This window comes from Lates calcarifer, linkage group LG1 (assembly GCF_001640805.2).
Source record: "Lates calcarifer isolate ASB-BC8 linkage group LG1, TLL_Latcal_v3, whole genome shotgun sequence".
NCBI classification, from domain to species: domain Eukaryota; kingdom Metazoa; phylum Chordata; class Actinopteri; family Centropomidae; genus Lates; species Lates calcarifer.
Window position 1 is genome coordinate 5,233,114 of NC_066833.1, and position 288,358 is coordinate 5,521,471.

The 288,358-nt window shown below is 39.2% G+C and overlaps 5 protein-coding genes across 6 annotated transcripts in view; 4 read left to right on the top strand and 1 right to left on the bottom strand.

The window, feature by feature from the left end:
• The first annotated feature begins 7,229 nt into the window (after nt 1–7,229).
• LOC108872819 (contactin-associated protein-like 5) lies at nt 7,230–78,166 on the top strand. The gene is given in 26 exon segments (XM_018660702.2): nt 7,230–7,441; nt 21,696–21,806; nt 22,439–22,524; nt 22,526–22,633; nt 29,707–29,854; nt 34,174–34,377; nt 34,981–35,165; nt 36,801–36,944; nt 39,069–39,336; nt 44,206–44,349; nt 44,477–44,636; nt 47,295–47,401; nt 49,580–49,699; nt 52,746–52,946; nt 56,923–57,079; nt 58,152–58,279; nt 59,602–59,666; nt 59,668–59,773; nt 60,707–60,925; nt 63,901–64,140; nt 66,192–66,419; nt 69,277–69,410; nt 70,426–70,513; nt 70,725–70,925; nt 72,669–72,743; nt 75,281–78,166. Coding segments are annotated over 26 exon segments (3,897 nt in total). The 5' UTR covers nt 7,230–7,368; the 3' UTR covers nt 75,478–78,166.
• Nucleotides 78,167–98,076: 19,910 nt separating this feature from the next.
• Nucleotides 98,077–104,962, bottom strand: ndufa10 (NADH:ubiquinone oxidoreductase subunit A10). The gene is made up of 10 exons (XM_018660707.2): nt 104,797–104,962; nt 103,569–103,737; nt 103,120–103,335; nt 102,761–102,847; nt 102,487–102,608; nt 102,136–102,215; nt 101,932–101,986; nt 101,724–101,809; nt 100,038–100,146; nt 98,077–98,304 (listed from the first exon to the last, which is right to left on the bottom strand). Exons 1-10 carry the CDS (start codon nt 104,869–104,871, stop codon nt 98,236–98,238), a joined length of 1,068 nt encoding a protein of 355 aa, XP_018516223.1. The 5' UTR covers nt 104,872–104,962; the 3' UTR covers nt 98,077–98,235.
• A 10,377-nt stretch (nt 104,963–115,339) lies between these two features.
• On the top strand, nt 115,340–144,933 carry LOC108872813 (aryl hydrocarbon receptor). 2 transcript variants are annotated; one of them, XM_018660691.2, is made up of 11 exons: nt 115,340–115,836; nt 124,614–124,804; nt 136,212–136,318; nt 137,495–137,584; nt 137,852–137,966; nt 138,070–138,197; nt 138,392–138,594; nt 138,807–138,916; nt 139,334–139,475; nt 139,610–141,269; nt 141,782–144,933. In XM_018660691.2, the coding sequence occupies exons 1-11, from the start codon at nt 115,778–115,780 to the stop codon at nt 141,860–141,862; spliced, it is 2,886 nt and encodes a 961-aa protein (XP_018516207.1). In that variant the 5' UTR covers nt 115,340–115,777; the 3' UTR covers nt 141,863–144,933. The 2 variants fall into 2 exon arrangements, with proteins under 2 accessions (XP_018516207.1, XP_018516209.1); XM_018660693.2 differs by having other exon boundaries at nt 141,785–144,933.
• Nucleotides 144,934–152,268: 7,335 nt separating this feature from the next.
• On the top strand, nt 152,269–188,860 carry LOC108872827 (aryl hydrocarbon receptor). The gene is made up of 11 exons (XM_018660710.2): nt 152,269–152,309; nt 156,323–156,510; nt 171,512–171,621; nt 174,937–175,026; nt 176,545–176,677; nt 178,163–178,296; nt 179,099–179,301; nt 179,462–179,571; nt 180,821–180,962; nt 181,305–182,916; nt 185,671–188,860. The coding sequence occupies exons 1-11, from the start codon at nt 152,269–152,271 to the stop codon at nt 185,818–185,820; spliced, it is 2,913 nt and encodes a 970-aa protein (XP_018516226.1). The 3' UTR covers nt 185,821–188,860.
• Nucleotides 188,861–194,874: 6,014 nt separating this feature from the next.
• Nucleotides 194,875–288,358, top strand: part of LOC108872807 (kalirin-like) — a 125,317-nt gene continuing 31,833 nt past the window's right edge. Inside the window, 41 exon segments of the mRNA XM_018660671.2 lie at nt 194,875–195,207; nt 227,641–227,715; nt 230,927–231,041; nt 233,372–233,564; nt 235,076–235,249; nt 235,378–235,461; nt 235,675–235,806; nt 237,008–237,130; nt 239,364–239,486; nt 239,833–240,024; nt 241,514–241,645; nt 243,756–243,854; nt 244,007–244,138; nt 247,697–247,819; nt 251,729–251,920; nt 252,259–252,375; nt 252,377–252,429; nt 253,126–253,300; nt 253,951–254,197; nt 256,222–256,388; nt 258,352–258,471; nt 260,052–260,120; nt 260,351–260,500; nt 260,606–260,755; nt 261,641–261,755; nt 262,083–262,198; nt 262,399–262,521; nt 263,094–263,276; nt 263,529–263,650; nt 264,198–264,264; nt 264,358–264,467; nt 265,227–265,296; nt 265,470–265,559; nt 265,815–265,907; nt 266,012–266,123; nt 266,291–266,481; nt 266,594–266,695; nt 266,816–266,964; nt 267,590–267,692; nt 281,189–281,267; nt 281,538–281,705. Coding sequence (XP_018516187.1) covers nt 195,141–195,207; nt 227,641–227,715; nt 230,927–231,041; nt 233,372–233,564; nt 235,076–235,249; nt 235,378–235,461; nt 235,675–235,806; nt 237,008–237,130; nt 239,364–239,486; nt 239,833–240,024; nt 241,514–241,645; nt 243,756–243,854; nt 244,007–244,138; nt 247,697–247,819; nt 251,729–251,920; nt 252,259–252,375; nt 252,377–252,429; nt 253,126–253,300; nt 253,951–254,197; nt 256,222–256,388; nt 258,352–258,471; nt 260,052–260,120; nt 260,351–260,500; nt 260,606–260,755; nt 261,641–261,755; nt 262,083–262,198; nt 262,399–262,521; nt 263,094–263,276; nt 263,529–263,650; nt 264,198–264,264; nt 264,358–264,467; nt 265,227–265,296; nt 265,470–265,559; nt 265,815–265,907; nt 266,012–266,123; nt 266,291–266,481; nt 266,594–266,695; nt 266,816–266,964; nt 267,590–267,692; nt 281,189–281,267; nt 281,538–281,705 — 5,197 coding nt within the window. The 5' untranslated portion in view covers nt 194,875–195,140.

Sequence of the window (288,358 nt, forward strand, 5' to 3'; positions counted from 1 at the left end):
TGTGACTGACATCAGCAACCAATCACATCATTTGTGTGTCACCAGAGGCTGACGTGCCGGTAAATAAACTGCCTTAACTGAAGTTACCTCAGTTTTACACTGTTGAGTTGTTCCTGTGTACCTCTGAGGGCTATACAGACTACACTGTCCACACCTCTCCATCCAGAATGTCACAAAACTTTGTGCTTTTTTCCTTCTTTTTAAGGCCCTTTCAGTGCAAAAGTCAGTGCACTTAAACAAAATAAGCTGCCAGTTGTTGTCCATGATTGTTTGTTCAGAATTCGTGGTTTTCTTCATGCAGATTAAAAAGAATGGAAAGTTTCTGAAAAGCCAGCTGTCATAGAGAGAGGGGAGACATGATTTAAATAAATGCACATTAACTGTGTTGCACTCTACTGTTCTCATTAAAGCTGAAAGAAATGCTCATATGAAACAACAGAGATGGACCTTTCTCACCTCTGCACTGAATTGTGTGTGTTTGACATAATGTTTTGTAATATGAGGTATATTTTTGTTAAATGTAATTTATTATTATTAAACATAATTTCCATTAGGTCTAAAATATCAACCAATTTACCTCTCATACTCAACTTTAAACAGATATGCTATATGTCATTTTTTCACTACATAGTCAACATTGGCATTAACATCTTTTTACTTCCCAAAAGCCTGCTGAACTTGCAATGTTTCTTCTAGACTAGTAAGTACACAGCTGTTAATGCTAATGTTGACTATGTAGGGATATCAAAAACTACTACAGCACCTTTAACTAGCTAAGTCAAACACATCACAACTGAACTCAAACTTAACTGTGAAGAACTGATGCAGAGGATTTAATGTTTTTATGTTGTTTTGGTGTCTGGTTTCATTTTATGGGTATGTACTGTATGTCTTATGTTTTGTAATGAGTGTTGGTAGATTAGAATGGGAGCAGTGAAATTTATATCATTTCATCAATGAATAAATTGAACCTTGAATAAATTGGAGTTCTTCTATTTATCCAGCACCAAGGTGTTTCTTTCCACAGCCAAAATTAGGAGTGTACATCAGGTACTTATTCTAGTGTGATAGCATTTATTCAGGTGATAGCCTGCAAAATAACTGATTTTATCTCACAGCCCGTTAGAGCCATTCAGTGCAGCTTATGAGATATGGAAGTGATGCATGTATTTGAAACTTCTACAATTTCAGGCCAAAGAACTAGAAAATATTTTCAAAAGGACTGTTTTTTATTTAAAAAAATATATATATTATTTTAGCCATTTGTGATTCTTGTTGCAAGTGTTGAGTCCTGCACTTTTCTGTAAATGCCAAATAACATAAAAACAACTACCATGCTGAAAAACAGGGACTTGCAATACAGTAAGTGGTTGAAAACCTCTGTGAACAAATTTTCCTGAGGACAAGGAGAGTGACAATAAGCTTTTACTGGAAGGTGTTAAAGTACTTACTGTACAAATGAACAAGAGATGAAAAACATCATTACCACAACAGTGAAGAATATCTGTTCCATCAAACTGAGGGCAAGGTGTACCATGGTTCCATTTAATTAGCTGCTATTTGAATACACTGCAGTCATTATGTGTGTTCGACTGGAGTGTATAACTGTCTTTTGACAATTTTAACTGGACAAAAGACTTCATTGGCAATATGGAAACAACTCTAACTTTCTGCTCAGTGATAAGAAGAGGTCAAGGAGGAAAGACATTAATTCATTCATAGATTATTTGATTGTGAAATTAAATAAACTTTTACGAATTGTAAATGCAATGACATGAAAACTCCACACCCAGTCATTTAGGCAAATCCCCAGCCAAATATAATTCTTATGCCATGTAACACAGTATATTGTTGTGTGTACAATGTGAGCAATATAGTTCACAACAATTAAGGTTGTAAAGGTGTAAATCCTCTTAGCTTGAGTGTAAATTGAATGACCAGCACACCAACCCAGTCAGCAGTTTGTGTTGTAATAGTCAGAAAAAATGTAGGTATTGAATTTTCCACTTTTTCAAGAATATGTTTCCAACTTAAAGACATTAGTTTTAAAGTCTTGCTGAGTGCCACATGTACACAAATCAACAGATTATATTTTGTGACTGATTCACAAACTTCTGCAAGACTGGTTTGGGTACACACAGTCCAGCATTCACACACATTTAAGGGAATGCTTGTCATACAAGCACTACTCATTTCAGGCATCTTATTAAACTGAAAATTCCACTTACTTTACAGTAGAGGAAATCCATGCATGAGTCATATGCAATGACTCTAATTGTTCCTACAAGTCATGTTTCTTCACATAGTAAAGCTGTTTTGTATTAATTATCCAAAATGATTCAATTATATGATAAAGGTCTTTTATTGCTCTTCTCACATCTGTTTTTGTTCTCAAACTGCAGATTGGGGGAATCAGAGACTGAGGAGATGTGACATGATTAAAAGGATAGTGAGAACAATTAACATTATGTAGCTACAAAATATTGTTGTTTTTCCTTCTCTCTTTACTTTTTATTTTGAAATAGTTTGATTTATTGGCCTTTCATGCCTCTAACAATATGCAAATTAAATAATCCAAGGCAAATCTATTTGATTTAACATTATGCAGCCTCTGATAAGGACCTATGCCATATTTTTTATGTAGTTTTTTATATGTCTACTTTCTTTTGTTTTGTTTTTTTTGTTTTTTTTCTGTTGCATACTGTGTCTTTTTGCGAAACTTCACAGCTGAGACCAGGAAAACTTATTTCATCTAGGTTTTTGTGGTAAGGAGAGACTGTTCTGCCAACCTCTAGTCAGTGGTTTCAAGTCAGTAATGACGACCACTTCCACATGTCCCATGTGGGCATTTTTCTTGGAATGAACCAAAAAGAACCATGTGATTCAAAAGAAAGCATGAAGGGACTTAATTGGCTTTGCCGTGGAAAGAAAAGCTATAGAGAGAGCAATAAAGCAGGGAGGACTATGAAAGGCAATGAAACAAGAAACATTAGCTTTGGAAATGAGCTCCATAATCCATGCAATTAAAATGAAGTGGCTGACAATGTCAGTTAGCCATTTCCATTTTCCATTGTAGCATTTCTCATGTTCAGCTCCTCGCAGCGACATGTTCCTTTGATCCTTTCATGACTCTCTGGAGCTCAGTACATTTAGGAACATTTATTTCAATGACTAAAGTTGTAGGCAATTCGGATATGATAACTATTGCATTATGTAGACAAAAGCTTACATAAAGATATAGAGGAAACATTATGGCTGTTCAAGCTGAGTCTAATTCCCCTTCTAACACTAGAATTACTGGGCTTTTGTCCACTAGTCAGCTGTGAAATGGTGCTGCTATCCCAGGGACAAAGTGCAGGCTGTGATAATCATATTTCCTGCTTATGATGAAAATCTCTACTCTACTTTCTGTACTTTCTGTACTTTAAAGAAAAAGGGAGTGAGAGAAAGAAAATATACTTTATTTAAAGTTGCTTTAAATATATATATTTTTTCATATTGTTAGTGGGTAAAATGACTACATTTAGTGTGAAATGTTGAGCTCTCTATATATTTTATTTTCACTGCCCTCACATTTCCTGTTTCAGTTGAGTCTCAGCACCAAACAGCACACAAAGTCATCAGCTAACTACTGAACATAGTAGGGTGGCAGCTAAAGAGGCAGTATACCTGTCATTGTGGTGCTGAAAAGATCTTCAGAGGGTGAGCTTCTCTTTATAATTTTTTGTTCATATTCAAATATTAAACTACTGTATATCTCACCTTATATCTGTTTTACAGGATATGTTTGCAATGCTTTGTTTTTCTTTCACTATAGAATATGAAATACCACAAATTCAACACACACTCACACCAAAACAAAATTCAACATTTACTTGGGGAATAAACTGACATTGCTGGGGAAGCAGCAATATGTGTCAGAGCCTGAGGGAAAACCAGCAGAACAACAGATGAAACTGTACTGAGCGTCTTCAAAATCTGCCTCCTCTCCTTGTTTTTTTTTTCATTTTATTTGATCGCCTTGTATGGCTCTCACCATAGAAGAGCCATTATTAAAGTATATTTCATCTCATCATATCTTTCTGTCTTTATCTTCAAGAATGTGTTTTCCCTTCATTATAGTGGACTATAGTAACATTGTTGTATAGTGTAGCATAGTGTTTAGTGTATAGCATACATGGTATTGAATAATGTATGTCATACTGTGAAAAAACTTTTAAACTTTAAACTGGACGGCTCTTTTCACTTTTATCTTCAAAAGGACAATGAAAGTTTCCCAGTGCTCATCTTAAATCTGAGTTCACAGCCAATCACAGTCCAGTATGAAACTTAGTGTGATGTGGAAATTTGAAGCCTCCAGCATACATATAAATGGGGGCCAAATTAAAAAAAGAAACAAAAGTGTATTAGTAATTGTTTCACCACAAGGATCTAGAACATCTGCAATGCTCTTCCTTTCATAAATTCTTAGTGTATTGAACTCTACAGGAGGGATAAACAATGTTCTACCAAAGGACATTCTTTCATTTGGTATTTTTCTGATGGTGGAAGGCAAAACTGTCACACACATCACCTCAAAATGTCCCATAGGTGTTTTACCACACAGAGGACCCCCAAAATATCCTAAAGGCCACTAGAAACCCCTGAAGGACTACTAGAACTTCACAAAGGACACTACAACCTCCTAGGGACCCCTAGAGACTCCGAAAGGACCTGTGGAACCTCCTCAATGGCCACTACAACCAATATCCTTACTGAACCTTCTGAAGGACCTCTAGAATCCAATTAAACTTTAAAAACTACATTAAGAGCCTTTCTCAAAGTTAGAGCATTAGAACCTCCAAAAGATCCCTAGAAGGACCCCTCCCTAATGACTATCAAAACCTCCTAAAACCAACTGCAGAAGCTCTTCAGTGACTGCTCCCTTACATTTGTCATCTGTCTATACATTGACAATATCTGCATATTCACAGAGTCTGGATTTTTCGGTGGAGAGAGGAAGGAGTAAATCTTGGGTGGAAGAGAAGAAGAAGAGAATTTATACATGTTTTATAACATGTCTGAAAAGGAGTGTGACAAATTCACTGACAAAAGTCACTGACTGTCATGGTAAGAATGAAAATATTACCAACCTGTTACAACACCCGTCATTCCACGCTTGTGAACTGAACCTAGCTACAAATAAAATAAATCCATAATTTATCTATAACAAACTGGAAATTTATTATATAATAGTCAAGTGGATGTTGTATTATACAAAGTTAAGGCTCCCAAAGAAGAGAGAGAGAAGTTCTTTAACAGCAGGTCATGAGGCTTTGCTCCCCTTAGTAGCAGGCGGTGTCTGACAAACCAATTTATAGCCAAATAAAGAAAGTGCATCTGCCTGCTTGGATGTCTATGACACAAACTCAAAGTAAACTTCAATACTATTTCACACTGAACAAACACTACAGAGTGGTGGATTATGATGGGCAGTGTGAGCAATCACAAACCAAGAAAGACATTAATCCAAAAAAGACTGAGTGACCATGCAAGTGACCACGCATTGGCCATTGAGACTGGTTGTCACAGAAAAACCTGGCAAACCTAGAGAAAGCAGACTGAGTCAATTCTGCCAACAACAAGATGTAGAGATATGGAGAAACACTTTGTGATACACTGAAGCCTTTGTGAAGACATAAGAATCAAATTCTACAGCAAAATAGAACTAAAATGCCAAAGACACATTCTCATAAAAAAAGATGAATTTAGTTGCTGGAAAAGCCTGACCAGTACAACCAGTGAAATAGCCAGAGAGAAAACCAGCAGCGCAATAAAGCTGTAATGAACTCCTTTGAATTCTGCTTTCCCTCTTTTTATTATCTCTGTTCTTCTATGGTTTTCCCTATTACCATTAGATTTAATTGTTAAACTATATCATATTTATTTTCTATTTTACTGATTTGTTGCAACGATTTGTTGTTATTTTATTACAGTATACTATGATATACAGTATAGCAGTATAGCTATAAAGTGTATGTAGTGTAGTGATGTACAAACCATTTGTTGTCTCTATCTTTTTTTTCTTGTTAGATTCAGATTTTTAAACATGGCATGGCTCTAAGACTAGTAATGTGCATCAGTCCACAACTTTTGTCCAGACTGACATATCTCAACAACTATTGAAAGGATTACCATGACATTTTGTGCAGACATTCATGTTCCCCAGTGGATGAATTACAGAGACTTTGATGATCCCTTAGGTTGTGGAAAAGCCGGACTCCAGCATGACACTTTTGTATTTTCAGCTGTCATTTGGGACAGTCCCCACCAATAGACTGTTTTGCCATTCACCCTCTGAAAAAAGGGCTGCAGGGCACCTGGACCAAAATCCATTTCTAAACAGCTGATTAACATTTATAACTACAGACTCGACAGATTATTGGAGAACCCCTTATTAATGATTTATCAACATTTATGGGTGAGTGACTAACTTTTGCTGAAACCCATTATCCTATATTTATGACTTACTAAGATTTACACCTGCACACTTAATGGCTTGGAGGGCTTTATCTGATGAATCTCAGAGCTAGCAGTGTCATGCTGTGGGAGGATTTTCCACCCATTCATGCAACTCAAAAGTTGTCGTTATTGCTAGTTTATAACTGATTTGCATCAGTAAACAGTTACTAATGATGAGACTGCAATATATAGAGCCTTCATAAATGGTGCCTTACCAGAAAATGGTACACACTAAACTAAGATGGTAACTATTATAGAGTCCTGATGTCAGCCCCATACTTGCTAATATCACACGATTACATGCTAAAACCTCTAACCTCTAAATTTGAATTTAAAACAGAAACCCCAGTACACTTTCTGCTCTTTGCACAAAATATGACAAGATAAGCAGATGATTGTCAGTACCACAAATACAGAAGCTGGAATTAGTTTAAGTGAGAATAGATTCATTATCACCCGCAAGGGCACTTTGCTGCTCCAACCCTCCAAGCATACAGGGCACCGTTGGCTACTTGAAATTTTACAATAAAGTTATAAGAATTCACAGAAGCATATATAGGAATTGCTGCTTGCAGCTTTTCTCTGTGGTATCTTTGCTATTGCTTTGCATTTTTTATTGCAATGCTTGGGCTTCACGGTGCTCTTGCTCTTCCAATAAAGAGGGAGAGAGAGAGAGAGAGAGAGAGAGAGAGAGAGAGAGAGAGAGAGAGAGAGCTGTACCTCACAGTAAGGGAGTGTCGTCGTGGAAGCGGGCTGCTCCTTCACATTAGACTCCTTCTATTCCTCCGTGCCGGAGGAGCAAGGAGGAACCTGTCCTCTGTTTTCCCTCTTTGTGGACACACGGATAACCACACCACGACTGGGAAGATGTTTTTTCTTTTGCATATGGTTACCCTTTATACTCTGAGCGTCTTTAGCGGAGCATCCGCCGCCACTCATTGTGAGTATTTCACCTAAGCTCACCTGTAAGCTCCTCTCCAGTCTCTCCGGTCTGTTAGGTAAAAGCTGACGGCGGTGCTGGCGTCTAGAAACAGATAAAACCTGTTCAAACCGACGGAGTTTTACGCCTGGCTGGTACCTTTGTCCTCCTGGTGTTGCAGGGAGGAAGCATCGTGACTATTTTAAGCTGTGCTGTTGGTGGTCATTTGAAGTTTACTTGAAATTATTTTATAAGACGTGTTCCTTGGTGTCAATATGCAGATGAACAAGTTCATATTTCCTATTTTCTGTTTCTGGTGGACGACAATCGTGCGATGAAGGTCAAGCAAACAGGTTCTTTTCATTCACAAGTCAAACGCAGTGTGGAGAGGCTGCGCGCACTCTGCAGCCTCGCTTCATCAGGCACGCAACGCTTTTATGTGGTATTTTTTAAGAGTCAGTCTTTGGACATGTTTTGCTGATGCGTGTTGGTGAATAGAAACTGCTGACTGGCCACAGCTGTACTATACAGGCGGCTGCTGCTGTTAAAGGTCGACTCCTACACACAGTCTGTTGAAGCTTCCACAGAAGACGCTGTGCTTCTCTCCACGAGGTTTTTATTTGAAATTTGAAGCTGTGTAGTTTTATCGCCAACGCCATGCGATGATTTGTGGGGAATAGAGCAATTTTGATCATCCATCAGTCATTTGAGTGATTATTCAAGCAAAAGTGACAAAAATGCATTGCTTCCAGCTTCTCACATGTAAGGCTTCTGCTTTTTCTTTGGTGTCTATGGTAAAATGAACATCATTGGGATTCATTTACAGTCATATTTGGTATTATCTGTATTTTTGTAATTATATTATAGCAGATTAATTGAAAAAAACAGTGTTATCCCTATTATCTTGTTTAAGAAAATGTGAGCATATCATATGTGTTTGTTTGCTGTAGAACCTGCTTTCAAACATATCTATCAGAAGACAAATCCTATTGACATGTATTCAGTCTACAGTCAGTAAGACAAGTAGGGTGGTCAAAATATTAACAACACCTCTCAGTATAACAAACTATGTTTCAACAGCATCACAAACTGCCTACTCCACCATCTCTCCAAGACAGTTTCAACAAAAACTGAGCATTGTAACCTTCATGAATGTAGGATTTATTGCAGTGGTGTTTCATTTGACTGCATTAAATTTACAGTAACTGGGAGGACCTTGTAAACTGGCAACTGAGTGGAGTTTTATTGTTGATTTTACAGTAAATGTCAGATTTCATTCAACACAATCTCTTTCAAGTGGTCTTTCATGAATTGACAGTAAGAAATATAGCAGTGATAGAAGAGCTCATTCTGTAAGTGGTGAACTTGGATGCCACAACAGGTTTTATCACCAGACCAGGCTGGAATATTCTGAATATGTTTGTGTTTTGCTTCTGCTTGTGACTGATTAATATTTTGATCTGGTTCCCCACATGTCCTTGGTGCTGGTAGTTCTCTACCTTGAAGAAATCTATGACACACAGGAAGTTTTAATATAACATTTGGGTTTTTGTTTGGGTTTTGTTTTTATCGGGAAATAAGATCAATAGCTGAGTCACAGTAGCTTAATGAAAATAAATCATGACCAACTCAAGTCTTTGTTCAGTGGGTTATTGGCCTCTTTTCAATGAAGTTTCCTATACATGTTCATGCCCAAATGATTGTCAAAATGTACATACTTAAATGTTACATTCATGTTCCCCAGAGGATGGACCTTACAATTTTGAACCTTGAGCCTTGCTCCAACTCCACCTTCAAGCCGAATACAGCTTTGCACACAAGATATACAACTTATAATCTAACTTTACATTTTTGTCCTATTCAACATGTTTTTCTTTTAAAGACCTCATGATCTAACTTATAGCTACACCCATACACGCCCCCTACTACTAGAAATAGTAAAATCCTCTTTTCATTTGTGGAATGTTTTGGGAATAATTTCCTTCCTTTCCTGTCGTGTTAAAATGCAAAAAGCGATCCCTCAGTAAATCAATGCGCCAGAGGCATGACATCACTTGATCTGTTTGTCTATCTTTGCCCTCAGAGGGCAAGTGTGACACTGGGCTTTGTGTTGGGGTTTAAGCACTTTATGTTAAGGTGAGAAACTGAGCTAAACTGACAGCTGCATTACTCATTTATGACAGTCCTGTGGTTCTCAAATGTGTGCTGTGATCAGGTCTGACATGCTGTGCTGAGATGAAATGGTGAGATGCTCCTGGAGGTCAAAAAGCTGCTCTCATATTTACCACTGAGAAATGAAAGTAGGGGGGCTGAGATGTGTCATGGTTGGTTTGTGTGGCCTTTATCAGGTGGCAGATGTGCCTCTTCTCAGAGGTCTCCTCTACACTTTCTTTCTTTACAGAAGGACAGTGACATATAATTGGATATGTCAGCATTTATTCTGTCACCTTTCAGCAGAAGTTAACTGACACAGATGTGGTAACCGCCCCCCCAAAATACACTGAGCGAACAGTTCATTTGGAACACCATATCAGTACTTTGTAGGGCCTCAGTTCTTCATTGCATTAGTTTCCACATAATGTTGGAAACATTCCTTTGAGATTCTGGTCCATGTTGACGTCACTGTATCACATAAATTCTGCAGATTTGTCAGCTCCACATTCGTAGAACAAATCTCTCGTTCTGCCACATTCAAAAGGTGTTCGACTGGATTCAGCACCGTCATATTCATGTAACCAGTTTTAGATGACTTTTACTTTGCTGGAAGTAGTCATTAGAAATTATGTCTATAAAGAGATGCACATGGTCAGCAATAATACCCAAATAGGCTGTGGCAATCAAACCATCAACCATCCAACCTTGTATATCACATAACAATATCTTGCCTGATATTCAGGTTTTAACAGAAACATATAACCACAGGTGTAGTCTAGTTTATTGTTGTGGGTATACTCAGCTGTGGACTCCGAACAGTGTCCAGAATATTCTATCTTACACCAAAATTATGTGCATTACTGCAATACTGAGTATATTTGGTTACTTTAACTTGTACACCTCCTATACTGTCTTGCCCGGAGTTGACTGATATCTGTTTTACCTTGATGCAAGTCAGTGAAGAGAATAGTCAAGTTGGTGTTTGGGCTGGAGATTACCGCCCTGAAAAGTAGAGGAATGTGCCTTCTTGTAACTCTCAAGTTGTCCAGTTTACATGCTTTGTCGTCTTTACTAGACACTGTATGTTAACTGCAGTGTTAATTTTGAGAAAAAAAATAAGAAAAACTGTAACAAAAACATCTGTTGATGACTATGACAAAATGTATTGTATTTTTTGCCAAAAATAAAAACTGAGCAATTATCTGAAAGTCAAATGGACAAGTGAGCTAATTAATGAAAAGTCCTATTCAGTGACATCTGCAGAATTACACACTGCATCCTACCTCCTGCTTAGTAAAACAGTTTCCTTCACCACCCAAAAATAAAAATCTTTGTCAAAGTGACATGAACACTGTGTGTGCCCTTTCCACTCACTCGATATCACTTGATAGACTAGACTGACACACGTTACCATGGTAACTGTACACAATAAAGATGGTGACAGCTATACCCTCGCTTAGAAAACTTAAAAACGTCAGTGATGAAAACTGTTGATTTAAAAACTAGACTTAAACTTAACAAAAGTCAAACTATTAAAACTGGTGAACTGTGAAGCGTGAGGTTTGGACTTCTGGAGTGCTGGGCGCAATCACCAGGGGCTAAGCTAGCTGTTGAGGGTCAGTACCTCCAAACTGTAACATTAGGAGTGGCTGCTTGTTAAACCGCAAGGTCTCCCCTACTGACTCTAAACGAGTTAAATACGGAAGATGTGACATGTGGGTCTGAGGCAGCTTTGGAGTTGTTGTAAGGCAACTTAATAGAACTCATGGCTTTTGCTGTTGAGCAGGCAAATTAGTAAAGTAATTACTTTTTCAAGTAGCATTATGTTATGTGTAAATGCTGACAACAGTTTATGCAGATATATCATGTATATTAGGACTACAAGCAAAGGATATTTTAATTATTAATAGTCTGACTGACAATCTGATGAATGTTCTCTTGATTAACTGACATATTTGATTCATGTAAAATGTATAAAAAAATAGATCAATAAATACATTTAATTTCTAATTTCCTAGAACCCAATGTGATGTCTTGAAATTCTTAGTTTTTTCTTCAACTTAAAGTCCAAAACTAAGAGATATATTTGTCTATAATTTAAAACAAGGAGAAGAAAACAGAATCTTCACATCGGAGAAGGAGGAACTGGCAAAGTCTTTTGAGTCATTTTTCAACAAAAGAGTTGAAAGATTAATTTTCTGTTGATCAACTAATCAACTAATTGTTTCAGTGCTCATGTATCTAGATTTTTATAACTTCAGCAATGTTACACATTCAGCAACTGATTGCTATATCCTGTTTGCCATTTTTGACGACAAGTTTTTCTCAGGTTATTTTTCAGTTTACTCTTTCACTATTCTTGTATGTATATGGCATTAAGCTTGGGCAGGTGGTATCTGTTTTTTTCAAATCTTAATATCTTTCCAGAATTTCGCCAGAGTATACCATATTTCACCTTAATAGTAAAATTTAAATTAAAAAAGTAATTAATGAATTTTGAAAGGAGAAGTCATTGTCATACATGAATGACGTTGTAGTGCTTCAGTGGCAGTAACAGTAGATCAGTGACTAGTCAAATTAAATGTTATTGATCTATAATATGTTCTAGCACTGTGGATGAGAGAGTACCAACTATTTATACCTCCACATAATTCATCTGCTGGAAAAAACATGTAAAACACAACACATTGTAGAATGTTGTTCACAAATATTCAAGGCCAAACACATGAAATAAAAAGACTCATAGAATAGAGACATGTTCTAAATATGCTATACCTTAATATGTGCATAATTCACATAATCTCCTTCACCTCCAGCACGATCTTTTTTATATGGCCTATCGTAGGACAACGTGAGGTTTCTTTTAGGCAAGTGTTTCCTGCTATGAGTGCAAACATGAGGTTTTTAAAGTTTGCTTTTGGCTAGAAAAAGCGGAGGCTTTCATTACCAGCTGATATGACCCTCTTCACTTCGGGTCTGTGGGAGGAATATTGCCACGATTACAGTGATTCCCTCGCAGCAGGTGGAGACTGCTGCGCCAGACATTCATCTTTTATAAGCTAGAAGCTGTTTCCCGTGTGGCAAAGCACCACACACATATATTTAGTTAAAATTTCATGCTTCAAGTTAGCTCATCAGGCAGATACTTCACAACTAATTATTTCCCATCTGAAGCACCTGGAACGTGCTTGAGCAGAGCTGGCATTCAGCATAACAGCAGAAGTGATTGTGTGTGTGTGTGTGTGTGTGTGTGAGATGATACAGCTGCAGATTCACGCAGCTAATGAATGTGGAGCGGGCACTCAAGGAACACCTACTGCTGTACACATTCAAGGCCTAATGAATTTATCAAAAGGTAAATGAGGCAGAACACCGCAGTGTGACAGCATAGGCACTTTTCCTCATGTTTAAACATACAGTACACCTAGAGACAAAACAAACTGGAAGCAATGTGCACTTTAAACATCTAAAGACACTGGCTTCACACTGTGCTGTGATGGTCTTTACATTGTATGATGTATGGTGTAATGGAATGTACATAGATAAAGAGTATATGATAGTGTCACAAGGATGTTGCACTCTCCCATCCCAATCCCACATAGAGATGCAAACTGTTTATTTATTTATTCTTTATTTTATTTTGTGATGTTACTGTTCTTCTAACAAGGTTATATTTCCACCAGAACCAGGCTCCATCAGAATGACTTGATTTTCAAAGCTGAAGGTGAGCATTGCTGTAGAGGACTGTGTGCGTATACTGTATTTGGTTAAAATGAGCAAATGCAGCATTTCAGAGCTGAGTGACTGCACCTCTGCAGAGACATGAAATTAAGAGACCTACTGTTCTTATTTTATCTTGGTGAGAGCATTTTGTTTTCTTCTTGTCAATTTCTATTGAATTATTTGTCTGTGTGGTGTGAAGATGATACACAGAACAGATGCTGCTGTCTTCACACTGTTGTTTCAGGTTTTCCAGTCATTGTCTGATAGTGTGAAATGTTTGTGGTAGAGTAATTCACTTCTACACTACAATCAGTGTGGTACCATGGCATAGGTAAGTCTACACCATGATATCGACATATAGTATGTCTTGATAGAATACATTTTCTTGAAACATAATTTTAATGATTAGAATAATGGTTTTGGCTAATTATGTCAATACCAGAAAAATTACTGCACACTGATGAAAAGATCATACAGAAATCTAATAGTTTTCCTTGATTGGCAACATTGTTTACAGCGTCTAATTTGTCCAGAGTTATTAAAGGGATATACCATGATATGGCAAAAGCTTTGACATTATGCATATCACTTATATGTAAGCTGCTAAAAGACCATGCTGTGTATGTATTTTTACCGTCAGAAAGCTAAGGGTAGAAGGAGGTTTCACACTATTGTCAGCTGCAGATTCAGTGTACAGAGCAAAATGCTTTTTGATTGTAATCAGTAAGAAGAAAATACAATGGATACATGATATAAGACTATTTAGAGAAATAATTTCTGCCCAGTCTCCCGGGAGCAGAAAAAAATCTATTGTGATGAATATGGCGCCAGTGAGGGCCTTTCCATTTCCAGCTGTATTGGTCACACAGTGACGCTGCACAGATTCCCAATCTATAGAGTGCAATGAATATGCTTCAAATAGCTGTAGAGTCTGAAAGTTTCATCCTCTATTTATTTTCGGTGTTACTGGCAGAGGGTTTGAAAGGATTATCAACACCCACTTTCTATCGACTGTGCCAATAAGATGGATGCAATAATCAGCAAGGGATGGTTACAGTGATGAAAAATGAGACAAAAAAAAAGATCCTGTTTTGAATGTTCAGACTCCAGAATGAACAAACTGAGTGTTAAATCTGCTTCTTGCCTAGCTGGATTTCACATTCTGTATAGCACGGGTTATTATTTTATGTAATTACACTGTGTGATAATCTGTGAATCAGATACGGGCCTAGATGTTCACACTGTATGATTTGGAAAAAAAACAAAAAAACAACACTGTCCAAAACACAATCTGGAGGTGTTGGTTCACAGGATCAGCATGCAGAGGTAAAGAAAATGAAGCTGCACTTTCAGTACTAAGGTGCAAAGCTACATTTCAAAGACAGAAAACAGTCACTTTTAAAACATGTACAGCAGTCTCTAATCAAAGTAGTACACTGCAGCACAGAAAACATGTGGGCTGTACATTGATCTAAATATGAACAGATAAGAAATCAATGTATTTATCTGTTCTGTGAACTGTCTGGGGGATAGGCCCATCAAGATTTTGGCCACGATCACAATCTACTTCCTTTAATATTGGGTATCTGCTGATATCCCGTCCGATCCAATACATACATTTACCATTGATTTAATATCGTTGACAATTTTGAATAACAAATGTCTAATAAACTCAGCCCAGCTTGTTTTTCCAGAACTATGTGATCAAAATACTGACCTGGTTCAAAACTATAAAGCTTTATGAAATTATTGATATGATGAAACTTTAACTGGGAGATTGCATCTACTAAAACTAGAAAGAATACATATCACTCTTTTTGAGTTGTTGGAAAAACTCCACTCCAGTACACTAAAGTCCACTTGCGATTGCACGGTGGTGCTAGAGAGTGATGCTTCTTTTACCTCATAAACAATCTTTGGCTGAGTACAGACACAAGAGAGCATACAAACCCAACAACAGCCAAGTTTAATTTTGGCTGTTGTTGCTCAAAGAATTAATGTTAGTTAGCAACAATTGAAAAAATCTGCCATCCCTGATGTTAGTTATTTTAACCTGAGGAAGTGATGGTTAACGAATGAGAAGGTCTTTGCCAACAGCAGAGGAGGGATGACAGCTTTGTTACTATTGGAGCTGGGGCTGCATTCATGCAATACTGGCAGAATGGGAAGAACGGGGAAACCACCCCTTATTAAGAGTGTCTAATCCATGTTTAATCTTGTAATCAGACACAATAAAAACCATAAATTAGCTACATTTGTTAAATTGCATTTGTGGGAGTTCATTACCACATGAGACTGGATATAAACAGTATATAACAGTATAACAGTATATAGTATTGTCACTCCTATAGAATTAGCTGAATTGCTTTTATTAGTGTTAACAATGAATGTAATGATGGATGTAATGATATTTTGATGTAACTGCCAGTGGAGTTGAAGTTGAAGCCATTTTGCCAACTGTTTGTTGACATGTCTGAGATATCATCAGTGTCAGAAATTCCCGGTATCTCTTTGAATTACAAGCCTGAGGCTGACATGAACCTTTTTTCCCACTTAGCTGCTCATAATCATGATTTAAATGATATGATGTGAACTTGGCATTAGTAAATCTATGTATTTTACCAACACGGGTGTCAGAACAGAGTTATCTGAAGTAAAGAAAGGATCAGGTTGTGATTTACTTTTTTAACCAATACCAGTCCACTAAAATATGCACAGATCAGTCAATCCTCTGGTGTGGAACTTCCTAAATAATTTCTGTTCACTGTTTAAACATTGGCCTTGAAGAAGTAAACACTTAAGGATATATTAATCAGGTAATATTGTCTGAAGTGCCTAGATCAACAATGTATCCTGTCATTTAATGTAGAGGACTTACCATTTATAGATAACCAACAGTCTTTATTCTCACAGCGTGTACATATGGTTTTCCTTTGTGTTGCTCTTGGGTTTATTCAGCCCTTATTCAGCCTGTTGCAGCAGCTTTGAAGCAGTAAATATTCCATCTCAGTGACACAGGCATCCTATCTATAAATGTGTCTTGTCTTGAGTGACTGCCCACCAAATGTTATGTAAAGCACTGGTGTGAAACTCCTCTCCATGAACCATTCCTTCTGGAAAAAACAGTTTTTTTTTTTTAAATCTATATCACTCCATGGGAACTATTCTCTCCAAAGATGTTTTCCTCATCTCAACTAAAGTTGAACCCCTAAATCAATATAAGATCTTTTTACTTGAAGGTAAATAGGTAAATAGTTCTTATATATACATATATATATATATATATATATATATCTGCAGTCAAATGACACTGGATAGATATGATTTCAATTAAACCTCATTTTAGTGTAGGACCATTTAAATGCTCACTTTTGGACAGAGGCATGAACAATCAAATCATGCATTAAACCCAGTAAAAGAATTAGTCTATTGTCACATGTTATTACAATGTTTATTGTCACATGTTATTAAAATGTTAAGAAGCTGACCCCCCCACCCCCAACATCTTGTTACTTAATTGTCAGTGTTAGTGCCAAGATATTAGTCCCTAATGGTTAACACCTTTATAATTTCCTCAGCACTACTCATTGTTGCCTACTGATACCCAATTTTTTAAACAAAAAATTATCCCATTATTACCTTGTCTTTACCAAGTGTTTCTGTAAAATTCTCCTAGAAATCTTATAATCCTGTAGAAAATTAACACAAATCCAATTTTACTACATTCCTGTGTGAGGGTTGAATAATTCATGTTTGGCAGATGAGATGTGTATAATCACTAAAGCTGTCGATAGCCCGGTAAAACATCCTGCAGGCTGCCTGTAAATGCTCATAGGTCCCTTTAGATTATATGCAGCGTTCAGAGAAATGAAGTGCTACAGTAAACCGGGCAGTGTTTCTCAATCATTTGTATCGATGTGTGCTTCCTTGAATTCAGCCAACGCTTGGGACTAATTGTCAGCCAATACCTCAGCTCTACTCAGGCTATCGCTGAGCAGAGGTCACTGAGCCCCCAAGCGTGTTAGGCCATGCAAGGTATCATATGAAGCTTTATCGGTACCACACAGAGGTCTGAGGCCACTCTGTTACCAGATCCTATTGCTGTACCCTTTGATATTATTGACGTTGTGGTCTGTGTTGACTGAACTTATGCACCCAGTCCGCCTTTGCTCTTGTGGGGTTTATCACTATTATAAAGGTTCTATACTTATGGTTTTAATGGTCTTATTGCTCCATAGCAGAAAGTTACACTGTCTACACATCGAAGTGAATGTGTATCTTATTGTTTATTTGTTCTTTGTTATGGTTGTTAAGGATTTTTCTGTTATGACAGAATAAAATCAAAATGAAGTCCTAGCTTTAAAACTGCATATTATGTTGATCAAAACCAGAGATGAAAAGGTTGAAGTAGCTCCAGTGTGGAGAAGTGTAGTAATGGAGAATAGCCAAGTAACACATTTCTTGCCTTTAGTGGCCTGTAGATTTCTGTTCTGTGTTTCTGGTGCAATTAGTCAAAATAATCAATCACAACACATAGATGACAATTAATTAATAGATGACAAGTCTGATAAATTGCTTAACTCATTTATGAAGTACAAAATACAAACACTTCACAGTTACATCAATTATGGCTTTGAGTTATTTGGACCGAGCGTCCAAAAAATCGAGCCATTTAAAAACATCAGCTGTAACAGGCATTGGCATTTTATTTAGCTCAGATTGCTGCATTTCAGATTTTGTTTAATGTTGGTTTGCTCTTCTTTCAGCTCTTCAGTCATGGAGGACTAAATGTGCGTGGACAGACATATTTAGGCTTTCAGAAATCCATTTTAATTATTCAGAATCTTTCTTTTCTGTAGTGTAGAATATTTAAGAAAAATAGCAAGAATTTGTATTGTAAAAGTAGAGTTAATAAAGATATTAAAGCCCTATAACCCTGAAAGGATGTTAAAACGAAATTTCCTGTTTGAACAAGCACTTTTATTTTGCATATGAATATGTGACTCCTAATCTGTTTGTCTTTTATTAAAGGGTTATCAACAGTGGTGGAGGAAGCATTCAGATTTTTTACTTAAGTAAAAGTACAAACACCACATTGTAAAAGGTCCTCTTCCATTCATGACCATTAACCAAGTATTCCTATATTATTTTGTATAATGTAGTATTGCACTACTATCATGTACATTAATGAGTAAACAGTACCTTTATGTTGGTCAAAGTGGGGATAATTGAAACTCTTTTCTCTAAAATATACACATTACATATTTTATTTTCTATAATTTATAGACTAACTAACTCCAGCAGTCAGGTACATTTTATGGAGTAAAAAGTCATATATTTCCCTCTGAAATGTGGTGAAGTCCATGTCACAGTTGGTCTGACGAAGAGTTCGGTCAAGTGTGTTGCATACTGAATGCCCCTTTAAGCTATGTATGTGAGTTGCACTCTGTTTTTAATCACAAGGGTTTGATTCATCCAGTGAAGAGGATCAGGTCAGATTGAGAAGCCTGCTCTGCTCTGCTTTTCCACACTGCTTTGCCTATCTGTATCACATGTTCTATTTTTATGAAATCCCTTTGGCATTTTTTCATATCCAACTGTTTGTACATTTCCTGAGACTCAATATCCAAGAGGAAACTCAGGCTTCCTCATATCTGGTGAGCCATGTTTATTTGATTTGGGCGTGTAGTCATCTTCAGGTGCAGCGATGCCTCTGCTGCTAGGGCTTAAAATATCCCACCCATGTGTGCTGCAAAAGGCACTTTGTTGTGATAATTGATTTCTTTGTGGGACAGCATCTGTTTTGTTCACTCAGGTTAAGGCAGGCTTGCTAATGAGCAGAGGAGAGCATTGGAAAAAGAGGCATGTATGTACAGTCAGTTCCGCTGTTAAACACTCAATCTAATGTATAGCTGTCCGTGAAGAGCGGGTGGTTTCAACGATCTCACGTTATATACCACCTTAAAATGAAACCTGTGGCCAGAAAGTGTTTCTGTTTCTCTTTTCAGATATGCAGTGTTCTTTAATTTAAAAGATTCCTTGTATGAAATTAATTTCTTTTCCACACTTCACACATTTTGATTAAATGATGAACAAGTAACAGACCAAAGAGCAAAATAAAAGCTCACCCTGAATCCAATTTGCAGTCATTCATTGGGGAATGAATGGCTAATAGAGGACACACTTTATTTTTAAAATGAAAGGATAGTAAGTGGTACATGGATATTGGGAAAAAGACATTTAAGGATAAGGCTGACAATATTCTGGTTTTTTTTTTTTTTTTTTTTTTTTGGCAATAAATTGGCAATAATTCTGACATATATAGCTTATTCCTCTGTGCTGCAGAACTCCACTGTTGTCCAAGAACTATTTAAAAAATCAGTGGGCCACACTGTCACATACTCCTTCATCATGGCAAATACAGGCACTGTAGTTTATTTTGAGTTGATCCCCCATACACTGTTCTAGTGCTGGAAATACTCACTACAGCACCAAATGTCTATTAATCAGCAGCTCAAAATAGTCCCCAATAAATGAACTACTTAAGCATGTCAGAGTAACATTTACTAAAAACTAAAATACCTTGCTGTTTTGGGAAGCTACTTCTTCACCTCACCCCTTCAGTAGGAACCAATTTGCTGAGGGCTGAGCGCCACAGAGAGGATAGGGAAGTCAGAAACTGACAAACACATTGTTGATTTTCATCTTTTTATGGGATAAGGGAAGAGTCAACATGACACGTTTGTGCTGGCCCTCTGTTGGTCTAGTGTAAACATCATCCTAGACGTTGGATATACAGCTGAGATGTACTTAATGTATGTATTATTTCAAGAGGGATTAAGTGTTCCTGCTCAGCTAGCAGTTACGTGTTCATGTTCAGATGCACGTCTTGGTTCATTTGGCTATGAGTTTCAAGCCCCTGAGACTTGCAGACAAATGAGCCTCCATCCATAAGTCTTCCTGACTGACAGCCAGGGATTTGGCTTCAAACCAAGTCTGTAAACAACAACAGGGTCTGTGAGATTCACATTTTGTACACAGAGAAACTTCCTTTGCACTCACACAGCCAGAGAGTTATGGTTCACCTGCCAATTTTAGAACATGTGTTACACCACCAAAATGTTTTTGGTTTGTTTAGCTTGTTTTAAACTGTCATCGTCTCATTTGTTGTGTATAGTGTTGTCAAGAGTAGATGGAATGGAGGAGCAAAGCAACTGAACACTCTTTTGAGGTGTAAACTCACATCAGAGAGGTTTCATCAGCTCTTCACTACAGATGAATCATTCAAAAAAGGATGGATGGAAACAGATTGAGAAGGAGATGAGAAGAGTGAGAGTTCTCCTTTAGGGTTGAAAAGTAGGATCTGGGAGACTTTTGACAGATTAAAAGTGCTGTGCTTGCATAATAATCCCAGCACTTGTAGTGGTGCGTTAAGATGCCATGCCAATGTTCTCATTTCCCCAGTGAACATCTGCAACTGCACTGCAGCTCAGCCATAATTTGAGTCTTGGACAAAACAGCTTGATCCACTTTAGTCACACTTGAAATCAGGATTAGAAGAATCTCTTGGCAAGCGATCTGAGAGCAGTCAAATCAGGTCAGCCGAAATTCACAGGGACGCCCAAAAGGAGAAAGAGCTCATGCTGTCAGTTCTGTTGTGCTCTTGTCGGCCAGATGGATGGCCAATTGCCACTCCAGATGTGCTCTGAATCCATCTGAACTCAGACTAGAATGGCATCCAAAAACAAAAAGCCTCTCACACTCAACAGAGTGAACTACACGCTGATGGAGAGAGTACAGGGATAATTGTAATCAGGCTGGTGCCAGTTTTCATTACGTTCTCAGTTACAGGCCTAATGCAGCTCTGCACTCAAGTGAAACCAAAAGGCAAAGAGGATGTTGTTGTGCGACTCACAGGCAGGGTTGTTCAGAGGAAGATGAGGCTGACAGCTTTAGATCGCTGGACTCTTAATCTGCTCCTGCCTGTTGGACGTGATGTAATCTCACACTGCAGGATTAAAAAGAACACACAGATGTACACAAAGGGAGCCATAGCGCTTTCTGTGTGGTTTCCATGGGTCACTGCATGGGTTAATAGACTGTTTGAGGCGTCTGAGAACTGGATAAGTAAGGCAGCCCTGTTATTTTTCTCAGTTCTTGCTTTAAAACAAAGGTGCACTTTGAACCAACAGGTTTAAGTACTCCAGGATACATTTTCTATTATTACTATCAGCTGAATAAATCCAAGTATAGTGAGCAGTGAGAACCATACTTTACATAGTCAGATTTGTATGTGAAATATTGTATAGGCTACGTGTAACAAGATTTAAACAGAACAAATGTTTTGAAGTTAATTGACTCTGAACTGTCTGTGTTTTCTTTTCATTTTCTTTCACAGATAATTGCAATGGCCCTCTAGTATCAACGTTACCACATTCATCCTTTCAGAGCTCCTCTCAATCCTCAGCCAGCTATGCTGCCCACAATGCCAAGCTCAACAGAAGAGATGGTGAGTCCAAGAGACAATGTTCCTTGCTAGATTCACCCTCTTGGAGCCACCCCACAACAGCCTGTGGAGTCAACTGCCATAAGCAAATGAAACAGGTACAGGATAGACAGAACTAATAGAAAAAAGATTCCAACTGTGGCTATTTCCAAATGTCAAATCAGGAAAAGGAAACACTGATTGCTTTGATTTGATGTCTGGTATAACATGTAGCCTCTCAAGTAAAAGGAAAGTACTGTTAAATAAATAACATTCAACTACTACATCTCCCATGAGCTGTGGACATACTACATGCCATCAGAACTTAATCAGCTGGTGAATAGTAATCATTTCTAAATTGTAGGGAAAATAGTGAAAAATATTTTTGAACAGGTGCATTAGGAGAGGCTGTACATATTTCAAAATGAATCAGCTATTTTCCAACAACTGAGGATCTCCACTGTGGCAGCTGGAGTGTAACTTCACCTTGAAGCCTTTTATATACAAACACTCCCTGTGTACATATCAGGATTTTATAAATTTTTGCAATTGGAGCCCAGTGGCGACTGAGCATAAACCACAACAATCCACCGTTCATCGACAGAATCGAAGCCTAATGGATCCCCCTGCCTGTATTTCTCCTCTCTCCCTTTCAGGAGCAGGAGGCTGGTCCCCCATGGTGACAGACCAAGACCCCTGGCTCCAGGTGGACCTCAGGGAGCAGATGGAGGTGACGGCTGTAGGCCACACAGGGACGTTATGACAGCTGGGACTGGGTCAGCAGTTACTTACTGCTGCACAGTGACACTGGCCGGGCCTGGAAACAGTACAGACATGAGGATGGTGTAGGGGTGAGTCTACACATGCGTGTTTCACTTGATCAGTGTTCTGTATAACTTTGGTTTCATCATTGATCTGCTTCGTGCTGTTTGCAACTGAATCCAAGTAGAAACAGTATTATTTTTTATTTTGCTCATAAAAGAAAATCAAGAATTTGGGCTGTGTGAAAATGTGAAAAGGTGTGGAAGAAACAATGTCTAAGGCTGATTATTGGCTATTTATGACCAGCGGAATGGGTTGACATTTTGGGAAATGTGCGTCTATGCTTTCTTGCTGAGAGTTAAAAGAGATGATTGATACCACCCTCATGAGTGCTTGGAGTGGTTATGGAGCCGCAGCCACAGAGTTGATTAGCTTAGCTTAGTATCATGACCTCTAAAGCTCCCTAAATAACTTTTTGGTTTATTTTGTTTAATCTATTTATTTTGTTTAATCCACATACAAACCTCCGTGTAAATAAAAGATCAAGTCAAGCCATTTTTGGGACCATTTCTTGGCTCTAACCGTGCTAACAACAAGGTCACTGAATAAGATTAGCAGGCTGTGAAGCTGGTGTATTTGTATTTATGCAACTTTTTGCAGGATTGTTATGGTAGGACTCAGATCATAAACACTGACAGTGATAATTAGATTTAGCCTTCTGTCACATGAGATACCTCTTTTTCATGTGCTGTGCTCTGTGGACCAATTTATTGATGACACTGCAGATCAGTGTCAGATAACATATCCTCTCACATTGTGGTGTGGGACATATGTGGCATCAACGCAATTATGAGCCTGCTTTTTTTATCCTCCATGTAATGTCATAGCATGTTATGCCGGCCTGTGCATGGACTCACGGTCTAAGGAAATAGCCTCATGTTGACACATGTCATTAATTCTTAATTGTGTTTGCCCCAATTATGTCAAAGGCTGCTAACAAGATGTTAAATTGTTTTTCAGTGTGTTTTCTATTTGGCAGTCAAATTAACATAGTGTGTAGTAACCCACTGGCATGTCACTGCTGCAAAGTGAGCTTTCTTCATCATGTTGAAATTAAAAGAGCGCAAAGATGTGAGGGTAAACATTCTGCCTAGTGTTGTGTGTTGTTCTGAATTATTTATGTTCCTCCATATTTAAAAATGCATTGTCTAAAGTAAGCTAGAGTGTAGGAATAAGAAATTAAATCAAACATCATGAGGATGAATAACAGGGCTTTAACTCTAAACCAAGTTGAAGCCAGGTCTGAGCCTTTCTCCACAAGCCCTGTAACAATATACAATGTGTATCATATGTGTATTAATCTGCATTTGAAAGTAGCCCCCAAACAAATATGCTGTTTACTCCTGTTAGAGCAATGTTTACAAAAAGCTTCAGTGCCCCAGCTTTTTAGAAAAAAATTACCCCACCTTTTTTTTTACAAGTCAGCTTACATGAATTTAAGGATGAATAGTTTCAGTGTTTTTTCATGTACCATCTGGAATAACTGTTACAGAGTTTTTGGTCATTGTAGATTATTAACTCAAGGTTAATTTGTTTGTGTTAACAAAAACAAAATAACACAACTAAATTTTGAATTAGGGACAATAAATAAAAGTATACAGCTCTTCAAAAATATTTTAAAATATACACATGGTGAAGTTTACTGTGACATATCTGTATGTTAGCTAGTGACTGACTTTTTGAAATATTGGGTTAAACAGCTCACAGCCTCTGTCTGTCCTGATATCATTATATCTGAAAGAGGAAATAAAGCTGCTGTGCAGTGAGAAGATGAGGCATTATGTATTGATGTTGCCAACATGACCTGCAGCTATCACCCTTTGTAAATGACTCATGAGAGAGACAAAAGAAAGATGCTGAATTTCTCTTGAATATTAAGATTCATGTAGCAGTCAACCAGGGCATTCAGTGCTGTACCATACTGGTCAAAATAGGCAGCATCCTCTGAAACTTCCATTCCAGCCAGGGTGACTGGTTTTAATGCTTATATATTAACTGGCATAACTAACATATTAAGTGATGTATACTGAATGCACACTTAGACAGAAAATTTAAACCCCATACCTCCTCACTGTTGTTTGGTGCACATGTGAACTTGCATCTTAAGATTTTAAGTGCGGGATAAATAGCACCTAATTAGTCTGCAGTCTCTAATGACATTCACACCCAGGCTGACTAACTACAGCTTTCACCAAGACCTTTGGCTGACGCGAACCCACATCCGTCTGGCATTTTAACAAGTGAAGCTCAAAGGTAACAGCTCACTGTCAGAAACTGAACTGAGGGGAACTAATGAGAGAGCAGCAGCTGCTGATATGACTGCTAGCTCTCAGCCACTCTGAGCTAATGCTGAGCCAAATTTGCTCCACAGAAAAATTAGCTCCATAAAAAAAAAACTGGGCTATGGGTCAACAATCCTGCTAGCAACCCTCAGCTGCTGCAATTTTTCAAAATAAGATGGTATGGAACAAACAAACACTGATTATTTTAAAGTTGTCCCAGTTGTCCCAGTAGTGCATTAAAATAGTAATATGCAATAGGAATACTGTTTGTCCGGAGGATGGAGCTAGAAGGTCATTAAAATGAAAGGTTTTCCTCCTGGGAACATGACTAACATTTTTCCTAATAGATCATTAAATATGTTGTTTGCTAAGTCAACATTTTGGCCGGCTGTTGGTGGTAAAGCAAAGCTCTAGAGAAATCGTCATCCTGCTCTCGTCTAAAGTATTTACTGACCCACTTACATCTTCATCCTTAAGCTCCACTACTGGGTATTAAGAGCCTCAAAAACACTAGGAATGGAAATTTAATCACATATAGGCTTTGGCATGTAGGAGAGAATGCATGCATATAACCTCTTTTTCTTGCGCAAATGCTAAAAATATTTTTTTTCCCCTCTATACTCAGTAAGTGTTGATGTCAACATCTATTCCTGTCAGGTACAAGAGAAACAACAGGATAGCACTCTTTTACAAGCTGATAATAACTTAATTAGTGCAAGCCAGGGGAGAAAATCTGTGAAAATGACTTAAGTTGGTGAAAGCTTTGAGGAGATGAAATGTGGACTTTTATCACCTCATATGCTGTCAGACACAAAGAATGATTGACTTACAAAGACTTACTCTTGAATGTCTCGCCTTGTGTGAAAAAACAGGCTTGATACTTTCAAAGTAAAAATGGCAGAGCCCCTGTTAATCTAATACCCTGTATAATATATTCAGTCGACTAAATTAGCAGGATGGTCTTTGCAAATATTCATAGGTAGGAAGAGGAATGTATTCTAGCAGGCGGGCCAGATTAGCATCATTATCCTTGGGAAACCCTATTTAGAGATCTCTTCTAAATGTAGCTGTGTATAAATGTGCAAAACAAAATCTCCTCCTTAAGGGGGAAATTTAAACATTAATTTTCTTGCATGTTAGCTGTTCAGGTAGATGGAGATCTAATGAGAATTAAAATGTGTTTGTGTGAGAGCTAAAGAGTAATTTTCTGCTCCCAATGGCATTTCTTTTAATAACACAATAATAGTGCTTCAGATTGGTTGTGTATGTTGATAGTGCTTGTTACAGTGCCTGATCTCATAGGAAATTTAAAAAATCTTTTGGTCACTAAATGTAAAAACTGTCGGCTCAGTGAATTGCTTCACTCTAGAGGTGGCAATGTCAGTCTATTTGGTCGATTAGTTGGCCTACCTCTTTACCTTTCAAGACTGAAAATTTCAAGAGCAGTTGAATGGATCACCATGGGATTTTGTGCAGACATTCATAGTCTCCAGAGGATGAATGCTATTGACTTTGGTGATCCCCTGACTTTTTATCTAGTGCTACATCTGGTTTTTCAATACTTTGCTACTACTGCTAATTAGCTAATGTCAACACACTAACACCTTACACTAAGATCATGAACCTGGTAAATATTATATTATTAACATTTTGAGCAAATACACTTAATTGGAGATAACAGTGCATTAGTAGCATCAGACTTCAGGCATTTCTAGCTATTCAGGAAATATCTAAGACTTTGTTGATCCTGGTTAGTGGACTTCTGGCTAGCCTGCTAGAGATCAGACATTGAAGTAGTATTTTCACCCATGGCAAGGTCATGTACTTTCACTATGTGCTCCCTTAGGCTGTTTAGTTGGCCAATGACCTCATGAAACATACTGCAGCGTCTTCATCCCTGGCAGCAGGATTTATCCTCCAGTGAATTGATTAAAATAAACTTATGTGCTTGTGCTGTACGCAGTATAAAGGAAAACTGACACAAGGGAGCTCATCACTGGAGAGGAAGAGTAAAGAGTCTTAATGAATGGGGAGGGAGACTGTTCCACAGTGACAGAAACATAAATAGAAATAATGAAGTCACTGTGGGGTTAGGATTGTTTATGCGGATAAGGACCAACCTCGGTCTTCTGGCCCCCTGGAAAATCTTCTACACCCTCAGGCCTTTATTCAGAGACTTTGCCTCATCTCCCAGCTGGAACACACAGGATGTTCTGTTGTAAGCTTTTCCAGAGAAGAAAAAAACACATAAACGTCATAGCTGTGGACAGCCTCAGTGGTGTCCTTGTTGTGGTATTGCTCTTGAATGCTAATGAGTCGTGCTGACGTGTGTGAGTGTTCTTAGCTAATGACCTGTTAGAATGACTCCTCTGCAGCCTCAATCAGAGTTCATTTGGCTCATTAGATTTTCCAGAAGTTCAGCTGGGAATTTCAGTGGAAAGAAAGGGTCAGTAATGATGATAGAAGTAACAAGAAGATTTTCACAATGTGTAATGTGTTTTGCAATGTGTTTTGTATACCGTTATTTTTAGCATGCTATCCCAGTCAGAAAAAAAAGCTGTGTTTTTCAATTTTAAAAGCCCTGAGGAGTTGTCTTTTTTATGTGAAATGTCGTCCTACATGTTTTCCTACATATTTTATTGCTCTGTGTTGGCGACAGCCATGGCCAGAGGCATTATTTTCAGGTTGTCTGTCTGTCCATCCCATTCTCATGAACGCAATATCTCAGTAACGCCTTGAAGAAATATCTTCAAATTTGGCACGCTCACTTGGACTCAAGGATGAACTTATTTGATTGATTTGGTTGTTAAAGGTCAAAGGTCAATGTCACTGACTTCCTAGAACTCATTTTTGGCCATATATAAAAAAACAAACAAATATGTTAATAATTTCAAAATTTTACATAAATTAGAATGAGCTGATGAAGTGATGATGTTTTATACGCAAAGGGTCATAGGTCAACTTCACTTTGACATCATAATATTAAACATAATGCTAAACACTTCAATGCCAACATTAAGGAACAGAGGGGAGATAATGAACATATTTCCTCACATGTGACCATGAGGCAGTCATTGTAGTTCTGCAACAGTTTTGGTTATCTCACAAGAAATTTTTGTTCTTCTGTTCTTGTCAATCCTTTTCACACTGGTTTGATGTGGGCAGGTCTCATCTGAAAAAAAAAGTTATGTTTAACAACATTTGAATCAGAATTTGATGACAGTTTGTAGCTTGATTGCTTTTGTTACCAGCACTGTCAGCAGCATCAGATCAAACCACACCCACACGGTCCTGATGAGGAAGATCATCCAATTTTTTGACAGTTTCGATAAATAAATAATTCCTAAGGAGGCTCTTCCCCAAACTCTAATTTTGATTGTTGCTTTCCTGATCATGAATAGACTATTTGATATGAATATGTTGTAAAGAAATATTCAAGATTTGATACCACAGTCTCGGGGGTTTAAATTACAGCTTTTGAATGCAGAGCTATCAAATAGTCCTCTACATCAGTACATTTTACAAAAGCCTGAAAATAACAAGGTCATGGCTAGACCCCTTTTTGACAAACACGGCAGTGTGTTTTCATTAGCCTGACTCCCAATAAAGCACTAATAACTACATTTGATTTTCAGGTTGAAAGCATTTAGAAAACCTTAGTGCTGTGAATATATATGTCTTGTTTTTTTCAAAGCCAAGATGTTTCTCTTTCAGATTTTGTTTGCGCTAAATGCTGTTTGTAGTGCCACAATAATACATTTTCCTCAACCAAAAGTCTAAGCCTGTGCCATTTGTTAATCCCTCCTGTGAATTATGGTGCATGTATAAATTAGCCGAGCTTGCACATGTTTTAAGACCACAAGGCTCCACTCAGTAAATGGCTCAAAATTGGAAAGTGGTGGCATAAATCACAGTAACAGCTGTAACAGTCGCACTGTTGCCTTGATTATCTACCAAGAAGCAGTATCCTGGTATATTTAATGATGCCTCTGCTTTGCAGCATTCCACAAGCATCACACGGTCATTTGTGCTGCTGGTCATTGTGTTTCTGTTGTTGCGGAAAGCTGAATTATTGGCCTTGCCCAACTGTGTTGAACTACTCACAAAAGCCTGGAGCTCCAAAGTCAATGATCTATCTTTTTTGTTCTTTATAGTACGAGTGCCTATTGATCTGATATGTCACCTGCCTAGAATCAGTTATGAAGAAGCTGGTAATCAGTCATTTGAGAGGCGAAGTTGTTTGTCTCTGTTTCTGTCTCCATCTCTCATTCTTTCTCTGTTTTTCCATTCATGTCCCCTGGTGATGTTGTTTGGTGCAGACTGAAAGTAGAGGAGGGGTGGAACAGAAAAAAGAAGAATGACATCTCACAATTGTACTCAGAGGTTTTTGTTTTTAGCTCTGTAGGGAGAAAACACAATACGAGAGCCCTTATTTTGCCCCTGGCTGCCTCAGTGGTCATTTTTCCCCCGTCTCTCATGGACCTGTTTGAACGGATATTCTCATATTTCTACACCGCACAATGATTCTTATCACTTTACATAAAATAGTATGTTCAAGGATACGAAGAAGACATTGCCCTTGGGTTAGCTTTGTCAGCACTTCGTTGTTGTCTGTGCTATTCAAGGATTTAGATTTTTATTCTGCTTATATTTCAAGTGTTCAGCTAAAAACAGACTTTTCTACTCCCTGGTGAAAATATTACTATTCACTTCAGATCTGAGGTCATTTATTGTTTCTCAGTGAAGCATTGGTCACCTGTTCTGTATCAGTTCTATGCTGCCATTACAGCTACAGTCTTTGTCCCTCTCTGGTTCTGCAGAGGTTTGTTGGGAATGTGAATTCAGAGGCTGTTGTCCAGACCAAGCTGTCCCACCCAGTGAAAACACGTTTCCTGCGTTTTGTCCCCCTCGACTGGAACCCCAGCGGCTGGATGGGCCTCAGACTGGAGGTGTATGGCTGCTCCTACAGTGAGTAACACACACCCTGCAGTTAATACCACACTCAGAGAGCACTCAGTCCACACATCAAATCTCTGTATTTACACCACCTAGAAGGATTCGTTCATTTGTACATCTGGCTTTGCAGCTACACTCTCCTGATGTAGAGTAATAAGGGCAATTTCCTCTCCATGCTGTTTGATGCTCCAGACAACCAATGAAATGACAAATCAAAAGACAGCCTGGGTGTGAAACACATATGCACAGTGATGATCTCAAATTCAGCACCTCAAGAATAAAACTGTTAATTAAAGACACCATTAGCTTAAAACACTTGCTTCAGCATCTGGTGATACTCCAAAATGCTAACATAATTAACATCAGCATCTTCTTTTCACAGTCAAAGGGAATATTGTTTTGAACATGCAGGGTAAAAACAGGGTATGTAGCTTTGTAGACTTTGTAGACATTTCCTTGCAAGTTTATATAGCAGATAACCAATGTTATAGCTTTGTTTTCCCATAGCAAACAAATACAGCAAAGTGTTGAGTGAGGCTGATTTTCTTACTCGATATTTCTGCTCTAAGTAAAGTATGATCCGGAAGAACTATGGTGATCACTATACAAGAATCACTATTTTGTTTGCATCATTAGTTTTACTGTGTCATTGTCTTGAAGCATCACAAATCTGGTTGTAACAATATAAGATATTGAACTCTGTTTTCTGATTGTCACATCTTAAATACCCATTTATATCAGGATACATCAAGATACTTCAGATTCTACTCATGTGGATTTCATCACTGAGTCAGTGCTCTGCCTGGACAGAAGATGTCCCACATAACAGACGCAAAAAAATGACAATAACAAGTAACTAAGTGGGCCCACTCGTAAAGTGCAGCACTCACTGACTAATTTCAACCAGTGTCACACGTCATTTGAAATGCGTAATATGCACCAGATGTGCCTTACAGACAAAGCAGTCAAAGCACAGTAGACAGGATGTGCCAATCCTGGGAGAAAATGTGAAAATTGCTTCTTTTCTGGAGCATCAGCCTGTGATGACATGTCAAGACACCACCGGTGTGTGGGTTTCCATAGAAAACATTGCTGCTCTACAGAGGCAAAAGCAATGGTCAGAATTGAGTTATAACCTGTATCTAACTTTCTGACACCTGTTTTACTATTTACTAAAGAAAATATTATGCCATAGAAATGTGTAATGTAGCTTTAAAAAGTCTTGTCTTTAAAATGTCTTCAATATTGTTTGATTATTAAATATTTCCTCAGTATTCTTCAGTCTTCACTGTTTTTGCAGTAACTACAAACAGGATGTACAGTATTTGCTCCTCAACTGTGTAGTTAGTGCTTTCTGGCTGTGTATTGCTGCCAAGGCTGCAGTTACTGTTCTCTGGCTTTGTAATCTGTCTGCTGTGAGACTCACCACCTCACCTACTGCACCCTCTGCCACAGAGAGAGGCTAACTACACTGCTGAAGTAAGAGGGCTATATCAAGTAAGATCTAGCATTAGATTAGATTAACTTTATTGTCCACCTAAGTGAAAATTTGTCTTTGGCTTCTCATCCAACACAATAAAAAATGTACAGAGTTACATATGCCATACATACACCCACACCCCCAAGAAATGTCCAGCATACGCACATACAAACAATAGTGCAACAAGTAGATAGCAGCAATATCAAAAAGCAGGTCTCATAACAAACCCCCAGTCATTCTGTGTTCAGGGTCTGCATAGCATAAGGAATAAAGGACTTCTTGTATATGTTCAGGGCTCTTGGGGCCCTGAATCGACACCCTGATGGGAGCAGCATAAACTCTGAGTGTAGTGGGTGTGAAGTATCTGCAATTATATGTTTCTCTGAAAACATATAATTCTCTATATGTATCTCTGAAACTTTAATAAGTATAAAGCTTGTGAGATAGTCATGGCTAGTGTTAACTGAAGTCTAGGTTTAGTTATTGATTTTTTCCTAGTTGTTATCTATAAGTGAAAAAATAACAATTTTGATGAACTGAGGGTTGTTATTTCACATAACTGAATAAGACAGTAGCTAAATAAATTCATGTTTGACAAAAAAATGCTTAATAAATTGCTAAAAAATATTTTTTTATTGTCAATCATGAATTTATTTAGCTATTGCAGCTAAAGTGCTGCTAAATGCAGCTAGCTTTTTGCAAATTTCATGTTATTTGGTGAGTAAGTTGCCTTTTAATGACATACTGAAATATACAATATACAATTATGAATTCAAGTGTTGTATTGATTTCAGTATATACTGTATATATTAATACTCTTTAGACATTTAGAAACAGCATGTCACATGCTATTAATGGCATGTTGCTGTTAATGCTTGGCTGACTAACAATAAAGTAATAACATTATTAAAACATAATATTGGAATAACTGTCCTGAAAGATTTAATAGTAAAACACTACATTAAAATAGTCCCACACAGACTGGACCTTTGTGAGTGTATGGTGCATTATAAGAGGCAAAGCTATTCACACACACAGTGAAATTAATAACCTGAGCAGTCCTCAATAAAAATACATGTAATGGGGATTCACTTAGGCTACACACCTCTCCCACGCGCTGTGAAGCAGCGCTAACTAGATGAGCCAGTGAATTACTGCACTGTGAAACACCCTCAGAATATCCCACAGTGAGCAGTTTTATGATGACCAACCACCATACACAGTGAAATGTATTAGTGTTGGATAGGCGGGTATAAAACTAATGTGGTCTCATATATGTACTCCTCCACTGTTTAATATATTTTTGGATTCATGTTTCTGCCTGTGTATATGAACTACTGAAATACCATATGAATTACAATATAACTAACGAATGACTTAATTATTGGCTTGAGTTATCTAAACTACTTATCTGTCCAGACAGACTAAGAAAGAGACACAGGCAGATACCATTTCTATGTAATTCAGTCTGCTGCTTTAAAGACTATGCAGGACTGTGTAGGCCTAGAGGTGACACTGAGAATGGCCAATACTATTAACTGACCTCTCTCTATTCTTCAAGACTTCCTGGAATCAATTGCACATGAATGAGGGGGGTGAAATACATGAAAGACATGATCATAGAGATTGAGAGAACTGAGAGAATCCCTTTATTTTGACAGGGAGGTAGTTGGTTTGAGCATCATGAGTAGAGCAAAAATGTTGGTAAACAGAAAACTCACTGTGTAAAATACTCTGCCTTATTCATTTAGACTGCTGTAACATCCTGGCTCTTAGTACTACTGCAGTGCGACAACACAGAGCTAGATCACATTCAAACAGTGATTAACAGAGCTGTACGTCTCACACTGTATCAGAACTGATAAACCTGCTCCGTTTCATTAAGTGCGAAGGTAAGCCATGTCAGTGAGTGAGCATGCACAATGCTGAGCTGTGGAACTGGATCACCTAAATGGAATGAAGCCATCATTACTGTTATAAGTCAGGATGTCTACTGAAAAAAGTTCTATTGACTCCACCGCGGACAAGCTGTGCAGGCTGTTATGTTACTTAAATGCATTTACAGGAAACCAGTATTAGCACTGAGTGGATTATCCTGGTGCCTTGAACTGAATTTCATATATCTTTGCATTACTGAATAGAAACCCAGTGGCAATGACTATGTAAATTAAATGGCTTGTTACAACAAGAAACAGAATTTCAACTGCAACTGTCACAGTCCCACCTTCTTTATCATTCTTGTCTCCATTATTAGTTGTTTTTCTTGCTGTTGCTTCTCTTAATACTGTTTCCTGCAGCATGGCACAACGTTGCGTGCTAACATACTTACCATTTTTCCACTTCCTGTTTTCCAAATTCCTCCTCTCACAGTTTTGGCACCATCAGAACAAAACATGTTGCCCATTTCGAGTACCTGTTCTGTTAAGATTCTATGAAGTTTTCAGAAAAATGAAGAAAAAGAGCATTTATTGAGGGGAAAAAAAGCTGTAGTAGTAGCATCAACAGTATTAGTATTAGTGGCAGTACTAAACCAGCTTTACACTCATAGTATATTGGGAATTGTTTTATTTGATTTTAAGATGTATCCAATTTTAGCTTATAGCATGCCACATCACAACAAAATGAAAATGAATGAGAAAATTGACACTGCTCAAACATCATTGACAGAGCAGCCCACTTAAATGAATGCAAATATTTTCAGAGCTTTGAATTGAGGGGGAAATTTCCATAGTGACAGTACAGTAACATTTTAGTGGAATCCTCACAAGCATACTGCACATTTTTCATATTATACATTAAAAGTTCTTACAGATTGCAATACTAATTCAAGAGTTACTCTATTTTTTTTTAGAGTCATATGTGGCAGATTTTGATGGCAGAAGTTCGCTGCTGTATCGGTTCAACCAGAAGTCCATGTCAACGGTGAAGGACGTGATCTCTCTGCGGTTCAAGAGCCATCAGGCTGAGGGTGTTTTACTGCACGGAGAGGGGCAGAGAGGAGATTACATCACCCTGGAGCTTCACCGAGGACGACTGGACCTCTACCTCAACTTAGGTGAACTATGCTTTACAAACTTTTCCTTTGAATGTTTTCCAGGAGAAATTTAAATGTGAAATGTGTCACGGCTAGATTGAGAAGTCTTCAAAAAAGGTGTGTTTTAGATGCTGTTTTCATGATTGAGTGTTATCACAGCAATGTGATACCTGTCATGTTTACCTAATTTCCCAACTTTACCAAAAGGTAAATGTTTCTGTAAAATATAGACATGTGAGTATCTTGAAGTCAGACTACTGTTTTCTTAGCAAAGGCTTACAGCAAAATTATGTAAAACTGAAAACTTTGAACCAGGAAATATTTGACATTTGAGTTGATAAATGATTAACAGTGAAATATTTTATCAGTGCATATTTTTCTGCTGCAAATTTGTTGTCCAAATAAAGATTTAAACAGTGCATACCCACCTTCATACCAATTTATCTGTTTCATACTCTAGTATTCATCATCTGAATGAATTGAATAATTGTATGCGTAAATGCGTTTTTTGCCTTTGCTCTCCACCTTAGCTCTGGCCAGTCTGCTTTCACACATTTACAGCTTCACAGCGGAAGATGTAAGGCCACTCACTGTGTTCCTGCTGTTTCTTTTGTGTTTCTCCAGATGACAGCAGGCTGAGGTTCAGTAGTGGTCGTGTTGCTATTACTGTGGGCAGTCTGCTGGACGACCAGCACTGGCACTCCGTTCACATGGAGCGCTTCAACAAGCAGGTTAACCTCACAGTGGACTCCCACACACAGCATTTCCAAACCAAAGGAGAAGGACACTCACTGGAGGTGGACTATGAGGTGAGTCCGTGGGTTGATTAAATTACATAAATTGGAGATGAGATAGCAAGAAGAGCTTTGTAAATGTGAGCATACCACTTAATGAATTTATCCAGGGAGGGTCAGACAACCTCATCATTGATAACACAATAATGAGCAGGGAAGTTAAGAGCCCTGGAAGCGCCATGGTAAACAGAGTCCAGTCTATGTAAGCCCTGGGTGACTGTACTCTCTCTGTATCAATCTGCTGTGGAACCTTTTTGTTTCAATCTACTCAAAATGGGAAGTATTTCTATTTGCATAATTATTATTGTTCCAGTTTCTCTAAACACATTTAAACCATTTCCTAACAAAGGTAATTATGAGGTATGCCCTCTTACAACTATTGATTCACTGAACGCGATTGTCCAATCATAGTTTAGGAGACTTAACCTAGGCTCATCAATGTTTGAATTTCTCCATAAGATGGAGTGTTTTTTAGTTTTTTTTAAGTGTTTTCAACACCAAAAACAACAGCAATTAAATGCATATTTAAAACTTTTATAGTTCTTCTTTTAAAGATTAATCAACTTGAGAAAGTATTTTCAACAAGGTTAATTAGCTAGTGCTGATAGAGTGCTTCAGTAAAAGTTGTCATTTCAACCAGAAAAATCCACAATTGCTGGCTAGAAATTAGAAGCCATCTGTTTTTATCTGCCTAAATGAGAAAGCATTATGTAAAAAATGCTAATAATTAGCATAGCACTAGTAATTAAGGGGGCACTGTTTAATAAGGGTCAGTTACTGAGAATATCACATTCAAAGATGCAGTCTGAATTTTAGAAAGTTTTGAAATACAACACACACAACACACTTACTCCTGGATTTTGACCAAAAGTATGTGGACACCTAAACATTAGAATAATACCATTCCAAAACTATGGCTGTTCTGCTGCTGTAACTGCTGTGTCCACTCTTCTGGGAAGGTTTTCAAAAATATTTTGGAACCTGGCCGCAGGGATTTTCTCTCATTCAGCCACAAGAGCATTAGTGAGGTCGGGCCCTGATGTTGGGTGATAAGGCCTGGCTCACAGTCTGTGTTCCTGTTCATCCTGGAGGCGTTAGATGGGGCCAAGGTCGGGGTTCTATGCAGGCCAGCCAAGTTCCTCCATATCAACAAGAAAAAAACAAAAAAACAAACCTCTCTTTATGGATTACGCTTTGTACATGAGGGCATTGCCATGTTGAAAAAGGAAAAGGTCTTTCCCAGACTTATATAGCACCAGGATTTCCCTGTGTTGGAACTAGAGGACAAATACCAAACCATGAAAGACAGCCCCAGACCAGAAGTACACATACTGTATTCATATAGTCTCTGTAGAGTGTATGTTTGGATCCAGTGAGTGGGTGTTGTTTTCTCACTTGCTGAATCACAGGTTCTGTTTATGCAGTAACTGGTGAGGATACGTGTGTGGGCTGCATGTATTTTGAGGATGTATTTACACTGGTGATTTTTTAACGTACAGTAAAACACAGAACAGAGTATGAATTTCATTTTCTATTATTTCTATGAAAATAGCACATGTAAATATATGCATCTTTATACTTGTTTATATTGGATCAATTTCTGTTTCCAGTGATAAGTTGTCTACCTCCTCTGTTTTCTTTTCATCAAAGCTGAGCTTTGGAGGCATACCGCTGCCTGGTAAACCAGGCACCTTTCTGAGGAAGAACTTCCACGGCTGCATGGAAAATCTCTACTACAACGGAATCAATATCATAGACCTGGCAAAGAGACGCAAGCCACAGATACACAGTGTGGTAAGTTTGATAGATTTTTAGAGTTACGATTTTTAGGCAATGTTGTATACCACACTGCATGCGCTTTTAGTGAATGAGCTACTTGTCCACCTGCATTCAGTGCACATATACTGTGAAATGCTTCAGATCTTCCTTTTAATGATATATCCCTCAAAAGCTTGAGTTCAATGAACCGACTGGGTACTGGATTTTTCACGCAGATGCAGATATTTATGTTTGGGTTTTTAAAAAATCCTATGACAATACATCAACAAATTTTCTTTTTTCTTTTTTTTTAACACAAACACATAATAATAATTAAAAGACATCTTAAATTTGGTTTATTAAACCCAGATGTACAAAATATCCTGAGCTAGACATTTCACTGCTAAAAAAAAAAACTGTGAGTGCTCTCTGATGAAAAACTGTAATTGTGGCACTGTTTCTGCAATACTTCAAACACATATTTTACATACACACTACACATATTTTACATTTCTATGTGACAGTTTTTTACTTCACAGTGAAATATACACAGACAGATCTGTGATGAGCTATTGTCAGCTATTGGTTGGCTCTGTTGATGACAAAGATGAGTACTCTTTGTACCAGGTCAGGAAAGATCCTCAATGTCCAAATGATTTCCTGGAACACAGCATGGTTCTTGTGTTTCTCTTACAAGAAGAGATTACTGTCTTTAAAGCTCAGAAATGTGAAAAAGCACTTCTCCATTTACAATCCATCTTACAGTTCAAGCAACCTCCTTTATAAAGGAAAATTAATATAATAATCTTTAAAGAGAGAGGGAGAGTAACAGAAATGGCACCCATGTGGATGAACAGAAAGTGGGTGAACATACTGAGAGGAGAATGCCACAGTGTAATATAGCCTAATCATATATTGCAGTTCACTGCATTCACAGTCTATGGTTTAGCAGTTAAGTGTATAGAACTATAGTGTGGAGAAGAGTCTCTATTAAGAATGACAACCAGACATAAACTGATGACAGCTATCTCATATATGTGGGATAAATGTACTTTCTCTATTTTGTTTCATTAATTGAAGTGGTCAGTTCTCAGTATATGAATAAAAGATGTCATGACAATCCATTTAATTGTTATTGAGATCTTACGAGCCAACCAAAAGATTCAGATTGACATTCTTGGAGCCTTTCTTCAAGTGTGCCTTTTTTCTTTGCTGATTTGATTATCTCTGATTAGTGAGATTTAAGGTATTTTGGTCAGAAATTGGAAGGAGAGGATAACGTGAAAACAATCATTACAGCCATTGCGGTCCTGACTACTATATCATTAAGTCCAACTGTGTGAGTGGATTCATTTAGAGAGTCAACCTCATGATGGAAGCTGTAATGGAATTTCAATGGGACAATCTCCCTGAGGTTGATGGAAGAATCACATTGAGAGTCAGAGAGCTGTGATTGCTCTGTGCTGCCCTGCAGGCACCGGGAATGATAGGACTCTGACCTCGGCAGACATGGCCAGTCTGAGTTTGAATGTACCTAACACAACCTCTGCATCACACAGAATTAAACTGAAATGGTTCTTATCTTGGCGGCTCTACCATATTGGTTTGGAGCAAACATATTTCAAATAAATCCATGGATTCACATTGCATCTAACTTTTACTGAATTTTCTGCTTAGTTGACAAGTTTTATGGGAGGTTTTATACCTAACAGTTCCAGCACTTAACACTATAAAAGAAAATGATCAAACAAAGAAGATATAATGTTAATTAATGACCTTTAGAGGTGCTGATGGGTTGATTTTGTTACCTTGGATCTGAGCCAACACTTAATTTACACATATTAGAGTGGTGTTCATCTTTTCATCTATTTCTCAGTAAGCAAATATACATAACTGCCCAAATGTCAAACTATTCCTTCAAATCTTTTTTTTTTTTTTTTCATAGAAATTGGTTAAAAATAAAAGGTTTCATTTAATGATTCTGAGTGGGTTATGGGTAAGATTTTGCTCATGGCTCTTTAACCATCTGGCCCCTTTCTGTGCATATTAACATGACATTCGTTTCCAGACATATCACATTGAATTTCACATGAGACCAGTCTTTTCCAACATAACTGAGGATACATGCAAATCTCTGTCCTTCACTCTGTCATCCTCCAGGGCAACGTGACCTTCTCATGCTCACAGCCCCAGCTGGTGGCTTGCACCTTTCTGAGCTCCAGCAGCAGCTTCCTGTCGCTTCCGTCAGCGACACCTGCCACAGGGGGCTTCTCTGTTCGATTCCAGTTCAGGACATGGAACCCAGATGGGCTGCTGCTCTCTGTGCAGCTGAACCCAGAGCCCCAGAAACTAGAGCTGCAGATCAGCAACACCCAACTGCATCTCACCCTCCACAGCTCAGGACGACAGAAGTCAGAGGTCTCCACTGGTGTGTCCGCAGCCCACACACACACAGACACACACACACACACACACAGACACACACATACCTACTACAAAAGCACATCAAAATATGAATGAAATGAAAACTGAATGAAGAATCTGAATATTTGAGTCTTTTCCTTATGTTTTTGCTTAAGAAAAAGAAACTGTGTTGCTGTTTCTCTAAGACAAATATGACAATATTCAAAACTTGATACAGGTCTTGTAAACAGCATATTTTGTTTGGATATTCCAAATTTCACCTTATTCCAAATTTTGCATTTCCCCATTAAGACACAGGCTGTGCTGATATTATTCAGGTTTTAAGAGCATTCTTTGAACATACATGTATACATTCAGAGAGTGGCTCTCAATTGTTTTTTTTTTTTATGGTAGTCTGTGATGCTTTTTTCTGTTTATGGTCATATTGTACACAAATCAACTAGACAACTGTGGGGTCTGGCTTTGTTCAGAATATTGTCTTATTCTGAATCGGGGGGAAAAAAATATTTTGTGCATGTAAATTTAGTGACTTTAGAGGTAGAAAAGAGTAGAAACCTGGCAAAGGTACCGACGGACCAAGACCAAACCTTAAACTCAATCTTAGAGATGAGTTTTCTGGGGGAAATTTTTTCTTCTTACTTGTGGGGAACTTGAGACGTACTCATCATTATGAGCATGCTGACCCCAAAGTGCTCTATGCACAATGAAGCGCACAAAGTCCACCAGGAAGCCTGTTTTTGTGCTTCACTCAACTGAGACAGACAGTGTCACCCTAATCCAAAATCTGGAAACAGTGCACTCTGAGTGGTGCAAGTAATTTCATCCGACTTACTTTTATCACCTTTGTCCTCAGTAAACTCAAAAAAGTTTATTTTCGCATGGAATTTCTCAGAAAAAAATATTATCCAATCCTCTCTATGGGATTGCTTAACCGAGATAACGCAGATAACTATGATTGGTTGGCTAAGCCAGAGTTTCAGCAGATGGTGGGCTGCAGGGGAATATAGATGGAGAAGACAGCCATGGCTAATGGACAATATTCTCTTTTACATAATTTACCTGAAACTGCGTTAAATTATCTGCACCAGCGTTATAGCTGTGGCACATGAGTATGACCTGGAGTCCTCTTGTTTGCAGTGATCTGTAAGATAAAATAAGTTCATCTCAGATTAGTTTTTTATATAAACTGACAGTAATTTAGGGAAATTATCTATTATATCTATTATTTATTAATTCACTTACTTTCATTTGGATTTCTTGTTTTGCTTCCTCCTTTCGAGGTCACAGCTAAAGTTATTATTATTGAGCAAGCATGCAGATAGCATCTTGGTTACACATTCATGGGGCTAATGTAGCTACTCAGCACGAAGACCATTAACATTTTAGATGTACTAAGAGATAATCCCTGGGATCTAGTCTGCAAATGTGTTTAAAACGCAGACTTGTCCTCTGTGAATGTACTGCATCAAATACAGACATGGGGGGTAAATTCCCTAATTACACCAGGATACCAATGTAATGCTAGTCCAGTGTGAAAAGAGTTTATGTAATGGGGAGCAGTTGGAGATCTTCCTTATGGTGGATGCATTGGATGATAACTGAACAGTGAGATCCAAGCAGAGGGAGCTGGACTCACAGCTGGTAAATCTATACTGCATGCTGCGTAGGGTTAGGGTCATGTAAAGTTAAAAAGAGTTACCTGCTGTTGTCTCTTCAGTGTGCAGTGTTCTCTTTTTTAAAAATCAGCTGCAAAATTACCAAAATCATTAAGAATGTGAAATTTCTGCATAATTAGTGAAAATGTATGCATTTCTCAATGCATTCCAAGCTCTGTTAACTGCCAGAAAAGAAGGAACTTGTGAATCTCAAGCTGAGCAATTTAATTAAAAGCAAATCAAGTTAGTAGATTATAGAGCAGTCTCATCTTTCTTACCACTCTCCTCCCAAGGTGCAAAAGTATCATATACCTCATAGCAATGTTAAATGTAGCGCAGCAGAGGTGTCTGAGTGCAATCGTTAAACTGAGCTGCGGGGCCTGCCAGAGTTGTTGCAAATCGGTTCATTTTTCTACATTTAACCTCCTGTTTTTTGGTTTTATTAGAAATATTACTCAGTAGTTTGAAACAGTTTCTCTTTCAGTCCAATATGTAGACAATAGAACAGCTTAAGGATAAACGCAATCGGCAAGTGTTTGATAAAATGCCTTAAGTGAACAAGAGCATTAACATGGAAAGAATACTGATCTGTATCTTCCTCTGTTCAGCCCAGAAATTCTCTGCATCAGTAGCGCAGGCTTAATTTTCATACAGGGGAAACATCTTTGTCTCACAGTCAAACCAAGAGATACACAAGTATCTACAACATCCACAATGAGCTTTTGTTTCATTCAGCTTACTCCGAATCTACTGCCAGTTAGAGCTGTCAAGGACTTGAGGCAGCTGCCTCTGCAGCTTGGTGCAGTAATGGCATGAAAGCTGTCACATGACACTGTGTACTTCCTAGAGACAGCACCGGGGCTCAGAATCTTCTACATAAGAAGAATAGGCAAATGTTTTATTTTTCTTAACTGTTGAGAAATCATGTGGACCACTGATATTATATTTCCTGCAAGGAATAAATAAAGTATTTCTGATTCTGATATAGAACACTTAAGATCTGTGTCCTAGATAGGGCTATAACACTCCCAGCCTGGGCAGCAGCAGGATAGCAAGGAGATCATGATATATATATGAGGTAAAAGGGGGGAAAGGAAACTCCCACCGATGCTCACCAGCAGTCCCTCTCGGCTACACTGTTTATCCCATGAAACAGTCGATGGAGTGGAGAAAAACGCCCATGGCACTCACAGTCTTCCAGGATAAAAGGTTCTGCTGTAAGCGACAGGCATCAGTGGACTCTGTGTGAATAGCTCAAGTCTTCCCAAGAGCCTGGACATATCTGATTCTAGACTAACTAAAATAACTCCCAGGGTGCATTCTGCGTGACTGTCTGGTCCCCTCTGTGCTCCCTAAGCCACAGCACAGCTCAATCTGGATGCTAATTTAGTGTGGGACCAGCACAGTCAGAGCAGAGGTGTGGTACAATAATTTCAGTTCACAGCTGCCAATGTGGCATTGTCCTCTTGAATGCCACAGCTCTGTGAAGATGAGCGGTCACTGTCAGTGTAAGCGAAATGTCTTATAGATCAAGCCGTGCTGGCTGATTACTCATGTTTTTTGGGGGGTTAAACAAATGCTTGATTTTGGTTCGTATGTATCAGAACATTAGATTTAGATTAGATTAGCTTTTTTTGTCAGGAAAAAGGAAATTATGGAATTTGAAGGAGAGGATAAATTGGATGAAGGCCAGCAGTGAATTTGTATAATGACCACCAGGACAATTATATGTGGGACTGTAAAGATTAAAATGAAAAAAAAATTAAAAAAAAAGCACTTTCATGGCACCAGGTAAGAATACCAGTGTGTCTCACATCTCAAAAAATACCAACACTATACACTCACTATAACCTACACCTAATGGAATTTTATCCAAATACAACTTCCACACCAGCCCAGTTGTTGGTGATAATTAGTATGGAGGAAGCTTTCAGGTCCTTTACTTAGGTAATAGTAGGGATATAAATACAAAAAGTCCCGCAATCCATTTTCTCTTGAGAGAAAATATGTAAATACTCTCTAGAGAATGTACTTAAATAAAATTAAAGGTATCAAAGTATTCAATATAATAAGTGTTGTATTATTGTATTTTATATTATTGGATCATTATCATTGAGTTTATTGAATTAACATGTGAAAAGCGCTGTAATGTTGCAGCTGGTCAAGGTGGTGCTAATTTGTTATTTACCTTATATATGTTGTGTCTCATAGAAATGAGTCATATTGCACATGCTCATTGAAGATTTACCAAAATGGCATTTAATAGAGCACATACCTCATCCAAGGCCAAACAATCTCACGTCTGTCTATTGTACACACTCAAAGATGTAAACATTATGAATATGCCTGATTTTAACATCAAGATCCAGTCATTATTTCTCAAGAAACTGACAAAAATGTTGAAATATGCTTTATATTGCAATGTTAGGAAAAGTAATTAAAAATTCCTGACTTTGCCCCTTTAACCAGATCCACACCAAAATTTTTACGTGGATTTCTCTGGCCCTGCGCCCCATTCCTTCACCACATTTTGTGCAAATCAGTTCAGTACTTTTTGCATTATCCTCCTATAAGAACAGACAAATAAAGAAACAGACAGACATGTGATTGCAGCTGTCAAACAACTGCAGTGAGAAAATATATAAGTAAAATAATTTATCTGAAATGTAGAATGTAGAAGTATAAAATACAGTGGCTGAGCACAGACCTTAATTACTTCACACCTCTTGTAGTAACATAGTATTTGCTACAGTATTTGTTGACAGTAGTTGCTAAACACCAAGAAGCTGACATTAGAGTCCCTCTCTCTCATTTAAATGCTCACTAGATGATAAAATATATAAAGAATTTTTGCTGACAAGTGACGGAGTGGAGGAGGGAAAGTTTGAGAAGTGTTTGAGAAGGCTGGAAGCTCTGTGACTGCCTCCTGAGAAAACAACTGTGTGAAGGAATTCAATGGCTGCCTTGGCAACTATTATAGAACTAAATGTAATAAAAGTGTATCTTTAATCAAACCCAAACACCGGTGAAATGAATCATTAAAAGTCTCCAGTGGCCATTGCTCCATGGCTACTGAGAAAACACTACCACTGTAACTGTATCACTCTCAGACCAGAATGCAGTGGTAGAAATTCTTCACTGCCTCCAGGTCTACAACAAATAATTTTCTGTGCTCCAGCTGAGTTGACTGTTTTCAAATGTGAAATGTTGTTCTTTAGTTCACAGAGTCAGTGACGGTCTGTGGCACTCTGTAAGTCTAGACACAAGGAATCTACAGATGGCCTTGACGGTGGACGGTGAGCCATCCACCACAACCGAACTGTGGGAACAAGTGGAATCAAAAGGCAATTTTTACTTTGGAGGTTAGTGGATTCTCACAATGTGTTTGCAATATTAAGATACCTAATTTTCTTCTTTAAACACACACTGTAACATAATTTTTCTTGTACTGTAAAATTAAAGCTCGCATCATGTGTTATTTCCATCCAGGCTGTCCCACCATGGACTGTCAGGTCTTGACTCCGACCTTCCAGGGGTGTATGCGGCTTATTTTCATAAACAGCCAGCCAATGAATCTCAGTCATGTACAGCAAGGAGTGTTGGGAAATTATAACGAGCTTCAGTTTGACACCTGCAATATAAGAGACAGGTAAGGTAGTTTGAATTTCTTATTTAGACTTTTATTTAATTAGAGGCAGTTCTCACAGAGATCTTACAAAAACTTTGACATTCAACAGACAAAATGTGTCAGACATAAAAATCGGAGAAACATTATCCAAGTTGGCAGCAGAGTTATTCATGCCCACATTGTTAATTTGTGGATGGCAGTATGTTTTCTTCAGAGCAGCCTGAAAGTCACTGACATCTTGTCCCACGGAGACAAACATGCTGACAGGATCATCCAATTAAATTGCAACAGAAACTCGGTAACACCTTCTCTGGCAGAGGACTATGCTAACAAGCTGCTCCCCACTGTCCTGTGTGGCATGCTATTCCTCATTACCCTGCACAGCTGTGGGCCCTGTAAACGGGATCGGCAGACCTACGAGCACTGTGAATGTCTGCATGTGGCTCAGAACATTTAAAGGAACGAGACAAACATGCAAACTGCCATTTTCTCCTTGTCTCTGCCCTGAGGAGAATACCTCCTTTGTCAGATTTTCAAAATCTGCTTTCTAGGCCAGATTGTTTGCTGTCAGAAGGTATACAAACACAACAGCTCTGCCAGTCTGTTATGTCAGTGGGCGAAGTGTTGCACTGTAGGAAATGACATAGAATGAGATGTTTGTTTTTTATTATTTTTATTTTTTTTATCAAGCTGTGACGCATACATCTTTTGAGTGTTTTATTTTTTTGGCCACTATGGGGCAGAAGACTTCCACAACAAGCTAATACTAACTCATTATATTGTAATGGCCAGTGTGTTTAGTCACAGTTGTTGCCTACTTACACATATATACATGACAGGTGTTTAAACAAGCATTAATTGATTTTTGGCTATTTTTGGTGAGCAAGTGCAACATGGTGTAAACACAACCTTGACACATTTTCATCTTATAAAGTTGATATGGCAAATGTGTTGCCTATTGACACATCAGGCAGATGCGGATCATTAGCATTCACTTGGAGTCATGTTTTTTCCAATACTCTCACCTTTTTACTGTGATTTAGTCCCCACCAACTCCTAAGGGAAATATCTGGCTCTTTAGACATTAAATGTTCCACTTTCTTCACCAGCTAGATGTGAACTTTGGTTGTCTGTCATTTGGTGCTGTAGAGTGTGAAACAGCTGCCTGCTGCTGCTGCTGCTGGAAACAAGGTTGATGGGGACAGTGAGCCTGCACAGGAAAATGCTGATGAGCAAAAAGAGGTTTTGCTTTCTCTCAAAAAGAGAGAAAAACAGTATCTATGGAGCTTTAAGAGTTGAGAAAATACCCTATTGTAGTTTACAAAACACAAAGGCATGAAATCTAAATGTGGAAAAATTACAAAACATTTTAACGTGATATTTTTTCTTAATCTTGGTAAAATATTAATAGTCACTTCATAGTGTATTTCATATGGAATATACAAGCCTTAAAAGTACAAATGAACTGTGAATATTCAACAACAAAGAAACTTAAATTTCAATTTGTTAGTGGGTAACACTATCCACATTTTTGTGTTCTCTTTGATATATAGTTGATGTCTCTGTGTTGCGAGGACACACTATGTAATGTGAGGCTGATGGTCCTGTTTATTGCATTGATGTTAACTGTCATTTCACTCACACTGGCTTATTAATGACCCCAGAATATGAGAAAACTAACTTTTTCAGTGTTAATTTCCTTTTCTTTGTGTCTAATTAAACCCTGTGACTCAATTTGTGGTTAGTGTGCACTTAGGTGCGCTGGCTACTGTAATTTCATGACCTGTAAGGGCACTCATGAACACAAGAACAGAAAATAGCTTGATGGTAATTAAACCAATGGCTGCAACCTTATCTGTGTTGTGGCTGCCTCACTCCGCTGCAGTTAATAGGTGAGAGATGAAAGTGTATGAAATTATAGATGCACGCTCGAAAGGCTGGCAATTATGTGAAACTTGAGGAGGCTTGAGGAAGGGACTATTAATCAGAGTAGTGCGGTTAAAAAATTTCTATGAAGCGCTCATTGTGGTGAAATCCCATTAACGGGCATTGTAGTCTGAAGGTGACAGTAATGCTTTTATTTTTAGAGGAACACGGCGATGTGTCAGCTTTTTCAAACTCAGACAAGGGCACAGTGTGAGACACACATCATTTCACAGTTGTTTTTGGATTTTTAATGCAGCTTCACAAAACATGAGTAAACAGCAAATTATTCTTTTGGGTGAGTTCAAAAGCGCGTGTTCATAACAGCAGACAAAAGAATAAAGGGAACAGTGAACAGGGGTCTTGCTTACCTGATAAATAAAAGATCTGCTTTGTAAACACTAACAAAAGAATTATCTCTACTGATACCTAACACAAAGAGCCTTAGAGATTTGTATGATCTTTTGTTTTGCTGTGATGAAATTGCTTTCATTTTTGCTGCTCCTAATAGCTTAATTTCTTTTAATGGATCAAAGTGCTGGAAAATTGGCTAAATTGAAGATAAAAGTGTAAACTACAGCTGGAATAATGAATGATTAGTCAGTTGACAGGAAATTTAATCAGCATTCAGACAAAATAAACATGTATGTAGTTTTTTTAAAATATTGATATTATCTGACAATTAATAAATGAAGAGAGCGATGACCAGAGTAATCAATGATGAAAATAAATAACCTGTAAAAACATGTTTTTCAGGTGCCTTCCTAACCTGTGTGAACATGGAGGCCGCTGCTCTCAGACATGGAGCTCCTTCACCTGCAACTGTTCGGGAACAGGATACTCTGGAGCGACATGTCACAACTGTGAGCATTTCATCTCATGATCATTTCTTCACCTTGCCTGAAACCTGCTATTACAACCCCGTGTCCCTCCCCGGTTTTATCCGAGGTCTACTGAGCTGTGTCATTTGATTGAGCGCACATATCTTTACCCATCTTGCTCACAACTTTCTTCACAGTTGAGAGGCAAAGCAAAAACTCATCCTGTCTCAACATGACATGACCTTACAATCACTGCTGCTATTCTCATTTTCAAATTTCTGAGAATCTGTTTTTGCTATATCCCTAAATAGCTTTAGACTGGCTGAGTTTAGACTGACTCTACATGTAGGAGTTTTTCCTTAGGGGTGTCATTTTTTGACATCCCCCAACATCGCCTTGATATTGGCTGTGGAGACTGATGTTGGAAACTATGTGTGAAAATCCCCTGCTGCAGAATACTGATTGCTTGTTTATATGCAGGCAAAAGCAGTGTTCTTTGCACGTCAGAGGGAACATGACAGAAAAGAGCATCTGCTGAATTAAAAATAGGCCTTTTTTTTTTCAACTCAGCTGCCATCAACTTCCCCAAAAACACATTTTCCTTCCACGACTCAGACGTAAATATCGTATTTGGAACCAGTCACCAGTTGACTGTTAGAACTGTAATAAGAGTGACAGTGTTTTCAGGCTAATGTACCACCTATAGAACTAGTGCAATCCAGATTTTCTTCCAAAAGCAAGGAGAATTTCACACTACATTATTTTACCTTCAGAAAAGCACTAGAGTGTGTAGTATCTCCCTGGGTGGTACTATACTAATTGTGAAACACTCTCTATGGATATGCTGTGCCATATCTGTCTCAACCTCTCCTCACGTAGCATCTCGACACCAAAGTCTCAGCTTGTGATTCCAACATGCAGACAAAAAACAAGTAGTAGTCCCACAAATCAAACCAGTGAGATATTCCTGCAGAAGATGCGCTCAGATCATCTGTTTTTCTCCACTGAGTGACTCAGGCTGCAGATGGTGACCCTCAGTGCCTGAACACAGCCTGAAATATATTTACCCTCTCCAGCCTTTAATATATTCATCCTCACAACCATTACAACATATTGATTCCACTGTCTGTTGATCTGTTTATTCATTGTTTTCCATCGGATCTTCAGACATTCCCAATCTGAGTGGGAGGTAACAGAATAGAGAGCATCACAAGAGATCATCTTTAAATAATAATGCAACTATAGGTGAGAAAAGAACAGGCTGCTGCAGTAAAACTAAAAGTGAAACCTGTTTTTTGAAAATACAAACAATAAATCAGAACTGCTTGTTAAGCATGTAACAGCCAAACAGGGTTATATTATAATGACTCAAAGCTCACCGCAGTATAAGGACGATGCTGTTTCTTTATTTCCATGTCCTCAACATTGATCATTAGTTGCTGAGGATACTGGCTGTGTGCATGAGAACATGTTAACTATTGTCTTCCAGCATGATGTTTTGTAGTAGTCAAGTACATATTGTATATGCAAGAGTTCCTATTTTAGGTCGAGTCAGCTGGAAACACTGGAGACAGAATTTTTATCCCAAATCATGGAGGGTGAATCACTAACTAATCAACATTAGTTTAATTAGCTAGATAGCTACTTCTCTTAAAATCTGCAAGTCATTTTAGCTGAAAAAAAAAGAAAAAAAAGAAATGACGGGCGCTGGTTAAAAATAAGAGGCTTTTGTCTTCTGTCTGAAATCAGGGACCCAGAGTTTCAGCGATGTGTCAGTTTGGTGATTGTTTTCAGATACTTAATGTGGAGGATTACAAGTTCTTCAAGCAATGCTAAAAGTAACATTTGGTCCAAATATCCTGTTCACATTCATATCATTTTAGAGATACACAGTTTTGCCTCCACAGTGAATATATGTTTATAGTAAGCAAATTCTGATCAAGCCTCTTAATAGTCATTTATATAACTGTCGCATCCAAATAGGAGTTGTTGCTATGCTATTATCTGTATTAGAACAAAAACTGCTAAAAAAGTAGATACAGATAGAACTGGAACGTATGTCACCAACAGCCACCGCTTCACTTTTTTAAAAGTATGAAAACAATGAATACATAATAAATATGTGCACAGTCAGATGACTCAGCTGGGAGAAGCTGTTGGAGTGTGGGCTGGTTCTTGAGGAGGAATAAATGATTTCTCTCCCCGTTCTGCTCCTTCCAGCCATCTACGAGTCGTCCTGCGAGGCCTACAAGCTGATTGGCAGCTCCTCTGGCTTCTACTCCATCGATCCAGATGGGAGTGGTCCCCTGGGGCCCACACAGGTATACTGCAACATGACAGGTGAGATCACTTTAGTCCACATGTTGTCACCTTTACTCTTTTTGAGTTTCACTGAGAACTGGCAGAAGGTTCAGAGGCCACTCACTTAAAGATCACTCTGTATTGATCCATACCACAGTGGCTATCTGACAATTTACCTTCCAGTAAGCAATCATTATGGTCACTCAGGACAGATCCTGAGAGTTTATCTGTGGGAAGTCAATATCTTTTGTAAATGTCTGTGTGCTTACACTGCATTGATTCAGTATCTGAAATAGTCATTTAATCTATTATTGGATCATAAAAGTTATTTTCTGAGAACATGTTATTATGTTTATATAACATCCTGTCTTATGAAGTTGTTATAGTGCACCCCTTGGTTGCATTAGCCACAAGACGGATGATGTGCCTTTCAAGTTTCACTGAAAACAGCCATGTAAAAGCTGTGGCTTCTCAGATTAAAAAGTGTCATGACAAGATTACAGTTTAACAAGCTTAGCCCTACTAAAACCCCACTAGTGTCCTCTAGAGTCTACAATTTTCATTAAAGCATGTGGTCATTAAAGTCAAAAGGGTTAATCCCTTCGGAAACATTAATCTACTCAGTTAATTTCTTGGCGGTGTTCCAGCAAGTTATGATATTTTGTGTGCAAGGCTGACATTTTGAACTAATAATGGTGCTACAGAAAAGTGATCAAAATGAATAATTGTTAATACTCAGGAAAGCATAAATATGAGCAATAAATTTAACAGGTATACATCTATTACATATATATTTGGATTTTCTTGCATACAAAGTGGTGATTTTGAGCTGATTGTGGTGCTTAAGTCATGGTTCTACAAACACGTTAGCATTCATCATGTGGTGAACAGGAATTTCCAAATCAAATTTCACAGAAATTTGTCCATCGATTTCGGAAAAATACCATGTCGTGATATTTATGTGCTGCTCAGGGAGAGATCACTGACCTCTTGCTAAAGGAGGAGGAAAATTAAGGGTAAGGAATCAATAAAATCATAATGAACTGTGCTCAGGGCAGCACAAATATCCATACTAAACTTCATGGCAATTTCGTCTTGGAGACGTGCTGTCATTCCCATCTGACTTTTAATTATCTACAGTATACAATTAGTTTAATTTGGCAGTTTCATGTTACTAGTGTAGAAGCAAAGGGCTTCTGAATTTGGAAACTTGGAGCTTTCATTTTATCGCCCCATTAGACCTTTTGTATCAGTATAATCCTCTGAAGGCAACTGCACAATACGCTCTGTATCACCTGCACTGTCACCTGAGATGTGACATTTGACAGACAGGGAGAGGGATACAACCTGATCCACAGTCCCTGTGACATATAGGACAAAACATATTCAGTTAAGTTTTGACACTCTGGAGACAGTATTCATCAGTTAGCTGTCACCACTTTCTCCAGCTACTGTGTCCTTTTCAAGGTTAATGTACCAGTGATGTCATTACAGAGGAAAGAGCTGCCATCCATTTCTGTCTGGTACCAGCATTTTATGTTTTCAGTCTTCCCCTCACAAATCAGAATTGTTCGGTAGCAGCTATGCCTCCACTTGACCTCAATTAAAGAATCCATTAGAGATGTAAATAACTGTAAGCCTCACAACCTAACGTGTATAATCACGAAGCAGAGAGGGATTTCCTCTAAGGCAGGATAAACATGGAATCCACATAATGAAAATTGAGTGGGGATGGAAATAAGATGGAGTCCTCACATCTCCGCTTTGAAAGTAAATGCATATAAAATCAGTCAAGGGTTATAAATTCAAACTGATGTGTGTCAAGGTTTATTCATGGGATAGTTAAGCTTTTGATTTTACAGATTGAGCATGGAGAGGGAAGTCAAATCGATGCATCAAAACAGTTTATTAGATTTTCAGTCATGTAAGACTACAAAGATATGTGAAATGTCACCAGCAGCACATATGGTTCAGCCAAGAACACAAAGCATCCTCACTGACTCATCAATGAACCAAATGCTGAACTACATACAAAAATATGACACACCGATGAGTCAAACGATTGCATAGCTACCCTTAATATTATATTATTTATTTTTAGAGCAACACGTTCTGTTCCTTTCATGAGTTTGAACATATTTTGCATATTGTCTTTAATTTACTTATTTGTTTTTATCTTTTAAAAGTCAGCTTTTCCTTGCAAGGCCCAATTCAAATTACATGAATTCAGCTCGACTTAGACATGATTCACACGTGGGGCTGAAATATGAACATCAGGAATGGGCTTTATAGTAATCATAATCAAAGAGCAGTGATATGGCATCAGGGACGCCTCATAACACCGTGATAAAAAGTCTAGCATGTCAGATTTTTGTATTTTCCTGCCTAGAGTGACATCTCCTAGGACATGTTCCTTCATGTTGACCGATAGGACGACAGAGCACTATGGCATGCTTTTGGTGGCTTGTCTACAATGTCTTGACTGTCCACCCAAACAACTCACAAGGACATGAACATGGTTGGTTAGGGTCTAACTTGCAGTGTTGCCAATCTCCCAACCAAGAGTATTTATGGCATTATGATTGCCTAATCTGATGATCAAGACAAAAAATGTCTGATCTGTTATAAGGAAATCCACCGCTCTTTACACAATGGTGAAGACCATAAATCAGTTTTTCCCTCCCAGACAATTGGGCTTTTGCTCTGGATAATACTTGTATATATGTATTTATGTGATTTTGTGTTCAGAGTAATTGCAGATTATGTGTTAATGCAAAAAGGTTATTGTAGATTTTCCGTAGGAGGTGTGGGCAGAGTGCATATTTAAATTTGTAGATTGCTGGTGCAGTGGGTTTATACTAACAAACTGTGATTTATATTTAGGGGACATGGTGAGGACATTGTGTTCCTGTTAACAGGCCATCACACTCTTTCTTGTATTTACAGTAAAGGTGTGAACTGTGGGCTCAGGCTAACTGTAACCTTGTTTTTTCCGCAGGGGAGAAAATGTGAATAAGATCATGCTAACAGTCTAGCATTTATAGAAGATGCTTTATGTTAACAGATTAACTTCTTGTCCTTTTAGAGGAGAAGGTTTGGACAGTTGTGACCCACAACATCACAGCTCCCGTCACAGTCCAGAGCTCCACTCCTCAGAAACCTCACATCATGAAGTTCAACTACAGCACCTCGGCTGAACAACTACGTGCCATTGTATCAGGGTCAGAGCAGTGCCAACAGGAAGTGGTGTACAACTGCAGGAAGTCACGTCTCTTTAACACAAAAGGTATTTATTTTACTCTTAAACCAGCTGAGCTGTAGTTTTAATGAGTTACAATCACATCATTGTTTTTGGTGGGATGGTGAGGGATGGTGGTGGTGAAGTAAACAGTAGAAATATGGCATTCGTGTCATAAAGTAATCTACCAGGAGTACAGACAGGTGACAAATTACGGGAAAAACCTGAAAATTCTATAGTGCACTTGGGGTCACTCTTTTGTCCTCTATGTTTTTTATCTTCTTTTTCCTTTGTTACCTGTCTGTATGTGCTTGTGTGTATTTGTTTGGCCACCCTAGTGCTAAATGATGTCACTATGTGATGTGTGAAGTTGAGCTAGCAACCATTTTTTAATAAAGCCTTCTGCACTGGTCCCTTCACTGCACTCTCTCATTCATTCAAATAAATGAGGAGGCTGCAGGCAAAACTCAGTCTTGACATGGCCTCAGTGTGGACGTTGTGTGAGTTCACTGTTCTGTACTTTGCAGTAGCACCAGGGGAGTGTTTGTTGTTACATTGTGAATTGAAAGTCAGGCTGTTTGCGTTTTGTCACACTGGGAGCTGCTGCCCCTTCAGTACCCTCCCTCCTGCTTCACTCTCCTTGTTATATTTTCACAATAACCGGGAAGGCGGTCTCCAATCTTTTTGTGTGCATCCATCTTGAACTGCTCTGGCACCTCTATGCAGTCCCACACATCCAAACATTTGCTCTTAAATCATGAAACATTCATGATGTCCCAGTTTCCACCATTCCCTGGGTGCCATGCATGTGCAAACAAACAAGTTCATTATCGCATCAGACTTCAAAGAGAAACAGAAAACAAGCTATTTTATAGCTGCATGAGCACTTTCAGAAACAGACAGATTTTTTTCTTGTTTTTCATGCAAATATACCTTTGTTGTCTGAGAAGAAGCATCTCCTGTGGAAAAGGGTCAAATGTGTCTTTGCACATCACTTTGCTGAACGTGTAGATACAAACAGTATCCGTTTTGACCACTAACATACAGAACAGCATATTTAAATTAATTAATTGGACAAAATTGCATTTCGTCATGCTAATGTACGAGGAGAAAAACAATAAGCACAGCTGTTCAAAGCAGCCTACTCAGGGTTTACAGATGCAGGTATGCACCAAGAACTGTTGAAGTTTACATCCATTTATAGACCGTAGCTATATAACAGGTCTCCTCTCTGCCATCTCTCCTGTCTGTCTCTGCTGTTCACTTAAACCACAGATTTTTAGTCACATAATGCCCTTGCAATGGTGTTTAACCATCCTCGGATTTGCATTGTTAAACACCTGTTAGTTTGCTTTTCTCTTTTCCTTATTTAAAACCTTTAATTAAGTTAGTTTGCTTAAGGATAACTCTCTGGCTTTTAACATTACAGTGAAGTAACAAACATTCAGGATGCCCCCTAACTCATAATTGATCTTGACTATAATCCCCCCCACCCCCCACTACACGTTATATTAACGTACATCTATGCATTACATTAACGCACATCTCCCCGGACAATCACTGCCACCTTCAATCATTTGCACTCTACACTTTACACTTTAATTTAATTATGTATATTTATGCTCCTTTACTTATGTTCCTGTAAATATAGTTTTTGCTTTTTGCTTTTTGCTCTTTTCTTGTTATTATAATTATGCTTTAGCACCAATATACCAAGAAAAATTCCTTGTATGTGCAAACTTACTTGGCAATAAAGTCTGATTCTGATTCTGATTCACAACAGCAATTTAATAGCTGCTCTGCTTAGTGTCCTTTTCTCCTTTTCTTCTTGCTTGTTATTTTCACACTTATTTTTATCCAGCAGTACATTTATTTAGGTATTTGTTTCCCGTGGCTACACGCATCCTGTTTCTGCATGAAACCCTTAAAGCTGCATGAGGCAACTTGGCATTTAGAAAATCTTCATTAAAGCCTGCAACACACTCATCTTTAGACACCTGACTGGTCTGGCTGGTTGTGGTTTATTCAAAATGGCACCAACGAAATGAGAAAGCCAATTTTTACGCTTTTGTTTCGCTGTTGTTCTAAATCTTTGCTGGAGATGGGTTGCAGCAGAAGAATGATGATGCTGGCCTATACAACCAGCAGCTGTTGAGATGTAGCTCGTATTTTTAAAAAAGTAGCTGTTTGCTCGAGATTGATGCACTACCAATTTTTGATGACAACAAACTCCCATGGAGTTTATATACTCTTCCTGTAAATCACTTTGGACAAAAGTCTCAAAATAAACGTCATTTTATGTCCTACTTATCAACTTAAATTATAGATATTTTTGTTTTTATTACCATTTCAATTTTGGACTGGGCTGAGTCTTCCTTCAGCACCACCTTTGCTGCCCAACTCTTTTGTAATGTGGCTGCTTACGGGGCTTTGTGCAGCTCTTGTAAAATGACATAAAGCGAGGGAGTAGGATGCATTTGCTTTCTTGCTGTGAATAAGTCCTGTCAATATCCAGCCAATTTAAGGGAGAGAGTGAGACTGACCTCTCCTTCAGGAAGTATTGATTGTTGCCTTTTCTTATTTGTGTACCTGTTCGGTGTCTGAGAAGTGGTTTAAAACAGGCGGCAGGATGGACGGGGATGTGTTGTGTCTGCAGTGAGCGCAAGGACAGGGATAGAGGGTAAAGACAATGAAGTGTGTATTATTTTCAGCTTCTGGGATGTAAATGTTGGCTCGCTGGCCTGACTTGTTCTAGCCTACGTGATCTCCTCTTCTCCCTGTTCGTAACTGTTGCATTCTTCATCTTTACAATTTTGGTCCGACTATGGCATTAAACTGTTTAGACTGTTGTGTTGTCTGATGAACTGATGACCACTCACACTGTTCAATGTCTTAGCTGTGACTTAGATGAATATGACATGGGTATCCATACATAAAAACTGTGCCTAATGCAGCTGTAATGTATGGGTGGGAAGAAAGCAGCACAGCATGTGACACTTGATTACATATTCTGACATGCAGCTTAATGGGCTTCTCCCTCCTTGCTGGCCTCATCTGTAATGCAGGGTCACGTTGTGTGACAGATGACTGAAGCTGAAGACCACTTAACCTCATAGCGGAGGCAATGAATTGAGCCTTTATGGCTTTGCTGTGGCCTCATTGACACCCACAGAAACGTTATCATGAAATGTGAGCAGAGAATCAAAACAAATAGATTTATACAATGAAGAAAATAGCCCATTTGGTTTAAAGTTCAAAGTGCATAATTCATGAGGAAATAGGCCAATTTAAAAGATTATCAAAAATGAAATGTTGGACTTGAAAGCTCAGTGATCAAATCTGTAATGTGAATTCTATTTTTTTTTTCCTCAACTGTTCATTCTTTTCTCTTAAATCGGAAGTGTTTATCAAAAGGTCTTAATAGAAGCCTTCAGCCTCCAGCACAGGGTTTTTTATGTACACGTGTACACCTAGCCGTGTCATCACAGTGTACACATTTTACTTTGTGTATTGCTGTATTTTTAAGGGCAAAAAATGTTTTTCATCTTTTCACCTCTGCTCTCTTGAATAATTCCTGATCTGTTGACTTATGACCAAAATGTTTTAATTATGTAAAGCCTGTGTTTTTCTTTTCTTTTTTTTTTTTTACATTTTCTTTACTTCCCCATTCACCGTTTTATTTGCTCATTTCACATATTACGTAAGCCTTTTTTTAGCACTTAACTGCCTCTGACAGAACAGGATTTCTGAATTTATTTTATATATATATATATATATATATATATATATATATATATATATATATATATATGTGTGTGTGTGTGTGTGTGTGTGTATTTGTTTTTTTCAGTTCACTTCCATACATATTGTTTTTTGAATTTTAGCATAAAGCCAGTGAAGCAAAACAATGCAATGCTCCAAATATAAACCATGACCTTGACCTACTTGAGCTAGAGCTCAGGCACTGGCAGGCATCGGGCCATTGCAGTGGTGACTGACTGCTGGGGCTGGTGTATTGTTGCAGATGGCAGCCCACTGTCCTGGTGGTTGGACCGCGAAGGAGAGAGGAGGAGTTACTGGGGAGGCTTCCTGCCCGGGGTCCAGCAGTGCTCATGCAGTCTGGAGGAGAACTGTATGGACATGAACCACTTCTGCAACTGTGACGCTGATACAGATGCATGGTACAGAATGCTGACATTTGACATTTCTTGTCCAGAGAGAAGATCCATTTTTGTGATATATTTTTATTGAAAGAGGTGTTTCTATTATTTTGTCTATCTCATTTATTTCAGAGGGAGTAGGATACATAACAGAAACACCTCTTTGTATAAATACAATTCAAGAACACCACAAACTACATCCAAACAATAATCGTAAAGTTGAATCATCGCCTCTCTAAAACAGTTTCAACATTATAACCTTCATTAAGAAAGGATCTATTGCAGCACTGGTGTATAAGACTGCAGTAATGCATCTAATAAACTGGCAACTGAGTATATATCTACCCGACACTTATAAGATACACATCGTGATCTTAATATAAGGTTCCCAATATGTATTCTCAAACATGAAAAGATCAGTGATCTCTCAAAACTACTGCCCCGATATAATCCACAGACAGATAACAGAGATAGAATTTATCACTATTTAGACATGTCATTGATTATGGATTCAAGAAATAATAATTCAGAGAGAATATTCCTAAATCACTAAAGCCACTCACTCAGCTCAGACTCAGTTTAATGTTTTTCTTCTGCACCTATCTGCATCTGCAGAGTGCTCAGAACGTGTTTATCGAAAATTAAATAAATCTGTATTCATGTGATTTCTTCACTCCAATTTTTAGAGCTCATTATCTGTTTTAGAAAGTGTGAGAACAGTTTCACATACTAGTGTTGCCACCAAAAATGATTAATTACAGCTCATACGTAATGTTACAATTATAATCAAACTAATCATAATTTCTGAATAAAGAAACAAAAGCTGCTTTACAGTTTTGGTTTAGAAGATGTTCTGAATGTCTTTGCATTCTCTGTGTTAATCCACTCCAAAGCTTCTCTGGATTCAGCTCAGTTTGCATATTTCCAGAGGCAGTTGTCTGCATTGTGATAGATTGCTCCCATTTTAATGTGTTTACTTTGCATTCTGTGCTAATGCAGAGGAATGGATGCCTTTATCTGGACCCCCATAAAGGCATCCAGCCCTCAAGGGCTCTGTGTTGCTATTTATTTGTTTCTTTTTTGTCTGTCACAGGGCTAATGACACGGGAATACTCTCCTATAAAGACCACCTACCCGTCAGCCAGATAGTCATTGGAGACACAAACAGAACGGGCTCGCAAGCCATCTACTACATCGGCCCTCTGCGTTGTTATGGAGACAGTAGGTGATCACCTCAGTGTTGGAGCTACTGTGCCAGATTTGGTTGCAGATGGAGGCTTAGTGCTGATCAGAGGCAAACAATGTTCAGATGATGTTGCTTTTGTCTTTATCCATGAATAGAGAGTTAAACCTAATCTGTTCTGCTGTTAGTCTGACACTGTCTGTGGACTGTAGCGGACTGTAACCTCTAAAATTCTGCTGAAACCACCAGTGGGTCTGTCTTTACAAACTCGTGTTGTGCAGCCAGGCAGGGGGCGACAGAGCTGGACAGCAGCACTGGAACATGAAAGACATTGTAGATATTTACTGCTTCATGTCCCACAGTGAGCTGTGGACACAGGGCAGGGAATTTTTAGCAGCTCATCTGCAGTCAAATGTAGTTCAAACCCCTTCTTTTTTATTTGAAATTCAAGCAGAAAGACCAGAGTTTCTTAAAGACACGAAGTAGGTTATGTAGAACACATCTACAGTATTTCCAGTCACAATATACCTGGGATGTGACATATTTTAGCTTTTTGGGTCTGGCTACTAAACATTTTTAACACATTGTGACACATTCTTATCATAATCTGGACTATTTTACAATGAATGTTTCAACATGTGCTGTAGATGAAAAAATAATTTTAATATAATCAGTTAATGCAGATGTAAATGTAAAGTGTATGGCAACCAGTTTTTCTGATGGTAGAAGTAGTGTAGGGAATGTATATTTAGTTTCTAATGAATCCTGAAGTTAAACTATATAATATTTTATATTTTATAAGAGAAGATGATTTGCTTTTATGGTATTTATGGTTATCATTTAACACTGGCATCATAGATCCTACAACAATGGGCTCTCCAAACAAAAGTTATTGAATTATTGTTATTATTTTTTAATGTTCTCCAATAAAACAGCTCATTAAAAAGCTGGCTAGATGCAAAGACTGACTTGCACCAAAACAGCACTCTGGTTGTTGTTCAGATACTCAAATGCTTACTATCTATTTGTTGCTTCTTGCAATTCCATGGATAATAGCTGTTTATCAGTAGGAAAGGAAGTCGCAACGTCCTGTTAGGAGGAGGTTGAGACAGATGGTTGGATGCACAAAGTGTGTGAATTTTGACACCACAGATCACAGTTTGCTTCCTGTTTGAAATAATAATGACAGATATGATATCACATTATGTTAAATGCCTCCTTTCTTGTATTGCATCACTGCAAATGTGAGAAAAAAGATGCGAGTGAGGGAAAAAATTAGATCTTAGAACACTGAGACAGCAACCTTCCTACCTGGACTTCTTTTCACAACTCTCCTCTTTGTTTTTCCTTTTTCTTTCAGAGTCTATATGGAATGCAGCCTCTTTCTACCAGGAATCATCGTACCTCTACTTCCCCACCCTGCAAGGCAGAGCTTGCCTCTGATATCTCCTTTTACTTCAAGACCAGCACCCCTTCAGGAGTGTTTATGGAGAACCTGGGTCTCAAAGACTTCATCAGAGTGGAGCTCAGCTGTGAGTCAACATTTAGCCCAGAATAAGAGGAGTGTGGCATGCACAAAGCACATGACAAGGGCATGCACACAGACTCCAGAAAGAGTAACCAGACATAATAACAGCTACAAAAGCTGTCAGTGATATATATATATATATATATTTTTTTTTTTTTTTGCTTTTCTCAGATAGAAATGCTTGCTATACAGTAGTTGACAGTTTAATTTCCCAGAGAAGCAGGCTGTCAAGCCTGCACAGCATGATGTAATCCTAATGACACGATGTCATGCTGTCACAGGAGACATTAAAAGCATTTCCTTATTGCCCATCTATTGAAGCTGAAATCCTTAATGAATACACCAGATGGATACAGAAGCAAGACATAATCACAATACCTTATAGATTTACTATAACAGAAAACCAGGTATATTTAGATTTAAAAAGGTGCTCGTTGAGATGAGAACCAATAAAGGGATACACTGTAGTGTTCAGGTTTTTACATTTGCATTAAAGAATTCAGGTACATAAATGTGTGGTTAGTAAACAGCATATTTAATAAGCACAGAGTACATGTCCACTCACGGGAGAGGTAGTTCAAGCAGCACCACTTTAGTTTATTTATCGCAGGTGTTAAAAAGATGTGAGATTGTTGATCACAGTGTTTTTTGTTCACAAACCTGAGGGAGGAGCTCTCCGGATATTTGTAGCCATTATGTATTACTGCAGCATCAGAGGCATTGTGAAATATTGACAAGCTGTCAGCTGAACCCCCTCATAAATCTATTCAGGTCATCAAGTTTTCCCAGCAGCATTGTATCGCATTGCATCAGAAAGGCAGGACAGAGTAGAACATAAAAAAAACCCTAATATCACATTCAGTCTGTATGTGTGTGTGTCTGTCTGTATGTGTGTGTGTGTGTGTGTGTGTGTGTGTGTTCCCCACTGGCCTCCCAGCTCCCTCAGTGGTGACTTTCTCTTTTGATGTGGGAAATGGTCCGGCGGTGCTGTCCGTGAAGTCCCACCTCCCCCTGAATGACAGGCAGTGGCACTACGTGAGAGCAGAGCGCAACGTGAGGGAGGCCTCGCTGCAGGTCGACCAGCTTCCCCTCCGCTTCCTGGAGGCTCCCGCTGATGGACACCTCCGTTTACGGCTCAGCAGCCAGCTATTCATAGGTAGGCTCGTTGTTAGGCTTAACGCACCTCCACCAGAAACAAGTGTTTATTTAAACCTACATGTAGCAGACACAGAGCAACATTAACATTCGTTTGGAGTCATGTTTCTGGTCTCCTGATGAATTTAAGTCCAAACTTCACTTTCTCTTTGGTCTCAGCGAACTCCTGAGGGAAATATCTGGCTCTTTAGCTGCTAAATTCTCCACTTTGTTCATATAGCGGCTGTTTGGTGCTGAGCAGGTGCTGTACAGTGGGTTTATCAGAGCTTTTTTTTCTTACTGAAACCAGCTGCCTGCTGGAAATGAGGTTGATAGTGCAGCTTTAAAGGAAAGGTTCAGATTTTTTAAAAGTCAGTCTTAATACAACACTCACATGCCATATGTGCTTTGATTTTAGAGTTGTGAGTTGTGAAGTCAGAGGAGCTATTTAGGGAGCCCCTGGCTCTGGAAGCCCCCATTTAGTTGGAGCATTTCTACGGCCTGGATCAGCATGAAACTCACCCCAATATCCTCCAAATCAAAGTAAATTTTCTGTGGAGGCTAATGATGACAGTATTAATAAAACATCTAATCACTTTTAAATTCTGGGTGAATGCCAACAGTGGCTTAGGCTCATGGGTATTATAATATTTAGACCCATCCACTATGCCAAAATGATGCACAAAATGTAGAAACAAAACTGGTGGCCATACCACTACATCCTCCAGGAGAGTCCTGTGTTTCCATGTTAAGTAACATAAAGGATGTCGTTAAAAATGAGAATTGAAATGGGAAACAGAATGGGAAAAAACACTTCACAACTCTGTTGGTTGCTGTAATCATTTCTCCTCTCCAGACCAGCCTTGAAGTGATTCTTTTGTAGCACGCTGTAAGAAATGGGAGACAAAGTGCACATGGCTTGTTTGGTGCTAAAATACATTCTAAAGTACAAGTGACACTAACATGAGGCTTCAGTAGTCTGTTTTTGAATGCAACTTTTCCTCCTGTTTCCTCCTCTGGCTCCTGTTTCTTGTGTGCACACCAAAAACCAGGACAAAGATACCCACTTGAGTTGTCCAATTCAGACTACAGAAGTCTCATAATAGCATTAGCTATTCTATTAATGCATTTTTCTACTGAACATGGACTGGATTTTGTTCCTTATCTCTTACTGTGTAGTCACACTAAAGGTATTTCTTCGCAGCCAGTATGGAGAGCAAAAATGATTACAGCTAACAATAGCTCCATAAAATTCCTGTGACTATTGCTTTAATATAGACTTTGAAGATTTACAAACGTATCCTATAAGCTACTGTGAAGAACTAATTTATTTTATTGTTTTTTCATTATTGGTCTGGTCGAGGAGTGCGGCTGCTCTCTTTGTCCTGTCACATTTCTCCAGCAGCCTTTCCCCGTCTGACATTTTAATGTGTCCCCTTAATAATACACCAACCCTTTGGAAGAGACAGAGATACCAGAATGCACTTAATGGATCATGTAGTTCAAGAAATAATTTATTAATTATTAAAACAGAGACAATAATCCTCTGTGGATCTCAGAGATTAGATTTTCATAAGAAGTTACAAAGGTGTCATTTTATGAAAGGACACATTTATTCTTTTAGAGACTTAATATGAACATGTGATTATGTCGGTCACAAAGGCCCTCACTGCCATTTTAGAACTGATTGCTTGGATATTTGGATTTGCTGGTAAGAGGTGGGAATATAACAAAGAAACACAGCTGTACTGATATTTTCAAACTAAAATCCTTCAATGCCAGTGTACACAGTTCACAAATGTAACCTGACCAGTAAAAGCTCACATATAGAAATAATATCTACAAGAGCATATCACATATTCAGTTAAACAAACATATAACATTATGTGATTTTACCTACATGGTAGTCCATATCTTTATAATGCAATTATGTACCTGCTTTCATGTAACCAGGTGTCTAATACATCCTTAAATAGAGCAGTATTTGATTGTGCCAGTTGTTAACAAAACAAGAAATAATATGATTATTACTGCAAAAATGTTTGAAATACACAACTTGTGCAGTATATTATGTAACACAGAAAGGCTGTTCGTTATTTACTTTAAACGCTCTCTCTCTTTACCACAGATACCTGATGTTTCTGTTTAATTACACGGTAATTACTCTAAAAGAACCCGCAAGCCATATTAAATGCATTGAGTCTAATAGCCAAGCTCAACACATAGAGACAGGTTTCCACAGTGTGACAGACATTTCTCAGCTAAAGCTAGCTAAGGGAAGCTTGGGTTCACAGTACGAAAACTACCCTCACACTATATGCTGTATTGTAACCAGTAACATCAGTGTGTATTATATACTTGTTGGTTGTCAGCCGGGGTCAAGAGTCCTCTCCCAGTAGATGTGCCTCTCCTGCTAGATATTAATAGTAATAACATTACTATGTATGGAATCCTGCTTTTGTCATTAAAATATCAAATATCAAATATCAAACACTAGACATATGCCAGATGTCAAATGTGAGTGTGTACACTGTATGAATGCCTGCAGTGTGCAGCAAACAATGCAGGATTTAGCAGGTATCATTCATCCAGCCTCAGGGGAATCATGAAATGAGATTATACCCACCTGTTTTCTTTTTTCAGATAACTTAGAGGAATAACAGTGTGATACATTTTCCAACCAAAGTCTCCCAACTCTATGAAATGTAGTGTATATTAGCAGCTGTCACCAAGCCACAAACATTTGTTTTCTATATGAATGTCATAGTAATGTCCCTTGGAAACCTGTCTAGTCCATTATGTTATATATTTAGTCTTAATGAGGTTTCACATGCTTAAGTACCTACAGAGTTGCTCTAGATGCACACTGGAATTAAGTAAATGCTTGTTGTGAATCCTCATCAGCCTTAAAGGGAGCCGTGATTATAAAGTCATTATAGATGCTTCTTAGCACAGCCAGCACGCATTAGATGTGACTAATGCCCATCCTCTTCCCAGGGGGAACGGCGTCCCAGCAGAGAGGCTTCCTGGGCTGCATCAGGACTCTGACCGTCAACGGTGTGAGCTTTGACCTGGAGGAGAGGGCCAGGATGACGCCAGGGGTGAGCTCCGGTTGTCCCGGCTACTGCAGCGGCTCCAGCAGCCTCTGCCACAACAGAGGGAGGTGTATCGAGAAGAGCAACGGCTACATCTGCGACTGCTCCCAGTCTGCCTACGGGGGAACCACCTGTAACCAAGGTGAGTCCTGGTCAACTTGTTAAAAAGCTGCACATCTTCTATAATTCTTTTAGTAGATTGATGTTGATTATAACAAACAAAAAAATCGATCATTGTCAAGGTTATTCCATTAGAGTGCACCAATAAAAATGCAAGTAAAGCAAGAAGCAATTAATACTTGTCCTGACCCGAGACTCCAAGAACATTTAAAATGCATTAGACCAAATTATCTCCTGCAATATGTGAGGACAGAACAGAGCACAGACACCTATCCACTAATGCTCAACGCAGATGGAAGAGCAGTAGGCTGAGCAAACAACTACATAGATATGGTAGAGAGACATAGCTTTGAAGATCCATTCTGGCTACAAATCTGGCTAACCACACTGCACTATTTAAACTGTCTACTCCTGCTCAGTTTGTTAAATATGAAAGTGGCATCCATTTCAGAATACAGTTAATCACACTTCTGTTCAAAGATAAGTCTGGTTTATTACAACTTGGATCTTACCACAGTTAGTTGAGTCATTGTGGAAAAGTCACAGTAGGTTGTAGGCCATAGTATCCTTTTGCTCCCTTTTAATAATGATAAAATCTAACCTAACTAATCTACAATCTAACTTGTGAAATGCACACCTCTGTGACTGGCAGTTTGTGATTCATTTCATGCTATCTAAACACTGAAATGAATTTTATTGAACATTTATCGACCATTTATTATATTTCTATAGAGGATGATTCTACCATTTTATATTGCAATATTATTTTATATCAGGGTTGTTATTGTTTTATCACCCAGCACTACTGTGAATAAGTTATTTTGTGTTATTTTATTTTATGCTTATCACTTCGTTTTGTGTTTCTGCATGTTTGTGTTTTATGTCGGTTTGAATCTGTGTGCTGTTTGTTAGTTTCCTTGGCAAGTATGTGGATAATATGTGTTGGCTGTTGACAGCCAAGGCAATTCTATTTTCTTTTATTTATTTAGTGTATAAGCCAAACACTTGTGTTAAAACAAGCCACCCAGCAATGATACACAGCTGAGCAGCAGAAGCCTAGAGATTATCTGCTTCAGTGGCTGAGCTAGCACCTACTGCTGAGGCTGCTCTTAATGTGACTGTGTTGTTGCAGCAGTATGAGGCAGTGACAGTGGTGGTGTAATCATGACTTGATACATCCTGTGGGTTCCATGGGTTCCACCTTTCATTTACCCCAGGAAACATGAATTTGATCTGAAAGTTTAAAGTTTTCACCCATCAAGACACAGATAGCCAGGCTGTTTGTAAAGGGAGTTTTAAGTCTCAGGACCTGTTGAGGTAACAGTGGTCTCATTGGGGTCCACAGCACATGTGAATCACAGCCATGTTTGAGTAAAGTCCTCCACTACTGTTTTAAATATACTCATCCATTTCATACCACTCCACCACGTGGGTTAAGTAACAACCTGCAAGTGGAAGGACTTTGATCCTGGAGTTTATCCCCAGGACAGCACCTCTTCCAAGGTTTGGAGCTGTTTTACAATCGTACAATTTCCTGAAGGGGACAACAGGCTACTTTAAAGGAGAACTCCACCAATTTTAAACATCAAAGTATGTTTACACCACAAATAACATGAAATATTTTAAGATGCTTTGCTGCAGCCTTGCTCTAATAGATGGGCACCAATATGTATCTCTGGCTACTTTTAAGCAGGTGCATTATAAATCCACCTGAGTCTTCATGTACCTGCAAATATATGCTACTATAGTTCTGAAGACAGGCACTGGTTTGGCCAGATTTCCATAAAACCCAGTGGTTGTTGATTGTAATATCAAAAATATTAATTACTGCAGTTTAAATGACCCAATGACCTTAACTGTAGGTGTACCCATTAGGCAAACTAGATATTTAACCCCAGCACTGATAAGGTTGTGTGGATTATTCTATCTAATACTGTCATATTAAGAGATGTAATCAAAATTGCAGCCTGTATGGGCTGTGAACTACATTATAGTCTTTTGATCCAGAGGAGTTGTAACAGAGCCTCCTGCGCTGAAACCTTTTATTTTCCCCTGTGTTCCCTGTGTGTGCAGAGGTGTCGGTGTCCTTTGACAGAGAGTCCTCCGTGACCTACACCTTCCAGGAGCCCTTCTCAGTGATGCAGAACAGAAGCTCACAGGCCACCAGTGTTTCCACAGAGAGCAGCAGCAGGGCCAGAGAGGATGTTGCCTTCAGCTTTGTCACCTCCCAGAGGCCGGCCATGCTTCTGACTGTCAGCACCTTCAGCCATCAGTACATCGCTGTCATCCTGGCCAAAAATGGTACATGGAGATTTTACAAATCATTTTAAATCCTGTTACCCCTAATTATTTTTGGCAATGGAAAATATAGCTAATTATAGACTTCCTTGAATATGATCTTCAGTCTTGACGATGATGATATGGAAAAAAAAACTGGAACATAACCTAAATCAGCATCTGCGTTGTTAACAAACACATCTTTCACCTAGTTACATCGACAGTTCCGTTATGAACTGGTTGCTTTGCTTGTATAAACTGGTTTTATTCTGTTTTCATATGAAAACATCAGCTCTTTAACCACTGGCCTTTGAAACCATTTCAAATTCATTCAGATAAAATGCTGTACAGTTCACATTTTTATATGGCGGCAAATATTGGGATGGAAACATACTGTTTGACATTTGAAGCTGTCTCTGAAGTGTTGCCCTCAGGTCTTCAGCCCTCAGTTGAAATGACAGTGATGTGATTCAACATGATGACTGACAGGTCAAAATGTTGCTTTATTTTGAAGGTTTTCATCTACTACATGGGGTGTGCAGTCATGGAATCTTTTGCCTTTTTAGATCATTTTTTCTTGCTTTTACCTTTAGAATAAGTGCAAAGTCTTCATACCATACCATACTATTTTCTTCCACTTATCTGGGGTTGAGTTGCCAGGGTAGCAGGCTAAGTAGGGTAGTCCAGATGTTCCTCTCCCCGGCAATGTTTTCCAGCTTCTCCTGGGGGATCCTGAGGCATTCTCAGGCCAGATGTGAAATGTAATCCCTCCAGCAAGCTCTAGTCCTACCCCAGAGTCTCCTCCCAGTTAGACATCCTCAGAAAACCTCCAAAGGGCAGCTCAATCAGATACCACCTCAACTGGCTCTGTTTGATGGAGCAGTGGCTTGACTCTGAGTCCCCTCCGCATTTTCCAGCTCCTTATGCTGTCTCTAAGACTGAGCCCAGACACACTGTAGAGGAAATTTTGGGATCATTTTGGGATCTCATTCTCACCATCCACCACCCAAAGCTCATGACCGGTAGGTGAGGGTTGGAACATAGATTGACTGGTTTGCCCAGCTCCAGTTCAGCTTCCTCTCCACTAAGGTTCAGTACTCATTGCTGCTGATGCTGCACCAATCTGCTTGTCTCATTGCATCGTTCCATCACTCATGAATAAGATACCGCGATACTCCTTCTCTTGGGGCCGACTCTCACTCCCAACCTGGAGGGAGCAATCAACTCCCAACTGCTTCACACTCAGTTGCCAGTATTTGATGAATGAATTCAATTTGGTGACCTTTGACCTGCAAATTCACAAATTTTGTCATCTTTTGATTCTGTTACACACTGGCACACACCGACTTGCATCAACAGCACCACAATGAACCATGGGAGACAGTCAAAGCAAAGCGGCACCTTAGGCATTTATTTAACTTGTCTGGTGATAAAGTGCTATGAGTATTATTGGTCACAACTGCAACTGCAGTTATTATATAGCAGACTGTTTTCTCGGCAGTGGGTTGGCCCACTTTACACTGTGATAATGCCAGAATTCACTTGGAAGTGGAGAGACATCATCCTGTTTAGGCAGAAAAAATAGCATCCACTTGAAGTACTAGGATCCACAGCATTTCTTTAATGCCCACCAAGAAAAAAAATTCTAGAATATGTGCAGATATTCCTATCATATAATGTGCAAATATGGGTGCCTCAGGGGGTCTGACGTTACTTAATGGAAATCTGAAATTGAACACATGTTTTTATGTATATGTTGTTGTTTTTTTTCAGTTCATTTGCACATTAGAACTTTGACAGGTGAGGATCATAACAGAAAATGAAGCTGACGGTGAACGTGCAGTTAATGTATAGTGTATCCGGTGCCACAGCCGCTGGATTAAATATAATACTGGAGCCACAACTGTGTGGAAAACTGATAATAGGCAAATGGACAATGCAGCTGTGTTCTGCTACATATTTGAAAAAACTATTTCTTAATTGGAATTCTTACAGTGCCATAAGCTTCAATCAGTCCTTATGCAAAGTAAAATCCTCATTCATCCAAAGGAAAACATTTGACAGCCCTCATATCATTAAACAGAAAAGTAAAAGAATGAAACTAAAAAGACCCATTTGTGCTCAGGCTAAAATGAATTGCTTAAAGTCTGAAGATGTCTTTAGAAAAGGTCCTCACATGTCTAACACTTGTTTCAGGGTATTTCCAGCTGTCAGCACAAGAAAGGCGTCAAAGCCTTAAGCTGAGAGCCTTTAAGCTGTATCCAAACTTTAGAGCATCAAGTTGAGTGACACCCATGTGCAGTTGCTAGTCAGAGTCAGTGTCCTAATACACTCTTTTGTGCCAAATCTGAACGCCCATGTTCCTCAGGTCTGTGTAAACATTGCACAGCAGAGGAGCCACTTCATCCACACTGACCTTCATCTATAGGAGCACTTGCAGGATTTGAAATGAGTCACAACACAAAGCCCTTCACCTACAGACTGGGAATTGTAATATTGACCCAGCCCCACTTGACAACGCATAGCTCTCTGACTCTATGATCTGGCAGCGGCTGTGTGTGTGTGTGGGAGAAAACAGTGAGCGCATATTGACTTATTCAGTGTGGGAGTGAAGAGCCATGAGATAAATATTTGTATATCTCAAAAGCCAGTTGAAGAAGTTTAGATTTAGCGACCTATTTATAAGCAAGCAGCCACATGGTTTCAGTCAGTAGGTGTTTTCTCTCTTCCTTTTTGGCATCATAATGCAAAAGTAGAATGTGTTTAATGTGAAATACAGTTTTCATGTAGTGGGCTGGAGTTGAACAATAATGAAATAATCATCCTTAAGCGCTCAGATGGGGATTTCTACAGAGATGTCTTTTTCATGCTCTGTATCCAGGGAGTCTGCAGATCTGGTATCACCTTCAGACAGACAGGAGTCCAGATGTGTTCAGCCCCACTCTCAGCAACCTGGCAGATGGACGTCTTCATCGAATCAGAATACACCGAGTGGGCCAAAACCTCTATGTGCAGGTGAGTAACAGGACACAGGAAGGCTTTGATGAGGATTAGAGATTATGTCCATGTGAAGCTGTTCTGCAGAAATGAGTTCTTTCAGCAGGAAGCAATGTACAGTTCAAACAGTGCAGTGTAAAATAAAGATAGAGAGGTGTGTTTGCTTTCAGTGTCTGCCCTCCAAGTTCAAAATCTGTTTGATACCAGTAGTCAGTGTCAACATTTTTACTATTTATAGAATAACTTAGCACCAGGTGAAAAAGCAATTCACTGTGCTTCAGGGTGAAAGTTTCAAGTCTGTTTTCACCTTTTGTTTTCACATCTCAAAGCTGTAAGAGTGCAAAGTTGAATTCATTCAGATAAATGCTTTACTATATTTACTAACCATTGATCATATGTGCACATTTGCTTTATGTTTTTCTTAATGCTAATTGTTATTTTGTTAATTTTGTTAATCTCAGATTACATTTATATTTAACTTAAATTTACCAGCTACAAGCACTTTGCTTACATTAGAATAAAGATATTTTATGTAACATTGCCACTGACATAACTGTAATAAAATAATAGAAAGGCCTAACATATGCTAGGATAATAAATTACAGCACAACAAAGTGCAACAGTGATTTGCAACACATATATTGATTAAACTGATTCTGTACAATTACATAAATTATCACATCAGAGCTAAATTTTCTACTTGCTATCCAGACGCTCAACAGAGGAGAGGGTCTTCAGCTGGTGTACCACTGTAGGAATTTTCCAACCTAGCAGTGGATGTGATCAAAATCCTACAGATCAGACAATTGCAGATCATCAAGTTGAGTGATGCATTTGAGTCGGCATGGTAGAGCAGAAGTGAAAGGTCTAAATCACTTCAAAGCTAACTGTGGGCGGATATGGTGCTGTGTGAAGCTGCAGAGAACACAATTCTCAATCTATAATGTATTGAAATGTGCTGCTGCTGCTGGTGCTACCTGGGTTCAGATTTCTTGTAATCGGCTTGTTATTTGATTTCTCCCCACTCAACCAGATCGACCAGGACATCCACAGAAAGTACACGCTGTCATCTGATGCAGAGCTGATCTTAATCAGATCCTTGACATTGGGCAAAGTCACCAGTAAGTGCTCCCGTGATGTCCAGAGATTTGCTGAAAAACTCCCATGTCATCCCCCCATTAAGTGGTGCTTTTGCGCTACCCAATCATCATTTCCTGTCGCCATGCTTTCGCCATTCTTGACTTGGCGCCTCAGAAATGACTGTAATCCAAAAAAATCAAACATGTCACCATCAGTAGCAATGTATATTTTCACCTGTGTTTTTTTTTTTAGGAAGGGAGAACCTCAACAATGAAGTAATGCAAGCAGCTTCTAAAGGTTTCATTGGCTGCCTCTCCTCAGTCCAGTTCAATCACGTTGCACCGCTGAAGGCAGCGCTGACGAATCGAGGAAGCTCACTGGTCACCATCCGTGGTCCACTGGTGCAGTCAAATTGTGGAGCTCTGGCGGAGTCCACCTCCCACACTCTGCAAGGTAAAAGGCATCACACACACTCCGATGTTAAACCCACCCACACACACACTGCCACTAAACAGTGATTTCCAGGTTAAATATTTTTTTGTAGTTGGAAAAGAGTCCCAGTTCAGCTTTTTAATCAATATTTTGAGCTCATTAACTTCATACTTAATCAGAACCTCCATTACTTGGACAAAGTGGTTTGTGAAAAGTCAGGTGTATAAGTTGGTATGTCCACAGCAATCAACATCAATCAACATTCAACATTTCATATATTCTGCTGCAAAGCTCATTTTCAGCTGATGAAAATTCATTATGCTAGCTTAACTAATATTAATGTTGATTAATTTAGTAGTCACCTCTAAAAACTGTAGTATTTCTGGCTGCTCACCCCACAACAGGTTTATGCTGAATCTTTGACATGTAATTATTTATAACCTAAGAGCCAAACTCAATGAGATTTGATAAGGGATTTGAAAGGATTCGGATCCAATAAAATGTTAAATCATCTTTTGGGCAAGTTAGCTTTATGCATCATCTGGTGCTACGGTGATCTATCCTGTTTAAAAATGATCTGGTTTTGTGATACCAGAAAACCTGAGTTAAGTCTCTAAGGTATCTGAAAATGGAAATAAAAAAATGAAAGTATAACCTCAAAGCATAACAATCAGACTAACTGGCTTCTTGTTTACCTGTTAGAGTTTAGAAAATTGACTTTTAACGACTGGCTTCGACTGAATTCAACAAATTGCTGTTTGTCTAAACCAGACACATGTCAGCTGTGTTTCCAGTCCTCTGTCTGACAGAACAGACACATTTCTATTTTTATAGATGGAGCTGTCACTAGCGCCATAACAGCAACACATAAGTCTTCACACTTCAAATATTTTTTTATTCAAAATTATTCATGTACACAATCTGTTTTGGTTGCACTTAACTTTTTAATAAGGTGAAGCAACTAATGCTTTGACATAAAGTCTTCAGCATAGTAAGCAAAGACTGTACCAGTGACTCACAGGATGGATCAGTTCTGGGCATCGCCTACATCTAGCTAATGCCATATTCTAACAGCAAATAAAAATATACATTTAAAAAAAACATGAAAATGTTCTAGAAAATGATGTAAAATGGTAAAATATAGATTATTTTGAGATGCTCCCCTAATTTTGTTGAGGCACCACGTGGAGCTCAGGGCTGGCTCAGATGCTATTATCCACAGGATAATGAAAGTTCTGTCTATCACTGTTCTGGCAGTTACGCGAAGCAGCTCATCATGTGGCGCTACACCATGCAGCCACCAGCCACTTGCTTGAAGCCTCATTCACTCTCATACCCCATTCAGTCTGACACTTTGACATGGGTTAAATGTGGCAACACACATCAGCTAACCCTCCCTCATCACCACCCTTCCTTCTGACAAAGGTCTAACGCAGGTCAGACTCTGCCTGGCTTTAATGAATAAGCATCTGTGGAGGGGATGAAAACTTAAATCCATGATACTGAGATGAGATGATGCAGATGACATTTAAATGTCACATAACCAAACAGAGAGGTAGTCGGGGAGAAAAAACAAACATGTTGGTGCTCATGTGGAGAGTAGGAGAGAGATGGAACTGAACTGTGTTAATTATGGTTATCATGTAATATAATTCTGTGTAATTCTCTTCTTTGATAAAGGTGACAACCACAGATTCCAGCGGTTTTAATATTATACACTATAATGGGGAAATTAATGAATTCACTCTGTTTCTGCTTTTCCAGATCAAGCAGTAACAGCCAATAAAGATAAGGAGCAGCGTGGCAATGGCACCCAGAAGGATTTGGCTGTGATAGCAGGTCTGTTTTTCTCTCCTCTGTGCTGGTTTATTTTTCTTTGCTTAATTGAAAATGAGCCCCAGCTGTTTGTTATTTGTCATTCTCTCCATTTGCCTCCGTCTTAATTCTTTTTTTCTTTTGTCTTGATAACTCAAGCTCATTTTCATCATTTCATTGCCACTTGCGCAGTTTTGTTTTAAATTAAATTTAAATTGATGATGGTAATGTTAAATGTCTGTGTGTTTTCTCAACAGGAAATGTTTGCTTTGCACTTAACTTCCCCCTACAGCTGAACTGTATTGTTGAGGACAATAAAGATGTCTAATCTGAAAGAGTAGTATAACAATTTTATGGGTGTAGGGGGGAGAGATACTAGTTTTCTGTGGGAGTTTGTGGTGGAAGGTAGAGGACGTGAGGACCTGACAAATAAACTGGTGTCTATGCAAAATTTTGTTCAGACTAGGGCCCAAAAAACACAATAAATAACTTGAATTTCAATGCATGAAGATGGCATCTACTGATATTGTGTCCAGATCTAGTATGGAATTTTGCTTAACATAACATCTTGTGGTAGTTTAAAGCAGCACACTCATCTAGCACTATCAGGAACACCTGTGCACCTGTTTATTCATGCAGTTATCCAATCAGCCAGTCACATGGCAGCGGTGCAGTTCACAAAATCATTTAGGTACAGGTCAGGAGCTTCAGTTAACGCTCACATCAAACGTCCCTGTGGGGAAAAAATGCGATCTCAGTGACTTTGATTGTTGGTGTCATACAGCCTGGTTTGAAACTGCTGGTCCCCTAGGATTTTAATGCACCACAGCCTCTAGAGTTTACTCAGAATGGTGTGAAAAACAAAACAAAAAAAAAAACAGCTAGTGAGGTGCAGTTCTGCCAACATAAACACCAGGTCAGAGGAGAGTGGTTAGACTGGCTGAAGCTGACAGAAAGGGCTACGGTAACTGAGATAACTACTCTTTATAACTGTGGGGAGCAGAAAAACATCTCAGAATGGATAACACGTTGGCAACAGAAATGTGAGGCTGCAGTAGGGACAGGTTCCCCCTTCCTTCTGACAAAGGTCTAACGAAGAGTGAAATAAACATAGCCTGGTCTGATGCATCTGGATTTCTGCTGCAAGGCAGATGGTAGGGTCAGAATTTGGTGTCAGCAACGTGGCATAAATGAACCCAGCCTGTGCATAAATGACGTAATTCGATCAAGTCAACATGGACCAGAATCTCAAAGGAATATTTCCACAATTTTTTTGGGGGGGGCCTACCCGGTATTAATATGATGTTCCTAATAAAGTGCTTGGTGAGTGTACAAGAAATGTTTCTTGCTAAAAGTTTGATAAGATTTTCTATGTCACTCTCGTATCCTCATTGTAAATATGAAACTGGAGCCAGCAGATGGTTAGCTTAATATAGCATTGCATAAAGACTGCTAAATGGGGAAACAGCTAACCTGTCTCTTAGCTTGTTGCTTAAAGGTAACAAAATCAGCATTGCTAAAGTTCAGTTCAGTGTAAAAACAACAATTTCCTGTCCCTTATGGGATTTAATCTGCAGGAACACACTTGGCTGGATCCAGTTTCCAGGCAACCAGTGAAGGCTCTGGAGGTTTCTTTTAGGATCATGGATTAGATCAAGGCATTTTTTAATTTATCAGTATCAGCTAGATAAAGCTTATTTTATTTTTGGACTGTTTATTATTGTAATCTATGGTGCTTTAGTTCAAAACTGTAAAATAATCTGGATCTTATCTCTATATTGTGTTATCCTATGTAGTATACATTACTGTGACATGTTATTGTGATATGCACTGTGCACAGTATGCTAGCATTGGACAGATGCATTTGAATGAACTGTCCAAAAAAAGCAAAGTGTTTGTAAAATGCAAAAGCATAGATTTATTTAGGGCTTAAAATCTCATTCAGTTTTTTTTTTTTTTTTTTTTTTTTTTTTTTTTTTTGTTTGTTTGTTTTGGTAATACAAAAGGCAAAATGAAACATAAAGTTAAACTTTTCACATGATTTTGAGTAATGATTTCTTCCTTCCTATTATTATTTTTTTATTGTCCTTTATCACTTTCCTGTAGTAAATCTTACATATAACCCTTGTTAAAATCGTGGTTTCCATGGTATTTCACTGAAACACTGAAATGTCATCTTAAAAAATTAACTACAATTTATATAACACAACAGAATCTCAGGACATCAGTGAAGAAATCACACACAATTATGCTTCTCAGCCAAGTGGTGTCGTCAAGGTAACACAGTGTATGTGCAAGCACATTTTGACACTGACTTAATGACCTCCATGTCCAAAATTAACTTGTTAACACAGTCTTACTTTGAGGATTCTGTATTCTTAAAATTGGGCATGTGATGCAGGGTTTTGCACTGTTTATCCAAGCACAGCATTTATGTTTAAAAGTATGAATCTTGCACAGTTAAATTCTGCAGGGACAGCTGACCAAAAAGAAACTTAATGGGGACATTAGGGAATTGTTCAGTGATACCTATTCATGCAACTTCCTTGCTGTGTTCTCAGGTGTGGTCACAGCCGTGGTCTTCATCGCAGTGTGTGCCCTCGCTGTGATGAGCCGCCTCCTCTACCAGCAGCGGCAGGCCCAGAGGAGCAGCAGCAGCATCAAAGAAGAGCAAAGACACAGCGTGTACACAGACTACAGGACAGAGCTGCACCTCCACAACTCAGTGAGGGACAACATGAAGGAGTACTACATCTGACTATAGTGTGCACTCTTTGGCCCTAAGTTGCAAATTTACCTCTCTCTTATAAAGGATTAACAGGTGGACGCGCTGCTGCAGCATTTCTCACAACAAAACATCTCTGTGCCCTGGTGGTCTCCCAGGAACACTGCAAAAGTCCACTCTCTTAATGCTCGAGTACAAGCAAGTGGCTGAATCTTTACAGCTGTTAGTGTATTTGATGTTGGTGAAACTGTCCGAATCAAGCTGCCGTGGTTTCTGTCATTGCAAAATGTGTAAAGCAAAAAGATGAATGTTCTGCAGGGGTGGACACAGGGACACACCATGAGTGCAGCGAGCAGAAGCTGCTGTCCATCCTGAATGCGCACAAGTCAAAAGATTTTGTTTTAAAACCCTCAAATGCTGAATATTTCCACATTTCAGTGGGACTCACTAAATTGTACTCGCAAGTCAGGAAATGTAGGCCAGGCCTGTAAGATATGTGCGCGTTCGCTGCTGTCTTTGTTTCTGCAGTGGTGGTGAATGTTGTAGAAGAAGAAAAGGGGACAATACTGCCTATACTGTATGAGTGCCTAATTTGCATATGAGTTTTTATTTTAACATTTTAGAAGTTATTCGTGTGATTTGCACAAAGGCAGTTGCATTTACATAGAGAGGAGCTTATTGTCATTCAGTTCTGCAACCCATACTGCACAGAATAAAACGAAATTGGAATTTCCCAGTCATGCACAACATCTGCCCATTGACCGTTGGTAATGTGTCTTTGACTGAGTTGTTTTCCACTGCACTGTTTGAAGCGGCATGGAGACAGACAACCCTTAAAAAGTCCAATAACTCCAGTAAGTTCCAGTCGTTTGTGACCAGGTTTTCAAGCTGAGCATTGTGCACCATTCAGGCCACATATATTTAGCTATAGGCAATATTTAGCAGATAACTTATGAAATCATGGATTTTTATATTTATTTAATTGTGCTAATTCTTTGTGTATTATTTTTCCAGTACATAAAAATCTTGTGTATATTGTACCATGAGAGCAGCAGAAGTAAGAAATTAGGGGAGAGGATTATGGTATTTACATTTTTTTTAAAGTAATTTATGGAAATGTGTACAAGAAGGGGTTTATCAAAGAAACTGCATATGTGAGTGTGGCCAAACTCTGCGGGCAGCCAGGAATAGCATCTACAGGCTAGAAACCACTGCATATACTGACCAGTATATGAGCAAATCGAGCCATGAAGCTCCCAGGCAGTATCTTTGGTGTTCTTTACAAGAAATGTTGGGTGCAGCAAGTGAAGTTTGCAGTAGTATGAAACAATCACAGCAGCAAGTTTGTTGGGTGCTGTACATCTATGGTAAGCTCTGGGAGTAAAATGTGTGAGTCACAACCCACCGTACTGCATTTCGTCACAGTACTTGTGAGTTTGGACCACTGTTAAAAGCCGTAATTCTTTTATCGCAATTGCTAGTTTGGTGATATGCAAAAGCCGAGTAGGCAGGAAAAGGTAGGCCCCTTTTTGCAGTGTCAGACTCAGACTGTGAGGCTGGGATATTTCTCAGAAGTATTACTGAGCAGTGTAGACCCAGCGCATACCAAACTCAGAAAGTGCTGATACAGAAGTTTAGTTTGATCATTATTTTACAATGCTAGCCAGCAGTGCTTAGGGCTTTTTGCAACCCAAAAAAGGCCACTATGTTACCTGACATAATTTCTTTATTTATTTACTGTTTGGATTACAGGGATAAGTGGTGTTTTTCTATATATTTCAAGTGGAATACTTTTTATATACATCTTACACTGGTTGATCATAAGAACAAAACCATATATACTAATAGAAGACAAAAAGTCTAGAGTCACCTAGAGGTCCTGAGAGCACATTACACATCCGAAAAATAAAGCATGGCTAAAAAAAAATTTAGACAACTTTTTTTTTTTTTTTTTGGGGGGGGGGGGGGGTGTTAGATCCTTACCACTAATGTGGAAAAGTTTGACATGATGATGGTGCCAGAGGAAAAGCAATGTTTCCTAAATTTCAAAATCAGCTTGTCGGGCTCAGCTCTACATAATCAGATTTAACTCATTATCCACTGGCTTCAGCTGCTCGCAGGCAGGTTAGCCATCTTTGTCAATGTCAATTGTACTTTGAGCTTAATATGCTAAATGTAAGAGTTGAGCCAAAAAAGAAAACCCTGCATCTAAGGATGACAGAAATGCAGTAGTTGTTTTTTTTGTTGTTTGTTTGTTTTTTAAGTATACTGTTGGACAAGTCATTAAGTCATTTGTCCTCTTTGGATCCTAAATGTGTATAAAATTTCAAGGGAAGCAATCCAACAATTGTGAAGATATTTCCCTGGACCAATGCACTGATGGACTGATGGATGAAAAGACTGGAGCCCCACTGCTGCCATGGCTAAAGATTACACAGCTGAGAGTGACACGTGCAAGTGGCTTGATCAAAAGATAAGGTCTTGAGCTCCTGGACCTTATCTGTGCATGTACTTGTAATCTAAGAATGTCTCAAGATATGACAGTCTGCAGATCTCCAGTATCAGAGAATAAATACATACCTCTCAGAGTGTTTAGGTTATATTGCAATGGGTAATATCATGTGGGTACCTCTTCGTAATGATTTGTATAGCTGCAGTTTTATTAAGGATCTATTGTATAGATGTATAATTTAATAATAAAAGTGAATATATTGCTAATCGACCGTTGTAAAATGGCTTGACTTCAACTTGAAACGGGGAATTTTTTTTCCAATGGCGGACCAGCAGTGAATCCTGTCAAAGGTTTAACATTTTTCATGGTGTTTGCAGATGGGAAGTCGGTGAGGGATGATCACATTCCTGTGTCACCTACTGTTTGGACAGTACACAACAGGGGTGAGAGCTGGACGAAAATAGTGTGAACCTTCTGTAATTGTGCCCTTCTATTAAAGGTCTTTGCTGGCAGGTGAAAAGATTTATTGCTTAGCTTTTTTTTAAAAAAAAAAAAAAAAGCTAAAGCTTTTTTTCATAGTTGCATCTTAGTTCATGACGTTTAAAAATACAAATACTACATGTAGCTAAATCTTACCCAGCAATTTCATAAGAATGCAGTTCGCACTAATTTAAGTTAATTTTACACCTGTTCAGTAAGCATTTACATTTATCATGTCACTATTGCGTCAATGCCATTATATTTAGCTGAACTGCTTGATGATGAATTAAGTGGTAACTTAGTTCAAGAATTATGGCAGTTTATGTCAAACACTCCCCACCCATTCTAATTTAGCAGTTGCATGAAAAACAGGAAAAAGATCTGTTATTTAGAAAAAAATTTACAATCTTATAACTTGGCCAAACCTTCCTCCAAAAAAACTACTTAAAGGGTAAGTAGTTGGTAGGGACAAAAATCTCAGCAATCAGGAACTGTTAAACAGCTGCTGCAATGTAATCAAACTGCAACTGTTTGCATCAAAGTTTGTTTTTGCCGCTCACAGGCTCAGATTGTTATTATAAGGGTGTGACAACATTATGGATCAGATTCCAACAGAACACCACTTTGTTAAAAGGTAATCCTTTTTTACCAGACTCCATTGACAAAAACAGTAATTTTACCTTGCAGGAGTTGCTAACCTACTGCTGCATTGATTGGTCAGGTTTTTTGTGTAATTGTGTGACTTTCAGTGGTAGGAGAGGTATTCAAATCCTTTAGTTAAGTTAAAGTAACACACCATAACACAAACAAACTAACTGATCAAGGCAGCTGTAGATAAGCAACTTCTTTTCTTTTTTGTGCTATGCCATTTTCCTTTCAGTGCTTATGAACTGACAGATTTACAAGACAGCAATTTTAGCATACTTGTAGTGTAAGTAATAATGAGTTTGTAAAATATTCAGTCAGTCAACAGTGATATGCATTTTTTTCTCAGCAGTAAAAACAGCTACAGCTCCTTCCTTGCTACATTAAGTAACTTATACCATTAGAGTCAGTAGCAGCTGTCATAAACATTGTTTATACATACTGTTACATCTTCCACTAACACTGGATGTCAGGAGTGTGAAGTGCAGAGGGACTTTGAAAAGCATCCAACAGACTAAACCAGGCACAGTTTGTAGCTTAAGTAAATGTTTTTATTTTGTACTGCATATCTATTCAAAACTGCCTGTACAGATATTTTAAAAGAAAACTATTTGGTATGTCAGTGGTGCTCCTGAGTATCTGCTACTCCAGTCCTCCTTTTTATGTTCTGTATGCCTCTCAGTGCCTGTGTTGTGTGCACAAAGAAAAGCAAATAAAATGTCGCACTTTTTTGCCTTTAAAGGCTTCACTGTTTTTTTTTTTTTAATTCATAGCTTCCAGGCTATTGTCCAAACAATTTCAGAAGATATCAGTCCAAGTAAAATACACTATTTTAATGCCTTTGGGGGATACATGAATCACTGCAGCGCTAGCAATTTATACTTGCCTCCTGTCTTTTAGGTCATAAGTGAGGTTAGATTTGGACCTGATTTCTTAAAACAATAAATCTTAATGTAGTCTCCAACATGATGAAGACATATTCAAGTCAGTAAATCAGTGTGTTTTGACTGATGGAGTAAATATGGGGTATGTGTTGCTCCTGTTAACAGACTGCCATCTGGCTCTGAGTGGCAGTAAAGTGAGTTACAGTAAACAAACACAAGCTCAACATGCGATTATCCAGAACCTCATGTGCACCGCAGCCACTGGACACAATGTTATGATTCCATACACTGGCACTGCATACTATTGCTGCTAATAGTAAGCAGCTACTTTCCAGCAGGACTAATAGTTGCTCCAAACACACTCCTTCCTTGCTAATATAATTCACTAGCTTATGTCATTAGTGTCTGAGTGCACATAAGGGGCTGACACATACTTTAATAGCCTTTTGAAATAAGCTCATAACAGTGTTTTGGGGTGTAATATAAGGAGGGACTAAACCAGTGGGAATTCAATTTCTGAAAAAATGTGAAGATGGTAGTTTTTTGGTTTATGGTTTTGAAACTGCATTCAAGTCACGACTACACGTAGCTGCTGCAACCACAGGACGAGTAAACATCATCGTGGGGGATCAATAGATGGCCTCTCCCTGATGCCTGTCCCTGTCCCCGTCAATGTTGCAGGATCATTGTTTTTGAGCTCCTGGAACAATTAAACATGGGTGGGTTTATTACATTCATTTATTACATATAATATTATGGATGCAATGCATGTACATCCCAGCCACATTATTAATTGTTCATGGCTGTCTGGAAGTGCTGCAAAAGGGAAAACTACCCACATCACAGAATCCTTCAGTACTGATCCAAGGTCAAGTCTCCTCAGCTTTTTGCCCTCAACTCAAGTTTGGTTTTCAAGTCCCAAGTCAGATGAGTCAGATCCTTATTTTCAAGTCCAAGTCCCAAATCTCAACTCCACTCTCCATCACAGTGAAAGGTTAGCATTTGTCTTGGCTCCTGGCAGATAGACTGATGCATGTGTTCACGCCATAGATATTCTGAAGTTGCTATGGTGACAAAAACTGCAGCCTATGTGTGATACAATGTATATTCAGCTATTATAGAGCTTAATGTCAGGGGGCTAACATTTGTGGGTGTGAGAGAGTTTCCGTGTGGCTTTGTTCTGCCCATGACTTAATGCTTTTCACAGCAGGGAATAGCACACTTAGTCCATCAACACTAAGTATTGTACTAGCTGTACCGTCAGGTCTCTCTCCTAATGTCCAAACAGTTTCCCTTTTGGTTCACAGTTAATTTAACTTCTGAGGGTTCAGAACAACCCATGTGTCCTATGAATTTCATTTATATGCAGCTAGTGTTTGCATCGCACACTGCCACATCAGGTTAACATCCAGTCACAAAGGTGTCATTGCTGGCATTTATATTTCATTTAACCAGGACCATCATCTTTCCCTGACCTGGCCCAAGTGGTTTAAGATTTATATCCATGCTAACTATATGCAGGAGCATCCAACTGACCCTTGGCTATGACCCTGCCCCCTAGTTATCATAACACCTGTCAACGAGGGCATGGAAATAAGAGTAAAGGCTAAAGCATATGGCAGTCAGCATTCTCACAAGCTGCTGGTAGGATGCAAGGAAATGCAAGGAGCAGTTAGTTGATAGTAGTAGAGTATGAGGGGAAAAATGTAAGACCACATGCAATATTATTTCTTTTTAACATAATTATGGGTGCTCAAAGAAGCTTTACAGGTTTATAGTGAGTGTCAGCTAATTTGTGTGACCCCTCAGTGTCAGCAGGCAGCTGTTTTAAGTGAAATAGCTCTAAAAACCCACCTGCTCAGCACCAAACAGCAGACAGTCAGTTAGAAATGAGCTTGTGGAGCATTTAGCGGCTATATTATATATTAGATATTAGAGAGCAAAAACACAACTAACGGAGAGTGACATTATTCATGTGGCCACAATGCTAATTTTGCTTCACACCAACTGGTTAAGTACATAAGCGATCATCTGCGGACAAGCTCAGCTTAGAAGATGATGATATGTCAGTGTTGTGCTCAGCTTGTTTCCGCTGCCCTCCCCCAGAAAAAAATGTAAATGCAGGTTTAACATTACACATGAAGGTCAGATTTATGTTTTTAGGTTACGACATGTTTCCCTTTAGCAAGAGTGGATGAGAGCTTACCAATATGCGCTGTACAAGCATCTCAGAGATACCTCTCAAATTCAATAGAGAGCCATTAATGTTACTTTTAACTCAGACATAGGAGCATCCAGGAGCAAGTCCCAGACAGTGAATGCTGCAGGCTCGTTTTCTGATTTAACCCCCTCCCCCCCAATAATGTAGTATGCTAATTATGGGTTTTGGGAGTAGTGCTAGGTTACAACTGTAGGCTAAGCTAGTTTGTCAGGCACACGTTCAAAGAGACAACCACACTATTTTCAGCCCTGTTCATGTCAACCATTCAGCCTGTGTCTCCTGCCATACTCTACCCGCCCACTAGATGTCTTTGGACTTTCCCCCTGTTCCCAGATCCACCTGCTCACCCTGCTTTCCCATACTCAATAACTGGAATGTCGCTGCCCACCCACACACCTGTTTTTCATTTCCTTCATTTGCTCTCCTGTAGCCCTTTTTCTCAGGTTTGTTTCCAGATTGTTGCACATGTCACAGCGTCTCCCTTTGTGCTGCTCATGCTGTGGACTGTCTTGTCACCTTGTCTGCAACCTAAAATTTGCTAACTGTTGTCTGTCTGTAAGCCTGGCTTTCACCATTTGTTCTGTGTCTGTGCTTTTGATTTCCCCTGCCTGTGCTGCTAACACCAGCTGTGACAGATATCTTCTATCACTCCTACTTGAAAACTCCACTCATCAAAGGGTCATGCTAGCAATAGAACCTGATATTGCTATGTGTTAATTCAGCACTCATCTCTGCAAAGATGAGCTGCATGACAAGGCTCCATCTGTGTTTATAGAGGTTACTGTGCATAATCATCCATACCAATCAAGCTAAATTGGGCAGAAAATATATAGTATCAGACAAAAGTTGTGATAAGTAATTCTCTGTCAGTTTGATGTAATGAAATAATTATGTAATAAAGGAATAACTCCATGCTGGTAACAGCCTCACAGCTGGTACTCATTTTTAAATCACCCCAGATGGATTCACATGTGTCCCATTCACCAACTGCTGCCCTCCATGTGTTTGAATCTCTCCCTCCTTTGTCGCAGCACATTCACATATTCACACATTCACACACACACACACACACACACACACACACACACACACACACACACACATATCCCTTGGACAACAATCAAGTGAAATAAGATGAAGTGATTAGAATCACCTCCACTGCTTATTCATTAGACTCAGTACGTTATATTTTGATTTCAGAGCCACCTACACAAACTCCAGCAGCACAGTGACTGTTTTTAGCATTAAGAAAAGTTGAAGACAAAGTTTCTCTCCACCGAACTTCTGAGGTAATGAGCTGTGTTGAACAGGATACTCCTTTAACTTCCTCTACGAGAGGTACTTGACTGAGATTGCAAACTAAATTAGTAGAGGACCCAGTGGAAATATGTGCATGACGCCTGAAATGCTACTGTATTTTCACAGCATGAACTTCTCCATCAAACAAGACACATATAATGCAGCTGCACTATATATATATATATATATATATATATATATATATATATATATATATATATGCCAGTTCGTGGATAAGTTTGTGACTCACAGAAGCAAGCAGTATCCCAGAGATTGCGGCTGCTCAACAGTTATTTCAGGTGCTCATTGCACATCTAATGACAGCCTACAGATACTGAGCCAGCAGTGTTGAGGATGACTTTTGAAAGTAATTATAGTATATTAAAAGTAAGCAACAGCAAGTAGAGCAAATACAAAATTATTTGGCCTTGTAGAACATCAGATCCTGGACATGAACAGGCAGAAAATGACAGGTACATATTTTAGCTTTTCAGGAGGAATGACAAAAGAAAACCTTTGTACACTGATGCAGGTGGAACTGAGTCTGGTTAACTGACAGGGAGGGACTTTTCAGCTAATGAAATGCTTCCTGTGGAGGTTCCACCAACAGAGCAGAAATGCACAGACACTGCGAAGCCCCACTTTGAGCCCCTGACAACTCCCACACTCGGCTGCCTGTGGGCAGATCCATTGAGCTGTCAATCCAAATACACTTTACTGCTACTTCCACTGCTGTTTTTTTCAGCTCACAGTAATAATGCATGAAGTGCTTTTTTTGGAGTTATTTAAGGCATAAAATACTAGGCTGCAAAATTACAGTCTTTTATTCTGCAATATTTGAGTGTCAGACAGATATTGTGGTGCTCTGATCTTTCATTGTGTTGCACCTGGGCCTTGATGTCTCCTCTTTACCAGTGTAGGAGAGTTTGTCTTGGTTCCTGCATGACAAGCATACCAGACATAATTTTTGCGATATATTATTACTGTTTTATTGTACTAATGTTTTTTCTGCTTTGCATGGCCTGTGTTTTCCCTTGATAATTCTTATTTATTGTTTATTTTTGTGCTGTTGATTCTTGAAACATCTTGCCAAAGGACTGCAGTTGAAAATTTGCCAGCTGGCTAACACTGGCACATTTCCAGACATGTTCATTAATGTATGTGGTCATTATAAATAAATAAAAGAAATGAAAGGTACTACATGTGGTGAATTTGAGTCAAAAGCTATACTCCTTAGCATTTTAACTCAGTCAAATCTCTACAGACCATGAACACATTTAGAGATATATAACAAGACTGTCAGGAACTTGCCTGAGAGTCATCACATTTTCCACAGTATCAAAGTAACACAGTGATAGCTGTCTGTACATCCAGGGGTAAATTGCAAACAGGAACTGCTAATAGATTAAATTCAGCATATATTTAATGCTGCCACAATGGAAACAAATATGTAGAAAAATTGTTCTCCTGATGGCTAAAATTTTTTTAGTGCCATCATATTGGTTCCCAAGTACAATCTCACACTGAGCTGATTAAAATAACATGAAAAAAAGAAAGAAAAAGCTGAAGGACAAGCACCTCTTCATGCAAACAAAACTCAGAGATCCACTTTAAACATATAAGGATCTCTCTCTAGATGGAATTTAAATTACAGGGGGACCAGTGAGTTCACAATAAAACTTTAGGTAATTGCAGCTGTAATTTATTACTAGGTTGGGAGTGAAAAATTACCCTCATAGGCTCTATTGGATTAAAATCACTGACCAGCGCAGGTAATGGCAAATTCACCTGACCTCCACAAGAGGAATAAACCCAGTCTGAGTAGAGCTTTAAATTGCTGCAACTGTGACAGTAGAAGCTTGTTTCTAACAATAGGTCCCCCAAATGAAACCAACCCCTAGTGACAGAATACTCCCCATCTGCCTCCATACCTACTGTGTTTTATTCATTGGAACAGTCTCTTATCTTTGTCCTTAGGAAGAGGGATGACTTCAGAGACAAGCCTCAGTAACCAGGGCAAATGTGGTAAAATAAGCGGTGGGTAAACACTATTTTACCTCAGCTTGCCTATCACTATGTTGCTAACCACTAGCAACATAAGTCATAAAGCATTTCTCAGACATCATCCTGGGATTAAGTTTTTCTACATTCAATAAGTGAGTAACACTGCTGTGTCCTTAAATATAAAAAGTTTAAAGAGCACTTTATAAGCTAAATTGTTGACACATTTCCCAGTTATAAAACTGTGGACTAAGGATTTATTTATATATTTTCCTTGGCAAATGCAAAGTGACTAAAACGTGATAGATCTAATTTTTAGGCCTACTTATGCAAAACATTTAAGCAACAATAATAATAAAACGAAATCTTCACAACTTTCAAGGACATAGTCATTTTGATGATGATGCTATCCCACACAGCTGCACATGGACTATAGTAGCAGATGCCTCAACTAAAGAGTGACATCCACTTTAATGATCACTCTGAGCACAGACAGAGCAGAAACTGAAAGTCTGCTCACTAATTCATCTGCGCTGTTTGTGACAAGACATCTGATATCTGCAGACAGCTTTTAGCTAGTGTTAGCTCCCTAGCAGGAACAGACTGAATAAAGTAGAGTCCACACATTGTTCGCTCAGCATCCTAGGCTTCAAATCTTCTAGCTAGACATAATATCTTTTCAACGAACACAAAACTCAGATTAGCTTGCAAGGTCTTTTTTTTTTTCAGTCTATCCCTCTAATAGATATGATGTCTAGATTTGTTAGGAGTCAGCTAATCATCCTGAGTCACAACAGTAGAATCTGTAAGTAGTGTTAATGGTGCTGGCTCTCTAACCTGCTTGCTCTCACACTCACTTTTGCATCAACCCCCGATCAAATCCCTCACCATGATGATAGAAATTACAAGTATAGCGTGGACAGCTTTTGCATGTTGCCAAGACCAAATACTAGTGAATTGTGTTTTGTGTGTGTGTGTGTGTGTGTGTGTGTGTAAGCGTGTGTGCTTGTTCTGCTATATTTGTAGGGTCCATATAGCCCACTATACTTGGACCCCACAAGTTTAAATGGCTGTTCCCCTATAGGGTTAGGAAAAGGCTTAGGGGTAGGCATTCAGTTGTGATGATTGAGATTAGTGTAAGGGTGTAGGGAATGTGTTATATCGATGATGGGACCCCACAAAGATAGGTGTGCAAGGATGTGTGTGTATGTGTGTCTCACAATCCTCTTGTTTGCCAGGGAGAGAAAAAAAATCCAATTAACCAACAGCTTGCTCTCAAGTGGAAGTGAGAAATTGAGAAATTTAGACAAAAGCACAGGCACAGAACAGACTGGAATAACAATAGGGCTACAGATTATTGTAGGAGATGCAACACATTTCTATAACACTGTTTACCCTGGATGAACTAAAAATAACCTAACCTGTACCATAAATGGCTAAGTTTACATGTGCATAGTAATCACAATATAGTCAGTAGAGCTGAACTAATTAATATTTTAATATTAACAATGACTCTATGGAAGCATTTTAGCATATGGTAATGATTTTACAGCCCACAAATGGTTCATTCTCACCTCTCTCATCAACCTGCCCCCCACAGCAGGAAACTGTACCTACAAACTATACCAGAGGAAACTGTACCTACCAACTACAGCAGATAGGCAAAGTTAGCGACTAGCTTGTCATTTGCAACATAGTATGTAATTTAGCTACTGAAGTGTCAAATTTCTCTTGGTAACTGCTGAAAACCAAAAATAAAGCTAAAAGGACAGGACTACCATTCATCAGGTGGTCAGAAACACGCCTCGGAATAAAAGTCAATCACCTAGATCAGGTGAGGTGTATCGCCTCACCTCTAATGTATTAAAGTTATCAAAATCAATCAAATGTATGTAATGCATAAATTATGCTTGATAATTTAATATACTTAAAGGAAAAAAAAAAGCCTACATCACAGCTTTCCATTAATGGATTTTTTGTTACAAAAAGGGTTGGCAGCTCATTGTCAAAACACCAGCATCAGATTGCTTCTTAGTCAGGATGGTGATCCCCCTTCACAGCCCTTTATAAAGGGAGAAAAATAAGGAGAAAGGAGGATGAGTATATTCCAAACTTGTTAAGCAAAGAAGTTATAAGGCTTGTTAACACATCAACTAACATTTGTTAGAAAATGTTATCAACAAATTGGGCATATTAAGACATTGATACTGTGTAATATACTTTTTAACTCACCTATAATGAGAACAGCATTGCACTCAGTAGGAGCAGTGATGCTGCACTTTGGACTGAAGGATGGCTGGCAAGTCAGGAGTAAGTTTGGTGGTTGAGATGCGAAGCACATCACAGAGATGGCTGTCTGTCATTTTGGTTCTCAATTTGCTTTTGTTCAGAGCTAACAGAGAAAATGTTTGCTCACATATGTATGTTGAGCAGAACAGACTCATCATTCTTTTTGTGTGGCATCTCATCAGAGGAAACTTGCTCTGGTAGTATTTCGATAAGTTCTAATTGCAGCGTCTCTTCCATCTCTTCTGCATCCATCAGGAAGTTAGTTGAGAACAGCTTGAGTTCTTTCTCAATGATAGAAAAATCCTGGAAGCACTGACTGAATTCTATCATGAGAAATGTGATCACAGGCACATATTTCCCCTTTTTAAGAAGACTGGCCTTTGGAAAAGCAAGTTTGATTTCGGACAGCGAGGGGAAGTGTGCAACATTTAAGTTGTGTAGTTGTGTCTCAAAGAGATGGAGCTTCACACAGAATGCTTTCATGTGTGTATAAAGATGTGGTACAAGTTGGTCTTAGCCTTGTAGGCTCTTGTTCAGTGCGTTAAGATGATCAGTAAGATCAACTAAAAAAGCCAGGTCTGCCATAGAGGGTCACTCAACTCATGAAGAAGTCGGGCTCTCTCTGGTTGATTAGTGATCTCAGGGAATAAAACCGCTGCAGCACGGAGCCGCAACTTAGAATGGTAGAGTAGGTCCCTGTGTTCGGCATTAACATCAGATAGGAAAGATGCCTCATGCTCGAATTATGTGGACAGTTTTCACAACAGTGTTCATCACATCGCCAAGCTGGATTGTCTTGGCACAGAGGGCTTCTTGGTGAATGATACAGTGCATTTTAACAGCCTCGCCTCCTTGTATCTTGGTGCACACCATAGAGTCCATTACTTTGCAGTCACCTGCCATTGCTGGAGCTCCATCCATTGTAAGTCCACACTATTTGTCCCATTTGAATCCCATTTGTCAATTGCATCTGACACAGCTTCATAAATGTCTTTACCCATTATTGTGCCCTTTAGACTCCTAAGATCAAGCAGTTCCTCTGCAATGCAAAATTATTGACAAAACTCTGCAAACATAATTAACAGCTGTGCTGTGTCTGTGGGATCTGTGCTCTCATCACATGCAACTGAGTAAAAATCAAAAGCACAGGCATTATCTGACACTTGATGTTGATTGATGTTAGCTGACAAGTCTTCAATTCGCCACACAATTATGTTTCTGGACATGCTAACATTGTTGAATTCCTGCATTTTCTCCAGGCACATTATTCCTGCAACTTTATTGAGGCACTGTTTTATAAAGTCACCATCTGAGAAAGGTTCCCTGTGTCGAGCAGTGAATTGAGCTACCCCCTAACTGGCTATCAGCTAGCAGGCTAGCTGTAGGACATGTAGGTCTGATGTTTGGTTTCATAGTGTTGTCATACATTATAGTCTTTCATCACTGTAACAGTTTCATCAAACATTATTTATTTACCTACCATTTTCTGCACTATGTTGTGTTTCTTCAGTTCAGTTCTCATTTTTGGTCACCCTTAGCAAAATGTTTCTTTTCTTCTTTTTTGTGGAGAAGCTGCCTTGTTGAAGACGGGAGCTTGAACACAACGCTAACATGAACAAAATGCATAATGAAAAATATGGCAAATCATCTCTGATTCTCAGGGCAGGGTGAGGCAGCCTTATTTGAATTATTTGCTCTTTGAGAGCTTCTCATTTTCATCTTGTTTTTATAATGTTTTGTGTGTCATTTCTCAACTCTCAGAAGAACTTTATCACAGTAACTAACTTATAGGAATTTTTTATTCAGTCAACACATTTCAGCAAAGGGTGATCAAAGTGTTTGATTGAGCTGTGAAAACCTGAGTCAGTATCACTTATCCAGTGAGAACTTGAAACATAGTCATCCTCTAAAGGAAAACTTTAAAATTATTGTTAAAGTTCAAAGTTAGTTTGTTGGGGTTAGTTGCTAATTAAAGAACACAGTCATGTAACAGCTACAAAGCATTGCCTTCTAATTTTCATTTCCATGTTAAACTTTGAAATGTTTATTTTATTAACTTACTGAGGCAGACAGTGTTCACCAGAAACATTAATTAGCATCTAGTCATGCATAGCAGGTAGCTCAATCCCAGATCTATGCTGGAGATGTGTAGGTAGAGGTGTTTACTCTATTTCTGTGAAAAGCCACAATAACATTTATATGGAAGAAATTTGCTTTTCATAATAAGGTTGCCACCTTGTGATAAGAAAATAATTAATCTGTGATCAGTATAACAAGCTGTTAAATTGTTTCCCGTGATCACGAAAGAAGTATGCTGTAAACTCTAAATAACATCCAACCGTTATCTTATTAGTATGACAGAATTGAAGTGTGATCTGAACAGACCAGAACTGGGTGATAATAAAACTACTAAACATCTCCTCAGAGCCATACAGTATTTCTCTCAGTGCAGTCTGAATCTTTCACACCTTAAATGGATAAACAAACAAACAAACAAACGAGATTAAATATATAGAGGTGCACATGAGACAAATAGTTCAGTAACTGCTTTATTGTGAGAGTTAGGTGAGAAGATCGACACAACTCTCATACTGAGTCACTGCACCCAACCAAGAAATATTCCCACAAACCCCCCTATAGCCATCCTGATTTGCTGACTAACGATGCAGCATTTGTTTACCAGCCTCTTTTTGACCTCTAGTGCAAACACAGACACCAGTTTGTTGCTCCAGTCTTAAGGTTGGATGTCATGTCTGCTTTAAAACCTCTACTACCCACCCCAATCTCCCCCTCAAAGCTAGTATTACTGTTATTTTGGGTTTAAACCTAGATTAAATGAAATTGTAGGTAAATTCAGCCCCAACTTTGTTCTTCACAGATGAGATTTCACCTAAAATTCTTCCCTTGTGCAGCTTAAATGGTGAAGCGTGTCCTTGTGCTGCCTAATTCCCAAACTTGACTTCTTATTCTTAGCGAAAGGGCAGGAGGTCCAGCAAGATAATTCCAGCACTCACAGGGGAAGATTAACAACCCCTCAGAGGGCTCGGCTGCAGCTTGTCAATCAGCCAACTCACTGCTTTGTTCTTTGAGCTGATGCAAAGGGCACCTACTCATGTCCATCACTTGCAACTCCTTCAGAATATCCTTGCTAAAGTGCCCAGAGAGAAAGAATTGGGAATGAAGGGGAAAAAAAACACAATTTTAAGATGAAAGAAATGGATAGTTGACATTCATCTCACGATCTTATTGCTCCTCAAGTATGAGAAGCAATGCTTTTATATGGGAAAGCAAGGCAAAGATAAGGAAATGGCTTGGAAATTACATTTGCCATACAACCATTTGTATCAGTCACAAGATAACGAAGGAACTTTCTATTCACATTATCGTCCTTTGCAGACTTAGCATGAACCAACAGCAAATTTATCCTGCAAGCCTATATCACACACATTAATTAGCAGAAGACTCCAAGACATGGACGCATATATAGGATCATTAGTCAGATATATGTTGTGCAGCTAATGCAATAAACCTCCTCTGCTTCCACTCTTTACACATCCAGAATCAATCAAAGCAGACAAAGAAGGGAAAATCTTTACTTGAGCCCAATACTCCCAGTTGGCATATTGATGTTATCTTTTGAAAGTGTGTCAAAAGAAGCGTCACCATCCATTGAAGCAGCTCAGGGACGGACAGCTCAGAGGACTAAAGGACAATTAATTACAGTTTGAAATTGGCACACAAGGTAGTTTTTGCACAAAGGAAGTGGTACATTTAGTCTATTCTTCATCCTATGTACTGTACATCTTGCAGAGCCTCTTGGATATTCTTTCCTGCTCCTTCTGTCCACTGCTACACAGCAGGCAGGAAGTCAGCATGAAGAAAAGTTTGAGACTTGGCGATGCCAACAGGAGAAAACACTGATTTTGGAAAAATAGACTCCTTAAAACTTAGTAAGTTTTGACACGGAGATATTAAATCCAGAATAAGCTACACAGCTACTCTGTTTATTATTTGAATTGAACAGCAGAGAAACTTGCTTTAAACTCAAATATGATATGACTGTGTGTCCTCAGCTCATCTTTCCTAATCAATAGTTACCTGGTTATGGCTAAACTTTGCTCCTAACATATATTATACTGATGTTGCATGGCCTAGCCGCTGGCCCTATTTTAAGACATCAATACTAATCCCATACAACTCTTCCAGCAAATACATTCCAGAGAGATGTTTTAGTAAAACCTTCAGGGCTCATGTAGGGTGAAAATAAAGGGTTAGATTAATGGTGTGTGGCATCAGTAACATGTACAGTAGCATGCCGCAGAACATCCAATAGAACTGGAGGGGCTTTCACTGAAATATCACACTTGAACCACAGCAACACATAAAGTACAAGGGGTGACAGGTTATCAATAACCCTATTATATGACTTGTCAGGGGATATGACAAAGAACTCTGCCACCATGTCACATCACAACACCCTGAAAACGTTTCTTGTCAGTTCTTTTACAGTTAGCGATAGAAATGGATAGCTCATGTTGTTACATTCCCAGTGTGTAGTTGCTAGTTGCCTGTGTGAACATTTAAAAATAATTCTGCAAACAAGGTTCAGCAGGTGCAGACAACTTCATCCCATTGCTATGCCAATGATAGAGGAAAGATCGAAAACAGGAGGTGTTACTTTTTTCATCAAGGAAAATAAAAGCAAAAATATTCAGTCATACAGTACAGTATCCACTTGCAGTGACTACTGTAGCTTTTTCATGGTCTGGTTTAAAACAGAAAAGGTTCACAGTGACTTCAGACACATGTTCATTTACATTTTATCATGACCATAACTCTTGCCTAGTCTTAACAAAAACGCTTTTGAGGATTCTGGATGAAAATGCCCTCTGTCCACCTCATCCACCTCCTGGTGATTCTGTTCCACTTTGAAAGCTAACCATCCAGTGATTGTTTTCTTCAAAGCACATTTGCTGTTGCAGTTTAGTTGTATAAATGAAATTTCTAGGAGACAGGGTTGCATAAAGGCTTTAAAATAAGGTTGGTAATGGCCCTATTAACTTCTGTTTGAGTGTGTTCACTAAAATCTGCAATTTCAAAATGAACCCCTTTTTAAAGATATTTTTTTAAAGAAGTATGGCTAAGTGCCATAGACACTACTGTATGATATAAAGCATCATATATAGAATAAATTCAGTCTAAGAAACACATAGTTGGTTATGTTTTTTTTTGTTGACTAAAAATCTAGAATAACACCAGCCTTATCCTTTATGAACACATATAAACTACGATTCCCATGGAACGCTTTGCGAACAAACAACCAGTCACCATGATTTTCATAGCTTTTGCCCCCTGCTAACACCACCCTGAAAGCTGAGGCTTTGTAGGAACCAGATTCAACAGTTTAATGAAACGTCAAAGTGTTTGGATTTGTTACAGCTGGTTTCATCAAACACTGGCTTTGTTTACAGCAACAGCTCCTAAGGTTCATGAGTATTGTTGCATTTTGAGCCATTTGCCATAAGAACCTTTAAGAAAGCTCTTATTTCGCAAAACTGAAGAATCACATTTGATAATGGTTTACAACACAATACAATATAGATGTACACATTTTAAGACATTTTAAGTGCATATTAATATAAATCATTTGTCAGAAATTATGATTTCTCCCTTGAAGACATATTTTGTATTATTAACTCTGTAAACAAGGTTGACTATATTGTCATTCATTATTTGTTTATACAGCAACCTCCACCTATGGGTGCCCACAGGAGGAATTACAGGTGTTAACAAACACCTTAATAAATGCTTGTATCTGCTTACAATGACATATATATTTTTAAATGTTTAAAAATGCTGAATAAGGGGACTGCTATTTGACACAATAACTCAGGTATCTGGCAGTGTGTATTTGCATTTCAGTGATGTTACCCAGAGGCACATATGCCCACAGCAACATACACTCTGTCAAAACAATACCCTCTCCTTGACAATGTACTCAGACGGCATATATCCAGATAGCAACACTGCCATCTGCTGCCTCCACACTGATGTGATGTCATCAGACCCGCTTCCTTTTTAGCCTCTCACATCCAGACAAACACTCTAAATAAGAGCACAAGCAAATGATTTTATTAAGCGGTTATGTTACGGTTATTAATTAATGGTAATTAGCCTCGCTGATTACAGTGCCTTCCCCTTCCTTCTCTCTCCTGCTCTGGTTTTCTTTCCCAGGCTCGGGGACTCCCATGATGCTCAGCAGCAGCCACAGCTCACTGCAGCTGAGAAATGAGCCTCAGCACCAGTAATCTCCCCTCAGCTTCATCACTGACTTACTGCGACGCTTCCCAAGGCATTTCCATGGAACAAAATTTGCTTTCTGGTGCAACATGTTCAATATCACTCTGCTGTATAGCGTTAAATTAGTTTTAATCCACAAGGCTGTGAGTTTTAGATGAAAGTTTAAAGTCGGCTTTTAGTGAAGTGCTCTGCAGGGATGTCAGTCCCCAAATCCCTAACACATGACAAAGCTCCTGCAGCCATCATTTGCCTCCAAAACCTAGAAACCCAGTCCCATGGTACAAACTCAGGACACTGATTAATGACAGGATTTTACTTAATCCCCTAAATTCTAGTCTTATACGGTCATTTATACTGAACTGTATATTACTACATCTCTTGAGCCTAAGGCAAGGCAGGCTGGGATTAGATAAATACAGTATGTACAACAGATGTTACATGTGAAGTAATAATAAACGAATACCAACAGAATGGTATTATTTAGTCAAAATTAAACGATGTATATGTACTGAGTGTAAAATAATTGGGATAAGCGGATTGCAAGTGTAAATTAAACCAGTGATATTCCATGGAGACAGAATGTCACAACTCTGGGGTTAAAGAGGAATTTATTTTGAGCACTAGTTGAATAATTGGCTAATCCAAATAATGAAGTGAGTATAAAATTGTCACCCTGAAAAAACATTTGTATCACATTTGATACAAGATTTTCTCAGACCACTATATCATTAAATAGATTAGCCATCGTCTGAAAAACTTGTTTTTCAATTGTATGCAAGATAGGAGAGTAGTGCTAATCTTCTTGTCTAACATTCTGTGCAGTAGACAAGAAAATAAGCATATTTCCCCAAATTTTGAATCATTCCTTTGAGCATAGGATTCTTTTTACAGACATTTGTGATCCTGAGAGGTTAGCAAGGTAGCTAATGTGTGCTTTAAAATCTAAGTAGCTTTTGTGGATGATTTAAACTGTTGAATCACCGGTTCAAGACTGCTCAAAATCATGCCTTTATTAGATAGTGAGATGACAGGAAATAAGAGAGAGAGACGCAACAAAGGCCATCTGGAAGATTCAGTGATGTTGACATTCCCCTAAGCCACTGAGTCTTCAAAACATGCCCTCTCAAACTTCTGAATGACACAATTATAATCTGGGTTTTATTCAACCATTAAGTTGTCTTTGCTTCCACTACAAAACCACCATCTGATGTCTGTAGAGTTACAGCTTTATCCTGCCAAAAAATATCCACCTTTTCCCAGCCTAGTCTCGTTACTGATCAGACCTCAGTGCTACATTATACCAGGCAGGATACTGTGCCAACCTTCTTTCTCCACAGTTCATGTTTTCCATCCTCCTGTAGCTGAATGTGACTGCACCAGATTGCTGCGCTGTCTATTATTCACACTCCCTTTGTCTGAGTAGGCCTGGCACAGGGAGCGCAAGTCGACAGCCTCTTTTCAGCTCCTGGCAGGCACCTGGCTTCCACTTTCTGCTGACTGTCCAGAGCTGATTTCTTACTTTGTTACACTTTGAGTGACCTGTGAAGTACTTTTTTTTTTTTTTCTTTGTTCACACATTTTTGTTGATGTGCTCAGTCAGTTTGATGGGATATGCAGCAATTTAGATCTGTGGATACATGTAGGTTTTTAAAATGAAGTTTTGTATATACTGTTATCTGACAGTATAGTAGACTGAAGAAAAGTAACAAGCATATTTATTTCTTTTTTTCTTCCCCTTTGCCCCTAGGTTACTTTTCCTTCACTATCATTTCTCACCTCTTCAGTTCCTAAGGTAGTTTGAGCTTGTTATAAGGGATGTAACTGTCTCCCAGATCTGATATATAGCAGCTCTTCAGACAGAGACTTCTCCACTGCTCTCAGGGACTTCCCATTCAACACAATGTATTTGGATCTGTCAAGGAACCCTCTGACAGAACTCCCCTTGGGCTTGTTTGTGGCACTTTGGGTCTGAAAGTGTTGGAAAGGGAATAACATCGCTTTCTGTGGATGGCATAACTTTCATCAACTTCCAGAGTTTGATGGCAGCTGAGCCAGCTCTCTGTCCTGGAAGGAGACTTCTCTCTGGGCATGGACTTCCTCACAAAGCTTGTCTTGAAAAAGCAGAACTTTTGAGAACCTGGACCATCATGTGAAACCGGGCTTAAGCAGCTATGTCATCCGGCAAATTCTGAGCAGCAGAGTTTTGCACCAGAGGAGAATCAGAGCTGAAGGCGATACAGTGATAATTAGGAGCCGGTTATTTATATGACAGGGTAATGAGGGGTTTAAAGTTAATCACCACTTCTTTTGAAAATCCATGACTGCTCTATAAATATTTTTAGGCCTACGAACTTAATTACAAATAGCAAATCCCTTTTTCTTAATGTTGAAGCCTCATTCATGGTGAGATAAATATAATTTTCAATAGTTTACAGGTAGCAGAGCTCTGTTCAGTCATTATCACAGTCTATGTGGCGTGCCAGTCAGCAGATTTGGAAAAAAAAAAGATGTCCTAGACAAAGACAAGAAAGGCTTGGTCTGTTTCCTCAAAGGCTGCAGCATCAGGGGTCAGGGTCGATATCTGATCCCTGAGATGCTAGAAATGCTTGAAAAAAACTCCTGTTGTCCTGATGATGGAGAGACAAGGTAGGTAATTGTGTCTGGTTTGTACCAGTGCTGCGTGGCTTTGATCTTTCTCTTACCCGGCTTTTGGTAACACATCGAGCCACATGCAGCACACTTCAATGAAGGGATTATGCAAATTGTTTGCTTGCAAATTGCACATGAAAACAAGGCTCAAAACCGTCTTTCTGAGTCTCTGCATACGCTCAGCTCTTTTGATGTCCTGAAAAGCAGCCTTTTCAGGGTCAGACTAATCAACTACCATGTGGCCATTTGAGCCAAAGTCAAGCAAGACATCATGATCCAGCCTCTGCCTCAAATGCTTTATATTTTCTCCACAATTCCCATCTCAGTGATATAGTGTGACTTTGTGTATCCTGTTGTATTCTCAGTTCTCAGCATTGAACATTTCTCAAATTTCCATACTTCACCTTCAGGGGCTTCAGAGGTTATTTTGTGTCCCACAGTCCCCAAGGCCATTGCTATGTGGGGTCTAGGAAACTGCCTGTAGCTTGGCTGCTGCCTGTTCTCTATCCACTGGTGATCAATCTTGCACAGCTAGATTAGATCGGCACCGGGTGCTGTACCGGACTGTTGCGGTGAAGAGGGAGCTGAGCCAGAGGATGAAGTCATAGTTGAGCAACATCTCTGCTAAGATCTGACAGCAGGAAACAAGTCATTGGAGATTTACCCGTAACTCTCCTGCACACGCCGTTGAGCCCAGTTTATCCTTGTATCTGTGCTGTTGATCAATTCTTGATTACGACGAGAGCCTCCTCCAGGAAATAGGAAGACAAACTAATCAACTCTTTCAAAAAGGGGAGCTCAGGCTCAGCCCTTCAAAATAAAACTCGAGGCCAAATAAGGAGACTTAACAGCAGCGATACATTGTTGAGTTTTTAGAGGCTGAGTGATATGGGGGCACTGACAGGAAACGTTAAGTGATATTAGAAAATAAATGTGTCACAGGAGAAATATGTCTACATGTCCAATGAAAAACAAGAACTATGAGGACTTTTACACTTAATTTGATCACTTCTATGTATTTTACTTCGATGTCTTGTTATTGTCATTTTGGAGTTTCATTTTGAGTGGTCGTAATTATTGACAACTACTGTATATGTAAAACATTTAAAATGTCCTTACAGCTGCAGACAACTACATTACAGTGTGTTATAAATCATCATATTTGGGTGCTTTTGATAAATGCAAAAAGCAAGGCATGAAGTGCAATGTTAACACAACATTTTACAATAATGCAGCAGAGCTGGAAACAAAAACAACCTGAACTACAGCTGTGTTTAAATGCAACTGGAGTCTGACTATCCACAGTGCTTTTCTACTTGTGGAGAAGTGGCTCTTTCTCTTTTCATCATCCTATGGAAGACACTAGAATCTCTATCTTTCCATCATCTCTGGCAGAGTCACAACAAAAGACATTTACTATAATCAAAGTTTATTCTTTTAATACATACATATTATTTGGGATGTACGACACAGGACAACTGGATCAATAAGAGACGAGTGGTACAGAGTTCACCTTGAGAGCTGATCAGCCAGTGACAAGAAATGAATTAGTGCCGGGTCTGTGAACTCATTCACTTCAGCCAGATATATTTGTCTCCAACGTCTGCATTATAACCAGGTGCGTACTTCTTCCCAGGGAGCTACAAGGATAAAAATGAAATGCAGTTAAAGTAAAAGAATATGACTGAAGAATAAAACCAACAGAGAACCTGATGCTAACACTAAATATAAAAACAGTTTATTTACAAGTAAAGCAGGAAGGCGGAAAAGAAAAAAAAAATCACTCTTTTGTCTGTCACAGTATTTTAGCATTTACAACAGAAACTGCAATACATCAGTTCTGCAAACATCCTTCCATGACTTTACTTTGCCATCTCAAATGTGCTGAGGGAAATTATGCCACCACGTGTCACAGTTTTTCATTCTCTCCACTGAGATCCAGGCTCACGACAAAATGTCGGGTCACAGCCTCCTGTAGCATAATGCAGCCGGATTTTTGCAGCAGGGGAGACAAAAAAGTCTCCAGTCAATAAACAGAAAAGGTCAGACCCAAATGTTTCCCTGCAAGACTGATGATACCAAAAGCCCTGTAGAATATTCCACATCTGACATTTGGCTTCTTGTAACCACGAGTTGCTCAATATTTCAGCGGAAGAAAATGAGTTCAATCATGCTGACAGTAATACACAAGCTTCACGTCACAGAAATAAAGGAGTATTCAACATAAAGGCAGGGTTCTTCAATACAATGATTTTGTAAATCTTAATGAAGTGCTCAGCACAACACTTACTGTCAGATAATAACAACACGCAAAACAAGGGCAGCTTGTCTGCCTGCAATGTCTGGACTTCACCGCATCTGCAGACTCGGCTTTACAGACACGAGCCCAGGAAGTCCGCAATTTATCAAGTTGACAAGGGTCTCCTTTCTGTGGACTTCCATAGAGTCCACTCAGGGTGCAAACCTCAGCAGACTTCACTTGCTAAATTACCCATGATCCATAGTGGTATGGATGTCACAATGTTAAATAACAGTCACTCTAACAGAGCTTCAGAAGTCCTCTGCAGAGATGAGAGAACCTGCCGGAGGGACAACCATCTCAGCAGCACTCCTTCAATTAGGCCTTTGTGGCAGAGCGGCTTGTCAGAAACCACTTTGAGCAAAAAAAGTAAGACAGCCCACCTGGAGTTTACCAAGCGACATTTAAAGGAGAGCATACAGAAAAAGATTCTGTGGTCTGATGTTACAAAAATTGAACCCTCTGAGCAGAATTCGAAACACTTTGGAAAACACCATTGGAACAGGGAGACCAGTCAGAATCTAGGTAAAGATGAATGCAGACAAATACAGAGAGGTCCTTGAAAGAAATCTGCTCCAGGTTGCATGTGACAGGTTGGCATGACAATGACCTGAGGCGAACAGCCAAAAAAAAAAAAAAAAAAAAAAAAAAAAAACTTGAGAGGCTTAGGGACAAGATTCTGCCTTTTGCTGAGTGGCCCACCCAAAGCCCAAACCTAAATGCCACATAATATCTGTGGAGGGACCTGAAGATGGCAGTTGGCAGATGCCTCTCATCCAATTTGACAGAGCCTGAGAGTATCTGCCAGAAAGAATGGGATAAAAATGTCTACAAACATGTTTTCACTCTGTCATATGGGCTACTGAGTGTAGACTGACTAGAAAAAAATTGCAATTTTGTCCATTCAAAATTTAATCCGGAACATAATCAAGTGTGCAAAATGTGAAAAGGTCTGAATACTTTCTGAAGCCACTGTATACACAAAATAAAGAGAAAGACGGACATGGAATGATGTGCAATAAAGCTACCAGGCCAGACCAGTTAGTAAGAATGAATATTTGAATAAATACATACCGATTTATAGGCATAGTATTTTTCATCAAAGTCATGGGCCCCAATGGTTATCTCTGGCAGGAACTTGGGTATGTGAGTCAGGGTTGCCACCTGCTGTTTGTCCTCCACACTATAAATTAGAGAAAAAGACGTGTTGAAAAAAAGTGTTGAAAATCTGCATGGTAGAACGGAATGAGTACAACACACAAAGCTGTTAGGCAAATCTGCATTTTCAGTCCTCCACATAATTCACTTAAGGTTCTTTGCACATTTGTCCATAATGAGCATCAAAGTACAATCACTATAATGTGATTATAATGAGTACTATTAACACCAGCAGGTGTAAGTGCTGGTGTGTGTGTATGTGATTTTCTTCCTTCCTGTTTTTCTTTCTCCACTGTCCCCCCATTTTCTTTCCAGGTGCTAACAACATAATTGGTTTCCACCTGTGCACTGCAGTGTTTCCACAGACGTTGAGTTGGCCTATTAGATCCATTTGAGATTGACTGTGGCTGACTTCGCCTGACTTGATGGTCAACATGAATTGGCAGTGACTGCTTGAAAAAAAGTACAGAAAACACCTAGGGCGATGTGTTCAGGTGTATGGGGGGGGGGTGTTACACATGGAGAGCAACATTTTTGGGGAGATAATCTTTTCCTGTTTTAATGAGAACCATCAACTGGAGAATTAAAAAAAAAAAACATGGGCCACCACACTGCCAGGACAGTGAAAAAGAGGTGAAATATGAAGGATAAAAAATCTGACCTATAAAGACTTTACTTTCTACAATAACAAACTCCTGAACTAAACTGATGAACAGCTTCTATCTGGAAAGGAACACTATAGTGTGACGTAAAACATGTGCTGTCACAAGAAGGACATGAAATAAAAATGATCTGAATTTCTTAGAATAAAAACCAATTACACATCATGTGCTTTGAGCCAATCAGGACAAAGTGCTGCTGTCACAGAGGTAGCTCCAATTCAGTGCAGCTGGTGGAAAGCAACTGCAGAAAACTGAGCAGAAAACTGCAGGTGCCTTGCTATCACAAAGTTTTAATGTCATGTGACATGGTGATGTTATCCAGTGCTGGCAAAAGTCAGACAAAATTTCTAACTGCCATGCATTGTTTTTAGCTCAGCATACATCACGTCAAGTCAGTGCTGCGAAGCGCCACATAAAGTAGAACACACCTATTGTCACTCAGGGGCCTTCAATAAACGGAGCCCTGAGAGTTCACTCTCTCAGTCACTCACTCAAGTTAGTTAATATTTGTCTACAGAAACTAGGATTATTGGTTGGTGCCACCTCTGTAGTCATTATGGTGAAGTTCTCTTTTTTTTTAGAAAAGCAAGTTAGGGCTTTTGTTTGAGTTTGCTTTCAGGAGATAGAGATTAGTAAGGCCTAGTTCTGTTATATTGCTTTAATTTCATTTGGTGCGACCACCTTGTCCCCTCCTCCCCCACATTTTGAGAACCTTTTAAGTATTGACATGAGCTGAAAATAAATTGCCTTCTTTTTCAGTTTTACTTTGATTCCTTTAAATGCTTTGGTTGTTGTGTTCCTGCCAAGAAAACAAGCATTATGTCTCATTAGAGGCTGAGACTGTGATATGCCGCCAACCCCCCCCACCCCCAGGCGACCCTTAAGGATAAGCAGTATAGGTAATGAATGAATGAACGTGTAACACTCATTGTGAACTCACAGCATCCTCATGTGATGGTAGGTGACATCATCCTGTTCCAACCACGGTCCTTTTTCAAACTTCAAATACTCAATGTCCTCTGCCACCTGTGAACAGAACACAATATATAAGAGGTCAACATAAATAATGAATAGATTTAAGGGGCCAAAATAACGTTCAAAAAAATTATTTACCCGGCTCCTAGACCCAATTACAACTACACTCTTACCCTTTCAACATCCAGGGCTTGGGTTGCATCGTAAGCGAGCAGTTCTGACATTTCGCTGAAAGAAACACAAACCTCTGTTCAGGTGGATGTTCAGGGTTTGCTAGGAAGTTTTTCAATATCAAATATTAATCAAGACTGAAGCCTAATAGGTTTTACAGATGTAAGGTATCTAATACACATTTGTCATTCAGGAGTTTACTTCACCTGATTTTGGGCAGGAAAGACTTCTTGTAAGCATCCTCAATGCCCTTCAAATACGCCAGGGGCACATTCTGAAGGTAGGACTGAGAATAAAGAGATTCAATTTATATCATTATCAGTGTTTAATGCGAAGCTTAAAAAGCCTGACAAAAATGTCCCACGATACACCATCCATCTCAAACAAGTGTATCAAATCCTCTGAGGTGGTTTGTGTTTGGATTAGGCTGACAGATGAAAATGGAATACAGTGCTGTCTATACAAAGCTAGTGAGCAAGACTCAAATATTTGACATAATTACAGCATCCTACAGAGATGACAGTATTTCTGTGGTTACAATGAGTGCGTCTCACTACCTTGCTGCTCTGTTTCAGCTTCTTCTGCACCTCCTCAGCTGGCAGGTCTATATAGATGACCAGGTGTGGGGGCAAGAACTCACAGATGCTAATGCCCTCTATTTCTTTGTAGTGCTGCACACCTGCAAACCACACAACATTTTTTTTTTAGAATTGTGTAATGTGTGGACAGTTTGTAATACTTCTAATGGTTGTGCTTGATATGTGCTGTTATATCTTAACAGGAGGTTAAATCAAGACCATATGTCTGCATCTTTCTTGTTGAAATACTCACACTCATTCCTGATGTAGCCCTGTTTGAACATAGCCTCCAGGAAGACCATGTCACTGAAGGGGGACCGCTCCAGGATCACTCCTTGGCCTTAAACACAAAAGATCAGGATGAAGATGAGTGGTTCTGTTACTAAACAGTAAATCTTTTCAATCAGTCAATATCATTACCTGAGTCAATCTACCAGTATCACAAGCTCTGCAAACATATTTGTATAATTACATATGTCAATCATAATCACGATTTTCAAAATATGTACAAATCCAATGTTTGCCATGTCAGCAACAGAGTGCCACTGAGGTGCAAATCTTAACTCTGATTCCTTTGTTAGAAGCTACACTGAACCCCTGAGCCTGTAATACCTGTGGTGAGCAGGTGTTCTATGGCGTCAGCGTATTGAAGCAGCCTCATGGTGTACATCCACAGCTGCAGCCTGTAGCTGTTTCCATCAGCAGCTTTGGGGTCTGCATAGAACTTCTCCAGGCTACACATCCCATTGAAGTCAACAGAGAGTGGCTCCTTCTCTCCATTCATCTTGTCCAAGTAGAAAGTGTCAGGCTCAGGCATGTAGAGCATCCCTGTAGATGCCGAATTACAAGTTATTGTGTGCAACACAAATACTGTCCACGCTGTCCTCCCACTGTAATATCTTAGCAGCTCAGTCTCTATGTATACCTATAATCCAACTGTATATCTACCAGTAAGACCACAAGCATCATATTTCCCAAAATGTCATAAGATGCCTTTAATACAGTAATGTCATATCAATAACAACTTGGCTTCAGATGATCACACATATATCAATAGTTACCCAGCTTGTCAGCCAATTTCTGAGCCAGTGCTCCTTTCCCTGAGGCCAAGTTTCCATCCACAGAGATTATTTTGCTGTTCTCCTTTAACCGTGGTGTCGTCCTTTCGCCCAGTGCATAGGCCCACCAGCCATATCGCAGACTTCTCACTGAGCTTGTGTGAACACCTGCCTGGATGACAAAAAACACACCACACTTTAATGACATGGGTTTAACATAGACCAGAGCCAGTCAGACCTACCTGTGAGCTTCAGGGCAAAAATGAGCTTTAGCCCCTGACACACAGCCCCCCCAAGTCCCAAAGACCAACCAACCAAGTATTTCTACACTGGAACACTACCTTGCCCCAAGTTTGCTTATAGTAAGCAGTTTACTATTAGTAAACTATGTATCATCTCAACTGAAGAAATAAAGTATTAGAACTGGACCTTGATTGGTCCCAAATGGAAGCTGCAGGGTTGCAGCAAATACTTCACGTATATCATAAAAACAAGGAGCTAGTTAAATGACAAACAATGCAGTTGAGAATTACATTTTTGTAAAAAGTATGCACCAACCCATTGTTATACCATATAAAGTACATACATTGTCCAAATGGTAGAAATATAATGATATACTTAGAGAGAGAGAGAGCTGCACAAGCTTGACAGATCAGATTTTACCATATTTATTTAATACAGATTTCTATTGCTGATTTTTTTTAATCTACTCTCCTGTGATAACTAAGCTGCAAACATCATAAGTTCTCAATAGCGTGATGATGAACTGAGCAATGGTATCAAACAATTTGGGAGCTTCTAAAGCTACCTTCTATTTGCAAGAGACTCCGTTGCTGGTTGCTGTAATACACATGGTAAAATTCAGAGTAGCATAATAGCCCTGTAACAAATTCCACCTTCATTAAAGTTGTACGGTTCAGTTTTAATTGCAACTGTATGAGAAAAATGGTGATTCAATGTTATAGCCATTTTGCTTGCTATTGTTGAGCTATAATGACAGGTATGTTAAATATTTTGTCCACCCCAAAGAAATCAATGGGGGTAGACGACCTTATTCAGGCTGTGAATTGCCGACAACATTCTAAACAAACCAGTGGATGACAGGCTTGTTGTTGACCGATTGTGATGCTAACGGCTAGTAAGCTAGCTGGCTAAGTTAGCTTGCCCTTGTGAATTAGAGACGTCCGGCAGGCCACGTAAGGTGCCCACTCCGTGTGTTTGCTGTCCTCACCTTCTGTACAGTATTCACCGCTTTGAAAGCAGTTGCTCCCGACGGGATGACCAGCCGGATCACCCTCAGGGCCATGATTAACTGTCCTCCAAAAACCCTCCGACCTGACCCGAAACACTGCAAGCCTTTCTGCGACTGAATTATACGTCAGAGATTGGGCCTTTGGCTAGTCTTGTCTCATATAATATACGTCGGCCTGTGTCTAGTCATTTGCCTGAATTTATTAAATTATCTGGCATACTAAAAAAACTTGTTTTAAATGGCAAAAATGAAACAACAAAATTACAATGCATAGTAAATAAAAGGACATTAATAGATAACTAATAATTTTCCCAAAGCCAAAGGTGACATGTTCAAGCTGCTTGTTTTCTTCTGACCTGAAGTTAAGTTAATCACAAAGGGAGGCTTTAGATACTTGCATGATAGAATAGCACCAGCTAATGGAATAAGCCTTTCTATATGGTTGGTGATTCATTTTATGTTGATCAAATCAAGTAAATGACTAATCATTTCAGTTCCTTTTTCATCTCTTGTCACTATGACCCTGAATTCAGCATTACATCAAAGAGGATACCCTATAGCCCTGAATTCAGCATTACATCAAAGAGGATACCCTGGATGCTCAGCAATTAATGTTAGAAATGTTTCTGAATCAGCATAAAAATATGTTTTTAATGTTAAGAATCTTCACGAGCTACATAATGTGGTTTGAAAACAATTCTTGACATCTCATTATGTTTTTGTAGTACAATAATGACTCACCAATGGGACAGGTAATTTAATAGGTGTGGTAGAGATACAGTTGATCAGACCTTCATGAACACCGAGACTGTTACTGTAACACTACAGAGAATAATACCCAAACAAATGATTGTAAATCATCCTATTATCTTTAATTCTGATTTCACACTGGTAGTAATTAATTCTCACCTTCTGTTTGTGGGCTCATCTTTTCCTGCCCTTGCACTTTCCCCTGCAGCTACAAGCTCATTACGCTCACACCTGAATTCTCAGGACTTTACATAACACCTCCAGCTTGTCAGCATACGAGCGTGACTCACAGGCTGTTTCCTCTGTAGGCTAGGAAACCACCAGTGTAAACACAACTGACAATCAACTGCACCACTTCATAGTTCATAGGCTATTTAGTGTGAGAGCCAGTGTTGCAGCTTTGCAGTCAGTTCTGCTTACACAGACCCACTGGCAGATACAAAGTTTATTATATCAGTGTGGAAACTGTAAAAATTACCAATGACATCTCTATTTCTGCAGCTATGGATGTTTAGCTTATTTTCTGACCTCTCTTCCTGTTGGTGGAATTATTGTAGCAGAATTATTTGCAAATGTGTGTGGAGACTTGTGAAAGTGTATCTCAGTCCCTATGCACATAATCAGATTTGTTAATGTGTACAGAAATCTGCAAAAAGTGGATTAAGATTTGTAACTGTACCGAAATTTGTGAATGTATGATATTTACAAAGCCTTTATGTGAACTCAAACGCATATATTTGATGCTGCTTTGCAGGTGTTGTAGTGACCGGCTTCCTGATCTATTTGAGCCATAACATATTTTAGCAAAGTACTTTGATTTGATCTGACAGAAATCAAAACCAAAAGGCACAATAGTGGCCTCTAGAGGCTGCAATGTATGCCATGTCCCATAATATGACAGTTGCTCGAGGGGTAGATAAATAAAGATTGTAGGGAAATAATAATCAAAAGGTTTTATCCTTTTGGAAGCATGAATGTGCTAAGCAGGTTTCATGGATTGTAATGTTTCGTGCAAGTGGAAATTTTAACATGATGTTGGCACTGGGATAAAAGCCAGTTTTTCATCAGCAGCATTGCAATACATCCTCTAGGGACTCTGCATATCCTCCACAATTTCCACAGCAGTCAGGCCGCTAGCAGCAAATGTGTGTTTGGACAGGTGAATTGGATTAATGGACTGACAACTCACAAGTTTTTTCCCATCAGTTATTTCTCTATTGCACTAATGAATAAAGAACTAATAAATATAATTAACATATAGTAACATGTAGGGAAATGGGGTAAGATTGTGAAGGAAATGTGTGTGAGCAATAGATCTTTGCAGCCAGTGTTGAGAGATAAATTCATTCACACACACACAGGTACATACACACAGTAACAGTATCAACACTTTCCTGTGTATACATCCTGACACACAAAGAAACACACCCCTACAGGAAGCAAAGTAATTAGTCAACAGTAAAACAACAATACTCCACATTCAGATCTCACGGCTGAAACCCTGTGAGGCCAGCTGAGGGGTTTGGCAAATCTATCTCTGCCAAATTTCCCCTGGTTTTACAGCAGATTTTATTTCACTCCTCCACAGTTTGGACTAGTTTTAACAGTGCCAGCAGGGAGGAGATTTGTCTGCACTGTTTGTCATTAAAGCAACTGAAAAGCATGGCAACCAAAATGGTAGCCTACATTTTCTGCTCTGCTCCACACCTGCATTAAACCACACAAAGAAACCCATGGAAGCAGTAACATGCTTTATGCTTAATGCTTCACATGTGTCTATTTACATTCACAACATTATTTGCATCAAAAATGTTTTTTTTTTTTTTTTTTTTTTGGTGAGACACTATGTTCTAATCCTCATTCGTTCCACAATGAGGCCGAAGCCCTAGAAAACATTCTACTATTTCTAAAGTTTTGAAATCTGCAATTGGCAGCTGTGTTCCAAAGCTGAAGCCTGACTGACACCCGTTGGCACACGCTTTATATCATTTCCTGCTGCAGTAACTTGTATATCAACAGCCAATATGGAGCACTGTCAGTGTTAGTACATGTAATGTTACAAAAAAGTATGTGTACAGAAATGTCTAAAAGTGAACAACACAGGAAAGCAACTGCTTAATATGAAATCAGTCTGCAGAATTTTGTTTGTTTTTATTATTTTTACACTGGGGCCACAACAACAGTCTTTGAGACTGAAGTTATATTAACAGCTGAAATGATTAGTCAATTAATTGATTAGTTGATTGATAGAATTAAGACTAATTGATTAAACACTGAAGTTATGTATCAAGAAAAAATGTCAAGCATTATCTAATTCCAGCTTCTCAGTTTCAACAATTGTTGCTTTCTCTGTTTTGTTGTTTTGATTTAGTTTTTTGTGTTGTATTTTTGGGTTTGAAATGTCTGAATTTGGTAACATCATCTTAGGAGTTAGCATTTTTATACTATTTTCTAGACTAAACAATAAATCAGTTATAATCATGAAAATAACATACTAACTGATTCTGTCCACCAACAACCAGAGTCTTAAATCTCAAAACACAAATTTTTGCCTGGTCAAGTGCAACTTTAGAGTAAACAAGCATGGCAATGTCTCTTGTTTGTTGCACTTCTTTAAAATCATGGCCATGGCCCAATAATCTTGTAGTGTGCACCCCACTTAAAGTTGCCTAGCCACAGCTGGGACACAGGATGAAAACCCATGGCTAATGTATTTGTGGTATATACTTCCTGTAAAGAATACTGCCCCAGTGACTCAAAAACAACTACAGTTCTGCTCTACCTTCTCTGACAGTGAGGTCTCTCCCTCTGGCTCCCAACCGTAGTAACTTCCATACCTAGCAAATAACATCACGCCACAAATCTTCGACCACACAAGTGCAGTTGAACAGAAGTCATGATCCTCGCAGCATAGGCTACAACCTGATGTTCATTTTAATGGAGCTGCGGTTGAGGGTATAATGGAGCTCAGTTACATCTCACTGTGTTAAAAACTGCCCCCCTGCCTTTCGCACGCTATTCTTCCCTTCACAGTGGGCAAGCAGCCCTGCTTCTCGTCAAGCCTCTGCCTGTTTGAAAGGGTGTCTGCAGTTCATGGAGCACTGATGGCCAGAATTTCTGATGGTGGTTGATGCAGACTTGTCTACTTTTCCGGCCATTACTTCAGCTGCAGCATCAAATCTCCATAGAAGATGATGAAGATGAAGTTTAAAAAGTGGAAAAATGTAATTACATTTAGTCAGCAGCTTAAAACATACAGAGTTTGGTACATACATTATAACCAAGAGGGTCAAAATTATGAGACAGTATATCATAACTTATCCCCTATTTATGACTGAGCATCTGGAGAACTGAGTAATTATGACTTTTTACATGTATCTGATATAATTGAAACTATGACATACGAGGTTAAAAACTTGACTCACAAAGCTATCATTTATTGAGAAGTCATTTTGACTTTGCCTCCCAATGAGAAATAGTATTTTCATCATTGACATAATCATTTATTCACATATTTATTTGTTTTCCTGGTGGGTAAAGAGTCTCCATAAATCTTGCTCAGAACAAAGAGAAGAATTAATCACAGAAGATTTCTAACACATCTCTGAGAGTAATGTTTATTGCTCCAGCTTTAAATACTTTGTCTCTAAGTGCAACAGACCCCAGGACAAGACTGAACTGTTCAAATGATGAAATTGAAACAGTAAAAGACCATGTTGTAATGAGTTTGAGGGAAGTTCTGCAGTGGGTGGAGAACAATAAAAGTCAGTGAGGTATCTGGCCTTCCTAAATGAAAACCACTGCTGGGCTGAGTAAAATATTGCCCTAAAGTTAGTGTGAAATAAAGACATTGAGCCTGGTGTTGATGGCCATGCACTGGTGGCTCACACACAGGAATGCACCAGGCCAAATAAACCAGCACACAGGGTGGATTAAACCCATGGGAACAGTTGCACAGTGCTCACCAGCGACCACACGCCAAATTCTGTGGTACAGCAGCTGCCTTATTCACATTTCCCATTTTCCACCGTCCTTGGCTGGCTGTTTTTGTTATCCTGCTCAATGTGAGGGTCTCTGCCACCACACATAGCATGTGGGTGGGTAGGTTAGCTTTAACTAGCCCTAAGAGGAGTGGCCAGATGTAGATAGCCTATGAATATTCTCATTCATCCAGGTCATAGTTATCTCAAGGAAATTTTAATCGAACGTATCTGGATTTAGTTATTGTCTAGGAAGACGTTTCACCTCTCATCCAAGAGGTTTCATCAGTTCATGCTCACATCTGATCAGGCTGGGACTGGTCCAACTAGCTGGTGTGTGTGAGACCCAGGTATTTAACCTCTGTGAGGGCTTTCACAAGACCGATCCATGACATCATCGTCTTGTGAAAGTCCTCACAGAGGTTAAATACCTGGAGGTGAAACGTCTTCCTAGCCCTTATATTGTGTTTGGGTCAAAATTGACTCGTTTTCAAGTTTAGGTATGTAAAAAGTACCATTTGCTTTTTTGTACTGGAACGAGGCTTCATCTAATCCTCAGACACAACTATTTTAACGCAACAAAATTAATTTTCACCATTTTAGTAAATTCTAAAAGTCTCAAAAAAAAAAGTGACATTTGTGGTGTTACGGGTCAAATATGACCCGGCAGAGAATACTGGCTGTTGTATGCATCACTTAAAAGCTGTGGGTTGCTCTGTGGATCAAATATGGCTCAATGTGCCCCACAACACACAAACACACACAGAGACACACACACACACACACACACACACACACACACAGGCCCCCTAACACCACACCTCCCCCACGTGAACTCAAACTTTTTCGCAGAATCTATATACACACATACACACACATAAACACACGCACGCATGCAGACGCACACACACACACAGGCCTCCTTCACCACCCCTCCCCCACGTGAACAGTCCTGCCCCTCCAACAAGGACAGGAAAACCAGCACCACTTGCCACACATGCAAGAAATGCATTTGCAAGGAGCACACTATAACCATCACATACTGTGATTCATGCATGTAAACAACACACACACACACACACAAAATATTGTCTCTCAAAGTTCAATTTATGGTTCACACACAACACATTGTTTTTCAGTGTTTAGTTTATGGTTCATACAACTACACATACCTGCCCTGACACCATATTGTTTTTCAGTGTTCAGTTTATGGTTCACGCAGACACACACACACACACACACATACACATACCTGCCCTATACACACACATGTTGTTTTTCAATGTTCAGTTTATGGTTTAATTTTCAATTTGCAATTCTGATTAAAATAAAGTTGGTTTTATGAAAAGGAATTGACTTTTTGTCTTTATCCTACCATAAATCTATACGGGTTGGTTTTGAACCGTAACACCACAGATGTCACTATTGTTAATCATTTTAAATAAAAATAAAAAAAAAATCAAATAATTTTTTTTGGGTAGGTGTACTCTAATATTAGTTTATAAGACATGGATAATATAATTACTCATTTTATCAGTATATGAAATATAATTAGTGAATTTAAACAGTTTCTGTAATTGAAAACTAGTGGTATATTGTAAGATAAAAGGTCTGTGGAGCCAAAAAAAAAAAAAATTAAAACAGTGTTTCCATGTTTATGAATACATACTAAGTTAGCTATGAGGTGAAAAACAATATTGGATGATAACTAATACTAAAGATGTGGGCAGCTTTCTAACACATTACAAGGGCTAGACAATAACTGAGTCCAGTTGCGTTCAATTGAAATTTCCTTGAGATACAGATGTAGATACCAATGTCAACATGAGCTGAATTAAAAGTGCTGTGAAAGTTCTCTGTATTGAACAGAAAACAGGTTCTGCTCAAGCTCACACACCTAATTTTAACCCGTTCAGAGCATTTAGACTAAAAATCAATTGCCTCAGAACCCAAAGTCAGTTCCCACCTGGAGCCAAAAATAGCAGATTTTAGCAGGTGCAAATAGTGATGACATCAGTGAGCATGTCATATTCTACAAGAAGGAAAGAGTTCTGTCATGCATTGTGCAATGCCCTCCATTGATGACACATCCTTGATAGCAGTGGTTCCATTCAAAACTGGTGGAAACACAGGCAGGTTCACTAAATAACAGCAAGGTTCCACAAATCCTGAATGGGACCGGTTCAAGAACCATAGTGGTTTCCACTTGGTGGAAAAGAGCTACCAAGTGTTACTGCTGCACAGCCTCTGACTATGGCTTAGATCAAGCTGATTTCACAGCGACATCTGAATTCATCTGTTGCACAAAGCTCTCTAGTTGTAAGTTGTAAGTAGGACTAATTTACCATGGATTCTGGGTAAATTAAGACTTTACTCAAACTGAAAAACATGGCTGACTGAGCAACCACATTCAACCAAACTCTGTTTACTCCAGCAGAAAGTGCTTGCCCTGTGGAAGAATTCAACAGTTACAAGATTTTAGTGGGAAATTCAGCAAATGAAAACACTCGCCTACTGTGGTTTCTTAATGTAGCAGGGCTCAGTGCTTCTGCTAACTTCTCAGACAAAAATGACTGATGATGTCCTCACTGCTGCAGATTCCCAACAGGTTACTGGTTAACAGGTGTCACTGAATGTTACCATGGAAATAAAGCTCTTAGTTCTGAGTTAGCCTGGAGGTGAGCCCTGGTCTCTGTGACAGTCCTGCTTTGTCTCAGGAGTTGAGGTATTCTCACCATTATCCTGGCAGGAAGTGGCTGTTGTTCTACCACCATTCTGTGAACATGTTTTCAGATCAGGAGCTGATTGTTTGTGGAGTTTGCAGATGTGGTCAGATGATTCTGAGGAATCATGATGAGTAATGTTACTTTTTATATTGTATGCCAATATCCTTAACTTCATCTAAATTCAAAATAAATCATACTTAGTGCAGAGGCTGTTGTACATGTCGTATTCTGACAGTGAACTTCCTTTGCGGATGCTAACACAGGTGTTTCTGTAACCTATAATGCACATGACATTACTCTGCTGAAACCTGTGAGAAAAACACTCAACTTAACCACCCATTGTTTGTAAAGATGTAATATCTCAGTTGGTGCCAGGCCTCAAAATCAGAGGAATTTCTTTTTTAGATTGTTGATACTTAAGGCCTGAGGGCAAAGAGTATCCTTTTCCAGAGACCGACACACCAAAACAAAGCCTCCACTTTAGGCATCTCTCAGTCATCCAAAAGTGTTCAGCTGTCAAGGATATAGTGCAAACACTGCTGAAGTGCTGTGAAAACATGACATGTCTGATTCCCTCTTTTTTCTTTCTTTCTTTCTTTTTTTTTGGTGTGTTTGTGTTACAGGCTTTCGCTTTATTCAGATGCAAATTTGGAAAGAATAATGCATGATTTGACAATGGTGACACAAAAGCCAAAGCCGTGTCTATAAAAACACTACAAACTCGCTTACTAAAGATAACAAAAACATAAAAACACCCCTGCTGTTCTGTTTCTCCCCAAAACAGTGGATGAAATCATACATTTACATCTGAAATCCTCAGTGTGAACAAAAGTAACATTAAAAATGCATGTTGGAATAATGTGTGTGCAGCATGCAGTCAAGATTTTCTACAATGTCACCTTGTCATAATAAAAGCAAAGGTGCTATCTTAGCTGCTATCAAGAAGAAGAGTTTAGTATTTGAACCAGTGACAAATGCCGAGCAGGGAATGTGAACATGACAGACACCTGTTATGAGGAAGTAAAGTGTACCCAAGATAAACACTGTTGTTTACAGAGGAAGGATAGGAAGAACTGAAGGTGTGACTGGTCTCCATAGGAACTCAGCAACATGTTAAAAGAAACACCTGTCAGTATAACATAAGACAGTACAACAGCACCACAAATTCCTCCAAAATGATCACAAAGCTCTCCCATACTAGTTCTTTCTTCTTCTATGACCCTATGATTGTTTTTGTGCACTATGGGCCCCAGTGTTGTTGTTTTTGCTTTGGCCTTACTTGTGCTTTTTGTCAAGAATTTCCCTCACGGGATCAATGAAGTACATTTATCTTATCTATCTTATAATGCAGTCAAATGTATGAACAAATCTGACCATATACATTTTAATGCTTTTGTTCTGATGGCTGTTTTTCATGGTTGGGAAAGACTTCTTAGTACCAAGAAAATGAAAGGAAAATCTTAAAGCCACAGCATACAATGATAGTTTAGACAACAGTGTGCTTCTTATGTTGTGGCAGCAGTCTGGGGAAGGCTTTTTCTGGTTTCGACATTACAGTGCCCCTATACACAAAAGCCAGGTCAGTGAAGAAATAGGTTTAACAGTTTGGTGTGGTAGAGATTCAAGCCCACTGGACACCTTGGGGAGGAAATGTCACCCAACATCAGTGTCTGATCTCACTAATGTTCTTGTGGCTGAATGGGAGCAAATCCCTGCTGCGTTGGTCCAAAATCTTGTGGAAAGCCTGAAACCAGAGGAGTGGAGGCAGCATATTATCACATACGGGTGTAATGTTTGGGTGTCCACAGACTTTTGTTTGAGTGTTGACATACTTTTGACCATGTAATAAAGGATGTAGTATGAACAGCTTAAAAGTTAAAAGTGCCCACTATAGCTTTTTGACTTATCCAACCAGGACAAGACTTATAGCTGTTTATCCTTACCCTTGTTTAAAATCTGTAGCAGTTCTGACCATACTGGATGCACTGCTTTAAGCTTTGAACTGTATCACATGATTTAATAACTTGTCAAGAAAAGGCTTTTAAACTTACCAACTTACCAACCAATAAGAGGTCCTTGGATTTTGTTTGTATCCTTTATTCACTGAAATACATTATCTATTGTGGATGTGTAAGCAGTACTTAGTTACTTTATTCATCAAGCCGTGGAAAGCAACACCTATGTTTTGCTTCTAGTTAAATCAATTCTTTTTGTCTACTGAAGTTTGCGTGCTAAACAGCAAGCCCTGGCCCGGTCGGCCCTTCTCATCACTTTCCGATAGACACTCACTATAGTGTCCAGACTGCCCTGAAGAGGTAGTGCTATTCAGAGGGCATATTACAACCTCTTGTACTGTAAATGCAATGATGGCTGACGCTCTTAGAAAGGGACCACCACCACCACCCACTCCCGGCTGTAAACCATATTAAGCACCAGGGAAAACTTACAAATAGTCAAATGAAAATCATAGGTTTAAATGTATGATTTATAACAGCATAATAGTATAAATATGGTGGGAAAAATGACTAACGCCAGGTTGTAAGCTGTTCTGCAATTTTATGAGTTACATATCAAACAAAAACAAGATGATACACAGTAATGTGCAAAAGTTTTAGGAATGTAAGATTTTTATATTCCTGTCCATCATACAGTAAACATCTGGGAGGCATCTAATTGGTCCAAAATTCATTCTGCAGGGTGACAATGAGCCTAAATATACAGCCAGAGCCAAGTTGATTTGATAAATACAGACCTATTCATTTCATCATTTGAAACATTCTCATTTTACCTTTAGTGCCTTTGCATAGTACTGTATGTGCATCATACAATATATTATTACTTTAAAGACCAGCTCAGGAAAAAGTATATTTGTGGAATCATTACATTGCCAAAATATGGAAAGTTATCATAAGTATAATGGAAATTATTATAAAACAGTCATTATTAAGTCAACAATCACAACACTTTCTGGATGCTACAAAAGCTGCAGCTCACACACCTGAGTCATAAAGAGTCCGGTCCACCTTAAAACACAGCTTTGACAGACTGTACACATACATTTCCTGAAAACGCCCCGTGCAAGAGGAAAAAAAGGAAAACTTAAGTGACTCTGAATAATAATAATAAAGCGGCGCTGTTTATCCAAAGAAGGTGGGTTGGACATAGGCTGAATTCTGCGCCAAACTTTTCTAAACTTCCCTTTCCTCCTCCCCTCACTAAACGTACCAGCAGTATTGAGTCTACTGCGCCAGTTTCACCCTCACAGCACCGCCGACCAAGGTCAGCGACTGTGACCGCCCACGGGATCTGTCAACGCGGCAGCAAACCTCCGCGGACCCCGGCAGCTTTTTTTTGTACATAGGAGTTGGACTCTGGTTGAACAAACGACTCACCATCGACTGCCGGCGTATGGATGGAGGAAAGCACAGTAGCGAAGGAGTGAATGAGCCAAACAAACGTTAACCCAGCGTCAAGTTTGTGAACGTTTAAAACGAAGTGACAACCATGTTGGGAAACCCAGGGACTTATGCTAACAAGAAGAGGAAGAAGCCTGTACTCAAACAGTAAGACATGTCAAACACTGTATAGGATAGACGCTAGGCGCTTTTCTCTTCTGTGCACATTCAAGTTGGAGTTTTTGTGGTTATCCGGTTATATGTGAAATTGTCGGCAGTCATTTTGAAGTTAAAGTTACGCTTATTGGCTAGTGAAGAAAAGAGCAGTAAATGCTTTTGGACTAAAACTTTCGATTGACTGATTATGAGTGCTGCAAGTTAGAGGAGAACGCACCATGAAGTTCATTTGAACTTTCTTTTAAAAGTTAAAAACTTAAGATATATTCGGATAAGTTATGGAATCGAATTTAGCTGACAATGAAGATACGGGTAGTTATACTCAAGCGTATACTACTGTAAACTTCTATCATCGATATACAGTATAAACTGTATAAAGAAATTCACAACAACAGTCTATAAAGTTTGGTCCTATGTTTTTCTGTTGAGAGTTAAGGTCTCTGTTGGTTTTTGTTTCCACTTTTTTTGGACTACCTTAAGAATGATGTGTCTAGCTTTTGGATCTGGCATGGATATCTTCCCTCGCGCATTAATCACAATCAAGTTGGAGAGTCGGCTGCTGCTCTCACGCGATGCTCCGAGGAGGGCGGGTGGGGGGCTCGCGGGCTGAGAGTATGTTATTGTAATCTGATACGGCCTCGCTCTTCATCGTTCTGGGATCAGTGCTGGCTGTATGTATGTGCCTAGTCGCCTGTTTTCTCCAACTCCTGTTCTGACTTCTTAAAATCTTTAAGTTTATTACAAGCAAACAATAACATTACCAGTGACAGAGAATATGTAATACAGTTATTCAAATACTGTATTTCAGACTTCACCACATTTCAGAAGGAAATATGTTTAACCTTTGATTTATTTAACAACATAAATTTTGTCTATGAAATATGATGTGTGATAGATAGATAGATAGATAGATAGATAGATAGATAGATAGATAATTTAATTAATCCCAAAGCGACATCTCAATGTTGCAGCAGCTACACCAAAACAATGACGTAAGTAATAAACAATGCATTTAAAAGCTAAATTAATAACTAAATAAACCAAATAAAGTATTTAAAAAGTGATTGAAACATATACAGATTGCTATATTTATAACAGATGTGACACATAATGTGAAGTCCAGGTGGGCAGTCTGTCCTGTAACAAGGAAAAAATATTCTGTCATTTAGTCCCTTTTCCTGACACAGAGGAGAATCGCTATAGTGCACCTTTTAACTGAATTTTGAGAAAATCAAAACAAAATTCATTGGCACGTTTCCATCCACTAGTATTATATGCAAAGCTGGATTAGTGAAAACGCCTGTCTCCAACTTTGGCAATAATCCAGGCATTCTGATCAATTTCAGGGTTGTTGCTGTGCAAATTGAAGAAATTCCTTAAAGCTGCACTCATCAATATATGTAGATAAACAATGGATCAAATGTATGTATGTGATGTGAAGAGAGTTGCTTGTAGTGACAAACCCCACAGAGGATTATTATCTGTTTCTGTAGTCACCCTCAGCTCTGTGAATTGTTTCAGTGTTTTTCAGGCCATTGTTTTGTTTTTTCTCTGGCCCTTAACTCAGCTTTCATCAACCTCATAAACAGCTGCAGCAGGCAGATTTTTTCAGCAACGAAAGTGTTGATAAACCTGCTGTTTGCTGCAAGCCCAGCCCAACAGACAGACAGAGTTGGTGATTAGCTGGACAGGAGCTAAAAGCCAGGTATTTTTCTTAGGAGTTGGTGGAGACCAAATAAGGGTTAAAAGTTAGTTAGTTCATATTTACATTAGTTGACACTATGAGCAACTATATATACTTACACCCAACCAAAGGCCTTGTCTCCCATCACAATTCAAAACACAGGACTGAGTCCTGCTATTACTTTTAAATTAACTGACACTGATGAACACTAGACAACAAACTAAAGTAGTTTACTTTTGAAATTTCAGTTGTATTTCACATTGATTTTAAATCATTCTTGTGAAACAGATGCAATATGAGTTCACAGAGTGTAGTATAGATATGTCTGCTTACAGTGATCTGGCAAATTGCAAATAGGATGTTCCCAGTGTAAATCCCAAAATAAAAAGGTGGCCTGTATGCAGACGTCTGAAGATGTGGGACTTTGCAATGAGGACTGAGGTTTCCCTGGATGGCCCAGCTGGGCTCAGCTGCACAAAGGCACCACTGAGCCTGACTGTAAAAAGCTGTGGTCACTACACAGGGGCATTCCATGGCAGATCTGGCCATCCAGATTCTCTGTTTTATTACCCCGGATGTCTTCCATGTTATGTTGCCAATCTCTTTTGCCATGAATTCTACCATGTTATCTGAAGAAGTACCTAGTTAATGTATTCTATGTACTATTTTTCAAACTAGAACAAGCCTTTCAGTCTTACAGCAGCCATTTTTAGTTAGCTTGCAAGAAACATTGCTCTCATGCCTTTAACTACTTAAACACTTGGCCATGTACTCAACTTCCAAAAATGCTAGTTCACAAGTTCCTAATTGTCAGCTGTTGTCTCCTCACAGGCCCACTTATGTACTGATACTGGAGTTTTCCAGTCTGACAACTAAACAAGAACTGACAGGTGATTTATTTCATTGCTTTTCCTTCATTGTTTTTGTACATGCAGTGTAGCACTGCTGAATACAGAGTAACAACACAGAAAATTCATTTTCAATTCATTTTCTTAGCACTGCAAAAAATTGCCTCTCAATGTTAGCTACAGGCTGCTGTGGTAAGTAGCCACTTTGAAAATGTGGGTTAATTATAGTTTGTAGGGCTGATTAATACCCCTCCAGAGTGCACAGTGGTAAATGTGTGTGAAAGTGTACTTAACACTATAGATTATAACTTATGTGCTTTATAGTGGGAGTATTTATTTTAGCAAGCAATGGTATCCTTAATGAGAAAGGATAACATGCTTTTCCAATGGCAGTGTTGTTTTGCTCTGTAATCTAAAGGCATTGCGAGAAACACACACACACACACACACACAGAGGCAGACATGCTGATAAGAGGCGTGGCAGAATGCCAAAACACTCCTGGTGAACACCAAAACATGTGCCCTTTGTTCTTTGCCCTTCATTTGCAAAGAGGAGTCCTCAAAAACACCAGTGAAATACTTTTTTATCATGTTGAACACTCTTATTGGAAAAAATGTTGCCATCTAAGATTTTGAAATAACACCTAAACTATGTGTTTTTATAAATAACACAGCTAGCTAACAGTAGAATAATAACATAGTTTGTGGTATGTGAAATACTATTATTCAATAATTAATTTTTTGTATTAATTAATTTGTAATTTTAAGTAAAGGTCATTTTGTTATTGTGATATTATTATCTCATTAAATTTGAAAGAATTAATGCTTCTTTTTTAAAAAATCTGTTTATTAACATTTTCAACAGTTTTTTTTTGAGACAACACAAGCAAAATAACAATCCAAACAAAAATAACAATACGATACAATACAATGATAATAAAGGAAGAATCATGCAGTAGAAAACGAAACAAAACCAAGGCAAAATCAGGACAGAATATAGAATAGAATAGAATATAAAATTAATAAATAATACTAATACTACTACTATTAATAATATTTGCTCGGTCTGCTGCATGTCATATCATATTTTCACATCACTACAGGAAGAATAAACTCAACAGTCAGTCAAGGCTCTCCCGGAGGTCTAACTCTTATACTGTACATGCTTTAAAAAAGGGTCCCATAACTTTCTAAATTTCCCTAGTGAGCCTTTGATTGTGAACCTAATTCTTTCTAGCTTAGCAAAATTAAGACAGCTTTTATCCACAGTGGATGTGAGGGGGGAGTTGTGGATTTCCACTTGAGCAGTGTGGGTTAACACAGGCTAGAAAAGCCACCTCTGGGTAAGAGAAAGATAATGTATGTGGAATTACACCAAATAATACCATTATGGCATAACGCTCAATCAATCTTCCTATAACCTTTGACAATGACCAGAAAATTTCCTCCCAGTAGCATTGTAGAGCAGGACAGGAGCAGAACATATGTGCATGGCTGGCTGGTGCAGGCTGATACCTGTCACATATTGGATCCACATCTTTAATGCTTCTTAATCAGTCTAACATATCATTATGTTTATCTTGCTATTCCTGTACCCAAAGTGCTCCATATGTGTGTAGGTGTAGGGAAAACAGTTTTGCTTTAGACAAGTGTCTGCCAAATGAATATGATGTAAAATATGGCTCACAATGGGTATACATATAGTGAGACAGTATGCTCTAAAAGTTCAAAAACACTTTGCATGTGTGATAACAAGCTAGAGGCAACCAGTGTGCCTCCTTCCCCCTTGGTCAACTGAAGAGGCTGCTTCCTGGAGTACTACACAAGCCAGAAGTTTCAAACAAACTCCAGTCTCAGAGCTTTCAGAAACTTTTGGTGTAAAGTAGGGCTGAATGATTTTGGGAAAAAATCTAATTGTGATTTTTCTGACAGATATTGCGAATTGATTTGCAGTAATTTTGAAAGTCAAGCTTTAGTCCAGGATTCACTATATACATGTCAAACATGTGATGGAGCATTACCATTTAAGATACACATACATACACATAATGAATATAGAACATAGAACAATTCTCACAAAACAAACAGTAGCACTATGTTCACTTGCCTTCTTTGCAGTAACTTTACATCAGTCATTCTGGCTGCCTGTGGTGATTTTTCAAATGCTGATACACTGAGGGGGAATGACAGGAGACTGACAGGCACACAGAGAGCCAGTAGAGACAGACACAGCTGATTAAAACTCTGGGATTTGTCCCAGTAGAAAATACAAAATGCAAATACAAACCTAACTTAATGTTAGCTAGTTCATTCTACCATTTTCTCTCTTTTTTTCTTCTTTCTCTCTCTCCTTCTTGGCTCAACCGGGTACTTTGCAACTTTATAATATCAGCGGCAATAATTTTCCCGTGGCAGGCCACCACTGCAAATATGTATAGTGGAGACACTGCAGACAAAGTTGGCATCTTGGTCACAGCTCAATTATCTTGCTTGCCAGCCTGTTGACACTGATAGACGCTTTTAACTCATATCACCAGTAATTTCCACTTTAGCTGTGTCTGTTCTCAGGACAGGCATGCAGGTAGAACTCGAGCGACTCACACTGCCTGCGTCGTCGCTCTACTCTCCATTTTCATGAAGTATCTTAACTCCACAGTTAGTTTTGTTTGGTCATTTCAAGACAAGATCTGGTTGTAAATTTTAAAGCCGGTCGCTCTGTTGCTCCTACAGTGCTCTGTGTGTGAACTGTGAGGCAGATAAAAAAGTGTAACCTTGTGTGTCCACCGACTGTCCACTCATTTTGTAAAAATAATCACAGTCTTTGCAGTTTGCAAATTGCAATAGTTCAACCTCGGTTCAATTTCGATTAATCTGTATTCTTAGTGCAGACCCGATTGCCTTTGAAACAGTTTGTTGGTTTGCTCCCTCCTGGAGAATTGTTGTTTCAGTGGGCTCTTAAGGCACCCCACTCCCCAGAAAATGAAAAATGTCCACAGAAACTCCTGCATCCAATTCTCCACGGTGTATCCACATAATCCACAGTTTTTCTAGAACATAACTAAATACTTTACTGTCATATCACGCTGTTGCCTCTGCATAGCTCTGATGCTCCTCTGGACAAAGCAGATTTACTGATTTATTGGCAAAGCAATTCCTCAGATTGTATCTGCCTTGGTTTTTTATAAGCGTTCATGACATTTCTTAATTTAGTTTTCTCTTGTGTAACGCAACTGTAGAGCAGCATTTATGTCATTTTCTGTGGAGTTAACAAGAGCAATTTCTCTCCCACCATGAACAGAAGAATAGAAAACCATAGGTTTGGAGTGACTGTGAAACACTAGTATAATTTCTGCCACTCGGCTCTGTAGGATATAGGTAAATGGAACTTCTCTTGTTGTAACCAAGTCATCATCTTTGTTCTTGCACATTTATGTCCAACACACGTCCACGTTATATATATATATTTTTTTCATTTCTCAATTCTATTTTTGCCTCTCTCTCTGGAAAGCTATCTGGATCTGGATCTGGATGGACACTCGATCTGCTTTAAGCAGACAAATGTGTGTTAGTGTCATTACAGCAGACTGACTGCAACATGGGCTGCCTTATATTTGGGACAAATTAGATGTTTGGGTTCATTGAGTTGATTTCCTGGGTTCAGTTCTACTTCTTTGCTCCTGAGATAAGGAATCCCAATAGAAATCAATGGATGAGGTAAAACATCTTTTCTTTCCATGAACACCCTGATGTCTGCTGCTCTACCCCGTGATCCATAGCAAATCAAGGTGGGAAAAAATGGTTCTGAATGCTGGCTTTTGTCTCTGCTAGGCATTTCTTGAGAGTGAGATCAGTTCTGCTTCATTTTCTGAGAAGGTACAGCTCGGGTCTGAGGCCAGCAATTGAGTTTAGGCTGCGTTCCCTTCAAACTATTTGGTGGCAGAGGAGGAAATGTAGTAGCCTGTCATTAACCAAAGTTTTGGTAGAGAGAAATTTAGGGAAAGGCGGAGAATTTGCAGCCTGAAACTGAAGATATGCTACGGTAATAATTGACCTAGAAAAGTTGTTGTGCAAAGGATACCCTGGTGCATTTTAGTGCTGAAACCAAGTGATTTAATGTGATTAGGACTGGCTGGACTGACTCCATAAGGCCTTTTTTTGTGCAGTTCAACCACACAAATTTATCAAAGCTCAGCTGTTACTCAGAGGGATGCAAGGATTGGATGTCTTGTGCTATATCATGTACATGTATGCAACTAGGAGAGAACACAGCCAGCCTGCTGCTGTAAGCTGGGTCTCAGTCAGTTTGAATAGCTGTAGACTGTAGATAAAAAGAGCCTCATCAGTGACTGAAGTTCTCTATCAGTCTCATGCTCAGGATTTGCATGGCAGTCTAGTAAATGTTTCATCCATAAAATGACAACGGCAACTACCAATTCAGTTCATTAACCTTGGTAATACATAGTTAGTAATGACCAGAGCATATCACAGTTCACACTGCAAAGTTTTTGTCAGAACTTAAATATGGTTTGACAGAGCGATTGGCTACCTGTCATGGTTTGCTCATTTAAACATGCTTAAACTAAACAATGACAAGTTTAAGATTGCTTATCAACACCACATTCAGCGCATTAGGTCACATAACCTTGTTACCTCATTAGAGTCCCTACTTCTTCTGCAACATGCTGTACATTTATGAGGCTGGATTAGGAGAGGAGAGTAGATGTAATTAAGATGGCCGGAGATGCTGAATTGTGCAAGACAGAATTTTGATGCGTCCATGGATTGATTCCCACCCATTTGAGGATGCAAGAAGAATGGTCATACATGTAAGTTTTACAATTTATCCATACCTCTATACTGTCATACTTTTGGTTTACTATCATAATAAGATATTCATCATACTCCTGAGATTTATCATTCCTTGTTGGCTACCCAGTTTTTTTTCCTCACAAGAATGAGCTTGCATATATTTTGAGGTGGTTGAGCTCTGAAAGCTCCAAAAAGGGTCTTTACCATTGAATATAGTGTAGATTATTTGGGAATGTGTAGGCTTTTTAGGGTCTGAAAGGTACGAGCTGGTCTGCTCTCAGGAGGTGTGTGGTTAAGGAATGACAGCAGTGGTGTTGTGTGTCATCCCCATTGCTCCCTTTCACTGATACTTGGTGCCCCTCCCTGTGTAGCATATGTGTCTGATTTGTGAGTGATGACACGTATCTCCAGGGAGCCTCATGAGCTTGTATTTTGCGCTTGAGCATGGGTGGTCCAAGAGAAAGTAAAGTAGAGCAAATAAAGCTGCTGTCATGGTAAAAACCGGGTTCCATTTTGACAAACTACATGAGTAGCCAGTGGAATGACTTGTGGTCATTTTGTGTATTTTGCATGCTGGTGTCTGTATTATTTATCCTGGACTGAAGAATGTTTCCACCACATTGTTTTGTTTTCATGTTTGAAAAATTTGTGAGTGGACTGTGTTTTTTTTTTTTTTTTTGCTCTTCAATAAAACCAGACTAGTTCATCTTTCATAATTTCACTGATGGCATCACTTTTTTTTTTTTTAAATCAGTGGTTATCAATTAGCTAGTATAACTAGGTAGTTGTCATGTGCAAATAGATTGTCATAATTTCCCAGTAGAAATTGAAGTAAAATGACATCATTTTACGCTAGTTAAATCTTAATTGAGACCTTACGGATTCAGGGATGTTAAATACCTCATGCTGCCAGAAGATGACATTTCTGTAGGACACTGTGTTCTTGATTTATTTATTTATTTTTTTGTGGAACCAAGATGTGTTTGTGATGCTTGGTTCAGTTTTATGTGGTTCAATATTAAAATCTAAAGTTTCTGTTCACCACCAGCAAAACTTCCAGCTTAATAGTGCATATTTCAGTATCACTACATGGCAAGGCACAGCATAGTCAAAGAGAATCAAACTAGTTTCTGCTCTACTGAAACATGACACTGTTTTTGTTTCAAGCTAAATGAGGCACTCTAACATGGGAGATGTTAGAGGGGAGTAGGTCAGAAGCTGTTTGGAGCTTTACTAAAAGTTAATATGGCTCATGTTTAATAATGTTGTCATACTGCACCCCATAACAGATGCCATGCTCTGAAAGGGCCAGTTAGCCAGGCCTGACCTGAATCAGTTTAGTCCACAGTCCTAGTGATAGGTTTCCTCAATTGGCAAATTATTAAGCACTTCAATAACCACTTTTTTATTATTGTTTTGCTCCACAGAAAGAAACCTTCTGAAGGCAATGAAGTTGTTAAATCAAACCCTTCAAAGCGACATAGAGATCGGCTGAATGGGGAGCTGGACCGCCTGACGGACCTCCTGCCCTTTTCCGAGGATGTTCGCTCTCGTCTGGACAAACTGTCAGTCCTTCGCCTCAGTGTGGGATACCTGAGGGTCAAGAGCTACTTCAAAGGTGAGGACCAGCCTGGGTAAAACTGCCAAGTCCACAATTGTGTTTCCTAAGATTTCCTAAAACAGCACATAGACCTGGGATTTTAAGGCAAAGCTCCTCTGTCCCTCTTAGCTCCATGTCTTACTCTACATTGCCCTCTATGAACCTCACACTACTGTCTTGACACAAGATAACATGGGTATAGTGAGTTCTGTAGAAAGAAAGCTTGATAAATGGACAGAAACAAGACCAGCACTTCAAGCTGCTGGAACTGGAAGTGATTTGAGAGTTGCACATACAAATGAACTTTGAGTACTTTTGACAGCCAAGGCAGGAATGAGAAGCATGCAGGAATCTGGTTTTAGGAAACAACACATCCTCAGCACTTGTAACCTTACTCCACCCTACACCTACAACACAAAAAAAATATGAAATGTTTTTTAAGATTCAGGTCTTCACTGTAAGTTGATTAGACTTGCAGGCACTTTGGCTTTGGAAATCTGATGAGTCATGTGTGCGAGTCAATTATGGGTGAGTCACGCACATAACATCTCCACCACCTGCAAATGATAGTTTTCTTTGAGTTGAACAGAGTAGCTGAGGTGTTGGCAGACGAGCTGCTGAGTAAGTTGCCCTGGTGCCTCTGGCTTCACTTGACGTTAGAATTTATGTGTCTTGTCTCTGTTGCCTTTTGGCACATTGTCTGTGCATTGTTCAGCCTTTGTGGCATTAGTTAGTGTAGTTACACCGGATATAATGCACTAAATGTGTGCTCTGTCTTTCAACAAAAACCAATGTGACTCTCACATGGATTAACCAGTAAAATACAACTGAGGTTGCTTTGACTAGTGTAATTTGTTTGGGCTTTGGTAACTACTAAGCTAGCAAGGATTCTTTTTTTTTATCAAACAACAAATAAGTTTTCTAAATAATTTTCATTTTCCATTAAGATATATTTATTTGTCTAAGAGGGCTCGCTACGGCAGTCGTCCTTCTGTCATGTTTTCACATAGCTAGCAATGTTAACCCAGTGAAATGAGCAACAAGAAGAAAACCTAAGACAAAAAGTTTGCAGCTACAGACTGTAATTCCTTCACTAGCCAACCTGTCTGCAGTGTGAACATCCAGTATGAATGGACATATTACGTGCAGTCAGAGGAGTTGTGACATTCCAGCGCTGCTTGTTCTCACACCCTTTTGCTTACTTTTTTGCTGTGCAGACAAGATAGGCTTGCAGTTGCTGCAGTTGCGCCATTGTCTAATCATTTCAGATAGTAGTTTCCATAAACTTTGCAGACCTGTGTTTACAACCCCACATTTCTAATTTATGATAAACTTTCCCCACAACATTGATTGCCTGTTTTAAATGAGTTTGCAGTGGTTTATAGCAGGCAGCTGAAGGAACTCAAATGCAATTTCAATTTCTACAGCTTCATTGACTCTTATACAACATGTTTTATCGAGAGAGGACAAACATTTGTCAGTCAGTGTCTCTATTCTTTTGAAAGGTAGAGTACCATTTCAGGTGCAGAATATGTCATTAATTGAAAAGACTTGTTTTGAATCATAAAAAACTAGTTGTCCATGCGATCCAGGTTATACATAGTTTGCCTCTACTTTACATAATAGACAGTGCATGTGAAGTATCAGTGGAGTCAAGTCAAACACCCAGGGCCAGATGTACAAATGATACATATACATGAAAACTATGCACATGGCATTTCTCACATGTGAGCTGGTACTGGTAAAAAACAAAAAAAGTGTGTGCGGTGAAAATATATACCTCACACATGCTGCAGACATTTCAAACACATGATTTTACAGAGCCAGCCAACCTATTCAAGATATTCATTAGGTTCTAATAGACAGACCCAGCACACAGTCAGGCACTGTTTGCTGACTGTTAGCTGGAAGAAGAGGAAGTTTGTTGTAGTTTAGAGAGCGTTCAACAATAGCAAAACAAGGGATGAGACAAGTTTGACACGTCTCTAACAGAACATCACTCTGCATTGCCATGTTAAAACAGTTGTTGGATGGTGGCTCAGTGTGTTCACAGGCCCCTACATGACATTAATATGAGTTCTATACATTGCACTTATTGCAATCATCGACACCCACACATGAACATATTAAAAATATGGGCTGCACCTTACATTGCTTACTACTTGCCTTGCACATACAGGTCAGTCTATCATGGCTATCATGATTCCAGGGTTTGTCAAGTTTAAACACATAATCTTAACTTTAACAGAACATTTGAGTTACTAACTAGGAACATGGATTTCCAAAGCTGCTGGCAGGGAAAAGATGCCATGGGTGACATTATGAGAAATGTAGGAGCTAGTGATTTTGAAGCCTGATCCACACTAGCCACTAAATAGTCTGGGTTTGTTTTTTTTTCTTCCATCTTTAATCAGTCTCTTGTGATCCCCTAACCTTATGGAAATGTAATACTAAATCACTGGACTACAGCTTTAATCACATTATGATGTGTATGTGAAAGTTGCCTCTGATTACTGATGTCCCACTAGGAGTAATGTGGGTCAAATGTGGGTCAACACACATCAGCCAGCTCTTCTTCTAGTCACTCCTCCTGGAGAGAAAAATGGGTCGGACACAGTCTGGGAAGGTTTTTCAATCAGGGATGGAAAATTAGATAAGTAATTACATAAGTAATTTTAAACATTGGCTCTTTGAAGAAAGAAAGGAAGACAGAAAATGGTAAAGTCTGCATGTGTGGGTGAGTGAAAGAACAAGAGAAAGGAAACTTAACTGGTAATTATATAATGGAACTGTGCATAATTCTATGGTTTAGCAGTAAATTGTAGCTAACGCTGCAGTCTGAAGTCTCTGCTAACAGTGATTATCCCATGATAGTCGTCCCATATGAATAGGTCTAACACAAGTTATGTACCTGTCTCTGACATGAAGGTGGCATTAGGATGTAGATTAAAACAGAATGCCCACAATTGCACAGTTTATCATTATTTACCTTTTTTCAAATGGCATGAATGGATGTGACAGATGATGCATCTTTAACACTATGCCAAGAGCTAGCCATGCCAACACTCTTTTTGTGTGTGAGTGTTTTGAAAAGCCCTGCTGAAAGGGGTTTGTTCTATACTGATGACTTAGATATTTGATAAATATACAGTGGGGGCCAAAATAAGTGTTTTGTTCATTATTAAGTGGGATGTTGGATTTCAGCATCATGTATCTTAGCATTTTGTTTTGCCTACTTTCAATAAATAATCAAACTGCTTTGGTATGACCTTTAGTAAGACAGGGTACTGTCTCTATATGCCAGCCAAGGTGTTGAATTCTCAGACACTGGGTCAGACTTTGTTCAAAGGATTTGACAGAACATTAATCCTCATGACCTTTTACACAGTAGTATGGTATGATATCAGATTGTATAGTGAGCCTTTCAAGAATATGGTCGTTATACTGTTCATACGTTAAAATGAAAATAGATTGAAAACAAAACCCTCATGTTGCAGGTGTAATGTTTACTGCAGTCCCCCTGTGGTTCATACAGTGCAGCTCCACCACAAATAACAGACCATGTTTCCTCAAACACAAAGGTCATTTGATGTTATTGATCCTGTGTAAATGAGCCTAAGACTAATTGAAGGTCCTAGCTTTATGTTTCACAAGTATTTCTTTGTTTTTCAGCACTTGATTTGTCCATCTATTGGTTGAGAATTAATGAGGCTGTTGTAGAAATTAATGACATTTTGTGCACAAACTACAAGGGCTAGTCAAGCAGGCTAAAATATTTCCCAATCTTGACAGCCAACCAGATGAATGGAGGCATGGGGTGTGGAAAATTTTATTTTTCAACATCTCGTGTTGACTTTGTATTCAACTGAACTAGTAAAGATGGCCAGATAGAGATATGTTCAACATGACATGGATTTTCACATATGATATTCTCCATAATGTTAGCATCAGTGAAACTCACTACTTGTTTACCAGTGAGTGTATGCTTCACTTTTGTTTTGAATCAAACACATACTCACATGTTAAAGAAATGTAGATGATGGAATGAAGACAGACAACCCCTGCTCTGGCTCTGATATAACCATTGCTAGTGTTTGTATTAAAGCAAAATATACAATTTTACAGACATGATGGCCTGAGTCTGTGTCTAACTGCTTCCCTTATGACAAAAGCAGTCAACAGTCTGGAGAACAATGGCCTAAAGTAAAGTTGAAAACATGTTTACACACAAATACATGGCAACAGCTGTGCAGCATTAATAAGCTCTTAACTTCCACCTTGTATGAAACTCTGTAGAGTTAAATAATCTCAACTCAGCCCTGATTTTAATTATATCAAATTGGATAAGATGAAAAGTTAAGTCAGATGATAGATTCCCAAAACACATTGCCTTTGCTGTCTATCTAAACAAGATCATCAAGGTTGACTCTCAGGGGTTATCCCAGTCAAAACATAAGCCTGGAATGGGTGTTCAAGTGGGGACGTGCCTAGAATTCAAGATAAAGATCTCATAAACCGTTAGGTAAAAGAAAGGGCTTTAGAGAAAAGAACAAACATAAGCAGTTTTAGTTGGTGCAAGTAAGATTTACAGACCAGATAATGAAACAAGCTATTTACGGTTGCCGTGAAATGGCAGATCTCTCTGAGCAAGCTGGACTGTTTGCCTCATCGCGTGACTTTACGAGGCGGCACTGGATATTTTGAAAGGCTTGTGGCTCACTGCTGCTGACATATTTGTGTGACGCTGTTAGAAATTTGAGAAAAATGTGGACTGGCTCTCCAAGTTCATTGAAAACATCCAGGGCCTGTTAGTAATCATAGTTGATGTGGTAACACCATATTATGTGCTATAATTTAATATAATTTGGTATTTGGGATATCTGAACCATGTACACACAAACCCATACCCATGACACAAGTGTAACAGGAGGGATAAAGAGGCAAGAACAACATTTTTGGTCTTGGCAGACGTCTGCAACTTGGAGGACGGAGCATCAGTATGGGGAAGCCCAGTCTTGTATGTTATTGATTCCTGATGGTCTCATTACAAAGATTTTTTTTTTTAAGATGTGTTTTACTTCTACATGCCCTTAAAAGCTCAGCATAATTCACCTGTCAAGTCAGTATCATAATATGTGAGAAGAGGACAGCTTACTGGGTTGACAGCAGTTGCCTGTTGGCCCTTCATAACTCGCCTTTCAGCATATCGTGAGAATGCGAGTAACCGCTGGGAGACAGATTTAATCATGTTTTTTTTTTTGTTTTTTTTTTCCAATTTCCATTCTCTGGAAGGTTTGTTCTTAGTCTCCTCAGCTTTAAACCACAGCGCTACATCTCCCTTCATACCCAAACTTTTTTCTTCTTCCCTGTTGACCAGAGCCAAGCTCGCCCACCAAGGCTTTCTGTGACATTTAGAGTCTTCCAAAAAATGCTTTTGTTTGTTTATGTGCCGAACCAAAATCAGCTGTCGTCCCACTCAAAGTTTGGTTGAGGGATGAGGAACACAGAAGATGTATTATTATTACATTTATTTAAGGACTATGATTTAAATCTGTCAGAGTTCAGAAGGAATTTGAAAATATTAATAGCGATTGTTATTCAGGACAGTAAATTGGCTGTTAGTGTTGATTATGAGTTGCATATATTTCCAGACTTCAAGCATTTTTAATCATTTCCTTCTACCAACAGCTACAGCATCCAAGTAGTCACAATCTGATTTGCCGGGGCTAAATTTAGACATCGTGTAGGAGGCAAAGTTGGTATTTCTGGCTCAAACTGTAGATGATCCCTGCCTTCTGAGAGCTTCGACTGACCGCCTAGAGACTGATAAGAAATATTTTAGTGATAAGATATGCAAGACACGCCTAAAAGGGTAACCTGAGTTTTGCTTTGTTTAGTTTTTTCTTGTTGTAGTTGTTTTTCCCCCTGTTTCTGTGCCCAGTCCAAAACTGACGACTTTTCAAGTAGATAAAAAGACCCCAGACAGCCAAAAATATCTCGGTGTTGATTACAACCACCGCCACCAAAACAGACGTTGTGTCTTGAATAGCATATAATCATTGTTTATTTTGATTTCGAATCATCAAGGTCTGCTTTTCTGTTTTGTGCTACAACACACACCTTTTCAAACCTGAAATCTCAAGTCTTTCTGGGGCCCTACACAAGGTGTGATAACAACCCCCCCACTGCCACCACCACCACCACACAAAATAAGTAAATGTTCACATCAGCTATACAAATCAATCGAAGAAAAAAAAATACCTGGTACCACTGAAACACTGTAAAAGTCACTATAAAAGGGAAACTGTACAAAAAATAGGATTTTGTAACCCAACTTTATAATAGTGCTTTGAAATCCCACAATTAGTACTCCTGTATCCATAATAGGCCTTGTGCAGAGGTTCTGCAAACCTCTGTTTTCCATCCAAAGCTGCTCTTTCCTTCTTTTCCTTGAAATGCCTACATGACACTCATGTGTGATCACAAAAAAGTTAAAGCTGTTTCCTTACCCTAAAGTCATGGAAAGTGAAGTGGAACATAAATCAAAAGACTGACAGGAGGATGAACCTATAGACTGAGTGAACCAGCTCATTGGCTGTTATTTGCTGCAAGCTCTGCCCTTTCCTGCACATCTGCGTGAGAACAGAGATCTCTGTACAGGATCTGCTGGAACTAAATGTTTTCAAATCAAGATAATATTCCCTTATGCATTGCTGGCATGCTTTATACTCTCCCTGAATGTGGCAGGCATCCAGTCTGTGACAGCATTTCCTTTTTCTCTCCTTAGTTTCAGTGTGTACGCTGATACTTTAAAGTAGACATTGTTTACATAGGTTATTTTAATTCAATTTACAGCAAGATTTCATTGTTTTGGTTCAGTTCCAGTTTTACTTTTTATGTTTTCTGTCACCATACAACATGTTGAATACTGCCCAAAACATATGACTTTAGCCAGTCATGTCTGTGTTTTATTCTCACTATTCAGTGCTTCAATCTACTGCTTCTACTTTATACTTTAACCTCTATCCCTGAATAGTTAGACTAGGTTGCATGTAGAAGAACTCAGGCCCATCACAGTTCTTTAGATTTCACTTAATTACCCCATGATGAAAAGACATCAAATCCTTTAAAGGCTGCCTCATTTTCCAAGTGACAGGGATGTTTGCCTGGAGTGAATCTTGCATCAAAAGCATGCTCTGCACTTCACCAATCCTATAATGGCCTTTTTTTCTGAAACAGGGCCTCTCTAGGTGTCATGTTACACCATGGCTTGGAAAAGAATTTCAAAGTGTTAGAAAAGGTGTATATAATGTTGTATGTAAGTGCGTATAATTATTGTTAAATATGGTGTGGTGACTGTATAAACTAGCAGTGAAGAACCATATATTTTTAGATTTTTTATTTTTTTGTCTCGCTTCTTTGTTTTTTCCTGATGAGATGTCAAAGGCAAAATATACCACTATCTAGGGGCACACAGACTATTTCTCAATCACTGCCATCTTGGATTTTGACAAGCCAGTTCAGTTCAGATCTTTATTGTCCCTCAAGGAGAAAATTGATTTGTACACAAAGGATATAGAACACAATAGTACAAAACAGTAAAAACAACCAAGGATAAAAAGAATAAAATCTTCTGTGCAAGCAGTCATACGTAAATAAATAAATAAATAATACTGCTAAAAAAAAAAACAGCAGCGCCATTAAGTCAAGTGCTGGTTAAGCACATTAATTGCACTAGGAACAAAGGAAAATTTGAACCTGTTGCTTTTAACTCTGGGGAACCTGTATCTCCGCCTAGAAGGGAGAAGAGCAAATTCTTCTTCCAGGAGTGGATGATTCGGGTTGGCCAAGACTCTACTTTCTGCAAGACTTGTCTGTTGTAGATAACTGCCAAAAACAACAGCTCCATTTAAAGTGACTCCAGTGACATAGGTTGTAGGATTCATTGTGGAATGGTTTGGGAACTCTGCAGTAGAAGTTAGCCGTCTAACACAAAGACACTAACAAGGTATAAGTAAATGGAAAGAGGACAGACAGTTTTCAGAGTTGGACAGTTGAATATTTAAGAAAATGACAGAAAAACTGTACCTGTACGTTCTCGTACTAACGTGTCATAACATGTTCTAACATGAATCCTTAAAGGCATGTTGCAATGCAAAAATAAGCATCATAACTTAAACCGTTTCTTCCAACTGTCCTTTTTCCATTTACTTTTTGAAGCCCCCTCGTATGTCTGCTAGGATGAGGCCACAAAAAGTGTCTGGGCAGCTTGGGTTTCTAATTTTTCTTCTACATATTTCCAGAGAAAGTGGTGTGCCAGTGTCAAGCACATTGAACAAAAAAAAAATCTAGACAAATGTGCATTTTGTGATCAAGCAAATACCTTATCACTGGAAACGTTGTCTCTGTGATAATTGCTAGAATTAATATGTACAATAGGAATTCAGTCATCCATCTAGTGTTAGATGGCGGTGTGTCAGTCAAACGTAAAATCCCATGTTGAATTGTAAATGAGGCCCCAACACCACCAGAACACCTCAAGTGGAATACGTCTGGCTTTAATGTCAAACACAGACACCATCAAATTGTGTCGGTCCAACAGTCTTGAAAAATGATTTTGCTACAATATTTTGGTTTTGAACGACCCCCTCCTGCTCTGTGAAGGCGGCGTCTGTGTTTGATGTTAGCATGATCTTAGGTTTTCTCTCTTCACTGCCTGCACGACGCAGAATTCACCACTGGGGAAGAAAACTACAATGAAAACAAACAGACGGCCACAGTGAGGCCCACTTACTCACGCAAACGCTTAATAGAGAGGAAAAAAAAAAAGGGATTTGCTGGATTATCCAGATTTTGACTTGAGGTAGCATGGTCTGCATTTGCTGGTATGTTTGGCTGAAGCAGTGTGTGTGACTGTGTGGATATCTGATTATTTGTAATGTGATTTTACTTTTTGTCTTTCTGTTTGTTTGTGATGACAGTGTTGCTAGCTTGTACTGGCTACACACAAAACTCACATACTAATAACAGTCATATACATGGATTGTGTTATGTGTCAGGCCTGCACCTTTGTGTGGATGTGTAGTTGTAGATGTTTATGTAAATGCTGTGTGAGTTTAGCTGAGAGGTGGTGAGTGTCTATGTGTCTGTGTTTGAGGGGAGTGTTCAGGGGCCCCTTCCCTCCTTAAAGAAGTTGCGTGACAGGACTGGACTGACGGGTTGGGAGAGGCCATATCCTGGGATTTTCCTGTAGTGGTCGTCCAGATAAGGGAAACGCTCTTGTCGGCTATTGCTTACAATAACCCCCCAGGGACAGATGCAAGAGGACCAAGTGTGTTTGTGTGTGTTATTTCTGTGTGTGTGTTATGTGTGTGCGGATATGCAGGCTGCCAGATCAGTTTTCCAGCAATGAGAAAACCTGTCTTCTGGACGGGCACCAACAATTGAGGTTTGACCCAGCCAGATATCTGGCTTCGCTTTTTAACTGCTGCGCACTCATGATCTAACATCCAGATTATTTATAGATCCACAAAAGAGTCTTGTGCCCACAGGGACATAAAGATGCAGTCTGAATAGCAAGGGTTTCACACACAAGTAAAGGGGACAGTATGCTGTACAGTATGCCATTTAGTGTCACACAACAAGCCATAAGAATTCATGATAACTCTTCAGTTGTTCAAGCTAATGATCTAAGAATGAAACTAAGTACAGTGTTGCCACAGGAATAACTTAACAAACATCTACTTTTATTTGCATGCTTTTGCATCGTGTTCAGGCTCATAAATCACAGCACAAGTGTGTTCAACCATTTCAGCCATTGAGTTGCAAAATTAGTCTCATGTTTACTTCTCTTAAAACAATAGCCTAACTCTTGTGAATTTGAGAAGCAATCTAAGTAGGTGACATGGCATAGTGGGTGTGAGCGTGCTTCATATACAGCACTAGCAGGTGATGTAAGGGTAAATCATAAACAAAAAGTGTGGAACAGTGGTTGCTTTATGTAGCGTAGGTTGTCTTGTTTTTTGGGCCAGTATACGCAAAGTGAACACTGGCAGTTTGATTTTCTGTTTGCACAAAAGGTACTTACCCAGGGAGCTTGCATGTCTCCCCAATGTTAAAAAAACAACAGAAACATTGCCAAGTTTTTCGTAATCCCTTACCTGGAAATGGTTGTGTAAACTGGCTTTGTTCTCTGGTTGGCACGTTTTAACACCCAGCAAATCAAATAATTGCCAGTGGTGTCCTATTACATCAGGTTCTTTAAGTCACAGGAAAGTGAGGATCACTTGGCAGGTTGGCGTATAGTCACATATATGATTTGATGGAGGAGCCTGTAAAGTGGGCTAGTTTTATTAATGCACAGAGCGTTGAGTGTAGTATGTCTTCAAACAAAGTGCAAGATGTGATATTGCTATCATTTACATTACATGTACTCATTTGGCAGACACATCCAAAGTGACATATGAGACAAAACTCTTGCCAAGTTGACCTTTTTCCTTCTTTTCTCTCTTTTTACATGCACCTACATAATTTATACAAAAATGGAAGTAAATAAAAAGATTATGTGTGATTTGTAATCTTAGAACTATTTTAGAGATCCTCCTTACTTTGCTGCAGTAGTTTAAGTCTTAAATGATGCCAAAACAGTGGAACTGCAACAAGAACACATGTCAGACTGTAATGTTCATCTAACTGTCTACATGTGATTGTGGCTCTGTACTTTGTTAGAGTCAGTGATGACTGATAAGAGAAAACTCTCCATTAAGAGTGGAGTAAAATGCTTTTTTTTCATTTATTGAAATCACAGGGAGTCCCTTTGAACCATGATAGTGACTTTGAAAAAAAGACCATTCTAATGCTGTCAGGTAAATAGCACAGGACTCATCAATGTCCAGAATGTCTCCTTTTGCTTGGGGACCACTCAGGGAAGAATTGTCATTGTTGTAGCTTTGGCTGTCATTCTTGTTGGTTATAAAACATCCACCTGACTATCCAAGGTCAGGGGATGTGGTTTATTATTGGAAAGTCTCGTAAATCAGCAAGATAAGCAGCCTGACTGGCAGACAGTTAAATTACCAAATTATTAAATCCAAGTGAAAGTAAAGGTAGATGTTAAATTGATTACCCAAACTGTGTGTTACATTTGCAGAGCTTATTAAATAAATGATGCAGAGCTAATTTATGGTTCAACTTTGAACTGCTGCACTCACAAAGTAGTCTGTGTGCATGCAGTCTTTTAGATACACTGAGTTTCAAATCTTGGTTTGTGTACCATCAGTTTCTGAAACAATAGAATTATGACCAAAATGTAAAACTTACACCTAGGGAGTCTAGTGCCCATCACTTAAGAATTTCATCAGTTTAAATCCTGATCACATATCACCTTGGCTGATTCCTCTTCTCTGTTTTGTTACCTTGTGTGCAGCGACCATGAAGAACAGTAGCAGCAGTCTGACACTTCCTGGGCTGAATGGGCAGAATGGGAACAACATGGACACCACAAGCTTCTCTGAAGGGGACCTGCTGCTCCAGGTACGAGACACGAATAAGCTATTAACTTCCGAGGGAAAACTGACATTTAGACATATCTTAAAGGGTTTACATTTGTACATTGTAACATTTGTTATATATTTATTAGAGAACCTAAAAACTCAAACAAAGATCACAACAAGCAAAGAGCACAAACTCACACACAGAAGCAGACAATTAAAATAGTAGATTAAAGCCAGACACAGCCTCATTAATGTTTCTGCTGTGCACTGAAGAAAAAGTCTCACGGCCTGAATGATAACTGAACAGCCTGAGGCTAGCAGGTGCATAATTGCACAGTCAGACTGTATTTATTTGTGCACTAGTCATGTTGTGTAGAGTTAATCCAGGTCTATCCATTTAGGAGGAAGTTATGACAGGTGACTCTGCTTGTCTTGGTGCCTGTTGCCAAAGCTTGGCCACGCTTTGTGCTTTTTAACAAAAACCTGTGCTCGTCAAATGCACCTTGTTTATTGAGGCTCACCTGTCAGGTACATTTTCACACTTTGCTCACAACAGGTGGTAATACAAAGGGCCTTTTAGAAGCAGCTGTTGCTGTTATTTTTTTATATAAACATATCTTACAAACCAACGAATAGAAAGTTGTCTAAAAATACATAGAACATATATATAAAAACATATATTTGTGTTGTTATATATATATATATATATAACATATATATAACATATATAACCTTTACAGCTGGTAATATGTGCTTCTACTGCAGTGCTACATGAATATGAACAACATTCAGTAACAGTATATGCATTTGGTCATAGTGGTCATTTTCTAGACAAATATACATCAGAGTAAACAACAGAAACCTTGAAGTAATGGTGTTAAAAGTATATGATGAAAGTGTATGGTAAATGTAGACTATTTGTCTGCAGTGTAACAGTTTAATTAGCTTCTAATGGCCACGCGACTAGTCGTGGATTTTTTTGGTAATCTGTCAGCAGCATAACATGTAGGCAGACATAATATACCACACAATAGATAATCATCACAACATTCCTAGGTGATGGTGGTGGTGGTGGAGTGTTTTTGTGTGTTGATTGTTGCTGTGTGTTATGAATATGCATGTGTGCTTGGTCTTTGTGTGTTAGTAATGTACCTGACGTGTATGCATGTACTTTTAAGAAACCTCTGTGTGTGCTAACTGACTGTTCCCTTTGCAGGCGTTGAATGGGTTTGTGATGGTGGTCACGTCAGAGGGGTTGGTGTTTTATTCCTCTCCCACAATCAAGGACTACCTGGGCTTCCATCAGGTGAGCTGCTAGCTTTCTTTGATATTACATACAAAAATCTTTTATCAGATTAGAAATGTTTTGTGCCTCTCTCCCTGCTGTATACACCACAGCTGTCATTTCATACCTTCAGTATACTCTGAACACTCATGGTTTAGCCAAGAAACAGCTAAATTCTTTGCTTATGTTTCACCGCCAGTAATTTCGTAGGAGGTGGAGCCTGAAGTGGTATACACCTTAGGTCTATGAACTGTCAATCAAGTGTTTTGTCCCCTCCTCTACCAACAGTCGGATGTGGTTCATCAGAGTGTGTTTGATCTCATCCATACTGATGACCGGGCCATGTTCAGACAGCAGCTTCACTTTGGACTAAACCCCCCACCTATTGGCGTGGATGAAGATGGTGAGTAAACACGAGTCCAGTCTGTACACCGGACATCAGTTTGACTTAGATCAGTAGTTCAAAGTTCTCCTATGTCATGTTTCATCCCTATCTGTGTTCTCAGTCTCGCAGAGTTGTGGTAATGCAGTGATGTACAGTCCTGAGCAGCTTCCCCCAGAGAACTCGTCCTTCCTGGAGAGGAGCTTTGTGTGTCGCTTCCGCTGCCTCCTGGACAATTCCTCTGGCTTTCTGGTTAGTACGATATTTTAGGTTAAACTGTCGAAACCTTTGCTTGTATTACTTTACTTGAATCAACAAACTCATCTTATAAACATGATGCAGTTTCTGTGGAATATAAGGGGCCAGTTCAACAAACTAATGCACATTAAACTGTTTTCTTATCTTCCCTGTGATTACTCAACTCATATTCTTTATCCCTGAACCAGGCTCTGAAATTCCAGGGGCGACTGAAGTACCTCCATGGCCAGAGTGTTTTGAGGGACAACAGGACATGTAATAAATCTCAGATGGCTCTCTTCGCCATCGCTATGCCCATGCAACCTCCATCTATTGTAGAGATCAGAGCAAAATTGCTCCTCTTTCAAAGCAAGCACAAGCTGGACTTCACACCCATGGGCATTGATAGCAGGTGCTACAAATTCTTCCTTTCTTCCTTTTTAAGTAATCATTTGGCCACTGGAATTTTTTCTAGGCATGTAATTTCTGGTGATGGAAAAAGTTCATTTAAGATTAACTGTGCAAAAGAAAAATCTCAGAAGCTCCATTTGCATTGGACAGTGTCCCAGGCCTTATTGCAATGAGCTTGAATGTTTTGTTTTTTGTTCTTTTGTCACTCTCCAGGGGGAAGATTATTCTGGGCTACTCGGAGACTGAACTGTGCATGAAAGGCTCCGGCTACCAATTCATCCATGCAGCTGATATGATGTACTGCGCTGACAATCACATCCGCAGTATGTTGGCAATATCAACTTGAATTTTATTTTTACTAATACATTATTTGGTAATTGATGGAGCTGCAAGAACATGAATATGCATCAGGGTTGTTCACTAGAGAGGAAGTCCAAAGAAAAATACCTGTTTTTAAGACCTCGGTTTCTACGAGAGATTCTGGTTCTAATTTGACAGACAATTGTAAAATTCGCTTGTATTTCCATTGCAGAACTTAAATTGCATAATGATAATTAGTATGAAAAAGGAATCGTTGTACCAAATTTAAATTGTCTGCCCAAAATATAGATCACACTTTTTGTCCAGAGTGAGATATCACATCAACTCCTGTCCAGTTTGACATGACTTAACTGAATGATGAATGAATATTTACAACTGCCACATTGTTAACCTCTTATTATATGTGTTGTTTTTATCAGTGATTAAAACAGGAGAGAGTGGACTGACTGTTTTCAGGCTCCTGAGTAAGTCTGGTGGCTGGGTGTGGGTGAAGGCCAACGCCAAGCTGATCTTCAAAGGAGGAAGACCTGACTTTATCATTGCATACCAGAAAGCATTAGCGTGAGTGTTTAATATTTGCTCTGTCTGCAGTCTGGTTGCTAAAATTATGAATATGCTGTCAGCAGGACAGAATAAGACAAGTCCTTGACAATGTTTCCTAATAAAATTAATAAGACTTACTTGGTCTCTTTCAGCAACGCTGAAGGTGAGGAGTATTTGCGTCAGAGGAGGCTGCAGCTTCCCTTCAGCTTCACCACAGGAGAGGCTGTCCTCTATAACACTGGCCACACAGTGGACATCACACAGTTTCAGTTCAATAAAAAGTTTAGCAACAGTAACGTGAACAAGGATGTGATCCCCGGCTCATTGCTGGACTGCTTCCTGCGACAGGATGAAACGGTCTACACCCAGACAGTGGACGTCCCCTTACCTGTGGATCAGATGTTCATGGACAGCCGGGCCCTGGTCAGTGTTGGCAATGACCCATGGCAGGAAATTGGGCCCACAGCCACCACAGGTGACCCTGTTGTAGTGAAAGACGAGGCCAAGGAGTCGGTGATGGCTGTGATTGACAACTTGGAAAAAATGGCTCAAAATGGTGACTATAGTACAGCATTGCAGAAACTGGAGCTAAATGATACAGAGCTGATGGAATGGGAAAATGCTCTCAAAAGATTAAGTCAGGGTGAGGATCAGCAGAACAATGTCAGGTCTGAGCTGGACAGCATCCTCACAAATGACATATTTGAATACATAGACTCAGTTTTGTTCAAAGAGAAGGGGGAGGATTGTCTAAACGCCAGCCCCCCCAGCTGCCTCACAGTCAACAATAATCATCAGGACCCTTTTACTCAGGCTGCCCGGTTCTCAGCCACTCAACTCTGTGAGCCACAGTTGTTTCCAACACCAAGTCCAGATAATAATAATTACTCTCCAATAAATGGACTCTATGCTCACCAGCAGGATATAGGGCAAACTGCTCAGATGTTCAACGGCACCCAGAAACTCTCCCACCAAGGTCCCCTAATTGCTCAGGATGATACCAAGGTGCCCCCTCTTCAACAGCTGCAGCTCAAGGACATTTTCAGCCCATCAATAGAGCTCCCAGACCTCACTGTCCCTAATGCCTCAGCTGATGATACCGTAGCCCCCTTTCAGTCCTGTGGGCAGGTGTCCATCAGCCACATGGGCTGCCCTCAGGGGATTTCTGGACAGACACAGTCCAGCCAACTCCTGCCATGTCCTCAAAACAATTTGCAGTCTCCTGCAATGGCGGGAAATGGACAGCTGCCGCATAGTCCTGTTAAACAACCAAACAGTGTAGCACCCGGCGTAATGGACATTCTGCCACCCTTGATTCCTTGCAATGACTTTGCCACAGCTTGTGCGCAGGGAAGCACCCCTTTTGAAATGCACAACCATCAGGTTCAGCAGCGGCCGCAGAGCCAGCAGCAGAAACTGCCTCATGCTGGCACCATGCAGAACGGACATGAGCCGGTGCCAGCGTGTCACAGCCAAACATTCCCACATACTGGCCTTTGGCCAAGGAGTGTCACCGGACTGAACCATACGCAGCAGGGGGGGCTGGCTTGTGGCCAGGCAGCTACTCGTAGCAGCTGCATGTTCGACCAGCACTTTTCTTCCAGTCCAGCAGGGGGCAATGTTCTAGCTCTCTCTGGGTCTTCAGGTCTGAGGGAGGCAGATCAGAGTCCTCCTCGAGGTTCCTGCTATTTCCAGTGTAGCCACAGTGAGTCTATGGTGGGCACATCAGCCATAAACCAGGAGAACATCAGCATCATGTCCCCCACAGAACATGCACTCAACATTCAGCACTACCTGGAAAACCAGACACAGGTAAACATGTCCCATGTCCCTGTGGGCTGGATGATTTCCTAGAGACACATTAAGATTTCTTGTTTTGCCCAACCAATAGTTCATAAGCAAAATATGGACTATTTACAGTGAAATACACATTGGTCAAATTTGAGAAGCTGAAAACAGAAAATATTTGGCACTTTTGCTTAATAACTAATTAACATTAAATGTCATAAAGAAAAGACAACAAAAGAACAATAACAGAAATTAGAGTGTTAAATGACAGTTGAAAGTGGAATTGATAAACTGGAAATATGAAAGATACATGTAAAAGCTTCAGTGTAAAATTTTTCAGATGAAAGCTTAAATGGTTAAATGGCTCACAAATCACTAAAAAACAGTGGGAGTTAAAGTAATTTAATTGATCACAGACTTGGTTCACTATCAGTATGCCTTAATTAGTTTGCATTTTCTTCATAACATTTAATTATGTTTACCTCTTACTATAAATGTAATTTCCTTTAACGGTGTATCCTCTCTTCTCTGTTCAGCAGGATGAAAGACTCTCAGCTGAGCTCAGTGGAATTTTTGCTACTCCTGTTCATGATATAGCCTTGTACCTGACAGAGTAGAGTCGAGTCCTGTTTTTATTGCTGTTGCAACAACTGCAGGAGGAGGACAAAACACAGTATATTCTGCCTGCATCAGTGCTCATCCTCTGACTCTACATCCTTATCCTTGTGTTATTGTAATGTTTTAAATGGCTTTGTATCATATTTACTTTGTCCAGTCTGTAATGTTTAAAAGCTGTTGCTTGTCAGTTTCTAGTGAAGATACACTATAATAATAATGAAGTATAAAGCCGCAAGTGCATGTACCAGGATGGAGCTTGAGCCAGCAAGGAGGATCAGTCAAGTGGATCCAAATAGCCAAAGAAATATGTTTTTATAAGGGAAACCACAGTTGTCATGTTCCTGTTTTCAGCCAGGCACATCCATTCATTTCCCAAACTTAAATATGTAAGAATACTAAAAACATTGACATGATGTTTTTAATATAATCAGTCTGAACTTTGATGCTGACAAAGTGGAGGCTTTTTCTAAAGGAGGTTGTTATCATAAATGTAAAAATGGGTATTAAGAATCACTGAAAGTGACAGCTACCTGAAAACACAGCTGTACCATAAATATTATTACAGATAAAATAATCTGTATATTTTAAATGTGGTTGATGTAAGTGTATAGATACAAGCTGTAATTCACTGTGTATTATATTTGTTTTACCAGAAGCTCTGCTTTGGCTGACAAAAGATTTGTATGTACAGAATGCATCAGCACGAGATACATGTTTTAGTGCAGTATAAATGTGCTTTTATGGAGAATACTTTTTAATTGGGGATCCCAAAAATTCAGATGTCAGAAATTAGCAGAGATTGTCAGCAGATTACCCATCTGATGGTCAGATTTGTTCTGCTTGCTGCTACTGTCAGGGATGCAAACATTTTGATTTGCTGCATTATTTCCACTTCAGTACTAAAACTGAAAAAAAAAACATAGCTGCAGTTGAGATTATTTGAATACACTGCTGCTATTTAAGACCTGTACTTGTGGGCTATTTTAGAGATGCATCTTTCTCATACTGGTAAAGCAGTTGCACTAATACATACAGTAAGTCCTGTGCCAGTTAGCTTTAAAAAAAAAAATCAGCCCATCAAATATCACACTTCTCAAACAAATGTTTTTGGTAGTCGTGCCATCATCAAGGTGGTACAGTAGCACCCAAAACCTTGCAGTCTTGAGAAATGTAATGATGCATTTATGTCAACAAAATGCTCAGTGATTGCCAGAAAGAAAGCCTATAAGATCTGGAGTATGGCATGATTCACAATAGATGCCACACTGATGAGGTTTCACCTTGTCCTGTCTTAAAAGTACATGTTTGATGAAAGCTGTGTCCAAATTCATGGGCTGCCTCCTTTGAATGATGCAACCAATGAAAGTAGGTCCACAGTGAATATTTGGTCATTCTGGTCACCAAAACTAATAGTGCATTCAAGTGCTCCTCATTAACTTGATGGAAGACAAGTTTAAAACCTTAATATGCATCACTGTAAGTTTGACCTTAAAGTTTACAGTGCAGGTGATGTTTACTGTGTAATCACGTGTGACCAACAGAATGCAGATGCCTCATAGATACAATGTGTAATCAACTGACTTTACAAGATATTGAGAATAGCCTGAATCCATTGTTAAACAACTGATGGATGGAAGTCTTTAAGCCTTTGAAATAGGAAAGCCGTTATATTTTGCTGTTGTTGAGATTCAGACTTCAAAGGATGCAGTCCCTGAATCGTGACACAGCAGATGAATAAAAACAGCCTCCATACTTGCTACCTAGAGACATTCAGTCAAAGATGCAGGTGAATTTGCAGCTGCTCTTGCCCATAACATTCATGGTTTCTAACATATTTATATTTTACATTACCCACACTGAGCCATATCCAGTATAACCCTATAATTTTTCTTGTGCCTTCTTGCTAAATAGGCAGCTGAAAAATATCTCCATATAAATATATCTGTGCCTTCCTGTATAAAATTATATTTTACTCAGTAGCTCTTGTTTTTCTAAGGCAATCATTTAGAGGTGCACTAATTTAAGGGAAGCCGTGGCCATAGAAGATACAGTATCCTTTCTGTATATTAATAAGATTGTATCCTTAAGTGCATTTCAAGGCTCTGAGGAATTCCTTAAAGTCCATTTTTCCATTTTACACAAACGTCCTTAACAATGGAAACAAGGGAAAACTTCAGTCGTAACATATCTCTACAGAGATATTAAACATGCTTTCATTAATTAATGAACAGTGAAAATGTATTTCAAGAATGTGGAGATACTGACTGGTTTTACAGTGCTTTCAGATCATATTTACTTAGTTGTGTCTGTTTCCTGTTTGTGCTGGTCAGTCTATTTTGGCTCCTTTTTTAAATCTGATATTCACCAGATGTTTGTAATATCCACACACTACAAAAACAACATTAATTTAAGGTTTGGATGAACCTGAGCGAGAACAGCATTAACATGACAGTTTTACTGTATTCCTGCTGCAGTTTGATATCACTCAGTATTTTACCTTTCCTTAAGAATCTATTGTATATGTACCTGTAAGTATAATACCTAAAAATTGAAAAATTACAGAAAAAAAGAACCTAAAAGTCTAAGGGCACAGATTAACATGGCCTTCTTTTCTCTGTCCTGGTCGCTCATTGTTCTTTGTTGTGATGAAAGAGCAGTGACGGAAACATCCCTCTTCCTCCTGTAAGAGGATCTCAGCATGAATCGGACTGTGGAGGCTAAAAAAGGACAGCCTATAAACCTTCTTTGATGTTGGACTTTGATATGGACATGTCATGACCATAGCCACTCTGAAAACCCTGGAGCCAAATGTTTTATTCACAGCGGTGTTGATATTTTTAAACTAACATGCCTTGGTAGTTGCCATATTTCTGTTATTTGCTGAAAAAAAAAAAAGAAAAAAAAAAAGAAAAAGAAAAGATATGATAAAAAATCACAACTATTCAGTTTAATCCACTTTTATTTAGCCAAGCAGTTATATTATCTATATCAGAATGTATGTTAAACAAATAACCAGCCTTTGTCTACTGTTAAATGTTTTTTCATAAATATATGTGTGCAATGATTCGGATTGTATTTGGCTCATGTCATTATTAAGTTGGTGTGGTAGATCAGATGAAGGGAAATTTGATCAGATCAAAGCAGATCATCATCAAAGCTGGTAGTTACCTTCAGCAGTAATCATTGTGGGGCAGCTTGGTTTGGCTTGTTTAGACTCTATAAGGATTATTTACAGCTGTCAGAATCACAGTCAGTGACTGACAGTAGACACAGATCTTCGATAAACTTTAGTTAAACTTTTCTTGCCTCCTTAAATTTCATCTTTAGGTTGTCAGAGAGGTAATGTTGACGCTTGTTATTCCTCATGTTGTTTCCTTTCCTTCCTCACTTCTGCTTGTTTCCTGTCAGGAGGTGGGAAGAAGGGTAAAAGAGACAGAAGTGAACAGAACTGGGTCAGCTGTTTGCTCATGTTGAGTCTGTTACAGATGGAGTGTCACACAGCCAAACGTGGAAGTATTTGTGCCTGTTTGAGACAGTAGAGCAGCAACTAAAGGCACAACAAGTGTATGTAAACTGAGTCGACCTTAGGGGTAAACATTGGACTTCAATGTGTGTTATGTGATGTGAGCATAAATGACTGGCATTAAAAAAAAAACTAAAAAAAAACTATAGGCTACTGTCTGTCCCCTCGAACAAGGTTTGCCAGAAAGAAACTTCCTTGCTGCTCCAATTATTCTCTACTGTTTTTTTTTTTTCTGAGATGGCAGTTGGAGGCATTGACCCACTTTTATTAAATAAGGACAAATTATTAACATTATTAAAATGGAAATGGAGGTTGGCTGGTTTCCTTCCACAGTCCTTGGGCTCACAGGAAAGGGGGATCTAGACAAGGCAGGGAGGAAATTTCCTCCCTTCCTCGTTTCACAGACCTTGAGCCTGTGACCCAAAAATCAGCTAAGGATGTTCCACTCCTGTAAATATATCTCAGAAAAGAAGAAGAGACTTTACAGGAACTGTAGATTGAAGAGGTGTAGCTGTAAACTCTGAGGAAGTCTTTTTACCAACACCTGTTTTGTGTAAATGGTCAGTGTAGCTGGGAGAGAGTGGGCAGCTGTGGAAACTGCATCACTGTAGTTTTTATACTTCCATTTTGTGATTGGGAATTAATGATATAACAATTGGTCAATTAATCAATACAGCAGATTGATAAAAAATAACTTGCAACTATATAGATAATCATTTAAAAATGCCAAACATTCCCTCGTTATGCCCCTCAGTTGTGAGCTCTCAAAGAAACACAACTCAGCTGGCGTTCTTAGAAAGAAATGATGGTTTGTATCCAGTAGAGGGCTCACTCTTCCCGTCCTCACCTTCCAGCAAAAGTATGCTGCACATGGACAAGGCAATATTCTTAGTCATAATACAAATAAACTACAGCTACAGTATTTGCATGCATAATGGAAAACTTGATAATTACAATAATAAACAACACAGATTTAAAAATGCCGTTTACAGCATTTCAAATCACTGTCAACTTAGTGTCTGTATTAGAGGACATCATTAGTTAGAGAGTGATAGCAGGGTTATTTGTCCCATGAGATGTATAGAGCAGTTTCTAATCTGACTTAGGATGTGTGAAAATTGTGCCAGTATTTGATTTAATTTGCATGCCTTATGCATAACTGCAGGTTGCAAACATACTCTTGCAGACCTTTTTTTTTATTATGTGAATTTTGGTCTTATTTTCAGGTAACTGCATTTTTACATTAATTTTGTCTGAGATCTATTCAGTGTTTCCTGACAGGCAACAAGAAGTCAAGTTTTTTTTTAGTGTTATAGCAGAATAGAAAGGGCTGCATGAGTCTTTAACTTAGAATGAAAGGGTGCCTCTTCACGAAAATCCTTGAACTGTAGAGTTTGGTCTTAATAGAATGTATAAGGCTGACTTCAATGCTTAAATATTGTTATCTAACATTGTTATCAGTGTTGAAAGTTGAAAAGCTACTATGTGGCTGCAAAATACTTGTACAAAAATAATTACCACCCGATTCTACAGATCTACTTAGCTTTTTAGCCTCTTTTCACTCATTGTTTCTGTTTACAGCAGCACCAGTTTTTTTTTTGTTTGTTTGTTTGTTTGTTTTTTTCCCAGAGAAAAGTGTTAACTAAAAAAGCAACTAACTTGTTAAGAAACTAATCTAGCAGCTAAAATACCTGGAGTTGGTGAACACAAACCAGAGTTTAAGAGAGTGAATATTGACCTTACAATCCTCTATAAGAATGCTAACGTAGCTCGATGTCTGCTGGATGTAGAAACTTGAGCAAAAAACTTAAAACGGTAAGGTGTGGGTTAATCAATTTATTAATACTTCTGCCCCCCAGTGGCAAAGAAAAGAATAATCCAACAACTGTATGCATAAATTGATGCATTACATCATGAATGGACATCGTGTAGACAGGTACAGCTAAAACCTCTTGCATAAATTTCAGTAAAAATGAAAACAGCATACACTTGTAAGCCAGTATACTGAGATGCAAGCACACCATGCAATTCATAATCAAGAGCTTACTGACCTGGAGCAATCAGGACACCAGGTGAATGAGATTTTACATTTAAGACTAAGTTTTAACAGGAAGTTTAACACGTTTGTTCTCATGCAGGCAGGGTCAGACACTGTCATGCAGGGCACGCTTTTATTCCTGTCGTGAAGTGTGTCCTAAGTTTAAGTAAAGCTCTCTCAAAACATGAGGAAAAAGTATAGTCACTACACTGTGGCCTACAATCAAACCCCTAACAACATAACTATACAGCAGTTGTGGCAGCACAGTATGTGCTCGAAAAACCATCTCAGAAATAGTGCTGGCAGCAGTCTTGTTGGCTAACTATAGGTTACTAAGTGGAATGGGTACAAGGTGAAGGTATTCTCCACCCATGCAACATACAATAAGCTCAGTGTGTTGTGTAAAGTCCTCTGCTGACTGCATGCTCCCCTGCAGGCTGACAGGGTGACCTTGACCTGCAGACAGACTAAAACGGCCGCAGCTCTTTCTTTGACGTTCTGCTGCGCTAAGAGCATGAAAAACACATTTACAGCTGTGGGGGTGTCTGTCCCATGGGACACACACAGTGTCTAAACAAACACAAACCCTCTCTTGTTTCCAACCCTCCACTCCTGGAGGCATGAGGGGCAAGTGCCTACATATTTCTGCAGCAGTGTGTACAGGCAAACAACAAAAATATACACTTAAACAAATGGGCTGGTCACCATTCAGGTAATTTGGCATCTAAAAGAAGCTTACTGTAAGCAAGACTGTGTTTGGTGGAGTAAAACAAGTCAACATGAATTAGTGTTCAGTCATATTTGTCTTTTGATAATAACATAGAGGCATCCTGGATCAAACAAGATAAATAAATTCACTGGTTTTATAGCTCTATTTTATTCTAAAGCAGGAGAAGCACAAACTCAGTCACACTATTTTCATTGGTTAGTTCAAGTCCATATTTTCCTCATGCCACTGTTTGGTGAATTCCTCAAGAACAATTCCCCTACTCTCGATGCCTCCTGAGGTCCATCAAAGACATGTTTTTTTCTTTTTGTTTTTTTTTTTCTTGCAACTAATCTTGTGAGTATAGTCAACCACTTTCTCAAAGTTTTTGCAGTGGTGTCTCAGTCTTCCCTCTTGCACCTAGCATTTCCGTTCAGGTATTGTGCTAATTTCAAAGTCTACGGTTTCCCCTAGCAACTCCAGTTCCAACTCCACCCTGCAAACAAAAAACATACTAAAATGTTCAGCTACTTTTAGACCAGTGGTGAGGATTTAAAGTTTTTTTTTTCCTGTCAATGGTGCTTGATAAAAGATTAGGGTGTTCTAAAAATGACAAGGGTCTGTCCTCTGGGGAATCGTGACTGTGTGCAGTAAATTTTATGGCAAGCTGCCCGTTAGATTAGAAATATATTATGTGCTAAGTTTACATTTTGTTGAAAGGGTAAAAGGCCATGGATTGTCCAAAATGAACAAAATGAACATTTTAGTCCTTTGGGAACCTTGAATGTCGTGGTTAATTACTGTCAAGGTATCAAGGTCTTCGAAAAACGTATAGACAGAGTAACATCACCATCCTTGATCCCAACACTGGTGGGTGGGGCTGTAAGTTACAGTTAATTTTAAACATACATGTCATCCTGAGAAGGAGGAGGCAGTTTGCTTTACAAATCAAACAGCAAATACACTGAGTTGACTACAATGCAGCCTGTCAGCAAGTTGGCCTAATTTTGTTTCGACATGTGCTGTGGGGGTCTTCAGCACCCCAAGGGGGTCTGATGTGGTCATGTGACTCAATGTATGCATTTCCACAGATGCACATCTAGATATATCTGTCTTTGTCTGCTATCAAAGCACAATTGTGTTAAACCTCTGCATCACAGCTTTCAAACAATCTGACCAGATATTGTACATGCTCATGGCATTCAGCTGTAAGGTTCAGTCTTGTAACCAATATTTTAGTCATAAGTCCCCCACAGGCATCTCCTGTTTTTTGAAGAAATTGATTATTAATATTTTATTTATTTGAGCTGATAAAAATGTTCCTTCAAATTCCTTCATCTGAGTCAGTGACCATGAGTTCAGAGCCATAAGCTTCATGAGCAGCAGCGTGGGGTGGTCAGAGCTCTGGGGACATTTTAGCCCTGGCTTTTGTCTCTTAGGCTTCATACAAGGTGCCTTGGTTATTGATAAAGGTTGTAAGGGCTACTTCTTTGATAATACAATAATGTTTTTTAATCTATACTTCATAATTCCCTGTAAAGAGGGTTGAATTGAATGTCAATCAAAGATGAAAGCACAGAGCTCTTTGTAGTAAACAGAAAAACACAGCGTCTATCAGAAACAATAGGATTTTATGCAGGGTTAGTGCATTATCAATACAGATTACATATCCTACTTTAAATATTTTAAGTTTTTGTCATGTTAGGCTACTGTTGTGTAAAGCTAATGTAACTAATGTATTGGCTGACTAATGTATTGGCTATAATATAGGCTACATATTTTTTTTCTTTCAGCATGCCACACTCCCAAAACCCAACCTATGCATTCAGCTGTTAAGAATTTTTATCCGAACTTAAAGGAAGAACAGAAGGTATTTGGAAAACTAAGCGAAATGCTCCTTTTTGAGGCGCGTGCGTGTTGGCGTCTGAGTTTGAATTGACAGCAGCTGGCACCTGAGCCCAGTGGCACGTGCAATCTTAAAAAATCGTTGCTACGATCTCCGAGGTTGAACGACGAGTTTCCTGGAAACGGCACGAAACGGTGTGCCACAGGCTTTGAGGTATGTTTCAACCAATACGCCACGGGTTATGTTCAAATAAACGTTTTGCTACGTTTTTTCGGGGTTGAACGTGTCCCATGTATCAAACCGCAATTGTAAAAACACTTGTGCTCTAGCTTATAGGCCACTGACAGACAGCGTGTTGTTAGTGGAAATGAAGAAAACGCACTTCTTTATGGAGTGTACTGGCTCCAAGGACAACAAAAGCAATAACAGTACCTTAGTGACATTTACAGTTAAGTTACCATGTGTTTACCATGTGCTGCAGCTGAGATAATGAGGTAACGGAAAATAGTCAGTTTTAATAGACAGTTTAATGAGTTTAATGAATGTTTAGGTCTACATTATGAGATTAATAGCAGATTAATTTTTCTGATGGGTGCTCCCTCTGTCTGCTAGGGCCTTGGACAAGTTTTTGTAGACAGCTATATTGTTATAGTTATGAAAAAAAAGGCTAGCACATGTTTATATTTCAGTATTGTAATGGCACTGATGTTGGCGTAAAAGTAAAGTAGTCAAATGGAATAACATTGAGTTAAATAATACGCACTAATTTTTTAGTTTTTAATTGCTAGGTTGAGTGTCACCCCAGGTTGCTGAAACTCCCAAATATAGTTGCAGTTTAGTCTACCAAAGACATGCAGTGTCCTTTGAACGATGGAAAAAATTAAATACATTAGTAAAAACTTATATTTCTTATATGAGTCCCAGCCCAAGAACTCAGAGACACCTCACTTTTAGGCCATTTTTATGGCAGACATGTTGACTGGTTTTAACAGGAAATTAATGGTGTTCTATCAAGAGTCCCTGTTAGCTGTGACTGTTAGTCAGTGTGCACAATACGGAGTTGTGCAGCTTCATGGAACTCACAAAGGACAAGAAAGAGTTGATTAAATAATAGAACAAGTATTTACACTTAAATTTAGATTCAGAGAGTCATTTAATACTGATGTGAAATTAATATCGACCATTTTATCTGACGTATGTAGGCCCACTGTTTGTTTTTAAGGCTGCTTAAATGTTTTCATCAGAGCTGAAAATCACTCATATTATACTTCCAATAACCGGTGCTCTTCAGTTAGTTTTTCAGCCACCTTTCCTAGTTTTTGCCCCCTGATAACACTGACCGCAAGTTCCCGTTATTTCCCACCGAGTATATCAGCTGAGACAAAATGTCCAACAGTCCCATCACTGCAGGTGAAGGCCCGCAGAGAGTTCACTTGAACGTTGAAATGAATTCACTTACATTATTTAAAAGTCTAACCCCTGACCCACATTCAGCACGGGCCACCGCAGGCTCAACATAAACCTCCGTCTTTCATCTGCACGCTGATTGGACGACGGGGCCTCCTCGGGAGTCGCTGGCGTGAACGCGCTCGGCCTGTGTTTCCAGGAGACTCTCCCGCGTGCCCGCGCACACGTCCCGCGACGTGCCTCCTGCCCCGTGTTCTGTTGATCCATAAGAAGATTCTTGAGCGCGCGCCCGTTAGAAATCTGTGTCGGGCGTGCCCGCCAGTGGAATGCGCGCGCCCGCTTCTCCCCCCACTTTGCAGCTCTTGTCCGGCGCTAATTGGAGAGCGCCGCTGATGTAGATTATAAAATGTGAATACTTGAATCGTTTCCTGCGTTTATTTCAAGGTATTTTGTTGTATTTATAAACTGGAGGAGCGATAATGAGGGATTCTGTGCAGACTGCGCCTCTTCTCTGATAATCTCATCCTTTTTTCTTCACTAGGATGAAAAAAAACATTGTCTTTTTACTTGAAACAAGTTCATCTTTGCATAAATCTGATGGGACAACAACTGTTTGCTTAGATCGGATTTTTGCTCAGATTTTGATTTAATTCCGAAGTGAAGCGGCCCATAAAAACAAGGCAAAAGACGTCCCGTTCGACCCTAAATTGGTGTCTGCACGCATTTTTTGTTGTTCTTTTTTTTCTTTTTCTTTTTTGAGAATGTCTTAACCATCTTGGCTACAGGACTATAGCGGAATATTTCTTGATTGCTTACATGTAGCGCAGAAAGAAGCCCTGTGTATTTCTGAGGGATTCATCAGAGGCTTATATAAGAGAAGCCGTCATGTATGCGGGACGCAAGAGGAGAAAACCAGTTCAGAGAGCGTAAGTTCATTTTAGTCTTGTTTTATTGTCTGCTCTGGTTATATTGACTGAAAAAAAACAAAAATTCGAGGTGAAAAATCGACCTGAGAATCCTGTGATGTTTACAAATGCACCTGCAGTCAGTCAGATCTATAGAGCACAGAAGGAAACCAGGTTCTTAATGGATGTAAAAAAAAAATAGATTTAAATTCTAAAGATTTCGTTTCTTTTTAACGCAAATTCATGTTAATGTACATATGAGGTGGTAAATATTAATATGTATTTCTAAGATATTTCCTGACCTTCCATAATGAAATATAGAGATTGGAGATTTTCTTGTAAAATGTTGGTCAGGGTTGCTTTAATGCCTGCGGATTACTGCAGGCCTGCAGCAGCAGCAGCAGCATGATTTTAACCTTCAACACTTCTCCCTTTGAATTTAATTCACATAGAGCTGTTTTGTGAAACAATTCCGCAAATGAACGAAAATAACGCACAAATAAACTTAGATTATGCCTTGATTTTTTTTTTTTCAAAAATCCTACAGACTGTCATGCACAGTGTTGCGCCATTTTCTGTCAAAACGCCCTTTAGAGAAACCGACTGACAGTTAAATTTTTTGTTGCTATTTTGATTGGTTTGAGATAATTAATTAATAAAATCTTGTGTTCCTAAGGCTAAAATCATGCTATGAAAAATGTTTTGGAAATTGGCTGACTCCCTTTAAAAATAATAATAACACTTGAATAAGCCTTTACCATGACTGTTACACCCACAATCGTATTTTGTTTGGTTGTGCCTAAACATTTGATTAAACCGTCAGCTGTGATGACAAGTAAATCCAAATTAAAGTGAAAGAATTAGATGTTTTTAATGCCACAGCCCTCATGACATCATTGTCACGCAGCGTCAACCTGACGCAATTTCCCTGCCAATATTTGTATGCAAAAAAAAAAAAGAAAGTAAAAGGTAAATATACATAATGAACTCAAAGCTACTCTTCTGTTCTTTGATATGATCATATGTGAGTGATTCTGGAAAAGCTCCAAACTGTGCACAGCAAGACACAAGAGTCTGACAGTTTATTGCTGCTGCACATGATGAACATCATCACACTGATGTGGTATAAAATGAGGTATAAAAATGAGGTATAAAAACTACAACTCCACTGTATATGTCAATAAAGGACTTCACTGCTGTAGGTTCTGCTTTACTGATGAAGTCATTTGTAATGCAACTAATTCATGAGTTTAACATGTTTCATTCGGCATGTTTTAGTTTAGTTTTATTATGTTGAGAATTTTAATGCTGTTCGACAGTGCGTGATAACTCAAAAAAAAACCAAAACAAAACAACAACAACAACAAAAAGAGGTTCAGCCTTTGCAAAACGTAGGACTCAGGAACAATCCTCCTCATGCTGAGACATGTAGATGCAGAAATTCATTCAGATTTCAGCTGAGGAGGCGTGTAGTTTTCATGTACATGCACACACAAATAAACTGATTAATGACCATTTATGATGATCTGTTTGTTGCTTGCTGGTTCCAGTTTTTCCAGTCTGAAGGTTAATGTTTCAGAAATCTCCAAACTGAATAATGTTGGGTTTTTGGATTGTTCATCAGATTAAATAAACTCTTTGTTAAACATCACTTTGTATTCTGGAAACTTAAGACAGACATATGATTTCATATGATTTTATAGACTGCTGTTTATAATTTCTTTATTATAATTATTGATTATGATTTTTTAAAGTATTTATTGTGGCAGTAAACACACACAAGCACACAAAGGAAAGACCAGCAGTGCAGGTCAAGTCCAGTGACACGCCATCACTGATGTGCAGCATAAACAGATCTCCATCCATCAACACTCGTGCTCATTGATAAAATGTGACAGTGTCAGTGTGCGTGAGTTAGGAACAGTCATGGCAGCCACACTGTATACTGTCAACTCATGTTGCTATCATTTTGTTCCCCGTTCTCCATTTGTGACGAGAAAAAAGTATTTGTAAGTCTTGAGATGGGCTCCACAAAACCTGTGTTCCAAATGTGAACCAACATGGAGGCCTGAATTTAAAGCTGCAGGACTGGAAGCACACTGTCACTCCCACATTGTTTATCAGACCTTGCTCTACAAGCACTAGCATGAGACAGCAGTTTAATCCTTCCTAGTATTGTTTTCTCAGTTTGTTAAATAGTTGTTCACATCAGTATTTTTTTACCTTCGCCAAGGAGGTTTTTTATTTGGATTATGCAAAAAAAGAAAAAAAAGGTAAATAAATAAATTAAAAAAAATAAAAATAAGGGATCGAGCATGTGCAAGGGAAGAAAACATTACATTTTGCTGTGGATCTTGGTAAAAGAGCACATTCAGGAAATAATTTTTATCACTTGTCTTAACATTGTGAAATGTTTTTTTCTTTTACATTTTTGCCAGTTTTGCAGGAAATGATCTGTCTGGATCTTGATGTAAAAATCAGACACTTATGGTGTCGAGCTCTATGGGTTTGTACAGTTTGGTTCAAATCCAGGTAATAATTCAGATCTGGTATTTTTTAAATTTTGGTTTTCTATTATAAGAGCTAGACAGATGTGTAGGATTGTTTGGCCTTGGTGGAGGTATGTGCTCTACTAAGTGCTGCTCTGGTTTGTATTGTTTGTATTGTTCATTGTATTAAACAAACAAGATCTGGCAACACATAATCAATCACATCTCTTGCAAGGTCCCAAACCCCAGTTGGTTTTATAGGCTATGCATAGACTGCTCTGTCACTAGAAGATCTAATTGTTGTAGATGTTGACTCAGTTGTCAATATATTAGGATAAATACCCCAGAAACAAACAAAATGTTGAATGAACAAATATAGCAGGACAAACAACAATAATGATATTAGATGAGTAAAAAAATAGAAATTAATCAATAATAATGACTTAATAATAAAGACTCAGTCAAACACAGAAAACGGTGTCAGAATTCACACAGTGAAAAAATCATTGAAATCATTAGAGAAAGCTTTAGCACCTGAACAAAATCAAAAACATGGATATTCTTATTTCTGTGCTTGCATACAGTCTCCCTGGTTGTTGTAGTGTTTGAGCTGCTGGTTCAGTCTCCAGATTTTTCTCCTGGGTTTGTTTTTTCTTTCTTTATGCTGAAAATGAATCTGTGGCTCACTTAAGCTGAAACATATTTTCTTCCATGACGTAAATCACACCCACAAATATGTCCACTGTTTGCTTTCTATTCATATTCTTTGAGTGTGTGGCTTGAATAAAGCATGTGTAAGTGATTATTATTTGTCTAAGAGATTTGTCTAAGATTATGTTGATTTAAAAACCCACTGCAGAACATCTACTGAAACTCTGTCACCTGAACAGAGTAGAGTTGTGGGTTTTACTACAAAAAGTCATCATTCCTGAACTACTGTACTTCATATTTGTTACTTTACTAGTTTGTCTTTAATTTTAGCTGGATTATGAAACACATGAAGTTGTCAATCTCATGTGCAGCATCATGGTTGTTCTCTGTATTTGTAAGATATATTGTTTGTTGATGTTTTTTTTTTAAAAAAAGGTTTGAACATTTCACCATAGAAAATCTATGTTTTCCCTGAGGCAGTCATCACCAAAGTGGTACAATATTTTCTAACTTACAGAATCAAAAATTCCGTACTTAAATATGGGGATAATGTTTTAAACTAAAGATGACTATGGGCCAAAACAAACACAAACAAAGGTATCTTTGGGAATGCCCAGCCACTTGTGAAAGACTTTAAGTAAACAAAAAGAGAAGGGCAAATTAATATTGAGCCCCCATTATGGTCAGCTTGCAATGCTAAAGCTGATGTTCAGTCGTTTAAAAATGACATTGACACACAGCATGAACACATAAAAAACATGCTAATTCACAGTACTGTATCATTCTTGTGAAAATTGTCCTTTTCACTCAGGGTGGTTTGTCCGTTTTGGGCCCCTGAGTGACTGCTTATGTTTTTTTGTTGTAACCTCTTTCTTCATTTCTAATGTTCATCAGGGTGAAGCAGTCAACAGCCGAAGGGGCCAAATCCAACCCGTCCAAACGGCACAGAGACCGGCTGAATGGAGAGCTGGAGCGCTTGGCCAGCTTGCTGCCTTTCCCTGAAGAGGTCACCGCCAGTCTGGACAAACTCTCCATCCTCCGTCTGAGTGTCAGCTACCTGCGAGCCAAGAACTTCTTCTCTGGTAAATTCACAGTACTAGTCACTAAATCGTTACCAGTTGACTTATAGCAGCAGTGGCTCTTGGTGTTAATGTTGAAGTCAAAGGCCACACATATCTCCAAACTTTGCTTTTGTACTGCAGATAGAGAGATTCTGTGTAGTGGCAAACATGGAACGTGGTCATGTATCATGGTGTATCTAATATCAGCCAGAGTAATACAGTCTGTTTGTTTGGTATTAGGTTTTTTGCGTGATCTCATCTGTCACGTAAACCTGTTTCCATTTTCCAGTTTTGGAAAATTATCTTGTTTGAAGAGAAACAATATCAGACAAATGAGTTACATGTCCAGTGCAGAGAGACATGTTTGGCCTAGCTTAACACAAAGACTGAAAGGAGGGGAGAAACTGTTTCCCCTGCTCCATTGTGAGTGAAAAAAACCTTCCATCACTTCACAAGTTGTTTTCTTTTTATTTTGTATTCTGTTTATTGAACAGCAGTAGAAAAGAGATAACGAGATTTTAGAGGCAGATAATGTTGGAGTTTTTTCTTGACCAACACAAGTTGTAACTTAATGACTGCAGAATAGCAGTCATTTCTATGTTCCCAGGATCTATTGCTATTGTTTCAATTAAAAAAGAGGGGGTTCGTGTGTGAAAGCAGTATACTGAACTGAAGAATGTAAGACCCTGGGAATACAGGAATGACTCCAGAATATTTTATGGATATATATGGATATATTTTTCTGTAGTACAGTTGCCAGGTTTGAGCAGTGTCCTTACTTTGGAATGAACCCAGGTGACTCTTGGATGAATTGGTAGCTACTGTATCTTACTCGTAGTACCAGTAGTAGTAGTAGTAGTAGTAGTAGTAGTAGTAGTAGAAGACAATGTGTGAATAAGGAGTTGTTGAAGGTATTTTTAATCTGAAGATCAGTGGTTTGATCCCCGGCTCCTCTAGTCCATATACTGAAGGTGATACTAAATCCCAAACTGCCCATGATTGCAAAGCATCTGTGTGTGAATGTGTGTGAATGTGATAGACTGCTCTGTATACATACATAAGGGCTGTATGAATGAGTGTGTGATGAATGTGACTGTAGTGTGAAGCGCTTTGAGTGGTCAACATGGCTAGAAACGCACTATATAAGCGCAGTCCATTTACCATTTATCACTTTCTTTTGATGAAGTTAAGCTAGTGGTTTCCAGTGTTTGTGTTTAGCTCGTTCAAGTCTGGACCAGTATCTGGATGAAATGAAATAACTGATCTTCACTCTGGTTAATTTGGCAAATAAAGAGCTCTGAAGAGCAGGAAGTGGCAGTTTAAAGTGATGACTGTTTCTAAAACTGGCCACTCAAACCATTATAAGAACGTCACAACAGCCAGTTTGCTCGCTCTTTATTTGTGTCAGATGTGTTTCCTTACATCTCACGGCTCATCTCATCAGCCCGAGCCGTGGAGACCACCACACAGAGAGAGGAGCAACCAGCCACCGCCTTATCCAGATGATTTCATACCAGGGAAAGGCCCTCAATATTTTATTGAGACCAATTTCTATGCATGTGTGTGTGCATGTGTGATGAGGATTAGGAGATGGAGCTTTGCTTAGCATCCATTAAAACTGTACACCAAAGCATCGAGAAGAGTTGCATGCCAATGGATGGATGTGTACAGTCTTCTCTAATATGCGGAGTGAAGACATTGTTATTTTAGGCAGTGATCTTTCAAAGAGAATGCTGCAATGCGGCCGTCAGATGCTCTTGAAGCATAAATAATTGAGAGAAACCCTCGAGTTTAAAGAATTTATGAAATGGAGGCAGAGCAATGTTTGTTTAAGGCGCCGGCTTTTTGAAATGGCTGTTTGGGGTGAGACTGACAGGAAACAGCACTGGTGATATGAGTGTGTTTTCACTCACAAATGCATTTCATACTGTGTTTTTATTGTATGTGTGCTTGTGTGTGTTGTGTGGCTGCTTTGTATGTATGTCGTGTACATATAGAGGCTCCCAAAGAAATAGAGTCACAGAGGTTTGAAGTATTTTCTTCTTCGGAAAAATTTTCTTCAATAGGATTTGTGTTTATTATTCTCATTCTATAACACATGGAAGTATTCACTGGCCACTCTACCTGTCAGAGTGAATTATTGATAGTGGATTTCAGTACCAATAGGTCAAAGCGTAGCCTATAGACAAACCCTCTTGTCTAACTGCATTAGCCTACTTCCTGGACAGTCTCTAAGTAATTAACGAGCTCAGGACTCTTACATTAAAGCCCCAAGGGCTCATCGCTTGGGGCTGCCTCTGTGGTCGGCCATAATTTGTTGTGTGTAAACAGCGCAAATCCTGCTTGTCAGAGGTATCCAAAAGTGGGTGGTCTGTGGAGGGATGGCTTAGCTCCAGTACACTCTGGGAACACTGCCATTGCATCAGCATTCTGCTGTTGCTGCTTTGTTTGGATGTTTGAAAGAACTGTTAAATGCTAAGAGAGGCCCACGCTCATTAAGTATTAATATGCATTAGATTTGCTTTGTGCTGTGCAGAGGTGTGTTTTTCTTCCTGAATATGTCTTCTGAAAAAATTATTTCACGTTTGAGTTTGTTGTACCCACTCACTCACCGTCGTTGCTGTGCGTGTAATTGAATATGTTGCAGGAGTTCAACAAAGCCCTGGCAGAGCCCAGTTAATCTGGCTGACCGTATTATCCAGCCCAGCTGCCATCTTTGTTATTGTCTGGAGCTACACTGGGCTTGGTCCTCTCAGCCAGTCTGAAGAGAGGGGTGTTAACTCTCCTAAAACCGATAACACTGAGATCACCCCACACTGGGCGTGAAGCACCTCTCAGCCATGAGAACCATCTCCACAACTGGTGTCTGCCTTTTAGATCATTTATGCTTCATGAATGACAACAGAACTAATGAGTGAAATATGAATATTTGCCTGCACAGAGCACAAAGCACAGAGTCAATGGTTGTCTTTCTGTAGGTTTAATTCTTATGTTTGCAAACGGACCCACTGCACTCCTCAAGCATGAGATGCACAATGAGCACCGAGTACAATAGATTTTATCATATTATTTTTGTCTGATGTGTCATGTGCCACATAACTGGTGGTTTTCTAAAGTAAACAGTTGTGCTGTAAGGGCACAACATGTGGTGTTTCTAGCTATGTTGGTAGGGTCACAGATAATATGGTGTGGAGAATCAGTTATATGCTTATTAGAATTAGTCTGCTATCAGCTTTTTGCCTTTATTGGATAGGACAGTGGAGAGAGAGCAGGAGAATGACATTGACTTTAGTGGAGCAATATCTTTCTTTCAAGGGTGAGTTCCCACTCAGCATCAATATTGAAACAGTGAATGTAACATCATTTTCTGTATTTTTAAGTTCACAGCAGACAAAAAGGGGCAGGTGTGACTGTTGCTTTCCTTACTTTACATACTGATATACAGTTTCCACCATATTTGAGCTCAGTTGCCATCTTGCAGAAGTGTAGTGTTGATTTCTGAGGGCACACACCACCAAAGTGCAGGATAAGAGCGAGTACACCAACACTCTAAGCATGACAGTATCTAATCGTTTGTCCAATTGCTCCAACAGGTTAGAGGCTGTTATGTTTATTACAGCTCTGCACTGCTAAAGGCAACCAGAAGGCCTACAGACTGTTAGTTTTGTTTGCAAATGAGTCATTATTCGAAAAGTGTGTTATATATTGCAGTCAAGGCAAGACACACAAACACATCATAGCACCCTGACCTTGTGTTGTATTCAGCTGTGTAGACAGCAGCTTTTTCTGTTTTCATTTTTGGCTTGTTTCCTCTCTTTACATTACCGCTCCTGCTAATAGCCTTAACATGAAATGGTTATCTTTTTCAAAAACTGGTGTATTTAGTGTGAAACCATCCATCCGCCTTCTCAAGTGGATACACCAAGCAATTAATTTTGTTTAATGTTGTTTATTTTTTCAAGTTGAGAAGAAGAGCAAAAGAAATCATGGTGTAATGAAATATATCTCACTCCTCATTCAGTGTTGCCTCAAAACCTGCCCTACATCCAGTTAATATGACAGCATAGCCGTTTTTTTTCCTAGCAATCATTGGTTCTAGCAGATGAGCAGGGGTCGTTCTCCATAGTCCACAGTGAGGATTGGTCCTGTGGGGAAATTGTTACGATGTTTACGGTGGAGAAAACCTTGACAAGATCTTTGATGACACAACTAAGCCAATAAGAACCCTCCTGGGTTTCTTGGAAGAGTCATTGCCTGCAGCCAAATGGCTCGATCGTCCTTTTCCTTTTACCGTCCCCCTTCATTCACCACTGATCCTCTCTGGTTTTTCTCTTGTTCTTCTGAAAAAGGTTCCCAGAGCTTTAGATGCAGGCTGCGGGAAACAAACTGGCCATCACGTGACTGCTGTTACATAACTGTTACTCTCTCAGATGCATGTCATTATTGTGCTCAGGGCTTCAACTAACATTGTAGTTATAGTTCATAGATCACAGTTTAAACCTGTGGGAGAGAGGAGATGAAATTATGATTAATCCTGTGATTTTATCGTAGCAGCATGACTGTTGTTAAAATGAACTGCAGCTCTTTGAGAATACACTCTATTGTAAATATAGATGGAGATTAGGAGAAATAATCCCTGTGGACTGCAGAGGATTCACTTTACTATGCTTTGGTGTTGGCTGTGTGTTAAACATTGCAGGCTAATGCATATTGTTTCAGGTTTTAACAGAATCTCAGTGAAAGGTATCTGGGATGTTCAGTGGGTTTGAAATAGTGTTTGAAGCTGCACAAGTCAATAGTTTTATATGAACAACAGGTTAAAAGGACAATATGTAATATGAAAAGTGTTGCTCATCGTGACAGAAACTTATTCCTGACACTACAGGTCCCCTCAGCTTCATGGAGCATTTTTAGTGTCTTTTAGCACACTCGCTACTGTGCTTTTTTGTTTCACTCTTGTCACTCTCTTTAGTGGCTCAAATTTCAGCAGGCAACTGTTTTCAGTTAAAAAAGCTCTCATAAAGCTACCAAACACAATTAGCACCTAGCTGGTGAACATAGTGGAGCATTTAGCAGCTTCAGAGGCAAATATTTCCCTCTGAAACAGGTGCTAAACGGAGCCAAAATGAAAGGGAATATTGGACTTTAATACATCAAACAAGTTTGTTGCTCTCTCTCTGCTGAATGTATAAATGGACAATATTGTGCCAACACAGTCACCACAACAACTTTATGTAATGATCATTTGTAATTGTTGTGTTTACAAATCTGTTGACATCCTTGAATACAGTTCACATGAAATCAGGGCCCTCTTGTGGTGAGGACAATTCAGAAAATGCTTCATCTTAATTAAATACAGACATAAGGAGAAAACAGGATTGCTAAATTTGTCACCATTATCTAATCCAATTTTTACTCAAACACTTGCATTTTTCTCTACTTATTTTCTCTTGTGAAAAATTGTTAGATTCTTCCTCATTCAAAAATAGCTAAATTTCAACCCCCAGTCAACTATTTAACAGTGAAACATTAAGGTGCAAAGCAAAAACAAAAGGAGGGAAGAACTTCATCTTTCACGAGTTTCCATAAGGTAGACCATTATATCTATTATAAAAGCACCAGCATAAAATGTCTTCCATTAATAGAAAGATGGCAAACATGGACCTGCACAGCACACACATTATGCAACTCCCGCTGGATCAGGCCATGGATATAGTGAATGAATTATGTAAAACCCCATACCCTAATAGAATTTATACTAGCTTTGTTGTACACATTACGCTGGTAGGTAACTAACTGGACTAGTTTGGTAGAGCACCTCATGTTTGAAACATCACTTGACTGTTTTGTAACAAGTGTATTGGCAAATAACGTAGCAGAATTCATGTCAGTCAATTCCATTTAATTCAGTGAGGGCACAGCTGCAGTACATGTTGCCTGATAGTTGAAAGAAAATGAGGCCAAATCAGTTTTAATGAAATTAATGTCCATACATTGGTGGCATGACACGGCATGTATAGAATTGGCACACAGCTGGAAATATCTGTCAGAGCTGCAATGCAACAATGTTTCTAAAGCCTGCCACCGCCTCTGCTGCTCCAGGATCGGTTACGTAAGCTGTGTGGCTGCTGTAAAAGTCTTGTGACATGTCATGATACCCATCTCTGTTTTGCTCTGAATGAGAGCGATGATTTGTTATTTGAAATACTGCCTCCCCTCCCCCTCCTTCCTGTAGGTCATCTATCTGCACACAAATGAAAGGCAGAGCTGTGTAGACTCTGTGATCAGCAGTGGGTCATCCCTTCATGACGACCCTCCCTCTCTCCCTCCCTCTGCCCGTCCTTCCCTCCATCCTTCCCCTACAGGGCTTAACCCCATCCCCCAGCTCCCGCTGATCACGATACAGCACTGAGAGGAATGCAGGCCACCAAAGGGAAAACCTGGTAATCAGGAGTGACCCCTCCCTACCCCACCCCACCCAAATCCCATCACTCCTCACCTCCCCATCTCTCTGGATCGCCCCTCATAAGCAAATATGCAACCATGTGATCGAAAAACCTCAGGAGACACGAAAGCAGCACAGGGTGCGTGCTTCCCCCCCTGCATTAGTGACCGCGTGTTCATGTTCAGCCTCTATATGTGAGCCTGTGTATGTGTGTTGCGTGCATCCATGTGTATGTTAGTGAATGTGGGGGTGGTATGTGTGCATCGCGTGTCCATTTACTGCAGTGTTCAGGGGGTGAAGGAGTTGAAACATTCTATATTTACTCACTGCCATTCACACTCTGCTAGAATAATTAACACAAAAACACACTCACACACATACTGTATGCATGCACTGTATTGTGTGTGGCTGCATGTGTACATGCTGACACACATAAATGTAAAGTGCTAAAATTTCACATATTTTACTAAATCATACACAGCAGTTGTATATAGTATTACTGAAAAGGCAAAGGAAGCAGTGTGTATGTTCTGAAATGCACCATAAACAGGAAGTAAAACCATCATTTCAGCTAAAAACTAATTGAATTCAAGTTGCCCTGTGATTGGCTGGTTGTTGCTGCAAGGCAGTACAAAAACATGGGATGCAGCTCTATTTTAATTGACTTTTAGAGCACAAAACTGTAAATACACAGACCACACATGCAGGATGTTATCACTACTGATCCACATACAGAGTGCTTTGTCTGCACCTTCAGTGTCAACATCCTGTCCAGTGTGTCCTGATTAGCTGCTAACATGTTACTGTACAGATTAACACCTGAGCTAAGAGGAAAGGTTTAAAAAGTACTACAGTGATTTAGATTCTGGCAACAGTGTGATAGTAAAAGTAGTTCATAAATACAAAGACTGATTTGGGATACAAAATATATTTTAAAAAAAATCATATTCCATGCAAGTTATTTTTAAAGGTCTGCTTAGTAATGAAATGGTATAGAGCTGATTTGGAATTCCCTGATCACTCAGCATACTTTATCTGTGTCAGTAATGTATTATGGAAAATTGACCTTGGATCAGACATAAATGATCCAATCACATCTCTGCTGAGATCTTGTGAGATAGTCATTGCTGCCATTCACAACCTCTCGAAAACTCCATGTGACTGTATTTCATAGCTTCCTGTTTGTCATGTACCATGTGATGTTTATCGTCGAGCTTAGTTTGCCACACCTGGAACGTATGATGCTTGGTGTGTCCTGTTGGCTCTGTCATAAAGTCTGCTCTGTGGTTGGAGCCAATTCTAGTCGATTTGGTGAGCACAGCATGTTCTGACTGAGGCGCATACACCTGCATGGCCCTTTTCCTCATTTCTTTCAGTGATTCAGGACGATTTCAGAGAATAGTTATGGAGAAACTCTGTTTTTCCTGAAAGTCCAAAGCAACTAGTGGTATGCTCATCCAGCCAGGTGTAGGGAGGGCTCATTATGATGTTTTTGTGAAAAAAAAAAGGTTGATCATCATTTGTACAGCCTAGCTCAGCCTGTACATCAATGATAAAAACTTGGATGTTGATAAGTCAGAGTCATTCCAGGAAAATGTTAAAATCAACAGGGATGTGATAATCAGGATCCTCTGTGGAAAATGGATTAAAACAGGATAACACTAATAACCAGAGTACAACATTGTAAAAATACTCATATACATGGCCCTCTCAGCCGTGAAAGTAAAAGTAATTCTTTGTTTTATGCTCGTCCTTGCTGCTATGCTGTCTGAATCATTCCTGGCACTGATCCAAAATAAACCACAACATTCCCACCTCCCTCCACTACACAATTGGTACTGGCCATGCGGGCGGGGCGTGTCCTTTAGTCATCAACATTAACACAGTGGCCAAGGATATCCAACACCATGGGTCTCTGTCACTACAGCCTGATAACTCCCCTCTCCCGCCCCCAACCTCCACCCCCCGCCCCCGCGCAAGCTTAATACGCTGGCTTAATGCTGTGCAAATATAGCACTGTTTCATGATTCAGACTCCTGCTATTGTTATCCCATGTGACCTGACAGCAGAGACATGCAATATGTGGCGTAAACAAATAAGTCACTTCTAGTATGTGTTCAGAGTGAAAAGCAGAAACACTGTTCATTGTTCTTCAGATTTTTGTATATAGGTTGATCAGTTTATTAATCTTTAATTAAACATATTCCATACCACTACTACTAACAACACTGTAGTATGAACTTGTCAATCATGGTGACGCTTACTGATGGTCTGCACAACTCCATCTAAAAATAACTCCATGATCAGCCAGAGAGTGTCACTCAGTGGCTTTGTTGTGTTAAGTAACATTCTATCCTGAATCTTTCTTGCGATTGGTTGAAAACACATTAAGTCTCTGTTGGCAGCGTCATGTGTGTGGTTTTTTTCTGTTATCAAGGGTACATGGTGGCCTGCAGCAACACTCTGGAAGAATGCCAAGATGACATGTAGGGATTGGGCAGGAAATTGAAGCAGCACTAATCCCGTTGTAAATAGCATGATGGGACAAATTGAAAGTGGTCAAATATTTGATAAATATTTGCTATGTGCTTAATGTTTTTTGGGTCTTCGCTTCCAGAAAAGTAAAGCCCTCTGTGAGATAAACCCCAGTGTGCCCCTGGTCTGGCTCTCTGTGGAGCAGTGTCAGTAAGCTTTATGCTGGAGGCTACATGATGAAGGCCGGGACCAGAGCCAAGCTGGCTTCTGGGTCGCAGTCCCAGGACAGAAAGATTTGTCTTGTGAAGGTGGTTAACAACAGGACTTTTGCTTTGGCAGGTCCATGTGGTTCAACTTTGTCCTAAAAAAAAGTTTCCAGACATTCTTCCAGGGTGGATGGTTGGTTTACAAAAGAGCAGGACTTTGACACCAGAGACTAGGGTTTGCTCTCTGCATCCCATCTATGGTTAGCTTTCAGATATATGAAAAACAAACATTAAAATAAACCTTCACCTTCTAGCTGCATCACTACCTTCCAGGGATAATACCATGCAATAAAAATTCCTTCAAAGGCAGCTGAAGTATGACAAACTGTCTGATTTTCAGGGTCACTGCTTGTTTGTCAGGTCTGATCTATCAAATACTGGAGCAGATACGTTAGCCAAGGGCCAGCATGGGGCCCAGTGAAAGGAAGAGTTGCACTATGTCCACCAAAGGGTTGAAGTTAAAGTCCTCCGTTGCATCACTGTACTGCAGCTCTGGAGCTCTGAAATACATTACTGAAATACAAGTGACAGCAGCACTAACAAGTCATTTAATTTTCCCACTGAAAAACATATAAAGACTTTAATGGCTCCAACTTGAGAATATACAGAATTCTGTTGGTTATAGAACATTTTGTTGTTGCAGTCTGAGCAAAAGTATAGTTGATAATTCAAAATGCAAGACCACCATTTTGTAATTCTTCTTTCTTATTCTTATGCATGATGCCAACATATCAGATGACTGTGTAATGTGAGAGGTGTCATTTGTAGTGATGAACCTAAAGAGAATTATCACCTGAATCTGCAGCTCCCCTCAGCTTTACAGAGCTTTACTGTGAGGTTCTAATGATTTTTTAGCTGCTCAGCTTGCAACTTTACTGTTTTGGTTAAGTACTCACTGATCTCATAGTGTACTTATTGGCTGCAGCAGGCAGCTGTTTTCCAAGAAAAGCCTTAAAAAAGCCACAGTACTCTACCTGCTCAAAAGCTAACAGCCACTAAAGAGCCAGATAGAGTTGGTAGAGAACAAAAACAGACACAAAAAAGTAAATATTGGACATAAATTCATCATGTGGCCAGACACTCCAAATAAATGAAAATATTTTTCTGTAACTGCTTGATTTGTAAATAAGCAAGTTCATCATATTAATGTGATGATATGCTGAATTTGAGTTCACCAGTCATAGTAATTAATAAAATTATAATTTTGGTTATTAAAGAGAAAAATTCTTTTCACTGATACATAAATAATGGCTTAATACACCTTAGATTTTTTTTAAATGACACATGCTGTGTGACATAAAATGTGAAATTTGTCCCAAATGAGTTTATTTGCATCCTTTCTTTTTTAAAGTATAGGCAGAACAAAGTGAATGAAAAAAGAAGGAAACTGGTCTTAGTGGACACAGAGGGTATGGGCACTGACCTGTCCATGTCACATAATGTCATGTTGATGCTTTGATGTACATTGTTTACATTGATGTATGTTGTTGTCCAATAACTTTAGACTTCCATTAAGCTAAGGTAAGCATATATGGGAAAGCCAAGCTGTTCTATTCAATTCACTGGCAACGCCTCTGGGTGATTGCTGAAGCACTATTGTGCCACATGTATGCGATGGCAGTGGGAATGTAAATTTTTCATTATGTACACTTGTGCCCACTGAAGCTCAATAACAAGATCTGCTCTTTGTCCTCCTCTGGCCATTCAAGAGGCTTTGTGTTGGCCCACTTTTTCTAGCTGAATTATGCTACTGACGCTGCTGCATACCTGTGATTTCTGTTGTGTAAACTACTGAAGTACAAACACACAGCAGCCACAACACACACACACACAGATGATAACGAAAGGTATAGTGCCAATTGTTAGGTTGAAATTTTCTGAGAAACGGAAGAAACATAGGTGTCCGCAGACATGGTGCAGTAGTTTTTATATGATCTGAACAATACAACCTTTGTTTTCTCATAATCAGGAAATAATTATCACATGATCAAGATACAATAAACTTTGCTTTCTAGTGATGACAAAATAGTTTGATTGTTTTGTGATCACTGAATAAAAGATTATATTGTAGTTATCATCTAAAATCAGCAGACACAGCTGCCAGAGACTGACCATATTGTTATAGCTGCAGCTGCAACCAGACTAAATGTACCATAATGTTCCTGCAGTGTTGCTTTAGTGACTGATAGTGAGCCTGTGGCAATCAACAATGAGCTTACAGTAATCTATAGTGACCAAATTACAGACACAAGGCACTGCAATAATATAATCAGGGGCTCATAATGTGCCTCTGTGTCTGTGGTAGGGAACAGTTAGTTAGATTACACATCAATGTTGTATCAGTTTCTGGTGATCATAACACCAGAGTCGCACAGATGTTTTTATAATGATCATGAGACAAAATAAAGTGTGTTATGTTATTACCACAAAATAATTTGTTCAAGACATCAAGACAGGCAGGTCATGTGGGAGTAAAGCACATTATGAAATAGAGATGAGATAATTTGACGACCACAAGTAAATTTAACATGAAACAATTCAGCTTCACTGTGGATATTTCAGCCATTCAAACTATATTTGTAAAAAGGCAATGTAATTTTTAATGTTTGGGTATCATGGATGTCCCATTTCATACTACATACTCCTTCTATGAAATGTAAGGTTTTCTTCAACATGGAGATTGCACTGTTTTGGCAGTTAGTATACAAAGAGAAAATTTTTAATAAACAAAATAAACAACTTCCCAAATAGATAAACCTGAACTTGAAAACAAATAGAAACTAAGTAGATTTTCCAAGTAATTATTGCCAGTAATTAGGTGTTTGTTTTATCTATTTATGTCCCTTTGAAGAACACTCGGAATGTCTTATAACTGCTATCTTTGCATGATGGCTGAAAAATAAACAAAGCACAGACGGATGTCTCCAAATTAGTTTGTCCAAAATGGAAAATTATTCAACTTTATTATCATACACAACAGAAAGAAATAGCAAATCCTCACATTTGGAAACTGGAACCAGTGAATTATTGCATTTTGGCTCGATAAATGACTTGACCACTTCTCAATATTGTCTTTGAATAATTTTGACTAAGACACTAAGACACTCTTCCAGCTGTTAGTAGCACCTTTTTTTGTGGGTTAAGAACGCCACCAGTATAGTCTAGCATATATAGCATATGCGATGCATTGCCCACGCCAGATTATGTCACACATTGTTCTCAATGGCTTCTCGAAAAGTCGATCCAAGATGTCTGTATGGGAATAAGGTCAGGGGCGTCCAACCAAAGCTGTGTCTCGTGTGAAGGTACAAGCCATGTCTGACTCTCCACACAAAGCCCATATGCTATCCAGTGTCTGTTCTGACACTCATGACATTGCCCCGCCCCTCAGATGGACTCCTTGTTAACCCCCTTTGCAGACAACAAAAGATCTGACCCAGAATGCAGTCACCCAATCATGTCATACATCACCCTCAGGGTCAAAGGTCATCATGGGTCACAGCACAGTGCTCCTGCAGGGGTCAGAGATTAATGTGCTTGACCACTGCTCTCTTTCTCATGACATCACCACAGCTCATCATCTCACAGTATAGAAATAATAAATGATAGTGATAATATTTGCTATATATTTTTATTATCATGAATCAACTGACAATCTTTTGTACTGATTACTACTGTACTACTGATGTCTAAAATCATCTGTCATATGCTGCCAGCTTTCAAACAGCTAGTAGTCTGACCAACAGTCCAAATACTCCACTGTGTCAACTAGTACTTGCAAAACCAGTACGACAAAAGCTCAAATGGCAGTATCATGGGATCACTTGGTGCAGTGTCTTATGTATCTGGGACTTGGTGCTACATAACATAACATGAGGAATTAATAAACTTTGTGTGTATCACTTTGGTGTAGCAAACAACTGCAGAGCCTTTTGTTTGATATTTTGAAACCTACATAGTTTACGTTTGTGGTCTTCTTCATGTGATAAAAACAATGCAGTTACCTGCTGTTATAAACTGATCTACAGTGCTACTAGTGGTCAATGGCAGGGATGCAGGAAGGTGATCAGAGCTGGAGATGCAGAGAGAAACTCGCTGTACATAATGAAGCCATCTGACTCAAATCTCCCTGAATCATCCTCTGAATCTCATGGACATTGCTTTCTCTACATTAACAGCGGTCCTTCCACTTATTTAACCCAGCAGCCTGCTAACCCCTTCATATGCCTTGAGCAGCAGTGCTGGATGGAAGGAAAAAAAAGTTATGATGTCACGCTGGGAAATAGGAGAATCCCATTAGGATGAGAACAGCTGGGAGCCACCAGCCAATGAACGCCTGGGAGGCAGGGATGTGGGAGGGGAGACTGAGGGGACTCAGGGGGAGTGGTAAGGCTGGAGAGGAGAGTGGAGGAGGGGTGGGGTGGTTTAGCTGAGCTGAGCAAGCACTACAGTGCAAATATAGTGACTCCTGAAGGGACGGTCGCGTCATCTCCCTCAAATGTGGCAACAGTGCATCTGTGGAGAGGATGAGAATATTTTCTCCAATAGCTCTGTTCTCTGATACCCATGTGAAGTCTGTATATACAAACATACTTTGGCCGAAGTGTGCAACACAAAGATGTCTTTAAATTGTAATTTGATTTAGTAATTGTCATGTTCTGTTGACACTGGCTTTACGCTCTTGTTGTTTGGGAATTCACAGATCCTATTGTTGTATGTGCAAAGATTATAATATCAACCATTTTTTATTATTTTATTTTCCTCTAACCTTTTTTTTTTTTTTAATGTAGAAAATGAAGTGGTAACCCCACATTTGCTGAAAATATATATAAAGCATTGCTGTTACACCCAATAAGAAATACCAGATTTTTTATAATATTCATTTTTTGTATCAGCATTATCATGTAAAAATCATGTTTATGAGCCAGTTTCATTAAATTAGGAAAAGTCAAACTGTCAATGAGGTTTCAGGAACCAAGTTAGATTTAGACTTAGACAGACTTTTATTGTCATTCAGTATGCAGCAAGTGTATACAGAACGAAATTTAGTTTGCCTAGGCCTGAGTTTTCCAGAGCAGTGCAAATGTATGTGCAAAAATGCAATGTATGTGCAAAAATGATACATAAATCTTAAAATACATACATCTTTCATTAGTTATTATATTATTTTCTTCATTCATTAATGATGGTTTGGTTTAAACAACATCAAAAAATGTAAAATGTTGTTCATAACTGCCTAAAACACCTTCACATTGCTTGTTTCATCCAACAACAGTCCACAACCAAAAACTGTCATATAAGACAAAAAAGTCCACTGTTGTAAGGCTGAAACTTGTTAATTGTTGGCAGTTATGCTTAAACAATGATAAACTATTTATTAATTATCAAACCAGTTGCAATTAACTTTATTTATGCAGTTTTGAAAATGGAATAATGTGGAGGATGTCAAAAACATTCATTCAGTCAATCAAAGAAAGTATGAACAGAAGAGTATATCAAACTGTGCACACTATTGTAAAGCTGTAGGGTCACAGAGCCTTAGGAGACTGAAGCAACAAAAGCAAGATTTGTTTTTCTATTGCAATCTGTATCACTGATGTGCTGATGTCATAGCAAATATGATATGAGCAAGTTAGACAAAATAAAAGGTCTGTATTTGGGGAATTAGACTTCCAGATTGCATTGAATGAATGTTTAATGAGCTGGGAGCGAGTGTGCATGCAGCATCTTTAGCATATTAAGCGTAAGGCGGTCTGACAGTCACAGCAGTGCTTTGCAAACAGTATCACAGGACTAAAGCCTGTCTACCCCCCCCCCCATCTCTTCCTCTCTACAGTCGCCCTGAACAATCGAAACGGAGTGACTCCAGACTGTGCGAATGATGACGACAGCAAAACAGCAGGAGTGGTGGAGTCCAAGATCCCTGAGGGGGAACTTTTGCTGCAGGTCAGTATTAAAACTGCATTTATTGTTACTTCACCTCTCTCTGTTTCTGCCCACAATCCTCATATCTTTATCATCCATTTAATTGCTTTTTGGTTCAATCTCTGAGATTGTTTACTGTTTACTGAAACAACTATGTTCAGTTCAGAATTGAAGGACAGTGATGGATTTGAACGACTTATGCCAATGACAGGAGCTCAGAGACTCAGGGCAGCTTATGACTCAATACGTGTAGCACTGTTTGCTGTACCTTTATGAAACATTAGTGTGCTGTTCAGTTAAATGAGTCAGCTGCAGAACTGCTACATAGACCTTATACCTAATATGAATACGAGTTCTGTTTGTGATCTCTTGTTTTAAAGGAATTAATTTGTAAATATGGATTCATTTGAACAGATACTTTAGAGAAACTTTGGGATTGAAAGACCAGATACCAGTCCATTATTCCACAAACCACGTGTAGATAACTTTTGAAAAAAAAAACCCAAATCATCCTAAAATAAATTTCAGAGGTTTCCTCTTACAACCTGAGTCAAATTTTTGTAGCTTTGGCCATTTTATCTGTCAGTAATGGGAACATTTAAAGGAATAATTTGACATTATGGAAACTATAATATTCGCTTTCTTGCTGGAGGTTAGATGAGAGAATTGATCATTCTTTCTAGTACAATAAATATAAAGCTAAAGCCAGCGGCAGAACAGCAAGCCTGGTTTTGTCTGAAGGTAGTAAATAATGATGACAGGACTACCAGAAGTCTTTTTTTACATATTAATTTGTTTTTATTGTAAGGTTTGGACAAAATCAAGCTAAGCTAACTGGCTGCTGTAGTTTCACATTTACCATACAGACTTGTATCAGATTTGTATCATCTATTTCTGGGGAAAATAGCAAATAAGCATATTTTCCAGAATGTACACCAGTTTAATTGAGTGGCACAAAGCCAAGCCCATGCAGAAATGGTTTTGCTAGTTTTGTGTACTGCACAGATCCCTGCCCTTAACTCTGTCCAGCACCTTTGGGATGAGCTGGATGGATCAGTATTGGATCTTACAAATGCTCCAGTGGCTGAATGGGAGCCCTGCCAGCCAAGTTTCAAAATCTGTTGGAAAACCTAAACCAGAAGAAGTGAGGCTTTCATAGCAGTTATACAGTGGTTAATACCCATGGTTTTGTAATATGATGTTCAGCAGTCACATATGGGAGTAATGTAAAAACTTCTTTACTGGACTGTAGCAATGTGCAGAATCTTGAATTTTTTTGTGAATCTGCTTATTTGATGATATTTCAGAGCTCAGTTCAGCTTTTATGAGAAACAGCAATCAACAGATCTGTTTTCCATTCTAGCAGAAATGGAAAAAAAAGTCTCTTGGTTCATGGCAGTTTTGTGCCCTCTGTACTGTATGTGTGATTGAGAAGAGAGCTCGCTGGCTGCCAGATCTTTTTGGGATCTGCTGGAGTCATTGATTTTCCAGTCCAATTCCTCCCAATGTGCATCACACACTGGCATTCCAGGAGAGGAAAGGAAACAGCCTGCCTGCCATTCCCCAACCCTACCAGGGAGGTTTCATTATTATGATAAGCCTACATTTCCTCAGCTTGTCAGTAATGAGAAATGAAAGCTCATTTGGACTAATGGACACAGTCAGGAGGTGAGGGTTCCAGAGGGGGCCTCCTCCTCTTCCTCCTCCTCCTCCTCCTCCTCCTCCTCCTCCTCCTCTTCCTCTTCATCCTCGGGATGGAAGGGGAGATGTACAGTGAGTGGTTCACAGGCAGAGGAATGCAAGGTTTATTTCTGAACCCAAGTCTGAGCTGGGTTCTTTGCTGTTCTTCACATCAGACAGTCATGAATAATATAAGAGCTGTGAACATATCAATTATTCAGACTGAAAATGGAGGAAACATAGCAGAATGTGACAGTTGTTACTTTTTAGTTATTATTGAAAATAAACACACACTGAATTGGTCTCACAATGTAGCCTGATCTTGTTATCTTTTTCTATTTCACTGCAAAATCTGTAAGCCATCACTTCTCTTTAGCTCATACTCATGCCTGCAGCAAATCATTTGCAGCTGGGAGGTTAACAAGTACACATGAGTAGACTACCTCGCCTAATTCCTGACAGTTGCACAGCCTTTAACATCACACTGGGTTCCAACAGCAACAGAGTATTTGTTCAGTTTTTTCCTAAATTTGAACAAACAGAGGGACATTACAAAAGAGGTTGAATTATTTTAAAAATGAGTGTATTAAGAGTAAATATATGTATGAAAAACAGAATCCAATTTGGTGGCTGTTAATGTGAAAAACTCAACCTTGACATTTGGTTGTTTGTGTTTACTCTGGAGTTTACTCTGCAGATAATTGAGGTGGTGTACTATGTGGTGTATTATCAAAAAATAAATAAATAAAGCCAACATGGCATCTATAGCATTAGTCATCCCTGCAGAGCTGTGGGCTGATTGAGAAAAGAGATGATTTTGCTTGTATGACTGTTTGTGGTTTTGTGAGAACAGTTGTGTTTGTTTGTGTTTGTTGGTACATGTCTGTCAGTGTGTTTACAAAATGTTCCCAGACCGGGGGAGGGCACGTGTGCGTTTAGTGAGGTGGAAATGTTGGACCAGCTGTTCCCCTCAGAAGAGAAACAATGAGTGCGCTCCATTTCACTTATCATGCTACCTCATTTTTCTCTCGTCTCTACCTTTCTTTTCCTTTCCTTTCCTTTCCTTTCCAGTCCAAATCAAACAGTTTACTGTAGTACTGTCATCTTGCCAGAAACCTGCATATCCACTCTGTACAGCAACAACTGCTGCCATGGCTTTATAACTAAGGTTTAATTGTTTTTTGTTTTTGTTTTTTTCAGAAGAACAGAAGAGTAGAGGCTTTCTTTACTTAAATGATCAGAGCTAAATTTGAACCAGGAGGAACTATGTGTCCATCCATGATCCAAACATAATGACAGCAAATCAGTAATGAAAAACATCCAAAACACTTACACATCCACATTTCAAATTATGCTCTAAATGTTCACCTGGATTTTGGATAAAGTAAATCAAGTGCAAAATATGTAAAGGAAAGTTCAGGGGTAATGGAGCATTCCCAGCAAATACACAGAGCCAGTCATCTCTGCTTCATTTCACCCAAACCACCATGTCATATAACATTTTGGTTGTTCAGAGCCTAAATATTACTGACAACATTACACACACAAACATCAGTTCCTTTACTATAAACTCTCACAGGATGAGAAAGAATTGTGCTAAATTATTATCAAGAGTGAATGTGCATGCTAACTGTCCTTCCTTTGTTTGACCCACAGGCTCTCAATGGGTTTGTCCTGGTTATCACTGCCAGCGGGACTATCTTCTATTCCTCTCACACCATCCAGGACTACTTGGGATTCCACCAGGTATCGTGTCACTACCAGTTTTTTTCTACACTCATCACCTCCAATAATTGTTGAAACACTCCCTTTAACAACAATAACATAATCAGAATTTGGAACAAAAACGGTATAGGCTTAAGGGGTACCTCCTATCTTGGCATCCTATCAATGGCTATTTTTTGGTAGGCAAATTACCAGTTTTGTGAAACCATCGCTGAAACACAGCTGTCCTTGAAACTTGAAAAATGTTTAGTGTTGATGGATCACTCACTGGTCAATCACTGGTGCCCCTCCCCTGAGCTGTAAATATAAATTGTCACAGTGGTTTGAATTTGCAGCAAGGGGTCCTTTCCCTGCTATTCCGCCATTCTTTGGGGACTAAAACACTGGGGTCATGGAGCTCCTCTAGGCTCCTCTAGATAGGTACAAATCTACAGAGACATCTATCAGTTCTGTTTTTGCAATTGAGTGGAGTCTCGATGGATGGCTTGCGTGCAACATCTGCAGAGAGCAACCAAGGGGTCTTATTTGATCCATTGGTCTACCCCCAGCATGGTGCAGACTCAGTGTCTCAAACAGCAGCAAAAAAACCTGACCTATTTATAGCCTGGCCTTTTGTAGAACACTAGTCACAGCAGTAGGCTGCAGTGAGCAACATATGTCTGTTCTGCAGCTCAGCTAAGCAGCACACATGATGCACCTTTGCTATGACTTTTTGTAGCAATCCAAAAGTGAAATTTGCTTTTGAACACAGTGTCTTGGAGAAACCTTTTTCATACACACTGCTAGAGCCACATGTACTGATTGGGCTATGTGACAGGTGCTGCTGGTGGTACTGCTGTGGCTGCTGTACTACCACTAATAGCACTACTAAAGTGTTAGCACAAGTAGTAGCACAACCAGGCAGCTAGTAAAACCCCTCTAGAAACTACCTATAATCTCCAAATTGCTCCAGACACCCTAGAAACCACCAAGCAACACAATGGGAACATACAGAAAAATGAACCATCTAATAATGCCTTAGCAAGTATTTAGCAACACCTTAGCAACCACACTGAATACCACTGTAGCCACCCAGAAACACTATGTCAACCACTAGCATTGGTAAATACACCAACTGTCTACCAAGGGTTTTAGCAATGCCTTAGCAGCCATGTATCAACACCCTAGTCACAACCATGAATTGACCCATCAGGACAAAAACTGGAAAGAGTCTGGTCGCACACAAACAAACTGTATTAATGAGGAGGAGCTGTCACAAACTGAGGCTATTGATGGAGATGACAAAGAAAACAGTATAGATGAGATTGACAGATGCTGCCCGGCTGCTGCACACCCTCATATGAGTCATATTTTAATTATGGGTTTTGTTGTGTTTGGATTATTAATATCAGGTACATTATGACTGACTTTTACATACAATGATGAGTCACAGTATGAACTAGTTCTTCTTCAGGTTTATAAGTTGACCTATGTGTCTCCCTGTGTGTAACTTATTTATTTTGGACATATGCTAATTGTGCCTCTCATTATTTTTCTCAGACGGACGTCATGCATCAGAGTGTGTATGAGCTGGTTCATACAGAGGACCAGCAAGAGCTCAGGAGAAACTTGCACTGGGCTTTGAATCCTCCTCCTGCCACTGCATCTAACAATACCCAGGACTCTCCCCAAGGTGATCACTCTTCTCCTACATGATACTTTCATTTGCAACCACAGCAAAACTGTGAGGTCATGTTGGGACTGAATTCTCTGAACTGAGACCCTTGTCTGAAGGGCAAACCACACACCAAGTAAAGGAATTATGATATTAGCAAGAAAGTTTGAAGAGATGAAGGTTCAACAATATTTGACCTTAGATTGTAACAATATTTTTTTTGCAAAATCGGCTTTAAAACAGCAACATTTGCAAGGAAACATCTACTTTGACCATTTGAGGAGATTTAAAGGAGACTGGGTGTAATTTAAAGTTATTGGTAGTAATGCAGATATTGTTTGCATACAGATAAAATAATATGTGAGAGAGATAGTGAGATGGGTAAATGGATTGCATTTATGTATCACTGTTTTAGTCTTAATGACCACTCAAATCACTTTATGCTACTCGTCACATTTACCCACACCCTCACACACACACATTCTTACACCACTTGTATATGTATTGTATATGTACAGTGTTTCTGTAACACCCACACACACATAGTAATGCTACATCTTGGGCATTTTAGGTTTCAGTATCTTGCCCAAGGCTTTGAAATGCAGACTGGAGCAGCCGGGGATCGAACCACCGAGCCAGCTAGGTCAATCTGAGATTTAACTTTGAGGGCTAGGTCCCAGTCTCTGCTTGTGGTCTGCTTACATCTACCACAGTTCAATCGTCAGCCTAACCTAGTCCTGTCTGTGTGTGTACACTTTTTGATGTCAATATTAGAAGTACACACAGTTTAGGCATTAAACTGTAAGACCATCCTCAGGTCAGGTCACATGATCCTGTAATCTTCACTGTGGCCTATGAGGTGAAGTGGTCCCTGATCGGTATTTTAGTTTTAAGATGCTTATGTCTGTGTGCTTTGTTTCTGAGCAATGTGTTTAGGTTAAGACCCACAGCCTTCACACAACTAACCCATTCCGGCACTGCGGGGGTGTTTGTACTCTTCCCTGTAACAACAACAAATACTGTTGCTTGATGTGTTAAGTCAGATCTAGCTCAAGGCATCATTACATAAGTGCATTTTCTACAATGGACGGCAGCTGATGATATGAAACAATATTAAAATCCAGTTCAAGAATAAATAGAGAGGGGAGCTTGATGCCAGTGCCAATGCATGTACTTTTCATTTTCACTTTTGTGATATTATTAAGGCATTTCAGCAGACCAGATATCAAGAAATGCTGTTTCATTGTGGTAGTAGAGATAACACTGGTGTTCATTATATATTCAAATAAATCTTTAAAATTACAGTTTGACTTCTGTATTCTGAAATCGTGATATTTACAATATGATGATCAAATTCTTTTTTACTGCTTCACACAAAGGTGTTTTAAAGTGAATATAATTGTTACATTTACTGGTGTTTTAACACTTAAATTCTCAAGTTAAAATTGACTATACTGAAAAATCAGTGTCACTGACATTGGCTCATATTTTGTTTTACCACAGAGATAGAACCTGACAGCAGCTCATCTCTGGTCACCTACAACCCTGAACAGCTTCCCCCAGAAAACTCGTCCTTCTTGGAGAGGAGCTTTGTGTGTCGTTTTCGCTGCCTGCTGGACAACTCCTCAGGCTTTCTGGTAGGTTACATGTTGAAACGATTGAGAGAAAACCTGCAAACAAGAGGTCTATTTTTTTTTTTTACCAGACCTGGAGATATGAGACTTTGAGAAGATGATTTAAGAATTTAGACTTTTTACCTAGTTGTTTGCAGCAAATAAAGGTCTGTGTGGTACTGTTTTTGTTTTTCATGTAAGGCTTCTAAAACATGTACAGTCCAAAGTCTTGCATTAGTCCACTCCTCTCACTCACAACAAGTTTTGGTTTGTAACATATTGGTTTATATAAGGCATATGGAGCTCTTGTAGATTATAGAAATACTTTTACTGTCAGTCACTTAACTGTTTTAAGTGACATGAAGAAGAACAAAGGTCTTCTTAAATGTCTTTAAAGATTAAAAAAAAAAAAACTGAGACAGGAAAAGCTGAACAATTCTTTCCATGACAAAGGAATGAGATGAAAGCTGTATTTTTTGCAATATTTTGACCAAAACAAATGCAGTCATTCAGAGTATAATGAACATATGGATGGGCAGATGAGAACTGGATTATGCTGAAGGCCATGGCCACAGAATTACAGTACAATAGTTAAATCAATCTGACACAAACAAAGGGGATGTAGGGTATTTTCCTAAAATAAAAAATAAAAATCCCAAATCTTCATATTTTGTGATGGAATCGTGTCTGTCAGACTAATGCTTTGCAATGATTATTGCCAGTATTGTATTATTATATGTATGTGAATGAATGGGACTCTGTTATTAGAACATTTGAATTCAAATTATGAAAAAGAACTATTGCATTTATTATCCTTACTTTACAGGCTTTGAACATCCAAGGCAGGCTCAAGTTTCTGCATGGACAGAACCAGCGGCAAGAAAACGGAGGAAAGGCCCCACCGCAGCTTGCCCTTTTTGCCATCGCAACTCCTCTACAGCCTCCGTCCATCCTGGAGATCAGAACCAAGAACATGATCTTCAGAACCAAACACAAGCTGGACTTCACACCCTTAGCCTGTGATGCAAAGTAATGAGACTGGCATGAAACATACACGTACACACTCCACATGTCTTAACAAACCATGTGAACATTCTTAATACGTGTTACATGTTGAATCTTTATTGATTTGTTTTGCTATATAATAATATATGATCACTGAGTAGTAAATTATTATCTTTTTGCACAGGGGGAAAATAGTTTTGGGGTACACAGAGGCTGAACTGCGGGTACGCGGATCTGGCTATCAGTTCATCCATGCAGCAGATATGTTGTACTGTGCAGAGAACCATGTCAGAAGTAAGTTGTGTCACCACACCAACCACGTTATTTGACTCTGTTTACCACATATCAGTAAGGAAAACCTCCAATATTAATCTGACAGAACCATGTTACTATTCTAGACTTAGTCATGTCAAAAAAGTTGAGAAGGTCTGCTCCAACCTGGTCAGAGAGTTCAGACAGCTTTCACAAGTAATCCCGCTGGATTACGGAGCAGATTGAGCAAAGCTGCAGAGCTGCCAGAGGAGAGGATAGGGCTCACAAATCCACTGCATGAGCAAAGCATCAGAGATGATCCATACAGCAGCACCAACACACAAACACTTCAGAGGTCAGATATGTTACTGACTGCTCTCTCCTCACCAGATCGCAAGGATCAGTGTAGATAAATCACGATGTAAAAACAAGTGGAGCTTCTACACAGAAGAGCCAAGTTATCTTTCCCATTCAGCCTAACATTATAATACGTCAGAGTAGGATTTTGTGGACTTAGTCACCTTCCCAATTTACCTCTCATTCCTCTCAAAATTGTACAAAAGGATGAGAGAATGCAGGATTTTTGGGCTCTGACATAATCCTTAAGGGAGACTTTTTTAAAATATCAAAATTATCTTGTGTAACTGTCCATGATCCAAGCAGAACTCAAATTTTTCTCTCTCATTAATTTGTAATATAAAGCAGTGAAAACACATTACTGGAAATATGTGTAATGACTAAGAACTGACTAGAGAATATCAGTCAGTTGGTTAGTTGTCCACTCCTCTCGCACTTTGGTCCACTTTCATCCATAGCCTCCTCAGCAACTAGCAGCCAGATTTCAGTGAACATTTCTGTTGATATTAGTGGTTCCTAGGGATGATTGATAATGTCTTTGGTGATTGCCCTGACCACAAATCTGCCATCAGTAAGGCACAACTTCCACTTCTTCACAAGAGAGGCAATGAAATCTACTTAACACAACATATGACAACACAATCATGCATCCCAGTGACCCCATAGACTTGACTCCAGTGTGTTATCTCTCATTGTAGGAAGGCTTAAGGACCAGAATTCCAGAGAAAGCTCGTCAATCTTAAATCTATATTTTTTTTTTCTTTTCTTTGGTATGAAATATCGTCAACACACCCTGTTAGTGAAGGTTAGCTCTGTACCAATATCTCTGGGCTCTGTCCTTACTGCAATAATGTGTTTTCATTAGGTTGTAATATAAATAATTTTGTTATACAGTTCATTCATTCTAATTGTGTTTGTGCCTCCATATTTGTAGTGATGAAGACTGGAGAGAGTGGTCTGACTGTGTTCAGGCTCCTCACCAAGGAGAATCGCTGGAAATGGGTTCAGGCTAATGCAAGACTGGTATACAAGAATGGCAAACCAGACTACATCATCGCCACCCAGAGGCCTCTTTTGTATGTTCCTGTCCCTTTATGTTGTGTTGTAAACCAAGAAAATGCACCAGTTGTATTCAAAGACAGATAAAACAAGCTTACAGCAACAGAACCTTTATATACACACATATACATGTCTGTTAAAGTCATAGTTTATATGGCGAGAGTTTTAAGCCCTAAGAGGGAATCATGCTTTCAACTTTAATATGACACATTTTACATTTTTAAAAATGTATGACATTTACAAGACACCTTCAATCATGGAAAAGTGGGTAAGAAATAAAAGCTAGAAACTTTGATTCTTTGGAAAAGAATTGCAATGGTGAGGTCTCCAGATAGTAATCATGTTTTCTGTCATTACAGGGATGAAGAGGGAGGAGAACACTTGCGTAAGCGCTCCATGCATCTACCCTTTACCTATGCCACAGGTGAGGCTCTGCTCTACCAGTCCAACCATCCCATTGCAGGCTTTATAGATGGAGGCCATGAGAAAAATGGCAGTAAGTCCAAGAAGAGCCGGACAGAAAGGCTGGTGAGGGATGGTCTGGACCCTGGCTCCCTTCTCGGGGCACTTATGAGTCAGGATGAATCGGTCTATGTTTGCCAGCCTGCTCTGGAGCCCAAAATGTCCTTCCATGGCAGCTTCTTTGGAGAACAAATTGGCTTCTCTGACTCAGAACCCTCCAGTTTGCACAGGAGCTGGGATCAGGCAAGCAATGGTGTGGTGGGTCCAGGCCTCACAGAGCCAAACATAAGCTTTGACCCACTGCTGGCTACTTTGGACTCCCTCTCCTTGGAAAGCCAAGGTGTTGCAGATGCAGAAGAGGGGAGCTGTTCAAATGGTGAGCTGTTTGGAGCTCTGGAGGGGTTGGGGCTGAGTGCTGAGGATCTGGAGCTGCTGTTGCTGGATGAGCGGATGATCAGAGTTGAGATGGACCCTGAACGTGTGCCCACTTTGGATGACCTGCTGACAAATGATGAGATCCTTTCATATATATACGACTCCATAGAGGGAAAGAATGATTCCACAGAACATGGAGAACAGATGCCTCCTAGTACAGCCTCAGCGACAGCTACAACAGTGTCACTACCTGAGAGTAACCCCACATCTGACACTAATGTGCAAATGCAGTTTCCTCACCATAAGCCTCCCCTGGTGGGGCAGGCTCCCATCGTCCAGCTGTCCCAGCAGATGCAGCAGCACCTCAGCATGCGAACGGGTAAAGTGGCACACGACTGGGGCCACCAGAATGACCATTTGGCAAACACAATAGTTAATGGGGAACTGCTAGGACAAAACCAATCTATTCCCAATGGACAATGGACAGCCCAAGACATTCTAACCAGTGCAGGGATACAACTGGAACACTTTAACACACAACAGACTATTTTCACTGGCAAGGCATCAGAGCTGGATGGTGAGCTGCATCAGCAGCAAACACATCAACCCTACCTGCAGCAGCAGCAATCCAGGATGCAGAACCAACTTTCACAGCAGTACCATGCCAAACAGAAGGCAGCCAACCTCAATGGACTATGTGGCATCTCCAGCACAGAGCATCCAGCTGGGAAATCCCAGTGGCAGGACTATGGATTCAGTGAGAGTCTGGGCAGCAACCCCTGCCTTGATAACAGCCAAAAACCTCTTACAAACACCTCACTGGATTCTTGCATGGATTATAGTATGCGTGATATTGACAATGCAGATTACACAATTAGTGGAAGTGGTTTGTTCGGAAGGAGTGGGCAACAGCACGGGGCAGAGTCCATGGTTTCATCCTTCCAGGGGATGAACCACAAACTGCCGCAGGACCAGATTCCAGTTCCTTTGGCCCAGGTAATCTCCAGCCTGTCGCAGTGCCCTCCCCCCAACGCCTCCTTGGAGCAGATCCTAGGTGTGGGCAAGCCCTGCCGGCAGCTGGACCATTATGGCATGGTTACCTCAGAGATCCCTCATGATCCCAATCATAGTAAGGTGAGGTTGCTGAAACACTGATGTATTGTTATGGCATTGAAATCATAGCTAGCTACAACAGTTTGAGTTTAGATGCTTATGCTTGCGCTTTTGGAACTGCATGTAAAACCATGTAATACACTGTATCCTTACTCTCTTAGCTATTGTTAAGGAAATGGTTCTCAAAACTGGTTCTCAAAGCTGCAACAATTGGTCAATTAAAAGAAAATTCTTCTGCAGCTATTTTTATGCTCAGTCAATTGTTATTGTAATTTTCCAAGTAAAAATGCATAACATTTGCTGATCCCCAGTTCTCAAAAGTGCAAATTTACTGCTTTCTTGTTCTAGCTTTATATTAAATTGAATATTTTGGGGGTTTTGGTTTTTCTTGGTTGGACAAAACAGTGATGTTATCTTGTGCTCTAGGAAATTGTGATGGCCATTTTTCAGAGTTTTCTGATATTGTACAGATCTTTACTGATGAATTGAAAGATTAAAACAGAGAAAAAAATATTAGTTGTAGGCCTATGTTGGTTCTCAGTATATTATGCTGGCAACTTTTGAATGGGATGTTCAGTTTCATACAGGCCTTTTGGACCAGAGGATGAATGCTACTCAGTTTGGTGATCTGAAGTATTTCATCAAACACTAATAGTTCAGAATTGTCCACTTGTCCGAAATTTTATTTAATGACAAAATAAAACCACAAATGAATGCCCAATTCTTATGACATTTGCTGTTGATATTCCTCACACACAGTAGATGACTGATAATTCAGTCACACCCTGACCTTTCCTCTAATGGTTATGCTAAAATTTCCAACAGCAGGCCCCTGAGGATGATCTGTCAACATTTAATACAAATTCTAATTGGCAGGCAGCTATGACATTTCCAGAGTTAATACATGTTCCCCACTAAATGACCCTTCTAATTAAGATGACCCCTGTACTGTCATTTTCACATGTCCAAAACATTCAGAATATTTTAAAACTCTCCTGTGATACATTTGATTAATATGCTTATAACTGCAACTTGCAGGTTGGAGATCACAATGAATCAATGTGTAGGGAAAATATGTAGAAACTAGATTTTCAAAAAAATATACTTTTATATACAGTACAGTGACTTCTGGATCTGTGTTTGAGAGAGAACTTTCCATCCACATCTAAAAATGACAAACTGGAAGTGATGTAACATAGGGGAGACTGGCCAAGTTAGAGCAAGTTTAACTTTAATTGATAGGAATCTGAAGAGGTTGAAAATATATATTTGTATGCATACAACAGAGCACAGTCTCCTCACTTGTACAAAATGCACCTAAGCACAAAAGCTAACACAGTTTCTTTTCCTGTCAGGAAAATAGTGGACAGGCTGGAATTTGTGTAGCCTGCACTCACACAATAATTTGGTGTGGTCAGACATGAATATTATACTGTAAAACTACCGAAAAAAAACACCACACAACTGCTCAAACTTACCATCAGGTACTATTATCACATGTAGAGAATCTGTGTAGAATCTGAGTCAACGACACAGCTCCGTGTGATCGTAATAGCTTATCTTATCTTATCTTATCTTATCTTATCTTATCTTATCTTATCTTATCTTATCTTAATATGATGTGATGTTGGGGCAAAAAAAACAGGAACATTTTCCTCTGAATTTTTGCCTTCATGTCTTGTAAAACCTAGAAACTCTTCAATTAACTTTTCAAATGGTCATTTTCAGACATTAAGTATAAATTTCTCTAAAAATGTAACCTGTAATTCGCTCTTTAAGCTTTTTGTCAATCAATAGATGTTTTACATCAAAGTGAGAGTAAAGTATTTGCATTGAATACATTTTCAATAAATTCCTAAAAATATCTATATATAATTCACCAGGTGCAGCTGAATCATTGAGTGTTTATGCACCCAAAAAATATCTAATTTGTTCCCTCCAGTAATCACATCTGCACATAAATGTACATCTTTTCATAAAATATGTGTCATGTATTTCAGCTGTTACATAGTAGAGTTCTATATACTACATTATGTTTAGATTAGGCCATTAAATCTTTGATAAATTGAATCAGACCAGATTAATCATTGCATCAGTAACATTGTATGCCAAAATAAGAAAATAGTTCAATCCAAGGCAGAAACCTCAGAGGAGACACAGAGCTGTAGTTTTCTACATCTGTGTTTTGTTTGTTTAGGGTCATTACTCAGTATCCAAAAATGAAAATGGCATGTTGTGCTTGCACAATTTGTTTTCTCTCCCTGTTTGTAACCAACAGAAAATGGCAGTACTGTTGTTTTTCTCTGCTGCAGAGGCTGAAAGTGTTTGCAGACAGGAAGAGAGGAGATTAACAGGATTTTTATATTGCTGTAAAATAGTTTTTAGTCAGAGCAGAGTAGTCAGCTACTCTTAAATAGTTAAGATGACTCAAATGCCTTGAATGATTTTGCCCAAAGTTATCAATTCACTGTCTTTTAATGCTTTTAAAATGTCACTTTGAGGTGAAATGAGCATTTGTGGTAGAGTCTGATCAGTGCTGGATATTGATATTTGAAAGCAAAAAATCTGATGATGAAGATAGTCAGCCAATATTGCTAAATGATAAAGCTTGAAAATAAAATGATAAAATGAGTATTCCAGCCTTAAAGCTACTAAAACAGGGTTTAAATCTACACAACAGGGCTGCTGCTTTCACATACACATGCGGACATATATTACTGTTTTATACTGTTATGTCCAGCTCTCTGTATTCATGATACCCTCTTCCTTGTGTAGATGGAGAATGGCTGCATCCTGAACAGTACTTACTCAGGGGGCTGTGCTCTGCCCAATGGAAATGAACCAGCGCCCCCTGCCGTCCAGATACCTGGCCCTGAGACTTTGTCCAGCCTCCCTGACCCACCAGCCACCGGCTTCTACCTCTGACCATCTGACCAGGAACAGTCATGCAGCAGGACACTGTTAATGGCCAGAAACACACAATGACTGGACCAGCCTTATACAGTCTAGATACCATAATAAACAAAGCTGAATAAATGTAGGCCTATATGTTTTTCTTTTGTTTTTAATTTGTCTTTTTTTTTGTGGGGTAGGGGGTCATTGTGCAAGTCAAATTATCATGAGTCCTTTGTTTACAATAATGCAGTCAAGAGTGCTCAGTTTATTTAAAGTAATACAGAGAGGTAAATTTAGTTTTCATGAAGCTGTGTGTTATAAATCTGTGTTCAGATACAACGCAAAGCACAGTTTAGTTTTAGATGCACCTTTTTGAATAGCTTTCAATACCAATTATTCACCATTTAGTTTTATATTATTATGTCATTTCATGCAGAATTTTGTTATATTTTGTATAACATGAAAGATCAAGATAACCCATAAAAGAGATGCTTGAAAACATTTGGACTGACTGGATGTTATCGGTGGGTCAATGACTGATACCACTTTACCAACAGAAGCTGAATATAACCCAGATTAAGGTCAATTACTTCACATCAATATAGTCATTTTCCAAGCAAAACTACTAAGCATTTCATGGTTCCAAGTTCTCAGATGTCAGGATTTGCTGCTTTTCTTTGTCATATATGTTAGTAAACTGAATGAAGACTTTTAGACTGTTTGCTGGACCAAAACAAGACAGTTAAAGACATTTGAAGATGTCATGCTCAGCTCTGGGAAAGATTTTCTGACATAGACAAATAACCAGTACATTAATCAGTAATGATTATATTAGTTGCAGCCATAAGTCGTGAGATGCAAAAACAAACAGATGCAGATAAACTGAGGCAAAGACGGGATGTTGTATGTCTCTAGTTCATGAATGTAGGAGGAGGCTCTCGAAAAGTATCTGACCGAGCATCAAATGCAGCTCAGTGTCTTGTGAGTTTATTTTTCATCAGATATCTCTATAATTGGGAGCTAGGGTTAGGACAATTTGCATTGCTTTGTATCTGAAGGCACCATATAACACACACACACACACACACACACACACAAACACACACTCTATCCCCCATCAGTGTAACTCCCAACTTGATTACAGATTTTTGGTACTGGCTGTCGAAAAGAACATCAGCACCGCTCGTAGATTTTCATCATGCAACAAGAATGTAATCTTTCATTGTTCAGTGATATCCTTGTTGAACAGTTTTTAATTGTCAACAATGAGATTAATCCGTTATATATGTTTGAAAAAAGTATAGAATATGGAAATTATGGCTAGAAATATCCTGCACTTTATTTCCAGCACCCACTTAATGCAGATCTGTAGTCAGGGATGCTGGGGTTCTAAAAACAACAGACCCTGTTTTTTGTGATTAGTTTTTATTTTATTTATCTTTGAGGCTACTGATGCAAGATGGTGCCGTTTGCTTTTTTCTGTTACTTTGAGGTACATTTCAGGTGATGGGTTAATGTCCTCACAAGCACAAACACTCCTGTACAATTGTCAAATTTTTCATCATTCTCCATTTGATTTTTTTTTTTTTTTTCAACAATGTTGCTAATCTTGGACATCTGGATGAGTTTTATTTCTTTTTTGTCTTCATTAAAACTTGATTGGGAGAAGTCACTTAATTTGAATTTTCAATATTTATTCATGTCCTACAGGAAGTGAGCATTCTGGATTGTTTTTGAAGTTTATATGTAAGACATTTTCTTGTACAAAAAAACAAAACAAACAAACAGAAAAAAGAAAGAAAGAAAGAAAGAAAATGTTATTCTCTCACTAAGCAATGGTTGCACTTGCTCTCCCGGAGGGAATAAGTGAAATCTTTTTACAATGAATCCACACCCAAATCCATTACAGTACAATCAAACCCAAGTTTTTAAAGAAAAAGTCTGACGTTATAGGAAGGGAGTGAATATATACAGACATACTGGATGCACAGATGTGAAATAATATCAATTTTCTTACCTGATTTGTTGTCTGAGATAGAAAACAAAAATTATTTCCCCAAAATGTCAGACTTTTCCTTTTAAATGCAAAAAACTTGGTGCTATATCAGGTCAGTAATTTCAGGTCTACACAGCATCTTGGAGCAGTTACTGAATGGCAAACACTGAAAAACCAAATGTGAGTATTAAAGAGAGATCTCCACTGGAAGGATACAGTTCTGAATGTTTCTTGTACATAGTAAAATGAGAAATGATGCAGAGTACAATTATTTCATCAAGAAAAGATGCTGAAAAGAGATTTCCATTTAATTGTTCAAACAATGTCATTACTGTTGTTATTATTGTTATATGTTTTATGTTGAAATGTGATACACACGTGGTTACATGTTATTCGAATTGACTTTTTTTCTTCCCCATTCTTTTTTCTACAGCAGAAATGTTTGCTATATTTAATATGATTGATGTGACTTATTAACAATGTGAAAAAAGATGTGTATATAAAAGCAGAAAGCTTTGACAGATACAGGTATGTACATAGTTTTACGTCAAGTCACTTGTTTCAAGCACTATTTTTAAAACACATGCTTATCAAACTCCTTTGTTGATTTTTTTTTTTCTCTTTTTTTAATTGTAAATAGTACTCTCATCACAAAACAACACTGGACTCTATGACAGCCTGAAAATGGTGCCATACTTGACTTGTTAAATAGGCTATAATGTTGGAGAGTTTAATTTTGTCTTTTTGCTTAGCCACAGTAACTTTAACATGCTAACAGGACAAGGTGTAGATGTTGCAGATTTGACCTACGTCCTTTGACTGCTTGTTTCAAATGTATTATTTTCTTCCTTTGAAATAAAGGATTTCTTAAATGGACACACAGTGGAAAAACACCAACATTTTGCAAGCATTAGAACTCTGACCACTCCTACATCTCCCTCTCTGAGTCCTCCAGTTTTGTATTCACTTGGACAGTAAACAGCAGGGGGCGTCCAACCTGTGTCAGTGACTCCTAACTGTGGACCCCTGACATGTAAAGGTGCTATGTGTAGCATTTTAACATCAATAAATCATTACCACATTAACTGTGAGAAGTCTGCATGATTACTGTAAACAAACTTACCTCTATGGCTGCCACTCTACAAACATGCTCAGAGTATGACCTTTAAATACATGTCAGTTCACTTGCAAGAAAGAGGGCAGTGGGATGCAGAAAAAAACTAAATGTGCATGTACAGGATAATGCTATTATTAGCTATCCACAATTTATATTCCAAACTACATTCCATATTACATACATGCGAAACTTAATCTTGCATTATTATGTTTCAAGTCAGAGCCAGTAGTAGCAGAAATGAATAGGAAGGTTTTGAGATGACTGTCAGAAAGAGGGAGTGGGAATGTCACTTTGAGTCTCCTGAGGGCATAGGAGCATATTTCCAGGGTGAGGTTGTGTGGTGGTTGGAGGGGAGATGGAGGCACTGAAGCCCTCCTTGTTTATGCAAGGACACATCTTGAACCATTCTAACAAGGCAAAAGAAAGAACAATGGGACTAAGTGTGCCTAAGGGATGTTGCCATATACTGTATATAATGTTCAGTGTTGAGTCTTGTCAGGCCAGGTCAGCTACACCGACATATTTAAATAATAACTAGCCAATTAGAGCCCATCTGAAGTAGAGGGAGAAGGAACTGCAGCCTGGGATGAGTGAATCATCACCCTAGCGCGCCTGCTTCCCCCCTCTGAGCCTGTCATGGCCACAGCCTGGTTTTCATGGGACATCAAACAGAGCAGAGAAAAACATCCTGCATGCAGAAACACATGAACTCTTTTGTCTTAATTAAAAACTCTGAGTGTGGATAGCTGCTGCTGCCTTCTAATTACTATACCTAAGTACAAATGTGAGGTATTTGTATTTTACTAGAGTGTCTCCAATTCATGCTACTTCATACTCCTATACCACTACATGTCAGACATGTAGACATTTCTGTTTATATAACTGGTGTGGTTACTGTTACATATAAGATTATGATTATGCATTAAAGATTATAATGAGCTTATCAAACCATCCCCATCTTGTTTGCTCATGTACCAGAAATGTTCTTCTAGTTGGGAGCCCCTGTCACATTTCAGATGTGTATGATGCTGTTAACAGGCATCCAGTCTAAACCCATCAGATGGTTTTGTTGAAATTACTGTTTGAGCCCCAAGAAGTAAAACTCTAATAAAAGAAGCAAAGATTAGAAATCAAACCATTAATATAAATGTGTATCAACCTCAACTAGATAAAACAATATAATGTTGTTGTATTTAAACATCCATATATCAATAACATCCATAATCATAATAATAATATACATCTACCCCTCACAGGGGCTAAATTTCTGCACAATGTAGGCACGTTTTCTATCAATACATCTATACTTTTACTTAAGTGGGATTATAATGGAGTTTTATGGGTCCAGTACTAGGCAGCACATTGGTGTAGTGGTTAGCACTGTCACCCTAAAGCAAGAAGGTTTCATGTTCAAACTCCATTATGTTGTACTCTTCCTCCCATCCATTGTCAGCTGACATTGGCTCCAGCCCCTGTTCCCCATTACCCTCAGGGATATGTGATATAGATAATGGATGGATGAAAATCTAGTATTACTATTATTTCTAATATTACTCAGATCACTTACTTAAGTGAGTACTGCCTCTACCACTGGATGTTGCTAATAACATTACTATTCATGTCTGTTTTGTTTAAGTGGCCCACTAAACCATTACAGAGTCCCACTGCTGTCATTTGATTTATAATTACTCCTGTGCTTTTCCCAACAACAACAGGAAACTACAGTCTTGCCTTGGTGGATGTTGTCTGCTAATATTGGCCCAGTGCAACATTAGTACCCTAAGAAATCCTGCACGCCCTCACAGGTGTTTCCACTTGTTCCCGCTGATTGGACTTCTGCTGCAGTTGGTGGGGTGGAGCAAGCTATGCTGGGAATTGCATGAGCTCATGAAACAGGTGCAACAAAACTAACTGGAGAGTGAGGACTGAAGACATCAACCGGTCTCAAGTTCATACACTCCGCACACAGTGCTGCAGAGGGGTTTATTCAGGTGAGTGAGTGATCACACCTGTGAGGGTGCACAATGGCTAAGTAGGTACTCTAAAATATGTGGCTAAAGAAACACTGGAAAAAAGCACAGGGGATGAAAACTTTACACTGTGAAACCTATTGGTTCTACTACCTCAATACCTCATGGCTGAAATAAGTGCACTGACTTTGGATCATTTCTCAAACCAAGTTAATGTAAACACACATTATCCCAGTATATGTGTTTCTATCTATAAACAGTACTTAAGATAGAAACACTAAAGATCCTAATCATACTTAAATCATTAATTATAACTACCACTTTTATTGAGAAAGTAACTTGTACTGGAAGCCTGCCTCTTTGAATAAAAATAGATGGAATCAGTGGTCTGAGATGCCCCCTGTTGTTCACTTTGCATACCACACTGGTTTTCAAAAAGTTTTGTAGGGGAATATCTGTGGGATCAATTTATCAAGCAGCTGGAGGATTAAAATCTCAGAAATCTAATGAAGAAACAGCTTTCCTTCATAATAACAATATTTTAAATTTTTTCTCTTTTTTATTCCTCACATGACCTTAGGACAAATGATCTTTGCAGCAATAATCTGATCACCACTTATTCAAAATCTTACCCTTTCATTCCTGCAAACCTGAGTACAGAGCTGGAATGCTTAATATAATATAATGATATTACTGGCAAGGTAACAGTTTCTAGCATAAGAGGATGCCTAAACAAAGTACTGCTCATCATAGTGTCTCAGCACACTTTCTACATTTGTAGTACCCATTCAGTAAGAGCTTCTGGAGAAGCTTCTTTGTGTTTGCTTTTGACTTATAATATGGACCAAGGACTGGAAACAAGGGGGACCAGAGGGCAGCAGCAGTAAAAGAGATAGTCGGCTTAAAATTCCACGTTAAGGTTCATGACCTTCTGCCAGAGTGTGCAGAGTGAGGAAGAGCCAATTCCTCTGGACTGTTTCTGAATGTCTCCTCCACACATTTTGGGACTTATCTTGGATTTGAGAGAAAAAAATAGAAAGGATTCTGTCAAAAAAAGAGAAAGAAATCCAATATTAGCACAAGATTAAATATAGGAAAAGGCTCCTGAGTGGCTATACCAAGTCCTCAGTGTCACTGAACAAATCAGTGAGTGTGCAAGCAGTCTATTGTTTAGTAAAGGCCAAAATCATCCGTAAAAACTGATTTGAGCAAGGATTTAATGGGGCCCTGTGGGGCTGTCAAGTGCAACAAAAAACAATAACGTTACACAATTACCTTACTGTGCAACATAGCCCACTAGGTGGCAGTAGCATACAATGAGAATGTACAGACATTGGAGCAGCTTGCATACATGGCTTCCATGCTGATGAGGTGATGTGCTAAGTGAGAGGAGGAGAGCTTCAAACTAGCAGGAAGACCAAAGGAGGAGGGTGAGTGGGAGTGAAAGGGACATGTAAAACATGGTTAGCACTGGATGGAGGTCAAACATACAGGCAGCCTCTTCCTGGCCCATACTAAAGCTGGAGCTGAAGGAGAACACAGATTACTTTAGAGAAAAGATCCACAAATCAAATAAATTATCACCAAATGTTTTTCTGAGCTTGTTAGCATCCATCCATTATCTACACTGCTTATCCATTAAGTGTTGCAGGGGGCTGGAGCCCATAGTTTGTTAGCATCTCTCAGCAAATTATTTTGGTATTACAGGTTAACTCAATCTTAGCAGGAACAGACTGATAATCTCAGAAAAGCTTCCATAGATCTTCTTGATGCTACCAGCCCGGTGCCAAACAGTAGACAAAAGTAGGAACTAGTGAAGACCAAACCAGAGCTAAAAGGAAGACTGAATACTGGTCGGCACCTGTGAAGTAACTAACTCCATAGGATGCTAATTTTGACTTGTCTTTGCAGGATACAGGCAAATGTTTGTGAACGCATTAGCCCAAACAAATTTTGTGAGGCTAAAATATGTGAGTCTTTCTCCACAAATGTAGAATGTGGCAATGATTGTTACTGCAATATGTGATCCTTTGGTTGAACAAGACCAATTTCCATAGCCTTTCATTAAGGACCAAAGACAGTGTTGAGTAGAAGCAGATACCACTCTTCATCATGGTCCAACATTGTTCTTATCAGACATGTCTGCACCTTTATTCAAACTACAAGAAATCAAATCTGGACCTTAGTGTAGCACACATAAACTTCAGTATGTTGCAGCTGCATCGCTCCCAGCCAAACACTGTACAAATCATTATGTCAGCAAAGTTGCAGTTAAGTAAGAACTTTTTATTTGTTCTGTCTGTTTGCGACCCAAGTGAATGGGTCACTTAAAAATCCTCTTGATGAAATGTCATTTAAAGGGCAACAAAATCATTTTCTGAAGTATGGCTATCATCCTGAATGTCCTCCAAAGCATGTCTTTTGTTTGGCTGAAATGCCATACAAATGTACCAATTTGATCCTGAAAAAGTACCTCTTGAATCAGATTTCTGCGAAACCTTCATATAACTGTATTTTTTCTTCAGTAACAGATACCAAGACACTGGAGTCAACATGTCAAATTGGCAAATTCAAGCTATGCTGTATCTGAAACTCCATTCATATCTATGTTGTGCCTGAGTCACAACTTCAGCAAAGGCTCGTTGTTAATGCAGAACAATTCCAGACCTCTACAAGCCACAACCTCTGTATTATTGTTTTCAAGATCAAGAATTGTGGAAGGAGCCCTTAAAGTGGAAATAAAATCACTGGGAGACCACTAATGTCCAAAACAAATTTCTTGGCTAATAGCTCTAGATGTATCTTGGTCTGGAAGCCAGGTGGACAGACTGACCAAGACAAAATCATGTGACTAATAACAAATAATGCCAAAAAAAAAAACAAAACAAAACAAAACAAAACAAAACAAACAACAAAAAAAAAAAAAACAGAGAAAACTGTGTGATTATCTTATGTGCTATTGTCACATAAAAAATGTTGGCTCATGTTGAGCTTTCCACATTTTCTTCCATTTACAGATTTTGTTCCATTTTCTTGAAACAGCTATACTGTGAGTTTACATTAGTAAAATTTGGACTTTATACAGTCACATCCAATATGGGGTAAATGCAGGAGCAACAGAGAGGTGATCCCTCTCTGAAGACAAAACAGTAAGTGTCTTATGTGAAGAGCTGACAGTAGTAGCAGCTGTACAGTAATAATACAATACAGACCTTCAAGCATCTTCAGGTCACGTCCCACCAGTGCTTGGTGGGACGTGACCTGAGCAAAAAACCTTCTCTGTGCCACTGAGACCTGGAAAGAGGACAGACTACAGACACACATCAGTCCATTATCTTTCCCTACTTATCCTGTGCTGGGATGTGGAGGGTCTGTTCCGGCACTTGTTGGGCAAGAGACCTTTGATAGGTCACTAGTCTGGGACAGGCTAGACGGGCAACCACGGGCAATTCAACTAACCTGCAAGGATTTGGATTTATGTGAGAGAATAAAACTCAAGGACAGGAGACCGGAGGTGGTAAGCAAGAAGGAAGCAGTTGTAACGTGCAGTGCAAGAACACCTATGGATAAAGACAACCACCTACAGGACGACATTTGTATTTGTGCACAAGGATAAAATGTAGCATATTCATGCTCCCCAGATGATGAACTCTTATCAGTCAAGACAGTCAGGTTGGTTTCCTTTAGCACCACCCAGTGGACAAAATATCAGATTAGCACAGAAGTCCTGAAAGAATCAAAAGAAGGCATTGAAACTTCATCAATGCTGCACAGTTTATTAGTAATAATAATAATAATAATAATAATAATAATAATAATAATAATAATAATAATAATTGTGGTTGTTTCTGTTTGACAATAATTTATACATGCTTTAACACATAATTTCTTGCTAATAAAGGTCAATAAATTGAACTGAGAGAGACAGAGAGCGAGCGAGCGAGAGAGAGAGAGAGAGAGAGAGAGAGAGGGAGAGAGAGACAGAGGGAGGGGAGGTACGGGGGAGAGGGAGGGAGGTAGAGAGACCCTGGCGGACAGCAGCAGAGGGAGGTTGGACCGGGAACAATAGAGAGAAGCGAAGCCAGCCCTGAAACACTAAACAAACCGAGAGGGCGACAGAAAGAAAGAAGCCTAGAGAAGGGGATGGAGGGAGAGGGAGGCGAACAGAGAACATGTAAGGGATAAAGACGCGAGGATTTTCCGGACCGGAGGGCTTTATTTCTGTCTCTTTCTTTTGTCGGTGGGTTGTATTGAACCGGATTCCGGTATGAACCCTGCAGAAGCGGCCGAGGAGGCGCCCAGCGACCCCGACACTGATGCCTTCTACAAAACAGGTAGGAAAGAGCGGGCAGAGCCCCTGCAAATCACCAAAAATCTCACCACAAAGGCATCATAAGTGTGCTGTATGTCACCAAGAGCCGTCTGAACAAGCACATGAGACCAAGTGAACATCAGCAGAAATCTGCAGAAAAATCACTAGAAATCTGGTTGTGTGCTTTCACACAGGCGCTGCCAGATGGAAATCAAGCAGGAGAGTCGCTGAAATTCAGCTTCTGATAGTGATAAATGCTGCTCTCCGTGCTGTTATTTGAAGGTTTTACATGCATTTATAGTGTAATTGTGTCTGTGTGCGTGCGCGCTTGTGTGTGTGTGTGTGTGTGTGTGTGTGTGAGAGAGAGAGAGAGAGTATGCAATAGTGTGAGCTCATGTGTCTGATGCTGATGGTCCCCACAAAGGAAAGAGGAAGATTTATACAGGAATCACATCAGATCAGCAGCTGAAAATCTCCAGATATCTGCTCAGTATTCTCCCAGATGATGATTTATGTAGTTCTGTTATTGCTTTAATAACCATGGCGAGGGGTTGTTTGTGCCTGTGTGTGTCTTATACTGATGCATTTAGGGGAAAAAAACAGAGAATGACCGATCATTCTGACTAACTGATCCACAATGGTTAGAAGGTGAGAGAAAGTGTTGATATGGTTGTGTGCAGGAATGTAATAACTGAGCTTTTCTGTGTGTTTTCTTAACAAGAGTGTGTATGTCTGACACTTCTACCAGAGCATATTGGCTGTACACACCACTGGGGCTGCAACTGGCAGTTCTTTTCATCCTTGATTCATCTATTAAGCCAATTAATTGTCTGACCAACAGCCTGAGAATGGCATTTACAGTGATATGGGATGATGTTTTTATAGTTGCTGAAAATAACCAGTCCATTCATCCACTGGTCAAATAGCAGGAAACTGATTGGCAGCTAAAACATCAATCATCCTGTGGTCCCAGCTACTTAAATGTACGGACCTGCCGCTTTTCTTCGTCATGTAATAAACAATAAATTTGAAAACTCTGGGAGCCTGTGATGGGCATTTTTCCACAAACTCCTGCCATTTAAAGACCAAAGTATTAATCAATTAGTAGATTCATTAATATATGATGAAACTGAGTGAGTTCCGGTCTTAATCTCTACTTAATGGATGACTCAACTTGAGTCATTGATTGATTTGATCAATTTACTTAGTTTCAGTGAGGTTTTCAGTCAGGTTTGATATGTTGTAAGCTGTATAAGCTGAATTGTGTCAGTGTATGTTAGATACTGATGCTGCTGATTTAGGGTTCAATAATTGAGATAATTCTAAACTCAGGGATATTCAGGGTTATGTGAATTCATGTGTGTGTGTGTGTGTGTGTGTGTGTGTGAGAGAGAGAGAGAGAGAGAGAGAGAGTGACAGCAATGATAAAATTGATTTTATCAGTTTGGCAAAGTGGTGACATATTGGTGATATAGACCACACACACACACACACACACACACACACACACACACACACACACAAGACTATGCAGCAGTGCTGGAGACACACTGGACACACCCTGACTCTCTTTCTCTGTCAGTGTAATTCAGTTCAGTAACTTTATTATGAACAATCCTGCCAAGGTAGTTTATTAAATCAAACACACACTAAACACTCTCTCTGCTGAGATACTGCGAGTGTGTTGTCTGGAGTAACAGGGCTCCATGTGTGATCTTCTCCCCTTCATCGTTCCCATAATATTAGATGACTGTCAGCTGGAACATTTCCAGCAGATGGACGTGGAAATCCTCTGGTTGACTCATCAGTAAAAACAATGAGACATTGTGCTGGAAAAAAAAAAAAAAAACACCCCACTGTTTCAATGAAATCTGGTCAAAGGTAAAACAACCTTAAGAGTAAAGTCAAGTGTGAGTCTCAGAGAGCATTGAAGCTAGAAGCAACCACTTGTTGCTGATGGCAGGCTGAAGTGATTTGAATTTGAATTTAAATTTGGATCAACTGGGCATGTGTTCTGCAGCTTCTCCTTGGGAAAATTCACTGAGGCTCATGGTTTCTGTAGTATTAACTGTATTTAAAGTCATGTGACATACCAGACAGAGAAGAAACCATGATTTGATGGAAAGAAAAATCACAAAAGCTATATAGTGTGGTGAACTATCCAGCAGACTTTTGTGGTTCTGTTCATTGTAGGCCTGCAATTAACACATTTTATTATCTATACTTGAAAATGTTCAAAACATTTCAAAACACGGTGTCCCTAAATGTCTTGGTCAACAGTTAAGAACCAAAAAATATGAAAGATATAAATCAATTCAAGCAGAAAAATCTCACATTTTAAAGAAAATGTTTTGCATTTCTGATGGAATAATTAGTGGAAGTTGCCATTAATGCCATTCATTTTCCATATGGTTATTTCAGTGATGGCTCATTCTTAAAAATAAACCACCAACTGCAAAATTGCTGTTAGGGAAATTACTCCTTCAGGCTATTATCTATATGTGTGTTGAAATGATGTCAGGTGACATGATATAAGATAACGTAGTGTATCCCAAAGGCTGAGCATGTAGTTGTTATGTTGGACACTACAGGGAGGTTCAGAGGTGGATGTTCACCAAGCTGATTCTGGAACTTTTTAAAGTAAGGAGCTATCATTTTAATAATCTCTGCTTCCTCGTTGCTTGCAGTGTTGACAGTAAGCTGGAGGCTCCATAAAAAATGTTTTATCTTTTATCCAAAGGCAGAATAATAATGTCTCCACACCTGTTGTGCAGCAAGGCATAAAACTTAGCTCTCTCACAGCGCACTCTCCTTTGGAAAATGGGAAAACTATAACTGAGTTTTTAAGTCTGTATCAAGATCATTACACCTCACACCATGGGCTCAGATATGCAGTGAGGTGCTTTAATCAACATTGTTTGCTTTGTAGTCTTCCTTTAGAGAGTCTGACCCACATACATGAGCGAAATGTAGTGATTTTGTCGATGATTAAAAACACTATTATGTACAGATTAAAATTCACCTACTGTGTCTGAACATCTGTGAGAGTGAAGCAGGCGGTGTGGGGGGGGGGGCTCTCCTGCTCAGCTCAATGTCTCTGTGACTTTAGCACAGAGGAAATGAGAAATGGCTCTGTACCACTTCTTCATTTCTAAAACTAATTTTACATTATTGAGTGTCTGCCAGTGCTGATCACAATCTGTTAATGAGATCACTTGCATGTTTCTGACATTGTCTCACAAAATGAACTCAGCCTTACTCTTTTTTGTTTGCCACGCACTAGAAAACTCCTTATGGAGTGCTGCTTTTCGCAAAGCTGGATCCAGTCTATCCAGAACGCCGTCAGACTTAGTAATGAGGTCGGAAACACGTGTGAGCTTCATGCTGATTTCTCTCCTTGGTGCTTCATGCAACTGTGTTGTCTCATCTGATTTCATTAGTCATGTCAACTCTCACTTGCATGATGCCTCTGCAAGTGTTTAATCAAATCTGTGATATCTGCAGTTCCAGCACAGATTCAGCTCCTTTACCTCCTTTGTAGCACAATGTAACTTTATATAATATGACATGAGACGCACACACTGAAACGTGACAAGGGACAATTTAGTGTAAAAATAAACAAACCAAGCTGTTCAGACTATTGACTTTGACTAATAATGTTAATGAATGGATTTACAACAAAATGCTTTAGGTGGGATTTACGCACTATTAAAGCACCCCACCCCACATACACAGATTTGTTTAGTCTTTAGAGTCAGAGAAGCACAGTGGATGACTGGTGTTACACATCACAACAGTATTAGAGGCTTGTTGTTTCTGCAGAAACATGAATTTTTGTGTGTTTCTGCACTGAAATAAAAACCGACATCCCTCAAAAACACGTAACAGAAAAGACGAACAAATGGAAGGAAAATGCTAAATTTGGGTGAATGAAGAGACAAGGGCAACAAGGAGGAGAGAGAGCTTCATGAGAGCGAGGTCAGTTTCAGCTGAGCTGTGGCTCTGCACTGAAACCTGATCAACTATATTATTAAATCATTCTTGCTCACTGCAGTCTATTTGATCAGTGCCAATGCTAGTTCAAAAAGTAAGACATGTTTAAAATAATATGTGACAACAATGGAGAGCAGCTATATCAGAAAACAGGGTTGGGGTAAGATGTAAAATCATTCAGTGCCACAAAGTGTGTGATTTTGTCTAGACCAGTTAAACCAGGAGGGAACACTCAGATCAAATCACAGCTACAGTATATTCAGCTCGTCAGTTGTAATGTGTATCCTTGCTTCAACAGATGATAAAACTATGGGTCTGTGTAGAACTTTCACAACTTGCATATAATCTTGAAAAGCTCCACTCAAATTAGTTTTATTTGTGTCCCTTGTGTTTATTTTGTGTTTAATTTAGGTTTCCTTTCACTGCATATGTATAGCTGAGGTGCTTAGTACTGTATGTTTTGAAAAAGTGAGTTTTTGTATCTATAGAAGATGGTGAAAGCACAGAGTGAAAATAGAGATATTAAGTGGAAATTAGACAGCCAGACTCCTCACATTTTAAAAAAGCAACACAAGAGAAATAAAAAATAAAAAAAAAAGCAGAAAAGGAGTCATGATTATATACAAGTACTCATCATCTGCAAGGCTGAAGTCTTAAAACACACACAAGTACGCACACACACACTCTCACGGGAAACTGCAGGCGGCATGGCTGCTCAATGTTATGCTAATCAGCCGTTTATAAATAGGATTCCAAATTATCAGACGGAAACAGGAAGTAACACGCACGCATTCGTACCTACACACATGCAATCAGAGTGCAGCATTGGAGTGTTTATCAGACAGCCGACGCCAGCTGTCTGTCAATAGAAGCTGCTGTTGCTAAGCTACCACAATAATCATAAATCACAGTTTTTTATTTTATTTTATAAGAATAACAGAAGTTAGAGGTCGGTTATGTCATTCCGGTCGGTGTCGTGTATGAAACAGGTGAAGCACAGCAGCTCCTCACCCAGGCATGCTGGGAGATTAAGACGATGCTCACACCAAGTGGCATCATGGGCTGAGAGCAGAATTGCTAAAAGCAGCACCAGTTTCTTGCTAAATGCTGGTCTGTATAAATCTCTGTAGAATCCAGTTACAAAAACCCAACTTCTCTCTCGAAATACAAAGTTAATACATCATTTTATATTGTATGCTTTTCTTCACACTGTTACTGTTTGGCCTGTTCACGAGAGATTGAATCCCTGTGTGTGTTCTTCATATTCCAGCAGTGAGGAGTGAAGAGAGCACACTGTGTGCACGAGAAGGTAATTAGAGTTTATTTTCTCCAGCTAATTTGCTAAAAGCCCTGAGTAACCATGGTGATGTTAAGTAAAAGGCAAAAAAAAAAAACACTAAACAAAAACAGCAGCTTCAGTTGCGGCTGAAAGTTGCTGACAGTCATAACTTGATTATGTGTAAACCTACCAGGATGTGACAGTGAAATGGATTTAGCTGCAGTGTGATCATAGATGTTGTTCCTTCTACACATCGCCCTGGGGATTTAACCTGCGTAGAAACTTCACTTCACCTTCATGGCTTCAGTATGTTTCAAACAGAGTACTTGTTGCATCATCAACCAGCTGAAGTGTCCTTTCCAACAAAACTTGAGAGAGGGTCCAACAATTTTTGTAACTTTACAGTTAGAGTTTTAATGTCTCTCTCTAAAGGCTCGTTTTTCATTTGTCAGAAAGCTACTTCCATCACTTTTTACATGCACAAAAGAGTGGAACATCAGTGTCTTCAAGGAGAGACTGGCCAACCGTCTGCGCAGTTATCCACATTGGTGACTGAGAAGTCTGAGAAGTCAGTTACATTTAACAATATAATGATGAAGAAACTGTTTTAAATCTTATGTGGATCGGTTAGGTCTTGTCCATTCCTGAACTGCCTAATCAGTCATCTGATTTTGGGCTGTCTGAGACATAAGTTGACTGTTGTGAGTGAAACATGAAAAAGTCTTGTGTCATCAATCCAAACTGGTGGTGCCAGCTCACACTGTGAGACAAAGCTTGCAGAGACACGTCCACTGAACAGCAAAAATCAGCATAATTGGTGGACGTGTCGTTGTGAGCTTTGGCGACCAAAGACACCGTGTGGCAATATTCAGACACTCACAGTCAGAAATGTAGGACCAAATTCTCAGCCATCAGAATACGACATGAAATGATGCAGAATCCACCCAGCCAATTTCGTGAAGGGAGATGCTACGACTCACCAAGCTTTAATTGCACAATTTGACCTGCTTCAAAGTGACATCATACAGACACAGATTGGGTACCTGATTTTAGTAGACCCATCCTGCACAGTGTGACACACAATAAACTTGCAGGATTATTGCTGTTACACTGCCTGAAGGTACCTTAAAACTTATTTAATTTGAAGCACACAAAGTCCCAGAAGTAAGATTTTATTTCACTTTAAGATCATTTCAATCTGACAACACCTCATTTCACCCTGAAAGCATCATTGGACTCTAAGGATAAAAGTCTGAGGAGAGACCTTATTTCACCCTGAGAAGAACCTTACAGGATGAAAGCAGTCTGCATAACATAATTTATACTTCTGGTTGATTATGAAAATTGTCTGTGTGTGTGTGTGTGTGTTTTTTTTTTTTTCAGCAAGACATCTAAGAATGACTTTGCTGGCATGTGAATGAAAGTGGAAAGCATACAGTATGTGTGCGTATGTGTACGAACAGAGACATTACACGGATGAATGACCAGTAATCCATTCATTCACTCTGACACACACACACACACACACACACACACACACACACACTGCTTCCTCTAGGCTTAGAGCCAGATTAACCTGCAAGCGCTCAAACTCAGAGAGAGAGAGACAGAGAGAGAGAGAGCATTTTGGATGAATTGTAATTATGATGTGTGATTTCTTTAGTAGTGCTTGCTTAGTGTTGCTCAACAGAATCCCAGGCTGTAGTTTGGACAGCCTCACGTTCCATCAGAAGCGTCATTAAAATCAATTACTGAGTTTATGTACAGGGATTAAAGCTAATGATAAACGCTGTTATTTAAATAAAGCTTAATGAGATCATACTGTCAGTAACACTGCTTGGACTAATACTAATCCACTAGTATTGCCAGCACTTAAACTGATACCACTGGTCATGAGCTACCATGAATACACATTAACAGACTTATTTAGCTACAGTCAATTCACTGAACATTATCTCCGCTGTCTGTGCATGTAGGTTAGCTATGAAGCTTAACACTGTCAATAAGGATGGAAGGCAAGGGTTGGTCTTTGAAGTTTTTTTTTTACTGAGAACAGTTAAACTGAAAAAAAGCCACACAATAAATTCAGTTAAAAGTCGGTACAAATCAGAAAAGGATGAGATGCTGTGGACTAGAGTTTGACCAAAGCAGTAAAAATGAATTAGCACAGTGAATTAATACAGTAAGAGTTCCTCAACTGTGACAGAACTGAACACCATTGCAGCAAAGCAAACAAACCATGAATGGGACAGATTTAGCTGTGTATTCCTGTACTATTCAAAATCTATGCAGTGGAACCAGAGCTGTCATTTTTTTTTATTCCACACAATCCTCCTCCTTTTTATAATCTGGCCCCTACACTAGGCTACCCACAATGAAACTCCACCACCAACAGTTTAGTTGGAGATTTGGGTTTGTTATGCTAGTAGAGGCTAACGTAGCCTTGCCCCCAGCAGAAAGTAACTGACAGAAGTAAAGCTGAATAGAATAGCATTCTTCAGCTAATGTTTCAGCTCCCATCTATTAATAATGAGCAGAAATCCAGAGTCTGTCAGAGATAGCAAAAGTCTGTTGTACCTAAAATTGGTTCTCTTACAAGACAAGCCTCTTATCTCTGTGAATCCAGTCATACTTGCATACTGTTTTATTTTCATTACCCCTCTAGAGACCCTAGTGAATTGTATACAATATTTAGTTAGGGTCGAGCTTTCCAAGAAAAACACTTGTCATTGTTTTTTTCTTTGACCTGTTTCTTGGACTTTATGACTGCTATACTTTTCATTTGCTGTGGAGCCAACATTAAACCATCATGTTATACATGCAGTGCACAGTAGAGACATACCAGTATAGCATCTGGGAATATCATGTTATTAAAATGTAATTTCTTACAGCAGATTTGGCGTGGAGCTAATCCTGTATGATCTGTCAGTTAACTGTTAATGCAGCCGGTGCATCTACAGAATCCTCATAGGCTTTGTCCAATCTGTTACAGCCTGGAGCTTCACCAAAGTAATACTGGTAGTATCACCAGTATAATTTAGTGTACTAGTAGCAGTAATAATATTAGTAGGAGCAGCAGCATCAGCAATAATAATCATACCCTATGCTCATTCTGCCATTAAAGGTCTTATCTCAGTTATGTTTTTGAACCTTAAACATGATATTTTAGTTTGTGAAACCAGGATTATCCATCAGTTAAGGTTTGAGAAACCCAAATATGTTAGAAGGGCTACTTTGATGGAAACTTGAATATTGTGGCAACACCCTATCCACTAGTCGTTCAGTAGTTAGTAAAAAGATAAATATGATGTAGAAAGGATCCACAAAGTGAAACAAAGGTAAAGTCTAATAACAGAGATGTGGAGGATACACTGTCATTTCCCCTGTCTTTCAATATTTTTGCTAAGATGAAGGCAAATCCAGCAGAGCAGCAATAAATGCAGCAAATAATGCAGGGTTCATCCTGCAACTCCTGCTGGTACAGAGGAGAGTATGTATGAATCATAAAGATGGAATGTCAGAATAGTGTATATAGGCAAATGAATAACCAGGTTTCTTCATCTTCCATGTAAATACCATATCCAGTGAGATGAAAGTTAAGAATATGACTTGGATACCCATACAAGCACACATTCAGTTTGCTATTGTCAATTTATGTGTTTGTTTTGTTTATTAATGCAATGTCTTTCTGCATAAAAGTGAATATATCTTTACTCTGTCGGCATGTCCTATATCCTATATTGTAGGGGGATGTATATTCATCCTGAACAGCTCTATACAGGATGATGGATTTGCAGTGGGGTTCTGGATGCGTGGCTAAAATTGCAAACGCAACGACAAATTATATAATATTTTGCAACAGCTTCAACAATTATGTGATTCTAGTCCTGCTACATTGTTCCTCTGCACCCCCAGTCAGTTCTATGGCAGCCCTGTGCACAAATGAAATACAATAACTCACTATACTGGCAGTCATTCCTAATGAATGGACTTCAGACCTACAAAGCGATAATCAAAGGATATGATGGTGATACTCAAGCCCAAGTGAAAAAACTAAAACCGACAATGTGTTAGTCCAACTCCCAGTTCATTCTGCCTTCTTTACCCTGTTATATGACAGTCAGCTCTGGGGCACGGTGAAGTTGTTGGTAGACAGCTGTTTATTTCCACGGGAAAGGAGCAACATTCAATGACTGTGTCCCTGGCCACCTGGCAAAATATTTATTCTCTTTTAGCTCTGCTTTTGGTCTCTGCTAACTCTTGAGGGAAATATCTGGATCTTGAGCTGCTAAACCCTCCACTACATTTACCAGATAGTCTGTTTGACTGCTGTTTGGTGCTGGGCAGGTAGTGTGCAGTGTATGTACAGTGGGTTTTTAGAGATTTATTGCTGAAAACAGCTGCCTGATGTGGCCAAGAATGATGCTATGAGAGCAGTGAGAGTGAACCAAAACAGTGAAGTTGTGGGTTGGACAGATAAACAATGAACTAAAATCTGGTGTGTCAGTGAGTATTTATGGCAGCAGGATGGTGTAAGTGGGATCCACCCAAACAGTGCCCATATTCATGGTAATGAAAGAATGTATCACCCAGTCTAGGGGTGTGGCTCATTTAATTGATTGTAATAGTTTTTGGACAGTAATAGAAGTCTTTAGATTATTTTTTGACTGATCATACAGTATGCCAGCAGTTTCAGTTGCTTGAGATTTACAGTAAGAATTGTGCCCAATGAATGGAGTGTCCTGTTCCTTTAAATGAGGCCTCAATCCTGAGTCATGGTGGGGAAACTTGGAGGGAGGAGCTACATATCAATTATTGAAGAAAGAGAGCAAGAGAGGGTATGTGTGTGTGTGTGTGTGTGTGTGTGTGTGTGTGTATGTGTATGTGTGTGTGTGAGTGATAGAGAGAGAGAGGGGGAGAGAGGGTCTCTCACCCCTGCTGTCACCAGGAACAATAAGATGCTGCTGCTGAGGAGAGAGGAAGGGATTCCCTCCCTCCATCTCTCTCTTTGTCTTCCACTCACACACCCAGTGTCAAGAATAGTGGCAGATGGGTGTGAAGAATGAAGTGTGTGTAAATGTGTCTATGTCTGTATATGCATATGTGTGACTGTGTATGTGGGATGTTGGGGTGACAGACAGGAACAGTGAGGGAGAGGGAGAGGGAGAGAGAGGCAGCTTAAGTGGATTAGGCCTTATTACCCACCAGGGGACAAGCAAGAGAGAGAGCTGGAGGTACTGAGGGAGAGAGAGGAGTGTTAAATAGATAAATACAAAGAAAGGATTTCCTCTCCTCCTCCTCCTTTTGTCTCCTCCCTCCTTAAAAGCTTTCTAGTCTTTGGACAGCTGCAGCCATATGGTGTGTGCATGTGGCTGTGTGTGTGTGTGTGTGTGTGTGTGTGTGTGTGTTAGTGTAATGAGCATCCGTTTTGACTATAATCGATCAAACAGACATTTTACAGACATGTATGTGAGTGTGTGTGTTACTAGCTGATTAGTGGTGCTAGCTAATAGACCTTGATGTTATTAACTGCTGTGGGCAGGTGTTTGCCTTTGTCTGTGTGTGTGTGTGACACAGAGGCAGGAAGCTTTTATCCTGATTGACAGAGCAGCACAGAGCTGTTAAAAGCCATAGATAATCAGACTGCTAGGCAAAATGGAAATGGTAAAATTTAATCCTGCCATGATTTAAAATGTACTTTCAATGCCCAAATGTTTTTTTTTTTTTTTCAAATATTGAGTGGATTTTATTTTAAAAACCCAAATTCACACTTTGCTTTCAGAGAGGGCTTTAAAATCTTCTCGGCATATGAGACCCCCTAACCCTCAAGTCAGTTATGAAAAACAAAGCCCTTTATCCTTCAGAGAAACAGAATGTCAATATTAAGTACATATCATATAGCATTAAGTAAATATTAAAAACAACAACATGCTGTTACAGAATTTCTTTTTTTTTTTTTTTTTTTAAATAAATCTGCTGTCAGTGTACAAAGTAGACAGTTTTTGTTGTCTTGGGCATGTCTCCAAACCCCTTGAAGCGGTGTGGATAAATTTGATTTGCTGATGTTTGATTTTTCAGCTGTGGCTGAGCCAAAATTTTAACTAGTTTCATATTTTTGTTGGACTAGCTTCCTGCACTTTCAGCTATCCATCAATACACAGGAAGCTTTGTGTTTTGTAGTCGCAAAACCTGTTTGTGGGAACACCGCAGGTGTAACAGAGTCCTGCACCTGGGCTTTTTTTTTTTTTTTTTTTTTTTTTTTTGCAAAACATGAATCAGTAACAACTCAATATAACTGAAGTATTTCTTCTAAGTTTTGAAGAGGCAAGTGTGTGCACCAACAAATCAGGTAAACAGAACATGCTTTTTAGGATACTGGTTGGGTAGTGAGTTTTAAGGCAGTTTCAGACCTATAGTCTGAATCAATTGTTGAGTTTTTCCATTGGTTCTGTTTCCTTTTGCACATAAATAATTGAGGTGTGATATGGGTACAGGTATGGGAGGTGTTTAGCTCAAATTTTTAGAGTAACCTAACAGTTGGGTCAGATTCCCACCACATGAACTGCTACAGAATTTATTTACACCAAGTGGAAAAACAAACCAGAGTTCAAATCAGCTGGACTAAACAATGCAGGTTTGAACACCCTCACGATATCAAGTCAGATTCAAGGTAATGGTTCAGTTCTGGTACTTAGCTTTGGGGAAACTGATTTGCAAATGGCAAAGCTTTTAGCATAAGTTCAAAACAACTCTCTACTCAGTGGGTTTCATCTCTCAGTTACTAACAGATGACTTCAGTGGGATTTGTTCCTCAGCTTTCCTGTTGACCAGTGATCATTACAGCTAAAGATGATTTAAATTACCTCCTTACCTGTTTTTGCTCTTTGTGTCCATCACACCACCAGCAGTGTCAAATACCCCTACAGGAGGATCTCTGATTAACTGCTATCTCATATTGATCTACATGATAGGGTCAGTACTGTAGTGTTCTTATGTTCATATGTGGTACCTTTCCTGATTGAACTCCATTCTGAGGTGCCTGCATTGGTTGGCTTACAGAAGATACAAGAATGAAGCCTGACGATGTGCATGTTTCACCTTGAACCCTGTGAGAGGTTCTGTTCTAGCCAATGGTTCAATCATCCAATCAGAATAGATTTGTCTTTGTTTCCCAGACAACCCTGCGGTCCATGCTTGACCAATCACAGCCTAAGTAGGGCTGTCAACACACACACACACACACACACACACACAAACACACACACACACACACACACACACACACACACACACACTCACACTCACACTCACACTCACTCTTAACAGGGCTTCCTTGGAGAACAGCAGTATACTTGACCCTGAGTAATTACTCGCCACCCTTCATTTATGTGTGTATGTGTGTGTGTGTGTGTGTGTGTTTGTGTGTTTGTGTGTGTGTGTGTGTGTTTGAAGCTGAGAGGGATGGCTCCCCTGCGGCTGGCTGAGCTGTCAGAGAGCAGATAAGGATCCTGGGAGAGTCAGTCAGACCTGTGCACCATGTTATTGAGCGCTCTTCATCTGTCATTGATTCCTTTGTCCCACTCTCCTTAAAGCAGAACAATATCACATGGACCGATTTTATGTTCTTTATGTTTTACTGCTGAAGTGATTTTTTTAGTTAATTGATTGGTTGATGGAAAGAAAATGACAAATTGGTTCAGCCTCTCAAATTTGAGACTTTTTCCCAGTTCTGGTATTTATTGTAAATCAAACTGGATTGTTGTAGTGTTTGCCAGGCAAAATAAAGAATCTAAATACATCACCATGGGCTGTGTTAAATTGTGATGGGCGATCACTGTGACTGTTAATTGGAAAAACAGTCTGTACATGAATTGATAATGACAAAAATTGCTCATTGCAGTCCTGCCATTGTTCTCCTTTTGAGAAGAAATAGGAGAAAGAGATGCTGCCATCTTGGCCAGAAAACAACACCTACACATAAACACAGTCAGAGATCCAGATGTTTGAAATGTGTGTCTCTTTGCTCTGTGTCTGGAACAGTCATGAGTATCTTTGAAATAAATAGAGGAAGTGATGAGCTTTGTTTTTCGTTTGCTGATTCACATTCAATTTTATGATTACAACATGGAAACCCATCAAAAGGAATGTTACATCAGTCAGAGCTGATACACAGTCTTTATGTAAGCATTAGAGCAGTAAAATGGTTTTCCTTCAAAATTTAGTTTGAAGACAACCAAAACATTCATGATTAGTCAGCTAACATGATTTAAAACACTGGCCTCCTGTTTGCAGCACAGCAGTAGAAACAAGTACTTTGTATTGAAAGTTGTCTGCTCTAAACTGACTTGACTCCATATTCAGGTTTTTGGAAATTTATGGTGAACTCCATATGAGAAGCGTGTTCAACCCATACTTATGCTGCAACTAATAATCATTTCCCTTATTAATTCATCTGCTGATATAATTATTATCCCAATTTAGATTTGTTCAATCTTGTGATTTGTATCTTTTTATACTTTTGGTAACTTAATACCTTTTGATTAGTGGCTTACTCTGACAGCACCAGTGATACTAAGTATAAATTACACACTGTAGAATCATCCAGTATGAACCATACATGGTTGCTGGTATGAATACTCATTGATATTCAGCTGACTGAATGTCTGATGTCTGTAACATTCAAAAAGCCAATTGAGATAAATTACAAGTGCATCAAACATCTTGGGTGATTTGCTTTGACTGGGACCTGGAACGTGTAAAGGAATAGACCCAGTCTGTGCTGTTTTGATTTCTTGATTTCTGAATTCCCAGCAGACTAGGCATGGTAAGTACATTGCTGACTTCTCCCAGTTAAAAACAACAGCACATTAGGTCTTTGCAAAGGGAAATGACGTACATGTTTATTTGCACATAAAGCAGGGAAGTGAGATCCAATCACAAGTGGTCACTCAAGACCCACGTGGAGACGCATTCTAATGCCATTTGTGAACTGACGCACTAGTTGTGATTAGATCATCCAAGATGCATGTTAATGCCAGGTGTGAACGGGGCTTCTGTTTCTAACCAGGTCACCAAACACATATCCTACCGTCATGTCGTTTCACGTTGTATGTGCTCTGACCTATTGATAGTTTGTCAGTTTAGTTTGGTTTGGTCTGATTTGCTGATCTCTCCATGTCCTGACATCAGCGCTGTTCAGCTGTTCATTAGTTCACTGCAGTCAGTAATTAGCCTCTTATCCTGTACTACACCGCAGTAAAACACTTTATTGGCTGCTCTTTGTAAACAAGGAAACTACTGTGTGTTTACATGTGTATGTGTGGGAGAGAGAGATAGAGCAAATGAGGTCCAGGAAAAACATGTGCTCTTAGTAAAATGTGATCACAACTGATAGGAGTATGAAGGGATTTTTTTGTCTGACTAGTTCTGGGTACCTTGCTGGTTAATTAACACAATATTTGGATTTTGGCTAGGTATGACTGACAAGTGGAAGTAAAATATTCTTATATAATAATACATATGATAATACTTGCATTTTGGTATTTTTTTGAAATTTACATGAAAAACTCTATATCAATCTACATTTCATTTGCGATATGAACACAGTTATGGACAGTAAGCTTGTCGACAGAATCTTGTCGTCTACCCATGGCATGAAAACAGTTGTGGACTCACAGTGGTTCAGAGGAAAATTACATGTTGTGATTGCAGTAACACCTCAGATACAGAAATTAGAATTGGTCAGGATTTTCTTTTCTGAATCTCAATTAGACAAATGAGCTAAATGTCCCTAAATGTCAGAGTTCTCCTTCAATGGTTCCTTCAATTTACAGTCAGTTTTCCACTTGCATGTCTCACAAATCCAGGGGATTTGGGGGGGAATCTGAGTATGTCTGTTTCCAGTTCATCATAATGCTGTTTTTATTAAGTAGGATGTCAATCCCAGAGCTGACAGGTTCAGGAAACTTTTCTTCCTCCCTTCAGATGAAGGGAAACATCAGAAATAGCCAAAAAAGGAGCAAAATGCTACTAAACTCGTTCTAACCTGGCTTTGTTGCTGTCAACAATAGAGCCAGGCTATTAAAAATGTGCTATATCAAGTTTAAAGTTCCTTACATAGTTGTACATCAGTAAGAATACTAGTATGTATGCTTTGAAAGTTAAATATTGTTAAGGAGTTTAGAAGTTAAAATAGCGTGAGTGAGATATCATTTAAATATGAGGACAATGGCAAATTTTTTTAGACAGTCTCTCTTGGAGGGCATTCATATTGTGGCACTTGGTTTTGGAAAATAACTGATGGTTGACCCTCCAATATAATAATAATAATAATATATATTGGCACACTTGTGACTTGCTGTTTTACACTGGCCAAAAGTTCTCTTTTAATATTAAATCTTGGCTGTAGTCTATAAATAAAACAAAGCATCCCCAATCAAAGGACTTACAGGAGAATTAAGTACAAAGAAAATGTAGGTTTTGCACTGTGGTGCAAAGTTTATCTTTTGGCTGCAACTGTTTTTGTTATGTCGCTGTCTGGTGTGACTCATTTGGTTTCAACCAGTCACTGAACACAGGACTCCCACCCAAAGCTAGTATCCACTCATGATATCAATAGTGGTAGGTGGGAAAACCAGAGCTATACTTTTAACTGAAAAGATACTAAACTTCAAACGATGCTATGGACTGATGAACTTACTGATTTACAGGTTGACTGTTTTACTACTCACTTGTAGGTTTATGAACTTGTTGACTGACTGGTTTTATTATGTGTCTGTTTTGATTTGAGGCTTACGAACTAGCTGGTTTCCTGGTTTACTGACTGCTTTTTGTCCTCGGTTTAACTTCAGTTCAGCTTAAAACTTTAAACCTCTCAGGCATATGAAGATTTAGTATGCTGTGGTTTGGCCTGAGTCAGTGAGTTTGTGTGTGTGTATGTGTGTTTCATGTTGGAAAACACTCCAGTACAACCACAAGCAGCTCTTTGCAGGAGAGTCACACTGCAGTTGTGTGTTTGTGTATCCATGTAAATCCTGAATTTTATTCATTTTCAAAGTTCTGTTCATAGTTTCCATGCAGGCCGAATGAATGAAGCAGCTGGTACTGATTCACAACACTCTTCCTTTTATTCGCTCTTTCTTTGTGTTTCTTTGGGAGTTCATTTATTTTCTACATTTCTATCCTTCCTCTGCTGTTTGGTAGTGTTTCCCCCCTCTGCTGGCATTGTTGGTATCTTTCTGTCTTTGAACTAAGCACTAATTAAAGCTCATTCATCCTTAGAGGACGCTACACACACACACACACACACACACACACATAGAGGAACATTTGTGTCAGGCTGTAATTGAGCGAACAGAACCTGGCTTACTGTAGAGTATTAATAGAACAGAGAGAACAAGAGTGGAAACATTAATCCTTAATATTCCTCAGTTCAGGGTACAATTATCATCTGATCTTTTGGGCTTTGCATCCATGATCTAAGAATTTTGTGTCATTGTTGCTCTTCCAATGACACCCATTATTGATGGGGAATAAAAACCCTATTACTGAGACAAAATATGGACAGACAAAGACAGCATGTGTTCATCTTGCCTGCTGACAGGTAGGGCTTGGTGGTGTGCCAATAGATGGATTTCTGAACTTAGCTACCACCGCTGTTACGCTGGCATTTTAAAAACACAAAAGAGTGCACTGATTGCCAGCTTTAGGAGCCAAGCGCAGTTTGGTCTGGATCACACTGCAAAATCCAGGGCCTGCAAATACTTACACTACCACAAAATTTCAGTAATACTGCTGGATATTCCAACAGGGACTTGAATATTACAGAGTCTATTCAGTGGTGAATTTGAAGTAGTTTTAAATCTGTTTTTGCATGTACAGTATTGTATCACAATGCTTTAAGAATTTATTTGAATTCTGACCTTGTGATGTTGTGAATGGTTTTAGTTACTATGGAACCCAAGATCTTCAGTGGCTATAAGAAAAAACTACCAGCTACAGCTGTGAAATTGAACATAATCAGAACACAACAATCAGCACTAGTAGTTGGTGAATAGATCCAAATTAGATCAAAAATTAAATATCAGCAGGTTCAAGTTGCTGAATTTATTCATCAAAATCAATAAGGCTCAACCTCTAATTACAGCCTGAAATGGAAAATACTTACACTAAAAGCTTAACCATGTTCAATGTCCATGTTCATACCTTGGGAGTGCATGCCATTGAACAACTCAACAGTTGCAGAGTTGTCATGTGAGGGTTAACAATACTGTTCATTAACAATATAACACTATGTCCACTGAATTTAGGTTTAATAGCTTCAAATGATGGACTCTGGATGACATGTTACATCTATGTCTGCTTGATTTTCAGGCATGTCCACTTGATTAATTTCTGAATCGTAAGAAAAATACCAGTTGTAGTCACAATTGCGACTCGTGTGTTAAAATTGTTTAGAAGTTGAAGACTGGTAATTGCAGTAATGACATGAACCTAGGATCGGTAACATACATGCAGAGTTGGAAGTTCTCTTTGTGTTTCAGTATCTTCCCACAATCCTGTTGTTGGATACATAGTTTTGTGTCTTTGATTTTCTGTAATGTGTTTTTCTCACTGATTGTCTTATTGTTTGAGTCATGAGTCAACCAGAAGAGTTTCGTGTCCATTAAAGTATTACTAAAGTAGTACAAGTCCTCCAACCTGAATGACCATGTAGGTCTTTGTCCCAACCTTCTGATATGACCCATTGAGGCAACTCCTCAAATAGCACCTCTACAATGGCAGGTGTACCTGATCAGTCGTCATAGTTACAATGGTAAACATGCAGAGTATACCAGTGGCAATATATCGGACCTTTGTTGTCATGGTAACAATAATAAATGGTTTGGTTAGGTTTAGGCACAAAAGCTACTTGGTTAGATTTATGAAACAATTAAGATTTGGGTGAAGCACTAAGATTAGAGGGCATTTAACATGCAGAGAGTTTGGGAATGGTCATGGATAAAAGAAACAATGATTTAACAGTTTTAGAGAAGAAACAAACAGCTATGTGAAAGTCTAATGTTTTGTTGACCCATCCATCCATCCCAATGTCCTCCTAACACAGACTTTGTTGCTCTTTATACCACATCACCTGACTTCCTCCTCTGCTCCATGAACAAATCCCATTGGAAGACTGCCCACCCTGCTCATCAACTACTGATTCAAATAATTTATTAGCCATTATAACAAATTCTGAATCTATATCATCAAAGATGCCAATAATCCATGTAATACTGTTCATGAAATAAACTGCAGATTAGAAATATGTAAGTTGTTACAATGAATGTGGCGCCTCTAAGTACCTAACTGTCACCAGGCTCTTCACACATACACACACTCACACACGCGCATTCCATGTCTGACCACTCAGTCTAAGTTTTTCCTCTCTACAGACAGCTGCCGTCTGGAGACTGAAAGCTGATCCAGAGAGAGAGAAAGAGAGAGGAAGAGAGAGAGAGAGAGGAGAGAGAGAGAGAGAGAAACAGAGACAGAAAGAGAGAGGGAGAGAGTTTCATCTGATAGCTGAAACACGTGTTCCATGTTTTAACATTTGGTTCCTCTCCGTCTTTAGCTCTGTCTTTCCTCGAGGAAGGCACCTCCGGCTTCCTCTTGACCTCTGACCTGTATGGTTAATCATGTTCATGTGTGTGTATCTCTCAGCAGGATAAATAAGCGTGTGTGTCTGTGTGTATTGATACGTCTAGATGGATATTTCAGGATAGCATGCAATGAAGGGATGGTTCTCTGTAATGGCCAAAAGGCCACACAGGCCAGGCAGGTTATTTTCTTTAAGTAAAACAAAACATCTACATTTTCTTTGGCTCGCCTTTCCGTACACTTGTTATTAAGTTACAGGTGCTATATAGGTTGAGAATCTGGCTGGAAAGTTTCATGACTGTTACACACAGCTTTGGCTAAACTTATTGAAAAAGATGGGACTTAAAAGCAACATTTATGAAAGATCCATAACAGTCATACTATATACCTGTAACACTAGCAGTAGCCACAGGAAACAGTTCAATCTGTCTAGCTAATAGATCATTCTAATCATAAGCCAACGTCATCAGCAGCAATTATTTAACTACCATACAATCACCCATTGACATAGGCTTGTTGTCAGAGCCTCAAGAGAAGCGTACAGTAAATGTACTTTGTCTGAAATGACTCTCATTACTGGTAAAATCAGTATGATCAAACAGTTTTTGGATTTGCCTATCACATGCAGGACATTGAATGACACCTGACCAGAGGAATGTAAGTGTCAGCCAGTGCAAGTACTGTATGTCTTTCCAATGTGTTGTCTGTACTGACATGCTGATTTCAGTTGATTTGATGCAAGAATGTAGTCAAAGTGAACAGTCGGATAAGGTAGACTTGTTTCCAAACAGATTACTGAGACAGAAAATATGTCTTGTCCGCTCTCTACTCCAAAAACCACAGATTGGAGCTTGCACTGCATTGCAAGTGTGGTCTGATTTACACATGAGAAATTCTTTTCCATACAGGGGTCCAATTGTTACAACAAATAGTCTTTAAAGGATTAGTCCACCAAAATTACAAGAAAGCATGTTTTCTCACACATCAACCCAGGTATATCTTGCCGATCTGATCATTTTGGTTTTATTTGCCCGATGCAAGTTTTGTGATAGTTGACTTTTGGTTTGGTTCCTGCTAAAGAAATAAGGTTTTGTTTTGTGATGCTCATTATAAATGTCCCTGTTATTCACCTGGATAATCCACAGATCTCACTATAAACCTTTGGTACTAGAACAGCTTTCCACCAAAGCAATAGTCATCATGCTCACATTGAGGTCTGTGGATTATCCAGAGTGCATGTGATGATGTTTCTGGAAAGGCTTGTTGCTGTTGAGTTATTTTTTGTAATTATCCAATGCTGTAAGCACCTTGGATGAAATTCTTTTCACCTCCATTGTAGAGAGGTGGAGACAGAAATCTTAGGGACGTATATCTCTGAACCTATCTGCAACATCCCGCTAGAGGAAATCAGTTTTTCCACAATTTGTGTGAACTGACCCTTCAAACCAGTGACTCAGAATCACCTTACTGGTTTTTTCCTCCAGTCTGCTTTCACTCAGACCAGCACTGTTTGATCCCAGGCTACAATACTAAGGGATTCTGCTGTATTTCTGCTGTGCGCACGCTTGTCTGTGTGTGTGTGTGTGTGTGTGTGTGTGTGTTGTGCTGAGTCAGCTCCCTCCAGATGGCATCTCTCCATGTGGTAGGAGCACAGTACAGATGATGTCATCACCCCCAGACCAAAGCTTTGATTTGATTGGTTTCTGTTGAATGAGTCAGATGGTGCTGATGGACGAGGAAAAGAGAGAGAGAGACACTCACACACACACGCAGTACATAAACATAGAGTATGTACATGCAAATACATACAAATAATTCAAGGTCTTCCTCAGTTTCCTTAGTAGATGAGAGCATTTTGTTTTCATGGCCCTCAGCCAGTCGTGTTTGCAGCAGCCTTGAGTCTTTAATAGGAGGAAAAGCTCATTGTTATCACTGTGGAAACAGCAGGGAGAGTCTCACAGTAAGTCAATTATCCAGAAATGAGGAGTAAGTAGTTAAACTGTTCCGAGGAGCGAGACATAGATACACAGACAGAGGCTGTGACAGTTGTCTCTCTAATAATTGCATTGCATTGTTTTTTTCCAGCAACTGTTCCTTTATGAGAAGAAGCTTCCCTATGGAGAATACATCATCTGCTGCGTCTGTGTGACCTGAGTGTGATGCCTGGCAAGCACTTAACTCTTACGAGCTCTCTCTGTCTCTTTCTGTGTGCGAGTATGTGTGTGTGAGTTTGAGTGTGTGGTAGTGAGAGACAGAGAGTGAGAGAGCAGTGTGTGGTTTATGTTGGGAGAGTGATGGATGTGGTTTTCCTCTGCAGGGGAAACTGGAGCCGAGGCCATTAAAGTGTGTGTGTGTGTGTGTGTGTGTGTGTGTGTGTGTGTGTGTGTGTGTGTGTGTGTGCATGAGCATCTGTACGTATGTGAGAGATGCAGATAGGAAAACGTACTATATTCACCCTGCAGTGTTAAAGAAAATATACTGGTAATATGTTAAAATAATGAGATAGAAATGAATTATTCATATTCAGTGTGATACTGTCAGTTGAGGTGAAGCAGCACTGAAAAACTTACACATTATGCTGACATTATACGACCACTGACTGCTGCTACAGGCTGGATTGAGTCTGGGTCACTTGCTGCTGACAGTCAAGGGATCAAATTGTTGAAATCAAACTGTGTGATGTTCACTGGTGGAATGTAACTTAGTACATGTACTCAACTACTGTTATTACAACTTAAAGGTACTTTATATCTTTCAGAGGGAAATATTGTAATTTTTACTCCACAGCTTTAACATTTAACAAAACTTTATCTGTAAAATGAGAGTACAGCACAGAGATTCACTGGCCTCCAGTGAAGTACATCATATACTATGGACATAAACCTGAGGAGAGCATTACACAAAATAACAACTTCTAAAGCCTAAATGCAACATTTGAGTGACTGTGCCTACCATCATATACCTGTGCCATGAAGGTAGCAGGACAATTAGCTAGCAGGTTTGTGTAAAAAATGTAAGAACCAGCCTGTGTGGGAAACACTAACAACAAATACTGACTTTTTAAATGAAAATTGCAAACTGTTTGAACCAGCACAAGTGGGAGATTTTGAATGACCAGAGTGGACACACACACATGCACAGCTATGGGCTGTTTCCACTTGTTTATTACCATGAAACTGGAGGTAATTGAGTATACTTTATGCTAGCACTGACACTACTCTGATATTAGTGTTTTCCTCTTCAGTATCTGCTCAGCCATTCATATACATGCTACTTAGAATATCTATAATAGCTATACAGTGTGCCAGGAAAAGCTATGAAAGAATGTGTATATATAATAATGTAAATGTTCAAATAATCAGAATTACAAATGCTAGCACCAACTCTCTCTGCAGTGTTTCCAGTTAATGTCTGTCCACCATTTCATTCTATTTTCATCATTTACCTCCAGGTCTTTGACTTTTCTGTGTAATTTGAAGCATAAATGAGCAAAGCACAATTTATTACTGATGAATATCCAATCATGGTTTGGTCAGGTGAGGAAATGCTTTTGTGAGATTTGAAAGGTTGCCTAGCGACAGAACTCAATTGGTTGTCCATGTGTGTTGTTCACTGCTTCTGCGTAGTTGTTCAGTATGTACTCCTTTCCATCTGCAAGACTAAAACATCTGTGTATATAGGTGAAGGTCAGTCCTGTGTGTGATGGCTGTGTTTTAACTAGTCTGTTGGTCTGTCCCCGGGTGTAAAGTCTCAAAATGTAGAATTAAAGAAAATGTAACCTGGTATTTACATCTGATCTTTAGCTGTGTTTATCTGTTAAAAACATCTGATCAGCTGTGTTAATAGACACATTTTTTAAATAGGTGGAGCTGGCAGATTTCTAAACAAACATCTTGTGTTTAAGGTCAAGGGTAAGGATGCGGCTGTATGGAATTTACTTGGTTTTCCTATCGCGAGGAAAGGGCTTGTCTGTGGCCTTTTGCTGGGCTTCTTTGAGATAGTGGGAAGAGGTAAAGCTGACATTTCAGCTACCACCAGCTGTGGTCTGGCCAATTCAATACATACAAACAGCTGACGCAACCCAATCCTGAGAGTTAACACATGCTGACGAGATTAGATGACAAGCGTTCCTTTGATCAGGCGGTTGTAACCCGTGCCAGCGTCATTGATTGGTGAATGGTTCATAACTTCTCAGCTGAAACTTTGTGCATTTAAGTGTCCACAGCTATTAATGCAAGAATACTGTACGTTACATGTAAACTGAGCAAGATTAAATTTGATAGATCCCAGCCCCTGTCTCCGTGGTAACACATGAGGTCTGGCAGCTGGTTGTTGAGGCAGCTGTTGTTAGGGTGCCGACGGGCTCACCTGTTGCCTTCTAATGACATTTAGGTGCACACATGACCTGGGTGTATGTGTATGTCTAAGTGTATGTGTGGATGTGGATGAATGTGACACATGTTATGGCCTCTCGCAGACACGACAGTTTGGTTTTGCATAAAGTTGGTAGACAGTGCTTTTTGATCGTTATTCAAAACTAGTAGAGAGAGCAAACACACACACACACACACACACACACACACACATAGGCACTCATTCCCAGCTACATTAGGCTCCTTTGACCTTTTTAATTTGGCTACAGTCGTGCCGATCTGGGAAATGAGCCTCACTCCTTCGATAAATTGCCAGAATGTGCGTCATATTTGTTGTGATTTATACAGCCTTAATAACTGTTACTGATGTCTGTTGGCTGTCTGAGCATCCTCAGTGTCACCTTCACAGTCTGATGAAAAGCTTGTATCTCTCACGAGGTGTCGTTACGTGAACAGAACTTTAAACTGGAAGCGTCTGACTCCTTATCTCACTCCCGTTGCATTGTGGGTGTACACTTCAACAATGCTTGCCGTCCTTCCTGTGCTGCTTCAACCAGTTCATGTGTGCACTGGTGGGGGTAGCAGTGTTAATGGTTCCACCAGGACTGCATGTTGACCTTTAACATCTACACGTCTGGAAACGTTGAACACCAGCTATGTCTCCCTGCATGTGTGCGTGGGGGTGTGGTTATTGTGACCTTACTCCTGTAGTTTGTCATAAGAATAGACATACTGTAGATAAAATGGATCACACACACACACACACACACGCACACACCACTAGTAGTGACATCATTTCCTGACTGTGTGACCTTGCTATGACAAAAGAGGTGCACTATATATGCCAGAATACATTCAGGGTTGAATGTTCATGTTTTTTTCATTTGGTAGTGTGGGAATAAATGTTTCTGTAATGTCTGACTCCTGTGAAATTGTGTGTATGTGTATGTATGTATGTGTGTATGTGCTGAAGGCGACCCAAGCTGACAATGGGCTACATGCAGGTTACACCCTGGACAGGTTGGTAGTCTATCAGTTAATCTAAACTGCATTACTTAGGATGACAGCCGCGAACCCAGAACCTTCTTGCTGTGAGGTGACAGTGCTAGCCACTGCATTACTGTGCTGTTGTTGTTCTATTGTTTACTGTTTTATCATTTTAGTTTTTTTTATTTTAGTTAAAAGTTATTTAAAATCTTCAAGTTTAATGTCCTTTATAAAGAACATTCACACAGTTTCAGGTCATATGTAGGACTTTTCACTCTAAAAGGGTTGTGTATTAGCAAGTTAACATTAGCTTTAGTTTTAGTTTTGTCAGTTCAGTCAGTCATGTTGGTTCCATGTAAGAAATTGTTTTTGTGGTGCAGCTTGTTTTTAATTTAGTCATGTGTAAGACTCCACTTTGTAAACACTTATGTAAGAACTAGGCTAAATTTGAACTTACAGACAGCTATAATGCAACCAGCTCCTGAATGCAGTGTAGCTCCCTGGACATTCGATAATTACTTCTGCAAGTCGTTCGGAAGTTCAGAAGTAACCATAACAACCATTTGGATACATGCATCAAACAAACGGGATAAACTGTTCATCTAAGACACACATACACAAACTTCACAGGAATAGAACATTAGAGCAACGTTGATTCCCACTACCAAATGAAAAAAACATGAATGCTCTATGAAAGACTTCTGAAGACTTCTGTGTGTGTGTGTGTGTTTGTGTGAGCAGTCGGTTTTGGTCACAGTGGTTTTTGTGTAGCTTCACTCCTTTGAAACACTGTAAGGCAGTAAATCAGTGATATATTACAGAGATACTGTATTTCTGTGTGTGTGTGTGTGTTTCAGTGTGATCACTTGCAGATAACACAATGCTACAGTACTTCTCTTTACATAAAATTTCTGTTGTATGTTGTTATTTTTTAGTATCTCTGTGTGAAACATTAAGCACAAATACTTTATATCTTCAGCTATAATTACTTTGAATTGTTTTACATTATCTGCAAAAAGAAAGAGCTCATTTCACACTCTGAAAAGAGCATTGGATAGTCAGTGAATAAATTGGGAATAGGACTGGGTAGAAAGATAAAACTTGACAACTATGAGTTGTACAGTCACTCTTAAAATGTCAAGCCTGACTGGTCTGTATTGACACAACAGAACTGATAGTCTATTCAGTTTAGTTGGTTGTTGACATGAGCTACAGTCAATCCTGACTGTAGCTCTGTCAAGTTTAACTTAGGATACACATGGAATATAATGATCTCCAGAGGGAATACAATATAGAATACAGCATATTGCCAGCAGCACAATAGACTGCAGATCTCTCTCTCCATCAGAGAGTATCATACTTTGAAATGGTGTTAATGGAAAACCTCTGCATGTAGAGACATCAAGACTTTATTTCTAATTTAGTATATAGTAACATTTTAGTTAGCATGAACAGGCAGCTAACCTCATCCTAAAATGACACAACCTCCAAAACCTGACTAACGGGCAATCTTTAAAAGCTCCCTAACATACAGTATTGTGTTCTTTATATTCTCTATAATTAATCATACTATAGTTTGTATGATGTGTTGTCCCACTACTTCACAAATCAAAAGTGTTTGTAGTTGTTCCGAATAGCCACACATGAAGCCGGAGTGAAAAGCCAGCTGTTACAGAGAGGCAAGGGAGACATGATGTTGTTCAAATATGGGGATAATGGCACACATTTTCAGGCTGTCTCTCCTGGAAGAAAGATGTTCAAACCCTGGCACCTTTCCCACCTCTGCACAGCTGAGAGCTACCCCGATTCATTGTTAGAAAGGTGTGGTCAGAGGGTGGTTCTCTGAGCTATTTGACCATCTGACAGGCACTTCTAACGGAGTACCACCCACTATTCTTTAAAACTCATGTAGTTGCCAGTTAGTAGCACTGGTCTATTTGATTAAGGCTTAGTAGATGCTTAACCTTTTGAATTCCGCACTTCTTCTTTTTTGGACAATTTAATTTTATGTTTTTCTGTCTTTTTTCAACCACCAATAATCCACTCTTGTGTAGTTTTACCAACAGCAGACAAGTGTTAATTGGAGCCTGACATGATTCAATTTTTGGGGATTTTACTGTTTGTTAAGTGCTATACCAATATTCTAATCATGGTTTTTACAGAAGACATTATTAATCTGATTAGGTTGTATTTATGATTATCAGTAAAATAAGAGCATCAACTTCCATGTGATGCTTGCTCCAAACACTCAGTGGCGGTATGATATAGCAGAGTTTCCAGACTGTGACCTGCCCTGACTCCAGTGAGCCTTGGTGTATGTGTTGACTGAAGCAGGCTTAATTTGAATTCATTACTTTCATCCTTGCTAGCATGTAAATGAGGCCAGACACAGAGAGAAAAAGCTTTTCAGGGCAGTCACTCATTCATGGTTATTAGAAGCTTATTCACCGAGTGTTTTTATGCTAACAAGTTGATGCAGAATGACGAGTTCAGCTGGCTGTTTCCTCTCTTTGCTTAGCAACACTTGCTTATAGTCTGAGCCCTTAAAAACCAGAGAATACACTGGTGGTGCAGTCTTTTCCAGTTCCTCAGCTTTTCTTAACCTCTCTGTATTTCATGTCATTACAAATCATTTCAGTCAGACAAAAGTAATCTAAACATTGACTGATTTATTTCAAAACCTCATCCTGCTAAGATCCCTGAGTTTGTTACTGCTGCTAGTGATGCTACTGGAACCACTGGGCTTTGATGCTGGAACTATTGTTTCAGCCATCAGACTAATTTGGTCTGGTAATTGCTGATGGAATTAAATCTCTTGGATGGATGATCGAGAGTTCACTAAACAAACACAAACACAAAAACACACACTCACACAGACAGAAGTCTTCTTGTGTATCTCAAGTCATTTCAATGGCCCCAAGTTATTTAGTTTCATGTCTCACAGCCATATGTTGCTGTAATCACTGCTGTATCGCTACTGTACAAACACACACTGTATATGTGTGTATGTGGTGAACATCTCTGATGAAGAAACCTTATGTTGGATCAAAGGTGCATGAGAGAGAGAGAAAGAGAGAGAAAGCGAGAAAGAGCAAGGAGAACGACAAGCCAAGATAAGAACAAAACATGCTTGACAGTTGTTTTAATACTTGAGAGCTCAACTGGATCTAGTTTTAAAGCTTTAAAATGTACCTGGATACTTTGACCACGTAGTTCTTTGGAGAGAAGGACCAAGGCAGCAGCAGAGAGATGAAAGGATAGTCAACATGTTCTTTCTTTTTTGTCTTTTTTCTCTGTTTCCCTGTGGGAGCCTGCGGAGGCGCCGTGTGTTTTTTATTTACTTACTTGATGTAACAACTGCTGCTTACAATCACAATAATCTAAAATGAAACAAACTGTCTTGTGTTAATCAGGATATTGATTGTGTGGGCACTGACAACCACATCTTTACCATATCCTGCTTAAGGCAGAATTTATCATGTCTAACTTGTTCTAACACTCAATACTCCGAGGATGATTACTACAGCCCAGTGTCGGACCTCTTAGTTGTTCTGTCAGTCTCTGATTGTTCAAATAGGTCTGGTGGTGGGCTCATTAGGGTCTGTTTTCCCACAGTGATCCAATCAGAGTTTTACTAGCATGATTAGGGATGGAAATGTTATATTTGTGTGCCAAAGACTGAAAAAGGCAAATGAAAAAGTGCCACAAAAACTGTGGTAGGTGTGGATTAGATCAACACAGCTTTACAGGTTGTGGCAGCTCAAAAATCAGCATATATCTTTGATCGACATTAAATGGACTAGTACTAGTAAAAACAACCCCTCTCAAACCGAAAACAACAGACATGAAGACAATGTCAGGCTGACTAATGATGTGAAATAAACTGAAATTCTGTCTTTTTACCATTTGCTGTGACCAGAGCCAACGCACTGCCCTCTATGTGTCCACAGGGCAGCTACAGAAGAAATTTGAGTTTTGCCAAAAATGTTCAAATCTTTTGCACTTTCTTGATTTGACCACTTGTGTGTGTCTGTTTTGTTTCCCCTGACAAACCACAACCAAACCTGGTCATAAGATGTAACATCAGTCCCTGTTTTTATCAGTTCTCTGACAGTATCATGTCAATATCAGTGATAATGCAGTATTTCAAACTGACAGTGCAGAAAAATTTCTAGAATAGCATTATTGAGTCAGATTTTGCTAACGTTAACTAACCTTGCTAGCACTGAAAACAGCTCCTGGAAGAGGTTTCAAAATAAAGGTCCACTGCAGCCTTTACCCTACAACACAGTTATTATGAAGTGTATTCAGGAGGGGATGAGTTAATATCAACAGCAGCTGTATCTATCAGCATTATTTTATGGCAGCAAATGAACAGAGCAGAACATCATGGGGCTCCTGCTGTTATAATACTGAATGAGTGACAGAATGACTGCTGCTAGAGAGTGATAAGTGAAACAATATTATGCATGGCCGTGGTGCTGAAAGTTCAGGCTGAATAAATGTGGTGAAAACATTGCTTCTTTTTTTGCTTCTTTTCTTTTGTACAATTTGCAATACACTTACAATTAACAGTACACAAAGTATATAGTCTAATGTTTGTCATTAACAATGGAGGTACATCCTGGACTATTACAGATTTGTCCTAAAGAAGGGAACACACAGCTATATGATACAAAGGTCAATCAGAGCTTGATTTGACCATGTCAACTGAATTTTCACATTGTGGGGAGTCAGCACTGCTCTGTGAGAGACAGTTTAGGTCAGCATGGACAGTCAGCAGGCATGCTGTAAGCTTGTAGTTTGCAGGATTTTAGGACTCAAATCTTTCATCACCTGAGTAAGCTTCAGAGCAGTCTGAGCCACCAGGATTTTATCAGACATGTTTGTTTTTTGAGAATGATCTTGTATTTGGAAATAGATGAGGACATGATGGAGTCTTTCCACATTTGGGTAGAACTGTAAAAATCTCAAAATGTGTCCAAATCTTAAAATAAGTGCTTGACACAGTCCATTTCAGGGGTAAGGCTTGCTCTTTGGTTGAGGTTAAAGTTGGAGTAGTTATGATTAAGGTTGGCTTACGAACTGCTCAAGAAAGTACTGTAATGTCTATGCGGCATCCTCTTAAGTTGCAAAAACAAGTGTGTGTGTGTGTGTGTGTGCACATGTGTGTGTGTGTTTTGTACTTTTGTGCAGGTGTGTGCATTTGTATCAACAGTTTAAACCATTTGCATAATCCTCTCTATCATTCCTTCCTCTTTTCCTGGTGAGAAAGACAGCTACAGAGACAGAAAGGAAGAATGTAAGATTATAGTAATTACAGTATAACAACTATAAATGTGCAATACATTTCAACAGATGAATTAATTAAAAGTATTTATCCTGTTCTTCTTTTTTCAGTACCTTTTACATTATTTTGCTCTCAATAAGAACATGATTAATTTGATCAACTGTAATGTAGCTACAATTTCAGTACACACACCTGTGAACTGGAAATGTGGTTCAGGAAAAGGCTGAGGTACACTAGAAAGACATGATCTGAAAAATCCTTGTGCTTCACGTAACCCCCATCATCGGGTTCTGTGAGTCTTTATGGTTCCATACAGGAACTGAACCTCTGTTGTTGAGAAGAGAAAACTGCAACCAAACTTAACTCTGACTCACCATCACTTTCCTGTCAAAGATGAGATGAAAATCACTGCCCAGAAGAACACTGAAATGTGCGTGTATGTTTTGTCCAGAGACAAAACTGACAGCTTCCTGTGTGTGTTGAAATGACAAAAGCTGTTTCCTCTCAACAGTAATGGACAAACGAGCCTCACTCTTTCTCACTCTCTCTCTCTCTCTCTCTGACACACGCACAAATGCACGCACGCACACACGCACACACACTCATACACTCACACACACTCACTCCCTTCCTCTACTGTATGTTTTATGCTGTTGGAGAAAAAGCTGTGTATGTTGGCAGCAGACTCTCCTCTCTCTGTTCTTGCCTTTATTTCCTGGAACACAAAACTGTTTCTCTATGCAAATCATTTATATTTCAATATAAAGACACACAAATACAGACTCATCTGTTCTGGACTGGCTTCAACTCCCATCTCCATCATGGAGGAACATTGTGAAACAGTCTGTTAGAAGAAACCGCAAGCTAGCTGAGACAGCTTGTTGTGGTTTTTTTAGATCCATTCTTTTAACACTATCAGTCAAAGTGAACAATCAGATGGTGCTGTTTTTAAATAGAGCACTGTGAGCTGAACTCAGATACTGTGGGTGCAGGATTAGCTGTTAAGCTTTACAGTAGCTTTGTAGGACCTGATGGGTTAAATTACAGTTCACACTTTGGATCAGAATGGCATCTGAAGGAACCAACTGTGATCTGATCTGATTTGATTTTCATTTTTTGGAAAATGCTACTACTACAGATCCCATATTGTGTCTCATTTGCTTAGCAGCACTGTGGTGTCTGGTACCTGGTGTTCAAACACCTGCATCAGTGTTTGGGGTGGTTGTCATGTTAATACGGAGTGTATGACTATGTGGTCCCACTCATTCTACATACAGTATAGCATGTAGTTGAGACATTTGTTAATTTACTTCATCTGCTTGGGTTAATTATAACAAAGGGCGAATTGGACAATTATTTATTAAAATGTGTTGTAGGAAACTAGTAAAAATGCAAATATATGCAGGAGGGCACCACATGTCCTGACTCTAAGCTTCAGGAAGATGCTTTCAGCCAAATATAAAACACACAAGACCAGAAAACCCCACATAACATAAAGCAGCTCTTAGTCCGTGTGCATGAAATAATACATGACATTTTGATGCAGTTTGAAATTTTATTGTACCTTCACTAACAGGGCTAAAAGCAATGCACATGGGACTGCAGTAACTTGTGCATAACATCCAGTAGAGAGAAATGAGTCTGGTGTCACAGTCACGGCAGCTACATTGCAATATTTACACTGTTTTCTCCTATTTACTTGAAATCACATATACTTAACATCACAGCAAACCATTTTGCTTACAATTCTGCATGATTTTTTGATGTATTAGTCTGGGCATCTGGTTTTCATTCATTTCATTACAATATGATAACATTGGCGCACTTTTGTAACTTGTTTGAGTTGTTGTAAATCCACCTCAGTAAACATCAAGTCAAAGTTTGGTGAGACAGCTCAAGCTTATTTTAGGAATATGCTGTACAGAAATGAATGTCAGGCCCAGTCTGGAATACCTTCAATTCAAAACCATACTGCATACATTTGGAAGTAGTTTGCATAGTAAAGTGTGCATGATTTGCGGTTAAGGAACTAAAGCTTTCAAAAACACTAGTATGGATACAACCCATCTCGGCACTGTCGGTGAAACCACTCTACTGGGAGATTTGTCAATTAAAATACATACAATAGTAACAAATTCTTGTACAGTATTTCCAAACTTTAGCAAACTTAAAGTTATGGATTTCAATATTAACATGGCCCCTTCAGCCTCACTTTTTGGGGCTTTATCTTGTTTCATGAATATGAAACAGGTTTGTGTTTGTGCCAGTGCTTTAAAACACGGAATTGGACTTTCAAAATAGAGGAATAGTCAGTCAGAGCTGGTGTCTCTCCACCTTTCTCTCTCCCTCTTTGTCCTGAGATAGATTTTGCCGACTTAGCGTTCTCACAGTGGAATGTTCTTGGAATTTGTGTGTCTCTCTCTGTGTGTATGTGTGTGTGTTTACAGCCAGGACAGTGTATCACATGCACATACACACAGCAGGACGTGGACATTTGGGCTCGTTTTCTACTGAGAGAGGGAGAGAGGTGAGGGGGTAGAGAGAGCATTTCTAAAAATGAGGGAGAGAGAGATTTCATAACATAGACAGACGGATGACCAGATGAACTGAGAGGGAAAGAAACAGAACAAGACCAGGGACTGAAATCATGAAGATATGAAGATTACAAAGAATGGAAGGATGATGATGACCTGAATTTGTTCTTATTTCACCACACACTGTACACACAGCAATGTTACTGTATAAGACAAAAGAGGAAGATAACTCTGTAAAAGCTAGATTTCCCTGAGTGTGGGTGTATGTTCTTTCTCGCAGGAATGTTGATCTGATAATGGGATTAATGCTAAAAGCTGAAAGCTCCACAGACCAACTGATTCTCTCTCTGTTTCTCTCCAGGGTCATTCAGGACTGAAGGCATCAAGGCATCTGATGTTCTTCCTGTGTTGAAGGAGAAAGTTGCCTTTGTGTCAGGTGAGTGACAGCCAGCGTTGTAGTTAAATCACTAAACCCTCAGTCCAAGACAGGAATCCGAAGCCCTGTAGAGAGCCAAAGCCGTGACATCACATCCATATAATACAAATTGGCATCCACTGCAGCACTTGCTGCTTTTGTCATTTTAACACAGTTATGCAGAGTTCACATTGTGAGCACAGAAAAACTACAGCTCCCACGAAAAAACTACAAGCATGCAGCGTGAACACTTAGGTCTTAGTTTCGTACATATACATAAAATTCACCAATTCACCGTTTTATAAACTGTCATAAATGTCATACATGAATCAAAACAAATTTGTTGGCTGAACAAATTTTGTACTTTCAAAGGGTAGTTCTGCATTTTCACTTTTTCCTGGAAATAGGGATGACCTTGAAACAGCTTTATTTATTCAACATTACATTACAGTGATGAATAGCATTTTAGTTTGATTAATACTTGTAACAGATGCCTCAGATATTCCACATTTATCAGTGCTGCAAACAAGTAAACAGGCTTCATCAAACCATCATCTCTAGCTCTTATTGGATTGTTTTGATTTGTTGGTGAACTGATTGGATCTGTATTAACTTGCCGCCATCAAAGTCTGCTTTAAAGTTATTTATCACTGTATTATTCCAAAACACTGACTCGACAAAGTGCATTACCTGTAGCAGCTGACTGATGGTGGGAAGGTGAGTGTTGGAGTGTTTGGTTGTTGAGTTACTCTTAGATAGAGTCATAAAGCTGGGATTGACACTCCCCTTATTTTTAGGAGTTTCTCCTAACTCTGCCAACTTGGAGCTACATTTAGTCTCAGGATATTTTGTTAATATGGCCTCAGTGCCCCCCAACCCCAACCCCAAAGGTCTGGGGACCTTGGTGTCACTCCACTTCACCATTCAAGACAGTGAAAAGTCTGCATATAGATGGGAGGTTGAACTGCTTGCCCTCTAGTGTCATCAAAACAACTTGGAGCTGACCACTCTCAAAACAGTGGATATGACAGTGGATTTCAGGAAGAGCTCCCCCCCAGGGATCATTCTCATTATACTCAATAGCACTGTGACAGCCTGGAAACCTTCAGGACTGCAGAAAAGATCGTTGATGTGGACCAGAAATTGCTCACCTCCTGAGTCAGGAAACAGGCAGGGAAAATCATCACAGTCCCTTCACACCCCGAATATGACTTATGTGATCTTCTCCCCCCTGGCCTGCGCTTCAAATCACTGTGGGCCAAAACAAGCAGAGAGAGCAGCCACATGAACATTTTCACTCCACAGGCCATCACAGTCACAAACGCTTAGCCATGTGATGTATTTTGAGTCTGAACAAACAAGATGTAATGTCACATTACCTACCAAGTCTACCAAAAAATGTAGAGTCCCAAAAAATTGAAAAGATCCTACCACAGAAAGCCGCTGTGAACTGAGAACAGCCCAAGCACAGGTACAAGTGTTGTGAATGTAAGCCTCAGTTTTTGTGCTTTTATTTTGAAACCTGTGTTGCTCTGCTTTTTTTCACCTGGTCACTAGGAGCAAAGTGAACCCATGACAGCTCACACTATGTTGTTATAAAGTTGTCAGCTCTTTTAATAACTTATTAGTCTTGTAGGTCATTTTTCAAGCAAAAATACTGAACGTTTCCTTGTTACAGCTTCTTAATTATGATGGTTTGCTGCGTTTCTTTGTCTAATTTTTACAGTAAACTGATCATTATGTGGGTTTGGGACAGTGAGGACATCAACTTAAGGTTTTGGGGGAGGTTCTAGAAATGTTGGCAAATATAAATACCTTGGTATTGTAAGCACTAAGAGCTCAACATCACAAGATTTAAGCGCTGTTTTTCACAGTAACTGTAGTACTGTTTGAGTACTTGTTCTGTCTTTCTGTATTGTACAAATGTGTACCAATGAAAAAGAAACTCTGAATTAAAAAGCAAGAATGGGAGAGAGACCTAGAAAAAAGGGAGACAGACAGAGAGAGGGAGAGAGAGAGAGACCATGTAAGAGACTGAGTGCCAGCAACAATCTGTCATCAAGATTCCTCCTTAGATTACAGCGGTGCACTTCCTCCCCAATCACACACTGAAACGTACACACACAGACCGATTTTCCACGTCTGAGTAGCAGTTTCATAAACAGTGTGATTTGTGTTTCTTACATTAATCTGACCAAAACATCTCCACTCACATAATTTATCACAGAGAAGGGCAGAGAGAGTTTGTATTTCGGATGGGTTTTTCAGAGGCTTTGCGAAGTCTGTTCACTCGCAGATGTAGCTGTGATGTGACTTCTGTTACTGATACAGAGATATTAGAGCTATTAGAGTAAAATCATGTGCAGATTGATATGAGCTATTTGGTGAAAATGAAGTGACAGTGGTTGTAGTGTAGAGTACTGCTCTGTAACATTAGTTCTTTAATGGTTACTTCATTGATTTTGTGGTCTGTATTTTGTTTTTATTTTAATGCCAGTACAAGATAAAATAATTTTCTTGCATGTGATACTACTGTACCAGTAGTAGTGCACAACTAGAAATTAAACAAATACTACTACTATTATTGTTACTTCTCTGCTATAACTTTTAATAATACTAGGCTACCACTTCTGCAGCTTCTACCACATCTACTGCTACTGCTGTTGCTGTTACCACTACTGGTAGTCTACTGCTACTAATACCACTACTACCACCACCACCACTACTACTACTACTACAGTGATACTTCCACTAAAACTGCTGCTACTTGTTCTGCTACTTCTATTACTACTAGTACATATACTGCTGATACTAGTAACCAGAACTGCTGCTACTGCTGTTACTACTACTACCTTTACTACTGTTACTGCTACAATGGCCACTACCTCTCTTGTTCCTGCAACTACTAACATTGTATCTACTGCTACCACTATTATGGCCACTATCACTTCTAGAACTCCTGCTACTGCCTCCACTACTATTATTACTACTACTACTGCTACAACTAATACAGCTACTACTACTATGTCAACAAAAGGCTCCATAACAGTTTCTTCATGCCAATATTGTTTTATAGAGCCAATCTCTCAGGCTATGGCTACAGTAGGATAAGTTCATTATTGGTTTGGCTTTATATGGGATTTGGTGACGATAATAGGAATGCATTTTAAACACTACATATGTGGCAAAATTAAACATCATACTAATCATTTATTTGTGTGTGAAAACACAGGTGGGCGAGATAAAAGAGGAGGACCAATCCTGACATTTCCTGCCAGGAGTAATCATGACCGAATAAAACAAGAGGACCTGAGGAGGCTGGTAACCTACCTGTCTACTGTTCCCAGGTACACACATTACGCCACATTATTTTAGATTATATTTGATCACATTTACAGTTATTATCTATTTATTATTATTAACCTTGTTGCCCTTTTAAAAATTAAGCTCCTTATTCAGATTTGTACTTCAGGGCAGTAACACTTTGTGAGCTACACTTAATTGTGACAGATAGTAAAAGGAAGAGGTGAGGATGGAGTATGTGTGGAGTGCTTCAGTGCCGTCCACATCCAGGAATCAAACGCTCCTTTCTTCTCCATCACAGCAGCACATGCAGAACAGCATTTGATTTGCATCAGCATGAAAGCTGCAGTGTTTGCAGCAGACAGCAGCAAGTCTGTCACACTTAACTTCAAGTCCATTTATTCCTAAAGCCTCTCATCACAGTCTGTGGATGTTACCAGAAAAAAGCTGGTTATTCTCTAAGTATGTCAGTTTTTAAAGCCAAATCTCATTTTAAACCAATTGTAAGTGACTTTATAAGTAAAGGCTTCAAAGCAGGACCTTAACCAATGCTTTTTTAAAAGGATTAGCCTGAGATCATATGTAGCATTGACTTTGTGGCATTCCAGCCAGCAGAAATGAATGAAAAATAAACAATACCTTCAGCACTTCTCCTTTCAAACTCACTCCACAGAAAACAATCTCTTTTAAAATATTCAAATATTATGTCAGCAGCAAATAATACCAGATTCTATTTGAAGAAATTGCTATTAGTCCAATGGAAAAATAAAAATGCAAAAATAAGGTAATGAGGTAAATGCAAAAATATATCATGTTGTTTACTTGAGCATCACAACCAATGGGCTATACCAGGTCAAGTAAGGCAGTAGAAGAAAAACCCTTGAGTGTTATTAAAATGAGCAAGAGTGCATTTAAATCCTGTGTATATGTAATCACAGTGAACATTTAGTGGCTTCTCTTTATTTCCTTGTTCAAAAACAGATGATCACCATGGGTACCATGCAGCTGCAAGCTGTAACCATTTTTAAAACTCCTTGGTGGCACATTCAGGGACACTCTGACATCAAGGATTGATATTCATCTACTAAAAAGCATTTGATACAAGATAAAAAACCTCAACAACAAATAAAACATTGAATGTGAAGTGATGTGTAGATTAAAAGGAGACTTTTCATAAATTTACTAAATGGGCGTCCTTGAATGCAACGACAGGGACAGTTTTCGATCTAGTCTGTGCTTGCAGCTGTTCTGGGTGACTGATGTGCATCCTAACACATTTACCTGGCTGACAAGAACACAGTGTGACTGAACCAGACTAGCCCAAAATCTGTATTATCATTCGATCCCTATCAGCGCCGCTCTGCTTCCCTCTCGCTAATCGAGCTGCTGTCTCCATGGTGACGAGTGGAGTTTGTGCTTCCCTGAGGCTGGTTATAATGGATGTGCTGTAGTTGAATTTATATTAATAGAGGCTGCATGTGAGTGTATGTGGAGGTGAGGTAATTTCAGTATATTTTTACTACCCAATCAGTGTAGCAGCTGAATTTAAGGCCTGTTATTCTCCAGCATGCACAGCTGGCACTGCACTGATTTGTTAGCAGCCACTGGTCACCAGGACTTTGTCTGTTTTGTCCTATAACATGTTCGCTAAACAGTCTTTTAATGGAACTCTCTGAAACTTAATGCTGCAGTATTTGAATCCCTGTTCTAGACATTCACCGTTCTCTAATTTATTTGTATATTGTCATACACTTATATGCGTTGTATACACACTACACAGCTCATGTGGGTGCATAAATTAACATGCAACAAGCACAGCTAAATCACCACATGGAAGAGACTCTTCATATCTCATTTATTTACATACATGTGGATGTGGCTGAAGACAGATATAAAAATATGTATCCCGGTGTTTTTCCCTGCTTCACATATCTGATCTGTTCCCCATGTGAACAAAATTACCAAATAGGTTTGATGAAGCGACACAGTACAGTACTGATGGCATTTTTAGTACAGTGTACGTAATTAATCAGCTGCTGCTAAGTTGTGTGATCTTAAATGAACTATGTGTAACTATATGAACTGCTTAGTTATGGAGGATGAGTGGCATCAACACACTTTAGCCCTGATGGTTAAATGGTGCCCTTGTAAATGCCAAAGCAATTTTATTTTTAAGTCAGCATGGTGAGTTGTATGTCCTCCTTTCCTCTAGGTTCTTCTGTAATTACTATAGCATCTTAACGCAGGTTAAAAGTAGACTTAACCATTATTATTATTGCTGTTTTGCTTTTTCTTAACCTCTACATTGTAATTCTCTTTCCCTTCTGTCTCTCATCTACTACATCTCTGCTGTTGATTCTGTCTCTCCTGTCAGTGAGGACGTATGCAAACGTGGTTTTACTGTCATCATCGACATGCGTGGGTCTAAGTGGGAACTGATCAAGCCTCTGCTGAAGACACTGCAGGAGTTTTTCCCAGCTGAGATCTGTGTTGCCCTTATCATCAAACCGGACAACTTCTGGCAGAAACAGAAAACGAACTTTGGCAGTGCGAAGTTTTCCTTTGAGGTCAGTGGGCTTTGTTTTCTTTGAGTGTTTCATCCAACATCGTCTCAGTTTCAAATGTGAAATTCAGATGTGTTTTGACAGCAATAATGTACACATTAGTTTTTGGTGTGACACTTGAATCCTAGATCTATGCAAATTAAATGTTTTTCTTAAAGAAAAATTCCTGTCGATATGTAAAGTTTCAGTTTATGAGATCAGCTTGCATAAAAAGGATAGGGCTGGGTATCGTTCAAAAATTTTCGATACTGATACCGATATCTTGACTTTTTTGATACCAGTTTCATCAAATCAATTCTAACAAAGAAAATAAAAACATATAAAAACAATTTTAAAAAATCCATTCCTTTTTGCAAATATTGCATCGTGCACTATTGGCATCAGTCTTGCTAAAATGGAGACACACTTTCGACCTCGGTCGCATTTTTTAACCGCTTCGAGACACACACACACACACACACACACACACACACACACACACACACACACACACTGTAGTTCTCAACACAGATAAACGTGAACCACGTCTGTGGGCGTAACCACTAAATTTGTTTTTCCTGCATGCCTCTACCGCGTGTAACGTTACAGCCAATCACCGGCAGCATTATCAGGTCTTGATCATGTGATTAACTCCTTGTTACCGAAACTTTACCGAAAAATTAGGCGCATTTCGGTCGGTGCCATAAAAGAACCGAAGTTCAGTACCCAACCCTAATTCAGGATAAACAATGCTTTGGTTTAGCAGGTGAAACTTTTTGGTTCAGGTCAGCTAATGGTTCCATTTACTTCGGTGTTAAAACTGTTAACTGTTCACATTTGCAGGTGAAAATATTTGTTGGTGGTTAGCTAATGGTTGAGTTCATGCTGGTTAAGTAATGGTTAAATTTTGTAGGTAAAATTTGGTTCAGCTAATAGTTTACCAGGAGGTGAAACTATGTGGTTCCAGCTAGTTAACACTTGAGCAGGTGAAACTGTGAAGTTCAGGTCAGCTAATGGTTCAGTTTGACAAGCTGATAAAACGATTAAGTTCAGGTCACTCTGCATTTGGTTTAGGTTAGCAAATAGTTGAGTTGAGGTTGGTTCAGTTTAGTTGACAGTTCACTTTTGCAGTTCAGTTATATCTGTTCAATTGTAGCTAATCGTTCAGTTTAGCAGGTGTAATGAGTCAGCTCAGCTAACGGTTGACTTTAGCAGGTGAAACTGGTCGACTCATGTTAGCTAAGGCTTCAGTTTAGCAGCCAGTTGTGTGACTCAAGTTACGGTTTAGGGACAGATTTTGACTTTCTCCATTTATTAAGACACATTTCATTTCAAATTCAAGTCTGAATTTTGTAACTTCTGTCTTACATACTGATACAGATGGAATTTATTTGTGTTTATTTTCTTACTGTGTATATCAGACCTGCACTGTGTCACTGGAACATATGGTGCAAGCCTGGATCATCCGTCACTGCTAAAAACATGTATTTTTTATTTATTTATTTATTTTTTAAATTTCTGTTTGTGTTTACCAGACCAGCATGGTGTCAGTTGAGGGTCTGGCCAAACTGGTGGATCCCTCCCAGCTGACAGATGACTTTGAGGGGTCTCTGGACTACAATCACGAGGAGTGGATGGAGCTGAGAGTCTCCCTGGAGGAGTTCATGTCTAATGCTGTTCACCTGCTGTCCAGACTGGAAGACCTGCAGGTAGGGGATGGACAGATAAATCGGAAGATGAATTAATGACTAGTCAAGGAAAGATGAATTTATGTTATATGGATTAAAAGAGCTGTCCATCCCAAAATGAGAAAAAAACCTTGTACTTCATGTTGCAGGAGCTTCTGTCCAAGAAGGAGTTTCCTGCAGATGTGGAGGGATCTCGTCGGTTGATAGAGGAGCATACACAGCTGAAGAAAAAGGTGAGAGGCCTGCTGTTAGGACAGTCTAATACAATATATAGAAACATTACAAAAAACAAACCAAAAAAAACAAACCATTAGCTGCATTTCCATTTGCTGGACTAGGTAGTGGACATCTGTGTTAGACATCATACTTTTCTCATCATTACAAACAACTTTGAATCATATTAGGGCATTAAAGTTTTTATACTCTCTTCACCCTCTCTTCTGTAGGTGCTGAAGGCTCCAGTGGAGGAGTTGGACCGAGAAGGCCAGAGGTTGCTGCAGTGTATTCGATCTAGTGATGGTTTTTCAGGAAGGAACTGCATCTCTGGCTCTGCTGACTTTCAGAGCCTGGTGCCCAAGGTAATTTATCCATTCCAGGAAAGTTCCCTCCAGCTGGGAATATAACTGGATGATGAGATGCCACATTGATATGATCTCCTGAAAAAACATATGTTATCCATGACAAAGGAGGGAAAAGGGGCCCCTAAACTTGCCCCAGGAGAAAAAACAAAAAGATGGTTGGAACAAAACAAAAACAACAACAACAAAACACAACAAAAAAGAATGATTTATTATTGAAGATGCAAGCACTCCAACAAAAGCACACATATAACAAATGACAGACATCCAAGTTGCTGTGCCAAAACAGGCAGATAGATATGCAGCTGTTTCAAGCTGAGTGTTTTCCCTTAAGCGCACTGATGGGCAATGAAAAAAGAGGAGAGGAGGGTGTGACGTGACGTGGGCTCACCAGAGTCAGCCCACATGACATAAACCACTTGCAAAATACTTTTTAAATTGCAAGTATTTAAGAATTAGGAATAAAATGTAAAAACGGAGTGCAAACTGTGGTGGCATAAGTTATGTGTACTAAACTTTGTCATCTGCAGATGCTTTCAGGCCTATAGCCAGATATACCAAAGGAACTAACTGTTTACATTCATATGTACATTTTCATATGCACACCAATTATGACACACCAATTATGAATATGAAGTGATTACTAACAAGATTTGGCATATTTCATTATTACAAACTGTGTGCACTGAAAGCATGCTATACTATAATTAAGCGCATTCACCTAGTGAAGCCCCACAGCTACAGCTAATGAGTAGTACTCGCTACATGTTAGCTCGTTAGCTCACGGACTCTGCAGGGAGTGCTGTGTAAGAACACAGTGCGTTTCATTGCACATGTGGTTGTGTGAAGTACATACAGTACATTACAGACAGAAGAATGCATTTAAATTATTATTTAAATTGAGGTCTAAAAGTTACAGTACTTACATTGTCTTACATACTTACTTGGCATGGGATTTCCAGTACACATTGGGATTTCATCTGGACACTGGAAATATTTAACTGGTGGATAAAACAAATAGTAGATGTTATATGTTGGGGCCATTAGACAGACTGTCCCACCATGAACTGCAACCTGTTTTTCTGCTTATTTTCAAAGAATGCAGTCAGACCTCAAATCTGTATAACCAGTTGAACTCCAAATGGGTAAGACATCATAAGAAAATATCATCTAATAATTCTTAATTCTTACTTTCTGCCAGGTGGCCAGTCTGCTGGATAAGCTCCACTCCACGAGGCAACATCTCCATCAAATGTGGCATGTCAGGAAGCTGAAGCTGGACCAGTGCTTTCAGCTCCGCCTCTTTGAACAGGATGCTGAGAAGGTGAGTCATACCTGAGTCTGATGTCACCAAATGAGAGATCATCAAGAGAGAAAATGCAACAAGTGTAATTAATTTATTGTATATTGTGATGGCTCTGTTAAATGTGATAAAGCAAGAACTTGATTAAAGGGAATGAATTCTGTTTGGTACAAAGAAGTAAATGTGCTGATCATTAAAGAGCTGTGCTGAATATTTTCTTGTCGATGGTCAGCCATTCTGATCACTGAGATGTCCCATTGCCATGAGGTGGAATCTAACGATTCAGAGGCTAAAAAGATTTAGAACATAATTATTGTTTATTATGTTCTAAAACAGTTTGTCAGCAAAAGTAACATAATCAGTACAAATTGTTGGTTCAATATGATAATATGCTTTTTAGTTTGAAATTACAGAGCATACCCACATTTTCCCTAAATTCCTCTGTATGTTCATCTTTAGCTTCATTTATGATTTGAACTTCTGTCCAGTTTTCTTTCCTCCAAGACTGTTTCAAACAGTACATTTTTCTCTCTGTCCTTTTCACATCTGCATTTGTGTGTAAATGGCTCCGGAAATTTCTTAGCGGTCTGAATAAATTAGCCTTTAGCCTTTATCTAAACAGAGGAACGCAGTTAGTAGTTAATCCAGTGGAAAATCAGCCGGCATTGCTTCACTTTACACCAGCTAAGTGATTAGCTGCAGTTATGAGTCAATGTTTAGATTCCATTCATCATTAACATACCAGCCTGTTTACAACAACATGCAAAACCATTTCATTTTCACTCCAAAATGCTATATATGGAAAGATCATGCTGTCTGATATGAAGGGATCAGTATTTAAGGAATACAGGTAGTTAACAACTTCTGAAAAGTTGCAACTCCACTAGAAAGCTAAAAGTAATATGCAAAATAGCATTTTAACACAAAAGAAATACCTCCATACATTGTGATGATGATTTCTGCAAACTCATGTGTGAGATCATTTACATCTGTACATCTAAAATACATCAAATACCACTATTTCCTGGTGACAAAGCTCAGTTTTAAAGATGAGCGCATGCAAACATACCAATCATCATGGCAATGATACTGTATGATGACCATGGAAATTTAACTGGATCCATGATCGCTGCACCATGTCAACTTATAGCCTTGTCTCTCGGTAACAGTGCTTTATGTTTGGTAGTACCCTAAGTGTTGTTGATGGGAGTGCAGCATGTACGCTGACATACACACATATATAGACAGACAGGCGTCAGCTGACTTGTTGTGTTGTTCCACACAGAAATCCACATGTAGGAGCAGTAAATATTTACTGTAAAGCAAACAGAGAGAAATAAGAAAACAGTTTTGTCCACATCAGTGTTGTCATGCTGAGGAATTGCGGGGGTGTGTGGGTGAGTTTACACTGTGGGAAACACTCAGCTCTCGCAGTCAAGCCAGGGAAACAGTCAGACCTGACGAGGTGTTCGTTCTGTGGAAAACACTGCTTGAAAAATGACCGTGTAGATCTTGTGGTAACCGTGGTAACCACACAGGGCCACCCCCAGCCTCCATCTGTGTGCAAAGACTGATTCAGATGGAGAAGTAAGTGTGAAGGTTGTCCTGGCCTCTTAGACTTTACACGATCAGCTGGTAAAAACGAAGCCAACAAGAGGAGAGGATGACGTTAGTGTTTTTAAAGGAATATTCCTTTATTATTTTAACAGTCTTGGTCATGTTTATGTCGTTTGGCCACAGTTTCTCTTAATTATGGTAACATTTTACTCACCTCCTCCTTGTAGACACACACGATTAGTCAAGATTAGGCAGCAGCTTGAAAATGGTTTTCTTAATGTGTGAAGCATGAACTTATTTTAAAAAACTTTGACTGAATAACATTCAGTCTATAACTGTCAGTAACTATGTCTAATATGACAATTCAGATCAGGTTTATGAAATAATATCTTTATGATGAAAATTCTTCCGTGTCTTATTTGGGTGTGAAAGCTAACAGTTGTTTGTGACTCCAAGGTTTACTTACTAGTTTTTCCACAGATTTCAGCTGCAGTGTTTGAATTATAAGAAATTAACTAATAATAAAAAAATTAATTGATCAGGTGGCTTTTTACATGTGCTCTCATGGCAGAGGGTTTCTAACTGTTCTTGATGCAGCTTTGAGTTCCAGTGTGAGGCTTTCTGTGCTTGCAGTGATATATGATATATGACATAATTTGCAACGTTATTAATGTTGCTATGTGGTGTGTGAGTGCAGATGTTCGACTGGATCAGCCACAACAAGGAAGTGTTCCTGCAGAGCCACACAGAGATTGGCCGAGGTTACCAACATGCTGTGGAGCTGCAGACTCAACACAACCACTTTGCCATGAACTCCATGGTAATAATAACAATGTTTTCAAAACCATAATTCTCACATTACATCACTGTACAGGACATCACTCATCACAACAGTGATCACATCTGCTTAGTTAACTTGGTCTGTACAAAGCCTGTGTAATACAAAATAATGAGAGATAACTGATCTATTTTACATATGTAAATCATTTCATACTTTAATAGAAACAACTAGCTAACAGCATTATTTACTATATTGGTGTCTTCACACAGTATTTTATGCTAAATGTTAACAAGAATTATAAGCAGTTGTAGTGATGACAGAATCAGCAAATCTGTTACCAGCAGCATGTGGTTAATTGTTTTTTTTCCCCCCTTCTTCTTCCCAGAATGCCTATGTCAACATCAACAGAATCATGTCAGTGGCGAGCCGGCTGGCCGAAGCTGGTCACTATGCCTCCACACAGATAAAACAGATCTCAGGTCAGCTGGATCAGGATTGGAAAAGTTTTGCTGCTGCACTCGACGAGCGCTCCACCATCCTCGCCATGTCATCTGTTTTTCACCAGAAGGCTGAACAGGTGAGATTTACCTTTCGCTGGCCAGCTGTGAGAATGAGTCTTATGCAGCTAGCACTACATGGAAGCACATTAGCTATCTTTGTTGGGGAAAAAAGATATTCCCTCTTCCTAACCTGCCTTTCGCTTCTCTGTCATTAGAGGAAAAGCTCTTCCACTTACAGTGAGACTACTGTTGCTCAGTTGCAGATCTAGTAACCATGTCATCTTGGAGTCTCTCTGCAGCAGACGCATGTCCAGAATGTAAAATGTAAATGGGACATTTTTAGCGTCTGATTATATTTAATAGATCAAACTGCTCTACTGCTGATTCTTGGAAGGTTGACATGGCAACAGATGGGATTTGTTTGATTCCTGCTGGGCTCTTGACATTAGCTACAAGTGTACGTTTGAGAGAGCAGAAGATGAAAGAGGAAAAGAGAGAGAGAGTGATGGGGGCAGAGAAGGGATCGACTGAGACAGAGAGAGAAACAGAAAAACAAAAAAGTGTCAGGATGAGAGACAAAACACAAAAAGGGGAAAGAGAGACAAGTGAAAGAAACCTGGCAAGACTACAGAGAAAGTAAATGGGAGAAAAGTGGAAAATGAAAGAGATTTAGAGAGAGAGAAGTGAAGGCTGTCTTCATTTTTGCAGCCACATTAACCCTGTCATTAAATTACTACAGGAGCAAGACTACAGATGTAAAACCCTGCTAGCGTCCTCAAGAGTTTGCAGTGTTTTCATTATATCACACACGCACATACACTCCGTTGTCAGTTTATTAGATACACCTAGCCAAAACTAATACAGTCTAATACAACAGTCCTGCAATAAATCCTACCCTCATGAAGGTTATAATGTTGACTTTTTGTTGAAACTCTGTTTAAGAAGTGCTGATTCAACTGTGTGATCATTCTGGAGGCTGCAATTTGCCACGCTGTTGAACTGTATTGTAATGTCTCTAGTTTAGCCTACCCTCATTAAATTCAATGTGATGGACAAAATAATAAAAACACTAGTTAAATAATGCAGTGTAGTTCAAAAGTACAACAGACAACATATTCCAAAATGACCATATTGTTGAATCAACCGAGAAGAGGAACATAGACACAATGCACACAAAGGGGGAAAGTGTACAGTACCACACAGTTGCCAGTACAGCTTAGAATAATAAGAATTCTTTGCACAAGGTCATGATGCATACCTACAGCAAATGTCATGGAAATCTGGACAGTAGCTGCTGAGATAGCTCTCTCTGGACCAAAGTGTTGGATGAATAGACAGACAATCAAATGAGTGGCCAAGCAACACAACAACAAAACAAACCAAAACAGATATCACATTGTGAAAAAGTGCAAAGCAAATAAAAATGTGCAAAGGCATTAGTTAGATCAGGAACTGTAATGTGAAAAAAACCTCCATATTATATTGTACAGTGATTTTTCCACATTCATAGTCTTGAATACACACTTTGTATGATTGTGTCTGTGTGTGTTTATGTTGCTTTCTCAGTTCCTGTCGGAGGTGGAGGCCTGGTGTAAAGTCTGCAGTGAAGGAGGATTACCATCTGAGATGCAGGAGTTGGAACTCGCCATCCACCGTCACCAGAGCCTGTATGAGCAGGTCACCCAGGCTTACACCGAGGTAAACCAACAGCACAGCTAAACACATAACCAGATAACCCAGCAACTGATTATCAGTTGCCACCAGAGCCTGTATGAGTAGGTCTGTCTGTCTCCAGCAGTGTACTCAGGCCAAAATAACTGAAATTAAATCTGACACATACATACTGCAGGACAGCATGGCTGTAGCATCTGTGATATCACTTTTTAGTTTCTAAATTGAACATATGAAGCCTGGAGTTTGAGTTAACTGTGCACAGCCATCTCTTTCACTTAATGGCACCTGTTTCTTCCATCATTTTTCATCCATCATCTCTGCTTACAAAACACTGCTTTCTTCACTTTTCTTCATTTTAAATGTGTATTTCCCAGCATGCTTTGGTGTCCATTTCCCAGTGTGTGGTGTATTAGTGTTCCAACTTACAGCTTATTAGAGTTACCTTAATTATAATACCATTACTGTTGCTCTGTGCATGCCCTGGAATACCTAGAGCTTCTAATGCCCCCTGAACTGCAAAACAAGATTATAGCTTTTAGGACATTAGAAATGTCCTGAAAACATCCTAGAAAATTAGTTCTTGAAAAGCCTATAAACCCTGAAAACTGAAATTATACAATTTAGACTTTTAGTTGTTAAGGAATAGTTTTGTTAATAAGAATTATTTGTTTGAACTCGTTCAAAAGTGGCACTTGGAAGGGGACGTGGACTCCAGTGCACAGAGTCTCTCCTTTGGGTGCCGTCAGCGCTGCTCTGTGGCAGCTCAAGGAGGCTGACTGTGATTGGCTGTGATGACAGGGTGGTGTTGGTCAGCTGCTGCACTGCCACCGTCCAGATCTGCTGTCTGAAAACCCTCTGTTCCACTAATTTTAGTCTTGGAACATTCCCGCTCTTGTGTGCTCTTCGCTGTTGTTTTATCTTTAGACGGGCTGTTGCAGTGTTAGCTCAATTTATGCTTATCTGTGAAAAGATAACTCCATATATATACACACATAAAGCTCTGGGCAGAGGCTCAGACTGAGGTGGTTAGGCTTGGCAAGCTGCGACAGCATTGTTTCCTGTGAGAGTGCTGCAAAAAGTGACACGCTTACAGACTGGTGAGGGTTTTTATCTTGTACTCTTGACTTGATGCACATATTTAATGAGTTGAATGTACAGTGGGGGCAGAGTTCCTCTCAGGTCTCCAGAAACAGTATGACACAAACTAAAAACTGTAAGCAGAAGCTCTTCCTGTTTGATGTAAATGGATAAAGATGAATTACCAGTTATTGTGACTAAAACTGTCTTTGAATGATTAAAGGCACAGAAGATGAATATGTAGTGTTTCTACTCTGCCAGGTGTGTGTGTGTGTGTGTGTGTGTGTCTGTGTCTATGTCTATGTCTATGTCTGCACGTGTAGAGGCATCAAGTTTTTCTGTGCTTGCTTTTAACAGTCTCTGAAATCTCAGTAGAACATTTACTTCATCACTGGTTTTCCCTCACACAGTTTTGTGTTCTATCTCCTGATCAAGGCAGTAGCAAGTACTCCACATTGGTTTAGAATTGTCTTCCAAAAAACACTTTTTAGCTGGTGCATCCTATTATGTAAATCTTCCTGATTTTTTTCACAGTATGGCCATTTCTGCAGTTTGACAGCTCAGGAGCCAGTAAAATGTCTGGATTGGTTCCTTCTCAAATAAACATTCTCTATATTTCATGAAATGCACATACACATGGACCAGCAGGATGTTTGAACCAGGCTATAACAACTGAAATAACAATCACTCTGACAATATCATTATAAATGTATAATCCTTTTGTTTTAAATTATAACATTTTTTCACAGGTCTCATTTCTTTCAGAAAGAAAACTGGGAGCTTGTGTGTGATGCAGAGGGTTTAGTGGTGTGTTTCCATGTATAATTTAGCAATTAGCAGTGAGAGGCCAAATGCTGATTTAGAAAGTATATATTTGTTTTGGAGAGGAGAGGAGCAAAGAGAGGGGAGAAGAGGGAAACTAGCAGAAAAGTACAAAATCCATGAACTAGTGTTTGCTTGTTTTTCTACCTTCCATTCCTTCCATCTTCATCTACCAGCTCTTTCTATCTGTGTAGCCTTTCTAATCTCTCTGTGACCTACCTGTCTGTGTTTTCAGGTGAGTCAGGATGGCAAAGCCCTGTTGGATGTCCTCCAGAGGCCTCTGAGTCCCGGAAACTCTGATTCGCTGACTGCCACTGCCAATTACTCCAAAGCGGTCGGTGTAATTGTATTCCTTTGTGTTGTCAGGGCTTCTTCTGCATAGCCAGTTACACAAAAGAAGCAGCCTTAAGTATTGTATATAAGTAGAAACTGAGTACAATAAATTAAAAATGTCACTATCCAGTTAACATTTGTGTTACTTTGCAGGTTCACTGCATCCTGGATGTGGTTCACGAGGTTCTCCACCATCAGCGGCGTCTGGAGAATATTTGGCAGCATCGAAAGGTCCGACTGCACCAGAGACTGCAGCTGTGTGTGTTTCAGCAAGATGTCCAGCAGGTACACACACACAAACGCACACACATACACAAAACACATAACAAGCAAGTGGAATGAAAACATTAGGAGTGCGTTAGTCAGGGAGAAGTCCAAAACACAGAGTGGAAGAGTGAGAATATATTGTTGATATTGGATGTAAACGTCTGGAGAATTCTGGCATTTTAGGAACTGATAAAAACACAATTCTAACATTTTATTGCAGTTTTGAGTTTACTGAAAGGAGTTTGTAAGAGTTTTATGTAACCATGAGGTCAGAGAATTTTCTCAAACCACAGTGGAACATGTAATCTTGTATGTAGGCATGTAATCAAGTGAACAGACAGTAGTGTTGTGTGTGGTGAACTTTGCTCAGCGGAACAGATGAGAGTCACCCACAGCATGTCCATTCATCTTGTCTGTCTTCTTGTCCCAGCTGAAAAGTGCGTAATGTGAAAATTCCTGAGATAAAGCTCTCAGAGTGGATCTCTGCTCCGCTGGTACCACTGCTCGTATTTCACAGACCAGCAGATTGTGGGTTTGGAAAGGTGTCAGCACAGATTCCTGGATGTTTTAGAGATATTCAGCAGCTCAAAATTTAATATCCCAGCTATATTTTATAAAGGGTATTTTTAACCAGCACAGTGAATGTGGGAGGCGTGTGGGAGGAGGAGGCATTAGGGTATTATTTTACTTTCTTTAATGTGACTGTGGGTCTGACAGTAATGCAGTGGGGATGAGGTACGACCAGATACCACTGGCATTACTGAAAACCCTGACATCTCACTTAAGAGTCCACATGTACAGGCACTGAAATCATGAACATAAAGTACAGTAACAAGTGCACACAGAGTGACACTGATGCAAAGCAGTTGAAATCATGCCCTGGCAATATCATCCAACCGCAGAGTTGCAACCCTCAAGTTTCAGTTCAAGCGGTGCCACCTATAGGCAAAAAAAGGAAAAGACAGAAAGCGTTCATATCTGCAGATGCTCATGTATACCATCTGCAGGCAAAGAAAGTAACAGATTAAAAGTAACTAGGAAGCACTAGGAACTTATGATTGTAATTTCCACTATATCTCATATTTTATTCACTAGATATATTGATTTATTGAAAATCAAAAATGAATCGAAAATGAAAATTAGTTGCAACGGTAATCTAGTTGTATAATGTTATTTCATATAATGTTTGGTTGTTCAATATCACAGACCAGTCTCCATCATGGTTTGTGTATTTTTTTAGTTTTGACCATAGAGAGAAGACCATCTGATATCTTGGAGTTAATAAAAAGACACATAACAGCCTCTATCACGTATATTTTCCATATTAGAAAAACTGATTTCTCTTTATGTTTCTTAGGCCTGACAACCTCAAGTTGTTATTCAAGCCAAAGAATAAAAGTTGCAGTTTTTACACTGTACTGGTAGCTGGCAGTGGTAAGAGTAGCAGTAGTCATAGAGATGGGAGCAGTAGTATCTGAGCAGTACTGTAGCCGTTATTCATAACAGTAGTTGTATTAGCAGTAACAGTAGTTCTATTACAAGCATTACTACAAGCAGTAGTAGCACTAGTGCCAGAAGTTAGACAGAAAATACAGATGTTTCAGGCTCATTCCATAATGCTGCTATTACCATGTGTGCTTTTTTTGTGAGGTCACAAGTACACACACACTAACCAACAAGGCACATTGAATTAATTTTAGATGGGGCTATTGTAACTAAGAAAGAATTGTAAGAGAGAATTAGGGCATCAGACATCAGCCATGCAAACATTTATATGTGACCCAAGAGAGAGTGTGAGAGAGTGTTTAAGAGAGGTAAAAAGAAAAGAGAGAGAAAAACTAGTGAGTGAAGAAGAGATCATATCAGAAGGTTATAAATTCATTGAAAACAGAGCTGTGCCAACTGTACTCGTCATGCATCAGTTTCTATGAGACTCCGGAGAGAGACGCACACAGACACACAGTGGGTGAGAGACATACGTAGAAATTGAGACGAGAAGCGGGTGAGCGAGTGCGCTCATACCAGTAGACTATAAATCACTGAAAACAGGGCAATTCCAGCCAGAGTTGTAATGCTACAGGATATATGCGGCCCCAGAGAGGAAGAGAGAGAGATGCAGAAGTAAAGGCTGAAAGAGAACATATTAGGTGTGTAGTTTTATTTGGCAGTTTTAGTTGCACATTCAAACAAAGATAGTCCAGCTGCAGTCAGCATGCTTCAGTTTGTGTATGTTATGACCTTACACTGACCTCTTTGTGGCTCCAGCTGGACTGACTGCACTACACTAACGTCATGAATTACAACACTGTTCATCCATAGACACTGTTCCTCCGAGGCTCAAAAACGTGTTTTTAAATGTAGTGATGTGTTAATGTGTTCTGCCAAACTGGATGTAGGAGCAGGGGTTATTGTCAAGAGGGAGTCTGTTTTCAAATTTGAAGCTTGATCTATTTGTTCTAGATAAAGACAAATAACAGTGGGAAAGCAATGATCCAAATCTTTAGCTCCCCGTTTTACTCAGCGTTATAATGAGTTTCAGGTCACTGTTTAGCTCAGTGTCCGGCTCACAACTTTGCTGTTTTGTTTCACTCTCACCGCTCTCACAGTGTCATTTTCAGTCGTAGCAGGTAGCTGTTTTCAAAGGGAAAAGCTCTAAAAATCCACTGTACACTACCTGCTCAGCTGGCTTGCTAAAGTCTGTCACTGGTTAGTAGGCCTACATTCAGCATTTTCCATTCACTCACCTGGCTTTATTCAGAGTTGAGGTGTGTGTGCCTGCAGCTTCACTTCTGAAGTGCAGTCACAAGGGCTATGTTGCATGTTGGTGTGGAAGCTTTGTTAAGCTGCTGCTACTTACCTTTGGTATTGAGTAATAAGTAAGTTAAGGGAAATACTGATCTGATACTGAGAAATACTATGTTTGCTATCACGCTGCAGATTCATAGACTCTGTTTCCACAAGAGTGGAATATTTAGAATGTCCTTATACCAAGTCCTGAATATTTACATTTTCCTGCACACACACCTGTACAGTTATCCTAAAATTGGCCTACAGTGAAATTAGTCAATCAAATCCAGATTAGAAATACTATGTAATAGTACAACCTGCATTATGGTTGTCCTTAAGGGTTTCTGAAAATGTAATCATCAGTGGCAGAAAACACTACAAAAGAATTGTCCTTAACAGCCATAGAGCTGAACTCTGCAGTTTAATGAAGAATGTAAGTATATACTGACTGAATAAGGTAGCAAACTTCAGAGCAGGGGATGGCACCTGTCAGTTGTCTGCCAAGCAAGTCAGTGCTCAAGTTTGGTCTACATTCGTATAATGGCACAGAATATTCAACATCCTCTTCTTCTCAGCTGCAGTGACCTACATTTCCCACTCAGATCATGAAGGTTTCATCTGGTCCATTTTTAATTCATAAGGTCTGAGACCATTTTGTTCTGCTGATCTGTACACTGTCGGAAAAAAGGGCGCAGCACTAGAATACTTGGTTCAGCAGGCAACCTTTAATCCTGAATGTGTGCTAGAAGATGATCTGAAGATGATCTTTGTGTTTTCGCTGTTATCCAGGTGATGGACTGGATAGAAAACCATGGCGAGGCTTTCCTCAGCAAACACACTGGTGTTGGGAAATCCCTTCACAGAGCCCGAGCCCTGCAGAAAAGACACGACGACTTTGAAGACGTAGCTCAGGTGAGTCTGTCTGCCTAAGTATTGCAATGAAAAGTACAATTTCCCCAGTGAGAAAAACTGAATTTAACGGTCAAATGGCATAATGATCAATACTTTTCAATAGAAACTGTTTTCCGTCTTTTTGAGTGCTGCATTTCTGTCTTTACATTGCAAGAAAGATACTTACTATTAGATGTGAGCTGACACTACGGAGCAGTACAATAAGTAATGTGCTTTGTTTTAACAGTAAAGCACCTATACCTTCTTATGCTATGATTCTTCCAATACTGCAGTTGAATTTCTGAAGATAAAGTTTCAACCAAAAGGAGCAGTTTGTCCCAAAATGAAACTGTTGTTGTTGTTGTTGAAACTGTTGTCACTCTAAACTTCTGGAGTTCAGGAGTTGGTCAGTGGAAGTCCATGTCTATAGAAAATATTCACTCCTACCATCGAAATGTTTTTTATCAAATGTTTATTTGCCTGCCTCGCAACCATCTGTGAGTAATCTGCCTTGATTAATCCCAAATTTTCAAAACCACCATGCCTATTGGTGGCAGGAAGCATGAAGACATGCCTCTGCATAACCATTTATGGTTACAAGCCTTTCCTGAACAATCTGCAGAAGATGTTATCCATTCCTGAATTTCAGTGCTACAGTCTATCATGTACTGTATGAAACACTGGAACTGAAGCTTTAGACATGAAAATGAAAACAAAGCAAAGAAACACGTTGAAGCGCTCCGTAGAGATTTAGAAAATGTGAGCAAAAATGTGGCCTTTGTGCAAAGAGAATGCTGCAAAAGAAATGATAACATTTACCAGACTAAAATAGAAACAGATAGTATAGAAAATAAAAAAAAAATAAAAATAAAAATCCTCCAGGGAGTCGCTGAATTGCAACATTTGCTACTCAGCAAGACTGTGCAACTGGCAGCTCACACAGAGATTACAGAAATGATGCTCTTCTCTATTGAAGTTGTCAGTTGTCTGATTGGATTTGTTTTAAAGTCATGCAAGTACTGGGATAGCAGATGTGTGTGTGTGTGTGTGTGCGCGCTATAGAGCATTGCTTTGGAGACTAAACAAATATGAAAAGGTCAAACAATATTTTATGTGATCAGGATCATAAAATCCTTACTATCTTTGCTTATTTTAAATATGCCTTAACACAGACACACACACAAACCTCTCTCCTCTTTTTCTTATTTCCTTCCTCATCTCTTCATTCTCCCTTTGTCTTTCTGTCATTTTCCTCTCTTGTTATATCAAGGTGAAGTCCCTCCATTTTTCCAAGCTCACCTCAGTCTGCCAATATGGTTTTCTATAGAGGCGTTCTCAGCATTTTGCACTATTTGAATGCTTTATAGTTCTTTATAAAATGCATAATGTGATCTATAACATCCAATGCAGTCTCACATCAACAAGACGACAGGTGTCTGTTCAGAATCAATGGAAATTAATAAATAATTTTCTGACTTTAGTAAGTGGAGTTTCAGTAAAGTGATAATCCTATAAAAGAGTGAATGTTAATCCTATAAAGACTGTGTAGTTGTGTAATCTGATGTTTACACTCTGGATTAGGATTAACCTTCATAACCTGCTGTGGATCAGCATTATTTGGGTCAGACGCTCCCACTCTGTTTCTTTCTCTCCTTTTTTCCACATTAGTATTTCTGAGCAGTTTGCTGGTAAAACTCACCTCTTAGCAAAATACATAACATGAATAAATTTAGTACACGTTTAAGAGATATGCCAAGACACGAATATTTAAGTATGTTTACCCACATTACACTTTGACGGGCTCTCTCACACAACACAAAAACATGCTCATTTCACTATTGACAGTTATATTCCTCAAGTGGAGAAGATAGGGTCTTCTCTTTTTTCTCCTTTTGTCAGTGTTTGTGTCTTTGTGTATATGTAAGGAAGTATATGAGTGAGTTTTAATGTGCTTTTACTGTCATTACTGCTGTTTTGATTTTAGCTTTCCTCATCTACATCTGATTATATGCTTCTCCAGCAGAACCAACCAAACATTAAACAGGAAGACTTAATGAAAACCCAGAACTCATTTACTCTCATTAAAGCTGTAATTCTCCAGCTTCTTCTCACTGCCTTAAGTTTTAATTTCCCTGGGGAGGGTTGACACTGCTTCACCTGCTCCACCACCATCACCAGTAGGTTGATAGGGAGGTCAGACTGTTACATTTTGTCTAGAGACTGAAACCAGCATTCTTCTGGTTATTGTAGAGTGATGGCATTGCCACAGTATGGAAAATGTAAGTGTGCTTGGAGATGCAATAAAAACTGAAAAGCCCTAGGTTTTTTGTTGTCAGTCTCATACTGTTACAGGCTATTGCTTTGGCTTTTTCACCATGTTATTATGTAGTGGCTAAATTGATTCTGGATGGTTGCTAGGTTGTTGCTAGGCAGTTTCTGGGTGGTTCTGGATGGTTGCTACTGGGGTTGTTGCAGGTCATTGCTAAGCCAATTACATTGTGGTCGCCAGAGTGTTGGTAGGTGTTGCGCTTGATTGCTAGAGTGTTACCAGCTGTTTGCCTAGATGTTGAAGTCTGTTGTTAAGGCATTGCTGTATGGTTGCTATGGTACTGTAAATGGTTTCAGTGATATTGTTCTGTCATGATAATTGGCATGATAGTTTTGGATGTTTGCCATGGTTGGCACATTCTACTGTGTGCGTGCTAGAGCCCAACACATATAGGATTTTTGGAGGGTTTAAAAAAAGTCAAATAACAATATGGTGTTTTATATAAATTTTATAACAGACACACGTGACAAAGATTTGTAACAATGCTCCCTCTTACAAGATATATACTGAGCAGGACATTGTACAGGTCTAATAATCTCCCTAATATCAATAGTTGTAACCAGCTGCTTTGAAATGTAATGGTCACACATTAGCTAAGGCAGTTAACGTTAATTCTAAAAAAAAACAAAAAAAGCCCTGTGTCTCAGTTTTAGACATTTGCATAATATTGTTTGTTAAATTTCCCAGTTTTTGTTTATTCTAAGTTGTCTCATTCATACATTCATTCATTCAAGTCCCCAAAAAAGTCAGGTTTGGATCTCTCTACTCAGATGACAGGGATAATTCTGCTCTTCTGTCATCCCCCTGCTATAATCCTCACCTAGAACCAAACCAGTCATGCAGCAAAGAGTAATAATCTCTTGTAAACTGTAATCTTTATCTCCTAACTAATCCTTCTAACATATCATCTGAAATAGCCATGCTCTAAGCTTTCATCCAAATATCCCAACTCATATTCTTGAATAATTGGGATCATAATGCAACATACTTTTTTCATTGTGGTACCACACCCCCAACCTCCAGTAACCCCAAATATCTCAGATGTAATGTATTTCCTGATGTGAAATATTCCAGTAATAATCTCTCATACATACTTGAATAGACGGACACTAATCCATTCTGTCCTCCTGATGAATGCGAGAGCTTTTGGGGAGATAGAAGTAGAAACCGGGAATGTTGCACTGTTGATTTACAGAAACTGGAATTAACATTTTAATACAAAATGATCCAACTGCGTGGATGTGAGATGATGATAGTGATGAAAATAGTTATAGATATAATAGTGAAGAGGATGGTTTTGGTGATGAAGCTTATAGTGATGACAAAAAAAAGGTTAAAATGTGAGAGTGATGATTGTTACGAAAATGAAATGAAATGAATCTAATGTAACGACATGAGGAGGCAAAGGTGAAGAACACTGTGACTCAAGACCCCTTGAAGTATATTATCACACTTTACCACTTTACCATAGTTTGATTGTAATGTGGCATGAAATAGAAGAACTGTTGCTATAGTATAAGACTTAAGTTAATACAGATGCTGATAATGTTGATGGTGTTGCTGTTGATGATGATGATGAAGGTCCCTTCCTCTCCTTTCAGAACACATACACTAATGCAGACAAACTTCTGGAGGCGGCTGAGCAGCTGGCTCAGACTGGAGAGTGCGACCCAGAGGAAATCTACAAGGCAGCCAGACACCTGGAGGTCCGAATCCAGGACTTTGTCCGGCGAGTCGAACACAGGAAGCTGCTGCTCGATATGTCTGTGTCCTTCCACACGCACACTAAGGAGGTGGGACAGCCAGACACACACAAACTCAAAGGAACACATTCTCAGACATCCTGCTACTACCAGTGAATTTCACATAAAATGAATTAATTAATTTCAACATAAACCACTGAGACTCTGATATGTGTTAAGTGTGTAATTGCAGGTTTTTGGGTCCCAACAGGACAAACAGTTTTAAATAGCAGCAGTGCAGTCTGTCGTGTAGTTAGTGTTATTTTATATCCTCTAGGATACAGCAGTGTTTATGATGTTTGGCGGGAGGAAAATTCTCTGGTAATGGATTAACCACACATTTACTAACCTACCTGTCTCTCTGTCCTCCTGCCTGTCTGTGTGTCCAGCTGTGGTCATGGATGGAGGAGCTGCAGAAGCAACTATTGGACGATGTGTGCTGTGACTCAGTGGATTCAGTTCAGACTCTAATCCAGCAGTTTCAGCAGCAGCAGACAGCCACCCTAGGAGGCAACACTAAATGTGATTAAAGAGGGAGAGGAATTAATACAGCAGCTCAGGTAATAATAAAATTTGTATTATTATTCGTGATGATATTTCAGAGGGAGAAAAATCAATACTGACACTCAGGTAATGATATTAATATTTATAATGTTATTAAATCGAGAGAAGGATTAATACAGCAGCTCAGGTAATAAATTTCACACTTTAAACATCATTAAAAATCAAAATCATACAGCCACTCAGGTAAATCTTCTGAATAATAGTTACCATCTTGGCACATGAATATGAGTAATAATATTTTTTTCTTTGGGGAAATTGCACTGTCTCATCTCATCATTCTGTCCCCATCTCTGTGTTTCTCCTCCTCTTAGAGTTATTTGTGTGAAGGGAAGTAAAATGATGTTTGTTGTGAGAGAAGGTGCTTGGATGTGTGAATGCTGCTTAGTTAATACCCAACTACAAGATGATCCCCATTTTCTTTGAGATGCTAAAATGGAATTACAAAGACTACTCTATTATTATCTATTTGTACTGATTTGCAGTGTAATGCACAACACCTTTTAATCATGTCCAAAACTATGCACCACATGTGCCTGCATTAAATTAATCAAAGTAATTAAATAATAAATATAAATAAATAATAAATAATTAAAGAAATTAACTTTCTCCAAAAAGTAGCATTGTAAAAGGGGGTCCTCTTATGAGGAAAGAGGTCTTGTGTATAATGTCTCCCTCTGTCTTTATTTCCTCAGAGATGCAGCCATGTCAACCAATAAGACGCCACACTGCAGTTCCATTGCACACATCCAGGGGGTGCTGCAGCAGTTGGATGAGGCCCAAGGCCAGATGGAAGAACTGTTTCACGAACGCAAAATCAAGCTCGACATCTTTCTCCAGCTACGCATCTTTGAGCAGTATACTATAGAGGTTAGTGAGGAGGAGTGTGTGTTTGTCAAAGTGAACATATGGAACTCAGGCAGGCACCTTAATCTATTTCGACAGATATTTAAAATGCAGTTAATTTGGAGCTGCTGTGGGGTAGAGCGCCAATCTGACCTCAAAGACGTTCCACTGACAAAGGCAGACTGTTCAAAATTTGTATAGCCTCACTTTGCTTCACATTTTCTGTTACATATGTAGCACTTAACACACCAAAAACTACAGCTGAGGCTAAAGATGTTTGGCCCATTGTTATATGTTCAGATTACAAACTGAAAATGTGTCTTTTCAAAAGTTCCACCTGGAACTGCAAAGTTTAGGTTTTTTGCATGAGAACAATGAAAAGAATGAAGAATGAAGAATTCCAGACATGAAAAATAAGAAGGCACCAAACTAAATGTGTGAAATCACCAATTCTCTAAGCTTAGCATCTAGTCAGAGGCTGCTGCTCCACTGCTGATTCAACATGCTCAGTCAGGCTAACAGCCACTGATAAGAACTAATTAGAGGTGACAGTGACAGACACACCACAAAAAGCAACAATGGCCCAGTGGCACCTAATGACTTTTGGCGTGTTGTGTAGTTAAATGTGTCCCCATTTGACAACCTCTGATTCCTCATTTCTCCTGTTCTTATAGGTCACAGCAGAGTTGGACGCTTGGAATGAGGATCTGTCTCGTCAGTTGACTGACGCCAACCGCTCGGGTGGCAGCAGCAGCAGCAGCAGCAGCGGCGCCTCCTCTGGCAGTGCAGAGGACATCGGCTTGGCAGAACAGCGGCTGAAACGCCACGCAGAGAGGAAGGCGGCCATGAATAACATGACCTATGAAGTGATGCAGCAGGGTCAAGATCTGCACCAGTACATTATGGAGGTTCAGGCTTCAGGTAAAACACACACAAAATCCTTTGTTCTATCAAAATGAAAATGGGTGGACAAAGCATGAAGAGGAATATGGGATTTTTTTTATGCTTTAAAATGACTATCTGAGCTCCAGGAAATAATTTCCTACCATAACCTTTTGAGTTTTGGACTTAACTTCACCCCTGGCATTATTAGGAGTTTAATATGTGACAAAGTGACAGTTTTGAGTTTTTAAACAACAACAAAAAAAAATATAGCTTGTTGTATGTTCACTACAGACATATTTTTATATAGGATACATTCACTCTGCATTACAGCTGTAATAATGTGCTCAGGTTCTGAATGTGGCTGAGCAGGTTTACATTTGGATTTACAGCTGCCCACGCTACAATAAAGCAGAGAGGGGACCCTGATGCTTTGGTAGTACTCAACTGTGATTCCAAAGAAAAGCAATATTGTATGGAACAGAGAGAGAATTAGGTTAAAAAATCATCATAGCGCAATCCTCTTACTAGTCACCATGCCCCCTGGAGTGATCTCTCTCACCCGCCCCACACACACACACACACACACACACACACACACACTCACTCACTCTCTCTCTCTCTCTCTAGCAGTGCCATTTATTAGAGAAGGGAGGCTGTAGTGATGCCACAGAAACACACACTTCTCTTTCATTAAAAACTAATGAGACATCTGCAGCTCAAACATTAATACAGCGTAATATCTGTGATATAGTAAGCTAAAAATATCAAATGAGTATTGAATGAGGATATAAAGCAATGAGGCATTGATTCTGCATATAGTATAACAGTTTTTAAAACCCAATCAGAGATCCTCCCCTTAAGATGCCTTCTCAGGATGTTTGTCATTCATTGTGTAGTTAGGGCTCATGATTTGTTTCACATTTTGAGTTCATGGCATTAAAGAAATAATTCAGCTCAGAAATATGATTAACTTAATTATAAAAGAGATATGAGTCTTTATATTCAGTACACAGCTGGAGGCCAGACATGCTCAGCATGAAGACTGAAGGCAGATTCGAACAGGCGTGGGTTCGAATCCCACTTCTGACACCATCTGTCACAGGGTTCTTTCTTAAACCTCCCAAAAATCCAAAAATGGTGGAGGTAAGAGGAAAAATCCCAGGAAAAACTCACAGGCGTAGTCAGAAGATAATCTGGTGCTCTGATTTCTTTATTTGCCGGCCTCCCAAAGTGCAAACAGTGATGACTTTTTACAGTGCGAAAAATTGGTGGAAACCAAACAACCAAACAATGCAAAAAAAAAACATCAAGGAAAAATTCAAGCTCAATTGAGTTCTTCAGTAACTCAGTAAACATGTGCCAGTAGTCGTTACCTCCTCTGCAACCAAACCAAGACTGCCTTCCCTGGGCCACAGCAGCCCCTTAAAAACCCAAAGCTCCTCCCTCCAGGCTCAAGAATTAATAGGAAAAATAAATTTTCTCTCTAACATTGCCTCTAAAGGCTCCACAACACAAATATAAATTAAACAAAAATTAACTGTATTTTTATAAGCACAGTTATTTGCATCCACAATGTATTGACTGGAGAATTACAGATAAAATAAACAAAGACCAAAAATATATATTTCAAATTGGTCACATGACCCCGAAACCCCGCGAGAACATGGCATATAATAGCGGCAAATGCTATGCCCCCGTTTTGCCGCATCATGCTCTGCAACCGGAACGACTGATATGCCGCCGGTGAGTAACATGTTTAAATGTATGTTTAAAGAGACATAGAACAACCAGGTGTGCAGCCTCTGGTTGCTCTACTTCAACAGGAATGGGAACATGACTGAATGATTGGAAAGTTTGTTAACAGGGGAAAACGTGATGGATCGGAAGTTTTATGTGTGTGCGTGTATGCCAGTACATGTGTGTACGGCTCCCCGCTGTCAGTGATGGAGCCGCTCCTGTCACAGGGGGATGCAGGTTTTTGGCTTTGTCCAAAGCTAAAAAATACAAAGTACACCCATACATAAAAAAGTAATGTTAAAGTGTTTGTGCGTGTTTGTCAGGGATCGAACTGACGGGGGAGAAAGACATGGACTTGGCCTCTCAGGTTCAGGAGCTGCTGGAGTTCCTCCATGAGAAGCAGCAAGAGGTGGAGCTCAACGCGCAGCACACGCACACACGGCTGGAGCAGACTCTGCAGCTACGCCATCTACAGGCCGAGGTTAAACAGGTAAACACCAGCACCAGGCACTAAAGGAACACTTAACAGCTTAATCATAGCGCATTTCTAAACATTATGGTGGACAGCAAAACAGGAGGAGAGGAGGCTGTTTTTCTAAACCCTGCCATAAAATGTATTTTAATAAAACTGATAAATGGGAAGGTTCTTCTGGTGTTATGAAAGATCTGTTTGGATATGAAGATTCTGTTGTACAGTGAAAGTAGAACATTAGAACATTATCACAAATTTACAAAATAGTCTGAACCTGAGGCAGAGAAGACTAGCAAACTATAACCTAAAAAGGAAATAATATGGAGCCTTAATGGAGCAAGGTGGACTTACTTTTATTATTAGAAACAAAGAAAATCATTTTGGAAATATTCCTCCATGTTGGAGGATTGACAAGAACAACACCCAGCTCTTCCTCCTCCATAAAGCAAATATTTTGTGTTTTTGTGCAGATGTGATATGTTGTGTGTTGAGACAGGAAGCACACTGCTGCTGCAGATGGATATAACTGAATAATTTATGAGGTTTATGGCAACATGCTAATAACACACACACAAACTGCTACACCCTCACTCCTATTCTCTTTCTTACTCCTGTTTGTGCTATAGAGCTGGCCTGGTCATAGATCTACTGCAAACTAATATTTACTTGCAGCCACAGTTTAGTGAAGTGCACAAATTACCTTTAATATCTGTGGGTGCGATGTAGATCAAGTGTGGAATAATACATTGAATGTAGTGCATGAGGAAGGTGCAAATAAAACTGTGCAGGCACAGTGACCACAAATTACTTCTGTCAGTGTCAAACTGTCCGATAGGAGGTTTTGCTGCTAAGACATATTCCAAAAGAAATTAAAGAAAATAAATTGGCTACTCCTGTTTACAAATAAAAGTAAACTGCACAGTTATATACACTGCACTGCACTGTTATTATATGTCATGGATACTCCACATTATGTGTTATAGTCCTGTTTTGCCTGTTGACCATTAAAAGTAAACCATGCACTGGAATTAGTTTTGTTTGGTAAAGTTTTAAATTTTGTTTAGTGAAACATTTTCAGAGAAAGGTATTTGTCATCTTTGTGCTTCTTTATTTCTGGCAGACTAGCCAGTGCATTAGTGTAAACATCTGCTCTAGATTTTTAGCCAAAGTCCTGTATCATAGGGAAATTCCAAAATCCTTTTTTTTCTGATATTGCTTATGTCCAGCTGTCACTGCATGCACATTTCAGCATTGTGTGTCTTCCCAAAAAGGTACTCAAACATAACACTGGTGGAGATTAAGACTCAACGGTCTGAATAACACAGACTCTAATCTTTTAGTGAAATGTTAAACATTAAAAGTGTTGATAACGATTAGCTACATTTGTGTTATTATACCAGAGTTCTGAATTGGTATCACCCATGATCTCTATTACAGGATATTTCTCCTGGACTTCTCATGATATTTTTTGTTCCTCATACTCTCTACTCATCAAACTCTTACTATACTGTATGCTTACTTACTACATGTTATTGTGTAACATATATAAAATGTCCATATCAGTCAATATCAATAATTATTGCAATAAATGTCACATCATTATTACAGTATACAAGTTGAAGATCCATTGTGGTTTCAGTTATTCTCTATGGTCACAACATGACAAACAGCAGAACATTCAGAACAATAATAATGTCAAAATCTAACCTAACTAATGTAAAACCTAACTTGCACAATGCAGACCTCTATTCCTGCAATGTGAATGCTAGTTTGTGATTGATTTCTGTGCATGCTATCTAAGCATGGAAATTAATTATTATTATTAAACTAATATTTATCAACACATTTTTTTAGACATAGTGTTGGATATTTCTCTCCTGCAGCACTCACACACATAAATGGATTAGTGTTAACATTAGTAGTGTGTTATTTTGTCATATGTTGACATTTTGTGTCTGTCCCCCTCTCTGTCCCTGTCGAGGTGTTGGGTTGGATTCGTAACGGTGAGTCCATGTTGAATGCCAGCATGGTGAATGCCAGCTCTCTGTCTGAGGCTGAGCAGCTGCAGAGGGAACATGAACAGTTCCAGATGGCCATAGAGGTACACACTCAACTCTCACACACATCCTAATTACTGCTGCTAAAACCAGGCTTACTGTACTTTAGTAATAATTATTTCAGTATGGATTGGTTTGAATAGTAGCAGATGGGTGTGCACACTGATACACACACACACACAAACACAAACACACTTTCTTTGTCATCTGTGTTTGAACCAGGCTTGCCTCAATAATTATTTCATTTTGCATTGACTTTGAAGAGTAACAGATGCAAACGCACACACGCATTCAAATGCTGTCCCTGCATGTGTGTGTGTGTTAGTCCGTGCAGTGCTTTAAATAGCTGACTCCAGAAGTGTGTGAGCACTCAAAGGGGTAAAAGCCCCTTGGTCAGCACTGTACAACATACACACAGACACACACACAAAAACACATTATTTTGGCCCGGACCCAACATATGTGCTCTGGCCTGGTTTTTGCTCCTGTGGGACTGTGAGTGTGTGTGCGCATGTTTGCGTGTGTGTGTTTCCTCAACATGATGCAAGTCATGCATCCTCCATCATGCGATGTAATACTGCCTTGGCTGATAGCTTAAACACACACACACACACAAACACATACACAGACACACACACACACACACACACACACACACACACACACACATACAACACACACACACACACACACACACACACACACACACACACACACACACACACACAATGAAAGCATTGTCTGTCTGGTCCAGTGCTAACAGTGAAAAGATGACATGTATTGATAAAATAAAAGAGAAATACCTAAATAAAACCGCATCATGGATCCTGACAGTTTCAGTCAGTCAGTTATTTTACAGGTTAATATTATTAAAGATAAATCACATTGTCTGTTTACTGGAATAATTCCAAAAATTTAATGCTGTTTTCAATCCAGAAACTATGAAAGTATGCATGCATCCATTAGTGTGTCTACAAGTGTATGAATAATAAAATTCCTACACTGGAATTTTAGACTTAGACCTTTGATGACTCCTCAGGAATTACGTGCTCTCGTACTACCTTTATTCTGTTCTTTAGCTACAAGAGTGCAGAATGTTGACAATAGAAAACATACTTCTTTGCAAGCCCTAATATAGTCTTTAAGTAATGCCAAAAATCTATTGTACTTGGTGGTAAAACTGTGGATTTTAGGTTTGGTATCACTTTTATGCAAATTTGCTTCTCAAAACCCCCTTCAAGGCACACATTAAAAGTAATGAAATTGGGTATTAAGACCAAAATGTCTTGTGTAAAAAATATTCCCTACGTATTAAGAGGAAACTGAGAACAGGCTGGATCTGAAGCAAGCTTTCACTCACCAGGGTAGTTGAACATGCCCCCTGGCTTCAACTTTAAGGCATGATTGTAGCTGGTTGGTTTTGGGCTCCTGCCATTGTCTGATAAATTCCCCTTTGTGTACTTAAAAATTGGTATATGTGCATGCACAAACTCAAACAAAGTGGGGATCCACACATAAAAATATTGCTCTAGTGTTAATAGTGGTCAAAAAACTCCACAGACAACCTTTAAAGTTGAGTTGACTAATATTGACTAACTATCTCTTTCCCCTCCTTTTCACCCAGTCCCTCTTCCATGCTAACTCCCTTCAGAAGACTCATCAGAGTGCTCTGCAGGTCCAGCAAAAAGCTGAGGTAAATCCATGCTTTTTACAACTGTTAATTCAGGATTTACTGTAGCAGACTGTAGCACAGTTTAGACTCAATTTGAAAAAGTAAGACTCACTGCACATCTCCACTAGATATCTTGTCTTGTCCACATTCCTGGGTCCAGGAGATGTTGCAGGCTGTTTATCATAACCATGTATTACCTTCTACCTGCTCTCTCTCACTCGCTCACCCTCTCTAATGCTCCTTTGTTCTAGATGATGCTTCAGGCAGGCCACTATGATCCAGAGGCAATTCGAAGCTGTGCTGAGAAAGTGGCTGTTCACTGGCAACAGTTGATGCTGAAGATGGAAGACCGCCTAAAGCTTGTAAATGCCTCTGTGGCCTTTTACAAGACGTCTGAACAGGTACATTTTCTCATTTCTATGGATGTTTTTTACGTTTTCTCATTTCTAGGGATGGAGCAGGAGTGCTGTCGTCACTGGTGTCACCAACCCTTTGTGTCTGTTCAGGTGTGCAGTGTGTTAGAGAGCCTGGAGCAGGAGTATCGTCGGGATGAAGACTGGTGTGGCAGCCACGATAAACTGGGAACTTCTGCAGACAGTGACCACCTTCTACCTCTGATCAGTAAACACCTGGAGCAGAAAGAAGCCTTCCTCAAGGTGAACTGAAACACCAAATTCAATATGCAATTTTTAACCGTAAATAGAGGACACCAGAGCAGGGTAAACCAGGACACAGCTGGCTGAATGAGGCTGAATAAAGAAAATAATTAAAAATAGCATTTCAGTATATTTATATGGCACCTGTGAATATACAACTTAATGAAGGTATACATATTTGATGAGATGATATCAGGGATATCAGATGACAGATCATCTTGACAGGTGTCCTGTAGAGATCTAACCAAAATAATAAAAAGTTACATTTCGGTTGATATATCTATACTGACGAAATGCTGATAAAGAAAAAATGTGATTGGAAGGTCGCTCCAGCTCTTGGATGACCAAAGTCCCTTTCACACTTGTAGTTAGTTTCACCTGGTCTAGATTCAGTGACAAATGAGAAGTGGTTGCCTTTAAGTCGTTTGTGGTTTGTTTACACACATTGGACATGGAGGAAAAACAAAACAACATTTGTACTGGTGACTTACAGCTGGTCATCCTGCAATTTAGTGCACCTTATGCAATATGCATAACATAACATTGTGTTCGCTTCAGTTTGAATTAGTACCACAGACAAACTGCATCTGAGTTCTCTTGGAAGTGACGGGTGCCCACATTTTCAAGCTGTCTTGGTGGAGTTTGAATGATAGCTTTAACTCCAGCCTGAGGGAACCACACTGAATGGGCAAACCAACCTGGGCTGGTATGACCCACAGTGAACAGCCTACATGTGAAAGCACCCAAAAGATGGACAGCAACATGTTGAATTCAGTGATAGTAATTTATAAGGGATAGTATAAGGAGTATGGTCTAATCATGCTCTATATTAAAAAAGTGATTTGGCATGTTAGTGTGTTTAACCACCATATTCCTGTTTTTCAGGCATGCACTCTGGCCCGGAGGAATGCTGAGGTGTTTCTGAAGTACATTCATAGGAACAATGTGAGCATGCCTGGAGCGGCCAGTCACACCAGAGGGCCTGAACAACAAGTTAAAGGTCAGAGCAGCTGATACTACTGCTACTGTAACCACTGTCACTGCTGAGATACTGCATCACCATCCGGGGAAACTGACCTATACCTACTATCAATCCGATATGTAGTCAATATATTAATATTTTGATATAAATCTACTTATAACTCCCCTGAAAAACTTCTTGGACTGTGTTTAATCTTCATATATAATTTTATAACGTGCTTAACTTAAGTACACTCACAGTTAAGTTTGAAAACCTCCTAAGTGAGCTGGGAGCACATTTTGGAATCGGGGATTTCTTACAGAAAAAGTGTATATTTATTGTGATGCTCTGTGTTTTTACATGCAGCCATTCTGAATGAGCTGCTGCAGAGAGAAAACAGAGTCCTTCACTTCTGGACGTTAAAGAAACGAAGACTGGACCAATGTCAGCAGTACCTGGTGTTTGAACGCAGTGCCAAACAGGTCTGTGTGTGTGTGTGTGTGTGTGTGTGTGTGTGTGCGCGTGTGCACATTAGTGAAGAAAAAATAAATACTGGCTGGATTTTTGCTCTGGGGAAATGTACAGCACTAAAAGGACATCTGGTTTTTAGGGAGTGACTCTATATGGGCAAATACATACAGGACTGTGATAAACTTTATCTTTTGTGTGCATGTGTGTGCAGGCACTTGATTGGATCCAGGAGACAGGTGAGGTTTACCTGGCGACACACACGTCACCTGGTGACAGCAGTGAGGAAACACAGGAACTCCTCACCGACTACCATCATTTCAGGCACACTGCCAAGGTATACTGTGTCTGTCTGTCTGTGTGTGTGTGTGTGTGTGTGCTTCTGCATGTGCATGCGCATGCGTGAGTGTGTCTGTGTGTAAAGCTTAGCTACTGACAGTTTTATTGTGCCTCAAAGGAGCTTCAGTGCTTTCCAGGTGTCAAATCAATGGAAGTAGGAGACTTAGAGTCAAACAAGAGCTGAACGTGATTGTCGCTCCTACTTTTCATACTAAATGCAGTATAATTCACTTTCACTGTGATTTTGCGCAAGAGTGACAGCTGGTAGTTACATTTTCCTTTTGACCCAGAAAGCAACAGCCAAAGTTTGTTGTATTATTTCACACATGAACTTGGGGTCATTCATGGACAGGAATAGGAGCTGACAGGTGGTAATTGATGTTCAACGCTCCCAGAACATTTTGTTAAATGGCAGCGGGCAGATGGTCAGATGCTGAATTAATTACTGAATATTTGAAGTATTTGAAATATAGATAGAGAGAAAGTAATAATTTAGGAGCCCAGAAGATCAGTGACATCCCCAAATAAGCAGCATGTCATCCATGTAATCTGTGTGTGAACATCCCACAGCAAACTAAGGAGAAGGTAAAGCTGCTGATCCAGTTGGCAGACAACCTGGTGGAGAAAGGTCACGCCCACGTGTCGGAGCTGAAGAGATGGGTGAGCACGGTGGACCGCAGATACCGTGACTTCTCCTTACGCATGGCCAAATACCAGGAAAGCCTAGAACGGAGTCTGGGTGTCAGCTCTGAGGTGAGCAAACATGCTCACATACACTTTACACATGTATTAGATTGTAGTCACTGCTGTTGAAATCTGGTATGGGCCTCTGGTTCGCCAAAGTCGTTTCAAACGGTCCATCTCACATGAGTATCTCAAACACCAGTGATACATTCTGAATAAATACTTATGGACATGGCTGTGATTAGTTACAGACATAGAGAGAGTTTTATCAATTTTTGTTTCAAATCATCGACAAAAATCCATTAATGTTTCGCCACACAGGACAATAAAGACTTGGAGTTGGACATTATCCCTGCCAGCCTGACAGATGACCCCGAAGTCAAACTGCGTGACCCCAACCACGAGGTCAACGAGGAGAAGAGGAAGTCTGCCAGGAAGAAAGAGTAAGTACAGGAATGAAGTTTGGAGGAGAGAGAGACAACAGCGCTACTTCCCAATTTAAGTAAGATAACGTCATCTTACACGGAACTTATAAGCTGGGTTTATTTCTACATGACCCAAGCCTGAAACACAAGAAGCATATAGAATGACTGACAGATGAAAAGAGTGTTATAATATAGCTTCAGAACTTACCTTATTCAACCAAATTCGTTCCTATCCATTCCTAAGACAATGCTTCCTCAGTCTGTGCTGATAATGGCAATCATCTGCTACCCATAGCATTCCCAAGTTTAGAATTTGAAGACATCAAAGACATGTAATTGTGATAATAGCACAGTTTATAGTGTCCTAATCTCCTCTGCAGCCTTTTAAATTGCTTATGTCTTGTCAAGAATTGTTTGTTAGGACTAAAAGTCTTGGAGGAACATCAATAAGCTCATGCAGTCATGGAACAATCAGATACAAAATAGTACCACTTACATAATTCATGCCATCTGATCCTTCTTTGTGGTGCTTCCCTTGGTTAACTAAACCCCTTTCTTGTCTCAGGTTCATCATGGCAGAGCTACTGCAGACAGAGAAGACCTATGTCAGAGATCTACATGAGTGTCTAGAGGTAAGAAAAGGCCGTCTGCTTGTGAAATTTAGTTTGACAGAACAAGTGTTTTCCTGTCTGCCTTACTTGTCTTTCTATCTGTCTGTCTGTCAGACCTACCTGTGGGAGATGACCAGCGGTGTGGAAGAGATCCCCCCAGGCATTGCCAACAAGGAGCACATTATCTTTGGAAACATGCAGGAGATCTATGACTTCCACAACAAGTGAGAGACACATACATTGTTTCTAACTAAGCCTAGTGTCTGTGCTGGGCAGAGGAAGTAGAGAGAGAATTGCATGTTTTGACCAATTTTAGACATTTTTGGAACCAGATGGAGGATTCCCCTAGCAACAAGCAAACAGCATAGTAACAACCATGGCATATTACGTACTTTGTTTTTATCCTCTAATAGTATGTAATCAAATGATATTAAGAATGGCAAAAATTTGCTGAGATCACTGCAGTCATCTTGCACATTTGTCAGTAAGGAGGCAATTTTTCTACGGTGGAAATGCTCTTAACTGTTAGAAATGTGCCGTGAGAAGTCTCACCACTTGGAAAACACCCAAAGGGAACTGTCTGGGTTTTTTCCGATTATTGTAGTTTACAGGGGTACTGAAGAGGTATCTTTGAGGTTTGCCTTCATAGACAGTTCTTGAGCTTCAAAAGTTTCCCAGAGGAACTCCTTTGTTTCTGATCTCCATGTGGCACCTCTGGGAATCTCTGTGTTGGTTCCTCTTGGAAACATTTTCTTATACTCTTTGACTCAGGACTTTTGATTTTTTATTTTGCAATCTTCCTGCTAAATCTTATGGAATGCCAGAGCAAAGGATACCCTACAATACAACCAGTTTTCATTTAGAGGTCCTGAGAAACTTTTAGGGTAATTTATTAGTTTACCTTAAATGTCTGATCCATATAAAAAGTATTCTAAGTGCACATTGTGATCTTTTGCTTCCTGCGTTTCTGTGTGTTTTTGCAGTATTTTCTTGAAGGAACTGGTGAACTATGAACAGCTACCAGAGGACGTTGGTCACTGCTTCGTCACCTGGGTGAGAGTCAGCCCTTTATTCCAAATAGTGTCAGAATGAAAAGACCGTGACTTCTGACCTGAACTATTTGACCTCTGAGCTCTGTCTTAACTAGGGGTTGGGGGTGAATAGTGCATAGTATAATGATTGTCATCTTATAAATATAATTTTGAGAGTACTCTCCTATTTTCCAGGCTGATAAGTTCCACATTTATGTGGACTACTGTAAGAACAAACCAGACTCCAGTCAGCTCATACTGGAGCATGCCGGCTCCTTTTTTGATGTGAGTAAACTCTTCAGTATTCGCTTCTCATGTCATCATTAAATTAAATTCAAACAAAATAATCACAAAAACAGATTATTGCTGCAGCTAGTGTGTGATGATTGTGTAGTTCACCTGTTTTGTCAGCAGATGGTGCTGTTTGATCAACTAAATAGTTGCCAGCAAATACAACCGCAGCATACTGAATTGAACCTTTTCCATTATTTTATTTTATTTTGGTATTTGCTATAATTTCGTGTCTGTGTGTATGAATAGGACATTCAGCAGAGACGTGGACTGGCCAACTCCATCTCCTCCTACCTCATCAAACCAGTCCAGAGGATCACCAAGTACCAACTACTGCTGAAGGTAGACACGCAAAGACGCATGCACACATACATACATTATGTTTTTCTGCTTTTGCACTCTGTTATGCCCTTTCGTCATGTTATATATATCCTCTCTTCCTTCAGGAATTACTGTCTTGCTGTGAGGAGGGTAAAGGGGAGATTAAAGATGGTTTGGAGGTGATGCTTAGTGTTCCTAAGAGAGCTAATGATGCCATGCATCTCGCCATGTTGGAGGGTAAGCTACTGTCCATACTTTTTTTTTGGATTCATTAATTGATTACAGTTTTTTAATCCCTTAATTACTTTACTGCTGACCTTTTTTCAAGACTTACTATATTGATATGTGTTGGTATATGTTGATGTATGTTGTTGATATTAATTTGTGATATTTGTCTTCCTCAGGCTTTGAGGAGAACCTGGAGGTACAGGGTGAGCTGATCCTGCAGGACAGTTTCCAGGTTTGGGATCCACGCTCCCTGATCAGGAAGGGGAGGGACCGACACCTCTTCCTGTTTGAGTTCTCCCTGGTATTCAGCAAGGAGATCAAAGACTCAGCTGGCAGAACCAAGTACCAGTACAAGAACAGACTACTGGTGGGTGTATGTATGTGTGTGTGTGTAGTTGTATGTACTATAGCTACAGATGGGTAACTGTCACTGACTCACATTTGTAATAATTATACATTCTTCCCTTGCTGTGCTTCAGACATCAGAGTTAGGGGTGACGGAGCACATTGAGGGCGACCCGTGTAAATTTGCTCTGTGGGCAGGAAGAACCCCTTCCTCTGATAATAAAACTGTGCTAAAAGTGAGTAAAATTAGATGTAAATGACATAAATTTTGCCCTCTAATTAGATGCATACATACTGGTTTGCTGCCAGAAGATAGTGTTATGTTAATAATAATTATAATGCTATTTCTCCTCCAGGCGTCAAGTGTGGAAGCTAAACAGGAGTGGATTAAAAACATCAGGGAGGTGATCCAGGAGAGGATGACTCACCTGAAGGGGGCGCTCAAGGAGCCTCTTCATCTGCCTAAAACACCAGCACTGACCAAACCCAGGAATAACACTAAGAGGTAAACAAGGACACACACACACACACACACACACACACACACACACACACACACACAGACACAGATGAGAAGAGATAACCACAGGTAGAAAGCTATTTTGTCAGTAGTTGAAATATCATCACAAACATCACTGAGGATAGAAACATCAATCATAGACATAACAATATGGACTTTTGAAACTAATTTAGTGCCATCTGTAGACATCTGAACCCTGCTGTCAATAAGTTTCTCTTGCCAAACACACCTAAATACATCTCTGCTACACTGAATGAGAGAATCCTCTGTAAATTCAGTGAAATGAACAACTAGTAACACCCCACTGGTATTTGAGTGATCATTCCTCAAATGCTTGTGTAATAAGGAGATTTAGGGTTTGACTCTTTCCCACTTCTGTTGTTGCCAAAGCTCAAAATGTCATCATTGTAAACAGTGGCAGTGCGGGCAGACACCTTCTCACCATGGCAAAAGTGCCATCATAGCAAACTGAAACCTTTACAAGATTTTAAACACATGCGGCTAGAAGTAGTAGTATTGCCCTATCAATTGTTATTGGGGGTATAAACACATCTCACACTGAAAGTGTAAACTTATATAATTCATTCCGATTGTTTGTGTGTGTATTCAGGGAGGGAGGTGAAGATGGAGACAGTCAAGGAGATGGCAGCAGCCAACCAGATACCATCTCCATCGCTTCCAGGACGTCCCAGAACACTGTAGACAGTGACAAGGTAGGACACACACACACACACACACACACACACACACACACACACACACACACACACACCACACACACACACACACACACACACACACACAGAGTCTTCAATGCATTGAATAATGGAGCTGGAGTTGAAGGCGGCCGACTGAGACTCGCTCTGTGGCTTGTGACGAGCTGATGACCCACAGCTGTCTCAGTGCTACAGGGTCTCCCATGCAGCTACAATAGGCAGAACCAGGGGCTGTGAATGTGCCTGTGGCTGACAGACTGTGTTAGTGCACATTTGGGTTTGTGTTGTACTATGTAGAAAACCAGTTCTATAAGATAAATGCAGCTCCATAATTGTGTGTTTGTGAGGGTGTTAAACTTATCCTTAACTTTACCTATAGGTTAAGGTTGTGTGTGTAGTTGATGTGTGTGTGTGTGTGTGTGTGAGAAGCATTCAGCAATGTCACCATATGAGCAGAGAAGCAGTCGGTGATGAAAAACCTCTTCAGGTTGTGTGCGGGCATCTGTGCTGATGCCTCATACCAGCCAGTCTCTCACATTCAAGTAAGCCCATCTTTTATAACTTTTATTTTGACAGTCAGTCTGCATTCAAGTGCAGGTAAGAGGGAACACTGAAATCCTGTCCTTGTTTGTTTTTTTTCTTATGTTGTATTTATTATTTTTTATGTAATCCAAATGTAGAGGTGTGGATATGTCCAACCAAACTGCACCTTAAATTATTACATTGAATGAGGGACAAAAAACAACTTGCCTATCATTGCCTGATCCCCATGCCTTGTGTCCACTGAATTCTCAGACTGTTCCATTTAGAATACTTTTTTTGTTTCTCTAGTAGCAGGGTTTCCCAGTCTTTTTTGTTTGAAAAGGTACTTGACACTGCTTTAATACTTGCTACTGATTTTTGGTAGGAGGAGGAAAGGAGCAACAGGCAAGCTGGTCAGATTTCATTGAACTGGGGTATTAAATGTGTTTTGAGTTACAGATTGACTTGTAGTGTAGTTTTGCTTAAAGGTCTCCAGTTAAGTTTTGTAGAACAGGTTAATGCAAATACTGGTAACCAACCTAAAAACCTAAAAAAATGTGTTCTGATTGCACAAGGTTTTTTAAAAAATTGTTTTGGTTTGAACGGATTGTTCTCTACTGTTACTACAGAACCTCCCTCCTCACTGCTGCATGCACACACACATACACATATCCACCCACACAGATGTCAGTCATGGCCTCCTACTGTAGGGTTACACAGTGTGGCCTTTTCGCCGTGCAACCCACGCCTACACACTTACCCTGCCTCTAAATGTCAGCAACACACACACACAAACTCCTCCTCACTCATGCAGAATGACCTTGTGCGTCTGTGCATCTTCAGTTTGTGTCCCAACTTGTTTGCTCCACTTCTGTTTTTTACTATACCATCATCTTTGTCTCACATTGTTGCTCTATCAGTCTTTCACTGCTTCCTGATTTCATCTTTGTTTGTGCATAATACATATGTCTACGAGTCATGTGTACATGTACAAAATTAATACACAACTCTATGCACACACAAGTCTGAAGTACTGTAACTCTGCATATGTGTCTGCATTTTATATTGTGTGCCTGCGTTTGTCTCCCCACCTCTTCCTGTCCAATGAAAACATCATAATTCATTTTTCCAGCCTTTTTTGACTGTGGGTGTGTTGTTGGTCTCATCCAGTTTATTGTTTCTAGGATTTAGAAAACTCTAGCTTGCTATTTTTGGATCCTCCTCTGCTGTTTTCCTGAAAACATCAAAGGGGAAAAAGGACATGGTTCCTACATTTTGTTTTGATAAGTTCCACATTACATTTGCTGACACAGCAGAGCTGGGCTTTAACTATGAGCTGCACTGTGTGTGTGTGTGTGTGTGTGTGTGTGTGTGTGTGTGTGTGTGTGGTGTGTGTGTGTGTTTTGGATGTTATTTCTTCATTTATTTCTGTTTTTAATTAGGCTTTAAAGAGAGTGAGCACTCGTTGTGACAACAGAATGAGAACTAAGCAACATACAGGACAATCATAAACATGACTCTTTTTAAGAGAGCTTGTGAATTTATGCCTTTTCTCAATTGTCATCTTTCCTTTTCATCCCCTTTATTTAAGCCGCTACTTTATTTTGCCTGCATCAGGCCTTAAGTCTTTAAATATACATTTCTATTGGCTGGTTGTCGTAGCACTTGTCTTACGTGAGGAGATTGTTGCTCTTTTGTTGCATTCCCATGGCTCTGCTGGCGCTCCAGGGATTCATTATCAGACAATAAGCCAATCCCTTGTGTATTTTGGAGTTAAGACAATTCAATGATCTGAGCAGGCATGTTTGTGCAACACTCCAGCCACTCTTCAGGTGCACTGTGGGTTTGATATCTTTCTATTAATAGCTTTCACTCCAGTCCTGAGAGGAAAACTGTGGACTTACAATTATTCAGCAAATCTTAAGGGTTTTTTGTTTTTTTTTTTAACCAATCACCAGATTAAACAAGATAGGATACAGTCTGAAGACTGAAAACTTGAGGTGGAACGTTTTAGATTTTCAATGAAAATTAAACCTTAACCCTTAGGAAGGAATGAGTGTGTCTCCAATTTACAAACTCAGTCATTTCCACTTTCACCAGTTGATATTCTGGGAGAAACCTACAGGCATAGAAACTAGATTTTTTTTAGTAAGAGATCCTGATTAACAGTGCAGTTTGACTGCAAGAATTACTTAATGTTTCACAGTATGTATAATTACATTTATGGCTGTGATTAAGCTGTGGGAGAGAAGTTGTTGTGTCTTCCTAAATCTGAGATATCAACAACTGTTACTACATGTTCTGTTCAGTTTGTACTGTATATATTGCTTTCTTTTTTTCTCCTCAACTTTACCCTAACTCAATAAATGTCTTGTCACCTTTCTCTGTCTTGCTTTGGCCTGTTTTCTTGTCTGTCCCTCTCCTCCTTTTTTCCCTTCTCTCTTTATATACCTTCTGCTCCATTTTTTTTCTCTTTCCACCTTCTGCAATCCGTCACTGAATTGCCCACACACATCCCCATGATTAGTTGCTGCTTTTGCAATCCATCCCTCTTTTCTTTCTCACTTTCTCAATTTTCACACATCTCCCCCTCTCCCCCTCCCCCTGTTCCCTGTCTCCACATACTATAATAACAGCCTGGTATTGGTGTAGTCAGATGTTCCACTGGCTGTCTGGGTCTCGAGGATGTGTGTGTGTGTGTGTGTGTGTGTGTGTGTGTGTGTGTGTGTGTTATATATATATATATATATATATATATATATATATATATATATATATATATATATATATATATAAAAATATAGAGTGCATGTGTGTAGGAAAGGGGTTGGGAGGCTACTGTTTTTGGTGGTTACTGGAGTCGTTTTATATGACGAATGCCTTGTTTCTTTTCCCCATATTTTTCTATTAATCTCTGCAGAGTTTCTCTTACTTTACCTCTCTGTCTCTTATGGCTGTTTTTTCCTTTATTTTTTGCCCTCACCCTCTTTTCTTTCTCTGTTAACATCCTCCCTCTATCACTCTCCACACTTAAAGTTTTTAGTTTTAACTGCATGAAAACAGAGAAAACAACAATAGAAAACACAATGTTGTCATCTTACTAATGGAGAATGTACTACTGTAATGTACCAACAAGGATTGATGTTCAGTAGTGCAGACACACTAGAGTGCAATTAATCAATTCAAACCATCTCTGTTAGTGTTTGAGAAGCATGTTGAAATTTAGCAGCCGTCCCAGAAGTTCCCGATTGGTCTTCCTCCTAACAACAGTTTAAAGGGCAGTATTTTTTTTTTTTTTTTTTTTTTCGCAGTTTTTCCAGGCCTTACATTCTTTGTTTTAAAAAAATTTAGGGTAATAACTGGGATCACTTAGCAGATTTAAAATGGCTGTGTACTTCAGTTCATTGGATTTAAAATGACATAAGCGGGTTAAAGTGCTGAGTATTATTCACATTCATTGTATAAGGCTTTTCTCATATCATAAGGCTCTATTTTATATTCTGTCCAATACTGGATGAATATAATCACCTTACAGAGTTATCAAAAGGATCCCCTGAACTTAATTATGTAAGATTTGATATAAAGCTATGCACTGAGCAGACAATTCACAGTTAAAATATAAACTTGTCATTGCTCTTTGTTGGACAAACTATGCTTAGCATCACTATCTAAATTACCCTACATATCTTTGGCAACTCTCTACTGCAATTTTCTGTTTTGTTAAAGGCAACATATACTCAATGATACTTTTGCATTGAGCTGTACACAAGCTCTATATACCACAATTTATTTGATAGTGTAGGATGACTATAACAAGAGTCCATTTAATTCCTAAACCATTCACTCAGCATGGATGCTAAAGTAACTGAAAGTAGGCTGTCCTCACAACATATATGACGGCACTACTTGGTTAAAAAAAACAAATACTACTAAAACAACCTTTGCCTACAGTTCTATGACAAGCGACCTCTTGCAGTCATTATAAGTGGCCTCTCTAATTAGAAAAGACAGAGGTAGCATCATTGTACTCTTGTAAAAGGTCAGGGTTGGGTGTACAAAGTTTGTGACTTCCACATTGGAAACCATGGTTTACAAAATTTTTCCTACCAGGAGTCAGTGTTGTTCTTTGAAAGAAAGCAACCTTTTCCTGACCTCAGCCAAATAGTTTTAGTTGCCTTAACTGAACCAAACCTTCATTTAGGTATGAGGACCTCTTCTGCCACTGTCCAAATACTTAAGGTCTGCTCTGTGCCAGTATCCATGATGTGATTCAGAACATGTCAGCATATGTACTGTATATGGGTGATGTTTTGTTGGCATACTGAGGTTCAAACCAGTTCTGTAATATCTTGTTGAATATGTCTGTGACGTTGTGTGGAATACGTCTTTTCTGTGACGCTTTCTGGTGTAATGAGTCAGCTGCGGCTCCGTCTGTGGTCTTTACGTTATTTAAAGTATCATTCCAGTGGTTGACAAGTTGGCAGCCCTCATGGCTCCACCACAGCCCCGTAGGTCAGAGGACAGACCCTTCTTTTAGCCTCCGCCTTCAGCTGGAGTAAAAATTGTATTTCTCTCTTAGCCAGACTCAATAAAACTCGCCAACACTCCACTCCCATAGGACTAAGTGTGCATAGCTGGTTGGAAAGAGGCACAGCAGCAGCTTAACCCATGTTTACCCCACGTTTATATGCCAGGCTTGAGTCCATCAGCCTAAGTCACGCCGAGGATTTTTTTTCTCAGAAGTTGGAAGGTGGTTGACTCAAATGATTTGCCCGACTTTTGAGTTATCAATTTCTGTGAATTTCTTCCCGCAAACCGTGCTCCCTTGCTCTGAATATTTTTTGCCCAGAGTATCTAATGCATTGTTTCTGGAAAGGGATGGCACTCTTAGTCTCTTTCGCTACCACTTGGGTCCAAACGCATGTATCACAATAGCTTTTAGATGCATTGTCATGAAATTTAGTTTGGATATTCAGGATCCTAATACCTTTTAAATCCCCTGAGTTCAACATTTGTGGTTTTGTGTCTGTGAAATGTCTCTGCAGTTACTGAATTAACTTGAAATTTGGTTCACACATTCCTGTCCCTCTCAGGAAACATCCTAATGAAATTCATTCATCCCCATTGTGCTGTATCAGCACATATCTAAGAAATTTCTCAAACTTCTAGAAATTAAACCACAACTAGCTGCATGGTGACCGCATGTGACTTGGGTGAATTGACCCTTAAGAAGAATTAGTAACAGCAAGACAACAGTTTAGAATTACAGCAAATTATTTTCCTCTAGTTTACAAGTTCAACTTAATTTCCATTACCCTGCACATGTGACATATTTGGCATTGCTGTCACATGGAGGTATCTAAAAGTAGTCTTGCAGTTGGATGCAGGCCACATCAACAGGGAATCTCCCTAGCTGATCTCTTTAGCTAAAGTTGACAGTCCTGATTGGTTTTGTCCCAGTAACTATAGACTGTTACTATTTATCCTTCCATTGTAGCTTGATTTTGTGCTCACTAGACCGGCATACAGCTACAACACTTTTACACTGGCTAGCAATTGTTTACACATGTTTGTTGTCATGAATCAAATGCAGTCAGTATCGGATTCAGACTGAAGCTGTACAGTAGCCATTTGCTGGTCATATGACTTTTGTGTCACACATACAGTACACACACTCACACACAGAGGCACACATACACACACAATGAGCGCTAGCAGTTGTAAGTGGTTTAGTGCACCAGTAGCTTCCAGGGAGTGGGAGAAATGTGAACACACTGACCCACACACACACACACATCAGGGAGATTGCCATTCCCATCAAACACAAAGCTATTGCTGTTTGTTCATGCACATACACAGAGAGAGAGAGAGAGAGAGGGAGGGAGGGAGAAAGAGAGTGTGAGGGCGTGCTTGTGTGTGTGGCAAACACAGATGAGGGAGTTGTCAAAGACAGAGAGCGACAGAGAGAGAGGGAGACAGAAGAAGAGAGGTCGACATGCCAAAGTGGATGAGCTTTAAACTTTTCAAAGAGAGCAGCAGAGTGAGTACAAACTGCTGGACTACACACTAGCTGCTTACTCATTCTACTCACAGCTAAAATTATACTAGTTAGCACTTAAACACTGTTTTCATTCACTGCTAACTGTAGTCACAGAAATGTTGTTTTACTATGAGACTGTGTGTCTTGAAGTGGTGCTGTCATGTCTAAGTCAAGCTGCATTCTGAATTTTGCTGTTGTAGAATTATAATGACTAATGACTTTTTTTTTTTTGGACAACCATTTCTGGCTATGATCTTGTGTTTGCCATGCTACTTCTGTCTTTTTTTTCTGCCAGCCTCAGATTTAAGACATCTATCATGACTTGAGTTGTCTAAGTGTTACTACCACAGACAAATATTATACCAGTCACTTGTATTTTTCTTGTTAATAGACCTAAACTTGTACGTGTTGACAGAGTGTGGACACATAGTCCTTTCAAACCCTTTTTTAATCTTCTCTGCACCCAAACTTCTGTTTTTACTCAATTCCCTGTGCAACTGGAACTGCTGAGACAAAAGACAGCCATTTGTGTGAAGTCAAATTTTGTATGATTTTTCACTTAAACATCTTTTATCCTCCTCTGTCACCTGTAAAGAGTATGCTTTCTCAGAATATAAGAAGAGGTCTTTTGAGGTTTAATCATTGGTGAGTGATTGTTGAGGTTTGGTCTCTGATTCAGATCCCAATCATACGTGCTGTTGAGTTTCACTCAGCATGTTGTAAAGCTGGACTGCAGGAGGGAGTGTGTGTGATGGGGGAGATTAATGGTTAAACAGGGTGTGTGTCAGACGGACAGACAGAGAGACAGGAAACGGGCCATTAGCCGCCACAGAGAGACTGGATAAATGAAATGTGAGCAACCAGACGTCTGAATTGAAGTCATTTAAATTCAGATTATACAGCAGACACACAGTGTAAACACACTCATGGACTCGCTGTGTTATTTAACTCTTTGATTGCATCAGTCAAGTCAAAGAAGAAATTACTATTTTTATGTCTTGACTCACTGCGGTTGTCTTGGATTTGGAATTTTGTGCTGTCATTTTGATGACAAAGAGGACCACACTGCACCTACACTACTGTATATGAACAGTTAGAGCCAAAACTGATATGAAGTACAGGCCAGATGTAGCATTATCATATGTAGTTTGTGCATTAACAGTCAAAGATGAACCTTACAAGACAGTGCTCTGACTATTAGATTAGAAGTCTGTTACGTGCAGCTGGGACACACTGTAGTACTTTAGAAATCTTTATAAATGCCCTGAAATTTCTCAATTCTGTCATTGTACTTCATGCTAAGTCAGTGCCTTTGCTTTTGTTTGTTTACTTGGTCATCTCCTTTTGGGAATTCATCAGATGCTTGAAAAAAAAAAACAAAACAACTGTGGGCAGGTTAACTGCCATCTATGTAACAGAGCTGGTGTTACAGTGTGCTGAGTATTTTTGCAGAGTGTATGCACCTGAGTGGAGAACCTGCAACTAAAAGATACTGATCCAACATTTGAAGATTTCTGGGATGAGCTGGAGGGTGGTATTGTCATTTTTCTTGCTCATAAAATCAGATTTTTAAAGTGTGTTGCAGTACAAGATTTTCTTGTTTTAAGTATGTTTTAAGCTGTGACTCTTTGGAGTACACTGTAATAGCAGAGCCGTGTTTTAAAGCCTAGGCAGCGTGCCTTGATTGAGTTGTTTTATAGGAGACACTGTTGCTGTCTTTGAATTAAATGTTTGGTTTGAGTGGTTTCTAAACTGTCTGAAAATGTGTCTGCAGTTTATTTGCTTTTTCAGTTGTGTTTTCTTTTGTATTGTATAGAGTGGCAAAACAGTTTATTTGGTCACACTGAGCAGTTTGAGTGGGACTCAGACATAGTGGCTCAGATGTAATGTTTATCTATTTATTTATTTATTTATTTTACTCTTTCTACTGTATTTTCAGCGAGTTTGATGCTGGACTGGATTGATTGGTGTATGTGATGCTGTTTCCATGTGGACAGTCTATATGTCTCCACTTTCCCTGCAATCCTAGCGCCAAACATGACAAGAAGTTCTTCTTCGTCTAGGCAGACTGGATGCTACACTAGCTCTGTTTTTTTTTTTTTTTTAAATGGTGGTCATAAAGCTTTAGTAGGTCTAGTTGGTCACGATAATCCCACCCCCAGCTCCCAACATAAGTGGTTCTTACTTCTAGAGCTGCAAAGTGTAGGTTCTCCTCTCTCTGGCTGTCAAAAGACAGGCACTGACTCCAAACCAGCCCTCAAACTGAGGACGTAATATTGAAATAGTCTACGTTGGTTTTCCGACCTCGTTCTTAACCCATGGACGGCTATACACACGGGGAGGAGTTTGCCCAAAATAGAGGTGTATTTGCAGTTAGCCACAATTCAAACTTGGGACATGAGGGATTTTTCCTTGGGTTCTACTCCAGGACGTTGCTGTAGTCAGTCCAACATCCACTGTCTGACTGTTGTTGTAATCACAATTTTATTCATACATTTGCAGGCTTTGAAACATAGAATTGTTTATATAAAAGTATTTACCACCTTGTAGAACTGAACAAAATGGAACCAACCAGTTGTTTGATTGTAATACTATTTTCTATGCACCGCCCAACAACAAAATAGAAATTGCTAACATTTTCCATCGGTTTTCCTTGCAATAATTGCTTTTGGCACGTAAAGCATGATTAATGTTTGTATTGTAATATTTGGTTAACTCAAAGCACTTGGTTATGTTTAGGGAAAGATTGTTGTCTTTGATGAGTATTGAAGAAGTCAAACCTGACATGAAGCACAATACAGAACATGAACCTTAGCTTGCCAGTGTTGAAGTCAGCGGCTGTGGTATAATAATGTGGCACGCACTTCTTACACTGGAGCAAAATATTGCCAGTGAATGTAAGTACTGCAAATTAGTTGCATATGAGACGGATTCCTTGGAGACAGGGTTGGCGGTCCCTGGCAATCAATAATATTTCCACATAAGCATGCATTGTCACTTTGCTTAGTTCATGTGTACAATTTTCACTCCCTGGCAGCTAGCAGAGCCCTTAAACATTTTCAGAAGTTTGTGCATATGAGAGACACAGATGGCAGGCTAGTATTTATTTTCATCTTGATTTATTCTTTTTAAAACAGACAATTTTAACATCAGTCAATGGTGGAAAAGTCCTGCATGCAAAGTGTATTTGATCCCTACGACTGATCACAGTATTATATTATTATATTCTTAGATTGATATTAAAGCATCAGTGTATAAATAGAATTTCCAGTTGTAGCTGGTCTAGGTTCAGCTAGTTAAATACTTCAGATACAGTACAGTTGGGTAGTTTAGTTCAGTGGTTTCCAAGGTCAGGCCCCCACCAATGGGTCACATGATAAATCTGGGATTGACTAATGGTGTAGGAAAGAAAAAAAAACAAAAACTAATTTCAACTCAAATAAAAATACATTTATATTTGATTGGAATTTCACCTCTTTCACACTTTTTAAAATTAATCTATCTCAGAGGTTGGGAGGGGAATTAATTTACTATACTGGTGTGTTTCTGGTGATAATCCAAACCAGCCAGTGTCTTTTCTTGAGGTGTGTACATGGTGCATGGAGGGAATTGGACCTCGGGTGAGTTATGCCAACATGGACTTCAGTGCTCAGTGAGTGCCTTATGTCTGTGGTGTTTTGGAGTAGATGAATATTGAAGGGAACAGATCTGCATCTTTCCCCCTCATCCTCTACATGAATTTGTCTTTTTAAAGACAGCTTAACTTCTGTAGCAAGCAAGTTTATCCTCAGTTAAAAGCTTTAGCAAGCATTTGTGCACAGCGCTATTCATATGAACACAGTCAAACTCAATTCTGCTCAAATGAGATTAGAAAGTCTTTGTAAATCTCTTACAGGGATAGTTTGCATTTGAAGCAAACCATAAGTCAGTATTTATTAACTTATCACCAATACATACTGAACTAATAATAAATAAAGGCTGCTGTGCACACAAAGTACATTCAAGCTGATCCACCCTTTTCTAAGAAAAGAAAGTCTTTAGTGACCTTCTCCAATGAATGACATGGAAGTTTCCGGAGCTCAACAGGTTCCATTCGTTCCGCCGTTGGAGGAGGTGAAGCGTGTTTGTTCTGCTTAACACTGTCTTCCTCTGCTCTAACATATGACCATCACAAGCTGGTGCACGTGCATGTGTGTGTGTTGTCAGTGCACAAAAATGGGTCATATGACCGATGGCGCTGGAGCACAAGACACGCCCTCCGACACAAACAAGACCTTCAGAGCACAGTGGTGCTGAAAAGAGGATAGCAACTGCTCTGTTGGATGGTTCTGTCACACTTACAGAATTTCAGCCTTATGTTGATAGTAATGCATTTACCTGTCCGACAACATTAAAAGACACATTACAAATAATAAGAATTTCCTGTGGAGGGAAGGTGAAGAGAATGATCAATAAATGTAATAGAAAATGTGTTGCATAAAAAAAAAAAATACTGAAATTTGAATTGACATAAGACCAAACTACAGCAGTTGTTTGTAGATGGGGTCTAATTGTACTCTTGTTGAACTGTTAAGGTGCACAGTCTAGTAATTAGCACGGTAGTGTTAACATACCTAATGTGGCTAACCAGCTCCCATTCCACTCAGCTTAAAAACAAATCAGTGTCACTCTGCCCAAACCTCAGACCTCCACTTTTAGAGATATCTTTGTCTGATTCAATTGATTTGACCATCATCTGGAGGACTTGTGTTTCCAAACACATGTTCTGGTCTTGAAACACTTAAAATTTAGAAGGGTAAAATTTGGCTTCAACAAATTCAGACAGGTTAGGGATACAAGATTTTTGTATGGCTGCCTTGATAGCCACTGATCAGCCATGCTTTGCATTTAACACATGATATATGGAGAGTTGCTATCTGCCAACATGTAATGGCTGCGGGAAGATTAAAGATTATCACGGCATCTAGACTCTGTGCTGCTCTTTGATATCAGCTGCTAGATTCAGCACCATACTTGCGGCATCATATGTTGCTCCATATAAGCTGATTTCCCAGGTTATGCTGCTACGTAACAAGCGGCACACCTGCACCAAGAAATGGAGCAAATAAAACTTTTATTAGTACGCAGAGTTTGGTGACGTCACAGTGTTTCCAAGCGTAGTCCCACCTTGAGCCCAAGCAGAGGTCTATTCAGCCAGAATAAGTGAAAACACCTACGTAGTGGGGCTACAGGGCCTTTTGACGCTGTGAGTGTGCGTGGCCATCTGTCAGGTATAAAGTCACCTGTACTTTTTATAGAAACAGGAGTCCGTGTTGCTAGGAGATCTTTAGTCTGGCAAAGGGTGCCTGCTTTACAAATGTACAGAAACACACAGAGACACACACTCCCTGACATTTTCCAAGACAGTGAAAATAGAGCAGACGAGGCAGACTGAGGAAGAGAAGGAAGTTAAAATAACTGCATTTACATTCTGGAGCCACTCTTGTGCCATTACACATAGACTAATGTATTTGACATTATTAATTTACATTGAGGTCAAAACAATTCTAGCTCTGTAATATCAGCATTAACAAAACAACACAGGACAGATCCAGATGATGTGCTGATATGTCTAGCTTCACTAGTTGTTACACTCCACAATAACATGTAAACAGCCCCGTCAGCTGACATTGTGTTTGTACAGTACACAGGTTTTCAGGTCACATCAGGACGTTTTATCATTGCTGCACTTTTCATTTCAGTCATTTCATTTGCTCCCTTACCTTACCCTGCTCTTGTGCTCCTTTTGTGTTGTATGTATTTGTATGGGCTGCTGTTTTTTTTTTTTTTTTTTTTGTGGGGGGGTGGGGGGGGGTTTAATATGTTTATCGGTGTATTGTGCCTTTAGCTCATATGATGTTTCAGTCGTTAAAACGACGACAACAACACACTTCAGCAGTAGTACATCAGTTATATCACTATTATGTGTCTCTGTGTGTGAGTTCCAGTTTACTCTTATGTAACGGATTTATTAAGGCATTATGACAGTCCAGTGTAGAGCACGTACCCTAAACACTTTATGACTAAAACTGTAGCTGACGTCTGAAGTTCTATCTGTTCCATATCACTTACTGTCAATCATTAACTCTAGACATTGTCCAGATGATACTATTACCAGCAGTACTGTCCACAGTTAGTCGGGCAGACTCACATTTAAATTTAATAGACAGCTGTTTGACACCTTCCTGTTGTCTTTCTATGCACGTGGGGTTCAGTCATTTCCAGATCAGAAAATAGTTCAGGTTTATGCTTAAGTTTTTCTAGACCAGCTGAGGGTTTTGTAAATCCTCTCACAGCTATAATTCACGTTCATTTCAGCTCTTTTTCTGCATGTAAGGTTTAGTATATGTTGTAAAACCAAAGAAATATCAGGAATAAGTGTCCACATGGTGCCTGCTCATTCTGTTCCTCCAGCCTGCAGAAGATTAAACTCTGCAAACACTTAAAAGCAGTTGCTCGGGTTTTGTCATTCTAAAAAGTAAGTTTACTCAGCTCACTGAGTGTTGACAGACTTGAGGCTCTGCAAACCTGTTTGACACCAACTGTGAAGTTCACAGGTACATGAGTGTCAAGTTCATATTTAGTTATGCACTAATTGTTTTTCAGCACAGAAATATTCAATGTTTATTGTATAAACACAGATGTTAATCCTGTCTCAGGTCAAGATTAAGTTTCTCTTCCTTTGTTATGAGGTGGATTCACAGCAGATTCTTTTAAGCTAAAATGTAGATGAAGAATGCTATAAATTAATAACTGAATTATTGACAAGGTTGTTTATTTGGCATATTTTTCCACACACACACATACACACACCAGGACATAGTTTGAAAGCACTTGATACACAATATTTTGAGATTTCAAAAGGCTAATCAAATGTCCTCTCTTTTTGCAGCTCTCTGGTGGTTGTGAGTTGACAGTCGTCCTTCAGGACTTCACAGCAGGATGCAGTACAGAGATGTCTGTCAGCACAGGTGAGAGAAACCTCTCAGTCTTGTTCCCACAGCTCAGTCTGGAGTGAATATGTGCATTCAGTTAGGCTTTAGTAGTTAAACCAAAAGATTATAGGTAGCTTGGCTTAAACTTATACCCGATTCAGTTAAGTTTGCATTTATGTGTTTATATTCTCCATTGATACTACAATGCATAACGTTACCTTATGTGGAAAATGTCTACTAAAATGCATCAAATGAGATTGCCTGAAGTGAACACACTGTAAAACAGCTGTGTGCTCTTCTCTCCAGGTCAGACGGTTGAGCTGCTGGAGCGGCCGAGCGAGCGGCCTGGCTGGTGTCTTGTCCGGACCACCGACCGCAGCCCGCCACAGGAGGGACTGGTTCCCAGCTCTGCGCTCTGCGTGTCCCACTCGCGATCCAGTGTGGAGATGGACTGTTTCTTCAGCTCAGGAAAAGGTAGGAAGAACAAACCAATGCTTAATCTGTTGCTTAAAGATCAGATGTTTTGACTTGATTTGCAGTGCTTTTTTGTTATAAAAACTGTATATAATATAATAATAATTATATAAACTGTTATAAAAGCAGAGATTAAAAAGTTCTCCACACAAAGCTTTAAGAAATATCTAAATAAAATAAGGACGCATAATAAGTGTATTTAAGTCATAAGTGACACATGCACAGCTGCTCTAATTCAGTGTGGAGGCTTTCCAGTTCAAAGTGCTACAAAGTGGCCTGATTGGATGGATTTCAGTCATTACATAGTGAGGGGAGCCAGACCACCAAGTCCAGCTGTGATGTGTTTCCTAGAACTATGCTGACACTCTGGAGGGAAGAACCAAGTGTAGAAAATATACAAAACTGAAATTTAACCACTCAAATTAAATAATGCCTTCAGTTTCATGTTCTTGTTGAAAACATTGATTTTCTTTTGTCACGTCATTTCAAGTAAACTGATCTGTAATGACCTCTATTGGTGAGATGTGGACACTACAATATATATCAAGCCTGTCCTGCTTCATCAAGTCCCCCTCAGACAAATTGTGCAGAGCTCCTAAAATTAAATATTGTTAAATGATCATAACATACACATGCATTATTTCTTGAGGATTAAATATGAAGTAGAGCTTTTGAATAAGTCAAACAGATGGATTTAATGGAAGGTGTTTGTCTGTAGTAACACTCTTCCAGAGTCTGGGCATGTGGAGAGGATGTTTCCTCTATTACCAACAGGAAAATCTGGCTACAATTTTAGTCACAGTTTTGGAAGGTCACTGAAAAATTCACTTCTTGTGACTTTGTTGTTTCTAGTGCCTTGAAAAACTTAAAGACCCATCTGACTGTTAAGTTTATTGGCGTGTGCCTGTGTATTAAATTAGGTGTTTTTTGTTGACCTATTTGTCTGCCTATTTATAAGTCTGGGTTTGATTTTAATCAGAACACTTTAGCACAGAATGCCAGCTGCTCAGAACAAGTAAATACATTCCAAAAAGACAGTCTGTTTTCGAAATCACTCTCCATTCAGTATAAAGTGCACCACTTATGCAGCATTTAATTTGATTGTCCAAACTAAGTCTGTAAATGTTTCCACTATACACTGCCCTCAACAATGGAGGTAAAAAGTATGGCATATACACTACTTTTTACTAACAATCCCACGATGCAACTATTGTACAGCCACCAGTGATGACACCAAATGATATTAATTGCGAAGTGTCTGAAATCTTAATTTACTGCTCACTTTGTAGTAAACTTTGAGTGTCTGTTATACAGGAAGTATCGTGAGTGAACAAGGGGGTGGTTGCAGACATAGGCATTGTCTCATTCTTCATGGTTACCATTGTTACCACTGTACACCAGAGCATGAGAGACACAGTAGAGATGACATAGTACAGTTGCTATGGTTACTGCTTCAGTGTTTCCAAGGTCTCTCTCTTTCTCTCCCTCCCTCTCTCTCTCTCTCACTCACACACACATACAGAGATTAAAGTGTTCCTTTTCCGTGCTACAGAGGGCACTCTGCAACACCTCCTCCCTGTTCATGTCCATGTGACATTTGACCTCTGGTTGTTATGAGTGTGTTGACACACAGCAGATTCTGCTGACATGTCTGGATCAGGAACAGACAAGCGCAGATGGAAAGAGGAAACACTGCTATACTGTTTTATCATTAGGAGGATGCATGAGGATGAGCTCATTTCACCTCGTTGGACTGTGAGTGTTTTACAAGGATGAGGAAGTGGATTCTTAGTATTAGTTATACACTTAGCTTCCAGAATCATGTTTGTTTTGTTGCAGATGGAAGCAACAATAATTGCTGTTCACTAGGGTTGGATATCAGCACTGATCCCCCAGTAAAGCACCTCCCAGAATTTATCCAGAGAACTTAAATTTCTTCTACAGTTGAATGTTCAAAAAGCACATTACAGGCTAAATTTTAACACATTTCCTGGTTATAAAACTGAAGAGCATGCAGATGCAAAACAACTAATGTTATAATACAAATCCCACACCATTTAAAAGGGCATCATCATAATGATAATAATAATAGCTACCCTATACAGCTGACACATGGACAGTAGCAAGATATGGTAAGATGTAAGTAGCAGATGCTTAAACTAAGCACAGACATCCAATTTAATGATCACACACAGACCGAGCCAGTATCACAAACAGCACTCAGATCAGTGTGCAGTAAGTGGAACTGTTGTGACTGAAGTGGCTCATCTATCATCCATCCACTTTCCTCTGCTTATCTGGGGTCAGGTTGCGGTGACGGCAGGCTACACAGGGTATTCCTGTCATCTGTGTTACTTTAAACTTAAATTAACATTTTTGTGCACATTGTAATAACTCAATTTCCACAAGGTAGAAATCTTACATGTTAACAGTTTACAGTTTAGTCATAAGTGTTAGGTACGTGCTCTACACTGGACTGTCATAATGCCTTAATAATCCGTTACATAAGAGTAAACTGGTTAAAATAAAATAACGTTTGGCGCAGATCTACGTTTTTACTGAGAATCAGGACGCTTGCATATCAAACTTCTACAAACATTCTTCCACCTACACACATGCACACTTTTTGCTTTTCCAGTGTGACTTGCTTACTGCATCCGAGTCAACTATTTGTGTTTCATCAGAATGTGGTTTGTGTGTGTGTGTGTGGGAGATTTCTCTTAACTGTAGACTCTCTCTCTCTCTCTCTCTCTCTCCTCTCTCTCTCTCTCTCTCTCTCTCTCTCTCTCTCTCTCTCTCTCACACACACACACACACACACACACACACACACACACAGCATGAGATCAGCTGATTTGCCTGATGCAGCCATGGTGTGTTTCCTGCTCTCGCTGATGAGAAGGATGTTTTGTGTTTCTGTAGAGACATGCAAATCAGACAAGCGCAACCGCTACTCATGGAAATAAATACAGAATTGCACATACACACATGTTGAGGTTATTTAGAAGATACTGAGGTGATCCTGATGTTTGACCACACTGTTGCATCATGTTGTGTGCCTGTGCCATGTGAAAGGAATCATGAAATCATTACAATAAATACTGTTCCCAGTATTTATTGTAATGTAATGACACACGTCAAACCACTTTGTTACTTGTCTCAAATATCAGAAAATACAGTTTACTTTAGAATTACCTACCAAAAGTTTATAATTAGAAGTAACTAGTAATTGTCACAATACAGTTGTAGTTCTGTTACGAAATGATTAACGTATGGAGGGACCTTCAGAAGTTGTAGAGTTTCTAATGAAATGTAAAAATAGGAGCAGAAACAACTGAAATACAGTGTCACTATAAGTTCAGGAGATATCAGAGAAATCAAACAGTGCAGATACAATATAAACACTATGTCTATCTCCAGAGCCATTTGCTTTACTTACACACCCTGCAGGCAGGTGCTTCCAGTCCCTTTTAAGAATGTATGTTCATCAGCAACTCACAAAATAAAACTTTCTGCACCCTTAACTCTTGAAAATCATATTTATTATCGCACAATGAGCTCATGTTGACCAGTTTAGTAGTTTGCTATGCACCGTACATTTGCATGCTCAGCGGTGGTGAGTGTGTATCACAGCTGAATAAAAGTCACACAAAGACTCTAGTTTCATTATGTCTAGCAAATACACTATTAACACTTTTCTAAACAAAAAGACCTAACCATCTGTTGTCACAGTACAGATGTCCATACTAATGTGAATACATTATGTCAGTTTTACATTGTTTGATGGTCTAAATGCAGAATGAGGCAGAAGCTGTGTCTGCTTCCTCAAGAGTGAAATGACTGGAGGCTGATGGATATTTAATGAACTGTTCTCTATTTGTTAATGAATGAGTCAAACTGATAATTAACCGTAAAGAGTCACTGCTAATTAAGCAGACTGGCTATAAACTTCTGACTGGTTCAGCCTCAGTCTCTTCCCTCTCTCTACCCCTGTGTGTGTATGTGTGTGGCATCCTGAGTCTTGTGACTGTTCTGTAAAGTAGGTCTCCTTGTCCTCTCTCTGAAAGACTGTGAAGACACTAAAGCTCTAAAGTTAACTGAAGTGAAAGTCAGTCACGATGGAGTTTTGAAGTGCACTAAAATGAATGGAACTAAGAGCTGTAACTCTTTAATCAGTACTTAAATCATTGTAATCATAAGGTATCTTAAGATGGAGCCTAATATTCTAATTATAATCGGCTGAAGAGCCCAAACAGAATAGAAATAGCTCCACATAAACACATCATACAGAATAAACAGTCCCAAACCAATTGAAATTTCAATCAGTTTTAGAGGAGTGGTTTAAACCTTTACATAGACCCATCAAAAGAAAAAGCGTACCATGTAAAGGATTCAATCTGATTACTTTCTGGCTGTGTCCTTTCAGCCCATGCCCTCCATCTTGACCTAAATGCTCAGGGACGTATGTTTCTCCACTTCCCAAAAATGGTTGCTTCCAAACTGAACTGGAGAGTTCTTTTAATACAGACTCTTTAAGAGCAACACAATAACTACTATGCTGAAGAGACAATTTCCATCCATTTTCAAGAAGCTGATCAAACACGTGCCATAGAGATTTGCTTTGTACATTTAACATAGCTGTTCAAATTAAATGCATTTGTTGTCTCAAAATCTTCAATCAGATTTTAAAAATTAGAGCACGTGACTACAGCTATATGGTTTATAACTGTGACCAAGAGCTATACTATAAATTGTCCTGGTTCTTGTCTTCTTGCTTCTCATTTATGTTAATGCTTGTCTCTGTTATGAAATTGTAATTATCTTAAATGGTGACGGTGAGAATTTATAACTGGTACACTTTGTAAGACTGAAGTAGTAACAAACTGCAGTAGAAGTGTGAAGTTACAGCTGCAGAAGTTATGTATTATTTCTTATAATTCTTGCTGTAGAATATCTGTAGAGGTGCGGTGTGTATAAAATGGGACACTGCAGGGGAACAGAGCTGTTCGAAGCACTTTATCTAGGCTAAGTGCATGTGTGTTGTCTTACCTGCTGCTGCAGTGCTCATCAAGGTGAACACACACACAATTTGGGGGGGGGGATTTTCAGTCCGTTGCTCCTTCAGATGCTGAGCTTTGGCCTGATTGAATAGATGTCCTGTTTTTTTAGTGAGGCGATGCAGTCTGGTCCAAGTCTTAGATATGATATAAATATGAGATAAGGAAATCAGGTGACATGTTCATAAGCGACATATTTCAAGCTGAAATGGGCTTTTCGAAATATTTTTCTAATGAGCATCATGCTTTAGTGAGTTTTCAAGACAGCTTATAATTCTGTCATACTAAGTGCTTATAGAGACTGCCCTGTTTTTACTGACTGTGCAAAACTAAGTGTCAGTCACCTATTATGTGCAAAGAAGAGTATAAAGCTGTTGTTGTATGCCTATAGTGAACCAGTTTAAAGTTTTAAAAGTGATTAATCTCTTGTTGGTCATTTCCTCAATAATAAAAAAAATCATCAGACAAACTTTTCATGGCAGGGGCTTATTATTTAATTAGGGAAAAGGCTTTACATAAAGCATGGGAGCAAATAGGAGTAGGCCAATAGCCAGCAGCATTCTCTATGATAATTGAGATTAATGAGAAAATGTACAGAGAAGAACACTTATGTCCAGAAGCTTCTTCATTAGATCTCAGACACTGCAGGATTAATCTGTGTGGATCAATACAAGAACACAGTTTTGCTCTGCTTCTCCTCTCGCGCCAAGGCTTCAAGCTAGTTTTAGCTGCCGGAAGATGTCGCAACGGCTGACTCGCAGGCTAGCAATCTCCATATTACATACAGTTAGGCCCAAAAATATTTGGACAGTGACACAATCTTCATGATTTGGGCTCTGCATGCCACCACATTGGATTTGAAATGAAACAACTACAATGGAATTGAAGTGGAGACTTTAAGGTTTAATTCAAGGGGTTGAACAAAAGTATATGATTAAACATGTAGGAATTGTAGCTATTTTTATACAAACAATCCTCATTTCAGGGGCTCAAAAGTAATTGGACAAATAAACATAACCCTAAGTAAAATGTTACTTTTCAATATTTTGTTGAGAATCCTTTGCAGGCAATGACTGCCTGAAGTCTGGAACCCATGGACATCACCAAACGCTGGGTTTCCTCCTTTGTGATGCTTTGCCAGGCCTTTACTGCAGCTGTCTTCAGTTGTTGCTTGTTTGAGGGTCTTTCTGCCTTAAGTTTTGTCTTGAGCAAGTGAAATGCATGCTCGATTGGGTTGAGATCTGGTGATTGACTCGGCCATTGCAGAATATTCCACTTCTTTGCTTTAAAAAACTCCTGGGTTGCTTTTGCAGTATGTTTTGGATCATTGTCCATCTGTACTGTGAAGCACCATCCAATCAACTTTGCTGCATTTGGCTGAATCTGAGCAGAAAGTATATCCCTGTACACTTCAGAATTCATCCGGCTGCTTCTGTCTTTTGTCACATCATCAATAAACACAAGCGACCCAGTGCCATTGGAAGCCATGCATGCCCATGCCATCACACTGCCTCCACCATGTTTTACAGAAGATGTGGTGTACTTTGGATCATGAGCTGTTCCATTTCTTCTCCAAACTTTCTGCTTCCATCATTC

Coding starts and splice junctions, on each gene's coding strand:
- ndufa10 (XM_018660707.2), bottom strand. CDS start 104,871: ATGGCCCTGAGGGTGATCCGGCTGGTCATCCCGTCGGGAGCAACTGCT. Junction 103,738..104,796: donor CGGTGAATACTGTACAGAAG/GTGAGGACAGCA, acceptor TTTGTCATCCAG/GCAGGTGTTCACACAAGCTC. Junction 98,305..100,037: donor AATACTATGCCTATAAATCG/GTATGTATTTAT, acceptor TTATCCTTGTAG/CTCCCTGGGAAGAAGTACGC.
- LOC108872813 (XM_018660691.2), top strand. CDS start 115,778: ATGTTGGGAAACCCAGGGACTTATGCTAACAAGAAGAGGAAGAAGCCT. Junction 115,837..124,613: donor AAGAAGCCTGTACTCAAACA/GTAAGACATGTC, acceptor TTTGCTCCACAG/AAAGAAACCTTCTGAAGGCA. Junction 136,319..137,494: donor AAGGGGACCTGCTGCTCCAG/GTACGAGACACG, acceptor TTCCCTTTGCAG/GCGTTGAATGGGTTTGTGAT.
- LOC108872827 (XM_018660710.2), top strand. CDS start 152,269: ATGTATGCGGGACGCAAGAGGAGAAAACCAGTTCAGAGAGC. Junction 171,622..174,936: donor AGGGGGAACTTTTGCTGCAG/GTCAGTATTAAA, acceptor TTTGACCCACAG/GCTCTCAATGGGTTTGTCCT. Junction 178,297..179,098: donor ACAACTCCTCAGGCTTTCTG/GTAGGTTACATG, acceptor CTTACTTTACAG/GCTTTGAACATCCAAGGCAG.